Genomic DNA, 272,159 nt, shown 5'->3' with positions numbered 1-272,159 from the left:
AATCAATTATACTGAAATATCATTTGTGGACTGATAAATTACCCATTTACATTATACTGATTCCTTCCAGTGCAATATCTGTGACATTATATTTGTCTATTTATGTACTTAAAAAAGTGTTTCATATTTCTATTAATGTTATACAGTTGCACAAAAGCATGATGTTTATACTATTGATTCAAATTCACAAAGTAAGCTTTGATTACTTAAGAAGGTACAGTATATTGCTTAAAGAAAATGTATATTTTGAATGTGAACAATGTGACTGCATGCAGGCTTGAGGAAAATAGCCTACAAATTTGTCAGCTCTCTGAGATTTTGCCAAACCTTTTATACAAAAGCATTTATCCCTTTAATTTTTGTGCTTGTGCGAGGATATTAAAGGTAAAATCATTAGATGAACTGTTACATAAAAATACTTGTATTTATTGATATTTTAGCTTGTCAGGTGTTATATTTGCTGGTTTAGCCAAAACAAAGATACATCTGTCTGTAATGTTTTCTATAAACAGCTTCAGAGCTGATGTTTAAGAAAATCTACAGTCACAAGATTTCAATTTGACGTGACTCCTGTGCTGTGGGTTTATATGTTGGTGTTGGAATGCAATGGAGCACGAAAAAACAAAACTTGCAGGAGGGGACACATTAGGGGGACGGGCCCCACTGTTTGATTATGGTTACAGAATCCTGACCTCTGTTTCTGAAAAATGTGCCAAGGGCATTTTAACAGATTTAAAAACTTGATATTCATTGGAGCAGGTCTTTATTTTTATTCATTTGAGTTATTTTTTTTGTCTGTAACATTTCCAGCTTTTTGAAAAAAAAAAAAAAAGCAAAAATGATTCTGACAAAAAAAAAAATCTAAAAAATAGAGATTTATGCAACAGAAAAGTTTATCTCCTTTAGTCGTCTTGTGACTCAAGTTAATCTTGGGACCCTTTGGGGATTTCCAAGCCCCAGGTTAAGAAACACTCCCTACGACCTATAGTGGTGAAAAGGGGACACATTAGCGGGACGGACCCCACTGTTTGATTATGGTTACAGAAAGCGACCGTTTCAAAGAACCTACCCGTGTCTGTGTTGCAACAGTTAACATGAGCTATGAGCTAAAGCACAAATCTAACGCCTGAAGCCACAGTGGCCAGTAATACAGGTAAGTATAGATTATTTGTTGTCACAGACAACAAATAATCTATACGTTGAAGGCTACTGTAAATTGTTACAATGGCTGGTACAAAACGTCCCATCAATGGCAATGGCCTATGTACAACTAAGTCTCAACAAGATCAGTTTAGCTAAGCGGCTTGTAGCGCTACAGGTAAGGCTCCTGTGTACAAATCAAGTCCAGGCTGTAACAGTAGATCCAAACACATCTCTACAACCAATCCGGCTTTCGACCGACTTATGGACGCCTACCTAGCTGGATGGCAGGAAGTGAATGCCAATGGGATGAATGTCAATGGACGAGACGGAGGAAAGTTATTACTGTACTATGTTGAGTTATGTCCGCCTACATTATTGACATACGATAGCAGAAATACAGAAATAAATAAATGTAGAAATACTTGAATAAATGCAGCAATGCATAAGTAAATAAATTGGTCTGGTCTCCAGCCAAGATCAGCCTCTTCCTGAATCTGCTCCCTCCAGGGACTGTTAGAGTGGAGATGACCCTTGTGTGCTGTCATGAATTTAACAGTTTGTTTTCAATCTTATATGTGGAAGATGGATTAACATCGACCTTTCCTTCTTTTACATTTTAGTTCAATGTCTTTCATGATCCTTTTTGGACCAAACTAATATTTTTTGATGCTGAAGTCTCTGAGTCAGTTTCATCAAAAACACACATACACACACACGAGATGCTGTAGAGTGGATGGTGAAAGTCCTAGTGAAGTTCACCCAAATTCCCAGTAGGTGGTGCTGCTGCTGAAGCCACTCCAGCTGCTGTCAGCGCCGCATCACATGCATGTTTCACAGGCCACACTTCGTGTAACGTTTGTGCAGGCTTACACGTACTTAATGAAGGGAAACACTGGTTAGAGTCATGCTTTAAAAAATGCCTCACTGATTTTAGTGTCTTACATGGAGGAAAAAGTGACAAATGTGCCAAACATAAACACGCTCCACCAATGACTGCATTTCTACTATTTCTCCAATCCATCTTCATTCATCATTATTCTCTGCCTCCTACTGTCTCACTTGCCAGCAGCCTCTCAAAATCCCAACTGAAGAATAATGCACGAGTGATGTGTACATATCCTGCAAGTAATACATATTTTAACTAAGTGCTAAATTTCTATGCACTCATATCATATCATATCATTCAAATGGCAGCCATGGTTGACAAGTAGTGACGTCACAGCTGTGGGGTTCCAAATGGAAGAGGCACGTTTAGAAGCCAGACTGTGATAGCCTCCATATGCAGGGACAGGTTCCCGACCAGACCATTACAAGAAGATAAGGGACAGCAATGGAAGGGTGAGGAATGTGAGAGTGGATGGATGAGCTAGAGAGAGAGAGAGAGAGAGAGAGAGAGAGAGAGAGAGAGATACTTTATTTATCTCCAAGGAGAAATTTGCAGTTCCAGCAGCTCAAAAAGGTGGACACACAAGGGCCTGCAAAATAAGAACAGGAACTACTTTCAAGTAATGTGCAACTTACAAGTGATGAACAACTTTCAAGTACAGATCGGATAGGCTGGCAGGTAGGGAGGGAGGTAAGTAGATAGGATAAAAAATGACATAAATAAGTAAATATTATAATATAAGTAAGTAATATATTTGGCGAAAATCAAAATCGAGCGGCCACTGCGGCACCAAGGGAACAAATCTTAGGCAGGGAAAATTTAGTCCATTGTCCAGGCAAGCATCACATTTAGTGTGGTTTATTTTACCATCCAGCAAGCGAACAAGGAACAGTAGTGTCTGCGGCCCCTCTTGGCCTGTCTCTGTGCCAAATTGACAGTGCGGAATGTACCTGAACTCCCAGGATGCATCTGTCTGCACAACCTTATTACTCATCCGACTTTTAACCTGAACAGCAACAATAGAGAAGACAGCATTGTCCTCATCACCGGCCCCTACATGACCTCATGTCTGAGATGGTCCGGGCCAAACACTCAGTGGAAGGCTCGCTTACAGATTCCTGTGCTTCTTTGAAGGATGTACTTGTATCCTTTTCCTCAATGTGAAGGACTGATGGACACTTCTGATGACACACACTGATATCCAAACAACTCCTACAGTCATTGCTGGCACGACCAACCTTTAGACAGCCAACGTCGTATTGAGAACAATGGGTCAAAAGAAGGTTGTGAGCACCACCTTGTCCTACCTGAGGAACCTAAAGCTCTATGATGTGGATGCAGATGATGATTTGCTTATTGAAACTGATGCACCAGAAGTGGGAGCCGATTACATTGGAGAGCCTATGTTATTGACTGGCCCTGTGGTGATGCTATCAAGTTGCATTATGAGAAATGTGGGCTCCAGCTCCATCTCTCCATATCTCTGACTCTGCAAATCCCCAAACTTCACGGAAGTTTGACACCGAATCACACATCCTCAGTGGCCATGTTATACTGGGAGTTATTCTATGGGCTGTAAACGATGTCTTAGCAGGTCGTTGACTGAGAACTGCTGTGGGAGGGAAGACATTTGTAAAAACTGAAGCCGCAGTCAGCACATAAACTCCACTGAGTATCCTCTTTATTGACAAAAGTCTCTGAGAAGCAGCCTCTATACAGTTACCCCTGTTCATTGATTTGGCCATTGATGAACAACTGTAGCTCATCTATATTCTCTGTTTCTTGAGAGGGAGGCTCTGGGCAAACATCTGTAAGACAGGAAGTGTGAATTAATTTCATTAGTTTCAGAGAAGCAATAGTGGATTGCACATTCCCATAGCTCTTATATGGTTCTTCTTAATGCTGTTCTGAAATTGCTGCAGCTGTCACATTATTTCTAGCACAAAAACACAGCAGACATATTCCTACCTGCTTCTGGCTCCAGACCAAAAGGCTGCAGTAAATGAAGACATTCTGCCTGCTTTTTAAACTCTTCCAGCTCGGCAGCAGTCACACTCCTTCTCTTGCCTGAGAGATATGAAAATACAATAATCGGAGGAATGATTTGCACATGTGTACAAACAGTGAATAATGAATGTTTTAGTGAGTAAAGCCGCACTCAGGCTCTAACTACATGTCTCTCTCCTCGAGAGTTAACTTTAAAAGTCGAGATTTCAAGTCATTATGTCCGTCACGTTTGATTTTATTCCTTTATTTCTAAACCAAGAAGTACTTTAAGGTAATCAATAATGTTAGTAATGTGATGCTCCTCAATTAATAAAGACACAGAACTTGTTTTTCAAATAAAAAGTTCACTGTTAAATGTTCCATCCAGGTTTCGGGCAACAGGTTTGACATTTGGAGACAGGGAGCCCTGGTGTTTTTGTGAAATGAGAGACACTTTGAAGGACCAAAAAGAGGGATTTCAGATTTTTCGTCTTTGTTTAGATGGCAAACGTTTTGGGACATCCAGCACCAATCGAGTTTGATTCGTTTGTCTTGTTTGTGAAGAATGACAACAGTTGTTCAAAGATCATTTGGGTCAGTTTGTTGATGACAGCGGTGGAAAGGAAATGATTACATTTACTCAAGTACTGCACTTTAGTACAAGTTTAAGGCACTTGTACTTTACATGAGGAAGTTTTTCATGCCATTTATTCTTCTATTCCATTTAACTTTAGTTACCAGTTATTTTATGGATTTCAATTTTCCATACCCTTCCTGTCCAGTGAAAACCATGTACCTCCAAATCTGGTGATTTTTAATTTATACTTTTACTTTTGATACTTTAAGTACATTTTACTTATTTACTTCTACTTAATGTAGGACTTTTAGTTGTAGTGGAGTACTTTTACACTGTGGTATTTGTACTCTTACTTAGAATCTGAACAGGGAATAGCCATAATAGGTGACACATGATGACATCACAACCGTCATTATTGTCTTACTCAGTAACAGAAGGCCTCTGATTACTTTTGGTGCACTTCCAAACATTATCTCTGGTGGTTGGAGCAGCAGACAGTCAGAACAGCTAGTTTTTAGTATTTTTATTACAGGTATTGGCCCTGGGGAGCACAGACACACACACACACACACACACACACACACACAGAGAGAGAGAGAGAGAGAGAGAGAGAGAGAGAGAGAGAGAGAGAGAGTAGTTCAATTCATCCTGAGCTGTGAAAATGTAACACTGAGCAGACATGCATGAAACATCCTGCAGGCAGTGGATCATCTTTTATTCAAATAAATTAACATATCATTCATAGGTGGATGTAGACAGAAGAATAAAATCAGCTGCAGATGTTTTCCCGCGCTGGGCACGGGCAGGGATAGTTGATTTAGTACGAATAGCTCCACATCAGTACAAAATAGTAAATACAAGGACAACAGCACAGAGATATAATCATCACAGGTCACATGTCTGCAGTGATTAAAACAAAAGAGGAGCAGAACAGAAATGAAGACACACACCACTATGTGAAGAGTACATGCACAAACACATGCACTCATACACACATACACAGGTATTAGAGATAATATGACAGTAAGTTTGAGGTTAGGAATCTTAAAAATAGAGCTTGCACAGTATAAGCATAAGGACTGGGATGGGTGGCCTGCTTGCCGATGAGGAACAGCAGTCAGTGATTTGGGTTCCTAGCTGGTGAAACCAGGTAGAAATCAAACAAAGGTGTCACCCCTTCTTGTCTCTGTCTTACTTTTCTTGTTTAGAAGCCAAATTTGTCTGTTACTGGTTCAAATCTATTCGTGCAGGTCAAAATATCTGCACAGCAGGTTTCAGAAATGATAATAAATTAGCTTACTTACATGGTCGAAAAGTTTCCAAGGCCATCTTAGCTGTGAATGTGATACAAAGAAAAGACCTTCCACAGGCAGAAACACATATGCGAAGTTACACAATGAAAAACCACGTATTTGGCAGAAAGAGCAAAAATTTCAAACTAAATCACTGTAGTCCAGATTATTGGACTTGACTCAGATTTTTTGCATTTAACTCTTATATCTCAAATTACGCTTTTGATGAGCCCATGAGAGTGATGGCATTGCTGTCGTTAGCAGCAGTGATTTTCATCCAGAAGCTGTCCCGAAAAGTCATAATCATCTGTTCAGCAGCTCGGGTGTCCGTGCTTTCTGCTACTCACGTCCACTTGCCCAGCAGCTGAAACAGAAGATGTCTCCCTCAGTTGCACAAGGTGGCAGATGGACACACGAGGATATTATTTGGTTGTACAAAGATGAAGAAAATGAGAGTTTGAAGCTCACGGCCCAACGAGAGATTGCGAGGCAGGTGGAAAATGAGATGAGTGTCGTACCTGCTCCCGTCCATTGACTCTCACAGGTGGTCAGAGGGGCCGCCTGTCCTGCAGACAGAAGGCTGAGCACAGCCACAGCATTATGGACAAACTTCATCACAGCTTGCCCGCTGATTGTGTCTGCGTCAAGCATAAAACTGGTGTATTAAAGTTCAGAGGCTCTTCCCTAATGAGACCAAGTCCAGAGTTGTTTACACGTGTTGTAATCTGGTTTAAAGCTGGATAGAGTGAAAAGTTTATTGGTTTTTATTCAGACGGTTGATATAGGCCTCTAACATCTGAAAAATCTCTTAATCAGTGTGTTGGTGTCAGGTTGCAGTATTTTAAGACTCTTTCAGGAAGAGTTTTGTAAGTCCTGTATTCAAAATGTAACTTGTTTTCTATGTATTGAAATATTGTACCAGCACTTTATAAAGTCCCACAGTGTCACTGAAGTCGCTGACTGTCAAGCATTAAAGTCAAATCTCATCACAGGTAGATTTGACCATATTTTATCATTCATCAGTAGAAAAGTTCAGTAAGGTCTTAATAATGTATTATATAATAATCTGATAACCTGATCTAATCTAAAATGATCTGATTTTCACTTTTACATTTTCAATTTTACACGTCAATTACACAAAAACAAATAATAAAAGACACATTCATATTCATGTCTTATCATTTTTATTGTCAGAATTCTCTTTAGAGGGACACGGCCTCTTCCCTGTGTAAGCAGGTCATGACATGTTTGTCAGTGTCAGTTTTCTTTAAATCCAGTGACACCGCTGGAGAGGACTTGGAAAAGCCCGTTCAACCCACTCTGACTGCTGGTAATCCTGTCAATCAGGTCAAAAACGTCAAAGCCAGCGCTGCTGATGAAATGGGTTAGATCAGTGATCTCTGTCTCTTGGGAGGGAGACTCATCTGGGCAGGCGTCTGTGAGGTAGAGAAGAGTGAAATAAGGCAAATTGTGTGTGACTGCCCCACATCCCTGCTGTGCTGTGGTGGAAGTATTTTAGATGGTGTGCAGTGAAACCCTGTCCCCTGTGATCTTCAGCTTCAACTTTAGTTGTAGTTTGTTTTACTGCTTGTTGTAGTTGACATGATAAAAATGCATCTAACTACTGCATACTGTGTTTTGCAGTAAGATATTGCTGCAGCTGCTGCACAAATGAAGGCACACATTACTTCTGACTGTGAAAAGTGCAGGTAGCAACATTTTGCATTCGCACACATGTTAAGAATTTTTAACATTAAACTTTTCATTCTGTAAAGGCAACATTGAGCACAATACGCACGAACTGAGGGGATTTGCTCTGAAAAACAACATGGCTTTGAAGCCTTGCAGCCAGATTGCACGTGTGAAGGTTCGTACCATTTCCTGGGTCCATGATGGCAGGCGGCGGTAAGTTCAGACACTCTACCTGCTTCTTAAACTCTTCCAGCTCGGCTGCAGTCACGGCATTTCTCCTGCCTGAGAGACAGAACGAGCAAAGGAGCTACACAGTACTGCTGCTGAGCCTCAGTCAGGGGCATAAGTAGACAATTAGAATTACAATACATAAATAATTTCTCATTTTCTTCAGTATTTTGACACATACGGATATGCACTGATGATTGCTGGGTAACGTGTATGTGGATGTTGACCAATGTCAGGTCTCTTGATTGATTTCTGATGTAATACTTATTGACATTATTTGTTTTACAGGATTTTTGCTGTGAAGAACCTTGACTTATCTGGCTATAAAGTTGATCTCAACTGAGTTTTCCAGAAATTAGAATTACACATGGAACACACAGTTTAACCATATCATCCACCCCTAGTCTGACATTTAATAGTGTGTGAACTCTCAGATGTCTGAGACTACATTTCCCTGGATTTATTTTATCGTCTGTTTGTCTGAAGTCTTACTCAGGAGCTGGAGGCCACTATGCACGTTCCTTCCACCGGTGTATTTTGAGTAGACAACAAGGCAGTCAGGGCAGCCTGTATTCAGCAGGACCTCCGAAACAATGTAAGGTTGCACTGAGGACACACACACAAACACACATCAACACACACACACAAACTGCTGTCGCAACAGCGGACACAAAGTCCAAATGCGTTTGTTCTAGCAAATGAAAATGTTTGTTCAGCGTGTGTCATCGCTATCACTCACCCATGGAGAGGGTGCTGTTCTCCAGGGTCATCTTAGCGATGAGACTGTAGCAGCGGTTGAACCTTTCATAAGTGAAATTACACACTGTAAAGTTTAGAATGTGTAAAAAACATCACTGGACAGACTTTGGCTTGGAATCACTGCGGTTTGGAATAAAAATCATGAAAGCAATCCTTAAATTCAACCTTTAAATTACATTTTTTGTGCCTGAAAAACAGTGATGGCATCACTCTCGTTAGCAGCGGAGATTCTCGCCCAGGCGCTCTCCACGAACATCTTCGTCAGCAGTTTGGATCCGATGATGTTTGTGCTTTCTGCGACGAACATCCACTTGCCCAGCAGCTGAAACAGACGGTGTCTCCCTCAGTTGCATAAGATGACAAAAAGGCTCCAACATGCAGGAAGTGAGTGATAGAGACAGGTGACATGAAAGTTTCTTACCTGGTCTCTCCCTTTAATTTCAATAGGTTGGGTTAGCGTCTCACAGCCGGTCACAGGAGCCGACTGCCCACCGGACAGAAGACTGAACACAACCACAGCAACATGAATACACCTCATCGTGGCTCACCACGTCTGCTTACACAAAGAACCTAAATCTGAGAGCCTTCTCGTCCTGCACTGCGCACTGCACAGCTTGAAGTTGATTGTGTCAGCCTGAAGATAAAACGTGTAGGTGAAGGTCAGAGTCTCATCCCTCAACGAGAACTGCATTGTTTACATACGTGTTGAAATCTGGTCGAGAGGTGGGTAAAATGGGAAACGTGTTGGTTTTTATTCAGACAACTAAGAGTATTGATGTCAGAAGCTCTGTGCTTACACTAAAACAAGACAAGATTAGAGCGATCAAACCAAAAATAACAGGAACTGAATTAAGAATTGTTGTAGATAGTAGAGATTAGATGTTACTTTCAGGTTTGAAGCCGTGTCTCAGTGTTCTTCTTCATCTTCTGGAGTTTTTTTTTTTTTCCCAGCTATTAGCAAATCAAATCAGGTTTTTTTTCCAATGCTTTTTTTCCATTTATTGCCAGATAAAAGCTGCTACTTCTTTCTGGTCTGAACAGGCGTCCACCATGCTTCCTTTGCAATGATATAATACAGCATGTAACTCAACACAGAGTCAGAAGATGTGAATGCTTGTATAGAACTAACTATAATAGAGCTAAATGTCCCACTGTGTTCAGCAGCTGGCTGCAAAAGAGCCCTCTGGAGTTGGTGGAGACCAAAATGAGGTAAAAAGTGAGTTAACTGAAATAACACCAAGATTTCCACCCATCGTAATCTGGAGCTGTCTTCAAAGTGAGGGAAGCCACTTATAACCAACTGGCCTGTAGCCACCGTATTGTGGGGATACAGAAAAAGGCTTGAGGTAGTGAAAACCCAACAACACGCCGACTTATCATGAATACTCTTGCTGGCTAGCAAATGAATGAATCCTAGCTTTGTGTCGCTAACAGTTGAAGATTGATTGATTGATTAGCTACATCAATTACAAATAAGCAAACAAACCTGCAATGGTAAATATGTTGAGGTAAAAGTAGCTGTCATTATTTTAACAGACTGGTTAGCTATTAGATATTATTATTAGCAGTGAGCATTGTACTGAGTCATAACTTCAGTGTAATTTTCAGTAAATCTGTGTAAGTGGTTAGCGCCGGTAATGTGGAACAGAGTTGTGTTCTGGTGGAGAGTTATGAATGAAAGATGCGATTCCATGGAAACAACATTTGTCCACCATCATTGTAGGTTGGACAACACGCAACAAATTCAACGGTAGCATTTACCATTTTCTCAGAGGCATATCAGGGGTTTTTTTATTGTAAAAATCAATTAGTACAGTAACAAGGAACCAGCACTTTCAAAAGTTTAGACTACACCAGTGAAAAGTCAACGTGAAGCCCACATACAGAGAGTTAGCCTAGCTTACTCGGAATGCTGCAATAGCAACACGCTAGCTTAAGATGGCTGGTATAATGTATAGCCTAGTTAGCAGTAGAGCGACAGCCGATAAAACTGAATTTTATTAAACCAACGTTGACAAAACAGATACAATAAGAGGAGTAGCTGCTCCAACAAGGGCATTTGTGGCATTGATATAAGATGCCGGTCATCTCAAATAGCATTTTGAGAGGATTTAGCTTCCGTATCATGACGTATTTTAGAGTAAAACGGGCAGGGACGTAATGTTGGGAGGAATTTGAATTGAACTTGAATTTGATCTTAATTTTCTGAAATGTTCTTAGTTACTTATTTATATTAGAAAAAAATCCCCCATGCTTGCTCATTCATAGTGACTTATGCCACAGATCAAAAAATCAGTTCAGAAACATATCAAAGATACTATCCAGGAATCTTCCAACGTGAATCGCAGTCTTGTACTCTAACAAGTTGTTGAGGACACTGATCCCCATGGAGGGCACAATGTCGTCTGGGCAGATTTCTGTGTACGAATACATTAAGAATAAGTCACAAAACACACAGCTTTGCATTGACTTATCGAGGCACAGCATGCAGAGGTTTGTTCAAATTCTCACCGTAGTTTGGGTCGATCATTATGGGCGATGGCATCCGCAGACATCCTGCTTGTCTCTTGAACATCTCCACTGCAGCAGCTGAGACATTCTTCCTCTTGCCTGGAAACAAACATGTCAGAGTTAGGGACAATCACAGGCGCTGCATTCGGAAATGAGACATTTAAAGACAAAAACAGGAAACCTAACAACGATGCTTGTCAAGGTTGATGAGTGGGTATTTCTTACTGAAAAGCAGTAAACTGGTGAAAGTGCTTTTGCCGGACATAATTTCTTCATGGGCAACCAGACAGTCGGAGCAGTCGGTTGGCAGATAGACCTCCTTCAGGTAGAAACTGTCCTCTGTTAAGAACACACACACACACAGAGGAAATTATCTGAGTGTCTGGATGCAGATTTCCACTCTATAGAACCTCTCTGATACATAATGGCTCTTCTTCACTCACCAATTTCCATCATGCTGTTTTCAAAGGTCACATTGTACCCAAGGCTGGTACACTTGCCAAGTCTATGAAGAAAAAAAGAAAGGCTGCATCAAAACAATCATCAAATGACTCAAAGTATATTCAAAGGCGTGTAAAGATGAACGCTCCCCTGACTTTCCCTTGTGTTTTAGTGTCTTTGAGCTGGTTTTGGTATTATGACCCACAGCTGGACTGCATTCCTTCTCTCTCACTGCTCTCAGTGCTGTTTCCAGACACATTTACTAGGTTGCCAGAAACATGACTCCAAATGGGTGCTAGTATTATATCTACTGGATGTGTTCATATCAACTTTATAGCAACTTTAATAGCAACTTTTTGCTAACAAAATTTATAAGGTGATAATTTATCAATGATGTATTAACAGCTTGTTTGCACTTCTTAAAAATCAGTTCATATAAAGTCCTGCATTCAAAACTTCACTTAAATTACAGAACAAAACTATTAGCATTAAAATATTCTTTAAATGCCCAAAGTGAAAGTGGTTTATTGTTGTTTTGCAATTTCAACTATTTTATGCACTATACACCTTTGCTTGGTTTGAAGATGTGCTAAAATAATGAATAAGCTGAAGCTCTGCAAACTGCTAATGATGCATGTTTGAATTTATAGTTCATTGTATGGTGTCAGGCTTGTTGTGCAGCTAGAGTAAAACTCTCTCTTTAACAACATATCTATATATGTAGTTATAACAATAAAATTTACAGAAAGTTGGCTTGTAAAAACACATTAACTGGAACCATCTCCTGAATCAGGATTCATCTTCAGAAATTCCTGTGGGACACTTATTACTTGGCGATGCCTGATTTCCCTCTAATCGCAGAAACATGCCGCCTGCAGTGCTGTGGTGTGGTGGTGTGGGTGGGGATTTACGTTCTCTGAGTCTGGAGGATATTGAGGATGTTGCTCTGGGTGGTTGCTGTGATGTTCAGCCAGACGCTGGTCAGCAGATGGCCCATTGAGCGGCTTCCTGGCAAGTCAGAGCTGCCCCCAATGTACAGCCACTTCCCCAGCATCTGGATCACACAGAATATGTGACAGCGTTTCTCAACAGTGTGGGCTTGTGGGAGATTTGTTTGATATACTAAATTAAATGTTATTTGGAGCTAATGCTAATGTTCTTGAGACCTGATCACAAAATGACACCATACTGAAATTTGGTAAAGCTTGGTTTTAAACGTCTGGACCAAATATTTTCCTGATAATCAAGATGTTTTGGAGGAAAGAAAGTTGTCATTTTGTTCTAACTGCAGGTAAAATAGAGACAGTGTTAATTTGGTACATGTCAAATTTAATAATTCCAATGAATTGCCCACTCGGGAGGATCTTAGAGTAGAGCCGCTGCTCCTCCACGTCGAGAGGAGCCAGCTGAGGTGGCTCAGGCATCTTCAACGGATGCCTTCTGGACGCCTTCCTGGGAGGGTGTTCCGGGCATGCCCCACCGGGAAGAGGCCCCGGGGAAGACCCAGGACACGCTGGAGGGACTATGTCGCTCAGCTGGCCTGGGAACGCCTCGGGGTCCCCCCGGAAGAGCTGGAGGAAGTGTCTGGGGAGAGAGAAGTCTGGGCTTCCCTGCTTAGACTGCTGCCCCCGCGACCCGGCCCCGGATAAGCGGAAGAGAATGGATGGATGGATGGATGAATTGCCATAGCATGATGTAGCTTTAGTCGGTGCACAGCAGGTCAGATGAATGTGCAAAAATGTGATTTGTCTACAAACAAGCATAAAATAGAGGAATAAAGTTCCCAATAAAAATGTAATGATTAAGGAGTATTTGCCTGTGTTTTAATGACACTTTTCTTTCAAGGTCATTCCTGTTTTCTTTGTAATTTCTTCCTTATTTAGCTCTTTCCAGGAAACTTCTCAGGAAATTATCAGGAAATTAAGGACCAGTACAACAAAATGTTATCTGAAGTGATCTGCGAAACTTTTCATTGGGGCCCAAGAAATGTGTTGAGTTCACTGGCCAAAAGAGAGAAACCATGGTGCATGCACAGCGCGTTTTATTATTATATTTAGAATGGTAAAATCTTATTTATAGACTGTAAGCTGTCTCCTGTGGTTAAACAGTATTAACAGTATTACAGATACCGCTTTTCAAACTGAAAAATACATTTTAAGGTAAGTTATGGTTCCACTTTCACATTAATAAGGATTATATATTGCCATATTCTGTCTAATCAAAACTGAGGACAGTAGAGTTTGTGTACTTGTGCAGTATGAATATATATTGACACTGATATGACTTCTTAAACAGAGGAAAACATCATTTATCTGTCTAACTGGGTTGAAATCAAACAGATACTCAGGATGCAAAGCAAAACAGACATGGTGGACTTACGTCTTCATTGCTGACCATTATTGGTTTTACCAGACTGCCACAATCGCTCAGAGGAGCAGAGCGTCCCACTGAGAGAAGACTCAGCAGCACAACAGCAGCAGCAGCACACTTCATCCTAGAAAAGGCTTGTTTTTCTCAAGCTTGGCCTCCCAGTTTGCCCTCCAGGCTCAGCTTTTATTTCGTCTTCAGGTGTAGCTCTTTACCGCCTGCCACAGACTTGTTATTGTAGCAACTGCATCTCACCGTTCACCACTCTGTGAGCTGATGTAACCAAAACAAACAGCCCAGAGGAAGAGAGGAGAGACTTTGGCCTGTTTGAGGAATGGATGGAATCTTGATCCGGTCACAAGTAGCAGCGGAGGTTGTCACACGCAGCATGTGTGCTGATATATTATATATTCGATAATCACTCTGATAATCCTCTCTGATCTGTCACGAAGACTCAGAAACACATGCAATCAATGTAAAGAAAAAAAGTGTGGTTTAATTTAACATATTTTCATATTTGTTGTTTTTAGTGGGAAACAGAAGCTTTCTTTGGTCATTCTAGCCATGATTTATATTATTCTTTCAGCCTGAACCGGTGGTGCCGGGCACATTCAGATAAAGTCGCAATACCACAAAACAAAAATACTCCATTAGAAGAATAAGTCCTCTAGTCAAGCTATTCCTCATTATTTTTTATCTCATGTCATCTTATCTTGCCTTGAGATTGGAGGGTTGTACAATGTTTCAGCTTCATAACTCCCCTGTACAGGCTTCTGTTATGTGTACTTGTAGGTATTAAGTGTGTCTGTATATATTATATTATTGTGCAAATGTAAAGAAAAAATAAAAAACATTAGAAGTATTTAAGTAGTCATCCAACTACAGCGTTTACATTTTAAAATGTGTAAAAAGTAAAACTTATATTTGTATAATTAAATTTCACAAGCTAAAACAGAAAGTCATTTAACTACTGTTTTCAAGATCAAGAATGAACTTTAATGTGTAAGTAAGATGGAAAAGGATGAAAACACAACAGCTCATAGTACGTCGAATGAGCAAATCCAGTCGCTGATGAAGACCATGTGACACAGTTGAAAGCCCCGGGGAAAGCTTCCGAGTGAACCTTGAGTTGCCATTGTTTTGCCAAAATATTATTGTTTTATTATTGGCGCATTAACATAAAAGCAGCATTTTATGTTGCAGCTGGCTGATGTGGAATTGGTCTTAACTGCTTTAGATTCGTATATATGCACTGTTGGGTAGTTGAATCCAGGACAATCCTTATTTTGTATTCTAAGCACTTAGCAGAAAGGACATAAAAACTGAGAGACTCATAATCAAACATATCATTGTGACTGTTGGCTGTAGCCAGGATTTTTTTTTTTTTTTTTTTTTTCAAACCTAATATTTGAAGTTGACTTGAACTTTGTCCTCCCCTCCTCCTATAAGCCTAGCTGTGCTCTGCCAGTTGATCCCCACAGAGCTGCGGCCCTTCAAAGAAAAAATGATATTGCAGCATTAAATGGTGGGATTTTCTTTTAATCATGTAATTAAAAATTGTTAAACTCACATCCGCTCCTCCATCTTTCCAGAATCTTAGAACAAGTAAATATTTTTGATTTAGGAAGCGTAACATCTGACACAAGCTGTCTCCTACTCTCTGTATGTGCACTGGAGGTTTAAGGTTGCTGCTGCGGTCTTAAACTGAGATTTAAATTGAGCACAGAGAAATTTTCCCTCCTCGGCAGATAAATGTGAAAGCAAACTCTGCACATGCGTCACTCTGCACGGTGAAGCTCAAATTCATAACAATATGAAAAAGCGTTTTGAGTGGATGGTCACAATATTTCAGACCCTAAAGGTGATTTCTAAAATAATGGGTTTTGACAACACTGTTACCAACAACTGTGAAAAATTAGTATGAATCACTTTTGGGAAGCTTAATTGACATGTGAGGAATTAAAGGACTATTTAACTATTTAAAAAAAAGAAGAAGAAAAATCACAAAACCAAATCTTATCAAAAGTCTTTTTTTAATTGAACTTAAACTGAGAGGTCTCTTTAGATGTCTTCATACAGGACAAGAACAAAAGGACAACAAATTAACAAATGACAGAAAAAGAGCTAAATCTGATCGTCCTGACTATACAGTGAAATCTGTGAGCCTGACCTCGTTGTTACAGCAGTGCTCTGAGAGAACGGCTGGAGTCAAGGAGCAGGAGGAAGGAGGGGGTATAAGACAGACAGACTGATGCCCTGCCTGATGTCGGCTAGTGATGGAAAGACACATGAAGTTATAAGACGACGACCCCTCCTTCAACACCTCCTCCGCTCCATCCTTTCTCTTCTGAGGTGATGGTGAGGATGAACGACAGTGGGGTGGAGGAGAAATGAGACTGATGGAGACGGGAGTGACGGGGCGCATCCATCACTCTGTAACTTCCTGGTTTTCCTGGGCTCATCTTCTCCCTTTGTTTCTTTCTCATCTTGGTGGTGGGAAACACAGAGGGACAGAGAGACAGACAGACAGATAGAGGAAAAACAGGAGGTGCTGATCACTACTCCATGGCCTCCTGGTTCTCTTGGTCTGCGCTTATCTCCTCGCTGGCCTCTTTGCCCTCCTTGCTCCTCTTGCTCTTCTTGTGTTTGTGCCTCCGGTGACTGTCGCCCTCCTCGCTGTCGTGCCGCCTCCTGCTACTGCTGCTAATGGAAGGAGACGGACGAAAGGGCAGAAAGGGCAGAAGAGGTGAGGAGGGGGGAGATTCAAGAGGTAGAGGAAAGAGATCAGAGTGAGTGTAAAAGGACAGGGAGGGAAGGGAGATGAAAAGGTAAGGGGGGATAGAGAGAGACAAGAAGATCAATGAGTGAAAGAAAGAAAAGGTGAAGTGAAATGGTGCAGAGAGGCAGCGTGGTGCCAAATCAGCTGCCAATCTTCCAGTTCTCACACGGCAGTTTATACTTAAAATGACAGCAGATTTCCAAACTCCTTGTCATTGTTTAAACTATGCGTCCTGGATTTCAGAGACGGACTGAAGCAGCTTCTTATTTCAGCCTGCAATTTCCTCTGTCACTGGATAGAAACCTGCTTTTACACCTGCCGCTGGCAAATTTTATATAAGCTGCATGCTCATTAAGCTAACATTAGCTCCATGAGTTGTTTGAAAACTGAGGGGACTATTATAAAAAGGTTTTAAATGTGCACTTTACACTAAAAGCTGAGGCTAACAGTCTGCATCTTCGCTAGTTGATTCATAAAAGGAAAATAAGGACAGTGTTCTTGTGCTGTGCTGCAGAGCCATGGGTCAAATGGTCTTTTTTTTATGTACCTGCGAGAGGACTTGTGGCGACCCTCCTCTTTCTCTCTGTGCCGCCTCTCTCTGTGTCTCTCCTCTTTCTCTCGGCTCGACCGGTCACGATGTCGTTCTCCGTAACCACGCTCCTGGTACTCACGGTAACGATGCCGCTCGTCGTCGCTGTGGCAGTTAAAAGAACGAGAGGTTTCACATTAGTATGACTGCATATCTACCAAACACCTTCTCTGGTTAAAATACAGCTTTTTAATGTTGCAGTAAATTACCAAATATTTTTAAACAACTACAGCGCCACTCCAGTCGATGCTGAAAAACATTGTTTGCTACCTTGTTTGTCACATTTGGTGGTTTCACAAATGTCAGTCTACCCCCCCCTCTGACATGTGAAACATATGCACACGTGTGCTTGTGTGAATGTGTGTGTTTGTGTCCCTCTCACCTGGTGTAGCTCATAGCTGAAGGGCTGTGCTCCCTCTCTCTCTCCCGCTCATGCGTCCTCTCTCGGGGCCGGTCTCTCTCCTTCTCTCTCTTGTCGTCTCGACGGGGATAGTAGTCCCATGGTTTAGAGTTGTCCATCATGGGGGGCCAAGGTGGAGGCACACCTCCAGCCATGGGTGGAGGGTATGCACCTGAAAAAGGTGAGCAGCCAAAGTGCCAAATAAATAAGTGATAATGCAAATCAAACAATTTGAACATACTTGTGTTTCCAACAAAGCAAGGAATGCACATTTGCTTTAATCTGTCAAAATATCCTTGTTTGCACTTTTGCAACGTTAAAGCACATTTCAGTGATCGTTTTCGACAAACGTTTGTCACAACAGGGCTCTCATCAATGGACTGAAAGCAAGTTCTTACATTTGTTGGGTTGCTGCGGTTTGAAAAACAGATTATGATGTAAAGCCTCCTACCTTGAGGGAATGGGTAGGAAGGGACAGAGCGTCCATCATAACCTCCAGGGTGGCCACTGTGGAAAGAAAGGCAACATGTCACTTTCTGCAATGCTGTAGTTATGAAAAAAAACATTTTTTTTTTATCCACGCTGTCTGGGAAGCAATCTAGTAGTTTAACTTCGAGCTGTATGTTTATTGTAGGGCCTTAAACTTCCTTACATTCTAATTCACATTCTGTTGTATCCTCTTCAATTCAAGTTAAAGTATTTGACTTTATTTAAAAATGACTTAAAATCATCCACTTCTATGTAATGCAAATCTTTCAAAAAGTTATTTGGTCTCAGCTCTCACTAGCTTTCTTGGGGCTCTGCTGCCGTGGCAGTACAACAGCCAGCGTGTTTTGTACTTTTATGACCATGAAATTCGCTTTTCCTGCCTGGGGTGGAAGTTTCATTCCACTCAAGTATTTTGTTGGGAAAAGGTGTCTCAGACGTTGCACTGGCAGTATGTATCACTACCACAGCTGTGTCTGGCGTAAAGTCACTCAACTGCCACATTGGTGATTTCATCACCAAGAGCAAATTAAATACTTACAGAGAGATGTGTTGAAACCATCATTAAAAAAAAATTCTTCTTCACTTCATTAAATATCTGCAGCGATTTGAAGGCAGCAGGACAGATGCATGTTGATAATCAGCAGCCTCTGATTTGAGATGCAGTGTCATTACACTTGACCATCCACTGTGTTTACCTTCATTAAAATAAAAGGTACCACCACAGACAGTCTATAGTGGATGTTGCCACCATGGCAGATGTATGCGAGACAGAGATTTAATATATCAATTTCTGCAAGAGGTGGAGTCGCCCCCTCCTGGCCATCAGAAAGAATGCAGGTCTAAGGACCTTCGGCTTTGGCTTCACTTTTCAGACTCAGAAGCCTCGTCCACTAACTTATATACAGTCTATGGTAACCACGTGCATCTCACACAAATCAGACTGGTCCTCTATAAGTCAGTATTCTGCCTGTTTTTTTATGCAGGACACATTAAATTTCCACAGCTCATTAAACCTGGGCCTTACAGCCTCGTTCCAGCTTTCTTCAAACCAAACAGCTTTCAGAGCAATGATGTTACTGGCAGAGAGTGTATTTTTGAATCACCACACTCTGATCTATATTCACCTTAACCCAGCCCTTTTTCACTCTGCTGCATATACATGAACCTGCCTTGCACATGTCGATTTGCTTGTATGATTAAAACAGGACTTTTAGAGAGTGTGTGTGTGTGTGTGTGTGTGTGTTTGTTTACATGTGCGTTACCTGTCCATAGTGGGGATAATAGCAGGAGGGGGCCCACTGGGAGGAGGGGGAAAACCAGGAGGAGGGACAGTAATGGGCAACCCTACAATGGAGAAAGAGAGGATAAACTAATTGGAAACAATAAAACAGAGCAAATACAGAGAAACTCAGGATGGCGGCTTAAAATCAAATACATCAAAAAGACCAGCTGAGAAAGAAAAAGGATGATGATGAAGAACTTACTTGGCGGTGGGATGAGTGGGGGTGCAGCGCTGACGTTGGGTGGCGGAGGGAGGAAAGGAGGTGGAGGTATGTTTGGTGGAAGTGGTCCAGGAGCAAAGAAGGTGGGTATCTTAGCTGGAGTCGGCTCAGCATCTGTCTGTTCAGCGATCACCTGCAAAACAACAGACAGGAGGGGCTAGACTGACCACACACAATCAGCACCGTTTCTTTTAGATGGCTCTGGAGTCCAGCATCCCCCAGACTGTCTGTGTTGCTTATGCTTACCTGGATATTGTTGCCATCTAGATTGTGTCTGCGCCGCCCTTCAACCCTGCTGATGGTGGCTGTCTGCCCACCAATCACATCTATAGTACCGCTTGTCTTCCTGGGAAAATAACATAGAAAATAAAAATCAAGACACTGAGCAGTATCCCAAACTAAAATACACATTCACACCATCTACTTCCACACATCCGATAAGCAATGTACGTAAACTACATATCTAAAGGTGCTTTCTCACCTATAGTTTGTCTGCTCTGGTTCGAATCAGTTGATGAGTTTATGAACTTAGAGTGTTTTCCACTTCGTTCAGTTTGGTTTTACACACAGAAAAACTTCAAACAGACCAAAGTGCATCACTATACACAACATGACAAATCTACCTCATCCCAGAATGTAAAGCACACCTGGCTACAGGTCAGAACTGTCAGAGCTCTCGAGTGGATGTAATGATGACACATTTTCTAAACTACCTCAATCCTACTCTAGCATTTCTGTACTGCAATTTCTTGTTACTTATCGACCAACACATACACCAATACCAACATATCTGCATTAAGCTAATATCAGCCGATCCATATCAGCCTGACTGATTTATCCGTTCAGCTCTCATGACAAACACATTTAGAGTTGTTCTTTAGGTGTGGGTCAGTACGTCAGCCTTTCAGACCCCTTTAACAATTGTGTCCCTGAAGCATACATTTAAATACCCTGTTAAATGGTGACATAAGAAAACTATGCATCCTCAAAGCACTTAATGTTGCACCAGTTGGCATTTCCAAAAATATCACTCAATAAATCCCTCACAATTTTTGAGCTTTACTAACGCCTCATCACCCTTCTGTGCATCCTTTTAAATCAAAACACCACTTGCTGTCACACAAACTGCTTAACTCAACATCCTGTAAAAACTAGGAGGTATGATATAGGGCCTTTAAAGGGTTTTATTTGTAGAAATATGTAAGGACAATTCTGTTATGGTTGGAACTTTACAAAAGATAAATGTGAGATTTGAGATATATTAATGATCTGACCAATCACTACAAAATGGTCTTTTAATTTGAAGCAAGTAATTGTCACAGTTATCAACAGGCCACCAAAACAATGAGCAGTGGATTCGGCCAACATGATGATATTCTGGTGTCTCTTCCTCTTCTCTTTCTATAGATCTAACTTATGTTAACATTCTATGTTATCACACATGCACAACAACCACTCCAAAAATACAGAAAGATGGGCAAAAATAAAGTATCGTTGGGGCCTTGGAAGTAGCGCCGGGAGTTTTTCTGTGGTCACGTTTCATGGTCAAGAAAAACACCAGGCCCCTCCTTTTAGCACGTACACATTTCCCCACCAGGCCAGTTTAATCTTGTAGGGACAAGGCCATGCCCACTTACGTATAATAAGACATGTCCTGAACAGGCGGGCCAGTCCACTGAGGGGGAGAGATCCTACCATTTTGAAACAAAGGACAGGGGTAAAGGAGATGAGAGTAACATTGGCCCTAACACACACAAACACTCACATGCAGCCCATGGGATGGTGGCCTATTTTAACCACAGGGACACTGGTAAACCTGGAGGTGACCAGGTGTATTTTTGTGTGTCAGTGTGTGTCAAGATGGTGTCTAAGCACGTTGAGCTTAACACAAGAAATGCTTTCACTGTGCAGTTTCCTTCAAAATAAATGATCGCTGCTACACGGATCAGCCTTATTTTTGTATATAACAATCTGATTGAGTGTCCTCATTGCACAAATCTGATGTTTTCATCTGCCACTATTTTTCGTTTTTCCTTGTGTGTTTCCTTTGTTTTTTTTTTAATGTGTAAATTGAAAATGTACATAAAAACAGTAGGATGGAAACACACATATTGTTAGCTTAACTACTTTTCTATACAAGTCACTTTTAGTGGAAACTGCATGTGTGTTACATTACCAAATAAGTGAGGATGAGAGCAGAAGTGTTACCTGGTGACCTGAGTGACGGCGGATTTGTACAGACTGACAGGAGATGTGAAATCTGGCTTAGAGGTGTGAACAGGCAAACTGGATATGTCCTTCTCATTGCCTGTCCTGCCTTGCTGAACCTAAGAAAGAGCCAAAATAAGCGTGTTGATATGTTTCAATGTGAGACAATTAGCCTTGATTTTAAAGTAGATATAGTTAAACCATGTCATTCATACTGATGGCTGTATCTTCACAACAATGTGAACAATGTGAACAAAGGCAAACTGCCCTGATTCCAACTAACTGATGAGAGGGTGAGACTTATGAAAGCAGACAGGTGGTGAAATGCAGAGAAAAACAAACAAGGACAGAGTAAGCTCTGGTCTCTCACAGTGATCTTGCTTGTCACCGAGCCGACAGTGGAAACCTCCAGGCCCATGCGCAGCCTCTTCTGTTTTTCACAGTAAGCCTTCCATGTGTCTTCGTTGAAGCCGTAGTTAAAGTAGTCTGACAGATCCGCCCCTACACATGCGTGCACACAGAATTTGTGAAATACTGTGCATGCCTAAAGGAAGTGTAACACATTTTTACAGACCATTAGCTACAAGCACAGACAGACCTGGCTTCCTCCACGGTTTCTCTTCAAATGACTCCATTTCAGCCTCCAGCACTGGAACTCCATTTATGTTTCCAGGAGCATCCAGATCCACTCCCTTCAGCTTGGTGGCTAACAAAAATAAATAACAACACTTACAAACTATTTAGTACTCTTTGTGTATAATGTCTGTGTTCTGGGAGTTTTGAGCAAAACAGTGCAGAATAGTACAGAAAAGAAAAAGCTGTTTTATTTGGCCAAATAAGAAAAACGATACCTTGTCCATAAGGTCTGGAGCCTGTTGTCTTTATGTTGAGATTGACAGGCGGAGCTCCATAAGGTCTGAGAGTAAAAAAAAAAAAATTAAGACCCTGTCACTGATGTATCAGAAGGTTTCTTATGTTGGTCTGACAGGCTACTTGTGCATCATGTTGAAGGACCAACAAGCTCATTTTGAAAGGATTTTTACTTTGTTTACAGCAAAAAACAAAAAGAAACAAGTTAACTTATTTTCTTTAGCCAATAACCGTTCTTCACACTTTAACTAAAACCTACGTGTACTGCGGCGCTCCAGTCTTTATGTCTCCAATGGTGACGCGAACATCATCATCGTCATCATCACTGTCGCTGTCACTGTCAACATCCTCACCTGCAGCTTCACCTGTGGCCTGACAGAGCAGGAGAACAACAAAGGATGACATGAGGGCATTTCTTTAAGGGATGGGACAAAAAATTGTGAGAGGAATGAAGTCTGAAAACGGGGGAGGTAAGTACATAAACAAAGTCTTAACAGACAAAAAGCAAAGCACACGTCGCAACGCGTACTGTGACTCTGTGCATGCAAGCAACCTACCTCAGAAGCCACTCCATTCCCTGTAGCGTGTGCAGCGGCATCTTCTGTTGAAGCATCAGCAGGTGCACTGTAGATAATATGAAGCATTAAACAGCACATAACAACTAACAACTAAACATCCTAAACATCCTCAAAAATACAAAAGTAGTTTAGAAATGCACAGGCAAGCTGTGGATAAAAACTTCCACTCAGGATAAAAATCAACGGGAAAGAAGGACATGTTCATCAAAAACTGTGTAGAAATAAGCTTCAGTTCTCATTTTTTTAAGCTCTCTTAACCTCACAATCATGATGCAAATGTAACACTGGATTAAAAGGTACGGTTTGACATGACACAACTTAATCCTTAACTTTTTGGTTATATGTCTATTATGCTTCTTAATATGGTTTTCCTTTGTGTTGCTGTGAATAGCACCTACTCCTCTGAATGTAAACAGGTGTCTTCTGACGTTTTTAAATCAACAAATCCAAGGTGTGAACACAGATGGTAAATACCTGACTGCAGCATTCAGTTTGGCTTCTTCGTCCTCATCTTTGCTCTCAGACTCATCTGAAAGATGAAAAATGCGACTCGTTGCCTGCTCATGTTACACTTTATGCACAAAGTCCAGGAAAGGGCGATATCAAGGTTGAATACTGACTAAATATGTCACAGATAACTTTTTATCAAGCCACAGAGCTGCAAAAGGCCGACAAATGTAAATCCAACAGGCGCTGCTAGCTTAGCTTTCAGGCTAACTCTCTAGCTAATTTTCTCGTAACAGCAGCCAGTGTCGTTGGTTAGCTGCAGTTCATTAATTTAACAGAGCAACACACACACTGATACAAATCCCTGACGGCTAAGGGGAGTTGTGTTTGTGTACGTTAGAGGTCTATTTTTTTTTCTTTACCTCCATACAGCCATTCCTCCTCTTCGTCTCCAGCGCTGGCATCAGTGGTGGTTGTTTTGTCCGCTTCCTCCGCAGACATGTTCAGCAAACACGGAGCGCTAAACCGACCGCAGCCTCACGAAAACAACGTTCAGCAGAAGCTTCTAGACGCAGAAATACACGTACAGTTGCTCCCTTTAACGGAGAAGAGCGGCTACGTACAAATTTTAAGCCTTCATAGATTCATCTCCAACCTCTGCGAGTCAGCCTGAACCCGGAAGAGGTTGTTGGCGTCCCGCTAAGGTCAAAGTGTTGGTGAAAAAAACACGGCGCCACCCGGCGGACAAGATGCGCTTCATTCCGGTGGCGCTTGTCGGGCCATAAACCATACTGGCACGAGAGGTAAAGTCAGTGAATCACCAAATCGTTAAGATTCATCCTCTGGGGACCATGGATGTCTGCACTAAATTCATGCTGCTCTTTCCAAAAGTTACTGAGATAATTCAGTCTGGATTGCACACACTATACATAGAGATATGGTGGTGGCGGTGCAAGCTATCAGTCATTATTGCCCCAGGACCCCTGGGTGGATTAATCAATTTACAAATACACAAATAGCCTGTGAGGTCTGGCTATATTGCCTGGAGTCCCCCGGGGCTGAGGTCAAGTTCTTCCACACCAAATTGGGAAAAGCATTTTCTTTATGCACTTTACTTTGTGAACAGAGGCAATGGCATGTTTAAACAAAAGGGACATACTGCATAGATCCAGTGGTGCAGAAATCTCTCCGATCAGCATAATATTGTTTAAAATATCATAATGTTATGTTTTATTAAGATTTCCCTTAAGTAGAATTAAGGGCCATGGCCTACACAGATTAAAAAAAAAAACAAAACAAAACAAAACAAAAAACAGGCCAAGACCGAAAAAAGACAATAATATGTGCACAGTTGTGTCCACATACTTTTGGCCATACATTATAGAAATATGTGATAATGTGAAATTGTTAAATATAACACAGAGCGTTAGAGAAGTGCAGTTATGAGTGAAAAGTCAGTTTAATGGCAGAACTGTCAAGACAAAGAACATGGCACTCCACCCATAACTGCTCCAGCAGCAGCAGCAGCAGCAGCAGCATTAATGCTTGTAGGATTTATTGAGCAGCAAGGTATAATAATATACAGTGGCTCTGTAACTGTGTAGATGTGAAGCCAGCCATTACTGGAAAGAGTAAACATTCTTGATACATAATATATACATAACTTTTAATAACATTATTTGTATACCACTTCTCTACTGTCACACTTGAAAAATAAGATTATACAAGGACAAAAAAACCAAGATTAAATGAGACAAAATAGTAAATAAAAATGTAATATAATCCAGGAGATATAAATCAGCAAGTCAACTAAAAGAAAATGTACATTTCGCTGTATTTTAAGAGAAAATAGAATAGAGCGGCTCGTAGATTGCAGTTTAGCTGCCATGGCAGCAAATCATGGTCACCTTCAGTGGCAAATCCAGATTTAGGAGCTGACTGTACGGACCAAAGTATGTACCCTCGCTCGTATCGGCTTAGCAGGTCTTGAAGCTTGGATCCAATCCGTTTAATTCCCTTTGAGTGATTCTCAATTTAATTTCTCCAAAAAGCTATGCTGACTTTCTCTGCTAAATCTTGACAGTTGCTCTCACCCTGCATGTCGTATCTTGGTAGCTCAGGTGTTACACAAAACCCGCCTTTCCCAGTAGTATTAACCACATTCGTTGGCAGTTATCATTCATGTACTAACACACCAGGTCTGACTGCATTTCCATTCACAAATAGAGGTTTAAATGGATAATAGTTTTATTTTGTCTTAACTCCAGAGAGCCGTGCTCCGTAGGTTTATGAAATCGAGCAGCAGCTGCAGGATCATCATCGTTTAAATGACTCTCGTGATTGCTGCTGTGGTTCTGTTTGCACAAGAAGTTGCTCTGTTAATGCAACGATTATTGTTAATGCATTTATGGCTCTTGACCAGTTAAGTGGAGGCCACTTTGTCAGTAACGACGAGGAAATCTGTGGATTCTCTCACTCTTTCTCTTTTCACCACCACTTTAGAGATTATCACTTCTTTACAGTGGTAATTATACAGAGGACACGTTCACACATAGTTTGATGTATCTGATACTGACATGACATTAATAAGAATGCACGTGTACATAGACATGAGCATGCATGGCACACACACACACACACACACGTACACACACACACACACACACACACACACAGTGGTAGTTTTCTATTTGTGAGTACATTGAGTACTTTTTTTTTTTGCCTATGTTAGAACCACACAGGGGTTCATATCACAAGTATCTACTGTATCACTTCACATGTGTGAGCTTTTGTGTGGAACTGTGTGTACACAGTACACTCACACATGCAGCAGAGAGAGAGAGAGGGATGCCGCTGCTCTCTCAGCTAAACTGATCATGGAAATTGAATTAATTTCATTCACTCTGTCTCCCTCGACCTCATCTCTTCTCCAATCTCTGTTGCTCCTCTCTGTCTTTCATCCCATTTGCCCTTCTGATCACCTCCTTTCCCCCCATTTCATGCGATACAGTTCAACAACCCAACAAACTACATCCTCCAAAATGACTAAGGCTGCACTAGTTAAACAGATGGTAAATAAGATTATCATACGACAGAACTGTACAGTACAGTGAAGTACAGCAGTTGAATTTAATGGCAGTGGTGAGAACCAGGCAAGACAAGAGCTAAGTGAAGATTTTGAAGGAGGTCAGTGCAATTCCATGTCTTGTTCCTCTCGTTTTCCCTCAGGCTGTGAACTGCTCTGATGTAATTTCCTGCTTCTTTTCCTCCCTCCTCTCTTATCCAATCCCTGTCTTTTACCCCTCTGCTCTCCATCCCCTTGCACCATCTTTGCCTTTATTTACCCATTCCTTTCCCCTTCACCCTCCATATCATCCCATCTCTCTCACAGTGCCTCCTGTTGGCTCCGTCCTCCCTCCCTGCATCCATCCATCTCTCCTTACGCTGGATTATAGGGCGGTTTACAGCCTAGTCGATGCTAATCAGGTTTATCCAGACAGAGGGCGATCATTGGACTATCAGTAATTACACACGCTGATATTAGCTTACTCATATATGTGCCCTGGCACATTTTCAATCCACATCATCTCTGTGGATCAAGCACATGGTTATCTCAACAGTGTGATGCTGTACATGCCATCTTAACACGGCTGCTTCTACTCTTTTGTTTTGCAGCACAAAGAACCATCTGTTGTGAAAATAAATTCATGTTTGTTTCCAGTTTAGAATATGAGGCAATTGCAGCAAATGTGATTAGAGAAACTGTAATTTTTCCACTTATGTGCAATTAAATCCAGAGATCATAAATAACGTATTTTGCTCTGACTTTTTGCATTAGCAGTTAATTGCAAAACACTGTGCACAGCGAACAGAATTGTCCTCTATGTTAGTGTCTCAATCAAAAATTCGACATCTTAGGAAATGCACTTATTCACTTTCGGTTGGAGCGTTAAATGAGAAGACTGATGTCATATGAAGCTACAGCCAGCCGCTAGTTAGCTTAGCTTAGCACAGAGACTGGAAACAGGGGGAAATAACTAGCATGGCTAAGTCCAAAGGTAGCAAAATCCACCTTCCAGCGGCTTAAAGCTCACTAATAAACATGCTATATGTTGTTCATTTCATCTGTACAAAAGTGAAATATATAAACGACAACTCAAATTTTTACAGGGGGTTATATTTGATTATTTCTTGGCTCTCAGCAGTTACCAGGCAACAAGTGAAGACTCCGGGAAGTTACCGCGGCTGTCCAAGAAACAGCATATGACCCCCAAAATACGTCAAAATTTCTTGTACAGCTTAGAAAAACAGACAGATATGACAGTGGTACAGTGACAGTGAGTGTATTTCATAAAATGTTGAACTATTCCTTTAAGGTTGCAAGTAAGGAAGCTGTGAGCTCTGAACTGTAATATACATCACAGGATTCAGTGAAAGTAAATTACATCCAAGCGAATCTAAGGCCTTACCTCCTGTCTCTGAGGAAATGTTCTTCATTTTTTTTATTTTCTTTGACACACCTCTTAGTGCGATCTGTCCAGTGGGTCATAATTGATATGTGAAACACCACAACTGAACCATGGATGGACACTTAACAACCACACGGAGTGGGTAAAACAGAAAAAAAAGAAAAAACCTCCACTGTCTGTATTAAAGGCGAGGGAAGACAAATGGACTCAGATATCAGGTTCATAATGCCCAGTCAGCAGACAGAGAACAGGGTTGGGTTGCACCAGAAAAGAAGCTTGAGCTTTTGGCCAATCACTGAGAGGAGAAACGACGTGGCTGAAATGTGTGCGCGCCCAAGTGTGTGTGTGTGTGTGTGTGTGTGTGTGTGTTTACTCCTGTCAGTCTCGTGTGGGTTTCACGCAAACAGGCAAAGAAGATGTGTGTATGTGCCTGCCCGAGGGTGTGAAGATAGCTCCATTTGTAGGTGATTGAGTTAGGATGTGTGCATGTGTGTGCGTCACTAAAAAAGAGAAAGGAGAGAGAGACAGAGACAGAGAGAGAGAGGGGAGAAAGGGGAAGGTGAAAGAGAACGAGAGAGCGGGACTGAGGAGAGAGAGGAATGTTTTTCATTACGTAATCTAATCTAAGTGGCCATTTTTCTTGTATAAAACCTCTGTTGCCCTCTGCGAGACCGCTGTCCTCATCTATCTAAAAGCACTGAGTGAGTCATGCTGTGGGTCCATACACACACACACACACACACACACACCAAGTCATAGTGAGTCAGCCAAGATCTGCTATAGACGTTCACCTCAGTCATGAAAAATGCAACAGGGAAAGGCATATAAACTGCTCAAATGACACGTGAACCCGGTGGACACAATATGGATGATCGTGATGATGCACACAGAACACACACAGCCACATCTTTGTAGAGCCTATGGGCAGCTGGACTGCAGGCTGGTGAACAGGTGGATTGTACTTTGACACCTTGAGGCGGAGGTTTCCTTTGTCTGAGTGATTATTCAAGAGAGGGTTTCCATCTGGACGGAGAAATGTTTAGTTAATCTGTCACTGAAGCGACAGTTTTGGGAAATGGGTTTAGTCACTTGTCTGTCTAATAAGGCTTCAGCCTGCAGGCAGTTGGCATAGCTTAGCAGAAAAGACTGAAAGCAAGGAGAAACCGCAAACATGATTCTATCTGAATGTAACAAAATCCACCTACCAGCACCTCTAAAGCTCACTAGCTGATACGCTATGGCTCATTTGTTTAATTTGTCAACAAACAGAAGTGTAAAAAGGATAATTAGCTCTTTTATGAGGGGGTTATTATTTCCTGTCTTTGGGCAGTTGCCAGGCAATCAGTGGAGTCTCCAGGAGGTTATTGGTCCCAATCTAAGAAATAGTCAGTATAATTCCACATAAAACAGCTAATTGTCCTTTTTACACTTTTTTGGATGGTTTAAACAAATGAGATAGAACGTGTTAATTAGAGGTGCTGCTAGGCAAGATTTTATTCTCTTTAGCCAGAGCCATGTTAGCTGTTTCCCCCTGTGTACAGACAGCGATATCAATCCTTTCACCTCGCCCTCCAACAAAATGTGAATAAGACCATTTACCAAAATGTTGAACTATTACTTTAATGTTCATTTTGGATTAAGATTTTGGGCTGCATGTCTTTGTGACGTTGACCTACATTTTTGGTGAGAAACAACAAAACTTCTTGTGCTGCAAACATGAAATACCCCTTTGAGGCATCACTGTCTACAAAAACATCTTTCTAAAGCACGTGGCTGGGTCACTGGCCTCTCTCACCGCAGGGTTCTCTGCCAAAACCCTCCCTCCCCAGTCTATCATCCTCTCTCCAGAGGGTGTATATCTCAGATCATTCGGCTGAAATGCAGTTTCCCTACAAAATGGCCTGTTTTGCATAATTTCCCTGGAAAAAAGAAAGCTGACCTGAACCTTGGACAGGTGATAATATAGCTGGACCGTTGTTCCACTTATCTTTGTTAAAGAGCAGACAGGTGGCCCTCTTTGCATAGATGAAAGAAACAAATGCAATAAAAAAAATCAATAAGAGTGATGTTCTGCTTATGTTCTAGTTTGCGTAGCCTCATCCTGCCATCATGTGCTGCAAAAGGCATAAACGGGTCGGAGTGATGCAGTGAGATTAGAGAGGAATCATGAGCGTCAGGAGAAACCCCCACAATGCTCACAGTGTCCCATCACATATTCCTCTACATTCCTTGCACACACACACACAAAATCAACCCAGGGCATACAGCAAATTCAGTAGCCTCTCAGTCACCAGAGGCCCTGAAAATTAATTAAAATTCCTCTCTTTAAGACTCAATTGATGCCTAGGTGAAATTCACAGGGTACCTGGCCATATATATTGAAGAATAAGTTCCACATTTACCAGCTTCAGTGTTAAAGAAATGAACACATCAGTGCAACAATACTATACTTTATTCTGAAATGGACCATTCTGCATGATGAGTACTGTCATTTTTTTGTACTTTCAGTATGTTTTGATCCTAATACTTTTGTACTTTTACTTCTAACAGAGTATTTATGTGCTGTGGTATTGTTATGTTTACATAATTAAAGGATCTGACCACTTCTTGCGCCACTGCAAATGTAAGATTCCAGCAAATATGCAAAAACATTTGGGGAATAAAGTTAGAAGAGATGTCTGACTTGGTTCATTATGATGACATCAGTCAGTGTTTGTGTGTCCAAAACAAAACTGAACTGGCCGAGGGTTGAGTATAACTGACATCAGATATTCAATATAATTATAACTGGGTGTAGGTGGTGTTGGGTGGTGCTGGAAATGTGTGGTCTGGCGTTTATCGACGCCTTGTGGAACATGAAGTGGATTAAATGTGGAAAGAAAAATATATGAGACCAGTAGAATAATGCTGATCATACTGCGAGCAGGAAGTGCATCGCAAACTGAACGAGTTCCTGCAGGGAAACTCCTGCCTGCCATAAACATTCAGTCATCTTATTGAGAAGAACTGGCGTTTGTTTATATTGAAGCAGCACTTTTCATGCTTTGCATTATTTTTCTCGCAGTGACTGTGTAAGAAACGGTGAAGGTGGCTCCGGTAATAACCGACTCATCACCTTGGCCAGCCTCCAGCCAATGCGGGATAGAAAGGAGTGGCAGGGATCCAGATCGCGGAGGAGAGGCGCTGCACTGTGTCTTTAAGCTCCAGTGAAATCCATCAGAGGAGTCGCAGCCTGCCGGATCATTGTGTTTGTGCGCTCATGACGGCCGGCTGACCTGCTCCGTGCCATCGCGGTGGATGGGATCAGATGTTTTTTGAAGCTCAGGATGGTTATTCCTGCTCTTGAAACGCGCGGAGTACACTAACAGGCTTGAAAACCACCTAATCATGAGATCCAACTGGGTTTTCTGTGTGTCACATTTTATTTTGCTGCCACTAACAGGTAAGAAGACAACTCCAACCTTAAAGAGACACTTAATATTTGCTGAAATACTGCTGAAATACTGCTAGAGTGGCTCATGGTGTCTCTGTGTTCTCAGTAATGACTTTATAGTGACCTTACCTTACCTCTCAACCACACAATAGTTTCATAAATTATTAGCCTATATTTTAAAGCTATCATATGACCAAGGACATGAGTCTGTCGTTAGTGAGGAGTTTATAATGATCATGCTGTACTTTATGCGCGCATCGGTGATATCACTCCAAAATCAATATTTCCATATTGTTCCGCGCATTTGTGTGAGTCTGTGTCTTGTTGTTCTGTCTCAAATGTACAGTCGTGTCTTTGTTGGTGTCCCCCTGTGATATGAAAGGTCTTTTTGCTCTTAATCAGACTAATTCTGGTGTGGAAAAAAACAGCCCGTAATTGTGCATCTTCAGCGCAACGTTGGAGGAGCGCTCGCGCCCCCCACGTTTCTGCCAAAACGTGGTGTGACGGTCACACTAAGTGGCGTTTAACGGTTCAGTCTGAGCAACGTGTCAGCTCAGGTCTGCAGATCATATCAGGGCTCATTTGCATAACAACTGTCTGTCGAGTAAAGTAGGAGGGGATGCGCTTGGGTACCGGGGGGCAACAGGTGTGTTTGTCTGTGCGCGCGCGTGTGCGTGTATTATGTACGTTGTGGGGACAAAAACGTGTTTACACAGTCACATTGGAACAAAACGTCCCCATAACGCCAATTATTAAACTTTAGGTTGAAGACTTGGGTCACGGTTGGGTTTAGATTAAGGTTAGGGTTTCAGTTAGGCAAGTACTGGTTAGTGGTCAGGGTAAGTCTCCAGGAAATGAATGGAAGTCTATGTAATGTCCCCAAAAGTGACCAAAGTCACCATGTGTGCAAGGGTGTGTGTGTGCATGTGTGGACTACTATTTGAAGATGATGAATTATTTATCCCACTGAAATAAAAGGGATTAGGCTGTGTGCCTTGTCTGAGCAGCAGAGGGAACAAAGACGACGCACATCTTTTCCCACAAACACACCCAGCATCACCTTGACATCTCAACAGCTCTGACTGTGGCGATGAAAGCTCCGTGTTTAGTCAGAGCTGCAACAGCCTCGGGTTTTGAGTGAAACCTTTAGCTTGCTCAGATAACTAACTCTTTCAGATCACAGCTACAAAATACGCACTCAAGGCAGTGCAAAAACAAAGACACACAACGAGAGCCGAGCTGCATCCACATGCCTCTACTTCTTGCTCTCCCAGCCAGGCCCGAAGGCACAACAGTCATATGAGAATTTTGTTTCTGGAATGGCGCCTATCATGTGGAAATCTGAGGGAAAAAAAGAAGGAAGAAAGAAAGAAAGAAAAGAAAAAGCACATGGAGGGGGTTTGCTCGTGGGGGTTAAACTGAGAGGAAATTGCTAGCTTAGTTTACTCATCTTAAGGGTATGGATTTAGGGGCCTTAATGCATGATTACTCAGCGGGTAGACGGCTCATAATTATTGATTGTTCAATTGGGCCGTGGTGGTTTGATAGCACTCTGTTTTAAGGGGCTTTGTGCCAATCGTACCATCCTATTTAACCATCACATTCTATACCCTGTACAGCTCTAACAATTAGCCCATCAATCAGTTTGTTGATCAAATAATCAGGAACTGTTTTGATGGTGGATTTATTGTTGAAGTCATTTTCAAGCAGAAATACTGAACAACATTTTGTTATAGCTTTTCAGTTGTGAGGATTCGCTGCTTTTCTTCGTTTTATTTGCTAATACCTTCAGGTTTGGACTGTTGTTCAGCCCTAACAGAAGTGACTAGCAGCCCTGTTGCTTCTTGCTCTTTTCATTGATGTGCATCTCTTTCTTGCTATTTGTCATTCCTCGACATTGTTGTGGTTGTGTTTTTTTTTCCTTCTGCCTGGATCTGTAGCCAAACTTCACAGTCACAGCCTTTGAAAAATAGCATCCAGGTCCAGCATACATCAACCACACTGTATGTCCTCTGTTCCAGTGTGGTGCGAGCCAGTCATCTCCCCCAGCGGGCCTCACATAGTAGTTCCCAAGAGGGGGAAGCTGGAGCTGTGGTGTCATGACAACGCCACAACGTCTGGCGCCCCATACAGGCTGAGGTGGCAGAGGGAGAGGGCTCGCAGGCTGGAGGGAGAGGTGGAGGAGGGCGGAGTGGCCTATGTCAAGGTGTCAGCAGCGCAGGCCTACCATATGGGTCGTTATGTGTGCATCAACAACAGCACGCTGGAACACAGCTCCATCTACGTATATGTGAAAGGTGGGTATTAGAATTGGGGGAGTGGGCATGGGATTGCGCATGGTGTCTCAATCCAAACCTTAGCCCCCTCTTTCATCTCCCCAGACCCCCAGAATGCCTTCCAGCGCACCATGGTGAACATCATCCTGGTGCGTGCAGGTGAGAACTGCACCTTCCCCTGCCTTGTGACGGACCCCGAGGTCACCCTCCTGGCTCTGGAGACCTGCGATGGACGGCCTTTGCCCTCTGGTATGCGTTACCGCAGCGACCTCCAGCGAGGCGTCACCATCAGCAATATGAGGAAGGAATATGAGGGCTGTTACATATGTGTGGGACAGCTTGGTGGAGACAAAGTGACATCGAGCCAATACTCTGTGGATGTACGACTTGGTAAGTGAGAGATATGATGGAAAAAGGCAATTTGTAATATTCTTGTTCGATAAAAATATAGTTTATGTCGGTTAAGGGTTTCATACCAGTGTTTAATGGTTCTGCATGTGTCATATCTTTGCTGCATTTGTCATTTTGGTGATAGCTAAGCTAAAACTGTAAGAAGGGGGATAGACTGACTGCTGTATGTGCCAGATCTACAAAGCCAGAGTGAGAGTGACTAGTTAGCACAAGCAATAGTTAAACTATCCCTCTTGCAGCCTAATTTCAACACTGAAACTCTCAAATATGTCAAAAAATATTTAAAATCTAAAATAGATGTTGCCTGAAATGATATGCATGCACATGTAAACTAAATGAAGAGTCTACAATCAGGCTTGCTGCGTGAGGTTGCGCGATGGCGATTTGAGCTGCATGCTAATGTCGGCATGCTAACATGCTCACAGTGACAAGGCTAACTTGTTGTAAATAATGTTCACCATTCCACCATGTTAGTTTAGTTGCCTATGTCAGCATGCCAGCATTTGCTAACTCGCGGTAAACACAAAGTAATGCTGAGGCTGATGGGAATATTGGAATCTTTGCAGGTGTTTGGTCATGAACAAAGAGGCGAAGTGATCACAAAAGGCATTAGGACTCATTAATGTCTGCACAAAACTCCATTGCAATCCATCAAAAAGTTGTTGAGATACTTCACTCCGGACCAAAGTGGTGGACAGACCAACACTGTAATTTCTAGAGCTGCTAGTGAGGCTACAAATCTCCATAAGAGACCATAATGCATCCTGGCAGAGATCAGTGCGAGTCACAGCAATGAAAAAAAGCCTCCTTCAGCGAGCCACATTGCAGATGTGTTTTGGCAAAAGCGGTTTAGCTCATGGCTTTTCTTGTGAATTATATTAATAGGAAATGTACCATAAAAGCACTTTAAGTATACATCAGTGGAAACTGATCATGTTTGTATTCAACCCTGCACTGCATCAGCATTTTCAGTCTGCAGTGGAAAGAAGTCTGAACAGAGACAAGCTGGGAGGAGCCGGGGCGTAGTTTCCTTTTGACTGACGGAGGGAGGGAGTGAGAAAAGAGACGTGAGGGAGGGAGGAGCGGAGGGATTAGTGTCCCATAGGGAACAAAGCTTTGTAACGGTGCACGAAGGCCGTGTTTGGGCTAAATAGAATTACTTGTCTTTGCCAAACACAGCCGCTGAAGTGACGTCAGCAGGCATTTAATGTTGGGAATTAATCATCCGGTTTATACGTACGCAAGCGCCTGCATATGCAAATACTGTACTTGTGTGCATTGTCACTAGTGTGTTTGTCCACTAAAGAAACTCCCTGCCACTGAACAAACAAGAGTCACAAACCCTTAAGGGCCTTTTATGATAGTATGCGCAGAGACTTGTCATTTTAGTAACAAATAACCAGATTTAGTTTCAGTGGCATTTCGACAAAACATCTCCGGGAGGAACAATGTTGTTAACATGCACATAGATTCAGGATTTCTACATTTAGCACACGCACAAATCCAGAGGGTTTTACGGCTTTGTGTACCATACAAGAGATTAACTTCATGCTCATAAATAACATGGAACCAGGAGTGAGTGGTGCAAAGGTCATGACCTAAGTGACCAACAGTGAAATGGAGGAAATGCCATGCCATGAACTAATCAGCTCTATCGGTTATGACAATGTTGCTTTTGCATGTCTCGACCCAGTGCCAGAGGTGCCTCCTGTGGTCACGCTCTCCCAGAAAGACGCTGTTATCCTGAGGAAAGGAGAGCAGTTTGAGATCACCTGCAGCTCCACCAACGTCAACCCGGACTTCAGTCTCAAGTGGGATTTCCCTTCCACAGCGGTGAGATTGACCTAGGGATTGACTGGCAGGACAGGCTGCGTCTACTCTGTCTTTATGTGTTCGTGATTGACTGTCAAGATCTGAAACTTTCTTTGTTCCCAGCCAGCTTTTTCCAAAGGGGAAATTAACGGGAACAATGAAAGAAATACTTAGATCAACATTAGATTTTTTTTTCAGGGCAGTAGCTACCATGAAAGACAGTAATCTCACATCATTAGTCCTCTTTCTGGGAATTTTATGGCTTTAATGACATGAAGCGGAGTTTCTTGCACACATGTGTTTTGTGTTACTGATTCTGGTAATTCTTACACTAAATGTTATTTTAAAATGTGGTTTTAAGCAAATTATTATGTACCTGAATGTGCAGGGAAGGCTTTGAAACAACATTTTAGAAGACACTATTTGCAGAAAATATAATTGATGAGTTGAATGAAAAATAGTATGTGAAATATTGTGATTTTTTTTAAGTACTCAGAAGATGAAGTGTACGCTTGCTAGAAAAACTGAGGCATGAAAACAACCTTGCTTGTGATGCCCTGCAGCATCCTGATGAGTCCCACACCTCACACATCCTGTCCGGTTCCCGTGGTTATCAGCGTTCCACCTCACTCGTGATCACAGCTGTCAACCAATCAGACTCGGGGTCTTACCGCTGCCACGGCCTCAACGAGAGAGGCACCAGTGCTGCAGCGCTGCAGCTGGACGTCCGCGGTGAGTGTTGATGATGGCATTTTGGTTTTCGTGTATAAATGAGTGCCACAGATAATACACATACACACAGCTGGATCTGACCACCACCATCGCCATCACCACCCCTCCTTCACATCATTCACAGGAATGTTCCCTATTAGTCAGAACAGAAAGCAACAACAACGGTGAACTAAAACTGAACCAATGACACCTGGGTTCACTCCTAAAACAACATTTTTTAGGATGCATGATCACTCATTTGCATAGAATGCAAATTAGTGTGTAGATGCATCATAGAAACGTCTTCCATTATGCAAAGCGTGTTATTATATACCAATGAGAATGTCAAATCAAATCAAAGCTAGTCTAGACATAAGTTAGGCCACACAAAGGTGCAGCAAAGCAGACGAATGCTCCAAAAGCCATGTAGGTATGCTGCATTTGCCCAAATGATGTGTTGCAGTCTCTCTCTGGCTTCTTTCCAGAAATTTCACGCAAGTGCTCAACAACTAATTTGTTGTTAATGCCTACAAATGGGTGGGAAAAAAGTTCAAGCACACTTTTCATGAGGTATTTTGTAAAAAATCTGCAATAAAGGTTGACCGGGCAGGTGGAGGAAGCACATGAAGTTACATCACAGTGATTTTTACAGCAAGAGTCTGCAAGGCATTAACCCCGTAGCGCCTATTGTCGCAAATTTGCATCATATCGCTTTAATCCACATTGTAGCCAAATCGCGCATGCATTCCTCTAATGCCGGTTTGTGCATTTTCAACACACACCTAGGAACCATTTGCAAGCACTGGTTTCTCGTCGGACCAGTCAAAGTGAAAGAACCCCTGTTCTAATTGTCGTTACAATGTAATGGTTGTAAGCCAATTTTGTTTTGATGAAATAAATGAATTTTGAATACACAAAAAAGATGTTTTTACTGCATTTAAGCATTGAAAAAAGTGGACATATACTGTTTGTTTGAACCCTATTCTAGTTGGTGAACCTACCTAAATTTATATCTATTGTATGTGCTACAGAAAAATTAACAAACTCCTCTTAATTTAGGATCAATTTGAAAGCAAAAACACAAAGAATTAATCTTTCAATATAATTCTAAATAAATTCAGGCATCAAGGGGTTAAGCATAATATTTACCAGTTTATTTTATTGCAGATATTGAATATTTACTGAAAAGACGAATGACACATCCACAGAACAGCCTTTGCTGATCTGCAACCACTTGTGGACTTTTCCTTTAACTATTTAAATTTCTGTCGTACTCCAGAGCAGGGCTTCATCACCATGTTAGGGGGGCCGGGTCCAGTCCAGGCTGATGTTAAAGAGGGGGAGAGCCTGAGCCTCAGAGTAGAATTTGATGCCCATCCTGCACTCAGCTCCCTGTCCTGGTCTTACAACGACAAACAGCTCCTCAACACCACAGAGCACGTTATCACGGTCCACCGCCGCAAGTACAGGTACAGTGAGTTCACAGCACATCAAGTGCAGGAACACAACACACAAGCAGAATTTAAGGACACCTTTGTTTTTGTCAGATACGTCAGCGAGCTCAGACTAGTGAGGGTCCTCGGCTCGGAGGGCGGGATCTATGAGTTCTCAGCCAGTCACGAGGATGCATCTGTCAATCATTCGTTCCATGTGTACGTCAACAGTAAGTAGCTCTCACAGTTGTTGCATTGCTGTGTGTGATTAGAACATCATAGTTCTCCAGGTTGTAATGAACACATCCTATATGTGTGTTTTATATGCTGAATATGTGTCTACCCACCGTTTTCTCTACAAGGTAAGCCGGTTATCATCGCTCAGGAAGGCCCTGTTGATGGACAGGTGCGGTGCATTGCTGCTGGTTACCCAGCCCCTAAAATCAGCTGGTACTTCTGTAAGATGCCCCACACGAGGTGAGCAAAGATATAATGCACTACTTTCATCAAAAGAGCGTTTGCTTTATTTGATCGCTTACGTCAGAATAAGGCGTAATATGACGCATATGCTATGTTAGAAGGTGATCTGGTGAAATTAGAAATTAGAGAGGAGAGATCAGAAGAGTTGTAGCAGGTGATGATAATAGCCGTGTTTACAAGTGGGTCAACATAAGCTATTATACTGCTCAATCACTGCATTACACCATGAATGATCGCATTGATGACATTTACCTTGGTTTTCTATTAAATTATCAATGTGTAATAAAAATCTTGGGACACTTTTTTATGCTGCTCATGCTAAAAGCTGTAACGGAACAGCAGTGTGACTTCAGATCATTATACTCGTAAAACATGACTCATCTTGTGCTGTTTTGTCTGGCAGTTCCTCTGAGAGCAGGAGATGCTCATGGGAGCTGAGAAAGTTGGTTCACAGGTTTATGCCTTATATCATAGTCTCATTAGCATTCAGACAAATAAGCCATCTGGATACTGACTGCTGGTCAACACAACACGAGCATTTTTAAGACAGTTTGAACGCTGGTGAAACAGGCTTTTGATTTGCTTTTAAAATGTTGTACGCTAAACAATTCATTGATTTAATGACAAAAGAAATTGTTTAGTACAGACACCGGGAATGGCCATGGCTGCGATCATTTTATCGAGATCACAAGTTAATTATCTCGCCGTCACGGGAAACGCTACCCTGGGGAAACAAGGTGTCACGGGATGAAGGGAGCTCGAAGGGAGCTTGGAAGGAAGTGTGTAACAATGTTCATGGAGGTTGCAGAGAAAGACTTTGGTGATTAGTCCCCATTAATGAGAAACATCTTATTGGACAGGTTACCCTGGAGTCTAGAGACTGAGTGATAGAATTGCAGTGATAGTTGAAGAACTGCTTCCGAGGAGTGTGGGTAGAAAAAGCGGGACACAAGAGAAATGCAGAGAAGATTAGATCCGGAAGAAAATAAGAGAAATGGAAGGAATGGAAGGATCAATAAGGAAGAAGAGAAAATATCTTCCTTATTGAACCTTTGCCAAAGCTTTGGAACATCAGTCGCTACAAGAGTGAAGAAATACAAACATATTGTACTGCAGTCCAGTGTCCCCTTCCTCTCTCCTGTAACATCCTACTGTAATCACTCCATGGAAGCATGAATACTAAAACTTGCTCTGACATAGAACATGAGAAAGTAAAATATGACCTTAAGCAACTTAACAACCCCTCAACAGGTGCTCGCACCTGCCCAATGCCACCCACTGGGAGACTCCGGAGGTCGCCATGGTGACAGAGTCCACCTTCGGCAGGAGTGAGGTGGAGAGCCGACTGAACGTGAGCAGCAAGGAGCACGCACACTATCACACCCTGGAGTGTGTGGCGAGCACAGACGGCGAAGAGGCCTACACACTGTTCTCCATCAGCGGTACGACACAGCGTAATCTCAAATATACGTTTGCAAATCCGTTTTTTTTACACTCGAAACAGCGTCCCATCTGTTTTGGGATTGGGTTTGGACACACGCACAGCAGAGACACACAAACACACAAACCCCTTGACCCTGGGTCTGCCGAGGCCAGGTGTGTGTTTACTGGGTGCAGATTGAATGAGATTAGAGCATGCTGACTATGCAGGCTGGGATTATATGGTATAGACTTGCTAATCCTTCACACAAACAAACACCACTGCTGCAGCTGTCTGGTTTAACACCAGAGGAAGACTGTGTGTGTGTGTGTCTGTGTGTGTGTGTAACTAACGGTAAAATGTCGTGTATACTTCAATGTGACTCGTGTAATTTCTGTTGACTCTTCTTGTGCGTTTTCTCAGAACGAACTGTCCCACATAAACTCTTCACTCCTCTTCTAACCGGCATGGTGGTCACTGGTGTCCTTCTCAGCCTCACTCTGGTGGTGCTGCTCTATAAATACATGCAGGTAAGATAGAAAATAAATCACACTTGCAATGCCATTATTGCAATGAAGAAATATTTAATCTAAGTGAAAGTAGGGTCATAAATCTCTCATAAATCAATGACCACTAATCCCATGAACTAGTGTCGAAATGTGTTTAAATACTGTTTGACAACAGTGTCCATTTACCGTCATTGATATGCAGCTTGCATCACAGAAACATAAATGGCTGCAATAGTTTCTGGCAAGCGGCCCACTCTCATTTACTAGCTCGTGCCCGACATGACTCATGCCTCCATCATGATTATGGTTAAAGTTAGAATCTCTTTCTGAGATTTGGTAACGGCATTCAGCAAATAAGAGTGGAAGTGTGTCCTTTTAATCAATATGAATGTGCCCTAATGAATTTGAACAGAACCAATCAGCTATTCAGAGTGCAGACGTGCTGTAGTTAAAGGCTTTATTGACACCCAGATCATGCCTCGAGCCATTAACGTGCCCCCACAGCGTGCTGCTCTTCTTGCACTCGGATGAGTCAGACTCCTTGAGAACTAGTTTATGAATTCGCAGTGGGATCTTTAGGGGTTAGTCTAGACACAGGCTGACAACTAAAGTGCCTGGACTTATCTAAAAATTGAATAGAAGAGCTACGAGAAAACGTGAGCCATACAATCGTGAAGTCACGCATAAACAATATGAGGCAGCTGATGTAGCATCACTTTGTCCATATAAATCCCTCTTTTCCCTCCAAACTTTAACAGAAACCAAAGTTCCAAATCCAGTGGAAGGTGATTGAGAGTATCCATGGCAACAACTACATATATATTGACCCCACCCAGCTGCCATATGACTCCAAATGGGAGTTTCCGCGACAGAAACTACGCTTCGGTAGGACAGAATGGATATTTGCATGACTATACACTGTGTGTTTACATTTGTGAGTAAATGTGTGTTAGCCAGTGTGGTTATTATAATGTTTTGTTTGAAGTAAAATAAGATTCTTATTGTTGCTTCACTTGGATGTTTGAGCTTGCCTGTAGCAGTCAAACAGTCATAAAATGTGACCTGTGGGGGTCTTAAATTAATTGCAACATGCTGAAGGTTCGTCTGTGTGTTCCCACAGGTAAAACGTTGGGCTCCGGGGCGTTTGGAAAGGTAGTGAGGGCCACAGCCTATGGCCTCTGCTCTGCAGATACTGTCACAACCGTTGCTGTTAAGATGCTCAAACGTAAGTGTGTATGTTGGTCAGTTTTCTCTGTAGCTGCGTCCGAAAACACTCCTTATTCTTTTCTTCCCTACATAAGAACCTAAATTAGTTTTTAATGTTAATATTACATATTAATATTGATGCTGGAGCCACCCAGTTCTTCCTCATTGAAACTAACCTCGAACTAAATTTAATCCCGAATTCCTCCAGTCGGAACAAAGATTAACTCCTGAGTTTCTCAAAAGGTTCCCGGTCACAGCAAACGTTTTATAACACACTTTAGATGAAATCTTATTATCTTATATATGACGAAAGCCTCGAGGACTGTGTTCCCATTACATCCTTTCAGTTGCTGTCATGGCAACGCTAGCTCGCTAATTCTCGTCTCATTTGTGGTCAGATAAACAGTAAATTCATCAAAGTCATGGCCCCATATTGCTATTTTTCCTGGCTACTGCTCATGTGTTGTGGTACCCGTGGTTTTGGTGGAAAGCATTGAGGCTTTTGTCATGTGGAAACAGATCTAAGGAGGGTTGGAGAAAAGACAGACGCTGTGGAAATGATTTCAGAGACATTTCAGAATTTCAAGTCATCAGCTTTTTGCGTTATGATTATGGGATTGGGGGACATGTCCCCTTCACTTTTCAAAATCAGCAGTAGCAAGTGATTATCAGCCTTTTTTTTGCATTCTAGTTTTGCCTCTCAGGCAACATATCAACTGCCCTATTTTCTGCAGCTTGTGAGGACGACTGCAGACACCACTCAGGGATCAAAAAAGCCCCTCAAGTCCTCCTCCACTTTCGGCTTTAAAAAATTATCTACATGCTTTTTTTTTATAATTTATATAATCAAAAAATATAATTTGAATTTGTAATGAACAATTGTCAAAAGGAATCTGTCATAATGGGTGTTGCTTGTAGAGCCCAAAAGACGAAAGTGAGAGCGCAAGCAATTTGTTGTTGACGATACAAATCAGTTCAGAAGGTGCGATCCAGAGGAGAATGACCCGAGCGGGAGGCGAGGAACTTCAGAAGAAGGCAGATCAGAGAGAGGAAGCAGGGAGTTTGACTGGCATAGGGCAGGAGATGCAGGTGGAGATCAGGAGCACAGAGCAGGTTAACAAGAGCAATTCAGGAGCTGAGACAAAGTATCACAAAGGACAATCAGAGGACTGGGGTTTATATACAGTGTGGGCTGATTGCTTGATGAACCTCAGGTGGGCGGGTGGGCAGGCAGCAGGAGGGGGGCAGGTGAACCACGCCCAGGGCAGCTCAGGCATAGACAAAGACACACAGACAAGGAGAGAGTGAGAACACACACGAAACACAAGGGAGGGGAAACAAAAGAAACACAAGGAAGCAGGATCAAGGAAATTATACGTGGTTATTGGGTTAGTGCATTGTAATTCTACAATTTATCTTTAGATTTTTGCCTCGCTAGCATTATTATGGAAAGTATGATAACGAATTTGTTATTTTGACATTACTATTACTTATGTCTACTTTTTTGTTGAGGACCTTCTGGCTTCATTTTGCCACGTCAAAATGATAACAAATATAATCCTCTTTTTTTTCAATTGTCCAGACCATGTACACTCCTTATTAAAATAAATGCTAGACAGCAAACACAGAGCTCTATACAGAAAATAGGGAGTGATCTCGGACACAGCCTGTTCCTGAGTGTTGTAGCGACATACGAGGCACTGTGAAATATCTTATAAATGTCCTGGTGATATCGTCCCAGCCAATGCTCATTCCACGGAGAAGGAGGCACTGATGTCAGAGCTGAAGGTTCTCAGTTACCTTGGAAACCACGTGAACATCGTTAACCTGCTGGGGGCCTGCACTGTCGGAGGTGAGAGGAGCAGCTTCACCATGCACACCGAGCTTAGCTCATCCATTTCGACTTTTTCATTTGGGGTAAATTTTGTCTGGGCGTTTTAACCCTGTTGCATTTGCACACGTTAGATATGTACTTATTGACTGATTCTGTTTTATGGTAATAGGTTTTGTTTTGAAGTTGATCTGCTGACTTGCCGCTACGCCCAGCCTATACTGGCCTCTTGTTAAAAATCAGATATTGGGCAGTCAGTACTGAGCAGCTCCAACATGAAAGCGTGATGCAGTTTGACTGGTCACAAATTTACTGTGCAGTGGATCAATATTTTCCACCTGTCTAGCCCGCAGCATTGATCATAAAGCAACGTTCAGAGTGGATTCCATACGCATGAGTATGTTATTGGGAAAGAAACACTGAACACTTCAGATTTTCTTGTCGGCATTGGGCATGAAAGATCCTAATTTCAAGATATTGACAGAAATTTGCTCAATATGTTTCAATGCAAAACTAGTGATGCTGATCAGCCCTTAAACACATGTATTGTTCAGACCTCTCTGAATACACTGCACACTGCAGCATTACAAATGCCATCTTCTTTCGGCTCATTATCAGAGCTTCGGCTCATCCTTTTCCATTGTTATACGCTGTCATACGGTTTAAAAACCAGTGAGCGAGGTTGCTTTTTATCTCTGCATCTTGCCAGGCCCAATTCTGGTGATCACAGAATACTGTTGCTATGGCGACCTCCTCAACTTCCTGCGCAGAAAAAGAGAGTCCTTCCTAAACTCCCAAGTTGGTGATGGTTACTATCGCAACGTCGCGAACCAAACGGAGGCTGCAAGGTGTGTATGTGTGTGTATCTAAGTTGTGATTGCAACTGCAAAATGGTTGTCAGCATTTGATGCTTACTTATGTTTGTGTGTGTGTGTGTGTGTGTGTGTGTGTGTGTGTGTGTGTGTGTGACTATGCAGCACAGAGGAGACTGGTACAGGATACATGCCCATGCGTCCCTCTGAGAAAGAAAGGTCTTCCCAGTCAGGTAGGACGTCTCTCACTATTTTTATCAAAGCTGTCAACAACACACTGAGTGCCTTACCTGCTGTAGTAAAGCCTGTGCAAACCCCTGGTTTCATTCACTAAAGCCAACAATGTAATCATTATCTAGATGACATAGATCTGTCCCTGGATGCTGAAGATCTCCTCAGCTTTTCCTACCAGGTTGCCAAAGGGATGGAGTACATTACTTCCAAGAACGTAAGGCTTTTACAGACTGCGTGCTTTATTTATAGGGTAGTTACAGAAGAGATGTAAAAGCGCTGCTGCTAGTTTATAAAAGATGTTATGGCTCAGGGCCAACATGCAGCGCATTGCCATGAGCTGAAAGTGCCCTAAACATGAGGGTGAAGCAGTATTTACATTAGGTCGTACACTGCACAGCTCCCTCGTGATCTTAAATAAGCTGCAACTTAAAATCTTCGGGTTTTCATACAGCTGCACTTGTGTTGCTTTTGTTAAATTTAAAGCATTTTTTCTATTGTATGTTTATAGTTAAATTGATTGATTGCAGTGTGTTTTCTTTCCCAAATATTTTGTTTTAGTGCATTAATGTCTTGTGTGAGAGACTGTAGCACTGTCAGTTTGCTTTTTGTGTAAGGTTTGTAATGAGTTAAACTCACCTCGCCTTATTTGTTTATGCGTGCTGTGAATCATTCACTGCAAAAAGCGGCTATCAGTTATCATGACCCTGTTTGTGTTTGCGTGTGTGTGTGTGTGTATAGTGTATCCACAGGGATCTTGCAGCCAGAAACATTCTGCTGACTCACGGCAGGGTGGCAAAGATCTGTGACTTTGGGTTGGCACGAGACATCACAACTGATGCCAGCTATGTGCTCCGGGGCAATGTGAGTCTCTCTGACCTGTCCTTCCTTCCTTCCTTCTATCCTTCTTTCTTTCCTTCACTGGGGCTGGACTACAATATTTAGATGTGAAAAATGTAGGGCTGCAACTAATGATGTTTTTCATCACCAATAAACCATTCTGTCTATAAAATATAGGAAAGTAATGAAAAATCCATAACTGCAATTCCCTGAAGCCCAAGCTGACATCATCCGGTTGCTTGTTTTCTAGCCAACGCTCCAAAAGCTCGAGATAAAACACTTTAAATCACATAAAACATAAAAGCTGCTTGAGAAATGATACTGAACAATTAATTGATTACGAAAATATCTGCCAGTTATTTTTCTGTCAATTTACCGATCAGTTAACAGACTGAGTTGTTTCAGGTCTAGAAGAATGTGCCTACTATTACATATGAAAAAATGGAAGCAACAGAAATATATGGAAACTTTTGATCTATAAAATAGGAGATGTTGTGTATTTTTAGGAATGAAATTAAGGGAACACAGTCTATTCTCTTGTAATCGTGCAACCCCTCCTGCAGGCTCGTCTGCCAGTCAAGTGGATGTCTCCCGAGAGTATTTTCGACTGCGTCTACACCTATGAGAGTGACGTCTGGTCCTATGGCATCCTGCTCTGGGAAATCTTCTCTCTGGGTAACGTTTCCAGTTAGAGCTGTGCTGTTGCATGTGTTTCATAATGTCTGAGCCATTATTATCATCATCCATTTGAGCCAACTGGGGCCTTATTAGAGGCTCTGATGATGCTCCCAAGCAGCAACATCACTTAGTTGGGTGAATCATACAAAATCGGATTGATTGTGATACATAATATAGCCCCAGAAACTAGCATCATGACACAATTTCATAGTTTTTGACTGCATGTCTGTGTTGCAGGTAACAGCCCATACCCGGGGATGCAGGTGGGATCTGTGTTTTACAGGATGATTCAAGAGGGCCACAGGATGAGCAGGCCTGAGTTTGCTCCCATTGAGATGTAAGTGTATATCTGTGAGTGTGTTATTATTGAAGTATTCTAACAAGGGCTGCAACTATTGGTTTGTTGGCTGCTGTTTTGAAGCCTTAAGTTTGGCATTTTGGCCGTTGCCATCTTTGTTTATTTGGACCAGAGGTGACCATATTTGGTTGCCTGATATCAGTCAACTTGTTACACTCGTTTGCATCTTCAGTCTGACATTGTTTCCACTCTGTGCGATTTCTGTAGGGGGGTTTGATTTTCCCTAACCAATCACTGGGGACCAACATATCCGCGTGAATCTACTGTTATTTTGAGCCAACACTGATGCGTAACCATGCCAACATACTGGTTGCACTGGGCTTTTAACAGTGGAGTGGAGACGACAAAAAACAAACTTCATTCACGGGCAAAGAACAGCAACGTCTATCTTGTCTATAGTGGTCCCCGTTGTTGTTATTATGCACAGTGTAACAACACTTGAGCATTGCAATTAGCCCCGCCCATAGCACTGATTGGCTAATCCTTAGTCCCCCACAGTACTTGGATCGTCGTTTTTTTCAGATGAGAAACCACTGTTTAACTCAGTCAACTCAGTGGAGCGGGCGGATTCAAAGGTCTGGACCCGGTCAAGAGTGTGGAGCTAAGTTATCTGTTACTAGCATTAGCATGCTTGACCCACAAGGTGCATCCATAATTCACACTGACTGTGATATTGATTGGGATGCTAGCGAAAAAACTGTCTTAAAACAAAATGTACTTGCCAGAAAACATGGACAATGGACTCCCGAGAGTGTCTTTTAGTTCAACCGATGCCTGAACAAGACATATTCAGGCCACCAAAATGTAACGAACTTTCATGAACTGAAAACACATTGTGAAAGGGTCAAAGTCTGAGACCAAAACAAGTTCACAGCTATTTAAACGTAATGGGTCATTGTCTCATAAGCTTAGTTACACTTCTATTTGCAACCAGTGGAGTCGCCCCCTGCTGGCCATTAGAAAGAACACCGCTTTAAGGCTCTTTCACATCTTTTCAGACTTGGAGGCTTTGTCCACTTCTTTGATACAGTATCTGCATATGTTCGACCAACAATTCAGAAATACTCTGTTTACGTGGACATAAAAATCAGACAAACGTAGCATGAAACCAGGGAATGTTTGACTTGATCGAAAATGAAAAAGTCATTTCTGTTTTATATTGTTGGCTGTTAAGGATGTTCACCACGAGGGTTGTTATTATTTCTTTACATTTTATTAGTGCAATGTGACATAACCTAATGAAACAGAGGCTATGACTGTGATTTTGTATAGATTTTTTTTTTAACCCACTTCTTTGTTTAGTTTTATACTGGCTGCATCTGTGTGTGCAGTAACTCAGTGTGTTGAAACTAATCTACCTCTGCAGGTACGACATGATGTTGTCGTGTTGGAGCCATGACCCTTTGAAAAGGCCTTCCTTCAGGAAACTGGTGGAGAGGAGCGAGCTACTGCTCTCTGAAAATACCAAGAATGTAAGATGATGGAACCGTGAAATGACAGACATGTTATTCATTATTTTTTAAAGATTATTTTGTATCTTTAAAGGAGATTGACAGATACAAACAGGAAACAAAGGGAGAAAGATGGATGAGTAATATGTGCAATATAGGCCCCCAGCCGGAATCAAACCACGGATGCTGAGGTTATACAATATGCTTTTAAAGCCATAATGATGCCGTCCACTGATTTTACACATCAAGCTCAGTTGACTTGTCATTTGCAGTCCTACACAGCCTGCGAAAATAGCTATATATACATCTTCCTGCAGCTCTAAAGGAGCTTTTGTCAAGTTCCCGAAAATATAACCCCTTATGATGTCATTACAAATTATGGGAAATGTAGGATTGGGTGCTTGATCCTTGCTCATGACCCCTTAATAAAAAAAAATGCAGCTCCATGAATTGTGATTTTCTCCTCTCAAATGATGTCTTTTAAATATTTTTTGAGGCCTGAAGAGGCAAATTAATTAAAACAAACAAACAAACATACTTGTGTTTTTATTATTTTATCTCCTGTAATCATCTGACGGCCCCTTAGATTCAGCTCAGGGGGCCCTGTGTTATGTCCCGACCCACAGGTTGGGAACCATTCCCATAGACTAAAAGTAAAGATATCTCAACCTCTCCTGCATTAATTTTGATCAAATGTGTCACTTGCAAGACTTCCAACTTTATAGGGTGCCATACTTAATCACTGGAGTATCCTTTAACAGACATGCTACTCATATCTACAGACACAACTTCGGAGAAAGGGTGGAAAAAGGGGCATTTGGGAATATTTTATTTGTTACTAGCAGTAGAGACTTTTTGACAAGGTGATTTTGGACATTTTTCCGTATGTGATCAGACTGTATTTTTGTGAAAAAGCTGTGCTACCAAAGCTTAAACTACAAGTGTGTGTGTGTTCCTCAGGTTTACCTGAGACTGAGCAACAACCCAGGTCATCCAGAGCAGCAGAGGGCGCCATCACGGAGGTTGAGTTCAGTCTGCAGCACGACGGCCCCCACCCAGCCTTTACTGCAAAACACGACTGATGTCTTCCTGGACTATGTCTGATTAACAGGCGCACACACACACACACACACACACACACACACACACACATATGCACATACACACTGCTATGAAGCGTGCAACAGCCCTTACCTCCCTGATCATTCTCTCCTTTTACTGCAAGTACAAGGGCCAAACGCACTCTGTAAACTACTAACAAAACATTCACCCACACTAACTCTCAAATGCTGGCCTTCCTGCACACACACACACACACACACACACACACTCACAGATACTGTATATATATGACCTTGCACAGGGCTCTCAGTATTGGCCTCTATCTAATCTCCCCATTGGTGTATTGATCTCTGTGGTAGGTACATCGGGTGCACGTCTATATAAAGCAGACTCCAGCACTAACTGCCCATCAGATACAACATCACCCATCAGCAGCGGGAGGAGTTTTGGCTCACATTCAGCCTTAGAGCATGTCTTAAGATGCTTTGGGGAAAACACAGAACACAAGCAAGAGAAAAAACCTGACCTAAACCGAGGAACAGATAAGCACAGTTGTTGCTGTGATGAGTGGACTGCAGCAGTTTGTTTTCGTCAGATTTGTCGCTGTTTTTATGGGAATATTCGGACATTTTGGGAAATATACTCATAGCACTGTCTTGCGTTAGATGTGAAGACTGGTACCACCCTATTATCTATGCATTACGTATGGAGGTGAAGGAAACAGATGTTCATCTTAGAATGAAGACTGGAAACAGGGGAAACAGCTAGCCTGGCTGTGTCTCAACAGTGACAAAATCCGCCTACCAGAACCACTTAATCCACTCATTAACAGATGATATCTTGGAGTTATGTGTGGAAGTATTTCTTGGCTGCGAGCAGGGGCTTCCCATGAGTCTCTGCTGGTTGCTTATTTGGACAGAATTTACTTTTCATTTATTTGTTTCTCTTGAGAATGAATGCAAGTTGTGCGACAACATTTTATTTCTCTAATTTGAATTTATAGTGGTCTTGTTCTTCTCATCTAACTCTCGTCACGAAAGCAAATAAGCATCTTTCCCTAAATGTCCTGGAAACTGGTTTTAATAGGCTTTGAAAAAAGATAAGAGACCTGAAGTCTCTTTTATGAGTATTTCAAATGAGCCACAGCAAGGTGGCACGCAAGCGATAACTCCTCATAAAAAAATGAACCCACCAACACTGATTCCCACCCATGCGTTGAAGCTTTGAATACTGTGACTGAACTGACAGGTGTTTTGCTGTATGTATTTTAGGGTTAGCTTTAGTTTAGTCTCTTTAGCAAAGCCAGTGTGGCCAGGTGTTTAGGACCGATTGTGTGCTCTTTTGACTTGATTTATGTCGAACATGTATGCAGTGTAAATACGATAGAGATGTGCCTTTAGATTTTTTTTTTTTCAAAACACTGAATGCATTGGTTGTGATCACAGTTATTGGTGAGAGGGCAGACAGAACAGAGCTTCTGTATTCTGGTTTTGAGAATCACAGTTTTGATAAGGTTGGTTGACTTGTGATAATAAAGTACCTGTGATGGTAGAACGAAATGCCAAGTGTCCATTTCCTTTTTCTGTCATTTTCCTGTTTCTGTTAAACACGTCCAACGCGACAAAATTTATTGACAGTCCATCCAATAGTTGTTGGGGCCTTTCTCACACACACACATGCAAAAAAATGTTATTCTCATTGTGGCTCTAGACGATAAGTCCCGGGATGACCAAAGTCAGCAGGAGTCATCCTTTGGGGACCATGAACGTCTGCGTAAAATTTCATCAGTTTATTGAAATATTTCTGTCTGGACAAAAGTGACGGGCTGACCTTTATAGTGTGGCTAATAACAGACCAAAACACAACAAAACAACAGCAGTGCCACATATAATATTTGAAACAGTTTTTATTTTCAAATTGACCAAGAGGGGAGAGGGGGGGGTTATAATAATAGCAAACAGTTTGCCTCAAAATATTGATTATTATTACATTTGACTTTGGGGTTGATAAAGGAGCACAGTTCAAGAGCAGAAGAAGGGATATACATACATACAGACAGGTGACAAAGTAAAGGAAAAACCAACATAAAGCATTTTATTAAGGTGTTGGGCCGTCACGTGCTGCCAGAGCGGCTTCGCTGCGCCTCGGCATTGATTCTACAAGCCTCTGGAACTCTACAGGAGGGAAGAACACCGCCCGTCCAAACATATTCCCTCATTTGGTGTTTTGATGGTGGCGGTGGAGAGCGCTGTCTAACATGTTGGTCCAAAATCTCCAATGGGTGTTCAACTGGGCTGAGATGTGTTTACTGTGAAGGCCATAGCATATGATTCACACCATTTTAATACTCGTAACACCCACGGATGGGGGATTCTTGAGCACGAAAGAGACCACTCCCTTCGGGGTAGAAATGTTTCATTATAGGATAAAGAACAACTTTGTATCGATTTGCAGAGACTCTTCCCTCTAAGTGGACTCAAACCATAACAACAGAGTGTCCCCCAGCAGCATAACAGCCACCGAATCCCCCCACTGTAGGGGTCAAGTGTTCAGGCCAGTACCGTTCTCTTGGTGTATAACTCACAAGCACTCGCCCACTTGTTGAGAAAAAGGTGACGGACCATATCAGTTTTGCTCTCTGTAGATCAGTGCTGATGGTTTTTGCACTACCAAGCTCTCAAGTGTGCATTCATCACTGTAATGAGGGCTTTAAGCACTGCGGCGCTACTTTAAATCCCTCTAATTGTCGATCTTTTGACATTCTCAGTCACCTGAGGAAGAGCTGCTCTTCTGTTTTTCCTCTAGTCTGACACACAAGCATGACGGTCATTATATATGCACCGTTGAACAAATCTCCAACCCTGTTTACTGATGTCTTTCCCATACATCTAAATGCAGATATCACTTCAGTCACTCTTCCTACATCAACACGTTATTGTGGCTGAAGCTCCTGCGTCCGACCCTCTTTAAAAATCGCTTAGAGCATGTACCATTGTACCGTGCAGTGCACCTGTGTGGAAACATTTGTGTTATATTTTCTACTCACTGAATCAGGTTTTTCCTTCATCACCTGTCTGCACATACAGTACAGGTAAGCATAGCACTGTTTTACACTGAATACTGGTGTTCTTAGCTTTGTGTATGTGTACAGTATTAAACTAGGACTCTTTAGAACCAAACTGTGTAGTGGAAAAGTGATCTGTGTGTCTCCGTGGAGGGGGGGGCTCGCTAACATTTCACAGGTTTTCAACTCTTTCTCCAAACAGATGTCAGAAAATTGTTGTTGCAAAACAGAAAGTTTGTAATGGTGAAACATTCAGAGGTTCTTGTACAATGCAAAGCCTGTAAATAAGACTGCATTTCAGATTCTATTTGTGGTTCCTAGCAGTGAGAAACATGATTTTCTTTCATACCCCTCGTTTTCCTTCATCACAAAGCCTGTCAAAAGGTTCTCCATAATCAACAGTTACAACATCCATTTGTCTCTTAAAACACCTTTACATTCTTTGGGCTGGGTATCAGTGACACAAACTATAAACATTTCAACATTACCCTTTAGAGTGATGCCGTAAACACAAACTAGTCTATATAGGATCTACGATTGCTATGTGATGGGTGGAAGACCTGGTTCAAACAATAAGACCCTCACTGTAAATCTTCTATTCCTTATTTGTGGATCAAGTCGAGAACAGGTTTTTCCCTGCTTAATTGCTGATTTAATTCAAAGTGTATCTTAGAGGGTTACCATTTGGGACTGGTCTGATGTAGAGTTGTTGTGATAAAGTGTTTGTTGAGCAGTCTGTCACTGTAAAACAACACTGCCTATAATCTTTAGAGACTGACAGGTGACCAATGCTCTGCACTGCCTAAAATCCATTCTTTTTCAGTCACTAATCTGTTTCCATATGAAAATATAACGGGTTACAGTGACAGTTAACATACATACAGACTCTCTCTCTCACACACAAACATGTATTCAAGTTGAGCTGTCCCACACACGGGCTTTGCAGAATACTGAGCCCAACCGGAGAGGAAGTTTCTTGAATATTACAATTATTTCTTTATACTGCAACGCAAGAACTGATTGGCTATCGCCAGGGGAAACCAATACTGACCCCCGAGTGATATAAGAAGTAGGATCAAGAAGGGGAGACGCTATATTCAGCCACACACACACACACACACACACACACACACACACACACACACACACACACACACACACAAACACACACACGACAAAACAACACATTCTAAAAGCTCCTTTGCCAACCATTACACTTCCCCCAATCCAAGGCTTTTTTTGTTTGATATGGCTTACAACTGTAGTAGAGGGGCTGAGCCCATTTCCATCTGTACCTAAACTGGCCTTGGGCACAGCCCCGGTTTTAACTGCTGTTTGAGAACTGAGAGATGAGTGAACTGAACTGCATGAAGGTTTCTGAGGCCTAGGAAGAGAAAGAAGGACAAAACACTGATGATACAGCAGACCACGAGATCGTACAATGAAGTCAATCTATTCAAATTTTTTACTATATTGGAGACTTCTCTCTCCACAGTATTTAGACAACTAAGGAACAATGACGGCTCTAAGAAATCTTGGTCAAATTTGATTCAATCCCCACACCGTTTTTGACACTTGCTCTGGTCTTTGCAGCATCACTGTCTAATCCTTCCTGGTCTGGTTCCAGACTGAGGCAGAAGCAAAAAACTTTCCACATTCCTGAGAATACAAGTACCATCCAGCAACTTCAAACCCTTACTAAGTCAATTATTGTAAGACACAGGGGCGACAAGCGCGCGCACACACACACACACACACACACACACCAAGTACAGACACCCTCATGCCCTCTCATGCACACAAAGATTGTACTCCCAAAAACACACACTAGCTCACAGAATCACACCACAGATTACAAACAACTAGGGCTTGACAGTGATTTACTGTACACAACCACATCAAGTGCTAAAGTTTCAGGGGGATGAGGATATACTGTTTGTTACGTATAGGGCTCTCTGACTGTTAAAAAATAATCCCTACTATATACACACGCATGAACTTTATTAGGGGTAATATCTTGTTGGAAAATATATATACGCCTTTGAATAGTCTGCTCGAAATAAAAACAACATAACTGACTATGTTATTGGCACTTGGAATCTCTAAACCCGTCACACGTACAGTGATCATCCTGTGTATAATTCAGTTCAACTGTAATCTAATTTCTTGCCAGACGTGTGTTCTTACAAAGTTAAAAAGAGCCATTTTTTTTGTCTCAGAGACACCGTTTTTAAAAACACAACTTCCATGGAAAAAACCCAAGCCCAGCCATTTTGTTTAACAAACTGAACTTTTAAGCCTTATTCTGGACTTTTTTTTTTTTTAGAGAAGGGGGGAGAGAAGGGGTTCTGAGAGGGCACGTCTTTGCCCGTCTCTGACCAGAAAACACTTGAACAAAGTAAAAATTCAGTTTTCAAAAGCGACTAATAAAAGCTTACACAGTTATTCTTTCCATGCAATCATATAAAATACTACATTTCTGTTTCCTGTTAGGCTATAGTGGATATTTACATGTTTTTTTTTTATCATACAGTAAATCTGTACAAGGTCAATCCACTCTGACACACCTTCAAAAAAAAAAAAAAAGTCTGTCTTTACCGTGGCGATAAGGTGCTCTCTGGATTTTTGTTGGATTTCCAAGGAGACTAGAGCTCCCTCTGGTGAGGGAAACAGGGATTTTAATCCATCCTGTTGCCATGCTGACATTTCTCAGTGAGTTCCTTGCAGACTTTACTCTTTCCTATGACTCATTTCTTTCAGATGGAGGAATGGAGGGCAACGATTTGGGGGAAAAGGAAGTTTTCAAAAGAAGCGTATGCAGCAATCCCTAAAGAGTTTCACACATTTTTTTCCCCCAGACTTTATTGTGGCTGGCTGCTGACACTGTCAGTCCTGTGCGATGACGGGGCTTTCTGCTGTTTCTGCGGCTGTGGTTTCAGCTGCTGCTGGTGCCTCTGGTGGAGAGATTGTTGTTGCTGTTGTTGCCGTTGCTGCTGCTGCTGCTGCTGCTGCTGTTGTTGTTGTTGCTGTTGTTGTTGTTGCTGTTGCTGTGGTTGCTGTTGGTGTGTTGCCTGGGTGAAGGTGCCCTGTTGTTGGAGTGGGAAAGCTGCCTGCAGAATCAGCTGGGTAGACTGGTTACTGTGGAGAAGACGGGTGCCCTGACAGAAAAACATTGCAAGAATATTAGAATATGAAGCGGTTACCACTATGTATTCAAATTCTTTAATGTCAATAAAATTCTCTTTCACCAAGATAAAACCTATGAATAACTTGATATTTCGTTAGGATGATACCTGTAGGAACTGCTGTTGCTGCTGCTGCCCCTGCTGGCCGCTCTGAGCCACTACAGCTGTCTGGTTTTGTCCATCGGGCTGACCTTGAGGCGGTTGGGCTGGTTGTAGTGTCAGGGTCTGGGTTTGCCCTCCCTGCTGAATTGATACAGGAGTTAACAGAGAACAACACACGGATGTAGAATAAGCTGCAGATAAGAAATTAAGTTTTGTTTGGAATATTGTAGGCTTCTGTGTGCTTTCCAAAGGCAACTGGCTTACTGACGATCAAGTTGCCTTTGGAAAGCACATAGAAGTACCCTGACCTGGATGAATGACAATTGAGACAAAAAACATTTTCAAATTTCTAATCAGTATTGAGATTCATTCTAATCTCCCTGTGAGCTGCTTTCAGGCCTAGAGTTTAGAAGAATATTCCTGTTTTCTACACCCAGTTTCCATTAAGCAAACAAGCCAATTTTCCCCAACAATGCCATGGTTTTTATTCTATTCTATTTAACACTTTCTGGCTGTAACCACACTCTGTCAGTAATGAGCAGCTGGGTGGCTGCGTGCCTCGCACATGGTTGCTTGGATGGAGTCTACAGTGGTGCTATTTTTCTAATCTTAGATACGGTTTCATTAGTTGCTCTTTGACTCATTTGACTTTGCGCTTACCTGCTGACCACCAAAGGGGTTGTACGCAGTGACTACCTGTCCCATGAACATGGAGGTGGGCACCATGACTGCTCCACATGCCATTGGAGCTGTCACAAGTTTGGTCACCAGCTGCTGTCCTGCTGGGAACCTGGTCAGAATGAAGTGGGAAAATGGGAAATGAAACAGGAAGAAAAAAATAAATTACAGGAACCATGAATCATACTGGATATCTAATTTTAAAATCTTAAACAGATTTCACAAACAAATTCTGTTTACTAAGGAGCAGTATTTCTCTGAGTATCAGGTTTGGTTGTCTACCTACCGGATCTGTCGGTCCTGTGTGAAGGTGGCCACGGCGGTGCCTTGCTGCGTGTTGTTCTGCGGCAGGCTGGTGCTGATCTGTAGCACGTTGGGCTGCCCAGGCTGGGAAATCATCATGGTGTTGTATAGTGGAGCCGATACAGAGCCCTGGGGCTGGGTTTGGGGCTGGGCCTGGGCCTGGGCCTGGGACTGGGTTTGGGGCTGGGGCTGCGGAGGTTGTTGGGGCTGACGTTGGGGCTGGAGAGCGGCAATGTGGGGAAGGAGGGAGGGACAGGACATGAATTATTTTAAAACAGAGCAAACTAAGGGCCATTTCTTCACAAATTTTAAATGTCCGATTTGAACATTGCTTAAAAGAAATTCAACAGATCACAAATCCACAGATATACAAAAAACAGAAAATGTATTGAAGTTTAAATTCCAGAGCATTCGGCTGGGAGGTTGTACTGAAGCCTCTTCAAGACTTGGAGGAGCCCCGTGTAGTAAAGTGAGACACTATTAGATGTCAGTATGTGTGCTTTTGATAAATGAAAATACGAACATGAAGTGAAATGTGTTGCCTCTGTTGCCCTCGCTGTTTTGAATGGACTTTACTATTAAGAAATGTTGATCTATCTAAATTATCTTGTCATGTAATACAATTGAGATTTGTGTGTTTTACAGTACTCCACTGTCACTGTGAGTTTTCTGTGAAATCTCTTACATGGTTGAACACAACCCACATGCCCTTCCTGTCATCTGAGTATCACGAAAACATAACAACTTCAAAGAACAGTACTGTGTTTGTGAAATACTACACATGTATGTGGACACATGTGACCAAAAGTGTCAAAAGTTCACACAAGATAACAAGATCACAAGACCCCACCTGGGGGAGCTGCACGTTCATCGCGCCACCCTGCTGCTGCAGCAACATCTGTCGGAATAGAAACGCTAAATGTCAGGCCACAGTGATCTGTATGTCTGTTTACACTGCACGCAGTCATTTTTGTACATTTATGTTCCCAATTTAAATATGTTTATTGTAATAGCAGAATTCTCTTTAGGGGGTGCATATTCAGGCAGTGAAAGTGTGGTTTCCTCTGAATAGAATAAAAATAATACATAATGCATGTTCTTGTTCTAATCTAGGTCAGGCAAAGGCAGGTAGAGCACAACAGGAAAAAGACAAAGCACAACACACCTGCTAATCTTTTAAAAAAAGAAGAGAGGCTGTGTGCTATTCTTGTTCAAATGAGCAGTTTAACAAATTTGGAAAACATCACGGGGAGAAACATGAATACTACTGGCTCAGCTCTTCAATATTTTCAAATGAAAGGGACTTTTTAAAAAGGCAAATATGCTATTATTCTGTGAGTAAAAAGAAACCCTTTCAGCAAACTAAAGTAGCTCTCTGACAATAAGGTTTCTTTTGTGGCAAAAGGGTAGGTGCATAGTAAATTTCAAAAATTAACTCTGTCTTTCTTCCATCAACTCCAAGTAAGTTAAATTGAGGAAGGCAGAGACAAAGAGAAATGAGAGAGGAGAGAAATAAAATGAAGGAAGAGAAGTTTTCAGACAGCAAGGAGCAAACTTGACCTACCTTACGTCTGTTTATATGAAAAGGCAACATTTTACATATCAAAATCATGCTGCATTGACATTATCTTGTGTGAGTCTACAGCTTACCTGTATGCCCTGTCCCTGGACTCTCTGTAGTTGCTCTTGGATGTGTCTCAGTTCCTCCTGCTGCCGCTGGATGTTGGCCTGGATCATTCTCGTCCTCTGTTCCAGCTGCTCCTTCAGATGCTGCATTGCATTCACCTGCGCTGAGAACTCCATCACTGGCTGTGGGTGGAAAGAGAAAAAGGTTTCTTACTTAAGCCGTGCTGACTGTGTGCACATGCAGACAGCAGTAAGTGATTTTCTACAGTAGAGCATGGAGATGGTGCATTGTGAACAGGTTCCTAATTGTCCCAAATTCTTTGCCTTTGAGCAGCACGTCCATTACTGAGGGTAAATATCCAACGTTATAAAACACTTAGCACAAAGCAGACAGGCTTAGCAGGTTTTTTCTTTGACTTCACAAACTTTTTAAATTCACCAAATACTCTCTCATTTCATGCATTTTAGATGTTGCTACAGCAAGCTCTTGACTTACAGTGAGCTTGACTCGCCCACAATGATCAGGAATCAATAAGGGTACTGCTAAAGAATCGGACAGCGAGCAAAATCGATACTGGCACTGGGATCAATAAAATCTTGTAAATTTCCATCCCGACTTTTTCATTGAAAAAAAATTTTTAAATGAGAAAATCTACAGTCAAAACTGCTTTGCATTAATTTTTTGTCAGTCGACTGAACATTAATCGACAGATCGTTTCAGCTCTATTACACAACACATTATCAGGTGATTAAAAGACCCAAGTGTGGTGTCACCTGTACGTTTGTCTGTAGCTGCTGTGGTTGTTGTTGTTGCTGTTGTTGTTGTTGCTGTTGTTGCTGCTGTTGTTGCTGCTGCTGCTGTTGTTGTTGCTGTTGCTGTTGCTGCTGCTGAGTGATCATACCTGGAGTCACACTCTGGCCTGTGGTCTGAGAGCTCATAGACTGCAAACACACAGATAATCCAGAGGATTATGAGGAATGTGTGTATGAATTTGTTATATTACATTTCCTTAACCACGCTGATAAAACTGCACTGTGTGAATAAAATGCCTATATTTGCCCCTATTTGTAACACAAACAGAGATGACTCGTGATCACAAAAAATCTGTCAAAACAGGATATTCTGGTTTGCTATGTGTTGGCGTTTTGGCCAGTCAAGTCTCACTTGGCTGCTGATGGATGAGCGACGCTGTGATGTCATCTCCATGGTGGAGGCCAGTGACTGCCGAGGAGGTGTGGCTGTGTCCATGTGTAGCTTGGAGGCTGTTGCTGTGGAGACAGAATTATTGATTTGATTTGCAGGAGTCATAACTCAGACCCTGCTGACGATATTGTATCATCTTCCAGCAGGGTTTTGTGAACTGATGTATCACTGACTCATCTTTAGAGTGTTATGTCAGGGCATGTGCATGCAACTGTGTGTGTCCTTACAAGTGCAAGTGTTGTCAGAAACATGCGATGAGGACTTGCGGGAACTACGTGAAGAGGTTGAGGGTGTTCGGCTGTGGTCAAATCGCTCCAGAGCCTCCTTGAGGCTAGACGTATTCAGCTGTGACTCAGAGCCTGAGTCCTGACTCTAAAAACAGATAAGAAGAGGAAAAATACACTTGACAGGCAGTCATTCAAAAATAAAAGTCAGACTGCGTGAGGATGAAAATGGCAGGGCTGATAAATTCAATAAAATGTTTTAAAAAATCCATGAAATCTGATTTGAACCAACAGAAATATACAATAAATACACTGCATGTGCTTGAGGCTGCAATTTTACCAATACACAGTAATTAGATGATTAGCTACTAGATGACAACTCAAAAGGGTAATTTATTAACAAATATAACTGAATTAATGTGAGATTAACAACCACCATCCAAGGGTTTTATTGGTTTGTGAATTCCAAATTTCAAAGTTTGATTTATGATACATCTGTTGTTCTCATTTCAAAAGGATTGAGACAACAGCAGAGAACAATAGCCACATTGTCAGAGATTTGTTGACAGTGTAAAAAAATGTTAATAGACAGAAGCAACTCACTGACAGAAGTGAGTGGATAACACATTTGGAAGAAAGCAGGCTTTAGACTTCCAATTATATAAGGTAATTAACATCAGAAACACATTTTGGGGTTTTATGTTGTGAGCCTTGAAACACATTTAATAAGATAATAGCCCTGATGGAGGCTGAATTCATTATTTTGTATGTTTAATACATTGAAAGTATAGAATTTCTGTCAGTCAATAAATATAAGTTCAATTACTTTACTGACAAAGTAAAATAAAATGTTGTTGTGTCTGCTACTCAGACTTAAACACCAAATGTTTTTTTACAGTTTCTCCGTCATACTTATTGTGCATATTGCATATTGTGATTTCTCTCCTTATACAGATTGTGCATTTGTGAAAACAGATGAGTACAGACCACCTCTATAAGTAATTTCTCACCTTATCTGCAGCAATTTCTGGGTTAGACTCCTCAATGCCCAGCTCTCTGCGCTGTTCTGCCCTCACCTCTGCATAGCTGCATTTAAAAAAAAAGAGGGAGGTTTTGAGGACAACTGGTGAAAAAGCACGAGATATGAGGGCAATGTAGAAACTCTATGTCGCCAGTAAGTAGATCATTGAAGTGGATATGAGGAGCCTTTATTATTAGAGTCAGAACATTGGTTAGGAAATGTCCAAGGATAAGACCAAAAAAAATCTCTGATAAATGTATCATCAGGACAAAGTCCAGAGAAACAGGGACAATGAGCAAGCATTCAGCTGCAGTACCTGACTACTGTGTGTGTGCAGACAATAAACTCAGGCCGCGAGTTCCACTGGTGATAGGTGATGTAGTAGTGCGTCTGAAGCCAGATCCACTGTTGACCTTTAGTCAGGAAACGGTAGTAGCAAGACTTCCCTTTACCATACTGCATCACTGAACAGGAGAGAGACAGATGCAGACAGGAGCAGAGAAGTTAAAAAAATGAGCGGAGAAGCACTTTCAACAAGTAAAAAAAAAAGACTGAACTGTAAGTGTGTAAATGTGAGCCCTCACAGTGTTCGTGACACTTGGCCAGTGTCTCCAGGTCATCCACGTGGTAATAGTCGTACCCTGATGTTCCCAGAACCTCAAAAGGCAGGTAGCCTATGATTGGTGGAGCTCTGAAAAGAAATGGCAGCACCATAAATCACACTGACACAAAAGCAGAAGGCCAATCACAGTGCAAAGTAAAGGCAAGACTGTCGTTTTCAGGAAGTAAAAGAAATGGTTGGACACAGACCCCCCCGGCAAGCTTAAGGAAGAATACACAATTAAATGTGCTTATGTTTACCTATGGTCTAAAAACAGGAACTTCCATTCTAGACTGTGCCTAGAGGTGAATTCTTCATTGGGCTCCTCCACTGTACACATCTCCTACGAACATAAAAACAAAAGCGAAAGAACAGAGACAGTAAATTAGATGAAATGATCAATTAATTACTCAGTGTGATTTTAAATGCACGTGAGAGTGTTAAAGAATACCTTGATAAACTGAGGTTTGGCCAGCCGAACAGTGGCTACAAAGCACACCTGGTCATCGAACGCAGGTTGTAGTGACCGCTGTAGCACTCCCGCTAGACCATTCCTCGTGATGTTTGGAACTGCACAACAGACAGCAGAGTTTACCATTGAAAAGGTTGTTTTCTCTGCGAGTCAAGGAATATACAGTGTGATTTTGTGTGGCTCCATGAAACAACCCCTTTCAAAGAGTGTGACACTTTGAAAAATTTGTGCAGTGTCCAATTGATAGCGGTGCACTTTCCTGTGAATATGTGAGCTTGTTCAAGTCAAATGGCAAAAAAATAAATATTTCAACTTTTGAGTGATTGTGGCCTCACTTTAATGCCATTTAGCTGTTCTAAAAATAGTAACTTTTACGTGACTAAAATTAAATAAAATATTGCCATTTCAGTGACATACCGTTGTTAAGTGACTTAAAGTTGCCAATGAATTTAACATATTCGTAGACAGGGGGTTCTTTGGGGTCAATGGCTCCTCGCAGCATATGGCAGCAGAATTCCATGTGGTTCTTAGCTGGAGACAAAAAAAAAAAATAAATAAATAAATAAATACAGCTTGGGTCAAAAAAAAATAATTAATGTAGCATCCAATAAAAGCAAGTTTAAAATGGTTAATGAAGCTTGAAGGAAATCAAGAGGTAACAGTGATAATGATGCCCAAGCATCACACAAAAAATTAAATGTGCATAATGCTGCTCTAAGAATGCACTTTAAGTATTCCTGTTTAAGAGGACATATCTACCTATTTGCTTCCCAATGCATACAAGATAAACAGAACGTATATTAGCTATAGAGCTATGAAACCTTGAAAGTCTTTTTCATTTAGATTCATCAGAGATTTTTTTCAATATGTTTAATAACACTACTATCCATGGGTTTATAGTTTCCAACACAAACAAAATAAGACATTTTCTGTGGATATTAAGGGCTTAAACACACATTTATACGAATAAATCAACTATTAAAATCATAAAACTGCAAGCTGTGTGTCCTGAAGTACGGACGTAAATGAATGATATTCCCATTTACCCACTTAACACACTGTATAGTGGAGTATTATTGAAATAATGTTGAAGCAAGCAGCACAAATGGAGTAATATGGTTTAGGGTGTTACTGACTCTTCAGGAAATCGGTGCTAAGGCTCTCTGGATCGGTGGGGTGCGTGGACAGAGCCTTGTACACATCGGAGTGTTCCCCAATTGGCAGGAAGTTTAACAGGTTCTGGTCCACTAAGTCCGTCTAGGTAAACACACACACGTGCACAAGAACACAAACACAAATCAAAGAATTGCCAAACCCTTTTTAGCACACCAACATGTTTAATCTGAGCTACAGAAACGTAAAAAAAATCCTGTTAAACCCTGTTCTACAGGGTTACAGGGTTCTACAATACAGTGGATGACTAATACATATCAGGCAAAAGACAGTGTTACTCACCGGTAGGTGTTCTAGTAGTGAGGTGACACTCTCGGAGACGTAGAGGATATTCCCATCAGTCATTATTGCTATAAAGAACCCATCTAGAGCCTGACAATATAAGACAAGATAAAGAGAACACACCTAGATGTCAATCTACAGCAGTGGAATTAAAAGACTGTCATCAATTTGTCTTGTGGGTCTAATCTGTTAAAATTATACAGCAACTTTTTTACTTTTACAAATAAAATTAAAATCCAATTGAGTTTATTGAGCTGAATTAGAATTAATCTTGACCCTGTTCATGAAAAATTTCCCACAGACAGGATTACAGTACAAAATGTGAGATTTCTGACCTCCAGCATGAGCTGGGTAAACTCCTCATTGCTAAGAAATGGAGGCTTCCAGTCCTGCCTGATCTCACTCGACTCCGACTGGGCTGCAATCTCTGATGGAGGAAACAAGAAAGCAAACGTGTGAGTGAGGAAAACAATGAGGTGACAGGACACAAAAGAGACTGTACAGAAACAAAGCACACAGTAACACAGGGCAACATGGTACAAAAACATATTGATAGTACAAGGTTCAGAATGAAAACAAGGCAATTAAACAAAACACTAGATAACACATTGCACCAGTGAAATGGCAGCTGACAGTTTATTATCATGCATGCATGGAACTGATAAGCGATGGGAATTCAGATTAGGAGGATAAGCCCAGTACTCAAATGGTGATCAACTAAAATTATGAGGGGAAAGACAGTTGAAGATGTAGGTTTAAAGTAGCTCAATCCCAGGATTTTAGTATGGAATAATTATTCATCATAATATATTAAGTAAACAATATGCAGTTGAAAGGTTAAAATAAATTAAAGAGTATCAATCCCCATGTCTCATTAAAAGTGTAATAAAAACAAAGAGTGTTTGTTCCTTTTCACAAGCTCTAGTAATGACAGTAAACAAGCACAGACAACAGTGTACACAAGAGTGATTAAAAAAAACAATAAAGCTACGTATAGAGCAAAAAGTGTCCACTGAGATGGTCAACATAGGTGGTGAGGATAGTAGCAAGCCCTGACCTTTGTGTTTACACAGGAAGTCAATGCTTTTTTGCAGGATGGTGGACTTGTCCATTTTCCTGGTGTTGCCCGGCAACATCGTGCCGAGTTCCTTGATGAGGACATTGAACTGGTCTCTCCGTTTCTTCTCAGACTTGTTACGGGACACACTACAATCAAAGCCACAGTTAGAAATGAGATTACAAATATAATAGCACGATTTTAAAGATATCTATTTTGTCACCTTTGACATACTGAAAACCAGGACAACACTGAAAATAAGCAGGTGTAACCTTTTTAAACAGTACAGCTGCTGTGTACACATACAATAAAGTCAGTTTTGAAATATTATATTGTTGCCAGAGCTAAACACAAAAATGTGTTTCAAGAGTTGGTTGGTTTAAGTGTGAGTCTGGTCAAGATACAATCCTTTAAATACCATGTGATGCTTTATGAAAAGGATTGGTGTATATGAAACACATAGAACAAGCAGCATCACTCTAGCGTGCTCTTACCGTTTTGCTTTGTCCTTTTCATCTTCTTCCATCAACCCATCAAAGATGCTACAATCATCCCTACAGGAGGAGAGCAAAATATTCATATTGCACTTTCCTGTGTGTGCATGTTTGTTGGCAGCTTGAAAGCAGATATGTATTGTTAATTTTAGCCAATGACGGATGTTGGCTAATGAGAGGATTCCTACATGCCAGGAGCAGGTTTATTTTTGGATCACACAGAAAGAGAGAGGGGGAATGTGTTGTGCTTGCCAAGAAGGTTACAAGTGCATTTGTGTAAAAGGGTGTGATGTTGCCTACATTTCAGTTAATATGTGTCAATACAAATATTTTCATTTGTATTGACAGCACTCTTTAATATCCTTGCAGTACATAATTTGACTATTCTGATGGCAAAAGTGATAATTTTCAAAAGATTTTTCAAACTGTAGCAGGTCATTTCAAAATAATAACATTAACAATAAGAACAAGAACAAGAAATTATAGGAGTACTTGATTAATAAACATCATTATGGACACAACATTTTTGCAAACTTGTATATCTGAACATGTAGTGTACTTGTGTTCATGCAGATATCATGTGTATGCATGGCATTTATGATAAAGTGACATATCGTGAGTGTGTGAGTGTGTGTGTGTGTGTGTGTGTATGTGTGTGTGTGTGTTGCAGCATACCCTATGCTTGATGTCATGGTGGCTGCTGATCAGGGCTGTGGTTGCAGTGATTTGCTCTTTAGGCGTGAGGTAGGCATTTGGAAGACCACCTGGACAGACAGAAAAACAAAATACTGTATTAGCTTAAGTGCCAGTTATGATATATATATATATATATATATATATATATATATATATATATATATATATATATATATATTGCAAGACGGACTAAAAACATGAATGAATGTTTTGGCAGACAACGTGTTGCAGGAAAAGCCCGAAATCAGCACCCCATTCATTAAATTATGAACATATTTTAGATAATGAATGCATTCTGAATTACATTTTAGCACCAGAGATTGAAATCAAACTACTCCCACCCCTCATTAGTTGCTTTCATTTTAACTACATGCATGCACATATACAAAAACACAGTCATCTTGACAAAGAGTTCAACTGGTCAGGTCTCAAATGAGAAGAGGCTGATTTTATCGAATTATGTAAATTTGCCAAGTCCTTGTTGATTCGTGCAATAAAAAAGAAGTCTTTCAGTATGTGTTTACAAACAGACAGATGATTACTATTTTGAACATGTTTAACATGAACATGTTTTTTCACCCATGACGTCATTCTCCAACATTAATCACAATTATGAGCATTCACAGGGGGTTAACCTAGCTTGCTATGGCGGCTCCTTTAATACTTAATAAACAACTGACTAATATTCTTGTGTCGACTGTGTCATGACCCGTGCCATGCACGGCGGTTTAGTTTAGTTTTTCTCTTGTTGATCTTTCGCCTTGTTCCTTGTAAGTGTTCATTGTAGTGTCTTCTTTGTTCAGGTTCGTTTCTCTGTTCTACTCTGTGTATTCATTATGTCCATAGTCATGCCATGTTTTATGTAAGAGTTTTGTATTGTCTTAGTTCTCTACCCTTGCCCTGTCTTGTTGGTATTTTTGTTAAGTTTCCCATTGTGTCTTGTCTTTGCCTGGTTTTCGTTACTTCCTGTTTTATTTTGAAGGTTCATGTTATGTGTCTTTTGTTACTTTACTTCCTGTGTTTTCCCTCCCGTGTGATTGTCTGATCGTTCCCACCTGTGCGTCATTAGTGTTTGCCCCTAGTGTATTTAAGTCCGTGTCTTCCCTTTGTCCTGGTCGGGTCATTGTCTGTGTAACCTTGCTGCCACCCATCTTCACCATAGTCATAGTTCTACCCTAGTTCCTTAGTTCCAAGAGTGTTGTCTTGTTTCATGTAAGTGTTTCATGTTGCGTTTCCTTTGTTCCTGTCCGCGTTTCTGTTCAGGTTTGAGTTGTTCCTTGTTTCGACTTTGTCTTTACTTGCCACAGTTCTGGTTTGTTTATCGCCGTGTTCTTGTCTTTGTTCATGTCTTGTCGTATGTAGAGTCCGCGTCCTTATTGTTGTCTGCGTTTCCCTCGTTAGTTATCGTTCCCTGCCATGTTCTTTTCATAGTGTTATTTGTTTGTTACATTATAATCTAGTTTCTGTGTTCTTGTCTTAAGTTATAGTTTAGCCGATTTATTCTCCTCGTTTAAGAGCGATTTTCTGTTTATTTACTTTTGTTATTCAGATTCTTGTTCCTCAATTTGCTAGGAGTGCATTTTGAGTTGTTAGTTTCTCTTACCAAGTTCTTCAGTTGGTCAGTCCGTTTCATAGCCTTTTGTGTTTTCCTCCTTAAGGAGCGTTTTTGGTTCTAGTTTTGTAGCCATAGTGTTTTAGTTTTGTCATGTTCTATGTTACCTCCTGTTGCTAGTCTTGGTGTCTTTAGTAGTCTTGTTCTAAGTTAGTTATTTCTTGTGCTGTCCCTGTTCCATCCATGCCCCGTTGCGTTTATTGAGTGTGTTAATTAGTTTCCTTAGTTGTAGGTTTTCGTTGTCTCAATAAATTTATTAATTACAATCTAGCCTGTCCCTTGGTTTGTCTGTGTTCATGTCCTGATTGAGTTTTCCTTTTATTGTATTATCCATAGTCTTGCCCTGTGTGTTAGTGAGTTCCTTGTGTTGTCCTAGTCTTGTCTCGTTGTGTTGCGTGTTGTTAATCCATGCTTCCCGTTGTGTCTGCACCTGGGTTCAACCCTTAAATTCACCCCTAGTTCCCCTCATAGTCTCCCTTAAGTCCCCACCTTCCTGACAGACTGAATCCTGACACACAGCACATGTCAGAAAAAGACTATTTTGTGGTCAGTAAGACACACGTTGCTATGTGTTAGGGAACATGCATATGTTGAAACATAGGTGTAATTAGATTTATTAATTTACAAAGTACTGTGTGAAGGACCAAACTTATAAGTCTTTCATGACCAACTTTAAGTTTATCAGAAGACAGCTCTGTGTGCATGTGTGTAGTCACTTCTCACCCCAATGCAGCTTATGCACGTGGTTATTTAATGTCTTTTCTCAGGGGTCGTAGAAAGGGTTTGGGGTCAAAGATGACTCTATGGTCAAAACTGACGTTGAGGTCATTGGGGTCACGAGTGGGCACCGGATCGCGGGAAAGGCATGGTGCTCAGCCAAACCTGCAGAGAAGAGGAGCAGAAGAGTCATGTGGGGTCATCAGTTCAATACTAGTACTGAAACCCTGTATTAATGGACTGCAGGATTCATTTAATAAAGACCATAATATCAATTAACGCTGACATTATCGGTTCTGCTGTCAGTATTGGAGAAATTAAGAGACTTGTCTGTGATGCATTTTCACTATTCCCAATCCAGAAGAGATATCTCTCTCTGAGCCACGCACATGCACACACGCACGTGCGCGCACACACACACACACAAACGCACACACACGACTGACTAGTACCACTAAAGTACCAGATAAGTATCTATAAGAATAGTAGTACAGGTACAATCTTTTAAGATACCCATCCCTACTCTTTGCAGAGTCCAATTACAACTGCAATTTACAAATTATGATTTGCATGAGATAAAAATGCCGACACAGAAAAAAAAACATGGTTTTGACTTGGTTTTAACCTACAACCTACATGAAAAACTCAGAAATTAATTTTCTTTATATTTTCTGAGAAATCTAAGCCTACCAATTTTTTACTGTTGTTACACATGTAGGATAAAAAAATAGCTCACTTGCATAAATAATGGATCAAGTTTATATTTTAAAGTGAGATGCAGCAGAACAACAGATTACCAGCCAGTATACTAAATCAACTTTACTGATTCATCAACCTCTGACAATGTTTCTGTCTTTTTAACCACTTTTAGTGTGTTATTTAGCATATATTAAATTGGACATTGCTGCAAAAAAATGCCTAGTTCATACTATCAGTGGCAGGGTTTTTTTTTTACAAGTATACTGATTCTAAACAACTTACTGATAATTGAACGAATTAATAACTGAAAAGAGAACAGATTTTATCAAATAAGACTGGTGAGAGGTCCTGGAATCCTAGTTATTGCACCAGACAGTTTTTAAAGTGTGAACAACGTACATCAAGGCAGCGAGGAAAACCTGGAATTAATCAATTATTATGCATACATTATTAGTTCGTCAGAAACCCTTTTGGAAGACAGTGACCCAGTTAGGAAAAAGTGGTGATTAAGTATTTTTTACACTTACTTTCTGGAATGTCTCTTTGCAGGCAAAACCAGCTATTTTAGATCCGATCCTTCCAGGCACTGACAAATCTTAACGTGCGCGCCACACCTCACCTACAATACAAATAACCCACACTCATTTTCAAACATACCATGGAGCCTATGTTAACTATTTACCATGCATACAACAGGGAATATAATAGGTTGGTTGCAGCAATTTAAAAACAGGAAATTGGTGCTGCAACCAACTGACAAAGTGTTTAATATATATTCATCCTACTATAAGATTAGGGCTGCAACTAGTGCAATTATTTTTTCACTTAACAAATTCATCATTTGATCTATCAAATGTCACAAAATAGTGGAAAATGGCTGGCACAATATCCTGAAGCAAACAATGAGGTTAAAATAGTGTCTGACAGTCCAAAACCTGAAAATATTCACTTTATTTTGGGTATAAAACACAGAAAAGCAGCGAGCCGTCACAACTGAGAGGCTGGAACCGATTAACATGTGAAATGTTTTCTGAAAAAAAGATTACTTGTGCAATTCATCGGTTATCAAAACAATCACTGGCTAATTTTCTGTCAATCCATTAGATCAATTAATCTGTTCAACTCCATTATTTCCACCATCTATTGATTGATATTCTCAATCATAGGGTCTAGCATTGTTTGGTCACATTTAGCCAGTCCAAGCTGCTGTCTTCAAAGTGCTTGTCAAAAAAAACAGTCTAAAACTTTTAAATACTCACATTACTCTCACAAAAAAGAAAAACAGCAAATCCTCACAACTGAGAAGCCATAAAAGAGCTGAGAGCTGCAACTAAGGATTAGTTTCATTGTTAATTAATCTGTTGAATATTTTCTTGATTAATCGATTAGTTGTTTGGTCTATAAAATGTCAGAAAATTGTGAAAAACATTGATAAGTTTTTGCCAAAGCCTGATATTATGTTCTCCAACGTATTTTTTTGTCCACAAGCCAAATATATTCAGTTTACTGTAACAGAGGAGTGAAGTCACTGGAAAGTATTCTCATTTAAGAAGCTGGAATCTGACAGTTTTGACTTTTTTTTATTCAAACCAATTTAACGATAGTGGGTGGTTAATTCAGCAGTTGACAACTACTCGATTAATCATTGCAGCTTCACAACATCCCACCACTTGTGCCCCTATGAACCCCATCTTAGAGGAATTTGTTGTAAGATATGACAGTATAGACAGAAAGGTCAGAGTGGATACAGCAAAACCTATGGATAACATTATCACCTCGCTCCAATATTTTTATAGACCTAATTGAAGTGAGAGATCATTGTGAGATTCATTCATTTTGTTAAACCACCTTAAGGACCCCATAGTGCTCCCGGATCTCTACTTTGGGAGCCACTGGCCTGATCTACAGTCACGTATTCCTGATGGGCAATAAGTAAAGCTTCGTCAGACTGAGCTTCTCCATTGCTCACTGTACACCACTGCCAATGAATAAACACTGATATTAGCAATATGGTCCAGTGGAGAGACCATATAAAGCAGGGGACAAAAATAGCCATTAGCTATCAGATAGGCACAGTAACGTTTTTAATAGATTTACCTTTTAGTGCCACAGGTGTTCGTTATACAAACGAAGGAGAGCAACCCATATAGCCTACCCTAGCTAGCAAGCTAACTAAGCTTGCTACCGAAAACTGCCCATTTAACTCAAGAGATTTAATGGTCTTACTGCCCCCGTTTCCTCCCGCTACGCTCACACACATTGAATGACACAGTTATGGCAGGTAAAGCACTTCGCGTTTGTGAAATAAACAACAGGAATAGCAGTCTCTACCATGGCAAGCTGGCGCCGAGCCTCAAGCTGTCACGCAACAACTGACATTGAAGACAAAATAATCCCTGAAATATTACCGTTGGCCCTCAAACAGCGCGAGCAAACTGAGCCTTAATATCCGCGCGCACCAGGATCCTCGCAAAATCCCACAAAAACGTAAGTGTCGGTGGCGGAGAAACGTCTAAAACCAGCAATGGTGGAAACATTTTCGCGGCAGATGTATGTACACACTCACACACACATACACACAGTCCCCGGGCACACACATACACACGCTGACAGGGATGCGCGCACACGCTCGCCCACTCGTACACATAGACACAGGCTGCTCTGAATGTGGGTCACTGGGCCTTGCTCTCCCTCAAGCGTGCGGAAACAGTCCCGAAGCCTCCTCTGCAGTCCGTCCGCTTCCGCACGCTAAAAAATACACCGTCTGCCGACCACAGCGGCCACGCTACTTCACCATCGACGACCACCGCTGGCTTTGGATGTGCATTTAAAAAATTCTTACCTTCCTGAGTAGTCGACAGCAGCCACCGTATTTTGCTTACATGAACGTTGCATCGAGGAGGCGGGGGCCGGGAGGACTCCGGGTTGGGGAGAAAAACAGGAGGCCTACTTCATATTACGACGTACAGTCATGCGCAATGGAGACAGAAGGGCGCACTATTTTGCAAGTACAGTAGCAGCAAAAACGGATGGGATCGTTCTCAGAGGGGAAGTGACTCCGCGTGTTTTTGTGGCTTTTCCAGCCAGACTCGTTCACTGTCGGTGTCACCTAGTTTTTCTTTAGTGGATGAAAAGGGAAAGGTAGCGAATCCGCTTCCTGACTTTCATTCATGCTTTTAAAGCGTTATCTCTACCGGATAGTAGCAATCCAGTTAATTCGTATTTTATTATAGTCTTGACAGAATAGATAGAGTTAACATTTTAAACGCCACCCTAAGTAAATATTTTACTCTCATGTAAGTACGCATTATTAACACCACCGTGTTCCGTTCAGGGAAGCACAGTTTAGGTTGCAGTGAATGGACTGTGAATGTGACATTGGACGGTCGCCAGGACGGTGCAGCGCAGGATAGGGATGGCCCTGGCTGATGGCAAGGGGTTTCCCCTTTTATCGACATCCAATCAGAAGCTCTATAGACCATGACGTTGTACCGGTTCTGGGTCGAGGTTCCCCTAAAGTCATTTTATGGTAAATTTTGACATTACAAAACCTTTTTTTAAGAGGCATGATCTAGGTTTAGATGTTAATGACCATGTCATTTTTATTGACATGCTTTCATTTACAAAAGAAAAACCTATATACAAAACTCTGTTATTGCTTAAAACAAAGTTTACAAGCCTTTTCCAGGTAAATACAACATTCAGAATTAAGGTAGCATTAAAGGAAAGAGTTGACTGGTAATGTGCAGGCTGCAGAAATAGTTATTTATACTGATCTGTAATGTACATCGTCTTGGATGAGAAAACATGTTATCAGGAATACATAAACCATACATAAAGAGAAAATAAACAAAGTGCTGTCTCAGTGTTGCTGAATTAAAGCTCTCCAGTAATATCATACTGGATATCAAAACCCACAGTTCAATCTTTGTATTCAATTCATACCTATAATAAAATCATTCAAGGTTAAAATTTGAATATGTAAATAAAATTGTTGCCCAAAAATGTGTTTAATATACCTGGAGATGTCTACGTTTCCTGTGACAGTCCTGCTACGTGAGCAGAGAGGCTTTGGCTGGGCCATCCTCGTATATCAGTGTAGCACTTGAACCACTATCAGCTCTAACAAAGGCGGGTTATTGTTGGAAAAAGTTTATTATTTTGTCCAGCAAAATGTGTGTGTGTGTGTGTGTGTGTGTGTGTAAGTCAAAGGTCATACTTAATGTGAAAAGAGTGGAACATTTTATTCTTGGCATTTCACAACCATTGTTGCTCCAAGACAAGATTAAATGTTCTGGTATTTTGACACATGAAAATTAGTGCATTATTTTCCTAAAAGCCTGGCTGCCTGCAACTTGTTTTGTGCCTTGTCCTGAAAAGCAACTGCTGGAATCTGATCATGGCCTTTTGCTTAACTGTGAGTCATTGCTAAACTACCTGCACTTAACAAAGCAACACTGGGGCACAGGTCACCTCGCCATGATAAACTCCCTGAGCTGAGTGCATGTAGCATGACTGTCTTCACCTCCATCCTCAGTCATCACGACCAGTCCTATCTGCCAAACGCTAACAACAGTAAGTCATGGTATGATACCATGAAAAATGCATTTCCGAGAATAACAACAGTGTCACGATGCAAGCAAGCAATTCAGTGTTATGTGATACATTAGTTATGTTAATAGATTCCAACATCAATGTAACTTACAACAAAGACCTTTACATAAACTGTTTAAAATACAGCTTTTCAAATGCAAAACAGCCACGAACTGACAGATGACTGAATTGCGAGGAAAAAAACGTTAAAAGAGTTCAAATGTCTGCAGCAATGAGACGATGCGAACTTTAATCGAGACAAACTTACATTTTTTTTTACTATAAAACACTACAATATTAACACAAAAATTGCAAATCCTAAAATCCAGAATCTATATGTTTAATGAAAACAACATTCCTGTTTTCACACGGGCGCACTTGTAATTCCATCCTCAGGCTTGTGCATTGAACAAAAAGCGTTTTCATATTAGCTCCATTCTAGTTTGCTAATATATAACAGTGCCAGCCTCATTAATTCTTTCATCCTGTGTGGACTCATTATACCTCTGCACCGTCTCAGAATTACTCTCTTATTTTCTTTCTTCAGTCTCCTTCCTCTCTGTGAACTCAATTTGCCCCCTCGCTTCTCCTCTTTTCCTCTGTCATCATTTTCAGCTCTCCTCTGCTTTGTTCGGATTAGCCATTATCTGCTTCTTTAGTATTCTTCCCCCGTTTCCTATCTATTATTTTCTCTCCTCTCCTTCGCTTAGCAGCCTTCCTGCATAATCTGTGTAACTCATTCCTCAGTTCATCTCCACAAACTGGTCCTTTTTCATCATTCACCTTCTCTGTTCTCTGCAGATCTTCTGTCTTTTCCTTTCTTCTTCCTCTTGCTTCCTCTGATTTTTTTCCATTGTTGCATTTTGCGTCCGTCATCCCTCCTCTCTTGTTTCTTGACAATTTCTCAATACTTCTTGATGCCGTTTTCTTCTTTCCTTTCTTTTTCAGCAGCACCTTCTTCTTTCCTTCATTCCCTGTCTTCATCCATCCTTCCAGTATTACACCTCATCCTTGCTGCCAGGTTCTCTGACTTTACTCCTGAACTCTACACACCTCCTCTTAATCCTCTTTAATCATGCATCCCTCTCTTTCCAAACTCCTCCCTTACAGTCTTATAACAGCGTTATACTTGTTAATGGTGTACATCCTGTTGGTTTTCAAAGCTACTCGCCTGCATGTTTCCACAAACTGCAAAGTCAGGGATAATTGGGAACGCTCACATAAATCATCACAAGTGTGTCTTCTTAATACAGATAAAGACACACTGATGTAGCATTTCAATTGATACAAATGACAAATTATTGCAAATGCATTGCAAAAACTACTCGTTTGCTAATGTTGGGTTTTGTCCAATTATTGTGCAAAAATGATTCTTTTGAGTGCACATGACAGAAACACTGGAGTTAAAGTTTATTATAAGTAAGTACAACAAACTTCATGTGTTATTCATGAGATTCAACACTTGTATGTTTCCTTTCCTCCCTCCTTCCTGCCCTTCCGCTCGTCTTTCCATCTCAGAGGCAAAAAGCCTTTCAAGTGAACACCCACAAATACATCAACAACAACAACAACAATAAAGCACTTAGCTGTGGAACGACCCATCTTTGTTTTCACAAATGCGACAAATCCAATGGAGCCACGCTCTTTCCAACCAACAAATCAAATTAGAGGTCTGGTCTGGTTCATTCTGGGCCAGTTTGCTTATGGAAAAGTCCTCCCATCTCTAAAAAACTGGAACTGGCTCAAAAGTGTAATATTATGTTCTTCCTGCTTATCAGTACATCTCGCAAATTGTCTTGTGGAGCCACAATCACTAAATAAGTGTAGAATCCTTTCTGTGCTTGTAAAATCCCCCCGTTTAAGTGCTTCACCCCGCTTGTACCCATCCTCAGAGATTGAATTATTACGGGGTAATGGAAACCGTGCAGAGTGCTGTGGGACATCCTTTTCCCACACAACAACCGTTTAATCACAGACAAACACTGGGCACTGTGCCACATGATATATCAACATCTATATGTGAGTGAGTGGAGGCAGACAGGCCATAGAAAGAAAGACAGAGTCTGTCTGTGTGAGGGAACACACAAAGTACAATTACTGTAAAGTACAGTGTGTGTCTATGCTTTGAGTCACACATGCTCCACTGAAGTAATTACAATTTTAAGAGTGAAATCCATATTTGCAGGAACCCTGAGCGTCAGCGTCGTAATGGATCTTAATTGAAACAATAAAAGGGTAAAACTATGAAGAGATTGGCCTTTAATTGCTCCCTTTCTGCTAAATCCCTCCTGAGCACGTTGTACGAAGGCAGTACTTTAATGAAAGATTAACATTGATCATCAAACCTAACCGCTTCAGAGTGGAGTGTGTGTGTGTGTGTGTGTGTGTGTGTGTGTGTGTGTGTGTGTGTGCGTGTGTGTGTGGTAGAGAAAGGGCTCATTCCATACACAACCACATACTTTGATGCGGTCTGACCAGAGGAAACATCATCACCACCCTCCCCACCGCTGCCAGGCCTCAGTGTTGTCCAGTGTCACGATCCCCATCATTTTTTTTCCCTCACCTTTGTCTCCCTTGGATTTTCTCGTCTCTTGTTGGTCACTTCTTTCTGCCTTACTGTTTCTGATTTCTTTAAGCTTTTTCCCATCGGCTGATCTTGATTCTTCGCCTCTACCTCTCTCCAGTGATGTCGTCGCTTCTGAGGGAGGAAATGCAGAGAGTTTTATTCCGACCTGGAAAACAGAGACTGGTGGAGTTCATTGAGATTGAAGAACCGTCGCAGGGAAGACATTTTATCTGTGTCTCAGGTAAACAGCTTTCTTGTTAATTAGGTTTTTTTGTTAATTTGCTAACATTTAAAGCAGTTTTTTGGGTTAAATATGCTCAGTCATTGAAGATAATTTATTTTTTTTATTATTTTAATGATTGTAAAAGTTTTATTTTGGAATTTTCCTTTACAGATCACGCAGATAATTATTTTGGTTGTAGAGATTCTGTAAGGAAATGTGTTGAGCATGTCCTTGTACTACTGTCGCCTATTTAAAGTCTGTAACAGTTGAAGTGAGTCATGGTTTTAATTTTACTAGAGACGAAATGTCGGCTGCTGCAGTGCACCTGTATTCTGGAAAATTCTTGTTATTTCCTCTTTTTCTGCAGTTGCAAAAACCAAAGTGGTGCAGCTAAGTATAGTGCGATGTCAGATATCTCAGAAGTCCATAAAATCTGGATCGAAGAGGTCCCACACCAAACGCTCCAGCATACAGGAGTGCTACCAGAGGACAGAGGTCTGGTCCCTGCAAGACCTGACTCTTGTTGACGGACGGGACCCTGATGTGGTAATTAACCAAATTTAATATAATTAAAAATATATATTTTCTGAGGACTAAAATTGTATTTATTGTTTATTACTTTGAAACAATGTAATTGATCTCAAACTTCAATTTCACATTGTAATTCATGTTAATAATTTTTCACCACTAGATGTTCTCTCTCTTACGGCGTTTTCTGTGGATTCAGAAATGAAAATCAACTGTCTCTCAGTGGAACCCTAAATTTAAAACAAAATAAATAAAATGCAAAAAGAAAAAAGAGTTACAGCACAAATATACCTGCACCTATTTGTTGTGCACGACCACCTCAATGATCTGTTTTAATAACATGGACATTTGGGTTTATCATAAAAAAACAAAACAAAAAAAATCTACATAGTCCATATAGCTTTATCTGAGGCTTCTGACCACATTTCATTGGTGAAATGGTTTTAATTACAGTTCTGTCAGTTGGGGATCAGTCATTGAGATGCAAGCCATTCCTCAAATGTGAAAAACTTGTAGCAGATGTTTGAAATAAAGTGAATTAACTGCATTACATCACATATTTTTATTTTTATTTATGCTTTCATCTATCAGCAGCACCAGTTTGCTTTTGTATGTCTGGCATCTCTTTGATGGCTTCCTCTCAGGTTGATAGTTGAGTGGCCATTATGTTGAATCACCATGTCAGCTCTGATTTTAAAAAAGGTCACATGAAAGATTCATTTATCTATTTGCCATCTCATTCTGTATCTATATGTCCATTGCTCCAGGATGACCCCTGTTTCCTGCTGCACTTTGACAAGGTGCGCACAGTGACGGCCGTCAGCTGCTCAGCCAAATACTCATTTGTGCGTGCCCTGGTTGCTCTCAGCGACCAGCACTGTCAGAGGTCACTGAACCTGCGGAACTTTGACTGGAGCTACATCAAACCCACATCCTTTTACTCTAATAGAGGAGACTGTGTTGTTCTAACACAGATATGCTTCTATGCATTCAATTTGGTATGTCTGTCCATGTGTCCCGTGCCCCTGGATGCATAATGGAATGACACAATGATTGTGTGCATGTGTGTTAATGAATTTGTGTGTGTGTGTGTGTGTGTGTGTGTGTGTGTGTGTGTTTGTGTGTTCGAGGGGTGGGGTGAGTATAGGTTTGTGACTTCCTTTGCACTAATAGGGCTTTGATGGGGAATAATTCTCAATAAAAATGTCTTTTTCATTAATACTCTGCTAATCATCACTGCAAATGCAAGTTTAAAGCAGCTTGGTATTTGTTAACTGTATGATCTACTTTTGTGATGTTTTAATTACTTATAATTCAAAATATTCCATTCTATGTGCTGTGTAAACAACACGAACTTATGAAAGTGTGTAATGAAAGTGAATTTCAAATGGAGAACAAATAAAACAACTACAAATTTATGTCCTTTCTCTGCCTTTAGCCTTCTTAGTGAACTAAGCAACTAAAATCATCACAATGTGGTATTAATTTAGGGATTCACTTTGTGCAATATTTTTTTTATTTCTACAGGGGCTTGCTTGTATTACCCTTAGTTTACCAAAGATAGCTTATGTCTTCAGTCTGGGCCGTCCTCGATATATGGATGACCTTTAAGAAAAAAAAAAAAAAAGAGTAAATGAAGGATTCAGTATAACCCCCTTAAGATTTCCACGACATCCACGTTTGACACAGAAAGGAGTGTTTTTTTTCCGACCTACAGGTGGCGCCAAAACATTGCCAAAGGCATCAGGAGCAATTAGTAGCCTTACAGTATGCCTGACGAAAATAAATAAACATCTATATAAATATGTACAACAATGGTCTTTGTAGTTCATCTTTAAATTTAAAATCAGCCATATTCATTAATCGTTCAATTTACTGAATGTGTGCACACATCGTGTTAAGATCCTTTAAATATCTTCGTCTCATCCCGGCACAGCGTCGACGTACTAAGTAGCAGCGCCATACCTGCCGCCAAAATTCAAGTTACAAGAGAGAAGGACGAGTTTTCCTGTTGTCGGTTGTAAATACTGGGCTGTAAGTTTGCACCTCACCTTTTCAGTTACCGATTTGGTATTCAGCCACCACGAATCTTGCCTCCGGAATCTGCGGAGAGAGGACGGCCTAAAAATGCACATCAAATCTATTATTATTGAAGGATTCAAATCCTACGCACAGCGGACAGAGATCAACGGCTTTGACCCACTGTTCAACGCTATCACAGGACTGAACGGCAGCGGCAAGTCCAATATTTTGGACTCCATATGTTTCCTTTTGGGCATTTCCAATCTCAGCCATGTAAGTGTGTTATTGCCTTTGAAGTAATTAAGCTGTATGATAGAAGTTTCTTAATCTAGTTGTTGACCTTCAATTAATCAGTTTGCAGAGTTTGGTATGGTGGTAGTAGCAACTTAGTTTCATTAGTTTTCCAGAGTTAGCTAGCTGTTAGCTAGCTAGACGCATCTTTACGCTGGTTAACGCTCAACAGAACTGGTCTTGTGTCTCTTCGTTTAATTTTCACTTGAAAGGTGCGAGCCTCCAACCTCCAGGACTTGGTTTACAAAAATGGACAGGGTGGTATCACCAAGGCCACAGTGTCTATTACATTTGACAACTCCAACAAAAGCCAGAGTCCTCTGGGTTTTGAAACGCATGATGAGATCACCGTCACCAGACAGGTTGGCAAAGAACCCTGATTTTTTTTTTTGAAGGCTTTATAATAAGTGTACAGAGTTATTGTGTAATGCTTATACTAAATCTGTTATATATGACCCTTTCTTTCTTTGAGGTGGTAATTGGTGGCAGGAACAAGTACCTCATCAATGGAGTCAACGCCAACAACACCAGGGTGCAGGACTTGTTCTGCTCTGTCGGCCTCAATGTCAACAACCCACATTTTCTCATCATGCAGGTCAGTCTTGTGTCTGCAGCAGTGTGTATTGTTGTGGTTTTAGTCCTCGACAGTATTTTATATCATGTGATGTTTCCGATATTTTAGGGAAGGATCACCAAAGTTCTAAACATGAAGCCACCAGAGGTAAAACATGCACACAGGACCATGATTTCACCATCAGAGCTTTTTCATACAAATTTCCCAGCCCTTTTTTAGGACTTTCAATGACCACCTCTTTTATTTCAGATCCTTGCCATGATTGAGGAGGCAGCAGGAACCAGGATGTATGAATGCAAAAAGATTAGTGCTCAGAAAACCATTGAGAAGAAGGAGGCCAAGCTGAAGGAGATTCAGACAGTATGTTAGACATCAAAACTTATTTTGACTAATGTATCTGTGTTCATTCTGCAGGGAGGAGGCCATGAATGCAATTGCAACTAATGTTTAACTGTTGCTCTATGTTTATTCTTTAAGATTTTGGATGAGGAAATTACTCCAACTATGCATAAACTGCAAGAGGTAGGTTCACTGCAAAATCAAGACTTCAGAATTTCTTGCTGTGACAGAAATATGGTAAATCTTACATTTTACATTTTATGTTTTAATCATTAACTCATTTTTTTTCCTAAACTTTCCTCCCTCTCCAGGAACGATCATCATACCTGGAGTATCAGAAGCTGATGCGAGAGATCCAGCACTTGTCGCGACTGTATGTGGCCTGGCTGTTTGTGTGTGCAGAGGAAACCAAGCTGAAGTCAGCAGAGAATCTGAAGGTGATGCAGGATAATATCGCCAAGATGCAAGCCAGCATGGCCGAGAATGAGAGTAAAGTCCAGGAGCTCTCTGCCCAGATTCAGGAGCTGCAGAAGAAAAAAGACCAGGTATGCTGGAAGACAGGAGAGAGCTAAGATTAAGGTGCTTTTTAAACTTTCATGGAGACCCTTTTTCTTCAGCCTTAAAGACAAATTGGGAAATACCATTGGCTGCTGTTGGAAAATGATTTCCATGAAAATTCAGTGTGTTCTATGTTTTGATCAAACTGCAAGAAAAATTCTTCTTGAGTCATTTGCTTTGTCTTTGATGTTTACCTGCTCATTTGTAGGAGGTGAATGGAGTATTGAAATCCCTGGAGGAGGCTTTTGCTGATGTGCAACGTGTGGATGCCAAAGCTCAGAGTGCACTTGACATGAAAAAACAGAATCTCAAAGATGAAACCAAGAAGAGGAAGGAGCTTGTCAAGAGTATGGAGGAGGTAACAGGCGAATACGTTTTGCTAATATGTGCCCTCCTGACCACAATCTTGTCAGAACAAAACCTTTAGCAAATGAAAAACAACTGAATTATTGCTCAACATTGTTGTTATCATTCATCCGTAGGACAAGAAAATGCTTGTGGTAAAAGAAAAGGAGGTTTCCAAGTTGACGGAGCAGCTTCAGGCCCTGCAGGAGGAGGGACAGAAGGACAGCGCAGCCCTTGAGGCAGCTGAGCAGCATTTTAGGGCTGTATCAGCAGGTCTTTCTACCAATGAGGATGGAGAAGAGGCCACGCTGGCTGGGCAGATGATGACCTGCAAGAATGACATGAGCAAGGCAGATACTGAGGCCAAGCAGGTGAGGAAAAAACTTTTGGGTTGCCAGTATATTCAATAGCAAGTTTTCAGTACAAACGTATCTGCTTAGCAGCATTTTTCCATGTTGAGAAGACACTCGACTTGTGTCGTGTCAATTTCAAAAGATTGTTCATCTATCCTGTCTCCGTCCTCCTGTCTATCCAGGCTCAGATGACCTTGAAGCATGCCCAGGCTGAGCTCAAGACCAAACAGGCGGAAGTGAAAAAGATGGACAGTGGCTATAAGAGGGACCAGGATGCCCTGCAGGCTGTAAGAAGCAGCAGAGAGAAACTACAGGCTGAGTTAGCTAAACTCAACTATGAAGGTAGTGTGTGTGTGTGTGTGCACGTGTACTCATGGCAGCTGCCTTATGTTAAGCATTTTGTTATAATATTTGAGGTCTGTGTGGGTCTGCCTGTATGCAGATGGGAAGGAGGAGAGTCTGCTGGACAAAAGAAGGCAGCTGTCCCGAGAGGTTGCTAAACTTAAAGAGACCTACGAGATGCTCATGTCTCGCTTCCCCAACTTGCGCTTCGACTACAAGTAAGAATTTGACAAATTAATTTGCTCACGTCTTTAACAGTGCTGTATGTTTTGAATCTAGATGAATCCTTCTTGTCTAATGTTGCCATGGGCCTTGAGAAGAGTTTCAACAAAGTGTCTTGTTTTGCCTTAAAGGGACCCAGAGCGAGGATGGGACCGCAGCAAAGTGAAGGGGCTACTAGCTAACCTGATCACAGTCCGTGACGTCTCCTACGCAACAGGACTGGAGGTTGTTGCAGGAGGACGGCTCTATAACATCGTTGTTGACACGGAGGTAAGTGTTTTAGTAGGCATCGTGCCTGTTATGTCAGTGCAAATCATGAATCGGTGGTAAATGTCAATTTCATTTTCAGATGGTGTAGTGTAACCAGAGTCAGTGATGTGATTTTTGTCTTTGAACAGGTGACTGGTAAGAAACTGTTGGAGAAGGGCGAGCTGCAGCGGAGGTACACCATCATTCCCCTGAACAAGATCTCTGCCAAGACACTCAATGACAGAGTGGTCAGCGCCGCCAAGAGCCTGGTGAGAGATCTAAATATTGCCCAGTTTGGAAAACTCAGTCGGTGTTCTGTCTGGTCTTGTAACATGACACCTTCTCCTTGATGACTCTCCATCTCTTCCTCACTCTGCCTCCTCTCTGCCCCTTCTCCTTCTGCTGTCAGGTTGGAAAGGACAACGTCCACACAGCGCTGTCCCTGGTGGGCTACGAAGCTGACCTGCGTAAGGCCATGGAGTACGTCTTTGGCTCCACATTGGTGTGTGACACGCTGGACAATGCCAAAAAAGTGGCTTTTGATAAGCAGGTGATGACCAAGACTGTGACCCTTGGAGGGGACATCTTTGACCCACAGGGAACTCTGAGTGGAGGTGAGAACATGTACTAGATTATTTGTATGTCACTGAGATGCCCGTAGTATGTAAGGTTGGTAGGGGGAACCTGTGCAGAGCAAGCACAAACAAACACAAACATTTGCTTTCAGACATGCCACAATTTGATGTCTTGTACTTCATGTCATACAAATGTTTTAATTATTGCTTAGAATGGTGGTTCCTGATTTGCTTCATTACACTTTTATAAAGGTTCTGAACAAATTGTCATTTTATTTAAAAAAAAAAAACAGTTTGCACACACAAACATAAACTCACACACACATGCACCCTGAAAAGGAATGAGGATGAAGGACTTGGAACACACTGGCTGGTTCTGAACATTATACCTGGAATACCAGTTTTGACTTACACAGCTAAATGGAATCATTTTTCACACACAAGCATTTAAAAACTCCTGCTCGTCGAACAATGAAATCGACTTCCTTTTTTCCTGCTCTTTCTCTTCCAGGTGCTCGCTCACAGTCAGCATCAGTTCTCTCCAGCCTACAGGAACTGAAGGAAGTTCGCGACAACTTGAATGACAAGGAGGCCCAGCTTCAGGATACTGAACGACAGCTGGCCGGCCTTAAAGGAACCGCAGAGAAGTGCGCCGACACAAACTCACACAAAATACCTACAGATAAATCGTCCAGGCTGATGTGTCTGCCAATATTAGTTTACGACAGATATCTGCAATGGTGGACATGTTGGCCAATGAGTAATAAGAAATTGTGGTACAGAAATGCTTTATTGTCTGAGGTCATCTAGAACCAGTGTCACCTTTACTTAGTTTGTATGTTATGAGTTTGTGTTAAAAAAAAAATACAATCAGCCAATTCTTTACATTGGATTTTTTTAAACTCCCAAATTTCCATGTCAGTATCAGCCTCAAAAAGCCTGTATCGGTTTCTGGTATAAGGAATAAGACATTTTTAAATCGTGTTTCTTGAGTTGCACTTTCACATAAGTTCCCAAGAAATTTTAATTCACACAAATAAATCTCATCAGCAACTCAATGCCCTGCAGCTTGCTTTCACACCTTCCCAGTATATTCTAGCTGTCATTATCTAATTCCCCCCAACACTTTCTTCTGCACTTGACCACATTTCTTCCCTCCAGGTACCGTCAGCTGAAGCAGCAGTATGAGCTGAAGGTTGAGGAGGAGCAGATTCTGCAGGCCAAGCTGCAGCAGAGCTCCTTCCACCAGCAGCAAGAGGAGCTGGAGAGGCTACGCAAAGCCATTGGTCAGAATGCTGCAATGTGCACAAACACACCATTTAAAATAACCAAATTTAACAAAGCACTTTGTGCATACTGTATACAAATGGGCATTAGATTTGTAATTCCACCAGGGTCTACATAGTTGCAAATAAAACAATACACCGGTCTTGCTGTAATCGTTTTGTTTGCTAACTTAACTGTGTGTGGTGCGTTTGCCAAACCAGAGGAGAGTGAGGAGACTTTGCGCGTCACCAAGGACGTGCAAAAACGGGCTGAGGAAAAATACAAGGTGCTGGAGAACAAGATGAAGAATGCTGAGGCGGAGAGGGAGAAGGAGCTGAAAGCCGCCCAGCAGAAGCTCAATGCAGCCAAGGCCAAAGCTGATGCCTTCAATAAGAAGCTGAAGCAGAAGCAGCAGGTACACCAACCAGACATTTGTGTCACAATTTCTTTTCTCCCCTCTCTCAGCAGCAGTCGAGATCGATTGATCATATGTGTTTCTTTTCTTGCGCACATGCACAGGAGTCCGATGCTGTGGCCCTGGAGCTGGAGGAGCTGCGCAGAGAGCAGGCCGGTTATGAGCAGCAGATTCAGGCTGTAGATGAAGCCATGACAGCCATCCAGGAGCAGATAGACAGCATGGCTTGTACTGTATCACAGAACAAGGTATTTGTGATATGATGATCAATCAAAATGAACCGTCTGGTGAATAATACATGATTTGTCACTGCTCAAAACAAGCTGACTTGTGCTCGTCCTCCCTCTTGCTGCGCAGGAGGCAGTGCGGAAGGCCCAGGAGGAGCTCGCCCAACAGAAGGAAGTGATCATGGCCCAGGACAAAGAGCTCAGGGTGAATACAATTTTGCCTTTTGACACTTTGGTTTTTAACCCCTATTTGAGAAGCTTAGAGTTGTAACTTCAGCACTATATTTTGTATGAGGATTGAGATCGAAGCCTCTTCATTGGAAGTTACTACATCACTACATTTTATTACGCTCTTCTGTTTCACTTTCTTAGTTGTCCAATGCAGACTAATTTGACATCTGGGAACTGTTTGTTTGATTATTTCTATCCAACTGAATGTTCCAGGGGAAGAGCACAGAGGCCAATAAAATAAGGGAGCAGAACAACGAAGTCCAGCTGAAGATCAAGGAACTGGAACACAACATTAGTAAACACCGCAAGGACAGCCAGGAAGCTGCTGACAAGGTACACACACGCACACACACACACACACACTCTTCAGGCAGTCCTTCACTACTGTACATAATATCTGTCCATGATCTCTGAGGTCCCTCAGAGTTTCATCTCATCTTGTTCACCTCTCTCCCCCTTGTCATACCATCTTCTCCTCAGGTGTCTCGGATGCTGGAGGAACATGACTGGATCCCCTCGGAGCGCCATTTCTTCGGCCAGCCCAACACTTCTTATGACTTCAAGACCAACAACCCCCGCGAGGCCGGTCAGCGGCTGAAGAAGCTGGAGGAGACCACCGCCAAGCTGGAGAGGAACGTCAACAAGAGGGCCATGAACATGCTGAACGAGGCGGAAGAAAGGGTGAGGGCAGCAACGCAGAGAGGGTTTGGCCAATTGTTCATTTACAGCTTTGAATATCTACATCTGTCCCATGCAACTGTCTCCCGTCCTGCAGTACAACGACCTGATGAAGAAGAAGAGGATCGTGGAGAACGACAAAGCAAAAATCTTGCAGACCATCGAGGAGCTGGACCAGAAGAAGAACGAGGCTCTCAACCTGGCATGGCAGAAGGTCCGTTCTCTTTCAGCAAAATAATTTTTTCTCCCTAAATTCACATTTGTCTCTCTCACTTTCATTTCACAATGAGCAAGATGACTATACTGACAGATAATGTACACTCAGTTGCCAGTTTATTGGGTACAGATAGTTAAAACTAATGTAGTCCAATTCATCAGTCCTTGGCTGCCTGGATTATGTTCAGAGTCGTTCTTTCTTTGAGTGAATGAAACCCAACGTTTTATGTACCGTGCTGGAGTCACCACACTGTGGTTTGGTTTAGGCAAACAAAGGTTTGGGTGAGATTGTGATTGTGTTTGAATGTTAATAAAAATCTTATGTCTTCTGTATTTAAACAGACAATGATCTTTCCCCAACATTACAATTTCACTGTAGTACCTGTAGTTGTTTCTTGTACTTGAGCTGTAATATTTCCCTTCTTCTGCAGGTAAACAAGGACTTTGGCTCTATTTTCTCCACTCTGCTGCCAGGGGCCACTGCTAAGCTTGCTCCTCCCCAGGGGTGTGGTGTCTTGGAGGGCCTTGAGTTCAAGGTGGCTTTGGGCAACACCTGGAAGGAGAACCTCACTGAGCTCAGCGGTGGGCAGAGGTTAGCAAACGCACCGATATGGTCATTGAGTGTCAACTTTTGTACTTTGTACTCGGTCCAACTATGTGATTGCTTCCATGGATGACAATGAAGTCTGTCACTCAGCCTCTTTGTGTTTGTTTTCAGATCACTGGTGGCCTTGTCTCTCATCCTGGCCATGCTGCTGTTCAAACCAGCTCCCATCTACATCTTAGACGAGGTGGATGCTGCCCTGGATCTGTCACACACACAGAACATTGGACAGATGCTGCGCACACATTTTAGACACTCCCAGGTATGTTGAAACACACATGCACAAGTTCTAGTAGCCTTAAATTGTTGTGCAGAAGGCCCACTATTTAAAAGGTTGTACCATAACTTTTTATAATATACACGTTTATCACATTCTCACTCTTATCAGCAAACCTGAAGCCAAACATGCACTCAAGTCGACTTTTTTTGAAAATTCCCTCCCTGCAGTTTGTGGTGGTGTCCCTGAAGGATGGCATGTTCACCAACGCCAACGTCCTGTTCAAGACCAAGTTTGTCGACGGCATGTCCACGGTGACGCGGAGCGCGCTCAGCCAGAGTGACGCCAACCTTCCCCAGAAAGGCCAAGACAAGGCTCGTCAGAAAGACAAGAAGAACAAACAGCTCATTGGCTGATCATTGTACTGAAATAGCTGAACAGTCATATTCTTAATTTGCTCTGGTATTACTGCTGCAGAAACTATATCACTTAACAAATAGTGATATCTGTTAATATGAGACTCTGGCGATCAATTGTGTATACTCAAATTTCCTCTGTTGGTAGTTGTTGCGAGCTGTGTTTATATGACTGTTTTTATTCTCAAAGCGTGTGTGCATTTCAGAACTTTTTAATCGTAAATTTCTTTTGTCTAAACTGTCCTTGGTTATCCTGTCTCTTTTCTGGTCTCTGTTCATGCACTTCTGCTACAATCAGTTTATATGCAGCTAACGTGTCCATATATTTTAGTAAATAAAGCCTGTCAATTATTAACAGCTGACTCTTCTGTTTTGTAGTAAAACTGCTTTACAAATTGGATAAAACCAAAAGCGATCATGTCTGCGCCCCCTAGTGGTAGTGTCGAGGACAACCAAACCTGCAGTGTTAGACACTAAGCGGGAAGAGATTATAGTTAAACAGCTGATGTTCAACTTTTAAAAACCTTGAGGCCAGTGATCCAACACAAGCTATTTGGTTTTGTTTGAGTTACCAGTTATTACAACGCTACTGCTGCGAACATTTCAGACAACACGCTTGTTAACAGTTCCAGTGCATTTTGAGCAAATGTAAAGGTTATTACATAGACTTTTCTTTATTCTCTTAGCAGACATTTACTGCCAAGCTGGCAGTCACTATATAACAGCATTATTTTAACTACCTCAAATATACAAGATTATAAAATACTATAATGTATCTAAGTGAATTCTTGTAGTTATTTAAAGTCAGATAATATTTGACCTGATAAAGAAACTAGATTTAATTAAATGCAGCTGAGTTGAGCTTTGAAAAGGATTGCGTGACAAAAACCCAAAACACTGAAGATAAAAAAAAAAAGCTGCTAGTAACAGACCACTAAATTACATGACTGTTTTGTTGAATGTCATATTTATCTTACATCTGACTCTCATTACTCTATATGTTTGTACATACAGTGCCCAGTTTACATTTTTACACACCCTGGCAGAAGTTGTAAGATGTCATTCATGTCATCATTATTTCTTTGGTTATGATCATTAAGTTCAATTTTGGTCTTATCACTCCCAATGACTTTCTCCTGAAGTTTTGAGGCTTCTTTAGCATATTGTGAGCATTTTTTTTGTTTGTTTTTTTGACCGTGCAGCCCATTTATGTTCAAGTTCCTCAATATTGTGCATCTGGAAACAGCCATAGCACTTTTTCCAGACACTTGTATTTCAGCTGAAGTTGCTTGCGGGTTTTTCTTTGCATCCCGACCACTTTCATCCTAAAGAAAAATGTTCTGCATGACAAGACATATTTTCCAAAAAATGGCCAATATTTCACATATTATACCTGGGGTGTGTAAATCTATGAGCACAACTGTAACAAGTGTTTGTGGCCTCATCACAAATGTGACTTGTTGCTTTGATTTAAAACAAATGTACACACGTGTATATTCTGTATTAAGACAAAGTCACTGGTCCAAATTGTCAGTGTAGTTTTATTTCATCAGGGACAAATTCAAACAACAATGGCATCACTTTGAATTTAATAGCAGGTTGTTTTTTTTTATTTTTTCTCTTATTTTCAAGACTTCACAAAATTGGCTGTTGTCTTGCTCATTCACCTTGCAAACAGGAGGAAGAACACCATTTACAGGACACAGAGATACAGACCTCCAATGCCTCAGTTCTTTCACCAGTGCTCAGCGGCAGTGGTACAACAGCGAGGAAGTGTCCACACCCATGAAAAGTGCAACTAGTCGACTAGTCAAACCGCCTGCTAAGGTGTACAACCTGCTGTTGTTCTGATATTTAATGAGTAGGCAAACCCACAGCAGTAGTAAAAGTCCCCATTTTGGGGCTATAAGTATACAGTGTCCACAAACCCAACACATTGGTTTATATAGTATTGTTTATCATGATCTTACTGTCCATTCAAATGAACCAAATAAAAAATGACACACTACAATAATAGCCTTGCCCTTCAACACTTGTCACCTTGAGTTCAGAATCAGAGCAAGTTGTGTTACTGTAGTCTCTTCAAGCTTCTAGGTCAAGCTTCGTCAACCACAAACGTGAATCAGTCTGAGCTGGAGTGGAGCCGCCTCTTGCACAAAGCCAGCTTCAAAGGATCACAGGTAATATGGATAAGTAAAGCAATTATTTGAGAGATTTGTGAATATGTTAATGAGAAGATAATTGTGTCAAAGAGGTCAGACAAAGGAGTGTTTGATGCATTTTGTTTTACTGATAGAGAAGTAAAAGGAAGTTGATGCTCTATTTTGTTGTACTGTGTTTGTGCCTGCATGTATCTGGCTGGCTGTGTGAGCTGTGTGTGTATGTGTGTGTGTGTGTGTGTGTGTGCGCCCTCAGGGTTGGCTCTGGATGTGCCTGCGCAGCTCCTGGGCCTTGTCCCTCAGGTCAGGTCTGCTGTCTGACTGCAGCGTTGACAGGGAGCGCTGCAGCTGCTCCCGGCTCTTCACTGACACACAGTCCCACTGTTCGCTCTCTGTTAACGTCACACAGGCACAAGAAGATTCCATCAGTGACGCTTGGGTCAGTAATCTGTGATACGGTCATGTTCCCAGTCTGTCAAAGCCATGCTAGCTGTCTTGGAGGCTGCTCAGGCAACCTCAGCATACTGGCAATACTGATTGTATTGTGTTTCACGTTCACAGGTTCTCAAAATAAAACACTGTTTAAAAAAAATATATATCTCGGTCCATAAGAAAACACAAAAAACGCCACTGAAGCTGTCAAAGCATGCAAAACCAACAGGTGGCAATATAACCCTAACCCTAAAGCCATGTTGGCCAATCAGAAGCCTGGTAAAAGCCATTACCAATAGACTACCTGCAGCTTGAGGTCTGATCCTAGTAAGACAAAGGCATGACCTGCCTTTGACAGAGTACACAAAGGAGATAACAGCCAAAAACTCTGAGATCGCTTTTCAGTGACCAAAACCTGCAAGATCTCTTGCGTGGATTCCCTACTTGTCGCAATCTCTGAGCCAGTTTGTGACACATGCTCACAATGACAAGGCTGATGTTTACCAGGTTTAATGTTCACCATCATGGTTTAGCCTGTTAGTATGCTAACATTTGTAATCAGCACTAAACACAAAGTACAGCTCAGGCTAATGGGAATGGTGGCGCTATAGGCAAAGTTATTAGAATTCACCCTGTGGGGACCATGAATGTCTGTACTGGATTTCATGCCAATCCAAACAATCCAAATAGTTGTCCAGATATTTCACAACAAAACAAGAAATAGGAACCTGATGGCACCAGAGTAAAAGTCAGAGGATCACCAAAGTCATTGGGATCACTTGTCAGGGAATCACAAAGTTTCATGGCAGTATGTCCAGTATTTGATTCAAGCTGCTAGCTGATGGAAAGTTCTTAAAGCAAGAACAGGAAGACTGGCTACATGAAAGCACTTGCACTCTGACAGTTAATGGAAACAATGTGCAAAAATGTTCTAATTTGGTCCTGACAGGGGACATGTTACCATAAAACTGCCTGCAATTGTTTGACTATATCTCATGTCCAATACACAGAGGAGAACCCCTGCAGGAAAACTGGGCTCTCCTTTTCATTTGCTCGCATTCAAACTGAGGCCTGAAGAAGAAAAATACACTTTAATACAATAACTACTAAATACTGACCTCCAGTTCTCTTCACGATCAGGTCCACAACTGACAAGGCCTCTGTCCTCACAGAGGAGTAACTTTTGTTTTCTGGATAGAAAAACAACACAAATATGGTGATGAATGCAGGCGTATTAGACCAGGAGTCAGAGTACACACTAAATTGCGAGGTCCTTACCTAAAGGGTAAGTGAGAGAGGCACAGGTCTCTGTGAGGATCTGCGACAATGCATTGACGTCTTCGCTGCCTTTCTCTAGCAGCAATAACCTGCAGAGAAAATTTAGTCAAAAAAACATAAGAGACGTACATTACAGGCACACTTCCATTAGCTGAAAAATTCAGGGTTCAATACTAATTTTAAAGAACAGATGTTGATGATGAAGCTACTCTATGTCTGCTCCTTACCCCTGGAAGTATGCCTTCATGGACTGTAAAACAGCGAGCTGGACTTTCCAGGTGCTCAGCTTGAGCTTCTCACACATCAGACTGCAGACCTCCACTTGGAAACGAGCTACAGAGAGACACAGCGTTCAGAACATAACTGCACAGGGACCACATCTCAGCTTCCCAGCTGCCCTCTCAAGCTGTAACTTACCCTGAGTCTGTGGGTTTCTGGGCCAAGCCTTTCCAAGAGTCTCAAAAGCACAGAGCAGAGCTTCTGTCTGCAGCTCTTTGGCCTTCACATCTCTATCATCATCATCATCCTCCTGTGACCTCGGTGATGCACCACCGCTCTCCGGGCAGCTCTGTTGGGAATCAGGAAGATTTAGTACCGTGAAAAGCAGGAATGTCCTCAAATATGATTTTATAAAAACAAACAGGAAAGATCCACTGAGCCGATGTGGCTGAACCTTTTTGATCAGAGGGAAAAGGATCTCAGCCATGTCGCTGAAACGGTCCTCCTGGCTGCTGTGAAGCGCGTCTCCAGCACAGCGCAGAGCAGCCATTTTGTACACCAGACTCTCCTTGCGACATTCCTTCAACACAACCTCCAGCACCTCAGAGATGGTGGGCTGGCCTGCACAAGGCTTCTGCAGCTCCGTGCTAAAAGCCAAAGGCCAAAAAAACAAAGAGTAAATTCATTTTTGCATTTGAATAAAACAGGATTTAATTAGAAAAAAAGTTTGAGGCGTCTCACCTGCATTTAGAGACTACTGATCCAATAGCTTTCAACAGCTCCTCCTGAAGCAAAAGAGAAAAACAAGTCAACAAGAAAGAGACATAAAACAAAACTTCCTTTTTTTTCTCTGCTCTCAGATAATCAGTGGTTACCTTGCCAGCCCATGTGCGTCCAGACAGTCCCTGCATCAAAGCCGTTAGCACCATGCCAAGGTGTGGTGCCACCAGTGAGCCGGTCTGTTCCTTGGCAACGGTTGCCATGGCAGCTGCACCCTGAGCCTTCATCTTCCAGGACTGGGACTGCAGTGCCTTCTGCGTGATAGCGATCAGCTCTGTCATATAGAGTCGGATTCCTCCAAAGCTTCCTAGAACCAAAGAAAAGTTCGATGAATAGATAGTTAAGTTATTCCAGTGACAAAATACATATAGCTGCTATGTTTTTGATGCATTAATCAAAGGATGTTGTCATTTATTAATTCTGAACACCATTACTTCTATAAAAACAAATGAATTTAGTTGATCAAGGCATTGAATCAGCTGGTGCTCTTTTATACTGTGCCGGTATTTCTCACCAGGAACATTCTCCTGCCACACCTCCGCCCACAGCGTGGCGTCATGGCTCTCTCCTTTCTCCTCGTCAGGACCTGGTGCCTGATGCATGCCCAGGAAGGCCAGCGGCAGAGCCACTCCTGCATGGCCCTTCAGGACGTCAGGACTGTAGTGGCTGATGGCGTGCACAGTCAACGCACACGACGACTTGTACACCGGCTCTGGGAGTAAGACAGAGTTGAGAAAATAGAGAGTGGAGCTACTGTACGGTTTAATGTAGGGCTGCAAATAATGATCATTTTTATTGATAATATGTCGTCTCAATTAATTGATTAGTTGTTTTGTTGATAAAATGTCAGACAATCGTGAAAAATGTCAGTTATTCCCAAAGCCCAAGATGACATCCTCAATAGTCTTGTTTTGTCCACAACCCAAAAATATTCAGTTTGCTGTCACAGAGGAGTAAAGAACCCAGAAAATAATCAAATTTAAGAGCTGGAATAAGAGAATTTTGACTTTTCTTTTCTTAAAAAATTACTCAAATCAATTAATCGATTATCAAAAATTGTTGCCGATTAAACAAAGCGACTAATCGCTGCAGCTCTAGTTTAACGCACAAGCAAAATGGTAGATTTCCTGCCGTCTTACCTTCTTTCTCTAAGTACCAGCTGTTAAGCTTCAGTAGTAGTTTCTCTACGCTGCTGTCTTTCGCTGTCTGAGGGGAAAAACAAGTACAACAACCCATGCTTACTGAGTCAGTGACAACAGCCTATGGCGTGATTAATGTGCTAAGATGGCTGAACAGATGTGGTGCTTACCCTGACTAGGTGTCCCAAAGCAAAGGCAAATTGCTTCTGTACTACAGTGCTTCTGTCATGGATACCATTCAGCAGGGCACTCATCAGTTTACCTGGAAACACCAAAATATAGTCGCCATTAGTTCACTTGCTTAAGGCAGCAAACACGCCACTGGAACTGAAGGGCGGACTTGTGCTTTACCTGAGTATGGTGTGAGGTCCTGGGGGCACTGCACGGTGAGTGAAACAATTACACTAGCACAGCCACCCTATGCCGAGAAAAGAGGCAAACATAAATAGGCTCACAAGATACACTATATCTTCACATACATAAGGGAGACAAGGGCTAATACATAAGAAACAGGTGGATTTAAAAGACAACACCAAACATTTACACACAGTCTAGGAATTAGTGATGAGAAGTGTGTCTCTACCTTGGTGCCCAAGCCTACTCCACTCTTGAGTAGCTCACAGAGCCTGGGAACCAGCTCTCCCAGCACAGAAACGTCGAGGTGCTGCAGACACTGAGCACAGGGACGCACAAAAGGGATGCTTACAAAAGAGATCTCATTGGCTTTTGTCATGTTTTGCCAAGCAGGAACATCATATTCTTTCTTTTAACATCGTTTTTCTTACCATGTTAATGGTCTCCATCATTGGAGAGGACTTTGCAGCACTCAGTCTGGCAGCATCCATGGCACTCTGGAGAGACAGAAAGAACACAACTCAGGACAATATGGAGTCTAACCTGTGACAAAACTTACAGGCTTTGGTTAACAGCCATGGGGGAAGCTACAGCAGAAGGCTGAGCCTACCTTTTCCTGCTCTGTGGCTCTGAGACTGAGGTAGTTGAGGACCTGAGGCTCTAGGGTGCTGAGGGCCTCCAGCAGGGCCGGGATCAACCGGGAAGCGTGAGGCTTTAATCTGGCACCAGCTGTTTTACTAATCTTCACCAGGGTCTGGATACTGGTAGGGAAGAAATAAAGCAGACTGTTTATGAGAGAACAAGGCAGAAAAATGCTGTGGCACAAAATTACCACAAGGTCATGTGGTGACTGAAAGAAAGAAAAATGCCATACTGATGGCTGTTTCTGAACACGTGAGGGCCCTAAATGACATCTCAGAACTATCACAGGTTTCTCTTCAGCACTGTAGCCAGGCTGAAATCAATGAGTAAATGAGCTTCTTTAATAATAAAATTCTTACTATGAGAGATCACTTCCTGCCCTCAATAGGTACTGATTAATCTTTAAATACAGAAGCCACAGAAATAGCTATTAAACCTGTCGTATTTTTAGACCGCTTTTCTCCTGTCGACCTTCAGCAACTAATTTCAACAACTTCTTCATTGAAGTCATCAACCTGTATTTTAGACCCCATACCAACCCAGCTGCTTGAAGAAGTTTTACCCTTCATTGGCTCTTCTTTACTAGATAAGATCAACCTGTCTCTGTCAACAGGCTACGTACTACATTCCTTTAAAGTAGCTGTAATAAAACCTCTTCTTAAAAAGCCTACCCTTGATCCAGGGGTTTTAGCCAATTATAGACCTATATTTAACCTCCCAGCTTTCTCTAAAATCCTTGAGAAAGCAGTTGCTAGTCAGCTGTAAGACTTTCTACATAACAATAGTTTATTTGAGGGTTTCCAGTCAGGATTTAGAGTGAATCATAGCACAGAGGCAGCACTGGTTAGTCGCAAATGACCTAATTGCATCAGACAAAGGGCTGTACTAGTCTTGTTAGATCTTAGTGCTGCATTCAACACCATTGACCATGGTATCCTATTACAGAGACTGGAACACTTCATTGCCATTAAGGGAACTGCACTAAGCTGGTTTAAATCCTACTTTTCAGAATGATTTCAATTTGTACAGGGTAATGATGACTACTGTGTGCACACTAAAGCCAGTCATGGAGTTCCACAGGGTTATGTGCTTGGACCGATCCTATTCGCCCTCTATCTGCTTCTTTTAGGCAACACTATCAGGACACATTCCATAAATTTTCATCGCTATGAAGATGATACCAAGCTATATTTGTCAATGAAGCCAGAAGAAACCAATCAGTTGACTAAGTACCAAGCATATCTTAAGGACATAAAGAGCTGGGTGACAAGGACGGCAAGTTTTTGTTACTAAATTCAGGCAAAACTTAAGTTATAGTACTTGGCCCGAAACACCTTAGAAACTCACTGTCTGGCAATAATGGACGGCATTGCACTGGCCTCCAGCACCACTGTAAGGAATTTGGTAGTTCTCTTTGATCAGGGTATGTCCATTTCAAGGACTGCCTTTTTTCACCTACTTAACATTGTAAACATTTAGGGACATCCTGACTCAGAACAATGCAGAAAAACTAGTCCACACATTTGTTGCTCCCAGGCTGGATTATTGCAATTTCCTTACTATCAGGCTGTCCCAATTCGTTGCTAAATACTCTCCAGTTGATCCAGAATGCTGCGGCACATAGTACCCTATTACTCCACAAGAACACTGAACCTAACAAATATTAAAAAATATCCTCAACCAGTTTTTTTGTCTACCCTTACTGCTAAGGCTATTTTTGTATTTGACTGACAGACATACAGTGTAAGTCGCCTCAGTACAGACTCTTACCTTAGTGAGCGGACCTCTGACACATTGCTAACAATGCCTTTTTCCAGCAGGGTCGGTAACATCACCGCCACAGTTCTCTGGGAGGCGGAGCCTGTAGACTCACACATACGAGTACACACCTGGACAGAGAAAGACAAACATTTTGACGTGCACATGATTGTACACAGAAGCAATTACAAAGAAAGAAATACTTGCAGGCCGATATTGTAACAAACAACCTTACCTTACTGAGTGTCTTCAGTGTCAGATCTGCAGCTTTCCTAACAGACTCCTGAAATGCAAAAGAATCACATTAGAAAATCATGAAAGAAATTTAAACCGAATCCCTACTTGTAATGTGTTCAGTTTTTCTGCTGTGTACCATGTCTACTCTACATGATCTCCTATAGCTTTTTCACAATGTGTCAGAACCATTAGGAATTCCATATATTACTCTTGGAGAATTCAAGTTTCATTGATTGTGATCATTTTCTGCTCACCTTGATGTCATCAAGGACTCTGAACAGTGTCTCCCAAATTTCTGCCAGGTGATCAATGAGGTCATCAGCTTGGCGGCCGCGAATCAGGTCATTCAGGGCCAGGCAGCTAAAAGGAAAATCAGTTCAGCAAAAGCATTTTCTTTTCTGACTTTAACATTACAAGCACGTTTCCATCTGACTTTATTTTTCAGAACAAATTGTAATAAGCATTATGGATGAATGAACTAAATTGCTAGATTACCATGATTACAATGATCCTAATCATAATCATAAACTATAATTTCAATAATTACAGTAATTGAAGGTCAGGGCCAGTTCAATGTTCCTGAGCCCAGACGAGAAACGCATTAAAAATAATAATAATAAAACCTTCAGAATGATTTGGAACAGAAGCTGAATGCTGTTTTGTCACATTATACCTGAAAAAACCTAGATAAACTTATGGCACAAGATGAATATCTCTTTAAAATACTTTTGCCTGCTAGCGAGAAGGTCATCACAAAGGACAACTGGACATCAATTGTCAATAAAATAAACTGTGGACCAATTGATCTTTACCTTGAAACTAGAAAATGTAAAATACTCAAAATTAAGTAGCAAAAGATCAACTAAGAAACAACAAGGCAATTTTTTGAGCATTTACCCTTTTCACAAAATCAATTATCAGTCTAAATAAATCCATTGACGTACAACATTTTTGTGTGTATTGTTATTGTACCTGGACTCGCGCACTCTCCAGGTGTTACTGGTCAAGTTGGAGATGACATCCTGCAGGATCTCCTTAAGATACTTATCCACCTGAAACACATCAGAAAAAACATCAGCTCACATTATCACCAATGATGGTAGTGTATTACATCTATATCTACATCCATTTGTTCATACATGCATGAGTAAGCATTTTTATGCATGCAAAAGACTCATCTCTTACCAGGGTCTTATCAGTGACCAAGGCATCCCAGATGCTGGTCATGGCCTGGCGAATGCTCAGGTTGGGGTCAAACTGGTAGCGGTACAGACGGGGCACAAGCTGGGGCAGGAACGGAGCCAGCTGCTCCCCAGCCTTGGCTGCGATCATGTGGAAACCAAAAGCTGCTCCCTGAAAGGAGGAGAGGTCAGGTGGAGAGGAGGGTGAGACAAGCCCAGGTCATTGGAAAAATGACTGAGGAAGAGAGTATGAGGCATGAGGGGGATACCTTGCGGGAGTTCCACATGGCATGATGATTGGCCAGGTTCATGAACTTGTAGACGAGATCTGGTTGGTTCAGGTCGCTGGCCAACGAGCAGAGCTCCTTGTATGTGGTCAGGCCGTGACTGCCAGGAGCCATCGATGCAAGAGGGAGAAGACAGTCAATATGTGCACATAAATGAAGATTTTAAGCATTTTCCTTACATTTGGACAAAGAAAAGAGCAAAAAATGTCTAATACGTGTAAGATGACTCACCCATCAGGGGTTTTCCCCAAACCTTCTCCTTGGAACACCTCTGTATCTTCTGAAACTGCATGTTTCACTCTGTGTGCAAGGATAAAGACGAATTTAACAACATATTGACATACAGAAAAAATTCTGACCCTATTTCCTCTCCCCTCTCTACCATCCCCTGTGACTCTCTCATTCATTCAAACATCCACTCACCTTTTGCCAGTCATGAGTGTTTCCACCAGGGTGGACACCAGTTTCTGCTGGTCACCCTCTCCTCCCATCTCATAGACAAGGCCCAGGCCTTTAGATGCCACATCCTGACTCAGCTCTAGGAGAAAGGAGAAAAAAAGGGGGATGGATGAACAACTGGGATGGACAGAGAGCAAGGGGTGATAGTTTGTTTTGTTATGTTGCACATCTGAAAAGCACTGGCTGGTGTAAGTAACTTCTTACCATCAGGGTCTGAGAGGACAGAGATGAACGCCACCTGAATCTCCTTCAAATGGGACTGTAGGAGTAAAGGAAAATTATTTGCATTTCAAACAACAGCATGTGAAGTTTGCAAACCAATCAATAAAACAACATGCTGCTTTCAAGCAGCGATGATTCACTTTCCCATGTGGAACATACACCATTGTACCTCCTATGGCTAAAGCTCATAGCAAATATAGTGAATGCCTTTCATGAGCATTGTGACAAATATGCATTTCAAATCTACTAAAAACAGAGGACAGTTTCAGGTTTGGTGAGAATACATAATCGCTTAAACATGAGGTTGCATTTGTACATTTTCAAAAATCTTATACACCAAAAAACAGGAGAAAATATCAATATTTGAATTCGGGAAGGCTAAAACTCTGCTTTACTCCCATATGAGAGTTCAGAGTTCCTCCTTTGAATTGTGACTCCTCTTTGGCTTTAGATTCAGAGGTAGATTGTACAATACACCCACTGTGATTTCCTTGTGCTGGCTGAGTTTCTTGACCAGGGAAAGCAGCCATATGCAGGCTGCCTGTCGCACATGGGGGTTCTGGCTGGGTATGTACTTGGACAGGATGGAGTTGAGCACCCAAGGAACCACATCATTGTTTTTAATGTCTAACAGGGAATGGAAGAGAGTGGAAATGTTGGTAAGAGAGAAAAACAAAAATATTTGTTGAGGAAGCTAAGCTTTAGATAAAAATGGAATATTAACAAATGTTCAGCCAAATTAAATGTTTTTACATATCTGATTACTAGCAAGGCTGAGCACTCCATCAACATCACCATGCATTTCACTTTGACGACCATTGTTAGAATGCAAGACACAGTCTGTCAAATCTGATGACTTGAAACATTGCAGTGACAGCCTGAATAAGTACTTGACAATCAAATAATATTTGCGCGAACACAGTTTGAGAAATGAATACATTTTGTGCCTGTACATATGTGCAAAAACTGTTTTAAGTACAATTCAACCACCACAGCTGAAAATACGTACTGTTCGGTGGGCTGTACTGGTCCTCAGTGCAGGTCCATGGGTCTCGGGCAGCTCCAGAGCTGGTGCCTACTGCAGCACTGGTTATAGCCTCTCCAACTGTGAACTGCAGCTCCACCTGCTTGGCCTTAAGAGAGAGGAAAAAAGGAAAAATGTGGGACGTTTTCACAATGAGTCCCACCTGACCAGAATGTAAAAGAAGACACAACAAAGGGACTATTGGTGTGTTTCTCAATCAGAAAACATTCTGATTCAGTCACGGACGAAAAACACTCGCAAATAATGCGTTAATTCATATGGTTTTTGTTGACTTTGTGAAGCCCTGCATTACCATTGTTATTACTACTGTCAGTCAGTATGTTTCATACCTCTACAGAGTCCATGAGACCCTGCAGCAGCCTCTTCTGGTGTGGGAAGTCTCCATCTCCCACAGGTAAGTAACCCAACGTCTGGATTGATCGCTCCTTCATCTGGACCACATACACGGGCAGATCTTTTAGCTAAAGATCTGATGTGTCATTAATACATGAAGTAGGAATGTAGAACAGTAACTTGTTGTCACTGAACAAAATTTCACAGCAACTGCTTCCTTTTGTGCAGTCCCGGGTTACCTTTGTGCTCTCTTTGCCAGAGGGGATGCGAGCCAGCAGGTTTTCCACGGTTGACAGTTTGCTGAATCCCTCTCCCTCCGCGGGGATCAGCAGGGTGCCGTTCCGCCCAATTTCTCCCAGAGCTGTACACGCTGCAACAGCCAGTAGTGCACTGCTGCTGTCCAGGAAGAAACCTGAATGGACACACACACACAAGTGCATGAACACAGACTGAGTGCATGATATACTAGATTTTCATTTAGGTTGACAAAAAATGTTTAACAGCAAATACAATGATTTTTTTTTTTTACAGGAAAGAAATAAAAAAATACTTTCTTTACATTTCTGCAATTCATCTTACTGTAATCTAACAGCTACTATAGACAATAAATGAAGCCTACGATAAAGCCAAAATAATTAAATACCAATTGTCTTGGTGGCCATGGCGACAAGTTGATCATCGTCTTGAGAGGTGATGCTCATCGGTTGCCCCATGTCATGCGTAGAATCACTGGAGGTGACGGCTTTCTTCCTGCTCATGTACCTTCCTACCATGTAGCCAAGAGCCAAGATGGCACCATGCTGAGTCTCAGGACTCTGTGGTGAAACAAAACTGATTAACAGTTCTTCAAGGTAAAAATGCACACTTTTGAAATGTGAAAAAAAAACAAGCGCTCCATAAAGAAAAAAGTGGCATACGTGGTTGTCTTTGGTGATTTTGACCAGGTTGTGCACAGCCATCTGCAGCTCGTTACCGGTCATGGTGGAAACCACCAGCGCATACAGTTGGGCTGCGAGCTCCCTCATGTCCTCTTTATTTGTGTTCATCAGACTCTGAAGAAGAGAAACACCGCTGTGAAAATGTGAATCACCCTCATGGTTTTGCAATATCACGGGGCAGTTAAGTGATGGGACAATCGTTAATGGTGCTGCTGATACAGCATTTGCGCCATGAGGGGGCACCAAGGGGCATCCACTGTGCCCCCTCACTTGAATAAAACCATGTCAATATTTTCTCCATCATCAGTGTCATCACATCGAGCGATGACTGTGGAAAATGGAAATCCACTGAAAAGCTTTTAGAACGCACAGAACACTATGAAATTATTTGGATATTTTGTCTGTTAGGATTAGGGCTAGGATGTCAATTTGCTATTACCTCCTTATGTGAGAGAGGGGCAGTCAATATAATTACATCATCCTCAATTGTGCTTGATATTCATGCTTTTGTATTCATTTGAATGGCCAAAGTTGTGAATATCTAACAGTTATAAACAACATTTTATTACAGTTTGAGAATGTTTTACACTACAGCAGACAGCAAACTTGAACAACAACATACTGTATGTCAAAGTAGCCACAGCACCAGCACAATCGTGCCCTTGCAATTACACCCAAGTGATTTCTCCTTGTGTCTTAGTCCCATTATTTGGAAAGCAACAAGAATGCAATATTTTTTTCTTAAACTGTTCCTCTGGGGAGCATACCACCACACGGTTTTACTTGCCAGTAATTTGTTGCCTCCCTTGGGTAGCTGTTCTAGCACCAATGCTGATACATGTCTCACGAATGTATTTGAGTATAAAAAGTGTCAGTGCAAAGCTCTCTCCATCCTAAATCTAAATAAATACACAAATAAATGAAATACTCACTTTAATCCAGTCAATTTTATCAGCAAATCTGGGGGCCAGTTTCTCTGGGCAGACAGACACCACCTCCAGTAGACAGTACATAACTGGGATTCCTGTTGAGAGGTCAAGGATGAAGTGCAACAAATAACACATGGAGTGTCTTTTTTTTACACAATACAACAGCATACAGATAAATTTATACACAATCACTAACTGATTAATAAAAGCTACAAGTACTACTTAAAAATAAGAACAAATGTTTTCAGAAGCCCACAGTAACAATGGAGACTTGATTCTGAAGTAAATTGCCCCATAGATGGAGCAGGTTGACTTCTCTCACCCCCTACAGCAGACAGCAGCTGCTGCAGCAGATCCATGTAGACATGAACAGGGTTTGCTTCTGAGCTCTTTGACACTGAAGGCTGATGCTCGGAGGACAGCAGTGTGTGGACATAGCGGCCGATGGCCGGTGCATCGTCCTGCATGTCTGCCAGGCGAGTGGACATGGGCGTGGCCCCGGCGCTGTAGGCTAAGCACATCCTCAGGTAGAGCACGATCTAGGAAGACGAAGAAAAACAGGTCTCTGTGACAAAAAACTAATCTTACTTCCTGAAAGACATAAATGAATTTGCGACACATCTCATGTCACAATTGATGGCTGATCACCCATTGATATTTACCTCCCCAAATGCAGATGGGTTGAAAGGAATAGTGGAGGTTCCAACAATGTACTTGGCTGGAGTCTTGATCCTCTGAGCCGCCTGATAATGACAAGGCCAAAAACATATGAGACTCATTATTTCTTTTAGGAAAAATGGCCACCTTGTAACCTGGGTGTATTGCCTCAGAGATGATAACAAATATGCACAGAGCTTCACCTTCTCCTGGATATAGGCCACCATGTCAGGAAAGGAGGGCATTGGCTTTGGTCCTTCCTTCTCTGAGCTGTTGGTTGGAAAAGCTCTCAGCGCCTTCTGGGCCTCCCCAGACACTTCCTCCCTCCTAAAATACAGGAAACCAGCTCATTTTATCTTCTGTACCACTCAGGACAATAAAACATTAACACCCTTGCTTCAGTTTTATTGTGTATATGATATAATAAGTGCTGTCAGTACTCACTAAAATGCTAACAGTGTCTTTGTGTTGCAATGTACTGACCATTGTGTAGAAGTTTTCTGTGTTTTGAGACTTACGGGTCTCCGGCTGCCAGAAGCAGCAGGTATCTTGATGGCACGTGATCAGGAGCAAACACTGTGCTGGCAAACTTCATGGCCACCTGGCGAACTTGCATCTCCGGCTGCCCAAAAAAGAAAATTATAGAGTTCTTGATTTTTCTAATACCTAGCTACTAAAATTGTCAACATTAATGTTTGTTTCTTTATGAAACATATCTATTTTGCCCACGCACACTCACCTTTCCAATGTATGCACCCACCAGGGCCTCCATCAGGTTCAGCAGTGCCCCCTGTAGGTTGGCATAAGCTCCGACCATCATAGACAAGGCTTCCTGGATGGCAAGACGTACATCGGGCTCCTCCTAAGGAAGAGGATAAAGAATTTTGGAGCTATCAATATCTCTGTAGAATATAGGCTTAGAAACGGGTTATATAATAAGTTCTGACAGACGGGTTTCTTGTAATATATTGTTGTGTGCTGCTGAGTTCTCATTGAATTTAATGTCAGACTTTTGAGAGATCTGTCACCTACCTTGCACATGGACTCAAAAAACTGCTGTACGAGAGCAATGTCCTTTGTGAACAGCTGTGGCATGCGACTAGGGGAGAGGACATAAAAAGCACTTTTTTCCATTTCTAAAACCACACACCAAGATGGAAATGTTAAAGGAGAAAAAGAGAATTTCATTATACCTTGACAGCTTTCCAACAGCAGAGTAGGCAACACATAGTAACTTTGGATCCTGCGAGCACAAAGGTTATTAAGTAGGTTTAAATCGCATTAAAAACTGTCTGAAATTGCAATTAAAAATGTGTGTTGCCATTTGTACTTTTACCTCCTTGTATTCATTGATGAGCTTGGTAAGGCCATTAAGAAGCATTAGTCCCAAAGGTTTATTAGTATCAGGACATCTGAAAAACATAAAAATCTCAACTAGTATTTTTCAAATGCAAAAAAACAAACAAAAAAACCCCAGAAATTAAACACAGGTATATCTAGATAAAAGGGAAAAAAGAGCGCTTTTCTTACACCATGCAGATGTGATGAACAAACTGCAAGGTGAGAGACAGCAGTTTGTTGTTGGTGTTGGCTCCAAACAGACCATCATACACAACCTGTGGAGGAGAGGAAAGCAATGATTGTACCATACACTGGAGGATTTCCTTCAAAGTAATTTACCACCAGACTTACTGTTACACGTGTCTGCAAAAATGAACAAATGTAACCTGGATATTAGCTGGAAAGCACTCTGCCGCTAGCCGTGACCGCAGAAGATGTGGCAGGATCTTCAGTTTGACTCTTGTGCTTACTGGCTCGTGCTTCAGCTCTTGCTTCATATTGCTTCCCTAGTGCACATGCAAAACAGTATTATATACTTAATTGTTCGTTTTTGTTTTTTTAATAATTAACAGGTTAAGTTTGAACGTTATTAGTTCACAAACCTTTGTTTTAAGAGGAACATCCCCCAGGTACACCTTGTACATCTTGTTGATAATTAGAGGATTGTTCCAATCAATGATGCTAAAGACAACAAAACAGGTACACAGTCAGCATTTTTTCTGATGAATATAAATACCAGCCTGTGAATTTAACAGGTTTTAGCAGTTGTACCTAATAATTTGGTGATTCATTGTGTGATATCCTGATTTAGAGGAAAGATGGCTGAGTGAATGATTTGATAATCTGTAAAGCAGATGATATGAACCACAGATAATTCAAGCTCCTTCACTTACCTCTGTTTGCTCTTCAGCTCCAGATCAGCTGCAGTGGCCACACTGTGTCGGGTGTCGCTTGACGCCACCACTAGGTGCACCACTGTCTCCACCTCCGGGACTTGCTTTGCCTCAATGAACTTCACTATGCCCAGCTTACACTATTGATACCAAATACACAACGAAGGAGCCATCAGATGATACTCAAGACACAAAGCCCACCACCTACATACACACTCAAATCATTATGCAGCCTTTAAAATACAGGATATCAGGCATAAACTTATAAATGCATGAATAGCAATTGACTGACAGTCAATGCATAATTTCTGGATTGAGCTGAAATTACATATAAACCTATACCACAAAAATATAGTCACTGCTCTTCCTCGAGCTTCAGTTGTTGTACCTGCTCAAGCTGCTCAGCACTCCACTGGGCCTCTCCAATCACCCGCTTGGCAGCATAGACACTCATCCCCGGTGGAGGCTGGGGGAGACCCTGGCCACCTGCAGCTACTGTCCCCTCTGCAGAACTTCCTTGGGAGGAAGAGGGAGCAGGGCGAGTTGGGGATTCATTCAGCACAAACCTAAAGAAGCCCAAGAGAGAACAAGTCAGCATTCTTGCTTGAATGCTTTCAAGCGAACAACTAATACACTCGTTTCACTGGAGTTTTCTGAAGCCTTAGTCACACAACACCCAAAGCACACAGCAGGAACCCACCCGTAAGGCATCAGTAAAACATCTAACATGAACTCCTGTAGCAGCTGCACTGTCTTTGGCCTCTCAGTTAGATTAAATGGAGAAGCATTCTTGGAGGTGTCTGCAGGATACTTCATATGGTACAGAGTAGGGATCAGCAGGTGCATCAGGCTAAGAGAAGAAAGAGGGAGCAAAGTGAACTCACAGTCCAACAATGAATGGATAGGAGTAATCCCATATAAAAGACAACTGAGGCAGTATCTGCGTTTAACTTTATATATATATCAATTGAGGGAAAAAACTCAAGTATAGCTGAAAAAAACACACTTCTTTTAATCCAGTATTATGATAATAGTAAATATTCTTGTTCATCCGAAGGTGTGTGAGCGAATTTGTTCCCTCACCTGTCCTGCTGTGGCTGCGGCTTGCCTTCCATGGCCGTGAGAAGGGTGGGAGCCAGCTCACATTGTTTTCCCACTTCCAGGCGTGGGTAGCCCATTTTGATGTAGATAATGGTAAAATTCTGCAGATTATATCAATTAAACAATCACCACTCTTGTCTCAAGTTGCAGACCTTTACTTAAACAAAATGAAAATCAACATTACTACTACTGCACTGGCATACAATGCACATCAGTGCCAACAATACCTAATATTTTTATCATAAGGGATTGCAACATAAGGGTTTAAGACACACATGCAGACAAGTAGATGACTTATTAGTTACTGTAGCTAATTATTAGTAAATTTACTCAGGTAATTACTATTTGCAGTATATATAGGGATTGCATGTACCTTAAAAATGTTGAAATTGCTCTAGTCTTGATTGTATTATAAATTGAATATAAATAAACTTCTGGCTTCAAAATAACAACATTTAACACTTGATTCTTACTGTAACAAAGGAGGCAGCTGCAGGGTCTTGGTACTGTACCAGCAATGTTTCTACTGGTAGCTGAATCTTAGGTCTGCTTTTTATCCTCTTGTTCAGGTGGACCAACAACTCCATTACCTTGCAGAGGAGGCACAGAAAGTCATTTGGACTACGCATAAAGAAACATTCACTGGTAAAAGAGGAAAGATACAAGCTCCTTACAAACATGTTTGCATCAGGAGGAAGTGAGTCTTAAACTACAATCCACAATGGAAGTTTGAATGGGTTCAGCTACAATTTTGGTAAAAAGGAGCTAATACTTGCGGGGGAGGTTCTGCCATATTAGACTGCAACTTATTCACATTTTATGAGGTGTAGCTACAGAGCACAGACTAAAGAGTCATTGTAATCTCTTCAGGCACAGACACAGGGAACACCTTTCTTACTTTCTTGCGCACACCCTCCTGAACGCTGGAGAGTTTGAGGAGCACAGGGGGCAGGAACTTGGAGATGATGTCCTGCAGCTGCTCGTCTGTTTCTGCATGGCCCAGGCGAAGGAACACACGTTCCAGTTGATCTGTCAAAAAAAAACACATTCAACACCTTGATCAACTCTGACATCACATTTTCTGGATGGTATCTGTCACACCTCCAAGAATAAACACGAAAAATGGGATCTGTTAAAAGCTATACATCTGCTATAATTGATTTGGGAACGTCTTTCCTCTCAAATATGCACGAAACCACCTTGCAAGACCAGTCTGTACGACCTTCAGAATCATACAGAGGGAAGAAAATACACAAACAATGAATTAAACAGAAAGTCACACATGCATGTTGCTGCAGTTTGGCTAATAACCTCGTCCTGTCAGCTGCTGTGTTGGTGCAACCATCACCCAGCCCTGCCTTCTTTCTCTCGGCATGGCTCACCAAGCAGCTAGCTACGTGTAACAACTGACAGACTATCAACGCATTTCACCATTTCTATGCCATACCACTGGCTTTTCACAACCACTGACACCATGCGCAAATAACCCTGAATCCCTTGAATATCCATGTACGAAATTTACACCTTAAAAGTCTGATTAATGAAAACATATGAACAGCCAGAGTGATAGTTTCATTTTGACCATGACTGGGCAAACGGCCTCCTGACGTTAGCATTCTAGCTAGCAATATAGCTGAGTAGCTAGCTATCGTTCCTGCCCCAGTTTTTGCAACAGAGACCAGCTTTATCGTTACTTTAAAAAACACCCTAGTCGTTAGATTTTAGCAGGCCTGTTGTCCGGTGTGTTTGACAGCCACGAAAACAACATTTGGAGAGATATTAATCACAGATAACGCAGACAGAAACTTACTGAGTTCATCCTGGGCGGCCATGTTTGCAGAAAGTCATGAGCGACCCTCCCAGTTTACCGAGTGTCACTGCACTCATCAGTGCCACTCCTCAGCAGCCGCTTCATGACACACACACATCACTGTGAGCTAACATAAATCACTGTTTTATATTATCTAAATAAAAATAACGGGACTTTGTGCGCATGACATACCTAATTAATAATAATTGTACTTGCTTAAAGGCATGAATATGACTGTACTACATGCTTATGGGCCACTACAGCAATACACCATGCTATTTTATGTCATATCATTTTATGCTATGCTGCTGTATTGTGATATATTATTTATGGGACATATTATATACATGCAAATGCATAATACTGATATTTACTAATAATATTTCCATATATTGTTCACACACGTACACAAATATACATATGTTTGTGCTTGATTATATTCATTACACAAATCAAACATCAAACATAACATACTAACATTAATCACAATAATGCAAAATGTTTAGTACCATACTTAGTGTTCACAACAATGCCCTTTCAACACAGCCTGAGATGATAATCATATGAATACCACTCTCTTTATAAAGGGTATATAAATTGTAACATGACTTTATTAATCGTTAGTAAATCATGTAATGAGCTTTATATTTTGGTTGTAAACCACTGAAAAGAACAAAAGCCCTCTGGTTGGTAAATTCTCCTCCAGCCTGAAATTTCCTTAAAGATGTTAATATGTTATTAATCAAGTGTAGCACAAGTGAAAATACTACTGCTACTCATAATAATGATGGCTGAATTCTGTTTAACTGCTTCCGTTTCAGTGTCTCTGAAGTAGTATTCATGCTGACTCACTGACACACTAGGTCACTTACTGGCGCACCTAAATTCAGTGTGGTCTAACTGGAGCTATGCTATAAGAGGGCAAAGCAAATGCCTTGCTGAAGAGGCATAAAGACCAACCAGAGATTTTTCACAAACTGGCAACCCAGAAGTTGTTCTTATTAATGCTTATAACTGATCTGTAAAACATTTCAAAGTAATTGATAACTTTAGCTACAACTTATAAAATGTACCTTATTAACAAGTGGCACTATTGTACCATATTTGTTCATTATTTAATTATTGTTTTTTCTCAGTAATTTGTGAATATTCGTAGAGCTTTAACAACAACAACTCCAGATGCAGTTTCAAGAGTAAAGTTTAAGTTTGTCATTTCAACTGTGAAAAACGCATCAGAAAGTGAGAACTTTTCAGTTCAGGACGAGAAAGTAAGACGAGACAAAATATAAAAGCGTCAAAACAAACACATAAAACATCTGAGGTGTATGCGTGTATTAAAACAGTTTCGTGCTGGAGATGCAGGTGCACTTTGTACCAACGTTGGCTGCGTTCCCGTCCATCGACTCTCCTGCTAATCCGCAGATCTCACAGTGGATGGATAAATCTGCCACAGCACGGTCTGCCTCGCACGTGCCTCTTAGCACGTTGACACATAGATGAGCTGGAGTTGAGCTGAGGCGGACTGGAACGCGGCCCCCTCCCCAGGCACGAAGCAGCGGCGGCGGCAGCAGCAGCAGCAGCCACAGCAGCTGTCATGTGAATCAGCTGGACGAACAAGGAAGGGGATAAACAACAACACGAACCCGTCTTTCTATATCGAGGTAAAATGCTGTATGCTTTCGTGGAAGCGACATGCGATATGCCGGCGAAAATTGTGCATGGTAGCCAGTATTGTACCAGTTTACCAGAAAGCAGGGTGCATTTCGTGACTCCTGTGCAGAATTAGCCAAGCTATCAACAGCTAACCGTTAGCGCTGGCAACCAAATAAGTTGGCACGCGCTCATGCCAGTAGGGATCTCGCACTGTGTGCTTTGTCATTGTTCGTCTGTCTGTCGCTGAACTTGTACGATATCGATAAATGTCTATACACCAATCAAATATCATATGTAATCTTTTGTACTATACAAAGTCATACAGCGAAGTAGCTACGGGCCTATCTGCAGCTCCCTTGCGAGGGACATTTAAACCCCATTGACTCGTGCAGTAAGAAGTTAGCTAATGCGGTTGCTAACTAGGTTAGCTTAATGGTTAGCTATAATTTCCTTGTCCTAACTGCAACCTCAAAGTGCTTTTGAGTAGGGTCCCATGAGCACATGTCAAATTCAAGTCAAAGAGTACTCAATGAGTCTACAGTGTAAATATAAGTTAGCTAGTCAACTGACCTAGCAAGCTCCGCTAAGTGTTCAGCCATTACTTTGCATCATAACAAAACGTAGGCTAGTTGGCTAACGTTAGTTAGCTGGCTTGGCAGACAACAAAGATCTGCTAAGCTACAGACGCTCGTGGTGTATTAAAAGCGAAACCACAGTTCAGCCGAGATTTATTTGTTCCAGGGGTTTTAACAGGTTTGCTTTAAGAAGCAATAGGCCGAATATGCCCGACTAACGTTACCCACGTTTGGAAATGATTGTTTTAATATCCATACAAAGAGTAAGGGTAAGTTACGTTATAAACACATTGTGTCTAAACACTGTAGCTGATTTAAAAAAAAATAGAAGAACTTGTTTCAGCCTGCAATTGCCTGTTACATAATCGGGTCGTACGCCATTGTAATGTGGTTTGCAGTGAAATAGCGGTATGAAGAAATATGAAGCTGTAATCACAATAGCTTGATTCAGGGCAATATGATCCTTTGTCTGAATACACCGTAAAGTCAGAGTTGGGAGTGGGATGGGTGGATGGGACAAAAATCTGAAAAGGGTTGTTGGCATCAGCAGGATCAAAGGATCAAATCGACATTTGTTGAATCTCTGCCTCCATCTAGTGGTGAAGTTGTCGCCAACACACAAATCAGCTGCCTCCTAGTCCAGTTAGACACCTATAAATGACATCTAGTGATGCAGATTTTGCTATTGCCAAATATATATAAAATAAAACTTCTACCAGCGTATTAGACAAAGAGATAATAAATCACTAAGTATATAGTTTGAGATGAGTAACTCTTACACCAGTATGAAATTGTAATAATTCAATACATCAATGAATGTATAACTTCAACAGATGCAAAAAAGCAATATAACTGATTAAAAGTTGTTAGAAAATGATGGAGATGCATGCAATAGTGCATTTTCACTGCAGGGTGGGCTGCTGCCCAAGATAAACACATGTGCTGCATCTGACTAGCATGCACATATTAATGTTTAGAATAAACAACTGACAGCTTTTTCCATAGTTAAATCTGAAACTCACATGAAAATAATGTCCGTATGATTGAGGATATTTGAACCTGCATCCAGCTCAGCTGCTGCTGACTTGACTAAAACTGAAAAGAAAAAAAACTTCAACACACATTTAACACCTGGCTAGCTTAGTGTTAGGGTAAGGGTAAGGGTAAGGGTTCGGCTAATTACCACTGACTACCACTTACCACCCAGGCCAGATGGAAGTCATATGCACCATGCCCAGTGCGTCGGGACCATGCCAAACATGGTTTTGTTTAATTTTGTGGCCAGTCTCCCTTGGTGCTCCTGTGGTGCACTTGGGCATGGGATGGGATCAGAAAGAATACATTTTTTTATACTTTAGAGGTGGATGTGTTATAGGCTGTGACAGTACATTTGCTTATTTCATCCCATGTAAACACAGGGCTATGTCATGACACACAGACAGATGATGACAGATTTTCTAGACATGGTGAAGAACCAATGGTCACCACAAATAAAATGGCATTGGGATCATTTGGGATTTTAATTTTTGTTTCTATGACCACCGCCATAAAATTGAACCTAAATAATCTCTACCCTCTACTACGTAACGTTGCAAACCGCTGCAGGTGAGGAAATCACCTCAGTGGACCTAAGCGGACACCAAAGTAGAGCCCTGAGATTCCTTTTTGACAAATGAGAAAACAGTGGATTTAGAGGATGAAATCTGCCAGGAGTGAAAACCAGTGGCAATTCAGCATAAATGTGCCTGGGGACGTGCTGTTTTTTCCGTATTTTCAGCACCATTGTTTTGCTTTGGCCAGTTATTTTGAGCTGTTCTTCTAAACGTTAAACTGAGGTGAAGGCAGACATACTGAAGGCAGACATACTGAAGGCAGACATACTGAAGGCAGACTGAAGCGGAAAACCCGGTATATGGTTATCCTTCAGATTTACGATTTTAGTAGTTGAACCACAAGGGAATATTGCATCCACAAGCACTTAAACAGAAACTGAGTTATTTTTTTATCAGTTTGTTTAAAAAGATAAAATGAAGTTTCCACTCTGTCTCACTCTGGCCAGCAGGGGGTACTGCAGCTCCTACAGCCCCCAACAGACTGTGTTTTCAATAATTACAGAATTATTTATTTACCTCCCCCGCATAGCTAACAAAATAATCTATATATTCTTACCATACCCAATATCTGTCATCATTACTATTTGAAAGCCAATTATAAAATATATGGTGATGTTTTTTTTCCACAGGCTATATCTGGTGAGGCGGCAGGATGGCGGGAGCAGAGGTGTTCACCCCTGCAAACCCCACCTGCAAGATTATGACCTTCAGGCCCACCATGGAAGAGTTCAAGGATTTCAACCAGTACCTGGTTTATATGGAGTCTCAGGGTGCGCACCGTGCAGGCCTGGCTAAGGTGGGTAGTATTTCAACGAGGACAAAGTTTCCAGTTCAGCATTCGTTTTTCTACATCTGTGTCATTTGAGAATTCTGGTGGATCAGAGTGATAGACTTTATTATGTCCACAAGGTTGGTATGTCAAAGTTTCCTCTGTCACAGGCATACAGTTTGATGACCTGTATAGGCTGATTACACATCATGTTATATTGAAGGCAGTCAGAACAAAAAGAAAAACAGAGAAAGACATCTAGACATGTAATCTGTAAATATACCATACATCTCTAAGTCTTTGGCTTGTGTCCCTTTTGGACACAGTGGGTTAACTACTGCTCATCAAAGCAATCTGTTTATTAATGTAACTCTGTTCATGTTTTATTTTTGTCTGTCCCTCAGGTGATTCCTCCTAAAGGCTGGAAGCCCCGTCGTACCTATGATGACATAGATGATCTGATGATTGACGCTCCCATCCAGCAGATGGTGGCTGGTCAGTCAGGGCTCTTCACTCAATACAACATCCAGAAGAAGCCTCTTAGTGTGCAGGAGTTCAGGCGATTAGCTAACAGTGACATGTGAGTATCACAGAGTTATTTAATTGTTTTTAGAGCCTTATTGATTGAAGTGTGGGGAAAGGAAAGCACTTACATTTACACATAGATTACGTTCTGGTGCTGTCATATTAGGAATTGTAACTTTGTGTGGTGTATATTACACAATTTACAGATGATAAACAAATATGTTTTTCAAATTCAGAATAACCTCTAGATGATTGGTTACCTGGCTGACCTAACCCTAACCCTGGTATAGAGAGATACTTACCAACAGCATCAGTATACGTGTCTCTGTTTCATGTTGATTTATCATCCTGCATAGTCTGTTTCAGACATAGCCAACAAACTGAAAATAAAGAAGAAACTATATACTACATGCATAAAATTTGGATTGAAAATTTAGATTTATGTAATATTCTATATAAATTGTATATAATATTAGTTAAATCTGAATATGTGTGTGTGTGTATTATTTTTTACTTAATCGCATATGGTGTGGACGTTTCTCCTTCACAGGTACTGTACACCTCGCTACCTGAATTATGAAGACCTTGAGAGGAAATACTGGAAGAATCTCACCTTCGTCTCCCCCATATATGGTGCTGATGTCAGTGGCAGCCTCTATGATGAGGTAGATGGCTTTTGTCCCTCTTTTGTAGCTTTCTCTCTGTTAGTGTTTCCTTATTTCTATACATGTATTCATTTCAGTCACCTGTTATTTAGTCTCCATATGTTGTTTGTTTAGCTTTCTCTAATTTTCTGACAGGATTAGTTTTCTTTAGTAGCTTTTCCAGTCGGAGATGTAATTGTGAAAATCACTTTGGTGGAGGGTACATAAACTTATTTCATCTGAATCTTGCAATTTGACCCCAGGTTGGATTTTTTCAATCCATCTTGTTTTTTGGCCCCAAACCCAAATGTGAGTCATTTTAAGATAACAATACAATGTTGGGACACTAAGAGTGAATGGACTGAAAGCAACACACAGACTAAAAGCAAAACTGGACCTTTTCCATAGATCTACATTAAGCATGCCATCAGAACAAGTTACACAAGATATGTTACAAAGCGACTTTGATAGTGATTATCAAGTCTGATCTGATGTATGAAACTCATGTAGCACAGGTTCAGCCTGCACTCCCAAAGTAGGCAGACTTCAAAATCAGTAAAGCAAACTGAAAATGCAGCTTTTCTTTGGTTGTTAAGTGTTCTGTGTGTCTTGTATAGTAAAGAACACAGTAAAGAAACTGTGGTTTCTTTACTGTGGTGGCTGTGACACTTGTGTGCAGGAAGCTTGTACAACCTTTCTTCGTCCCCAGCTTGAACAAAAAAGGCCAGTGTAGTTCAAATCCAGTTTTCAAACCCAAGCAACACTTTTCAAGGGCAACACTGAAGAAGAATGCTACATTTAACATATAGAATGCAATGTGTCTACATTCACCCCACAGGGGCACCGCTTGCATTGCTCACCGGTTCTCTCTGCCATAATGTGGACGATATTAATTGAATCTACTTTTTTTCTTGCATCACATTTCAATGACGCACAACGTTTCTTGTTAGATGATGGTCCTACTTTTTAATGGAGAGTAATAGAGGAGATATGAAAGCGTCCCAACCTGGAGAATTGTTGATTATATTATTATGTATTTTTTATATACAGTCGCTGGTACTGATGGGTTTTAAAAATGCCATACTAAACCGCAATAACAGTCTGCAGGATTGACTTTGGACATAAACTGAATTAACTATTGTTTCCAATCTCATAGGATGTGGAAGAGTGGAACGTTGGCCACCTGAACTCTATCTTGGATGTCATTGAGGAGGACTGTGGTGTATCCATTCAGGGGGTCAACACTCCATATCTATACTTCGGCATGTGGAAGACCACCTTCTCCTGGCACACTGAAGATATGGACCTGTACAGCATCAACTACCTCCACTTTGGAGAGCCCAAGTCCTGGTTAGTGTGGGACAGGGATTTATGTACAGGGGGGTAAAAACAGAAAGAATCAATCCAGTACTGCACCACCACAAAATACAGCCTGAATGTTGAATCAATATCTTAATGTTACAATGGAAATCAACAGTATAACTTCATAAAAGCATTTGTTGTACTAGTGGGGCAGCGTTACTATTAGTGCCTTATTTTCATATTCACATCCACTTACGGCTCTGGTGGTGGTGATGATGCGTGTTGCCATCGATAACCTTCATTGAGATAACCACTGCAACTCATGCAAGTTAACAGTTAACTGGGCTTAAAAGGAGCTCCAATCCCTGTGGCATTTTTTTCTCCTTCTCTTCCCATGGGAGCAAAATGGAAGTAAGCCTTGTTGTCGTTTTTGTGTTATCCTGACTATTTAACCTTTTTAAAGTTTTGAAATTCACAACAGAGCTGTAATTCTGTAAATGCCAAGAGTCAAATCAAATTAAATCAAATAAATGCAGTGGTTGTGTAAAAAAGGCAGTGTGCAGGCAGCGAGAGTGATACTGGAGTGTTTAGCTTACCATTAGCTAAATTTAGCTGCTCTGGTATTTTTATATGTGGTGCATATTTACATAAAAGCTTTCCCATTTAAGGATCTGTTTGTTTTATGTCTATGGTTTCACTACTCTTGTCAGGACTGTGACTTATTCTGATCCTGTTAGTTGTTTGGTGCAGTAGGTTAAGGAAATACAGGGCAGAGTACACAGTGTAGTAAGTGTAGAAAGTGTAGAAATCATTTGCAGATGTCTTATGCATAACACATATCCATATTTGCATCAGGGCTGCAAAATTCATCTCCATTCAGATATTTTTCATGAATAAAGTGGATTTAAATGGTGAATTGCATAGAATTTCACAGCTTTCATTTGATTAACCCAGCCATTCTGTTGCATATGGCCCTCTGGTTTTGTTCCTTGAGTGCTCATTTGCACGCTGAGCAGGTGGTTACCTGCAATACGTGACTACACGTTGGAGAGTCCAAATACTATGTAGAGCAGGCATGTCCAAACTATTCCATAAAGGGCCGTGTGGCTGCAGGTTTTCGTTCCAACCAAGGAGGAGCACACCAGCTTAATTAGCTGAGCTCAGTCTTCAGCTGATAACTCAGTGATCCCTTGATGTTGATTGGCTGGCCTGGTGTGCTCCTCCTTGGTTGGAACGAAAACCTGCAGCCACACGGCCCTTTATGGAATAGTTTGGACATGCCTGATGTAGAGAGTAGAAAAGGTACAACATATGGAGCAGTGGGGATTAGATGGCACGTTCAGGGAGGGAGTGTGTATGGAGCTTTCTTATTCTCCAAGGGCGGAAACATATGATTTCTTGGAAGCTATTATTTTCAAGACAACATGTAAGAGGGTAACCAGTCAGCCATAGACTATAACATTTTTTTTTCTGTAAATTAAACATTGAATAATACTGTAAACTTCCATCTTATTAGCACTATATCAGCTACAAGTTCTCAATCTCTCCACGTCTTTGCAAATTAAAACGTTTCGTTCTCTACATTTTCATAGAGTGCCACCATCGCACCCTGCAAGCTGTTATTGGCTGGGGGATAAACATCCACTGGCCAAAGGTCGATGCCCAGAAACATCCCAGCCACGGCAAAATAGGAAGATACAGGCAGAGGGCACGGTCTCTGCACATACAGATACTGCCACACACATCTTGAGTGATGTTTGAAAAGAATTAATTTTGTATGGGGTTTATACATTGTTTTTGAGGACGATTTTATGCATTCTGCCTTTAAGATAGGTAAGAACAGTGAAGACAAGTTTAAAATGAATCCCCCAGATGATGAGTTTCTCAGGGATACATACAACATTTACATAACTTCAGTTGCCAAGCTATCTTGTTTGAATTTCAAAGAAAATACCATGTTGGCCGTAGTACACGGTAACACGATCAAGTCAGTCGCAGAATATGTCTTTCACAGGTCTAATTAATATTTGTTAATTCTTCAATAGAAGAGGAGCTGACTTTTAAGGAGTATCAGGTTAAAGTGATAAAGTGAAAGAAGGTGAAGAATGCAGGTAGATCAAAATGGTTTGCTTTTTATTTCTTTGCCAGCTTGCCTTGTTCCATTTCTCTCTCCCTCTTGCCCTGGAGGGAGTTCTGCTCATTAGAGCAGTGAGCCCTGCAACCCCACAGGGATCAGTGTCACAGCCAGACAGTGACACACATATACGCAGGAAGCACACACACACACACACATTCACAAAGAAGTACCCACACACATCCATACCCTTATCATCTAGCACACACACACACACACACACTTTCATCTTGCTACTATTTTGACATCTCATCCCTGGAGGGGAGCAGCTTAAAGATGCAACTCTCTCTCCCCTCTTCTCAATCCCCTCCAACTCCCCATGTCACCTCTACCTGAGGTTGCCTCTCCCTCTCACCCTGTCTCTCACTGCTCTGTTAAGCTGACAGGTGATATGATGATAGAAATGCGACAGACCTGAGGGCGGATGGTGCTAGTCAAATGGAATGCCTAGTCAAACCTTGAGGGAATTCTGTCATGCTGCCGAGGTTTCTCGCTGGGAACTTTGGGGTTTGGGGTTTAAATTCAGATTGCGTCAGCAGTGTGGCACAGGAAAATGCAGAATAAAGTCAAAATAAGATTCTCTAACGTCTTAACAGTAATAAGTGCTGGTTATTTTGTCCATGTCAGAGACAGAACTAGTACTGCTCCATGTTTTTATATGCACTATTACAGAGACAAAGACCAACTGCATTATACTTATACTTATACTTATAAATTGTGAAGGGTCGGCACTTATCCAGAAAATATAGTAGCTGGTTATTAAGGGGGTTTTACAGTAAATTTTAATGTACATCTACCATAAGGGATAACAACATTTCTGTGTGTTGTAATTTTGATGTATTCATCAATAGTGCATTGCTGGAGAAGGTCCATCAGCTTTCTTGCAATTATTCATTTATCCACCACTTGATGGCAGTCTTGAAATTGAAAAGGCTCCTCTTGAACACTTGCCTGCCACCGTCAGTGTATGATACAAGGCAGGGATAATGAACAATACATGTTCAAAATTTTGCATACACAGTCAAAAATAATTCAGTCTGCCCCATATCTGTCTGTTGTCTCTTAACAGGTACGCCATCCCCCCCGAGCATGGGAAGAGACTGGAGCGTCTGGCTACAGGTAAAAGAATAATTTATATTCTTGTTGTGTTCTCCATCTAAATGGAGGTGGGAGATGTAATTAAATAATTATTAAATAACAATTGCAGCACACAGAAGCAAGTCTGCATGAAACGGCAAAGTACAGCACATCAATTTAACTCAGCAATGAGAGGGCACTTGAGGTAACAGCACAGCTGAAGATGCAGAATGCTAATGAGCTATGACTACTAGTAGCACTTTTTGTTTGTTTGTAGAGATGTAAACTGGACAAAGATCCTTACGCATTGAAGAACGGCTTTAGAAAAATCCACACTGTAAGGCATTAGTAAACTAAAACTGTAAAGCATGTGATTAGATTTACAACTAAAAAGTGTATCAAGTGTTCAAGTGAAGAAGCTAAATTACTGCACACATGGCGAGGCCATGTAAGGGTAATGTAAAATGAGGCTATTAGGTCTTAGCTTGCAATGCTGATTATTTCACTCAATAAGTGAAAGTAAAAAAAGTTGAGAGTTGAATCACCAATTTCACAGTAGGCCACTGTGTCCTTAGTTGTTACAGGCTGCAATCCACTTAACAAAGGTGAAGTGAGGAGGATGTAATTTGCAATAAAGCTTGATTAATTAGTTATATGATTGACAGAAAATTGATAGCTGGCTGTTGATTAATTGTGCAATCATTTATCAGGGGAAAATGTTAAGCTTTTCCTGGTTACATTCTCAAATGAATCTCACTGTGGTCGGTTAATGTTGAAAATGGTACAACAATAAAAAGTAAAACCACCACTCACTTAGCTTTTTAGTCAGACTTCATTTTTTTTGTTGTTTGTTTTTTTTTTTTGGCTTATACTCTATGTTAATGGTGTGTGTGTGTGTGTGTGTGTGTGTGTGTGTGTGTGTGTGTGTGTGTGTGTGTGTGTGTGTGTGTGTGTGTGCGCGTGCACACACACGTTTTTTTGTCAGGTTTCTTTCCCAACAGCTTCAAGGGGTGTGAGGCCTTTCTTCGTCACAAGATGACTCTAATCTCCCCTTCCATACTGAAGAAGTATGGCATTCCCTTTGATAAGGTAGGCTTTCAGCCCCTTTGAAAAATTACTCTCTGTCCTCCTCTTCTTGCCATTTATACTCTTTTTTTTTTTATTTACCAACTGTCTGAAAACAGCTTTTCTTGCCACTGAAATTAGCAGTGCTCATTTTGACTGATTGTAGAAATCTGCAGTGGCTTATTTTTATTCTTTTATTTCTTTTAGTTTACTTGCTAATTCGTGTAAAGCCAAAAGTTTCCAGCTCATTGTTTTGTCACTCTTATATTCTTATGAAGCAGTCTCACCCACTGTGTCTTTCTCCCTCGCTAGATTACTCAGGAAGCTGGAGAGTTCATGATCACCTTCCCTTATGGCTACCATGCTGGCTTCAATCATGGCTTCAACTGTGCTGAGTCCACCAACTTTGCCACTGTCCGCTGGATAGACTATGGCAAAGTGGCCACACAGGTAGAGTCAGTTCAATTTTCCTTAAAACTGTGCACCACTTGTCTTTTGAAAGACTGACAAAGAAATGTCCCAGATTTGACTGCAGGTAATTTCAAGTAAAATCACACAGCATGAAACTGAACAGAATAGATTATAATTTAGGATTAAAAGTGAACACAGCATGGCTTTGTTCTGTTTTTTTTGAAGCAGAGACAGTATTTGTCCTCCTCTTTCTTTCCCCTAGTGCACATGTAGCAGGGACATGGTAAAGATATCCATGGAACCCTTCGTGAAGCGTTTTCAACCTGACCGGTACCCAAACTGGATGCTCGGCAAAGATTCTGCACCTATTGACCACACACATGCCACTCCAAGCACTACACCGGAACTGCAGAGCTGGTTGCAGAGGCGGCGCAAGGCCAGACCTACTAATAAAGGGTACTGTAGTCATATTTAGACAGTGTTTCTTCTGTTTCTATGCCATACTGTTACTGTAAGTAGTCTACTGCAGCTAATGGTGCTAGTGGGCTTTCAATGCGGAGCAGGGGTTTGTGCATGTTGATAAGGATTGGATTCTGAAATGAACATGTACCTAGAAAACAATTAGATTTCATATGCATTTGCAAATCCATCGGATTATGATGATGAACCTCCGCGCCACCACCGGCTAGTGAATGTATGTGTCCAGAAATATTTGGCAGTTACAAAAACCAAATTCCCTTGTCTCCTCAGTCTCAAAATTCCACACTTGCTCTCGTTGATTTTCAGCGTGAAGGGTGTTTGAGTTTCAGTCGTTATTCATGTCTTTCCCTTCGTACAGCAGCAGCCACTCTCGTATGCGCTCCAAGCGCCTCAGAACCACAGAGGAGCCTGTTGGCTTGGATGGCAGCTCAGCACTGAGCAGCAGTAGGAGGAAAGGCCTGGGTGGTCCACCTGGGCCCAAGGTGCGAAGGTCTGTTGCGGGGACAACCTGCAGGGAGGAGGAGAAAGAAGAGAAGAAGGAAACTGACTCAAAGCACAACCAGAATCAGAACTCCTTTCAGCTTTCTGGTAAGAGACTGGCAGCAGTGGAAGGTATTTGAGACTTTGGATATCACTTTGATCTCAATGGTGATGAAAACAGGCTTGTAGAGTAGAAAGTGTATGTATGAGACAGTTTGTGTGTCTGTTTTCTTATATTTTAAGAATTTTCTTAACTGAGATCTATAAAATGTTTTTACAGTCAGTTTACTTGATGGTAGATTTCACATTTTATTCATCCTTTTATCCTCAACAGGTCCTTGCAGACAGATGTGTGTGGTCAAGGTAAATCGTGTAGAGAGTAATAATTTGGATTTTTCTAATAAGGAGCCATCCAATAACTCTCACTCCCGTGCTTCACTGGTGAAGAATGACCTAAAGGCAGAGACAGACACTCATATTGGCCCTCAAGACTTCTCAGGGTCAGGGGTCATGTGCAGGACTCCTGAAGCACTCAGACAATGGCCTGAGGCCACCCAGATGCATCATGGAAATAATGAGTCAAGGTGTTGCTCTCCTGAACCACAAGACTTCTCAACTTCTCAGGACTGCTCTAACAGGGTCCCTCCCCTGGAAGACAAACTCTGCTCATCCTACCATACAACAAGCACTTCTGCTGAGACTGAGATGAGCTTGTGTACCTCTGACTCTAAAGCTCAGACATCTACTTCCTCATGTAGAGAAGACACTTTAAGCCTAGCACCAAACACTGATGGCAGCATGGACACAGGTTCTGAGAATTACACTAACAATACTGCAAAAGCAAAGAAAGTTGAAACAGTTGTCGATCAAAAACATATCAATCCACACTCCACAACAGAAGCACTTTATGATCTCAAAACTGAGCCAGTAGAGGGAGATAGTCACACATCATGTGGCTCCTTCTCCCCTTCAGGACACAATTGTAGTTTAGAAAAAAGCAGCACTGAGGAAAATCTTTTCCCTCCTCTGCTACAGAGGAATGCTGTGGATATGCCACAACTCACTCCGGAGCCAGTTGACAAGGTTGGAATCTGCCCTCTGCCACCTGTCCTGACCCAAGAGATGCCCTCCCTTACCCCAGCTCATGACGGGATAACTGACGTCCCAGAATCGACATCGTGCAGTCACCAGGTTGCACCTGTGCTTCAACGGGAGACGCCAACTGACTCTCCGTCCTCACACAGAGCCAAACAGGAAAATGGAGAAACTGACTTAATGATGTCAAAAAAACCTCTTACTGTAGAACATGCCAACAACTGGCATTTAGATTCTCCGTATAATTGTGAGGGGGCAGCAGCGTCTGGTTTAGAAGGAAACACGGCTCATTTAACTGCCAATGCTATGCACAAAATAACATCTGGTGGTGTCCATGAAATGCTAATAATGGGAGAAATTGCTGCAGAAAATGATCGCACAAAGCTGGAAAATGTTACTACTGGACAGAGTGATGTTTCCATTTGCCAGCTAGTTCAGAGCATTACACCACAAACAGAGCACCACTACAGCTTAGCAGAGTTAGCAAGTAAAGATAACTCAGAGGACCCAGTTCAAAGAGACAGTGCTTTGAGTCTGAGCAGGGCCGGTTCTCTTTTACCTGGTATCTCAAACAGTAATCCCCCAGCTCCTTCCCCTCCATTATGCACTCAAAGTGACAGTCACTCAGCATTACAACTCCACCACCACAGTACGTACTCCCCTTCGCATTGTTCTTCCCAGAACGAATACATGGAGCCCAAACCTTTCTCCAGCAGCATATGGAAAAACTTGAATTCCCATAGTCCTGCAGTACTCATCCAGAGTCTGAACCCCGAACTCCCTTCTGACTTTACCCATGACCCCCTACCTTACACCATGTGGACTGAGCCTCAGTGCAAAGAGGTCACAGACCTGGAGGACCCAGAACAAGACCTCCGTGAGTCAGAGAACCAGGAAGAGGAAGGTGGCCCGCTCACATGGGCCCAGCTTGAGCCCACCTCGCTAGTTTCAGTCGGCGCTGTTGAGCCCCTGGGGCTTTGTGGAGATTATGAGCTCCACAGAAGGGAAACGGACGGGTCTGAAGCCCTTTCCTTGTGCAGGGAGCTGGGGAGACAAAGGGAGGCAGAGGAGAGTCTGCACTCAGACACTGCTGTTTCACCTCATGTGATGGGAGAAGGAGAACAGGATGGGGTGTCTGATATGGAAGAAGGGGGATCTGATGGCGATGAGGCGGAGCAGCAAAGTAGTACCAAGGGAGAGAGCAGTAGTGATTCATCTGATGAGGAGGAAGAAGAGGAAGAGGAGGAAAATGATACCAGTAACTACGAGTGTTATGAATCAGGCCTGGAACCAGGGGAGGTTTGTGCTGTGAGTGCTCTTTCACACATAATCATACACAGTCAGTCTTTTGCTCAAGGTTTATACAAATACAGATTTTTTGCACTCTAATGCCTTCCAATGATGGCTGTTCTTGCCGCCAGTATCCTGCGCTGTCAGTGAAGAGGACCACTAAGAGCTGGCGTCACCCACTCAGGAAACCTACTGCAAGGGCTGTACCCACTGCTGTCAAACAGCAGGCTGCCAGTGACGATGGTGGGCACACACACACACACACACGCAGTTCATACAGTTCATTGAAAGTTATTGTGAAGGTTTAGCCTTAAAAGGACTCTCACCATTCAGACAGTGACACATGCTCATACTGTAAGCCAAGAGCCATGCTCATTTCAATAAAAATCTAGGGACATTTCCTGTTGTGGTTGGTGCTGCATTGTGGGTGGCAGCAGGCCAGAAACCATGATCCTTTGACTTCTGCTGGTTGCATTGCTGTGAACCAGAATACAGTTGTCATAACTCTTTTTGGTTTGTAAAACAAAACCCAATTTAAAGCATTTTTAAAGAACACTTTTCTTTGTTAAAAGGAAGACTAGCTAGCAAGAAAATAAGCTCAGGAGGAATAGAGTTGACTTTGTCAACTTAATACTGTAAGTACCGTAACTTTTAATTATGAAATAATGTCAGGTAACATTTGTGTTGCTCCCACTGCGTAGCTTTTTATAACCATTGAACCATTCCACTCTGCGGTCCCCACTTCCCCCTCCTCATTTTTCACATTTTATGTCCCCCCAAATGATTTTTCTGACGTCAATGCACACATAAACCAAACAATTTCACTCTCAGGCCTACCACAGAAAAATGGCCTAGTGATAGATACTCTATTTGTTTTCATGGGTTTAACAGTGTGCAAGGGAGGGCCCTCAATTAACAACTACTAATGCACATATACACACACACACAGTCACATTCATCATCTCTGTGGTTGTTAAAAAAGGATGAATAATTCAGCAGCCGTTTTGCTTGTTTATCCCTGAGTAAGAAATGACCATGAAATGACCATGACTGCGAGAGGCCTGTTTTATGATGATGAGAGCTCTTAATCATTTTGGGTAATTTTATAAACAGACAGGTTCCTATCTATGAAGCTGTTTGAAGGAATTGTCACCAGTGTGGTTGGATTAGTTCTTACTTAGCATCAAGTCTTTTAATACCACTGGAGTCAATCATGAGAATGATACATGCTGTCTTTTGAAAATTCAGGTCGTACAATTGTTTCAGTTTCTTAAGGCTTAATTAACGAACTACCAAAGGAAGAGGCTTACACTCTGTTTTGCATTAGTCATCATTTGGGTTAAAGAGCACCAATTGAATAGATAAGTAATTGCAAGGTTGTAAGGCTTTGTTCTGTCTCCACTTAGAGCCCCCTGAAGCAAACCTGGCAGAGGAGGAGGAGCAGGAAATGGAAGCATGGGCGAAGCCCCTCGTCTACCTGTGGCAGAACAGGAAGAGCTGCTTCACAGCGGAGAGGGAGTACAATGCTCATGCAGCCACCATGCAGCCATACTGTGCTGTTTGCACACTCTTCATGCCCTATTACCAGGTAAAGGGGAGTTCAACAAAAATTATACAACCAGTGTCATTTGGTGGATGCTGGTATCCAAAATGCATCACAGTTGCATGTGTGTAATGCAGACTTGAACATAAACACGCTTAAAGAGATGACTGTATCTCCCAGCCACCGCACAGAAGATAGAGAAATCAATACTAGCAGATCACAAATAGCTGGACTCTTCGCTTTCACCCCTAAAGCCACAATCACACAGGATTTATTTTTGTAGTGTGATTTCAATTTTACCTGCGTTGCTCTGTGATTTAATCCCATCTGAAGCACATAATTCTGTTTCCTTTTCACCCACCCACCCTAGTAATATTTATAGCCACAGTTACCTGTTTTTTTTTTTGCCAAATTCACAGGCCCCTGATACAATTATAAAAGTTCAAAGTATGTCTAAACAAAGACATACTCTGAACTTTTATAATTGTATCTCTAATATTTTATAAATAGAACTGTGTTTACTGAGTTTCAGCTCAGTAAACAGTGTGACAAAGAAAATTATTTTGCTAACCTGGTAATACAGGTTAGCAAAAATATCAGTCAAAAAATTGTAAATAGTAAATACCCATCAAACTAATTTAATCAGCTGTTGTGATGTCATGTTCATGGTGATTCTGTTGTTGCTGGTCTGCCTTTTTATAGCCAAACTGATGGGTACAGTAGAGAGCTACATGTACTACATACAACACTGCAGTTTCTTGTTGTGAAAGCATGGCTTCAGTTACATTCAGAAAGAGCCAAGTGTTTTCCTTCTTCATAATTTAACTACTGCTAAATAATGATGATAAATAATGCTGATATTGAAAATAATTACAAAGCCCGCTGCTGATGACGGTTTTGTGGTTTTCCCGCAGTTTATCACGGTCTTATTACAGAAACTAGCTCCTGTAATTTGCTCCTGGCTAAAATGAAAATCTTTTTTTCTTTTTTCCTTTTCTTTTAGGCTGAAGACAAAGCAGAGGACAATGCACCTATTGTAGCTCAAGACACCTCAAAATCTTCATCTTCAGTGGAGGGCCCCACACATCCCTGTAGTGGTCTGAGAAGGACCACGCCGCTGGTCCCAGAGATCTGCTTTTCTTTCCGGGAGCAGAACTGCCCCCCAACTCCCACTAACCCTCTGCTGCAGGAAGATGGCACCTCCCCTCTGCTCTACTGCCAGGGCTGTTGCCTGCAAGTCCATGCAAGTATGTGTGCACAAAGGCAGAGCAGTGTGTATATGTGAGTGTGTGAGAGAGCATGTGGTGTTTCCTAAGGTAGACACCAGTGTTGTAAGCACAGTTATTAGTTTCTGAACTTCGTAGTGTCTATTGATACCTACCTCACCCAGCCACATTGTTTGTTTCTACGTGTTGTGCTTGTCTCTCCAATGTCATTTGAGAGGGTCAGTGGGTTTGAGTCCTGACTCACTTCATTTCAATGTTCCACCCCCTCTGTGTCCCCTTCTGCCCCTCTCTCTTGCTCTCTCTGTGGTTTGGAGTGTTTTATTTCCCTCGTCAGCCGAATGAGGGTGAATCCTCTGTCTTCACCACACGTACTTCCTGTGCAAAAAACCCCAAGCCAGTGCAACAAGCCCTCACACACACACTCTTAAAAACCCCTGGAGCCTTTTGGTTCCACTGGACACAGACGCAATACACTCTACTTTTTCTCAATCCCTCATTCACGCACTTTAACAGCCCTAGATCTCTTTCCCAATCCGTACACATTTTGCCAGTATCTTAAGCTTCCAGCCAGTCCCCTGCAGATATGCACGCACACACACACTTTCTGAAAGTCTTGCGCACCATCCCGAATCCACAGCTTTAAAATGACATTGCTTCTTCCTAAGTCAGTTTCAATCCCTTATGCTCTCCTGCCACTCGTGTTGATCCCACCTCATTTTTCACTCTGGAGGGTCTGGATGTTATGTACGTAACTCCTGTATACACTATATGGACTTCTACTACTTTATGTGAGTGTGTGGAGGTACAGTAGTGTGGGAGCAGATGAAGTGTATGTCATTTGACACTGATGAAAAAGCCACAAGTTTGGTTTTGAGACCCAACAATAAGCTGATGTTGCTTTCCCTCTCTAGTTATTTGAACTTGAGAAAGGAAAGAGGTGAGTTTAGTTTTTACGTCTGGTTTGGTGACGGATAGTCGGGGAAAAGAACAGAGACATGCACACATATACAGACTTTAAGTGTTTCTTACAAATAGAAATCCCTCCCCAGCTTATGTGTCTAAAACCTCTAGTCCATGGATTTTAACCAGCTGTCAGCTTTGAGAAGAATCACATTTGTCTTACTTTTAAATTCAAAATGTGTTTCTGTTAGCGGCCACCAGCATTTATTTCCTCTATAAAACATTTATGCTGTTCTGCCACACTAAAGACACAGACTAAAACCAAACTGAACTGCAATATTTACACAAGGTTATTTTTCATGCTACTTAATGTTTTGCAGTGTCTGTCAGCCATGTCATCTGGGTTACAAAACGCTTGCTGCACAAGTGTGTGAAATGAAAGCATCGTGTCACGTCACTGCAAGTCTCACTGTTGCTCTTCAGTAGCTAGATGAACACACAAACAGATACATTTATGCGTCTTTGTTTCTAAATGTACCTCTTCCTCCTGTTTTGTCTGCTTTTCTTGCTCAACCACAACCATTCCCTTACACACACCCACACACCCACATGATAGAGCTCTCCATTTCCATGTAGTCTGCAATACGATGCAGTTCTGCACGGAACAATGCTATTTTTCTGTTGAAAATCTGTGGAAACTATGTGGACGTGGCATTTAATTCTGCTGTTTGAAACTGATGATAGACCTACCATTTGCTGTCAAGTCTGCTGTTTTCTGTGAATGGTTCATGGACGCCATGCCACCAGGTTAGAGTGAAGCGCTTTAGCAGCATTTGAGTGAGAGTGAAGACTTTAACGTTAACAGATATATTTTTACCCCTATTTTTCATCAACCACTTCTTCCTTTAGGTTGCTACGGTGTTGCTGCACACAACGTCAGTGAGCAGTGGTCGTGTGATCGCTGCACGGAAGGAAGCTTTACAGCAGTAAGACAACATTTCTCCTCGTGTGACAACTTGCAACACTTGCACAACAACTCCGAACTACACATTTCTGGAGGAAAATGTTTTGATCACACTCATGCTTTTTGACCTGACGAAGAGGGATCTTCAGAAGATCTGACTCAAAATGTCATTCATCTCAATGAACTTGTGATTTGGAATCGGTGTGCAGGTGTGCACCCTTTGACATTATTATCTGAGCAAATACATTCCCATTATGTTTAGCTCACGAAACAGCTTTTATTAATAATAGGTCCCTGTTATAATCATCTAAAGAAATTAGACAATTAGTAGACTTGATCTCTTTGTGGTATCGTCATGCCTTAAGGAGCATTACAGTGACAGCCTCTGTCCTTCGACCCTAGATTCAGATAAGGAAAAGTTCCTGTTTTTTTTTGTTTTTTTACAGCATTTCTTTTGAAAGAAAAAGTGATTATGCATCTGTGTTGTGCTAGAATCTTCCGTCTTTCTCCTCTTTTAACATAAAACAACTCAGCAGTTTTCCACAAATTTGTCCTTGTGCCATATGATACGCAGGCGTTCTAAATATGTAATCGTGTGTAAGGATATTCGTGACTGAAAGAAAAATATCTTCGCTCTTGCTCACTTGTCTCTCTTTATGTTTTCTCAGGAATGCTGTCTCTGTAACCTCAGAGGTGGAGCACTGAAGAAAACCCAAAACGACAAGTGAGACAGGCTTTTGTTCTGTGATTATCTCTGCATACTCATCTCTGATCTCCAGAGCTCAGACAAATTAATTTGTCTGTGCATCTTAATCATCACAATGCATTCACTTGTGTGTATGCTTGTGTGTGTGCACGTGCGTGTGTATGCATGCACTATATAGATGGGCCCATGTGATGTGTGCAGTAGCGCTGCCAGAGGCAAGGTTCACCGATGAAGGCAAGAGGAGTCCCATTGACACTAGTAGGATCCCCATGCAACGATATAAACTGGTGAGGACACACACACACACACGCACACACACACACACACACACACACACACACACACACACACACAGATGCAGTGCTGGAATTCCCCAGGTCCTTGAGGACTGGCTCGGTCTAATTAATGAAGTGTTCACAGTTCTAATTAACAATGTGAGACGAACATGCCCGCAATCAAAGCTAGATAATTAACCACTGGTGGGTGGGAGTGGGGGTTTGTGTGTGTTGGGCTGTCTCTGTGTGGGTGTTTGTCTATACATGTGTGGTGGTATGTCCATCTGCCTGTGTGTATGTGTATGTTTTCTTAATGAGAGAGCTGTGTGTCTCAGCAGACCTGACACGTTGCCACTATAGTTAGCTCTGTGCTGCAGGCACCATGATAGCTCAGCAGAAAGCAAAGTGTTTTAGAGGTATATTCTAACACAAGATGGACAACATATGAATACTGCCTGTCTGTTCCCTGCTCACATTATTTTTTCAGCAATATTTATTACATGTAAATGAAAACTTCAGCTTTTTAAGAAGCATATATAATTAATCAGGGCACTCGATTTACATTAGTATTGGTTTACTAAGCAAAGCTAGACATAGAAGAGCTGAGAGTGACAATGACATTAAAACAATATACAGTATTTGTTGTATTCCATGGTTAAGATATTGTAGATCCACCTAGCTAAAAGCATTTCAGGCTAATGTGACAGCCCTGAAATAGCCCTTGATTAAGGTTGATGTTGATTCAACTTTATGGTCATTTTGGAGGCTGCAGTTTGTGGTGTTGACATCATACTGAATGGCCTTTCTCCTATTAAGTCACCCGTCATGGATAAGGGGTGGTGTAGGGGTTAAGCCACCAATCTTGAACCACAACTTCCTCGGTTCAGCCGTATGGGTTAGGCCGCCGACCTTGAACCACAACTTCCTCGGTTCAGCTGAGCATCTCTGTTGCCCCCTGAAAAATTGGAGTGAACAATTTTTTTTTTCTCCATATTGGAAACATCTCCTGGTGTAAAGCAATACTATAAAAATAATTTTGCTGTTAGATGTTTAGGCCTCCCTAAAAAAAGCTGGCAACTGAATGTATAGAGGTTTCAGCGTTGTAACAGCAATGTCAGACTCCACCATAATTAACCCAAACAATCCAGGTTCCTACATGAGTGCCTACCCGAAAATAGTTGAGGGGATACTACTGCACTGACACTGAATGGGCTGCTAACTTTGTGGACACAGTGACATAACCCACAGAGTATTTACAGGGATATGGTTCATATCTGCTGACACCACATTGAAATTAAGCTCATTTGGATATGAAAGCACAAACCACAAAGTCAGTCTCCATTACCACAGGCCAAAATCTGAACAAAATGAAAATTGTAGTCCCAACTGGAAAGGGGCGGGATGCTTATAAAAAGCCTCTGACATGACTCCGATGATTGCCAAAATGATCCTGATGATTCTTTTGTGGGGGAAAACAGTACCACCTTCCTTTAAAAAGTTAAACGCTGATTTAAGTTTGTCATAGTGCCAGTTTTTGCTTGACACTGCAGATTGCACAGATTTCCAGCAAAGCAGCTGAAAAAGCACACTCTTTGATAATCATGTGCCATACAGTTTCTTCCGTTCAGAAGATGTATCTGATCTAAAGATATATGACCCCAATCATTTTACTCACAACTACAGGATGACACTGAATCTTTACTCTCTGCTGCCAAGTTTTCACTAATTAACATGCTGACACATGCACTTTTTGGATTGACCCATGCTTTTGTTGACGATAAAACAGATTGTCCTCTTTTAAAAAACCTCACTGAGTTCTAAATTAAGGTAAAATATGAAAAAAAGCACAGCCTGATTTGATAGATTATAAGACCATTGACACATGCCGTAGCAGAAAGAAAACTCTTGTGTTATGATGACACAGATTTTGTCGTAATTGACATAAAACCCCTCTCTTTTGTTCCTTTTATCTTTTGTATGTTAAACCTGCGAGCCACGTGTTTTGAAGCTCGCATTGGACCCATTGCCCCTGCAGCAGCCCAATACATTCATAATTTACTATCACACAACACACATGCACACAGTCGTGCACACATACACATTCATAATTTACTGTGGGAATGTTCTTAACGCATGGCTCAACACAGGCACCCAAATACACCCTGGAGAAGGCGCAGGCATGGGAAAAACTGGGTTAGGCGCTCTCCCTCTCACACACACACACAAACTCACACAAAACATATAACAGACATATTGACATATTTATACGACAATGATTTCACACAAATTGTTTTTCCACCAGTAAATGTACATTAATACTAATTTACATGCACACACACACACACACACCTCCCCCTGCCCACACGGGGCGTGTCAGTCAGAATCTTGTCATGCTGTCCTCAATAGGTGTACGAGACAGTCAGGCTAGTTCATCAGCACACTGCTTTCCATAATGGAGGAGGTATGGGAAAAGGTTTTGAGAAATGTAGGCCAAGTTAGTCACCAAGAAAAGCGCTGAGTAAAAGTCCCTCAGTTCAGAAATGGGGGTTGTGAAGCTGTAGAGGCTCCATTAATTTAAAAAAAGGGATAAAGTTCTGGAATTTCACCCTTTTTAAATGAAGCATTCACAGTGGCTTTTTGGTTACCTAGCAAGAAGAAAAAGAGGACTTCTGTGAGAGTCTCTCTATACTCAAACCGGATCCTCAACTGATATCTGAATGAAGTAGGCTAAGATGATAATTGCTAAAGCAAAGCCAGGCCTGCTGTAGAGGTTAATTTTAATTAATACTGTCTTGGTTAATTAATTAGATCAGCTATTGCTTTTCAAAGAAATGAACGAACGGCATTTATTTCAGAGGCTTAGCTCATAAGGACTATATTGTATTTGTGCAGGATCTTCTGACCCACTGATCAAATGCTGTGTTATTCTTCATGGGGCAATGAATATCTCCCATTATATGTACCAGGGAATTAAAACATCTTAAGATCCTTTTTTAATATTGTAGTATCCCCATACTCCCACGTATGTTGTTTAGACACATCATGTTCTTCCACAGATATGATAAGATAGTAATATGACAGTTTATAGGCTGGAATTTGATTGCAAACCAGCTCCCAATTGAGCTCACTTACCGCTGATATACATCCACTGAGGAGTTGATCTGTATATAGGCATTTATCTGTCAACATGTATGGATATTTCAGGATGCATTCCCAGGAATTAGATTAATGAATAAATTACCTTCAAAGAGATGTGAAAATGCACCACAAGAGAGAAGGAGATGGGGCAGGGAAGCGAAGCGAAAAAGAGCGAGCGTAGATGGGTGTTTTATTAGGTGGAGAGTGGAGGAAATGGAGTGAGATGGGAGGCATGCGAAAGGGGTAAGAGAGGAATGAGGAGCGAGTGGGGTTATAATGGGAGGATGTCGTCATTCTTTCCCTTTAGTGGAAGAGCCGAGGATTTGTGGGAGAGGAGGAGAGGGGAGATGTCACAGTAGAGGAAATGGACTTGATGGGCTGTTTGGAGCAGAAAACCGAGTCTTAAAAATTTAGGTGTGAGTGTGTTTGCGCATGGATGTATGTAGCAATGTTTGTGCGGTGGATGGCTACGTGTATTACGCCCACCAATGTGCAGTTGTGTACCGGTCACAGAGCTCAAACAGGGGAGGGGGAAATACCACAACACAGACATTGCAGCACTGGTTTGTTGTGGAAACCTCAAATGATGTCATCTGAATGGTCTCAGTTGAGGGTTTCCTGGTATTGTAGCGGTGAAATAATATGTTTCAGTTGACTCCTACAACTGGGGTCTCTCTCCCGCTTCTCATTTTCTTCTCTCGTATCTACATTTTGTTTACACCACCGTATCCAATAACAGTTCATTGAGGAGACTTCACAGATTTGATTATTTGGAGGCCATAATGGTTTTAAGTGATGCTGGAGGTTCATGACACAGCCGAGCAATGATTCATGAAGCAGTCTTTTGTCTTAAAATCACTGCTGTTTTTCTTGAGCCCATATTCAGTCAAGTCTCTCAAGTGGAAATACAGATTTTAAATCGCTCATTTTTTATGCCTTGTTCCAATGGCTACATTACTGAATAATGTCAGCCTTTTCTTTACTGCAACAAAGACACTCAGTGACTGATGATGGGAAGGAAGGAGAAGATATGCTTACTCGATGAGTGCTTATTTTTCTTAAATAAATTCGGTCTGTAAAGAGAAAACACTCACAATATATTCTCTATACCTGCATAGTGTATGTGCTGCCTTTTACATGCTATACAAATCAGTGTATTGAATGTACCATTCATCACTGGAAGCAAAGTTTTGCCATTTACTTATTTTGTGATGTTAATGACAAATGTAATTGTTAATCAAAACAGAATTAATCAGTTTTCATCACGATCAAACATTAGAATTGGCCAACAAGGATTGCCTGTTTTTTCTTGATTTGTCTTTCATCATGTTGTTAAGAAAAAGACCAGGTTGCTGATGCCCACATCAGCAACCTGGCAAGGTGCAAAAAGCTTAGGATGGTTTTGACCTTTTCGGGACGGTCATCTAACTTAAAATGTCCATCTATCTTGCGTACCCTACCTTTAACTGCGTAAATTTGCACACCAACATTGCACTTTCTAATACTAATACTACATACTATATTTGTAGTATTAAAGGATGAGGCTGGCCGTATTTTTCTCACTGTCGACAAAACCCATGAAAACTCAAATTCAGCAATTCATCATATTAACAAGTATTGTCTGAGTAACTTACAGCAGAAATAGAGCTTTTTCCTCTGTGTCACAGTCCTCCATTGTTGCACAAAAACTATTGAAAAACACATAAATGAGTCACATTGCTGTGTCATGTTCATTAAGTTGAACATAGGTACTGTAGTTGATTTTATTACAATCCCACATAAACTCATCCTGATGCTGTGACTATTCACTAGAGAACCAGATGTTTATTAATTCACAGCTGAAAATGGTCCCTAACAAATGTACTATTCTACTGTTGTTTGTGTAACGCTTAAACTATAAACTACTTAAACTAAACGCTATAAACTACAGTGCCCAGCTGTTCAAGCACATCATTTTGCCTTTGGAAAAAATGAAATGATGAGTAATGAAAAATTAAACTGTATATCTATATCTGTATATCTATATCTATATATAGATATAGATATGTGACCTGTTTTTAAAGATTTATGTCTTCAATAAGAAAGAATAGATTTAGGGCTGATTTCTAGCTTGACCTTTAAAAAAAAGCCTTGTCCTTTAAAGGAATTGGACCCGGCTGACTCTCGTCAGTCAGTGTTTCATGTTGACGGTTTGCTCTGGTCTGTGTTTACAGAGGTGCATCTATTGTCGTAAGCGCTGTGTGGGGAAGCGGCAGGCAGGTGCTTGTATCCAGTGCTCATGTGGCCGGTGTCCCACCTCCTTTCATGTGACCTGTGCCCATGCTGCTGGTGTAATCATGGAGCCGGATGATTGGCCGTATGTCGTGTCAATCACCTGCCATAGACACCAGTCACGGAGTTCGTCAGCTGTAAGTTATAGGACAGGTGTTCAGTGCTCAGTTAGAATGGAGACGGCAGTATATCTGCACTTTTAGATAACTTTCAAACTTTCATGTCAATGATAAAAGATTAATCGGGATAATTGGTTGTAGTGTAGTGCTTCATGGTGATAAGTCTCACACAGTGAAGCAGAAGTGGGCATATGAATGTTGGTCACATAAATGTAAGTAGAGTAAAAGGTGCACTGGTGGTTTAGTGTAGGAATTTAAATGCATAATGATGGAACTCATTTAGAAATATACGACGATAGAAAATGTTTTACTTTTTTGTTCATGCTTGGAACACAACAGGAGACCTGAAATCTATCTTTCACTTTATTTTCTCTCTAGCTTGGTGGTATCTAACATACAAATAGTGGCTATTTTTTCAGTTGAAAGTCGTGGTGGCAGAAATAAAACATTTCTCAAAATCTGGACAAATAAAACCAAAACTATCTGCATGGCTGGATGCCACCTGTAAGAAAATTTGTTTTGTTTTTTAACAAATCTTTCAAAATGCTGCTAAAATGAGCAGTAGCGATGTAGTGATGTCTTGCCATACATAGCATCATGAAAGTTTTAGTTTGAAATGATACTGTATTGCTTGGCATGCAGTAGTCTAACAACTGCTCTCTGTGTATACCAGAAGCAGCGAGCGTGTCAAGCCTCCATCTCACTGGGCCAGACGGTGATCTCCAAACACAAGAACCTGCGCTACTACAGCTCAAAGGTCACCCAGATCACCTCCCAGATGTTCTACGAGGTCATGTTTGATGACGGCTCCTTCTCCAACGATACCTACCCTGAGGATATAGTGGTGAGAATATGTTTAATTACAGACACGCTCAAGAGGTCACCTCCCAGTTGTACAAGGTCATTTCACATATTAAAACCCTCTTATTTTGAAAGGAGCTTCATTTTTTCAACGAATATTATTGGTTCTAAAACGGTCATTGCATGAGGGATTTCCTGAAAGCCTGTTTTAATATCTGACTGTCAGGCGTGCATCTGCAAAAATGAGATCAAGGGTAAGGGTGACTAAAACTATAAATCTGCAATTACCATGAAACAACACGGATTTCTGATAAGGTTGTTCGAATTGAAGTAGACTATCATAGGAGGGCTGAGTTGTCATGGAAGCAGCAAATAAGCACTAACATGACCGGTCTTAATGAATTAAAATTCATGGATTTCAAGTAGTAGTAGTTGTTACAGACAAAGCCACACACAATTACCACTGTATTAGACATTCTACTCGTTTGCATTCAGCCCTGAACCTCAGCCTTTTTAGTTGTACAGCAAATTGTACACTCTGTACCTTTAATTACACCTCTGTGCTGACGACAGCCATGGCCAGAGACATTATCTTTTATTAAGTTAACTTTAACCCAGCCTAGTTCTGTGTAGAGCGGCAAACGGGCTATGATTTACATCTCTGCATACTAATGACAAAATGTCACTCCACTGGACCTGAGGTCTGCTCCAAAGCCTCCAACATGACCACACACCCAGCATACAGCACTGGCTTTTATGAAGTCACCTGAAACTCCCAAACCTGTTTCACTGGGTTGTTGTTTTTTCCACACAGAACTCCATAGTTGGCTCCATAGTTTGTGACCATATTTCACATTTGGTCAGATACTGAATTGGTGACACTAATCTTGGGTGTCCACCTTGAAACTGTGCTGATTGTGTAGATCTTCTGCGCTCCAAGGTTGAAGATGTGTGTGAAGCATCCACCTTTTTAAAATTTGTAGCTTCTTAGCAGCAATATCCATATTTGAAGTATTGTAGTCTATTACAACCTCATTGGTTCTGCTGATACTAAGCTTCAGGTGATTGTTGTTGCACCATGTGATGAAGCTCTCATCAGGCCTCTGGGAAAATAGTGTCTAAGTGAAGACAGCATGTTTCTCACTGGGAATTATTCACTGGATTCATACATGTCAATATAGTGATAACTTTTCATTATTATTATCATATAAACTGCAACTTGACTGTTTGGTGGAGATAAACAACGACAAGGCTGTAATTCTAGTTCTTAGTTAAAAACCAAAGCTTAAATAAAACAACAACATTGAAATCTTTCTTTCTGGAAACTATAGTGATATTGTGCATTATGAAGTACTAGATCGCTTTATTAGATACAAATTAAATGTATATTACATAAATGTAAATGTTTTATATGAATATAAATGTAAATATCTAATTAGAAAATCTAAATGCTACTTATTTGAAATTTCAGAAAATGTTTTTCTCATGGATTTTAACCATCAGGCTTTAATTTAAAAACACCCACCCTTGTGTGTATTGCCTCATGGAAGATGCTCATTTTACGGCACCTGCAGGCAGCCTCTCATAAAGACTGCAAGAGAAGCTGCACACGAGAAAGTGAGGAATGTGGTTGTTTTGTTTTGTCTTCCCATTCCCCGTTAACAATATATAGATATTGTGTGAAAGATGAGATGATGAAATCATGGAGAGTCTGAAAGTTTCACAGTAGAAGTATTGACCAAACGTGGTAAGCTTGCTGTGCTGTTTAAGAGCAGGATACAAAGGCAACGTCTGACTCGAGTCCGACCATGGCATGACATTAAAAAATTAAATAAAGAGCTCTTTTCAACATCAAACCACTCACTTGGACGATGACTTAAGTCTTTCTGAGGACATTTTGACACATACCCAGGCACTTACACAGACCAACCATTATTCTCTTGATTTACTAGAGCAGAGATTGTGTGAACTTGGGTCCTCCTGAAGTTGGTGAAGCTGTGCAAGTGAAATGGCCTGATGGGCTGTTCTACGGTGCCAAATACCTGGGATCCAACGTATCCTACATGTACCAGGTACATACACACACCTACTTACCGTAGACGTAACATCATGACGAATGCTAAAATGTACAAGAGAGAGACGTATGACCCAGTTTTGCAGATTTTATCCCTTTCGTGTAAACGTTGAACTCAGTCTTTGGTCAAAGCGAGACCGCAGCAAACTTGTTGAACCCCCTCAACATCAGAGTCTTCGTGACTTTTCTGACGTTGTTCAGCTCCCCAGGTCTATGTACGGAGAGGTGGGGGGTGAGAGAAAGGAAGGGGACACTTGAGACAGAGATTGAGGGAGGTGCTGAAAGTCATGGCGACTAAAGAGGAGGAGGGGAGATGAGATGGAGGATGATGGGAGGATGAAAAGATGGATGCATAGGAAGCCAAAGCTATTCAGACACAGAGTAGAAGCAGATGGGTAGAGAAAAGAGGGATGGCGAGAGGAGGATGAGGAGGAGGTGACAATCTGCATTATTCAAACTTACTGAAATATTCACTAAGCTAAGAGTCATGCGGTTTCCACTTAAAGCTTTATTTAGTCGAGCTGGGCGTCAACCATTAGTTATGCACAAATGCATCTGTGACGCACACACCCGGTTTAAGGTGGGTCAGATTTTAAAAAAGGCTGAACAAGAGCTTTCCATTGTCAAGATGTGTTCAGCTTCGAAATAGTTTCAGGCTGTGTTTCACTTCAAGATCTCCATCAAATAACTTGAATTTCTTGAGCAGAAGCATAGTCAGAGCTGTTTATGTTTCATCATTTAGACTTGAAACTGTTGTTTTCTTAATAAGGGTATCATTAAAATGAGTGGAAATGCTATGTAAATCTCTGACCCTACTTACAGTCATGTTTACTTTCCTGAATAGCGACCTCATATGAACATTATAATACATTCTGTTGTGTTTACCTACAAGATTGCTGCTTTATGTGTGACTGATATTTATTTCTAGCGTCTTTAGGAGATTATTAGCGCCAAATAAAATATATAGATTGTGTAAGTTTGTGTCTGCGTGGGTAAAAAGAGGCAAATTGTAATAAATTGGATGAATGTATGCATGTTGCATAAATTAAGTTTATTTATTTTAAACTGCATAGATAACTGCTGAATATTTTCCTGTCATCTCAGGTGGAGTTTGAGGACGGCTCTCAGGTGCTGGCAAAAAGGGAAGATGTCTATACCTTAGATGAAGACCTGCCTAAAAAGGTGAAACGTAGACTTGTAAGTATTAGACTTACTGGGCAACAAATAAACTATAAGCTTGATACATTAATGGAATGAAAGTCAGAGATTCTCTCCACCTGGAACATTTTCTTATTTTGGTGTTTTTGCACGCCTCATTTTCTAGTCCACGGCCTCAAGCATGCGTTTCCAGGACGCCTTCTTCACCACGCAGGGGGAGAGGAAACGACAGAGAACGCCCAATTCACGCTTCCAGAAAGACTATGTGGCCCTGCCAGGCCTCCGTACAACTGCCAAAAGCACATGGGAGCAACGGAACCACAAAGGGAAATGAAGTCACTGAGGAGCATCGATGACAAATGAATGCACTGAGTTACGAGTGGATGTAGAGGGGAGCTTGTTTGTGCGAGTGTATGCTTGTGTGTAAGTTCTTTGGATCTACTTCCTTCTGAACCAGTGGCCACTCTCCTTCCCTGTGACTGGATCAGAGGAAGCGACGCAAGGGGATGGGAGTATGAGGTGAGATGGATGTTGAGTTGCGTGTGCTTGTACATTAAACATCAGTGATTGGGTGTCACGAGAGACTGGAGAAGAATTCTGATTGGACAGCAGAACTCTATAGAACAGCTTAACAGCGGGCATTGTTGCCTCAGTTGCCTCGTGCTTTCACATCCGTCAGGGAAAATAAACGTGACTTACATTTGTCACATCACCCTTTTTGAAATACACAAAACTTTTTCCTTTGTACATGAAAAATTCACAGGTGAGATTTTTCTAAATAGCTTGCCTCTGGTAGCTTTTTGCGGGTCTGTTATTTCCAGTTTTGATTTTGAATATTTATGCACTTTTTGCTTGTAGTATTTTCCTCATGGCTTCCTGTTTCTCCGCGCATGTCAAACATCGTCTCCTAACTGCTTCTGCTGGGCCGAGTCCAATTACACTACAATGACTTCCTCTTATGTGTTTCAATCCAGACGGACCAAAATATAAGAAGTGTTTGATCTGACACTAAAAAATGAATCTCTTCTGAATGGGGAAAAAATGTTGATAACATGTTATTCACTTCCTAAGGTGAACGTTTCTGACGGGAAGCCATGCCGGTGTGTTGGATTCTGTGCCCAGTTAATGTGAAATTCTACTGTTGCTCTGTTGAATGAAACACATGTTGAAATTATTTAAAATTTGTATTTATTTTTGGCTTGCTGTCGTTAAAATATTGCTAACTGCTGTAAGGAAAACAATAAAAAATGACATGTTTTTTTTTTATTGAGTTGTCAGTTTTTACAGTAATCAGGAAGAAATGCAGCTGCAGTGGAAAAGGCAGTTAAAGAGATGGGACTCTGGAATACGTCACATTGGGGAAATTTAAATAATAGCACATATTTAAGTGTTCACTTTATTCAAATATACACGACACTGTAATCTTTGATTAACTTGAAAAGTGGCATTTACATTTGTGAACAATTATTATCTACATGATAGATCCTATTCAGAGGGTGTGAAGGTATAATTGCACTTGTACGAGTAAAGCCAACATTTTTTATGTCAAATCCTTTTTTCTATAGCGGTTGTAACGACCTTATATTTAAGATTTGATGACTGACTTTTTACTGTCAATGAATATATTTTCTGCTGTGTTATGATTTTAATAAGTGTCCACAGATCATCAATACCTACTGAACTGCAACGTTAAGAGACATTGCCAGAGTTAGTGAACATCAGAATCAGAATCAGCGGGAAATAGCTTTGACGATGAACTGCCTGATCAGCATTTGCGGGTGAAATGCTGCCTCATGCTGAAGGATGCAGAGCAGAGTGCTCCCAGCGGGCCCAGCTCTTGTATTCAAGCAGGACCTGATGAGGAGGCAGGCAGGAAGTGAAAATCCAGGAGGTACCTTAAGCGGCATCAGAGCGCTTTGCGCTCCCGTTGTTCCACGTCGCAGCCCACTGCAGATGGCTGTTCGTGATGATGAAGCCAAAGCAAGAAAACAAGTCGCCCCTGATGAAAATGGCAAACAATTTTAGGCAACTCCATGACATGGCCACACTGGACAAGCAGTCTCTGCTCTTGTGTTTAGACTTTGCTAAATATTCAAGGTTGTACCCTGGAGGCTTCTTTGAATCATGTTACTCTATTCTTCTTCCTGGTGAAGGTTTATCTGCCTTTGTTGTGCATCACTCAGCAGGTATCTTATCACCTCTTCATTTACCTTTGTTTGCTATAGATTACAGTTAAACACATGCTAAACAATGGCATTGCTGCATTGCCATGGGAGCATAATAAAAGAACCCAAAAAAACAAAACGCTTGGGGCTGAAGCAGAAGCTTATGGCTCTAACAGACCAAGGGAGCGTCCCACACAGTCTAGCAGAGGAAATCTTGAAGTGGTGGGAATAGAGCTGATGACACAGCTCATGGCAAATGCAGCAGAGCGTCAGAGGCTGCAACGGGAAGAAGGCTGATCTCAACTGTTCAGCCCGAAGCCCGGGAGCAAGACGGTCTCTCCGCACCCGGGTAGAGACGTTGGAAGGTAATCTGCGGCGCTTTTACAATAACAAGTCAGACATGAATGAGCAAGGCTCTCTCAGCCGCAGCTCCCCGCCTAATGCAGACTGTAGCCTCGATCTGTTTCCCAATGTGGATTTAACAAGAATAAAAGTTTATAGCAATGCAAGAAGCCCTGTGAGGCTGGAATGCTCATTACACAGGCAAAAAAAAAACAAAAAAAAAGCTGCTGAAACACTGGATGATGCTACATCGAGACAAAACCAGACATGTTGCTAATGTGATCATTTGCACAACACTGAAACACTCCATGTTTAATTGAAAATAGCACAAAGACAACATATCAAATGTTGAAACTGAGAGATTCCATTGTTTTTGAAAATTATGTCATCATTTAGAATTTGATGCCAGCAACACGTGTCAAGACAGGGTCATGTTTACCGCTCCGTTGCATCACCTCTTCTTTTAGCAACACTGCGTGAGTGTTTGGGAACTGAGGAGACTAACTGCTGTTATTTTCAAAGTGGAATGTTTTCCCATTCTCGCTTGATGTACGATTTTAGCTGCTCAACACTTCAGGGTGTCCTTTTACTTTTCATAATGCGACAAACATTTTCAGTGGGTGACAAGTCGGGACTGCAGGCAGGTCAGTTTAGCAGCTGGACTCTTTTATTATGGAGCCCTGCTGTTGGAATACATGCAGAATGTGGTTTGACATAGTCTTGCTAAAACAAGTAAGGCGTTCCTTGAAAAAGACGTCGTCTACATGGCAGCATATGCTGCTCCAAAACCTGTGTATATCTTTCAGCATTACTGGGGCCTTCACAAATGTGCAGGTTACCCATGTGCACTAACTACTGTGTTGACAGATGATGGTTTGTGGAAGTGTTCCTGAGCTCATGCAGTGACGTCCACTGCAGAATCGTGTCTGTTTTCAGTGCAGTGTTGTCTGAGGCCTAAAGAGCACGGCCAGACAATACTGGTTTTCAGCCTTGTCCCCGCGCACAGAGATTTCTTCACAGCTCTAAATCTTTTAATGACATTATGTTCTGTAGACAATGAAATCCCAAAATTCTTTGCAATTTTACATTGAGAAACATTATTCTGAAATTGTTGCACTATTGTGTGTCACAGAGTGGTGAAGCCCTCCCCATCTTTACTTCAGAAAGACTCAGCCTCTCTGGGAGGCTCTTTTTATACCCAGTCATGTTACTCACCTGTTGCCAGTTGAGCTAATTCATTGTGAGATGTTCCACCAGCTGCTTTCTTTGAGCATTTCACAACTTTCCCAGTCTTTTGCTGCTACTGTCCCAACTTTTCTGCAAAGTGTTGCAGCATCAAATTCTAAATGAGGATACATTTCTCAGCTTCAACATTTGATATGTTATGGTGTTTCAGTGTTTTGCAAGTCATCACAATCTGTTTCTCTTTACATTTCACACAACATTCCAACTTTTTTGGAAATGGGGTTGTAGTGAAAGAACACCTTCACAACCACTACTGAAACAAACTACTAAGGGAAAGTTGATCTCCATGGGGCTGGCTCGCTTCTTTGATCAGAAAGGATTTCCACAGGTGAGAAGGGAGGTTGTTTTCCACAGCTGCTATTTAGCCATCTGCTCAGGCTCAGATGTGCTTTGTCAAAAGTAAAAGTACTCAGTCTCCATGAAAAAGGTCCCTGTCAGTGTTTTACTATTATATATGGTGTTTTGGGTTAACATTACTGCTGCATTAAAATATATGATGCAGTTTACTGCTGTAGATGTTTATGGTACATGGGCGACAAATTAAAGGAGAAACCTGAGTGGAGAAGCATAATAAGCAGATGCTTTTCCACAGGTGCACTGCACGGTACAATTAAGCAATTAACATCCAATCATGCTCTGTGGCATGCAGGAAAACTTTGAGCAGGCCCAGATGATTCTGATTTTCTATCAAGAAGGCGAGAGGCTTAGACAGAAGGTCAGCCACAGTAACATGTTGAGTGTTTCAACAGAAACAGTATTGTAAGTGACATCTGCATTTAGATCGATGGGAAAGACATCAGTAAACTGGGTTGGAAACTGTGGTCGACAGATCGCATTTGATGACCACGATGCTCGTGTGTTAGTGCGACTACTGGAAAATCAGAAAGAGCAGCTCTTCATGAGGTGACTGAGAATGTCAATGCAGGATGTGATCAGACTGTGTCAGCAAGAACTGTCCGCTGACAGTTGCACAGAGGGGGATACTATAGCAGGGTGGCAGTGCATAAAGCCCTCATTACAAAGATGAATGCACATTTGAGAGTTCAGCGGTGCGAAAACCCAAAAAAAGTGATATGGTCAGATGAGTCATCCTTCATATTCTCGACCAGTGGGCGAGTGCGCTTGTGGCGTACAGCAAGGGAACTGCCTGAACACTTGACTCCTGCAGTGAGGGGACCCGCTTGCTCTGTTATGCTGTGGGGGGCATTTTGCTGGCATATTTCCCTGAGGGCGGGGGTGGGGAACATTTTTCCTATCAAGGGCCTTTTTGATTTTTTGAACATCCTTCTCCTCATTCAAAATTCAAAACACATATATCACGCTGACCTCTGCGATGGCTAGAAGTGCTTCTCTTTGGTGAGGCATCTGATGTCAGATGGTAGTGATGATGATGATGCTGCTCACAGTCAGTCTTCAGGGGAACCGAGTCTTTCCGAGAGCTTTCCGAGAGGCAGAAGTTTTCAATAGAATTGCAAGTAGGTCATTTATGCAGCTCACAGAACGCGGTCTTGTGAAAGCTGCTTGTTGGGCACCCAAACTCCACCAGAGAGCACTTGTCCTTGAAACTAACCGAGGTGCTAAAAAGGCTGGTTTGCTTTTTACTTCACAAAAAAAATAACTGCAACATTATGCCTTTCTTGACAGTCTTCATGATGCATTGATGTGATATCCACTGCTATGTGCGTGTTGCATTCAGGGACTAATCAGAAGGATGTGCCAGTCTAACTTCTGTAAGTTACTTGGTGTCAAGAAGGGCCCTCAGACAGGCCGTAGGCTATGTGGGTGGAATGGTGTGAAAAATCTTCCTCAGCTATGCTCGAGTTTATTGGTTGGTTAACATACACTGTAGCCACTAATTATCATTGAGCAACGTGCTCACAATAACAATATTACTACATATATAAAACAACAGCAGCAGTGATTATTTCACTTGAGTTTATTTGTAACAAATGAAACTTGTGTCGACAGAGAACAGAAATCCATACAGACCTGTTTTTCGGTTTTCACACGCTCCGAGAACCAATGTAAGAAAATAAAAAGCACTTGTTGACCCGGAGCAGAAAACAAAAACAAAAAAAGTTTACATTTACAGACCAATTGGAGGTAACTGATCCAAGTAACACACCATGTTTTTCGTTTTTATACAATTTATAAACTCCAGTTTTATCCATCTACATGATACATTGGGGGGTAAAGTAGAACACTTTTTTGTGAAACTTCTCTTTTGTGGTACAACAAATCCACAATGTGATGTATCGCACATACTGCTGTGCCATAAACTGTGATTTCAGGTGCATCCTTTTTATTATATCACTCTGTATATCTCATAGATTTTTATTCACTCTTAATCATTTATTTATTCATGTATTTATGCATTTCAATTACTCTCTGTGTCTTGTGTTATTTACATATACACAACCATGTGAGCATTACAGGGTCCATCTTTACCGAGTTCAAGTAAAACTCCTTTAGGGGGGAGGGGTGGGGGCTTATCAGAGATAATAGGATACTAGTATTAGTGCATAGTACAAAGAGAGAAAGTGCAAGTCTTCCCATAACAGGTGCGACCAAAGGGGCATCTCAAAAGTGGTACCATGCATACAAAAAACGACAACAGGGTTACTGTAAGATGGTGGAAAACTGTCAACGATCCCTTATATTGTCAAGCGTAATGAGTACAAAAAGAAAAGATGCTGTAGGTTCTGGGTCGTTGGAGACGTAGCACCTGAACTTCTCTCAGCGTTTGTCGCTAAAGGAAAAAAAAGATGTAAGAACGAGGAGCACGGATGACCAGACTGATTCTAGGTGAAGGGCCTCAGGTGAGCGTGTCCGCGTGGTTTATTTAGCTTTTTGTCCAAACTGACAAAGGCAGCCACTGCCATTCAGCTGTATATAGATTTCTACACAGCTGAGAGAGTGGAACTGGCCTGAGTCAGCTCACAGTCGGTGCTAAAGTCGCCAGTGTGGCCAAAATTTCATGGCAGGCAAACTGAAGTCTCAATGAAAGAGTATATATACACAAAGCTTGTGCAAGTGTCCCAGGAAGAAGAGACGGAAAGCTGTCGACATACAAACGTTTTCCTGTCAGACCGTCCCGCTAACAGCCTATTTTGAAACCACATTTCAGATCAGATTTTGTTTTGTTGCTGTTGATTAAAAGAGATATCATGACGTTGTTGCTGGGTTGAAAAGTGATGACGACGATCCAGCCTACACAGAGCCTGCCATACAAAACTTCACAGCCAAAAAACAGAACCTACGAGATATTTTCACATACCGTAACATAACAAAATCATATACACGGACATTCAGTACACACACATACAAGCATACATACATAAAATACACAAAAAACCCTTTAAAGTAACGTTATCAAAATAGGCGTGTAATATAAGGCACTAGAAATCTAAATCAAAATACTTATTAGATGCTGTTTGAAATATGAGTTCGATCATTCGTCGGTTGCCGTGACACACAGAAGGATGACATCTTCTACCGGAGTTGTGGCGTGATAAAAGGTCTTAAAAGGTCAGAGGGTCGCGCCTCTGTTTGGACACATTAAACGGTGGCGAGAACCATATTGAGCGCAACATCCTTGTGTCTGGAAAACGATGCACCATCATCAATATCATCATCGTCATAATGGCATATAACTGCAGTTAGTGACTTGACACAAAAATATATAATACATCTACTTATTGCACACTGAATCAGACAGAGAGAAAAAGTCATAGGTGAGCATTCCAGTGAGAAAATCCATCCTTCCCAGACCCCTCAACCCCCATCCCACCCTGGTTTCTACATCCCTTTCTCGCTCCCTGCTTGATAAATCTTTGTGAAGCTTATTTGGAGTCATAAATAATTATTTTGTTTATTTTTTTCCATATTTTGCTTTCTGTGCATACTCTCTGTAGTGTTTCATCTGGCTTTGTCTCAACCGGCACGCAGAACGACTTGGCAAGATTATTCTTTCTGGTGGCCACAGGGTGAATACTGTACCTCCGTGGGCCCCTGGGAATTCAAAGATGGCCGCCCTCTCTGACACCACAGGCCAGACAGAAATGAGGTTGAGAGTCCAGTGTGCATGCGAATCGTGTGTGTGGGTAGAGCATACAGGAGGGTGACACTCCATAGTGGCGCTTTTCTTAGAACTGTGAAGATTTTCCACACTAGATTTAATTGTACACTTTAAAACAGTACTGTATCACTTTTTTTCTTTAAAAAATCGCTACAGCTCATTGGATTACACAGAAAAAGAAATGAAATGCGGCTCCGCCCTTGAATGGTCAGCGGGGACAAAGTCATGAATCTGTAAAAAAACAAACAAAAAGAACCAAAAACAAAACAGAAACGTGCCACAAGAAATACCCAGTTTTTAAAAAACAAGATAGTCACATATCTATATTTTTCTAAAAAACTAAATTAATGTTTTACTTTGTGGTATGCATTTTTAAACCTCTCTCAAATTTCCCTTATCTTAAATCATGAAGCATAAGGTTGAACTGGTGGTTTTTTATTACTGTATGGTAGAAATCTCTTCTTTTTCATTCACAGGAAACGAGAGTCTGTTTCCGAAACAAAACAGAAAAAAACACTTCTTGGTGTCTTTTTTTTTCTTTTTTCTTTTTTTGGGATGTGTGTTCTTTGTCTTTTTAATACTGTGTGCTCTGTGCCTTCAGTCTCCTGTTGGCAATTCTCTGGTGCTCAAGAGTCCCAGTTCTTTCAGTCCACGAGGCTTCCATAAGATGGATTTGTAGACTCCTTCTAGACGGTCCTCAAGATAGAAAAATCAAAAGTTCCTGTGACAGCTAAATACTGTAGCCGGGTCCTGTATTTAGGTTGGTGATGCTACACTGGTGGTGGACGAGGTGAGACTTCCACACCCAAACAATGTAAAGCAATCTGGGTGCTCACAAAAGCACTGAAACGAATAAAAATCAATATTTGATCAAGTATTCTGATTGGAACAGTGGTTGAAGTTGCTTCTTCAGACTGACCAATGGGTGTGTTTGGGAGGGTGGAAGGAAACACCCTTGTCAAGCAGGTTGCTATGGCTCAGTTAGAGGTGCTGTTTCTGGGTACGGGATAAGCCGATGGTCCCCCTTCACTCTGCATGTGGCGGCAAAAAATCTTCAAAGACACATCGCAGCCTGGTGCATTAATTCAGGCCGCATGTGACCCAAGAGAAGTGCACTAGGTGGGATGTGGCATGAGAGACGGCCACTGGGTTTATGTTGCATAGTGATCAAAGCTTCCCAGGTACTCCAGACTGGCCCGGTAGCAGAACTGGTACTGGTCCTGGAGGGAGGCAGATGTATATCAAGTCAGTGAGAATTAAAAAGAGACGAATGTCAGAGAAAGACAGCGTGAACTAGAGAGGAGACAGAATGGCTCACCTCTGTCTGAACGGTGGCGGGTCTCTGGGTGCGCAGCATCTTGACAGTCTGGAAGATGTCCACCACGCCCTCGTACCTCATCCTCTCCAGCACGATGCTGAGCGTGATGAACACACCAGTCCTCCCCACACCAGCACTGTTGGTGGACAGGTGGAAACATATTTAGAGCACCTGTGAATTACACTGAAGTGCCATGTTCACAATCCTAAAGAGAAACCTCCCCTGGCTATGTTAGCAGTGGTGACCTAATTCTGATTTGTTGTTCACACAGATCAGAATAGCCAGCGTATATATTATTGATGTATAAGCAGGAGGCAAACACGTGCTAGTATTGCCTCATGACTAGGGTAGTGACCCTTAGGCCAATGGCTGAGATCACTGCCTCCTCTCCATCCTCAGACCCAGTCTCCAAACTTAACCTCCCAGTTTGAATTAAATGGGCTACATGCAAGGCACAGGCGTATTTGTTGTTTTAATGATCATGATAGAGAGCGCTGTGTAACATCAATCCAAAATTTCCTGTCGTTCGAGATCTGTCTCTCTTCTCAAATATTTAGGCTTTTCTTAAATTTGTCACAGTGAATATAATTATCACAATGTGTAAAAATATAGGTCTTACCTGCAGTGCACAGTAATTGGCCCATCCTGGCCAAACTGTTCTTTAGTTTTGTGCACCTGGCCAATGAAATCAATGAATCCCTCCCCTGACTTTGGCACTCCTTGCTCTGGCCAATCGGTGAACTGGAACTGACGAACTGTCCGCGATTGGCCGTCCTGGAGCAAGAGAATGTGTTTTTTCTTGTTACCTTTGATTGCAGAAATAATGGTTATACAGTGGAAATGACACACAGTCACTGATGACTGATGACTCACCCTGGCGTCAGTGACTTTGAACTCTCGGAGGATGTACTGAGGCATGTTGTACTCAGCCATGGGATCCACCACGAAGTACTGGTATCTGGCTGAGCGCTCTGCAGGCCAGTACTGGTGACACTTCTCCTGCAGGAGGACAGCAAAGAGCCTTTCCATCACGTCTGAGGAATTTCTGGCTACTTTGTCATGAAAATGTCTGCCTGACTTCGGAAATTCATCATCCACTTGACGATAGATGAGATGAGATGTTCAAGAGATATAACTCACACCACTATCCTTCTCTTTCTCACTCCATCACTGCGTTTCTTGCATTTTCAATGCATCATATGCTGTTTTTAATAGTTGAGACTCATCTTTTTAATCTTTTACAGATATTCACCAAAACAGCTACAAATTTAAAAAAGTGTTGCCACTGTTTCCTGACAGTTCACTTTAAACGGGGTCCTCAGACTTTTCTTTTGCTGGTGGACACATGTAAAGAGTGTGCAGCAGTTCACACAGTCCTTCAGTATACACTCTAAATTTAAGAAAATGAAAAGCTCATTATAGTACATTATGAAATACCGTATGTTTTAGGTCATGTTTATGTAAAACTAAAACTGATATAATTAAGAACAAATCACTATCTGGTAATTTAGGTCGATGTGCACTGAAACCTTGTCCATCATTTCAAAGCTGCAGCACACCTAAAAGAATTGAATTAGTGTGTTTGCAAATATTTTACAGTGTCTTTGCTAGATTTTTTACAGATTAGATTTTTTGTCCCCCCCCCCAAAAAAAAATTGGGACACTGTAAAATCTAGGGAGAAGCAGAATGTGATGATTTGCAAAACACCGAAATAGCACAAAGACAACATATCAAATGTTGATGCTGCTCCGCTGCATCACCTCTTCTTTTGGCAACACTGCGTGAGCGTTTGGGAACTGAGGAGACTAACTGCTGTCACTTTCAAAGTGGAATGTTTCCCCATCTCGCTTGATGTACGATATCAGCTGCTCAACACTTCAGGGTCTCCTTTGTCATATTTTATGTTTCATAATGCGACAAACATTTTTAATGTGTGACAAGTCGGGACTGCAGGCAGGTCAGTTTAGCAGCTGGACTGCATGCTGTATATACTGTTCAGCATTAATGGAGCCCTCACAAATGTGCAGGTCACCCATGTGCCATGTGCACTAACTACTGTGTTGACAGACAATGATTTCTGGAAGTGTTCCTGAGCTCATGCAGTGATGTCCACTGCTGAATTGTGTCTGTTTTTAGTGCAGTGTCGTCTGATCACGGCCAGACAATGCTGGTTTTCAGCCTCGTCCCTCGCGGACAGAGATTTCTTCAGAAACTATGTTTTAATGACATTATGTTCTGTAGACAATGAAATCCCCAAATTATTTTCAATTTTACATTAAGAAACATAATTCTGAAATTGTTGCACTATTTCCGGAACAGTCTGTCACTGAGAAGCTCTTTTAATACTCAGTCATGTGACTCACCTGTTGCCAGTTAACTTAATTAACTGTGACATGTTCCACCAGCTGTTTCCTTTGAGTATTTCACAACTTTCCCAGTTTGCTGCCTCTGCCCCAACTTTTATCAGAATTTGGACAAACCATCAAGTTCTAAATGAGAATATAATTTTCAAAAAGCAATAAAATTTCTCAGTTACAACATTTAAAATGTTGTCTTTGAGCTACTTTCAATACATGTGGTTTTACACAGCCTCCCAACTTTTTTGGGAATGCGGTTGGAAATTGAAAAGTTTAAAGATGCACTATCAAAGCAGACACATAATATCAGCTATCTGCAGCTTTGATCCCTACGAGCTCCAGGCACAGTACAATAAGAAGTTTGCTTCACAGTAGAGCCTGTCCATACTAACATGTACCCCACAAGGCGTACTCAGTGACATTAGTGTGTGTGTATTTGTATCCATACCCGACCCATTTCTCTCAGTTTGGTTAGCATGACAACTATGGTGGAATTGTGCTCCCACAGCATCCTCCAGTAGTCCTCTGTGGTCTCAGCCAGCGGGCCTTGGGTTGCTATGTAGGCCTTCTGCTGCCTACAAAGACAAACACACAAATTAAACACTGTGCATATGTTCTGAGTTTATTAATTTTCCATCTTATAGGTTGATATTCTTTATTTAAGTATTCAAACAGTAAATGAATGAATTAAACCTGAAACTAAACAAGCAACAAGAAAGCAGCAACATAGCTAACAATAGTTCAGATCAGTTTCCTCTGACCTGTATCCGTCAATGAAGCTGGCGTTGATATAGTCAGATCCCTCCACTCCTCTGATTGGCTGCAGACACACACGCGTGGTCTCGTAGGGCATGATGTTCACCAGCCGGTTCTTGAACTTGTTGCATGGCAGGTTGGCACTCACAAACCGTGACGTGTGGGCCTTGGCACTGGCCAGACGCTGGAACGGAAACGAAATCAGTCTTTTGTAACAGATCTTTTACAAATCCTTAGATACGGGTCTTCAGCGTGACACAAACAATGGAGGGCATCAAAGGGATGGCTGTTTGTCGCAGCAAGGAGACAAACTTTGTTTCAGAAGAGGCTGAATACAGCAAGACAAAAGGCCTCATTTTCTCTGATCAGTAAGTGGTCTGCAGTGTTTCCACTCCACCTTTTAGCACCGGCTCAGCTCGCTGGGAACTTCTACAAAGACGACGCCAAAAAAGCACTAGGTACTATGAACAACTTTTGCCAGCGAAAGCGAGCAAGTCGAGTCCAGTTGTGGCGAGTCGAGTTGTACCATGTGCAGTGGAAATGAGACAAAGCAAAACAGACGGGAAGGAAGGAAAAAAATAAAGAGTAGGTTCAGACAAACTCAAGGATCTCATTCAAATGTATTTAGCACAAGCCTTGGTTTTCCTCTGGCATTCTGGACAACTGAAAATTAGCTTGACTCGGCAGGCCTGAGGACATTTACTCAGACATCTTCAATTAAATAAACAGAGGAGGGGGGATACAGGGGGATGAGGGCAGCCGTCGGGAATGAGAGAGGGAATATAATGAGATGAACGAGAGGAAGAAGGAGAAATTCATGAGTCGGGGGGCAGGAAACCACAAGGCCCCACACTGTCTCAACGCACACATGTGAACCAGGGTTGATCCTGTGCCGGCAAGGAAAAACAACACACATTCATATGGATACGTGCAGACAGGCAGACGTGAACACGCAGCGCACACTCGACCATTGGATGACACGGCTTAAAAAGAAAGGCAGAACAACAGAGAACAGGCGGAGGGAAACCGCAGACTCGGGGAAAACAATGGGGTCTCATGAACTGAGCCTCAGCCATCGGCGGCTACCGGAGTGCTGTGGGAGAAAGAGCAAGCACCTTATTTTCTTACAGACAGACCGAGGTGGAAAATCCCACACTGACCACAAGTTCACCAGTTCATTTGGTAACTCTGAACCCGGTTTCCAGTGGCAACAATAGCAATTCTTTGCGTCATTTGGTTTGAATTTGACTCGGTCTTATCGATAAGGTCTGGAGCACACAAAAGTTGCTGTTGCTCTGCTACATGCCGTTATTTGCACCATCTGTCAGGCTTGGATAAACCCGTGCCCTGCTGGCAACCTCTTCACACTCAACCAGCAAACCCTCTGTGAAAGGAAAGAAAAACAGTATGTCTTAATAGAGTGTTGGATTACCAAAAGCTGCCAGAACGACTTCACTTCTCTCTTTTCTCACACGCATGCTTCAACGTTCTCTGATTTTTATTTGAGGGATGCGACGCCGCTCCTCCTCCGTGAGAAATTCCATCCGTTTGGGCGTTTTGTTGATGAAGGTGGAAAGCGCCGTTTCTGTCCCGTAAGTGTTCGGCTGAGATGAAATCTGGTGGCTGGGACGACCCTGGCATATGTTTTACATCAATATAAGTCTGAGCAAACAGCTCAGTGAGCACTCGGTTCATTGTCATTCTGAGGAGACCGCTGCCATTAGGACAGGAATGCCAGAGCATGGGATGACGGAGATTGCTTAGAGTGGCTTTGTGTTTACTTTGCCCTCTGAGCGTCTGAGCAGACATAAACCATTCCAGGAACAATTTAAGCCACCTGCTTTCAATATATACCTGTATGGCTAAAACTGATTCCCTTTTCACCCCAGCCAAACCAGACAGAGTCTGCTGAGAACCCGTCTGGCAAGAGGTAAATATCACAGTAAACAAAATGAAAACAGCTAGAATGAATGAAAATAAGACCTCTGAATAACAGGCTGAATCCAGTCAGGTGCTCGTCCTCTTGTCCTGATGCCTGTGTTCTCTGAATTCTGATGTCCTCCCTAAATGTTTGCCTTCGCCCATATGACCCTTCCCAAAGGTCTTATTATAAACTGCACCTTTTTGGCCCTGTTATTTGGTCTGTGTGTGTCCCCGCCCATCAAACTTCCCAGACTATGATGCTTTCTAAAGCCCTCAGTAGAACTCTCTTACCCTGGATTCGAAAGGTGCAATCCCATAATCTCCTTCAAATCCAACCATCCATCCTGAGTATATGAAACTCTCAGCGGGGGAAGCCGCTAGCAGCAATGGGAAAGATGCTCTGTCACTATCGAGGTCAGGGAACCCAAGGTTCATACATACTGTATGTCCTTGTGGAGAAGGTTGATCTTTGGCAGTGTCGGAGAGAAACATCTTCAGCAGCTGCCAAACAGATCTGGAGGTGTTTCCAAGGTCAACAGTTTATTTTGGACCTCAGCTTTGAAGTCGACGCGGATGAGAAGAGCTCAGAATCAGTTTCAAAGTCTGTGGTTAACCTGGAAAATGAGCAAACCCAATCTGCCGGTGTGGACCGTGTGACATGGTGGAAAGCTGTTCGATGAGGTGCTTTCTAGACGCTACACAGACATGCTTCAGCTGGATCTGTGCTACAGGTGATGGCGCTGTGTGTGAGTTTGGCAAAGACGTGTCGTTCTTGAAAGCTTTTTATCACTGAATTTAATTGACTATACGATGAAATTTTGAATTTATAACTTTGTCATGAAGACATTGGACAAAAACACAGACTTTTTGGGAATTTACCCTCATTATCTTTGTTCCTGAGAATTCAACAGGAAGCTGTTGCTAGCAGCTAGTTAGCTTAGCTTAGCATGAAGACTGAAAACAAGGTAACAGCTAGCCTGGCTTTGTCAAACAGTAAATAAATCCGTTTCTGTACACCTCTAAAGCTCACTAATTAACATTAATTAACATGCCGCTGGCCATATTTTTATTAAACGGACAAACATTAGAGTGGTGTTGATTTTAAAAACTCTGCAAGAAGCTGAATAAGCATTTTTCTAAAATATCAAACTATTCCTTGAAATGAGAATACTACAACCTTAAGACCTCTACACCTTGAGGTCAGATTCAGCCATGAATCTTTTATATCACAAACACAGTGAGCATGAGCAGTAAAAAATGTGTGAGGAGGTGCTGAATGTCTACGGTGCCTCAATCAGGAATGCTATTGTGTAGTTGACTCTAATGTCTGGCCTTCAGTGTGGCGAGGGGCAAGAAGAAGGGACCTCTGCCTTAGAGAGGCCGGTGAAGTAAAGCGTATATGTGGCAGAGAAGTCAGAGAAGATAAAATACTCACTTAGAGGGTCCAGGGACAAATTCTCCATTTGGGCTCTGGTTATGACACTTTTAGAGCCTTGGTTTTTATCATTTTAGGCTTAAAATGATGCCTGACACCCCTCAGTATCACCTTTCCCAATTTAGGATATATTCATGTCTGTTCTCGAACAATTATGTCCATATTTATCATTTTTAGTGTTTGTTAGTATGTACAAGAGGGCTCCGACAAGGACAAGTTTGGGCGCCACCAAGGAAGTCACATTATTCCTGTGTGGCTATTAATGATTGATAATATCACATTATTATTATCATCAATCGGTTTTCAACCTTTTATTACAGCCTTCAATGACATGCTGATTGGTCCTCACCTTGAACTCCAGCTCCATGCCGGTGACGTTCTCTCCTGGCTCGATCTGCGTCAGCCTCTGGATGTAGGAGTACAGGTTCCTCGCGGGGACCTCGGTGTTCCCGCAGGTCACGGCCTCCAGCAACGCGTCGTGGATGAAGATGTACTGGTCCTCCGTCTGGACCATGTAGTTCCTCTGGGAGCGCATCAGCGTGACGTGGCCGTAGATGTCGATGGTCTTCTCGTGCTTGATTCGCTCCGCCATGGCGTCGATCACGATGAAGCAGCCAGTGCGACCAACCCCGGCACTGAGCCGAAAAACCAGAGGAGAGCAAAGGGGAACAGACGGTGACGTGATTTCCTCACATAACCCAGTATGAACTGTTGAACAAATAATTTCCCTGAGTGTGTGCCGTGTCCTCAAACCTGGTATAAATCTGGCCCCTGTAGTGCGGCAAAAGCTCTAACATACTGTGCCTAAATATACTAAGTATCACAAAGACGCCAGCCAGCAATATTTCCAACAAAGGACGTAAAAATTGACATCAGCGATGAGTCAGCATCACCGTCTGACTGGCATTAGGAAGATATCTTCTCCTATCGACATACAATCCAGAAATATAATACATTTAGCTGCCCACCCAAACACTTCACATTTCTGCTGTGCTAGTACCTAAATGGTGAAACACCCTGACCAAGCAAGTTTCTGCAACTGAATAAAAACCTATTCATATGGTTAAATTAATATCAGTGTGTATGTGTGCAGCAGTGTGTGTGTGTGTGTGTGTGTGTGCTGCTCAGGTGGAATGAGATCCGGCCCATTGTTTGATACAGAGGCTGGTTGATATGTTAAGGCACATTATGATGGAGTCTTGCCGGGATAATTAAATTTGACTGATAATCCTGTTAGACACTCCATCTGACTGCTGCGGAAGATTAGCAAGAGCTCCCCTCCTGCCAACCTTTTCACCCCCCCCACCCCCCGCCCTCATCTCCCTGCCTCTTTATCTTCTCTCTAAGTACTCGACCGACACTCTCACACCAGCCCCACCACTTTTTCACTCTCACATTCCTACGGTTTTTTTTAGACTCCATTTTCCCTCCACCTTTCCTTCTCTTTAATTCATCACTTCCATTCGCCTTGTCCTGGATTTGACCTCACCTTCTCTCTCATTCTGCACCTATCTCCTCCTCTAACTCCCAGTCCCTCACCAACTCTCCCTCTCAATCATCCCTCAATCCCCTTTCCTCCCCTTCCCTCTCTTCCTTCCACATCTATACCGCACTAATTCTTCCTCCCGAGAGCTTCTGCTCCACGCTCCCTCTGCTACCTCCATCTCCATCTCTCCTGCTCTCCCTCGTAAGAGCAAATAGCGGCTTCATTCCAGCTCTGGTGCTCGCCACTGTGCCAAGACTATAATGACAAGTTTCCAGAATCATCCTCCAACCAACGCATGAGCCTCCTGCTGCTCAGACAGCAGCTCATCTGAATACAAACTTCTGAACTCGGATCTACCACCAGCTTAAACAGTAAATAGTTAAAGCTGAAAGCTCAATGGAAACTAGGGTCAGCACGGCTGCTGCTGCTGCTGTTGTTAAACCTTAAAGATGATGGAGGTTGTTAAGGGAGGAATGTGGGTGTCTAAGCCAGTGAGGATGGTTTGGGGTTTGCATAATAGCAGGTCAATCTCATTTCAGGTCAGGACCTATGAATGATTTTATACAAGTGCTTTTGGACTCGTGGTGATTTTGACAGACTTTAAAAATTATTCTGCCAAGTGAAACCCAAAATAACAGATAAGTGTTTCATGCAAGCACACACACACATTCAAGGACCAAATTTGTTTTCTTTCTGGTCAGGGACCACTGGATTGTCTTCCTTGGTGATTTTAGGAATCAACTTCGGTGCAGTAAATTATCAGAACTGAACAGACAGAAAAACATGAATGAAGCATTGACAAAAACACACAAACGCACCTGCAATGGACGACCATGGGTCCCGCATCTGGAGGGTTGCAGGCCTTTACCCTGCGGAGGAAGGCCAGGAAGGGGGTGGGGTGTTCAGGCACCCCGTGGTCCGGCCATGCCGTGAACTGGAAGTGACGAACCTCACGCTTCTCATTGGAACCGCTCTGGAAGTCGTATGAAATGCAGGCATAAACGAACCATGAATCGTGGTTAAGTTGTTGGATAACCCAGAAGGGTCACTGCAACCTTTATGCACTCTTTGACACCTGACTTGTCCTTTAAAAAGTACAACAACAACCGATGGCTCGCACATATGCGTGTACTGGACTGTAGGTGTGAACAAACTCTATGAACACGCCAGGTTTATTGAACCTGACAGCTGATCCATTTTAGGTGAGACAATAATTGATCTAAATGCGCTTTTTCAGTTCAACAGCTAGTAACTAAAAGAAGAAAACAGGCCACTATCCTGTGATGAATCACTTTAAATCTCATTGGAAGTATCAATAATGTATGAAAAAGTTGAAAAAAAAAATCTGTTCATGAGGTTGTTTGTTATGTTGGGTAACAAACACAAGCAGCTGCATATTCATGTGCTGACTGTGACACGGCCACAGAACCAAGCGCAAACACACAAACTAGTATGTATAAATGTTTCAACAGATCAATGGCCCCATTACGCTCCACTGCACACGCCACGTTACCTTGTACAAAGCGAAGGTCCTGACGGAGTAGGTGGCCAGCTCCACCGTGTCCAGCAGAGTGACCTGGATGAGGCCGTAGGTCTCCGTGCCCCTCGTTGGCCAGTACTGATCGCACTTCACCTGCAAGGGAAGAGGGAAGGGGCTGTGAGAGCCGCAGAGCGCTTCGCACGTGTCTGCACACATTTTTGTGACAGAAGAGAGAGCTGACTTTGGTGCGTGTGCACGTGTACAGAGGCACAAAAAAGGAGGAAAAGCGTTGAAGCAGATCAGTGAGAGAGTTTGCAGAGTTCAGACACTAGTTTTTGGGAAGAAAAAAATGTGCATATAGCGACAACCCAGCGTGTGAAAGAGGTTTAGTGAGTGTGTGGGGTGAAGAGTGACAGAAGAGATGAGGGGAGGGGGGCAGAGAGGGCTTTCTGGGGTGTGATCTTTCATGAGTTGTTTCAAAGATGAGAAAACTGTGTGGCATGAGATTACCATAGGTTGGTGGGCTCTCGCAAAGATCCACCACAGAGCTGGAAAAGCCAAGCGATACCTAAAGTTCAGCCGTCACATATTTGATGCTGTACATTGCCCTACATTCCAACCTCACAAATCCTGACAAAACAACGGCACGCACACCAAATCCCAGCATCCCCAACCGCCGAAACACCTAGAGTTCCCCTGCAGAGGGCGGTCATATTTGTAGTTCTTGAGCTCAGCCTCAGAGACCACAGAGGAGAGAGGGGAAAAAAGATCCCAGAGGAGGGCGGGAGGGGGAGAGGGGAGGAGGGCCTTGGCAGAATCAGGCCAAACCAAACGTTATGTGCTGATCCCTCCAGTCCTCACATCAAAGACAGCAGGGAGCTCAGCTCAGCTCGCTCTGCATTCCACTGCTCCAGACTGGGGATTATGTGTTTTGGCCCGGGACGTTCAGGCTGTAATTACAGCTTTTCAACTGTTGTTTTCCCACCAGACCTTGAGACAGTGTGGGGACAGGAATGGTCGTCCACGTAGGGGGGCCAGACCACTGCCAAAGACTAAATAGGGTCGCAGTGAATGCCTGGTGTGAAGACTATATTATCCATTTGATATGTGGGCTAACAGCATGACTGCACCCCGCTCTTATGTGGTTTGATTGGTGCTAAAAGCAAGGATACTGACAAGATTCCCACAGGGGGGCCATCTGTGATCATCTGCGTTGTTAATGCATGAACACATAATGTCATAATGTTGAGAGGTGTTAAATGAGATTAAATCATTTTCTCCAACAAGCAGCCCACCTCTCCTTCCAACAGTAGATCAGGAAGTAGTGGGCTGACAGTAAACACCTAAGTATATTTTAATCCAATGCTTTCATTGTTGCATAATGTTGTGACTACTTTATTGAATTTAGAGAATTTAAAGCCAGTCCTTCACAAAACTACAGATTCATCATGTTTACGAGACAGTAGCGGCCTACGGCTAACGATTAGGTGCTCTGCAGTCCTTCACTCTGTAGTGATTCTGCAGAACTACAGAACTCCATCATGTAAAAAAACGTCTTTCTTTAATGGCTACATCCTCTGCCGCATAGCCACTAGACAGGAAAACAGAAAAACACTTGTGGGTGTGATCATGCAAACTGTAGACGCTAATGTGCACTGTTTCTGAACTGCAGTGGTTACAGTGAAATCCATTTCAGAGCGATGAGTGCCTTTGTGGTGAGCTGAAAACAATTCTGCATTCTCACTCAATGCACTGGCTATTACATAGAAAAAAGGGGGAGGGGCAGCAGAAAAGAGGGGGCACTGAATAGAGAAAAAGGTAAGGAGAAAACCATGTGAGGTGAGGTTGCATTTTTAAAAGGGATTAGCAAAGGAGAGAAAGGGTCTTGCCTTAGAGAAGAAATAAGAGGGCATCTGAGGGTCAAACAGACACAACAGAGACAGTTGGAAAAAGGTGAAAAGGAAACAAGAGTTTTAACACAGAAGACACAGGTTAATAGGGAAAGAAGCACAGATGAGAGGAAAGGATCATTTTCTGAACAGGGCTCTGGACATAATTGGTTAGCACTTAATCATGATTCATACCTGAAGCCATTCCTGCCCATTTTATTCCAACATGACATTCTCATTACATAGAATTTTTTACTCAAGTGCATATTCTGTTAACGACAGCGAAATGCCTTGAAGCTAAATGATTTTCTAATTCATTACCTAGCCCCGGTTTAGCTGTACTCATAATTACCCCGGGTCCTGCTCACCATTATACTCTATTTTATTCTACTGTATTCGATCTTCTCATCTGCATGACACCTTGTTCTATCCTACGTGCCCACTCTAACTTCTCTATTAAATGTAGCACTTTCGGCTTGGTCACCATAATGATGTCAGCCACTTTTTGGTTTATTCTAGAAACTATTTTTGTGCTACACTACGTGTCCTGGCTCTTCCTCATGTGTCCTCTCCTTGTCTTCCCTGCTCTGTCGAATCCATCTGGACTCTACTGTCCTTCCACATGCTAAAAAATGGATGCCCTGGCCTACAAAGTGTACCTCGTGCTTCCTCGCTGCTGTCAAACCGATCAATCCTATCTGACCCTTATTCAACTCTAACCTACCTGCACTTTATTCCTCTTACTTAACTGTAATTTAACATTTAAAATTATAGATCTTCCACATCCTATCATGTCCTGTGCCCTAGTCTTCCTTATTCAAACATTTATTCTCTTACCTTCCGGCACTACAGTCTATCCGATCACATTCTACTTTACCAAACCCAGTCGTACTCTGCACTTGAACTATTTCAGCCTTTTAACTACATGTGAGTCCTGTTCTTCTGAGAGCTGCTAAGCTCCACAACATTCCCCCTCCAAAAACACCTGAAAAGCAGGCTGGCTTTGGTAGATTAAAGAAATAACGCACTGCCTTGCACAGCATGTGGCTTGTCACTTGCTTATTACTTATTCATGCTTCTTTATGACACTAAAGAACTACTTGATATTGTATCCTGTCCCTTCTCAAAGCGACATATCCACATCAGCATTGTGTTGGCTTAGCGCCGCGCTACCCTGCTTCCGCACTCCCACGTCATCCCGTCGCTTTTTTCTTACCCGAGACTTTTTCTTACCCGTGACTTCTCCTCCAGCTTGGTCATCATGATAATGTTGGCTGTGTGCTGCTCCCACACCATCCTCCAGAACTCCCCGAAAGTCTCAGGGAGGGATCCCTGAGTGGCGATGTAGGCGTTCTGACGGCGGTAGCCATCGATGTAGTTAGCATTGATGTAGTCACTGCCCGGGACACCTGCGTGGTAAGGAAAAAGTAGAAGTTAATTAGGAGGGTGGGGGAAGAAAATAAAAAGATATGCGTGTATGGAGTGGAGGAGAATGAATGGTGACGGGTTGAGGCGGGAGAAGAAGGGGTGAGTAAAAAGAGGGGAAGACTGATGTTGAAATATTCTGCGTCCGGCCACTGCGGCATACGTATGATGAACGACACTGATTCACAGACATTCGCTGTCCGTGTAATTTTCTTCGCAGATGAACCTGATTCTTATTCTGATTCCCAGTGAAATAATCTATATGGATTATTTAAAGTCTACTGAACGCATGAAAGCAGGTTTATGTCCCAGTAATAAAGGGTGCGGATCATCTGAGGTCATGGCGGGGAGATTAATGTTTTCACAGGGCCAAGAGTCCTTTGCTGTTGGATTGTTCAGCCGTCTTGTTTTATAATACATGCTAAGACGATCATGGGCCTAATCTGAGTATACTCTGGATGTGTCGCTGTGAATGGCAATATGACTGTAAGGCCGTCTCTGTGTAAGACTCAGCTGACACTGCTTGTCCTGGAAGGGATTGTGTGTATGTGTGTGTGAGTGTGAGTGTGTGTGTGTATGATGTGAGAGACCGGCTGTGTGTGTTTGATTTAGGATCAGTCCTGCTCATCTGGGGCCTAATACCATAATCCCAAAAATCACTGAGTCATAGCTCAAACATGCACACATGCACCGAAACGCCAAAGCACGCGCACGGGCGTACACACGGACGCGTACTCGTGCATTCAGCCGTGACCCGATTCTGCCGAAGTGGGACACAAAACTCCTTTTGAGTCGTCTGATGGCTGTTTGCATTTAAAAAAGATGGAAGTCAATGGGGGAACAGTTGACAGGAAGACGCCCCCTGCAGCCGATTGTCTTGCTGCAACTTAGTTTCTGAACACGACTCAGTCCCATACATTCGTAAAACCCCGAGCCACCATCGCGCACACACACACACACACACACACACACACACACACACACGTTTAAATGACAGAGGAGTGCAGGGTGTTTATACAAGCTATTCTAAATGGGATGGGGACAGACGGTAAGAAGAGCTTCGAACATATGTTTATCAACCTCAGTCTTTAAAAGACAGCTTGGCTAAATGCTTTGATGTGCTACAACTTCATTGCAAGGGACTACAGCAGAAGCACAGTGCAGATAAAACAAACACACACACTCACACAGCACACACACTCAGACACACACTTCCAGTCACTTGGTGGCTACACTGGCTTGGCAGAGAGTGTGCGTTCATGAGCATGTGCGGAGGAGACTGGGAGCAAAAGTGCATATCTGTGCTTGTGCACATCCTAGGCATGTGTTTTAAATCTGTAGCAGAGTGTGTGTGTGTGCGTGCATGCGTGTGTGCGTATGAATGTGTGTTTGGACATGCTCAAGAGTATATGTGTTTTCTAAGCTGAGAGAAAGACAGACAGCCAGGGCTCCAGGACAGGCGGGGGCGGAAGGGCTGCTCACACATGCTCTGCCCAGATAAGGCTCATCTGTTTGGGCTTGGCCTCCCACTGCCTCCCTCTCTCCGCATTGGAGCTGCCAGTTTCTCTGCCTCAGGTCTTTCCCAGTTGAGGTGGGTTAGCGCGCTTCAAAACGCACACTGAGAACAGGACCGAGACAATTTTTCTCTTCTGATTTTAGGCCATTTAAAAAGGGCGCACCATGAAGATAAATCAGTAAACAGGCTGTTAATAAGGCATGAGCTTCATTTCGCTCCATAAACATTAAAATGGTCAAGTGAGAGACAGTTGTATGATGTGGGCTGAAACAGCGGTTTGTTTGAATCCTGAAATGATCACAGCACTTTGTATGTGTTGTATGTATGGGGAGGTCAGTGATCACATCTTTGGACTATGAATAAACCTCCTGCCCCTCATGGATAGCAACTCTCACACACACATAGGCATACAGCCACACTTAAGCACATATACTGCACACATAATGCACTCTATTCCCAACCTTGAACTATCATAGCTACATGCCCAATGTAAACCCTTACCCCAGCGTAACCCTGAAACCAACTCATAAACCTCAAACAGCATTTCAAAGAAGTGAGAAAGTGGCGAAAATGCATTCCCTCCCTTAAAATGTCCTCACAAAGATAGAATTACAAGACACAAACACACACAGACACACAAACACACTGGCGGCCTGTCTTACCCTCAATGCTGGAGAGTATAACCCTGGAGTGATCATAGGCAATGACGTTAGCGTAGCGGTTCTTTGGTTTGTTGACCTCCAGGTTGGAGTTCTCCCATGTGAACTGCTGACCAGGGTCGATGGACTACAAGAGGCAAAAGACAAGGTCGGAACAAAGAGAAAACATCAACAGAAGGCAAGTAATGAAGGCAGACTTGCTGGGTTATAGAATTTCAAGCTGTTTAAGACAGTGTTTGCATGCTTAATACGTATTTTTTTTGGTTGTTTTTTTTAATCTTTTGGTTTTAATGCTTTGGTTTAAACTTTGATTACTGGCTTTCAAATGGTCATACCAGCATTTGGCATGTCAGTAACATTATATTCTGGCAAATGGTGAGCACACGTATGATTGAGGCCACTCATTTTGGTGAGGAAAAAATCTCTTCTTTGCTTGGAATACTGACTAAAATGCTCATCTTGATCAATCAGAGCTTACTTTCCAAAGAAACTGAGAAGCAGTAATTGTGTGCCCCTTTTAAATCCTCAAATCCTCTCTTGATTTAATGCACATGCTTTAAACATCACCATTTCAAACCCAGCGCTGGCGAGAAGGTTGTTATCGCTTAAAATCTGCCTCAAAATGCAATAGATTTCATCTCGAAAGGCAGGAACTGAATGAATCTGATCTTACAAGCATCATCCAGCATTGGCGCAGAAAACCCACACGATTAGAAACCAAGTACAAATTGAAAATTAACAAGCTATTATTGAGCTTGGATGGGAAATGTCTGCAAATGCGATACCCCGTTTCAAGAAGCAACAGCGATGCGGGGGCTTTCCACAAAGAAAAAAAAACACTCTCTACTAGAGAAAGTTGATAAAAGCACAATAAATTTATCTGGGAGAGAAAGGATGGTTGTGTTAGACCAACACATTAAGTTCCTGGAGGGTAATTGCAGTGCAACCTCTGCTGTTAGCTGGGAGAGGCAGACATGAGGTCATGATGGGGCTGTCGGTGGAGAGGGACGAAGAGAAGAGAGCCAGAGCAATTTAGCAATTCTGAATATTTTACGACACATAATTATGGTTTGGTTTGGGGAAAAAATGGACAGGAGTGGTACTGGGTGAGTGTGTGTTCGAGACTTCTGTCCAACATCATGTGTGTCTGATTATTACACCGCAATCATATCTGGCCTCTCTCTCTCTCTCTCTCTCCCTCAATCCCTCCTCCATCCATCTCTCTCGTTCCCTCGTTAAGGGTTCAGCGGCGAACAAAGCACACAGTCATGCAGAGAGAATGCGAGGCTCAACAGAGTGGTTCCAGCTCACACCACAATTACATACGGCTTCTCCCTCACTGTCTCTTCCACCCTCCTTTATCCTCGCTCCCAACGTTTTTCTCCCTAAAACATCATCCTCACTCTGTTTTTCTACTCTGCTCTGCATAATGTGACCTTGTCTTCCTCTACATACGCATCTCTGTCGCACGCAGTTTGTCTCTCTCTTGTGGTGGCCAATTAGAGCCTTATGTCTCCTTCTTCACCCAGAGGCCGTCGGTCCAAGCTGATTTTTTTTTTGTTGTTGCCGGGAAAAGAAAACATTTTCACCCGTTTAATAGCTCTCTGTGGAGCTCATTGTAATGCTAGCGCTATGTGCTACACAGACAGCATGTTGGGAAATGTTTGTACTGTTTTTTCTTATTTAATGCCACAGTTCAGCACACAGAGTTCAGACACATTGTTATCTCCAAGTGGAAGCCCCTTTTTTTGGGTTCCACATTAACTGTGCTGCAAGTTGGAAACTAATCAAGAAGTTGTTTTTTTCTCTTTTTTGCAGAGAGCACTTGCTTCCTGTATCTCTTGGCGAGCCTGCTCTCTGTCGCTGCCTCTTTATTTCTATCTCTGTTTCGCCTCTTTCTCCACCCGAGCGTAGAAATGAGGGTTTGATAACCATCTGGCTGTAAGCAAACTCTCTTTGAGCTTGCAATTTCAATTCCCCCTCCCCCCCTTATATTTGTATAGATAACAAAAAGACAGTAGAGAGAGGAAAATGTGCTTTATCTTGCATCGTTCTGTGAAGACGAAATCAAAACGCGACCTCGCTGCAGAGGCGGCCCATCGCTCGATCCGCCGCGCTCGCCGTTGAAATCGAAACAGAACGGGAAAAGAAACTGACGAGTCAACGCCAAATGTGTGTGCGACTGCATCAAAACCGGATGAATTTCCCAAGTTGGAGATTTTCAGGGACAGATAATCAGCATTCCTACCTCGTACTCTTGAGAGAACTTGAGATTGTCGTTTGCCTTGAGGCGCTCAATGTGATCTGCCAGCTCAGAGATGGGGACGGGCGGGTGACTTGCCATGCCTGCCGAGCACAGAAATAGAAAAAGAGGCCATTTCAATACGTGTGCCGACTTCACTCTTTTGGAGGAAAATGTTAAGAGTAAGGATTCTCAGAGGAGGTGTTGTTTAGTGTTCTGTCCATAGTCAGTGGAGGAAGCAAATGGAAATGTTTTTTTTTTTGTTAAGTGACCATATTCTCTCCAGGCAGACATAAAAAAGAACAATGTGCGTGTTGTGAGAGTTACTGAGGCACAGTAACACGTCCTCAGAGTATATGCACACTGCTGGTGAAGATAAAAAAAGGATATGACACAGGCGGTTAAAAATTTAGCATGAAATATTTTTTTTTTTGGGGGGGGGTTTAAAGAAGTATTCCAGAGGCGTTTTGATGGAATGTTGTCAATTCAAGCAGCTTCATCCTATGTGGGATGGAAGGTTAGTTAGCATGAAAATGAGGAAGAAAGAAAGAAAGACAGGAAGAAAGAAAGAAAGACGAGAAAATGAACGTGGTAGTGAGGAAAACAATGACAGCAGAAAGAAGAGAGGATCTATGGCGGACTACGACCAACTAACTTGACAAACGTCGATAACCGCGGTACACTGATACACGGTAGGCTGGAAAGGGAAACAACACCACGTTAATCTTATAAGTGCAACTAATACTTTGTAAACCACACATCAAACTGCACATGATGTTCGTGCCTGTGCGTGCGTGCACAGGTGCGTCCTGTGTACCTGGAGTCTGGAAGTTGATTCTGCGCAGCTCCACGGGGTCGGTGGGATGGTGGGACGACATGGCTTTGCTGCAGGGGAAACTGCCCTTCCTGCCTTCAGCCTCGGCCCTTTTCCTGGAATAACGGATCGACACGCAGCGTTTACAAGCACCTCAAGCTGACGGATCTAACCTTTTACTGCATGAAGAAAATGTGCGATTTGTAAACTTTCCCATAACCTCAATATTTTGAAGTTGTGTTTGAATAAATGCAGAAGAGTTAGCCACATAAATGTGCTCCTTGGACATTTACAAGGAGAGCTGTAATTTTCTGATTTGAATTCTACCGGAGCTTTGGTTGACTGCTGGTTTAGCGTCGCAGCTTTTTATATGTTAATGACTGCCTCATTGTTTGGGATGGAGGTGGCGGTCTGCCTATTTCACAGAAACTGCCCGGAGTTAAAAGTGACATCTCACTTTTTCTTTGCTTTTGCGCTGACTTTTAGTTAAAATCAACATCAGCAAACTCATGTTGTCTTTGTTCCCTATTCTGAATATTCACAGTTTGTGTTTATGCCCCACATGTTTATCAAATGCACTGGACTAATTTTGAAACTTCTAATATATTTTATCAGGCGCACTGTCATTTATATGCAATCATCAAAGAAACATCAGGTAAATCCTGACTCTTCTGGGAACTATTATCTAAAGCATTCTTTGCAAAGGCTTTGCAAGGAAAACACCCCTGTAGGACAGGGATATGGTAATAGGTGGTGTTTGTTTACCTGTCAGGTTTGCTGGATCCAAACAGGGAGAAGAGCAGATAAAAGAACAGACAAGGATGAATAACATTAGTGTCCAATCAACAAACATCAGGGACTAAGGCAATGCTGAACTCATAGTTCTGTCCCTCTCATTAAAACCAGTTTCTTATTACAATTTTAGATATGTTAAAAAGCACCTCCTATAGACACAAAAACAGTCAGTGAATGTAAAGCTCAATGACAAAAGCTCTTACCCTGATTTCACACAGCACTGCATGAACATCATCTCCCAGCACACCCTCTAACTGCGACATCTACTATATAATAACATACAGTGTGCTGCAAAGTGCAACTCAGCCACAAGTGAGACATTAACAAGTTACACTCCAGGGTTTATGCACTTTCGATTATTACCATCAAGGTTAATAGTTTCGCAAGGCCACATCGGTCACAGCAATTATTCATGTGCATTTTAACAAAGCTCAAGCCCCAACAACAGATGATTATCATGAATAATGCTAATGGCTGGTAATGCCCTCTTCTCCTATCTGTTATGTAGCTATATCTGTATATAGAGTCTGGGAACAGATTACAGAAAACACACACTTAAATTTCTGCGAGAACGTATGAGCTGAACTCAGGTGCGATTAGTATAACAGATGTTAGTCCTGTATGGTTCATAAATAATGGAAACACATCATGAACCAGGGCTTCGCTAGAAGTCCAGGTCTGGACTATATTCACCCCTGAAGTAAGTCAGTAAAGAGGTTTTCAAACTGTGGGGGGGTGCAGGAAAGTTACTGCACAAGGTGAACGGCACTTTCCTGATAATATCATGATCGCCACATCCATAAATGTGCTTAGAAATCATGGGAAAAAGATGGTCCTGATCACGCCAAATGTCGCCTGAGAATCAAGTTTTCTTCAGCATCAAAGTAATCCAGCGATGCAAAAATCAATGCATATTAACTTTTTGCATGCAGGACCCTCGATGCTTGTCGACTGCAGAATAGAGTGTGTGTGTGTGTGTACGTGTGTGTGTGGGGGGGTGATTTTGTCTGATGGGGAAAACAGCTGCCCCTGACCTTGCTCTGTTGCAGACGATTTAACAGACAGACAGCGTAGGCAAGGAATATATTAAAGCATCTGTGGAATATACTATATTGCCCGACAAATATTTTAAGTTGAATACACAGAGGAGCAACAAGCCAAATTGGAAAGGAAAACAAGTTAATCCCTACAGAGTAGCAGTTGCCCTTCTGTGAAGACGTAAGCTGCCTTTGTAATTATTTTTCTTTATCTCATATTCACCAAAACTCTTAATCTTTCACCCCGTCGCTTATTTTGATTTCCTTCCTTCATCCTCCTCTAACCAATCCAATAGTTTATTAATCCATTTTTACATCTTCCTGGCTCCATCATACTGTCCTTACCTCTTGAAGAGGAGAATGGCGATGACGATGCACACGATGAAGATGACAGCCAGCACAGGCCCCACCACCCACAGCAGACCCTCTTCCTCGTCCACGATTGGCTGAGGATCCACATCCGACGAGGTCACGGGGTCAGAATAAGGGCTAGTGGCGTACATGGTCTGGAGGAGGATGTGGTTTTAATGCATTTTCACACATAGACGAGACAAAGCTGTTTTTTGATGGCTGAACCGTGTTCTTACTCACATTCTCCGAGAGGTCTAGCAGCGCAAGCACAAAGAAAACATACTCCTGTCCATTCTGCAGCGGGCGGTTGCGGAAGTCGCCATAGTTTCGGCCATCACCTAGCGTGAACTCCAGGGGGAGGGTCTTAAAGTGAGCGGTGACATAGGCCCTGGGATCTGATTGGCCGGCCTGTCTGCGGATGCGGAGGGCGCGGCTGACACTGGTCCTGTTGATCTCTTTCAGGAGCTGAATGGAAGTGAAGAGAGGACGGGAGACAAACAGAGGAGAGGAAGGAAGTAGAGAAATGAAACAAAGGTAACACAGAGTTTGAATAGCAGGCATCAATTAGCTGTTATTTTCACCTAATGGTGCAACATCAAACGGCATCAGTCACACTGCAAATCAACAGTTTCATTTCTCTGATTACAGCAAAAGTAATGCAGTCATCTTTTTGCAATTGTGATCCTATTTTCCCAAAAAATAATTTGCATAATATTTGGAAATTGTATTTCTTTCTTCAGAAGGGCAGTTTTGGTAATTTTACCCCGCACAAAACCCCTCATCAGTGAGGAAAAGATGGGCTGTATGGAGCATTATCACCTCAGCACAAATGTCTTCATCATCAACTGAATGGCTACCACATTTATCCATTGAGACAGTGGGCACCGTAAAAACTCTGCTGAAACTAATCTCTCACACATGAATGTGCTTTCAGAACAGCGTAATGAGGTGATGAAGTCTTTAGCAAAAGGAATTAGGTGGGAAATGTTACTTGAAAGTATTGTTTGGTCTGAACAGGAAATGGACGGCCAGGTCGTCCACCTTTGCGTATCAAGGACACAAATAGTCTGTCTGATACAACAGAGCCGGCAGACTCGGCGCTGTTCTTTGTTTATGTGACCTGAAACCTCGGTTCAGTTCAAAATGCTTTATTCACCTGTCAAGGAGCAATTTGAGGCGAGTGAGTTTGCAAACAAAGTACACATTTATCTAAAAATACAAATCTCATAGAGTTGAAACACACAAGGAATTAATGGCAGCGGTCAGTCCATAGCTGGCCGACAACATCCAAAAGCACAAGTGTGTTTATCAGCCTACACACAAGGTAAACTGAGCATTTCTCGCACTGTGGCTGTCCACAAGTCAAATGGCTTCTGGCATAAACACAAACTTCCTTTTTTACACACAGGCACTCGGAAACACACTCCTGATGCCATTATCTGAAAGCAGTCACAGAGGACGTGTGTGGGGTCGCTGATAATCTTGCATGCTTTTTTTAGTGTATGTAGGCAGGACAGACGCTGCTGAGCCTTTTTCCCCAATGACATCTGTATTTTCACTAAATCTCAATCTGTCATCAAACACAGTTCCCACGCGTTCGTAGGTCTGGATGATTTCAGCGCTTATGCCATGAATGACTTGGAAGACAGTCTATGTGTTCTGGTGATATTATCATTTCTTCAGTTTTGGATGCATTTAAAAAAAGAAGGACAAAAAAAGAAAAGGATCTGCTACGCTCATTCACGATTTCTTGCAGAAAAAAAGGACACAACCCTGCAGTGAACCAGAGGAAGTACAAACTGATTCAAATGAGTTGATGATCTAAAAGGAAATACGCTTTTTGTACCTGTACGTAATATTTACATGTGTTTGCGTAGCTTCGCTGTGTCATATTCAACAGCGATCATCGCCATCATAATTCCCTTCAACATCAGTATTACCACATATTAAGCTCTTTATTATGATCATGATTTAGCTATTTATTGGTATAATCTCCTGTATGCTGCATGTCTTACCTCATCCAGGTTCATCTGGTCAGGCTCCTCCCAGGGATTCAGGAACTTCCCTCCTCTCTGCTTCTTCAGCGGCACCACCACCACATAGTAACCCCTGAAACACAGCACACACTGGGTTTAAGCTTGAGGAAATATACTAGAAACTTCCATGTTTTCAGTATTTCAGTTACTGCAAACACATCAGTCCTCTGACATTTAAAAAAATAGTTGGATATTTTGGGATGTGCTTATTTCTTTTTTGCTGAGAGTTAGATGAGAAGATTGATGCCACTCTCATATCTGCACAATAAAAAGTTAGCATCCAGTTATCTTAGCTTAGCATAAAGGCAGGAAACAGGGGGAAACAACTAGCTGGGCTCCGTCATAAGGTTTTGAAGGTGTGTTTATATTTACTGTACAGACATCCTCTCATCTAACTCTCAGTATGAAAGTGAATATAAATATATATTTCCTAAAATGTCAAAGTATTCCTTCAGTGCTCTACTTTATGGAGTACTGTATCATTAATACAGTATATTGTTTCTGCAGCTGCAGCAGTAGCAGCAGCGGTGACACAGCACTCTAAACCTAAACAGTGGGGTTGTTTTTGGAAGAGAGGGACTCGTCTGAAGCCACGTGCGAAACAAAAACAGAATCACTTGAGTAGGGGAATTTTTCAGAAGCAGTCAGACCATAAGTGGTGAGGGCACAAACACCGAAATCATCCATGGGTCCTCAGTAGATGACTCACTCCAGTGCTCCGTGCTTGTGTTCGGGTACTACCATGGCGAGTGGTACATTAGAAAGTAGCTCATTTATGTCAAATGTGAGAAAATTATATGTGCTTCAATCTGGCAATTTTGCATTCAGAGAGGAGCGATGATCAATGTAGAAATCCAGTTTTTAAAAAAATGCTTGCAGTGTTTTTTTTTTTTATTAATGCCACTGAGTAATTTCAACATCCAGCTCAGTACAATTTGTGTTACTGTCTTGGATCAAGGGACCTAAAATGGGAAAGACTCTTGTGTCTACAGACACTAAAGGGGAAAATACAGTTTGGGATTGAAAAAAAGCCCCAAAAGGTTTGTAACGTGACAGACAGACTACGGGAAAATGACTGTGAGAACATGTGAGTTTTGCGGGAGTGATTCAGGTCATGGTTTAACACTGAAAACACTGCTTCCACTCGGTATCTACTGTTCTTGGTTACAAAAAGCAGATGAGATTATCAGCTTTGCGCTTTCATTTGGCCTGTTGTTGGAGTTCTCGGAATTGCGTCGCTGCCAACTCAGAGGAATCCCCCCGGATAGAGCGAGAAATGGAAAGCAGCAGCACAAGAGAAATTACCTCACAGGGTCTGTGGAACAATTCATTTTAAAACAACCTAATTGGAACAAATTCAGCACAGGTTACTATTAGAAATACTCACATCTTGCCCTTACATTACACCAGATCCTTCACTCTCACTCTCCTTAAGTCATCCATCATCATTACCTGACTTTGGCCGTGGTCTGCACAGTTGGTAGCTGCACAGTCACCATGCCGTCCGCGTTGGTCTTTCCCACCACAGTGGGTTTGGTTTTCAGGATGTCCGGGGCGGTGGTGGCGGTGACGCGGTGCTGCAGACCCCCGGCGCTGTTGGCTCGGTTGGTGAGCAGAAAGGAGTACTGGGTGTCCGGCTCCAAGCCAGTGATCAGCTTCTGCGTCTGCTTCCCATCCACTTCCACAGACTGGCCCTTTCCATACAGGATCTGCACACGGGGTAGGTCAGAGTTTTAGTTAAACTGCATCCTGCATAAGGTAAAACACAATGCAGCACAAGCGTGCTCAAGGCCTTTTTATTTGCCTCAGCGGAAAGAAGCTGGCGTTTATTTCACAGAGGATATTATTGTTTAATTTCCCCTTTAATTTTATTAGTATATCTAATTATTCTTTATCACAAAGTCTCCATGTTTTTGCCTGTTGTCTTTGCTGTGGCTGCTGCTCGGTGCACCTCTTCTATTTTACATTAAAAGCTGCTCAAGAGGCATTATACAACTGTACGACTGCCAGGCTTTATCAATTATCAAACAGGAAGTGTTGGAATTAATGAACGGCAACCAAACACAGAGAAAAACAGGCAATGAGTGTTTGGAAACAAGATAATAAATTCTGCTGACTTTACAGTGTGAGTTCAGAACAGCTAATTTCCCCATCCGTTATTTGCACCCTGCCTTTATTTGTTCGTGCGCCATCGGAGGCTATTTGAGTGATGTTTTTTTATTCACCTACATTTAAATATGATAAAACGCAGATCTACTTACAGTGAACGGCTGGGCGGGGTTCTTGTCTCGGATCTCCCAGGAAAGCAGGACAGAGTTCTTCATGGCAGCCTTTACTCTGAAGTTGGTGGCAAAAACTACGGTACAAAAATAAATAAATAAAACAAATAGACATGAATTTGATTTCTGTCCATTCCATCTCCCCGCTCAAGCAAAATGAATGGCCTTACCTGTATACGACTCTCTAGTACCAGTCTCAACTTTGCTATCTGCTCTGATCAACACAGTGAGTGTGACTGGACAGGGACACTCACCCAAGACCCAAGACTCTTACCTTGCTTTGGGAAAAGGACGTTGGGTCTAAGACTACAGTGACAAGACAACGAAAAAGGACACTTAGGATGCTGTCACCAGATGTTGTGTGTCTGAGTGTGAGTGTGCATGTGGGACTTGGTGTGCACGATATTTGCACAAATGTGCTGTTAGGAAGCACGTGTTGCGTCCTGAGCGATGGAGATGGGTTGTTAGGAAGTGAGCGTGAGTCCTACCTTGGTCTAGCCGCTGCGTCCTAAACTGGACACTGGGGCTGTACGGCCCGGGGCCAACAGCTGTGTACGCGCACAACCTGACATCATACACAGTGTCTGCACTCAGAGCCTCCAACAAAACACTCGACCCCGGAGCGGGCACCACGACTTCTGAGGCGTTCCCGCGACTGTTTATATCCTTGTACAGCACCGAGTACTTCACAATTTTCCCATTTTGCTCAATTAGTGGGACCGATTTCCACGCCAGTCGGAGGGAGGCGGCAGAAGCCTCCTCTAAGATAACATTCTCTGGGTATCCGCTTGGGGCGTCTTCCGGAGTAGTCACCTCCTTTACAGCCTCCTCTCCGTAGCCCATTTTGTTACGGGCGGAGAGTCTGAACACATAGTTAGCTCCCTTGTGGATGTCCTGGGCCGTGTAGCGGTTCTCCTTGGTGGGGAATTCGACCACCGTAAAGGGAAGGACGTCGATGCGGCCGAAGGTGAGGCGGTACCCCAGGAGCGGGGTGGGCGGGTTGGGCGATGGGTACCATTGAAGCAGAGCGGTCCCTGAATCGGTGGCGCTCACCATCAGTTTGGGCTTCTCAGGCACTAAAACGAGGGAAAGTGGGCAGAGCAGGAGAGAAAGAATGATGAAAAGGTAATTAGAGGATAATTGCAAAGCACATTATTCATTGCCTCAAGCAAAACTGCGAAAATATGATTAATATGTTACCAAATGATGGCTTCTTACTAGAATAGCAAGGTGTGACAGAGTGACACATAAGCCAATTCAGTGATTTAATGGCCTCTAATGATCTTTAACGATCATTAGTAGCTATGTGTGGCTGTGTTTACTTTTGTAGCTCTCTGTCTTTCTGTGTGTGTCTGTAAGAGTCTGTGTAGACACACTTACGTGGCAGGGCAGAACACACAGAAACAGGTTTGCTGCGAGCACCGTCACCCTTGGCAGTGTAAGCCCCCACTGATACAGAGTAGGAAGTGTCTGCCTTTAGGTCTCCAAGAACCACCTCCTGCACAACGACGAAAAGCACTGTCAGCTGCAAAGGTAAGTACTTATGTGTGCCCTCAGGACAATGAGCAGGGCCTCAATTGAATAAAAAAGCAAGGTTAAACTAGTGGAAATTGATCAAAAAGGTACAGCCACAGTGACCAAAGGCATAATTCTGTGCTTTTTGTCTGACAGTGTACTGCTACAGACAGTTACTCAGCTCTTTTCTGTGAGCCAGGAAATGCATTTTCTCAACAAAAGTAAAAAAAACTACATCAAATTATCTCAACAGAGCTCAAAATGTGGTTCACTCGCAACACAAAATGTCATTTAACTTTGCAGACACTCAAAACTCATTTAGATTTTCCTCCATCTAAATGCTAATCACAATATTTTCTTCATTTCTTGGCCTGCAGAAAGCATAAATAGTCATAATATTTTGGCAATTCGCACAAACGACTCATATCGGTTATCTACGTTATGTGTTTCCATTTTTCATTCATTAAAAAATCCTGGAGTATACAGAATGCAGAAATGAAAATGGGACCTCCTGCTGGGTTTTAAGCCCCTGCTCTGGACTTTTTTGAAGCTACAATCTCTTAAATATGACTCATCTACTCTCTGTGCTTTGTTGTGATCACTATTAAATAATAGGCTTAAAGAAGCGTCTACTCACGTATTCAGCTGAGTCATCATATTCCCACTGAACGATGGAACAGTTTGGAGAAAAGGGAGAGAAACAGTTCATAATATTTAGGATATGATCTTAAAGACTTCACATATTTTACTGCCATAGAAGCATCAGTTTGAAATCAACAGTGTTAATTGGCAGGTATGAATCTATTCACATCTCTTATTTATCCTGGACAGACATGTAGTGATGCTCGGTTTAACCTGACCAGATCAGTAGCTGCATTCAGGCCAGACTTTGGGAAATACTCTCATTTGCTTTTTTTGCTAAGAGTCAGATGAGAAGATAGCTACCACTCTCAGGTCTGTGCATTAAATATGAAGCTACGGCCTGCAGTCAGTTAGCTCGACTGTTAGACTGGACAAACAATGTGCTAATCAGTGAGGTCCTGGTAGGCAGACTGAGTTACGTTTGGACAGAATCAGGCTAAGGGTTTTGCAGTTTCTCGAGTCTTTATGCTAAGCTAAGATAACCAGCTCCTGGTATTGATCTTCTCAGCAAGAAGAGAAATAAGAATATTTCTCAAAATGTCTAAATGTTTGTTTTAAACAATCTTAAGGAAGATTTCTGCTTTTATTTGGGATCAATTATAACTGTTTCTAATGCGGTCAGGTGTCATAGAGGAAGCTGATCATACAGTGTTAGAGAGTTAATGTTAGTGTCACCTGAGTGTCCTCTATGAGGATGTCCTTGATGAAGGGCTGACCCTGAGGCTCTCCGTAGTTCATCCTCACATAGTGGACTTGATAGCCTCGGATCTGACCGTGCTGCCGTTCGGGCGCCGGTGCTCGCCATTTCACCCTAACGGCCGAGGCGTTCACAGTCTCTGCCTCCACCCCTCGCGGAGGACCACTTGGAACTAAAAATGCATTTTGGGATAGAGGTCAAGGGTCACAGATGATGGGCACTCAAACCTCTCAAGTTAAGGCCTTCACTTTAGTGAAAGTTTTTTTTCTAATCAAAAAATATATTGGTTTGAGGGGCAGATTAAAAAAAAAACCCAAAAGCTGAAAAAAGGTTAAAAAAAACCCTCCAAAAAGTCTAAAACTCTGTTCTGATGTCTGGGAAAAAAGTCAAAACAGTAAAAAATGAGAGTGCTTGAGGAAAAACATGGAGGAAAAAAGCAGTGGAGGATAAGAAGCAAATGTAGAGAAAGATAAGAATGGCAGATAGAAAAGGATTTGTTGCCATGGGCAGATAAACAGTGGCAGGCAGTCAAAGAGAAAATAGTGTTATCAAGAAAAACCTCGCTCGTGCTGCCAAAAACTACACTTCTACAAAAAATATAAAATAAATATATATATACACTGGAAGGGAAAAAACACCCCAAAAACTCAAGCCACTTCTCGCTATCTGACCCATGCATAAGCAATCTAAAGAAAGCTGAAGTCAGAAGAAAATCCTTTGGGAGTATGGGATGTTAAGCATGAAAATCAAAAATATTGCTGAAAATATTACAAATTACTCACGTCACAATTGAATGTATTGATTAAAGTTAGCTTTAATGTGTCTGTGTAAGAACTGGAGAGGAGTTGGAAGGGCAGACGGTCACGGAGAGGAGCCAAGGCGTGGAAAGGCCAAGGTAAAGCTGCAGCCGTGGGGTTTGTTTTGGAGGGTTTGTTAGTGGAGAATAAAGTGGGAAATCCCAGCCATCCCTTTTCACAAAAAACTAGGGGATTTTAGAAGAAAGGGGAAAGTGCGGAAGAAAAGATGCTGGTAAATAAAGAGGATAAAAACGGCTTCTGGAGAAAAAAGGGTTGTTGTTGACAAGAGAGAGCAGCGGTGAGGGAGTAGCGGGAGGAGATTTCCGGATGCTGGAGGTTTCTGGCAGTTATGAAGGAATAAAGGAGAGGTTTTCAAAACTGGAGGGTCTGACAGTGGTTCTTAAATGCACCATGATCCGTTTAGATTGCAGCTCAAGGACAGACAAAATGCCTTTACTGACTAGTGGAAGAAACTTGTTAGTTCAGGGTGCTTTGAGCTCATTAGTGCTATATTAGTGAGGCAGCCAGTGTTAGTGGGGCGGACCGTCCTAAGACAGGCAGGGGGTTTGTTTAGGAACATACCATCTTCCTCTGTGCGGATAAGCAGCTGTAAACTTTCTGGTCCGTCCCCAGCTTCCGTCTGTGCTCGTACCGTTATGCCATACTCAGTCCATTTCTCTAGGTTTTCCAGGAGATACGGAGAACTTTCCGGAGGGATTCCATCAATTCTTTTAGACACCTTGTTGCCCTCGGTGGTGGAGTACTGGATGGAGTATCCTGTAATGACGCCGTTCTGAAACTCCAGAGGAGGTGGAGCCCAACTTACCAGGATGCTGGTAGAACTGGGACTGGTGCATGTGATGTCCTGGGGAGGCGCTGAAGGAACTGATTGGCCAGTTTTACAGGAAGCACAGTAGGGGTCGTTTGGGTAAATGTTATTTGGTCGTGTGTGCGAGTTGTTATTGGTGGGTGGAGAGGTGAGGTTTGCCGTGAAGGAATGGGGATGAAATTGAGCAGACGAGAGACAGAAAACAAAAGACAAAGAAACATAAAATGAAAACAAAACACTGGAGAACAGAAGCTCTTATGAAAAAATGACCCTGTGACTAGAAAACAAGATGGCTGAACAAAGATACTGAATGAGGGGCGCCAAACTTCTGCTCGGTAGAAATGTTTGATCAATGAAAACGAGTGAATGGCTTAAAAGAGATGCAACACAAAAACACTGACTAGAGCTTTGACACACAAACATACCTGACCATAACTTACTTGTCCTTACAGCCTACCCAAGCCTCTGTGATCCATGATGGAGTTCACCTCTACCTACAAACCTCTGGCTTCTTACCTTGTTTTTACTGATTCTCTTACAGACCCCAGATTGGTAGCCAACAAATTAAGTTACTTTGCTGTCAATCATCCATAAGTTGTTTGGTAGCATATTTGCTGAAATTTCTTGGAATCATAGATAATGAGCTATTTAATGATGTATTTGTTGAAATATCAAATCTGAGGTCAGTTGAGGTCTGGATTTATGACGGCTCCTTTTTGACAATGCGAAAAAGCAGATTTTACAAATGTACGACGGTCAGCTCTTACATTTCGTGTATTCGTGGCTCAGATTTGGTGTCAGTTCATTTTTGCATTGTCAAAAGAGAAGTACATCTCTCTCGCTCTCAAACACACACACACACTCACTCACACACACGTTCACACAGTATTTACGGTTGGACCTACGCGTCTGCGGCGTGTCGATGGACACTTCGTTGGTATACGCCCCAATGCCGTGCTTGCTCCTGGCAGCCAGCTGGAAGGTGTAGGTGGAGAAAGGCTTCAGGTTCTTCAACAGGTAGGAGGTGGTAGGTTCAAAGCTCACTTTCTTCTGAAGGGACAGGAAGACAACAGGAACGTTTAGGACGTCAAGTTGTGAGAAAAACAAAGGAAAAAGGTTGCAGTAACGACTCCACAGGGTGTTCAAAAACAGCATCCTGTAAAAGACTTGAGTTAGCTTTTAATATTGAGATCAATTGATCTTCTATCAGCCAACCCATTCATCTATTCATACACCCGGCCTTTAATCTGTTATCATCCATCCGACCATCCACATCGTCTAGTCCTCTCAGCTAGCAGTCCTTACCTCCTCTGTGTCGTCAGCTCGTCGGTAGACCAGTTCATATCCTGTGATCTGGTTGTCCGGACCACCCTGGGGTGGAGCCACCCAGGACAACAGGATACTGGTCTCAGACTTGGCCTCACCCTTAAATTCTGAAGGTTGGGATGGAACTGCAGAGTTGAGGAAAAACAGGATTTGTAAAGCCTAGTTCTAGCGCATACATGCCCAGTTTCACATGGTGCATCTGTCGAATACATAACCAAGAGAAAAGCCTCACTGCTTCCTGTCGCTTACCTCCAGTCTTGGCTATAATCTGCAGGTCCTGGGACAGGGGTCCGTCTCCTACAGAGGTGAAGGCCAGCACTCGGATGTAATAAGTCTTGTTAGGAGTCAAACCTTGGATGGTGATGAAGTTGGCGCTGCGCACCATCTGCTTCTCCCACTGCACAACATAAGCACACAGGTGCACACTTGTGTATTAGACACATGCAGGCAAGTTAACAGTCGTGTGTGACTCATAAATGCAAACTAAGCAAAATCAAGCAGATGTGTGTACACACCTGGTTGACTGGCAGCGTGTTGTCTGAGGTGTAGTAGACTCTGTAGCCCACCACCTGTCCGTTTGGCTCCTCCGGTTCATCCCAGTGGATGATTGCTGTTGTGGTGCTGAGCATGCGACCTCTGACCTGCAGGGCAAATGGGAAGAACTTCAGCAACACCGCGCTGGTTTTACTTCCTAGTGATGGATGCAATGCTCCTGTAAAAATGACAGTTCATGAATTCGCTTTGTCATATCAAACCCTGACCTGCCGAGGGGGAGAGGAGGGGGCCTGCTCGGCTGTGCGAGCCTCCACCACATCGCTGGAGGGGCCCTGGCCAATGGTGTTAACGGCGGCCACCCTAAAGTCGTAGTGGGAGTATGGGCTGAGGCCGCCCACACTGTAGCGTGTTGTGGCGATGCCATCAATCTCTTTATAGGAGTCATCTGAACCTTTGGCACGGTGCTGGAGGGAAGACGGAGGAAGAATATACTGATTTAAAGCTGCATTCGCCAACTATATAGAGAGGAGGATCTACGTATAGCACTATCTAGTATAGCTAATACTATACATATATATCAATACACTCTTATTAACCAACCAAGATTTATGCCATACAGAATGCCTTTTGTGACTGGAGTATTCAGCCATTGCATCAGTGTAGCGGTTTGTATTTCAATTCATTACTCCTTGTGGGCAGAAAGTACCCATAAGACACCAGATTTCATTTTGCAATTTGGCGATTTTATGACTATCGGGAGAGACAAGGAAACTCTATTCTTTTGCAGCCCTACTTGCTGACTTAGGCTGTTAATAACAGTTTAGGTTCGCATAAAAATCTTGTGGAGCTTCCGCCAGCTTAAGTTCTGCTATTATTGTCTGTTACACACCTGTATGATATAGTAGGAGACAGGCTCCGGGTTGCCAGAATCCCAGGTGAGGGTGATGCTTGTTGCTGTTCTCTCCGTCACCACAGGGGTGCCAGGAGCCTTCGGCAGAGCTGAGAGAGAGAGAAGAGAGAGACGTCTTTCACACTATCTCTTTATGACTAAGAAATCCTCTGATAGACTCAGATTTATACTGTAGCATCACTCTGCACCCATTAAATGAGTGGTGGAAACAGGTGGAAACAATTAAATGACGAGACCAGCTCAATGTCCTAGAATTACACAATGAACACAACAATTGGACAAAAAACATAAACTTCACTGGACAAAACAAATATAGTCAGATCAGGGATTTGCTATAATGGGTTATAACCACTGAGACTGTTCCCAGTGGCATATTTAATCCAAACGAAATCCCTACATACTGACACATTTGAATACAGATTTGTTAATTTCACATACTGTAATGAGCAATTTTCCTTCTTTCCTCTTCTGATTCTTAATATTGATATATTTTCATATGACAAATGTAGAGACAAATATATTTGGCTTAAATGAAAAACAGAGCGGTTTTGTCCTTTTAAAAATACTCCTTTGAATAAGGTGAAAACCTCAGAAATCTCACCAGGGGCGAGGTCAACCTATCACTTCCTTCTCTTCACCACATGCTCTCTCCTCCCCACCACTCACACCCACGCTAACAAACCCACCTTTCACAATGATCTGCGCCACCGCTTCAATCACGCCAAGCGTCGACATGGCAACGCATGTGTAATTGTTGGACTGGCGCACATCGGTCAGTTCCAGGACGTTGCGGCCGATGGGCATGTCATCCTCGGGCGTCAGGTCCTCGGCCCCCAGCATCCACTTCACGTACGGCATTGGGGAGCCCACTGCCACACAGGTGATGTTGACGTTCCCCCCTGGCATGATCTCGCTGTCCGCTGGGGGGATGGAGAAGCGAGGGGGGACGCGACGCACTGGACCAGACAGCAATGAAAGCAGGAAGGCAGGAGGTGATTAGAAATTCATGACTGTGTTGTTCAGTAAAGAGTACAACAGTGGATAACAAGCAGGGTCTATACAACTGTATAGCATAATGATCATTTTTCTGTGCTCTGAGACGGGTTTTATGGCATTCAAAGAAGACTGCAAGCATTCAGGCAGTCTGGTACATCACTACTAGGGCGCATGTGATATCAAAATGTTTTATTCATGGTGTTTTTAGGTGTGCTCCATTAAATATTTTATGAACTGAATCACAAAAGATACTCACACACACAAAAAAAAAACCTCACAGCAAACACACACGCGCTCACAGGGAAGAAAAAGAAGAACGCAGGGTATCATAACGGAGTAAACTGTACAGGCAGGTTTAAACCTTCAGCGCCTCACATGAAACAGCCGAGACACACAGACACAAATGGCAGTTTAACGGAAGAAAGAAAATACTCGGGAGAGACTCAAAAGAGCCACACACGGATGTAACTGTACCAACCTTCTCGCAGCTCTGCAGAGGGAGGTAGGACGGAGCACGACGGGAGGAGGAGGAGGAGGAGGAGGAGGAGAGAAAAGAGAGGAAAATGGAAAATACCAGAGAGGAGACAGGGGACACAGAGAGAAAACAAGTTAGACAAAGGAGCGTGGCAAGGTGGCAACAGGCAGAGGGAGAGCCAAAGAGAAAAAAGGAAGAAAGAAAGAAATGAGGAGCACAAAGAGAGAAAACAGAGGCCACAGCCGGCCAGTGTGTTGCTGAAAACCTTCCTGTTTCAGGCAGCCCTCCACTGCCGGCTGTCTCCATAGACCGCCTGTCAAACACTCACTGAGCAGCACTGCAAGATTTTACTGGCCCTGCAAGCACTGTTAGACGCACATCACTGACTCCGCGCGCTTCGTGGGTGTCCGTGTGCGTGTGTGTGTGCACATGTGTTTATATCTATATAGTTTAGTGTATGACTTAGATGTGTGTTTATGTGTGAGCATTCGGTCGTGTGTGCGTGCGTGTGTGTGTACGTGTGTGTTTGTTTCGTATCCCTCGGAGCGATGTTGGAGTCAGAAAAGCATGCTACGCTGTTTAAAGCTTTTATTTATTAATTTTTCTTCTGGGCGGGCAGACAACAGAGCAAAAGGCCACGGGAATAAAAATGTCTCCAAGATTCAAACATTTGGTGGGTATGCGTGTGTGTGTGCGTGTGTGTGTGTGTGCGTGTGTGTGTGTGTGCGTGTGGTGAAGAGACAGCGCCTGAGGAGGTGAGATGCCTGTCAGATTTGGGGGAAAAACACAAGTCTTAACCAGACAATGATTTGGCTTTTTTTTCTCTGAGGTCTAAAGGCTAAGAAGGGAGGGCAGAGAGATTAATAGCCTGAGTGAAACATTCAGACCTGCCATAGCTGATGCGAAGGACCTAAAACCATCCTGTTTTATGGCTGTACAGGAAAGAATGATTAAACACAGAAGGTTCAAAAGCATTAAACCATCACATTAATATGATAAATGCACATCCTTAGCAGTCTATGTAAAAAACGTATGAATATCTTCTAGGAATAGTACGTCCCACTCTGCACATCCATTATCAATGCGATCCTTAAATCTGAGCGCTCTAATTGGAGTCTGGTGCTCACACGACAGGCTGTTTTTTTTCCCCTCCCTCTTACCTCTGACATAGAGGTTAGCCGGGGTGGAATAGCGTGTCCCATCGCTGTTGGTGGCAACACATTCATACTTCCCCTGGTCGGACTCCTCACTCATCTCTATCTGGAGGGCACCTGGGTGGACGGAGGGATGGAGAGGAGGAGTGGAGGTAGAGAGAGATAGAGAGAGATAGAGAGAGAGAGCGTCACACAGAAAGACAGTGAGGAAGAAAGAGCAATTGCACAAAAGTGGAAGAGATCAGATAATTGGGCACGGTCCATAAATACACAGAAATAAACACAACATAGAAATGGTAAGAACTGCAAAAAGGGTAAATGAATCTGAGGGAGTTTTCAGCAAAAACAAGCTGACCTCTGAATGAGGAACACAGGGCTAAAAAGGGAGCAAAATCTATTGAGAGAATTAACAAGTTTCTACCACTGTCAGCAAGAATCTGCCCAAAACAAGGGTCAGCTTCCTGACTTAGAAATGGGAACAAAACAAAAACAAAAGCAAAAAAGCACCGATACAAAGCCGACAAAAACGCAGAATGTAGTCTTCATGCAAGGCAGAAACAAACAAACCAAGCAACCAAAATGTGGAGAAATCCAGTCACAAATACAGCATTTTGAAAAGTCTTCGCTGAAAATTAAGATGCAGTTATATTAGGGAGCAAATCACGTTTTAGTTTCCAAGTATAAAATGTTAAAACAAAGATATCGCCACGGCAATAAGATATCCCCAACCCTTTCGGATCCACCAACGGGATCAGGAGTGTGATGTCATTTTAAAAACACACCCAATAAGGAGGTAAAGACATCAACCGAGCTCCATCAAGGCCAACAGATAAAAAAAATGGAACGACATACGCAAAGCCTTGGGAAGGGACCGATGCTTTTCTCGCTCCCTGAAAACAGAAAAACTGTCAAAAACGTCAACCAGAGGTTCTTCAAAGATGGTGTGGAAAGGCAAAAAAGCGCCCATAAAAACTTTATCAAAAAAGTGGTTGTTTGGGGCTTTTTATCGGTAATGACAGAGAAAAGAGAAAGTAATGGTAAAAAACCATGAAGAAATGTGTGTGCGTGTGTATGTGCACGTTTGTGTGTGTGTGTGTGTGTGTGTGTTTGAGCACACTAATGTCTGCAAGTGTGTCTGAGTCTTTGCCATCTGGACTTTTCAGGCTGAGCGAATAACAGCTGGGAGGGAAAACAAAACTGGGACGTTTGATTGGGCAAATATAGACAAGGTGGGAGGAGAGGCCAGGTCAAGCTTAGATCAAGACCCCCCCCTCCCCACCTCCCCCTCCAAAAAGAAAAAACAAAAAAACAAAAAAAGGGTCACAAAAAAAATTAAAAAAAGCAAACAAACGGAGGTAAGAGGTATGCTTTTATCGCCTCAATCTAAGCAGCTAAGAAATAAATACAAGTCGTAAACACATCATGCTTTCGACTGAAAACAAAGTGGATGTAAGAAGCTAAATGACGTTAAACTGATGGATGCGAAAGAGAGATCACAATATGGCGAGGAAGGAAGCGATGGAGTTCAGTTTCATAGAGTGAACGTTGAGGCTGAGATGGAAAAATAAAAGGATGAGGAGAGGATGAAGGTCGAGAAGAGGGGAGGTGATTAAAAGTCATAGAATAATGAACCGGTTGCTCAATTCCAATTCCCTCCTGTTGCACCTACTGCAGATCTGAAGCAGCTGGATGAGTGTTACCAATATGGCAGAGTCTTTTGGACTAAACCCATATTTATGAATCCACCCAGAGCTGCCTGTTCAGATCTGTGAGACAAGTAGGAACCAGGGGTCGAAAAGGAATCAGGCCACTGTGTCATGTTGGTCCTCCCAGCAGTCTTACCTCGTATGGGCGTGCCACCTGAGTGGGCAATGAATGCACGAGATTAGAGAAGGAGAAGAAGAAGAAAATGTTAGTACCACAGGAGGAGCAGGGGATAAGGGAGGCAGGGACTTGGGGGGGAGGGAGGGGTAAACTTGTAAGGGAGAAGAATCAAATTAGAGAGAAAAGACTCAAAATATAGATCTTTAGAGAGTGAGAGGAGGAGAGAGGCATAAAAGAAAAAGACAGAATAAATAAAGACAGAATAAGCCTGAGGAGAGAAAGACAGATACTAGATAGACAGAGTGGCAGAGCTATAAGGAGGTGGGTTATTGATTTGACTTCATTGACTTGCAGCAGGGGCAGATGTGGCTGTAGGAGTAGGGAAGCGTGTCCACTGCACTCATGTGGGTCTCTAAGAGGTGGACTGGGACTCTGAATACACTGACCTGAATCTCAGCCTGCACTTGTCCACCACTTTTACCAAGAACATCTGTAATCCTGCTAGTCATATGGTGCTTACATATATCTGTTTAAAACGAAAAAGGAAAAATCCACCCTCCAGTGCTTAAACCCTTTTCAAAAATGACATTGTATTGATTTCTGTGCTGTTTGGAGGATCTCTAAATCTCCCGCTTAAGTGGCAAGAGGTAGAGAACGTCACATCAACTCAAAGTCTGACAGCGGAGGAATTTTCGACAAGCTTAGCATCTTTGAAAATTGCTCGTTTTGTCAGATATTTGGTTTACAACGATAAGAGGGAAAAGCAGCAAATCCTCACATTTGAGAAAGCTAGAACCAGAGACTGTAAAATGAAAACTGATTTAAACAATGAAAACATTTTTTTTTTGCTAATTAACTTTCTGTCATTTGATTAATGAAATAACTGCTTCAGCTCTTAAGAGATGTGAGTCTCTGTCTCACAGGAAAGCATGTAAGATATTATTGATGCATACATCCCAGGCATATTCTCTAGAAGTTGTCAGAAAGCATTCTCGGAAAATGAGGACATCACTGACTAAAGTGTAGGAAAGCAAAGACATGACTGATTGTGACTTATGTAACAGTGAAAAAGAATTGAAGGGTGGGTTTTCCTTTAAGGATTCTATTATAGGGATTTTAAAAACTGCAGGTGTCTATGATCAGCTCACTACTTTTAAGCAGCAGTACCCAGGTTCAGTATATCCCTCCTACACTGTACAGTCAACCTCCAGAAGTCTGAAACCTGGTTGCCCATTGATTTCCTTACAGTGGCTCCACCTAACAGCCCTCTACAGCTGATGGCTTATTGACTGGTAACTCTACACAGCAGAGAGTAAGTGGGTGAGTGAATGACAGAGTAAGTGAGTGAGTGAGTGAGGGAAAGAATAATTGAATAAGTGAAGGAGTGGGAAAGTAAACAGGTGAGTGTGAGGAGCAAGTTGTTGTAATTCTTTGGGTGTGGAAAGGCTGCAGGTGCACAGGTGAGGGTGAGGCCAGCTACCTCTAGGGTGATGAGATGCGTGTGTGCATGTGTGTATTTATGTCTATGTGTGTGTGTATCCAGTTTGTAGCATCTACAGTACGCTCCTTTAAGCAAAATGATGTGTGGGTTCCTGCGGACGCATGAGTGTGCATATGTGTGTGCGCGTCTGTGCCTCGTATCGTCTTTGTGTGTGACTGTTAGTAAAATGCATGCCATGCATTTTAATAACACCTCAACATTGTAAAAGGTGAGCAGCAGCAGCAGGAGCAACATTAGTGAACAGTGTGTAGAAAAGTGGACAGTGAGGGTGTGGGCCTCGGAACAGAAGCACTTACCAAAGGACTCTGTGGTTAAAAAGATACAGAGAGAAAAGAAACAGCATAGACATGGCATTACAATCTGACCATTGGTTACACAGAGGAGTTGACTTAGTAGAAACACCTTGAAAAAGCACTGGAACACCCCCCCCCCCAAAAAAAGAGTCATGGATCATCTACACAGAATTTTGTGCTTAAAAGTATCGTAAAAGTCAACTATTGCTTAATCATCACATAGAAGAAGCTAACATAGCAAATATTTGACATTTTAAGTTAAACAATTCCGTAAATCTTTGTAATTTTCTTTTTTTTTTGTAAAATAAAGGTCAAAAAGGGAGTCTGAGCAGGGTGTTTAGGGGTTGAGCCAGAGAATAATAATATTAATAATAAAAAAAAGTCAGGGGCAGAAGCAAGAGGTTGTTATTCATAAAGAAGCTGGAGAGTTGGGTGTCCAATCACAAGAGAGGGATTTTGGGTCCAGAGTTGGTCCCTGGTAGCAGAAGGGGGACTGAGGAGGGAGGGGAATTTGGGATTTTTAGTTGGGATTTTACACACTACTGTGGCTATTGAAAAGCTGATCGAGATGGGTCGAGTTGATTGGCTGCAGAGGATTTTTTCCTGTGTGTGTTTTTCTCGAGCCTTTGAATTTAACTATGTCGCTGTATTTTCTCAGTTAACACGGGTACAATGCCCGTGAGTCAATTTCACACCCACGCAAGACACACTTTCCATGTAATAAGGAAAAGCAGAGGGTTATTTGATTGTTCAGTCACAGCAGTGAGCCTGCTCAGAGAGGCTGCTCCCACAGTACACGCCACCATCACCTGGATTTACCTCGCAAATTCTGTCAGGAGAGACGTTTGTTGAGATATGACCGCAGACATGCCGGGCACTGATGCGTGCTGCTACAAATATTTCATGATGTTTTCAGTGAGTGAAAAATTAAACACGTCGTGATGGTGATTTGCACGGGAAGACCTCGGAGAGTTCGGAGGAAAGCGGAGAAAAGTGGAGATTTCGGTTTTTTTTATTAAGGCCTTGAGGAGTTCAGAAAAGTTGGCAACCGCACACACAGTCAACTGATACCACAGCAGCAGCAGCAGCAGCAGCAGCGGCGGAGAAACACAGCCAGTAACCACAGAGTGCGGAACAGCAATAAGAAAAGGGGTGAACGAGGGCAAGAATAACAGAAGCTTTGTAGGAACTGAAAATAAAAAGTGGGCTGGGAGGGAGGGGTTATTGAAAGAGGGATAAAAGCATAGTGGGAGGGAGAAAAAACCTTCCGGTGGAAATCAAAGCTGGGGTTGAAGGGAAGGGAAAGGATGGAGGGATAAAAGCATTGGTTACCTGAGCGGAGTTGCTTGATTCGTCCGTTGTTGTTGGACGTGTTGACCGGCAGGAAATCCTTGAACCAGGTAATTTCTGGGTCAGGGTTGCCGCTGGCAGCACAGAGCATGGTGGCGGTCCGAGAACGCTCCACCACTTTTAGCTGGGGACCCATGTCTATAGTGGGGAACCCCGAGGGCAGCTGGTCCTCTAGAAAGACCAAATACAGGAGTCAAGCAGAGCTGGACGCACAGCTTCCCAACCTTTTCTTCTTACCTGTCTTCTTACCCCCCCTCACACAGTCCTCTCAGTGGCGCTCAAACACACCTTCATCCCCATCACATGTCGAGTTTCAAAGACAAAGTGATGCTTGAACTGTCCGCTGTATGTTTAAGCTTTGTCTCTCTTTGTTGTGTTTGCATTCACACAGCTACGACCAGTGCAGAGCAGACGGTGGCCATTTTTTACCATTTACTCTTTACATTTTCACTTCTCTGCACATTTCCGCTCTCTTCACTCTTCACTCAGCACCTCATCAATTTCTAATCCTGTTTGGGTGTTTATTTTCCAACGCTGCCTCCTAGAAGTCACGTTCATACGCAGCTGATTTGCATTCATGATCGTGATTTTGATTAAATGTTTATATTATAAAAGCAGTCTGTCTCAAGCCACTGCAGACTTTTTCTGCATTAAAATAAAGCACGACATTTCCCTTACTTTCACCGTGAAACATTGAATAATACTGCAGTCACTGTGAGTGGATAGTGCACTGAAAGATTTTGGTGGAGAACAAATACGTTGTCAGGAAACATGCGTTCAGTATCAACATCTTTTAACAACATGAATTCATTATGTTAATAGAAAACATAATTCAGTCGACATTAGGTTTCACTCAGAACATATTTGGTGTTGCAAATTAGTTGTATATAATCAGAATTTCTAACAGCAGGGCTCTTATTTTCCTTCTAAAACACAAATATACACTCATTTGCCAGTTTATTCATGAAGGGAGGATTTATTGCAGGACTGTTGTATTAGATTGTATTAGTTTTAGCCAGGTGTACCAAATAAACTGGAAACTGTTTATTTAAAACTGGTGTACAGTATGTAAGTGCAGAAGCACACCCTGGGGTGCAAGCACCTCTTCAGCTTCATGATTTTACCAGAAGTCTTGTACATGGAGATGTTCTACCAGTTTTTAGCTTAACATACATCCTGTAACCTCACCTTGTCGTGGCGACACAAAGGTCTTAATATGACTTTTTTTTACCTGCATGCACAAGCTGGTCAGCTACGAGTCCCTCATGTCATTAGTGGTACCAGGTTGTCTCCTTTTTTTTATTTGACTGGGTTTGGGTGGCTTGTGAAATTGTGTGTTTTTCCACAGAGAAAAGTAACACTGTGTTCCAATGAACTGGCCGTTCCTCTTCTCCAATTAGTACAGATGTACCATTAGGACTGAGAGAGCAGCGAGTTCAATAGGTTCATCAAGCGGTGACATTTAAGTTTATTATAACTAGGCTGGAACTTTCTTCCTCCCATTTTCTAATTAATAATCATTCAGCTCTGTGGTAAAAGCCTTGTAAAAGCTCATGAACATATTAGTGAATCCTACTGCTTATGTTCAATATGTTATGTAACAGACTTGGTCAAAATAATTGTTTTTATTATTACCCCGTTATGCAACTTGTCATTCACGCTGTCGGCACTTTGGTTTGTGTAAAACAAAATATAAGAAATGTAAAGTGTTGATTAGTGGACTTCAGAGGTGCTGGTAGGTGGATTTTGTTTCCAGAGCAAGGCTTCCCCTGTTTCCATGCTAAGCTAAGATAAGCTAAGCTAACCAATGGCTGGCTATAGCTTCACACGGAACAAATAAATGCAAGAATGGTATCAGTCTTCTAACGTAACTCTCAAGCAAGAAAGCAAATAGATTTCTTTCCCAAAATGTCCAACTATCTCTTTAATTAGTCAAAACGAGCAGACAGTTACGCCTGGTATTAAAATGAGATCTGTATCAAGGTCCATTATTGTGATTATTTGTTCTCACAATCCTCACTGAGATTGAATCTCTGTCCTGCAGAGCAACACCTGTGAAAATAAAATTGTGGTGGCTGCAAATCAGGCCAAGGCTCCTTTAAAAAAATCATGGAGTTTCGTGAGTTACTGAGTTTGGCGAAACTTTGGGAAATGCTGTCTATGAGTGACACTTAATTATATGTCCCCTCTTGCAAATGTGGCAAATTCCTTTTCTTTGTATAAAACTATTGTGTCAGTTTATCCCGGAGTGCTGCAGCACCAGCGTGGAGGCTACTCTCTAATGAGATGAATTGCATTCCTTGTTAACAGCAGATCAGCTGCACAGATGAGTGCAGCGCACACAGTTACTTCTTAATTTATATCATTAATTTCCCATCAGTATCGCTTTCATTTTTCATGCAATTCTCTTGAATAATGCCTTTTTTGCCGCTTTCATGGCACACAGTGGACATATAACCAGTAATTAGAGGCATGTCTCTTTCAGCCTTCTTGCTTGCCTGCTCTTTAAATTTTAACAACATCCTATATTTCATGTTGTATTTACAGCTTGTCCTGAACCAACACTTTTGCCGGTTGAGTCCAGTGTGAAAATCTTTTAAGGGGAACTGGCTGGTCAAATTTTGATTCAATTTAGAGTTAAAATATTTTTCAGACTTGAGCCCGGGGGCAAGATTTGTCAAGAATCCAATAGTGAGGTCAAATAGAATAAGTAACATTTCATTGCACCTGACAAACTATTTCACCAAAGCTTTAGGCAACCGCTGTTCGAATAAGAATCAATTGGAAATCAAATGCTGTCTATTCTGCTGGGAATCAGTAGTAGTTGAGCTACACTTTTCGCCTGGCTCAGTCTACTGCACACAATCCTCTCTGCATGAATCAAATAGGCGAGTCTCAATAACGACACAGCCACTGGGACTCGCGCCCTTCTGGGACGGCAAATCAAATGTGAATTCATAGACATCTGAGGCAATTAAATCAAACATGCGGAGTCGTTTCAGTGTGATAAAGGAAATCAAAGGCGCCGGGCCAGCTTCATTCAGATGAAGTGGGGGATTTAAGGGAGAGGAGGGGACAATGCTTGGAGGAGGTAGGGGATCAAAGACGCCTGAACTCAGTCAAAGTGAAAAGATGCTGTATTCAACCTCGGAATCAAAAAGGTTCAGAGCAAATCAGTTTTTAAAACAAATTCTCAACTTTGTTCAAGGCTGCATTTTGAATCTGAGAGGTAAAATGTCACATTCATGAGTCATCCATAATGACAGACATATTAAAAAAAAGACAGATGAGCAGGGAATGTGTGTTCCTGCACGCGTTTGTGCTGTATTTGATCTAGAAGGCAGTTAATTTTTCCCCCATTTTTTTTTATACCCACAATCCCTTGTGACTTTATCCCTCTCAACCACACAGAGCCTCATTAACGGGAAATCCTAGCGCTGAACCTCGCCAAGGAGATGCTAATTTTGGTACTAGCCCATCGAACCATAGCCGGCTGGTCGTGAGACACTAGCTTTGCTGTGCGTGTGTGGCCTTTTAACAGCTCCAGTTTCAATCAATCACAACGCCTGACAAATGGAAACATGGACATAATAAACCAAAGGAACAAGATGAGAAGGTGTTTGTGTGTGTGAGTGTGTGGGCGGATGGAGAAAGAGGGCAAAAGTGCAAAAAAAAAAAAGAATTAAATAATAATAACGAGTGTAGAATGGAATACAGTGAGAGAAAGAAAGAGTGACAGAAAGGAAAACAGAGAGAGAACAGGGGAGAGAGCCAGAGCAAAACAGACAGAAAGGGAGAGAGAGCACAAGGGACCCATACAGCATAACAATCCTGATTCTCTCCGCTTTCATTATGCAAACGCTTACTTCAAAGCCAGCCCCTCGTAGGCAGGAATCATGCATTCTATTTCATCTACCTGGGGTGGGACACCGCGCTGAACACCGAGGACGCACAGTTCAAATGCTACTCCCTGAGACCACGCGTCTCTCGCTGCCCCTCCTCTACAACCACTCACACGTGCAGAAGAACGCTGCAGATATGTGTAGGTGGAGGTGTGTGCAAGAATGTAGTCAACCAAACGCACAGGTATGCATGCATTCTGGATGAAAACACACACACAGACATGCACACACTTGCACACCCACACACACACACACACGCTTTTTTGTGCAGACAAAAACAAGCATCTTTTAATTTAAAGCTGACATGGTTTAAAGTGATATAGGTGAAAGTGTTTGTGCTGATTGAATGCACACACACACACACACACACACACACAAATACACATGCACACAACCAGCTCTCCACCATCCATCATGGGGACAGGTGTAAGTAACACTAGAGTGCGTTTGGGACAAAGCTGCTCTAGCCTGTGTGCATGTGTGCGTGTGTGTCTGTGTATGTGTATGTGTGCGTGCGCTGCTGAACAGTTAAGAGCCCCCTGAGGTCAGAGCAGATGCGTAACCCTACACTCCCTTGTTGACGGAGCCTTCCACACATCCCACTGTTTCATTTGGATTTGCTCCCACTTCTGTTTCCACTGTGAGAGATCCAGATAATTTCACAGCTCATAGAAAAGCCCGGACTCACAATCATGGGAACGGCTGCGCGAACACTGCCCTCTTTATGCGAGACCCAAAACGAAATCCACGCACATCGCTCGCTGGGTTTGTCATCTGCAAATCTGGACGGCTGCAAATCAAGTCTGGTCGAACAATCATGGGAACCAAAGCGTAAGCTGGCTGCTGTGTCAGAAGCCTGAGTGTAAAATCTGCACCTGCCAACAACCCGGGTTTCTCTCAGGGGATAAACACTAGAACTGATGGATGCAATAGAATTAACACCTATACAATATAATGCAATCCAACACAGTACACGTGCAATACTTTGTGCTTCTTACATGTTACATGTAGTTTTGCAGGGTGCACAACCACATGAGAATATGAAGGTAGACAAAATATGAGGTACACCTAACCATAGATTTTACAATTGTGTCAGTCATGATGATATGATGACATGTGGGAATATCTAGGATTATAATGGGAGGAACATAAATAATAAATCCATAACTGCAATTATGCTAATTTAGGTCTTATTTCATAGTTTTTCCCATCATCGCTGTCAGTAATCATAACATTACATATGAGCCTAGTTCACAGTTGAGAGCTGGGAGTGCAGTGACATTACTAAAGAGATCTGACAGGGTGAGAGAAGAGAGCATTCAGGTGGTCACAGGTTTTAAACGAACCCTCAGGTTCGAGAGGCAGTATTATCCAAACTGTCTGCTTTAAAGACCTACGACAGTTTACAGACCCACTTTCTGGCTCAACCCTGACCTGCCACACTTACACTACAACATTTCTGCTGCGCTCACTTTCAGCTTAACCTCCAAAATAAAGTGGTCTGGATACTAAACTGCTGGCTCGCTCACAACCTGTTCTTTCACCGTCAGACGTCATTGTACCGATCTCGGCGAGTGCTTTGTTTGCAGACCTAAGTTGCAGAAAAGCAGAATTGTCCATTCACTTCATCTTTCCAGTTTTCGGACCGAGGCACTTTGTCCGAGACTCATTTAGATGAAATCAAACAGACGCACACTCCACTTTTACCAAGCCATGAATTATACAGTATCTGACTGTATACTGGATCCTAACGCATATAATTGCTCTCAAGTTCATTATTATTTCAGCCATTGCCAATCACAGTGATTTACTGGAAACCAAGATTTCAATTAGCCTGGCTCTAATCCTCAGTAATTAAGCCGGCTGACCTTAAAACCGGATCCCTCCTGTCAGACAGTCAGTCACTGGAGCTGTGTCTTTACAGAGCCAGGGGAGACAAGGAGACATGACTGACAACCCTGTGTGTGTGTTTGTGTGGGTGCGCACATGTGTGTGTGGGAGTGTGCACTTTGTTACTGACATTTGGACTGACAGTCTATCAGGGGCTATTAGCTGCTCCCAGGTGGCCTCTTATTCATCCACAACACAATGACTCCTCAGAGGAGTAGAAAGAGGCTAATCACTACATAAAGACTGACTGTCTTAGATTGAGGATATGTTTGTGTGTGTGGGTGTGTATGCGTGTGTGTGTCTGTCCATGTGTTTGCGTGCATGAGTGGCTATGGTCTCGATAAAGCTAAAGATTAGACACGAGCAGATAGCTTCCATCAAGGGAGGCAGGAGGAATCAAAAATAGATGCAGAGACACATAAGCAAGAGCACATACAGATGTGCATGCACAACTGAGCACGCCTGCATGCACACACACACACACACACACACACACACACACAGAAACACGCACACACAAACGAAGAAAGACAACCATGTGAGACAGGAAAAATTGTGAACGGATGGAGCGGAACAGCACAGAAGATGCAAAGAGTGGTCTGATGTGAATAATTTAGAGGTTGCTGTGTAGTGGACCTAAGAGCGTATAGACAGAGAGGGAGAGAGAGAGAGAGAGAGAGAGAGAGAGAGAGAGAGAGAGAGACAGAGAGAGAGAGAGAGAAGGAGCAAAGTGAAAAAAGACAGAGAGAATGGGTGAGGTCGACAGAAAGAGAAAGTATGAGGGAATGAACTCTGGGAGACAAGAAAAACAAAGCCAGACGAGACGGAAAGAGAAGAGAGTGGAGAGGTAGGACTGCAAACTATGTTATTACCTCAGAGAGACAAGAGGCAAAGAACGAGAGAGACACGATGCTAGAACAACAGGCTGCCCATCCTTTCCCCACGAGCATGTACTGTAAAGGCAGGCGATGTGATTATCCACACTCGAGCAGCTTCACTCGCTAAGACACTCCTGAGCTTCAAACTACCGGTACATAATGTTCTCCTAATGGACTCCACTAACACTAACATCACTATCTGCATTAATGGACTCTTGCTAACACTAACAAAGCCATCTACCGCAGTGGACCCGTGCTTTCACTTGCATATGCATTTGCATCTCAGGACACATGCTTCCATGCCTCTAATTCTTTGGCATAAATAAGTTTTTGTGTTACAAGAACATTTAGAAAAAACAAAACAAAACAAACCTCACATTTCACTAAAAACTGATTTCGCCTGGATTATACCTTAACATGCTCCATCCATACATATAAAAAAAAGGTAAAGTGTTTTCCCTTTGTCAGTCCTGCTCATAGGCAGGTGATCCACAGAAAACGTGTATATGTGTAAAGACTGTGTCTGTTACGCTGCTTTGATTTCTGTCCACGTGCGTTCACACTGACCTCGTAGCACACTTAATCTGGTGGATGCAGTAATCTCTCCTGCGGAGTTGGAGGCGTGACATTCGTAAATAGCCTCATCTCTGGGGGTCCTCAGTGGCTGGATCCTCAGGACCGAGCCGGACCCGTCGTCAAACTCTATTACCTGTGGCAGGGAAAAGATGTTAAAGCGGCTTTAATAGGTGATTGTGAAACACGGAGAGAATTATCACCCGATTCTGCAGCTTTATGCTAGTCTTTAGATAATGTTTGGCTTTTTGGCCCCCAGCTTCACTGTTTTGGTTCGATCTCACAGCTCTCATCACTTTTTTAAAGCCGAAAAGCTCTAAAAACTCACTGTGCACAACCTCCCCTCCCAAAGAGCCAGACATTTTAGTGGCGGAGACCAAAGACAGAGCTAAAAGAGAGTTAATATTGAACTTACACTCATCAGGTGGGCAAAGAGCGCTAACGTTGCTCTGTGTCTGCTGGATATTTATACATTGGCAACTGTCTGCAATTTCAGTTTAACAGCCGATCACAAGTCAGTGTTGGGTTTACAGCTTTTTCCCCAAGAAACCAGTTACAGAAACCTGCTCTTAATTCAGCAAGCTTTAAAATCCTGCGCTACAGATACAGCAGCAGCAGGCTTTTTGAATCGTTCAGCTCGAGCATTGGACCGCGACTGGTGTTGCTGTTTGTTAATAATTTTACCTTCAACATTGTTTGCAGGCTAGTGATAAACAGTCATTTTCACAGACAAAAGAAAGTTTTAGAAGGCCTTATAGTGTTTAATTTGGGCAAACCGAGGCTGAAGGGACACAGCCTGGAGAGTATGAGAACACTAATCCTGAGCCACAAGGCATACCTGGAGCCACAGTCCGGGATCAATCGCTACTACACACATTAAAATTGATTTCAGGTAGCGCCACACAAGCAGCCCACTTCAACTTCTGACTGAATTGACAGATAGATATTTAATATGTCCCTGTCATATTAAGGCATATTTAGGAAATGTAACAATCTAAGATTCTTCCAGAATTACTGGATTGTGCTTTTCAAATGCCCTTGCATAAGTTTAATACATGCATATAATAAATCTGGATTCTGAATTCTGAGAAGGTTCCCGCTGGCTAAATCCAATAAAAAGAAATCCCACAACAATTCCTGACCAACAGGCCAGAAAATAGAAATATACAGCAGGTAGTCTGAGTTTATGTGCCGTGGATTAAAAATAAAATATCTCCCCAAGTGATTTAATCACAAATAGGAAGACAGCAAGATGAACTTAAACCTGGGAGGAAACGCGACTTATTAAAGTGGAAAAGCACCCTGAGCTCGGGGTGACACTGACTGTGGAGGGGGAGAGGCTGGCTCAACATCTCCATCTAAGAGTGACTTGTGAGGTGGAGAAATAAATCAAAGGTTAGAGCCTTCTGGAAACTAATAGCATGGATCATATAAGAATTTCATATACTGTAGCCCAAGGCATCATCTGACATATGAAAGCGTTGGAGCAGATGGCATTTGAAACGGTTTCATAACCTTTAGAGTACAAATGAAGAGAAGCAGGTAAACTGATCAAATCTTTACTTATTTGTTGAAATGATTTTGGCTTCATATGCAAACTGGTAATAGATTACGTTCGCGTGTTGCCAGAATAAGACTGCTTATTGTATATATACTGATGGAAAAAATCCAAAACAGTACTTTTATGTGTCTGTGTCTGTCACAGCCGCAATATGCTTAGCTTATCTTAGTTTAAGCTTAAACACCTAGTCTGGCTCTGTCTACTGGAAAAAAATCCACCTCTAACTTGACGACTGCATCTTGTTTGTATAATCAGTGCAAAAACAAACTATAAAAACGACAATTTGTGCTTTAACAGGGTGTTATGTGGGGGCTAGATGCTTCCCACATTTGTGCTAGGTTAAGCTAATTGGCTCCAGGCTACACCTTCATATTTAATAGACAGACACGAGAGTGGTATTGATCTCCCTATCTAGCCTAACTCTCTGCAAGAAAGCAATTAAACACGTTCCCCCAAACTCTTCCTTTAAACAATGAATCGATTATTAGAAGAGTTTCCAATGAATATTCTGCCTGTATGCTAACCATTAACCGACTCATCGTATCAGCTTTACAGCCATTATTAATGTTGCGCCTGTGTTTGAAAAGTCATATATATATATACAATGCTGTGAGAAAGGAAATAAACGGAATAATAAGAGGAAAAAAACAAGAACTGCAACACAGCTGGTCCACACACCCATCGGATCTCTGCTGTGGTTGTGCTGTTGGATGCTAACCCGCTCCCATTTGAGTTTTCAGCACTTCAGCGTGAGAGGAAGTCAGTATTATCATACCTCAAATCTCTGGTTGCTGACTTTTTTGCCTTTCTTGTTCCAGACAATCTTGGGCTGTGGATCCCCCGTGGCCTGGCACACGAAGGAGGCCACTCCCCCCTGGACTCCTGTTTGGTCTTCTGGGGTCCGCGTGAATCTGGGGGGCGCTGCACGGAAAGATGTGTACAAAAGTGAAGTCAAGTCCAAGCTCAAGTGTATGTGTGTGTACGTGTGTGTGTGTGTGAGTGTCAACAAGTACAGGAACTGAGGAAGACTTGATGGGCAGTTAAATAACTCTCTTAATAAACATGACAACCATTCACATGGCTGTAACAAGCATCCACACACTCATCTACATTCTCTGATGGATTATTGTGTTTTTCTAAATGCACCACATTTCCACTTAATATACAAGTATAATCTGTCATTTACACATCAGTAACACTTATGTTTGAGACCTCTGTTCTACTAAAATATGTGTGTGTGACAGGGAAATGCCAGATGTCAGTGTGTGTGTGTGTGTGTGTGTGTGCCGTTTAAGTGAAAAAGAGGAGGACAATACTGCAGTCACTTGGATGGTGTAAAAAATCCAAATTAAAATAAATCAGAAGATTGTTGAATACTGTGGCCATTGTGTGTGTGTGTGATACAGTGTGAACTGGCTCTTGGAGTACACATGCACCTATATCTGTGTTCCAGCATGGTTCGTGCATGTGGGTGGCTTTGTGTCTGTGTGTGCGTCTTTCCTTCTGTACACGTGTGTGCACGTTCCACCATGTTTTCCCCTCTGTCCCTGTACCACCAAAGAAGCTTAATATTTCTGTGCCATAAAGGATTTATGAAGACTTACTCCTGACATGACCACTAAAGCCCCTCATTCCAGGGACGCCAACAATATCATAACCACAGCCTCCGCTGGATTGTGACATCACGACATCAAAAAGATTCGGCACGTCAGTCACGGCACGTCACCGCCAGCTCGCCTAATGGCATTCCAGCCAAACCAGAAAATCCCTACTTAAGGGCTTACCGCCAACCGCCCTGACAAAGGGAGAGAAATTGCTTTTTGCTGTTTAAAAGGAGGGAGGGAGAAAAGCTAAGCTTTTCAGAGAAGGAGAGGAAAAGAGAGAGAGTGTGTTGAAAGAGTGGGGAGGGCTGAACAGAAGAGCGAGCGAGATAAAGGGAACGAGTGAGAGAGACAGATGGAGAGCAGAATGGGAGAGGAAGAGAAAGCATGAGCAGCAGAAGTGGAGGGAGAGAGGAAGATGAGCACAGGAGTTGGATGCGAGAGAGGGAGCGACAGAGAGGGTGAGATAAAGTGAGTGAGAGCAAGAGCGAACGAGCCAGATGTACTGGCAAACACGGTCTGAGAGCCCCAAGCTGCCCAATCACCTCTCCACCTCACTGGCTCACGGCCAAATCTACCTCAATGCCTGAATAAAACACTGTGTGTGAGTGTGTGTGTGCGTGTGTGTGTGTGTGTGCATTTGTGTGTCTGCTTACTTTCAGCCTGTGTACGTACGCATACACAAAATGTGCACATAAATGTGCACGGGGGAGCGTGCTCTAGTTGATCCACTGACAATCAAGCTGACGAACGAGTTTCTTCAACGCTTCATGTGAGAATCTGCAGCTTTTCTGTTTTTACATGATTGGAAATGGAATATTTTGGGTTTTGGACTGTAAATTGAACCAAAGGAGCTACTTTAAACTGTCATGTTGGGCTCGGGGAGATTGATGGCGTCCAACCCCCCAGTTTTCTGTCATTTTGCACACTTAACAAGCATGCTTGACCGGCAGATTAACAGAACCATCTATGAACAAAACTAATGGTCAGCCGCAGTCCTGACCTGCGCACGGCGCATCGTTGCATGCACGCAGTTTCTACGTGGTGTCATTATACTGTGCGTGCGTGTGCGACGAGCGAGTGCGCACACGTGTGTGCGCCCATCTGGGAGAGAGCGAGAGCGAGAGGAAAAGAGAGAATGAGGAGCGGGAGAATCGCTCTCTTAATCCTCTTGCTAATCTCTCCCCCACAAAACAAATGAAAAGTGTAAAGCCAGCAGAGCCACACTAAAAGGCACGGTAGATCTTTCAATTGCTTTTTTATCTTTCCCCCCTTCTCTTCATCTCTCCAGCCCGGATCCCTCCCATCACACGTCTCCTGTTTAATTGTCTTAAGTTTTCCCTTTCTCATATTTTGCCCCTTTATCTCTCTACCAGCTCCTCTTCCTTTGCATCACCCCCCAGCCCCCCACCCCTCCTCACAGCTGCTCTCCTTGCTCCCTCTTTCATCCTCCTGCTTGTTACTCTTTCTCCATCTCCTCCCTCCATCTCTGGGGTGTTACATAAGTCTTCCTGTCACATTGACTGACTTAATGAGGAGGAGGAGGGTGGGTGTGTGTGTGTGTGTGGGGGGGGTTGCACCGTATGCTCCACACTTCTTCCAACTCGTTCTCGCAGTTCCCGTTCTCCCCTCTTTCTCTCCTCCTCCTCCCCTCTCTTTATCGGCTCTCATCCTTCTTCTCTTTCCCCTTCTTCTCTCGCTCCAGCACCTTTTCCTCCAAATCCATCGTCCCTGTTCAACCCTCGATCCCCTTCTGTGCTCTCTATCTACGTCTGAAGTGTTCTGTCTTTTGCCAAGATCATCAGGGTTTTTTTTTGGTAGGATTAAGCATTGACATTTGGGCCAAGGAAGGGGTGGCGGGGGGGAGGGAAGTAGATTATGCAGCTTTATTATTTCATGGATATAAAAGAAAAGATGGAGTTGGAAAATTCACGCAAGAACACGTCCTAGGGAGGCACTTTGCAGCAGTCGCAGGCTTAGCTGCTCGTGCATGTCGCCAGGCGTTCCCTCGCAGCCTTCCTCTTTTCCTTCGACATGACCTAAGATGGAAGTGAGGGGAAACTACTGACTGGGTCCGTGGAGAGAGATTTAGATGGAATTAGACAGTGCCAATCTTTCCCCTCTTGGTGCCTGTGTGTGTGTGTGTGTGTGTGTGTGTGTGTGTGTGTGTGTGTGTGTGTGTGTGTGTGGATGGAGGGTGGCCTACATAAAGGTCGCCATACAGTGGGATCCGATCTACACAACAGATGGCAGGGATTACAAAGTCAGCGGCCCTCTCCGGACCACTTTCGAGTCACAGCTGAAGACATGTGATAAACTTTGATTCCACAGTCAAAGATGGTCTTTATGTCTTTTTGGTATTTGAGTTTAGGTGGCAGAGAACAAGCGTGTCCTAAAATAAAAACATTACCACATCATTAATTTGGACTTCTTCACACATGAATCGCTGATATAAAGGTGGACTCGCGGCAGGCACTGTTATGCTCCTCCGCCAACTATTGGACCCTTTTTAGTTCTGAATATGTAAACTGTGACAAATACAACGCGTTTCTGGATCCCGTTAAATCAACCTGCACGCTGTAATGGGGTGACGGCGGTTCACTTGGCTATCAGCAAAAACAAACAGCAAGACTAAATGAAGCTAATGACACTTTGTAGGAGACTACAGGGACATACTGTAGCTGGCAGATGCTGTCTTAACCTAGAGGGACACAGCGAGAGAGATCGAGTTTGTAAGAACAGATGCTGGCACAAACCTTCAGGGAGCGTGATTTACGAATGTAGTGTATTAAGATTAGAAAATTGTAAAAATGTAAGAATGAAAGAAAGCGTATGTTTGTTAGCAGATGGAACTAACCGCGAACAATGCGGCGCGTCTCAGGTTGTAAAAGCAGAGCTTTAGAAGTGTGATAAATAAGGGGCACCCATACTTTTTTTATGACGCTGAAACAATGAGTGAAATGTGTGTTTTATTGCAAGAACAGCAACGATAAAACTGAACTTCACAGAAAATGTACGTGCCCTCCGGCCTCATCTCGTGTACCCTCAATCACTTAGCTGGTCTGATGCGAAAAAAGCACAAGCAGCAGACTGGCCTGTCCCAACAAAGCAAATCAAGAAAGAGCAACAGACTCAGCAGCAGCACGAAATGGACCCACGCTGTCTGACACTGCAGGTATGAAAGTTACAAATTGGAAAAGAGGAGCCAGCCGAGGATAAAATCAAAGATGAGAATATAGAACGACTGAGCTTTAGTGAAGTGTTGGGTAAAAGGAGCAGATGGGGAAACCTCGACGTGAACAGTAGCTCATCCTGCGCGTGTGTTTAAGCTGAACGACTGGCTGTTTCTGCTCGCGGGCTGAAAACTTGCAATTACATTTCCTGATCTGAGAGCTGTCATGTTCACAGATGATCCTGGTCCAGTCTTTGTGGACACGTGGTCACGAGCCTGAGAGAGTTCGTGTCTCCGTGTCGGAAGTTTTGATCACATCTGAAAAAGCTGCTCTGGATGCTGGTACAACCTGCCAAGCATCTGTGCCTGCGCCTCACATTTTCCTGTGCGTGTGTGTGTGTGTGTGTGTGTCGATAGTTAGCCATGTAATGAGTAATTCACAGTCCTTGCCAGGGAAAGATCCAGCTGCATAGTGTTGTATACGGTGGTGGGTGGTTAGCTGATGACTCCCCAAATGAGAACTGAGGCAGGCTTGTCAGACAAGTTGAGGAACGAGGCCAATATCGGGGCCTGAGCCAGGGCCATGATAGTCAGCCTTGAGAGCGGGTGGGCAGCCGGCCAGAACCATAACTTTAAACACATTAACATCAAACCGACACATTAAGAGCAAATTATCAGCTGCTTGCTTTCGTCCTGGAAATGAAACTGGATTGCTGGGGCCAATAAACGCAGGCTGCTATCGTCCTTCCACAGCACACATGAGTGTTTAATTGGAAAACATTTGTTAAAACAGGCCATTTTCGCATAGAAAATTTAATTACACACAATTAAATGTTGTAGCATTTGATAAAACTTCACATTAATATGTATTCAAGTTTCACAAAGTGTCCATCTATCTCAGCAAATCTGGAGCGTTCGAATATTCATTTCAGACACTCTTTTCATTTTCTTCACATAGAGCTTCTCTGCATGCATATAAATCTGCAGTTTTTCGGACGTCTTCTGGCTGACGTCACCGTGCATCACTTGGACAATATCATGAAGCAATAGAAAAGGATAGCATGCTCTTTTAGAGCAGATATTAACGCATCTCCAATTAGCATGCCACTTACCCACAATAGCTGCCCTAGGGTGCGGCTAGTGCTCAGTTAATCAGGGTTAATTTGTTAGAAACACAAGGGGAGGAATTAATCAAATAGGCTCTTCTTTTATACACAGGTCATTAGAGCCACATGGGCTACCCACTGGGTGCACAACTTTACTGGGTCAGGGCTGGCTTCCCATAAAGATGAACAGAGGGTTTTCTCAGCGCTGGTCACAGCGTATTACTCACAGACCACTGCTTAGCTAAGTTAGAGCTAAGCTGATGCTATCCGGGCCGTTTCACAGACGGGTGCACCTGCTAAGCTAATGCTAAGCTAACGCCAGTCAGATCCTGTTACTTACGGATGGGCGCACAGCTATGCTAGCTGCTAATAGCCTCATCGCTGTGGGCCCGCGATGCAGCACAGTAAGGAGCTTCGGCTGCAGAGCTGCTTCATCGTCTTCCTCATCAGCATGCACTTTCCTTCTCACAGCCTCATCCACCCGCACTCATGCACTGACTTTAATGGATCACGACAGAGAAGAGACTGAGCGAGTCCACAGTGTCACGGGGCTACAGCCGAGTATGGCACGCCCGGTTTGAGGGTATATTTTTTAGCCCTCTAGCCAGAACATTAACAGAGAGCTACTCCTAAAGCCGACACCGGCAGCAAAACAGTTAACACACTATCGTAACTGTGATTGGCATATCAATTTAGTGTACATCGGACTTCTGTAAATGTTTGTGATGCGACCCATTTCTGTCGCCTTCTATGGAGAGATATGTGAGACGGGAGTTGATGGAAAGAGGTTGTCAAGCATTCAAATCAGGCTTTTTATTTCTAAGGTTTCATGTCATATTCTGGATGAGCACGAGCCGGCACATCATCGCCAGGGATGAATTTTAATACAATAAAACGAGTGATTCCAAAATATATACCATGAATTATTTAGATAATGACTGACATTGGTTCTGTTGATAAGTGGGCCTGTGAATTAAAAATAAGGAAATTAAAGGGCAATTCCAGCACAATCAGAGTTATTTCTTGTGTTCCTTACGCAATGTCGCTGCAGACTTTTCTGCACTGTCACAGAACATTTAATTTCTCTTATTTCTAATAAACATTGTCGAACCATGTTAACTCTCTAAATGTCTCAAGGCTAAATAATGACCCCTTTATTTGTTTAACAGCAGAGAAAACTTCAGCATGAGATTTGATGACATTTCCTGGCCTGATCCTAGCATTAGGGAAAGTGATCTGCCCTCTCCTTTTTAAATAAAGCTGTGCACCATCAGGGTACAAATACTGTCTCTGGGTCTGCTCCTGCAGCCATAAACCTCGCGTGTTATATCTCATTTGTTCAAGCGTAAAAACAACACTTTGTAGCCTTATGGGGAGTTATGTGAAACCTGAAAAAACACAAATGACTGTTTTTACACTTTGGTTTTTGTACAGTTTAAACGAAACACAAATGTGTTTGCAGGAAGGCAGATTTTGTTGCCTTTGGACAGACCCAGGCTCACAGTTTTTCCCACCATTTCCAGCTATCTAAGCTAAGCTAACTGGCTAGAGCTCCCTATCAAACGGACAAATACGAGAATGGTATCAATCTCTTTAGCTCATCTAACTCCACTCTCTGCATCAATAATAACCATTTTCCCCCAAATGCTGACGTATTCCTCTAAAGATGACTAAATGAACTTTCCATGTTGTTGTGTGTAAGAATAAAAATGCTGTAATGATCTCTTGAGACTGGATCAGTATGTGGACCAGTGTAACCATGGAGGCCTTTTGGTCATTTGATCACTTCCCAGTCCACAGGAGAAATCACGCAGTGCCTCCATCATGGTCTAAACTGCCAAGAGCAGATGTTGACATTTTGACATTTTGTACTGCGGTTATGGGCAATAGTGTCAACCCAGATCTGGCCCTTTCTATGCGCTTTCAGCGAGTCAGGCAATAGCAATCAATCACAGAAAAGAAACACAATCCATCTAAGAAAATAAGTGCTTGATTCTGTTTCACACCCATAACTAATCCCCGGGGTGGAAACCTTTAACCTCTGTGATCCTGCCCCTTCATCTCATGCCAGTGAATCCTGACGGTCCCTCATCCATCAGCATCAAGGAGCCATGACGCTCGCACGAAACTAGATACTTATCGCCATCTAATCTCTTGTCTCCTCTAAGCACTACACATGCTTGCATACATATACATATAAAACAGACAACTACAAACACACTCACACGGTCGCACGCATATGTGCACACGCAATCCCTCACTGATATGCCTGAACTCACAAATCTTTGATACACATGTACCGTATTACAGCTTCTCTGCCTTCTTATGTCCTTAGCAGAGTAAGAGTGGTGCCAACTTCACCCAAAGGAGCGAAGGTCAAGTGAGAATTATGGATATGGCCCAAAATGGTATGCAAAGACTACGACGTCATCTACTGTGTTGTACTTGCTTTGTGGGTAGCACAGCATGCAGGTGTCAGGCTTGTTCGTTAGATTGCACATTTGAACTGGCCTTCTATTTACTAAAACTATTCAGAATATTTTTACTATTTTGGAAAAGATAAATTAGATGATGAAATTGCATAAAGGAAAATCTAAACTGAAAAGAAAATTAAAAACTGGGCTCATGCAGTGTACAAAAAAGCGCACCTGCCATGTGTCGTGGAAGAACACATGGCTCTTAAAGAACCCCTGAACTTAGAACCTGAGGCAAAGCTGAATGAAATACTTGCAGGTAACCGAAGACGGCTCCTCTCTGAACACATGCTTTGCTCAAGGGCTCCCAAAGTAAGCAAAAGCAGCAGTGCATTGTGGGAGATTGACCCAATCACCTTTCAGATTCCAGTCAACCTCGAGGCCATGCGAGCGCTGGCAGTGTGGTCGAATGTTGACAGGCCAATCAGTCACCACATGGGCAAGTTTCCGATGTCATGCTCAGGCCCAATATGTCATGCATAAAAATGTCTTATTTTCAGTAACTGAGAGTTTTTTCTGATACCCCTGTGTTTTTTTCTTTTTTATTTTCTTCTTCTTTTTTTATCAAGCTTTGTGGGGAAAAAAGGAGCAGCTTTAACAACACGTAAATGATGTGAGGCAAACCGAGGCTAAAGAATTTCACTTAAGCAGAATCCTCAACTACTCTTGCCCGGTTTGAAAAGGTACAGTCTGCTTACTGAAGCACCGCACTGCAACTCAGCATTGCCCCCCCCCCCCTTCGAAAAAAGAAGCTGTTTAGCTCTTTTCTGTTGCACGCAGACGGGAAGTTTTATTTCAGAGTCTTTACTGCTACATCCGAGCTGCAGGGGGGACGGATGACAGCTTGTTGGTTTTGGGGCAAACGTGGGTCAGCAGATAGAACCCTGTTGTTCCATTGTTTCCCGTCGCCCTGAATGACATGCGGATGGATGCGGTTTCTCACACAGGGCATCTCACTGCGTACATGGAGCAGTGGCCTAGTTTGCGACAGGATCAGGGCATTACTCTTAATCCACCAGATAGATGTCAAATGCACGCACGCGCACACAAACACACTGAGAAACAAAAATGGTGGCGAGGGAGGGGCGGAGGAGTAAAATGTAGGGAGAATTTGAAAAAAGAAATGCATTCCCACATGCAAAGCTCAGCGTGCGGCTCGTATTGTTACACCAGCGCTTTTGAGCAGAGTGCACATATGGTGCAGAGTCATGCAACGTTTCCAACTATGCGCATGGGATTCTGTTCCATCTGATTGCATCTTAATACCCTCAGTCCACTAGTGTGTACACGGGTGTAGCTTGTGAAGGAGGCATGTGCGCTGATGGTGTTCCTAAAGTTTGTCAAGCAATGATGCCACCGTCCAGACACAGTGAACTGGCCTCTATTTTGTGAATTACGCTTGCAATGTATTCCGTTCATACGGTGAAGATAAGCACAACTGAAAGCAACGTTTCAGAGCGCGTTTAACATTTCAAAACATGTAGACCCGAGACGAGCGCCGCAGATGTCAGCGTCCCAGCAGCCTCTGTTTGAATTCTCAACGTTCGAATCTCTGAGTCCCCGCTGTTGATATTAAAGGAGGCACTGTACGTCATACACAATGAGATAAAACGAGAAACGAACAGCCTTTCCTCTCCCCCCCCAGCCCTCTGTCCCTCCTTTCTCACCAGATTATATGGATGTGCCGAGAAGAGGCAGAGAGCGGGCAGGAAAAGAGCGATGCGGAGAGTCACGGCGAATGAGACGAGGGCAGGGGAAAGAGAAAAATATAGACAGAGGAGGCAAAGTATGAATCTGTTCCACCCTCTGCTGCGTCTGTGCCGCTCCCCTCCCTAACCGTCGTAGAGAAAGTCTGGGAGCATCATCGTTTTGATGGATGACTGGGCCTTTACTGGCCGACCCTGGAACTTACACGGGGGACAGGAGGGCAGGAGGCTGAAAGGAAAACAAGAGTGGTTTGTGGCTGTGTGTGCTTTTACTGGGCTCTGTGTCACGGTGTACTTATAAACACTGCAGGATGGGATTGGCTGCCTCAAGCCTGTACTTGTGTGCTTATACGCTCGTGTGTTACAGAGTGCTGATGATATATGTTCAGCATTGTACAACCACAAGCTTGGAGCCGCGCTGCCGACAAACGGCCAGAGTGCTGTACGCGCTGCATGTTTTATGTGCTTTACAAACTTAACCATATTCAGCATAACACTTTTGCACTTATGGAGCATTTTTAGGACAAACATGCAAATCACAATTCCACTAGACACTATAACTTAAACAGATGTTTAGCAGTCTGCGTGGTGAGCTTGAGTGACCTCCTCCTCTTTCTCTTACATTATTCCCTTTCAGTCTGTCGGTATCTTTTAGTCCTCCCACACTCCCCTTCTGTCTTCATACCTTTTATCCTCCCTCTCAGCCCAAATCAGGCAGTTTCATCACCCCTGTTATGAGATTCAAAGCCTCGCTGCTAATCATCAACTTGGCAAACCGATAGAGAAGTCACGCCTGGCCAAGACTCTCTCTGACACAGGTAGACACTCACGCTAAGTGCTTTAAAAAACAAACATATCCTGGCATCAGAAACCTGGATGAGCTCTTATTTATAGGTTATGAGAGAGCTGAATGGGACGGCTGGGTTCAACGAAAGACATTTTTGCATGTTACCAACTTGTTCAAGTTTCTGATCATCGTCTGCTGCCTGCGTGGGCGTGTCTTCAACTTGAGCCAGGTGGTAGTTAGCCAGAAAAAATACTAATATATGATTAACAGAGGAGTGATGGTCGAAAGTCTGGCACTGGTTAAATGGGGCATAAACTGATTGTCCCCTGCTACTGTTGTCTTCCATTAAGATGGACGATAAGATGTGTCCTGAAAGCCAGACACGAAAGTGAATAAAGTCAGTCATTACAGAAAAAAACAGTCAACTTTTTAAATTCAATTCATGCACAGGGAACCAGGAGACATTATGTTCCGTGCAGACGTCAAATCCCGAATATGATGAAAACCTGAGGCTGAAATGATTAGCAGAGTAATCTATTAGTCAATTAGGAGAAAGTGCACCTATTCTAACGATTCATTAATTAAAGTTATTCTTTATGCACAAATGGCAGTTTTCTTACCTTTATATGATACTAAACTAAATATCTTTGGTTAGTTGGACGTAACAGTAACAAAGTTATCTTCGACTCTGTTGATGGACCTTTTCAATCATTTTCTGACATTTTATAGACCAATCAAGAAAACATCGGCAACTTAATCAATAATTGAAATAATCAATAGTTGCAGTGGCAATTGAATCCAGGATATGACTCACGACTGGAATGCTCATATGCATGCAGACTTGCTCGTTGAGAAATACATCAGACTAGCCACGATCAGGGATCACGCACACACACGCACGCACGCACACACACACATGCACGCACACACACACACACACACACAGGGTATGAACACAATCACACAAGCAGTGAGGAAATTATCTGATTTGCCATATGTGGTCTGTCTATCCATGCCAAGTAATACTGGGATGGACAAAAACAGCTGGCCTCATATCAAACCTGCTACACAACACACACTCTCACACACAGACGGATAAACACACACACACTCGCACACACACATGCAAGAGGGATGTGACATCGGTAGTGGAGTGATTTGTAGGGAGAAAACCAGGTCATTCCAACCGTGCATGTGCTCGTGTATATACATACAAACCGCATGTGTATTCAAAAGATATGTACTGTACTTCATACACACATGTTTCTATTTTTGCACCTGTGAGCAGGTGTGTGTGTGTGTGTCGGAGACAATGCGTGGATGTGAGAGGACTCACAGTCGGCATCAGCGAGGAAGAGGAAGCTGAGGAGGAGCAGGCCCGGACTGGCAGAGTGCATCATGGGATATGTCGACACATGCATGCTGTATCCACCGTGAGCTCACTGCCTCACTGTACGACAGGACGATAGAAACAGGCCCTCACAACCTGGGCAGAGAAGAGAGGAGAGGGAAAAAAGAAAAGTCATTAGATCTGCTCCAAAGTCCAAATGAAGAGAGTTTCAGATATTACATCGTCTGCACACACACACACACACACACACACACACACACACACACTTGAAGTGTGTGAGTTCCCTCTAGGCCTTACACTCCAGTTATGCAGCTGCCTCTCCTCTTCTCGCTTCATTAGGACCATACACTCATCGCCCGGAGGTGTGTTTTGGTGCGCGCATGTTTGTGTGTGCGTGCGAGGGAGCTCGCAAAGTAGCTGATGAATTTCAACTCATGGCAAACGTTTGGCATTAAAGCATCAGTCGCCTCCTAAAGTTCACCTCCCAAGTAAGCAGCGGCCCCGATTTTGTTTTGTTTTTTTTGTTTTTTCTGCTTTAGTTTTCACCCGTTGCATCTGCAAAGTGGGCCGCACTTCAATACCGGATTTGGTTCCAAATGTATGTCAGAAACGGCATGATTTCAGATTGATGAAAAGGAGTGAATGGGTTTAAGATGGAGGGGTGGGGGGATGGAGGGAGGGAGGGATTGATGGACAATGGGAGATTAAAGGGGGAGGAGACTGCCTGGTGTTATCTGCCGGCTATGCTGCACACAGTGTTGGGTGAACACGCAGCTCAGTGTCTCCTGTCATCCTTAGCTCACCTCCTCTCTTACAAGGACTCACCCTCAAGTCCTTTCCTTTTACTCTCCTATCTCTGTCCCCTTTCACACGTGTGTTCCCTTGACTTCCTTTTGCAGTGCTCAGAGATCCCCTTTCCCTTCCTTATCATTCATCTTGTCTTTTACTATTAACCTCTCCTCAGCATCGTTCTTTCTCCTTTCCGTCAGTCGGATTTTTTCTCCTTTTTCGCTCTCTCTCTCTATGTCCCTCTGTCCGTCTGTCTCTCTGCCATCTGCAGCGCCTGGTGTGAGTGTCTGGCATTAGAAGAGACAGGCGTCACTCTGTGTGTCAGAAATCTCCCAGCTCAAATCACATGACACAATGAGACATGGCAGATCGCTGCTGCTGTCCAGAAACCGACAGCACTGAGTGAGAGACGGCGAAAATGAGCGGAGGCAAAAGAGAGAGGGGCGACGGCGTTCAGATGTGCAGTGTGCATGTTTGCATGAATGACTGTGTAGGCCTGCACTGTATGTGCACATGGGCTAGCTCATGCATACGGTGATGCAGCTGTATGTGCACATACTGTACGTCACCGCTGACTGCCTCTGCCTGTGCTGAATCGCTGGTGCTGAAAAGCGTGTGTGTTCCTGTGTCGTGCGTACATGCGCATGTGTTTGTGAGCTTTCCAAAACTGCACAGAGTCATCAGCAGTGGCAGCAGCAGTCTTAATCCCCTCCACTCCTGAACAAGCCATCTGATTAAAAAAAAGACAAGGGAGGCAGGGGCAGAAGAACGCTGGATCCCGGAGCTTGCAGCATCCCTGCAGCCACGGCAGCAAACAACTAAACCCACACTGGATTTTCCACTTGGTTTGGTCTGAAACAATTGCTTTGGGATAACCTAGATCTCTCCCTGCACAAATTAAGTCCTCTGCGCTGTGATTTACACGACTAAAGCATATATGGGAATTCTGCAATACAGTATGGCATGAACCATGTGCCTGCGTACCTCATGTATCTACCCACAGCCCATAGAAATTAGATTTTTAGTTTGTATTTTTATTTGGTTTTGGACATTAGACCGCAGCTGCATTTAAATTCTAATTTTAGTCTTTGTGTTGTCGTTTAAAGTGTCGTTTTTTTTAACTGAAGCTTCTTAACTAACCCGTTTTGTGCTCATTTTAAAAAAATAATCTTAACATCACTGTAACCCCTATATACTCTACTGTATATTTCACTGTAACCTAAATACTAAATCCATTTAAAATGCAAACTGATAATGCACGCTATTCTCAACTGAGCATTCATGTGCATATTTGTCTAATTAAGCCAGATTTCTTGCTGCGTAATGAATACAGATATTAAAAGGTAGATCACTAATTAAAAAAAGGGCAAATCTGTCTTGGTGTGTGTGTGTTTGTGTGTGTGTGTTGTGTGTGGCCACTAATCACTCTGGCTGATTCGATGTCACTGGAAAAGCTTGCATTATTTAGTATCTCACTTCACAGTATGTCACGTTAATTAAAGAGCTAAGATAACGGGGAGGGGGGGGAGAGGCAGATGAAAAGAGAGAGAGATGGATGAGAAAAGGTGTGCGGAGGGAAAGCGGAGGTAAACGGAGCTATGAAACGGAGAAGAAAAGAGACCCGGGATGGAAAGAAGACAAAAAGAAGATAACCCGAGCCACACACACACAGCCAGGTAGTCACCAGATTGTAATCTGGGTGGCTGTTGGAGCTAGTATTACCGAGGGCCTAACAGAAAGCCTCCCTCTGCGCCTGAGCTCCTGCCGCCGCTGTGGATCACAGTCGGCTCGAAGCCATTCACTTACATTAGTCCCTATCACTCAATTACACACTGACTGTCTGGCCGGGCCTGCGGCGATCAGTCACACTTATCTCTGGGATAACTTCTGACAGAACAAAGACTGACTCAAAGAGTGACAGACTGGCTTATGGTTTTTCACGGGACAGACAGAAGGACACATCAGGGAGGAAGAAGGGAGAACAGAGGAAGAGGGGGAAATGAGGGAGGCAGAAAAGTTGGAATATAAGATTGAAACTAACCGATAAGGTCACACTAATTTAACCCCCTTTTTTTATCATCTACAAGCAATATATAAATATACGATAAAATATTTCTAACACAAAATAATGTAGTTATACACATATATGAGGACATATTAAAGTATTTTTTAATGTACAATACTTATAATTCTCTTTGTCTTTATTATAGTGCAATATATGTTATATTACGTTGTCATTCATTATCTGTTTATACACCAGCATCATGTTACGGGTTCTTCACGGGGGGGTTAAAGCGGTTGACAATTATGTAGTTTAACAATGATAGGGAGGAAGAAGAAGACAAAGGCATACTTGATTAATCCCACTATGGGAAATTACATTTTTTCACCATTGTTATTTACACAAACAGGACCTACACACATGCATTAACACATGGGGAGACGTCAGACTGAGTAGGCTGCCACATTAGGAACCTCTCCAGATACCAGTCCACACTCTGTACTGACTGGTCCATGCTGGACCCAAGCCAAGTCCCGACGGACTGAGCTACTGCCACCAAAACTGATTAGAAATACCTTAAATCAGCCTACAACTACGTTACAGTGTGTTAACTGTGTTAACTGAGGCTATTGATTAAATATTTTATTGCTATAACGCTAAGCTACACCCATAATGCTTAAAACTGTCAGTTACATCATCAACAGGCAACAAAAAAAGCAATACTAATCATAAATTGATACTGCATTAACTGGCTTCTTATTGGATTAACAGCTTGTATTTATTTTTGTCCCATTTAGAGGGTCAAGGTATTATATTATGTGCTAGTTATGACATTAACATGAAGAGAGAGAGAAAGAGAGAGAGGAAAAAAACAATTTATTAAGAGATGGAGCTGAAAAGTTGTGAGATGAGGAAGGAAGGAAAAAAGAAAATTAAAAGAGAGAATGAGATCCAAAAATGGAAAGAAAAGAAAAAGGAAGTGTGGGTGGATGATGAGAGCGAGAGAGGCGGGTAGACTACAAAGCGAAGGCGTAGTACAGCTGGAAGGGACGTAGAGAAAGATAGAGACAGAGACAAAAGACAGATCCTAAAAAGCATAGCTTAAGGCAAACCGTGTGCCATGGAAAAAGAACACTGAGTATCCTAATTTGATTTGATATTCCCAAAGCTGAGCCACCAAATGCAATTAGACATACTAATTAACTTATTCTATCTGGCCTGTTGAAGCAGTGGCAGACTGACAGAAATGTCAATGGAGTGTCTCTGTATTTGTTGCATCATAGCGCTGCACGAAAAACAAGATAAGCTGATTCGAAAAAATAAAGTTTGTGTCCTCTTCCTTTTCTGTTAAGGACCAAACCTGTGTGGTCGGTTCAGGCTGCTGTGATAGCTGTCGATCAAGCTGACGGTGTGCGAGCGCGTGAAAGCTAAACGGGCCAATGGCAGGATTTCATTGAAACAGATGTGTGATGAATTCATGAAGAAAAACTACTGCTAAATCAATATTCTACCCTTATTGTAAACTGTCAAGGAAGCGATCTGTATAAGCTGTCGATTTACAAGGTCATTTGGTAACCATGGCAACATGGGTTTTATCTGACCGATCAGAAAGTGAAGAGGAGTTAATACAGAGGTGTGTTGTCCTTGTGTCCCACTCCTCGCCTACAAGACGGCTTTTTTTTGGTCCTGTTTTCTACCTGTCGGTCGCTGTTCATGACGTATGAGACCCAGAGGGAGTCCTGACTATTCACGTTCATGACCGTGAGCTCTTTGTGACGCCGGAGAACATACGTAAGCACATCAGGTGCAGTAATGTGCTGCACGAGCACCAAAGTTTATTTTCTCCCACGTGGGTCCATCTGATGATGCAGGATGACGTCGCAAAAAAGAAACGTGAAACTGTCCAATGAATGCATGAGTTCGCTGTCTGTCCACAGGGTCTCGTGTTTGTTTTCAAAAGGTCAGTGTGAACACAAACACAAAAGACGAGGACTGAGAGGCAACAACTTCGTCTTCGGTCGGGTGCAAATGAACCAAACTCCAGGTGCGAAAAGGACTTCTTGTTTTGGTCTAAAATCATTTTGCTCAATCTCGACTCTGACCTCAGGATGCAGGGGTTTTTCACTCTGCAGCTGTTGTCGCCATCATGTCCCATTTTCGAGAGCGCCGGCCGCCGTGTGTGTCCTTTGTAGCCGTCTTGTAAGGCGGCGCTGAAACTGACTGGTGCCTGACAAACACGACTTGTACCTTAAATTCCTCTGCCTCAGTTTAGGTAGCTTCGACTACAGCACTTTGATTATCTGTTTGAGTGACCAAACAGGCTGCCACCGAAGAGTCTGTGAAACAAATGCTCGCTGCCGATAGATAAAAAAAGCAGACTGAAAACACGATTTGCGAAAAATGTAACAGCCTCTCATGTAGCACAACAAACAAAGCAGAAATGGCTTGAAGGGAGCGTTTTTTTGATGTATATGACTACTGAGCATGTGTGTGCATATACAGTCATGCACACACTGATTACCAGTGATCTGCCGCGCACAACAGACTCAAACAGACTCCAGGAGTAACCCCTGAGCATGTTTGAGATAAAAATGTTGATCTTTAGAGGCACACAACTAAGTGTCAGTGTGGGGGAATGACAGCTGATGATGACATGCTGTGACAGAGATTTTAATTGCCTCTGCATGCGGGTGACTCACCTACATACTTAGCGGCTGAGAGCAGTCACTGTATGTATGTACTTTACTGTATGAATGTGTGCGTGTATTGGAGACACAAGGCAGGGAACAGAAACCTCATTCACACCTGGTATTAAAACGGGATCTGTACCCAGAGACGTTATCCGAATAATAAACGACCCGGTGTTGCCTTTGTGCTTGCACCTGGACTCTTTTATGTGCCCTCGTTACCCTCATCGAGATCAGATCTCTGTCCTCCAGAGCAAAACCTGAGTAATGTGTGGTGGTGGCAAGTCAACCCCAGACTCCCTTCAAAAATCACAGAGTTTTGTGAGTTATTGAGTCTGGAGAAACTTTATAAACTTTGTGAAACACCGTCTATGACAAATTCTTAATTATCTGTCCCCTCTTGTATATTCGGCAAATGTGATATATTAATTTATTCCTTTCGTTGCATGAAAAATATTGTGTCAGTTTGTCCCGGAGTGTATTTCTTACAGTATATCATTCATTTCCCACCCTGTTGCTTCCATTTTTCACAAGGTTTTGGAAATAACCCATCTTTTGGCACTTTCATGGCACAGAGCAGATGCATAATCAGTAATTAGAAGTGTCTCTCTTTCAGTTCTCTGACTTGCTCGCTCTCTAAATTTGAGCAACAAGCCATATTTTATATTAGCTAAAAACAGATACCAGTATTAATGTTATGTTGTGTACAGATGCGATCCTGACTACCTCCAGATCTGATCAGACAAATACCATCATGGTGCGTTTACACCTGGACAACCTGGACACAGATCACATTTCAGTAGCAGGCGTAAATGGGGTCAGACAGCGAATGCCCCCTCTTTAACTTTGCAAGTCAGACACTTGTAATGTGTGGGTATAGAGATTCACACATATTGCAAACTCTATCTTTATCTTCTACAGATTTATATGCAAGAATTTTGCATGCATCTACAACATGGAAGAGGATGCATGATGTCCTCCCTGTCCTTACTGGCCTTTGCATGACCCGTGCATGATGTGGTTAAGCACTGTTTAAGTCCTTTGTTTGACCCCAAATGATGCTTCAGCAAAGCTACACACACAGAGAAGGGTGTTATGGGGAACCACAGGTCACGGAGGCTGGCGAAGGAGCTGACGTGCACACTGTAGAACATCTCTGCAGACACATTGCTCTGATCAATGCCACACTATTCCCTGATTTGGCACTCAGTGTAATTTGGCCGGGACTATGTTTCTCCCAGAACATCATGGACAAATGTAAGGTGGTCGTTTAAGCTGTGTGGAAGGAATTCGTAGGAGAATGGGCGGCTACATCATTTACTGGATAAGACCCGAGTGATCCCTTTACTTCCCTTATATAGCTGTGAGACAAATGACCAGATAGTCCTCTTCACTGGGAGATGGAGCCCCAAAAACTCTGAGTAGTCATTTGAGTCGGGCTTTCAGGACACTGGCAGAAACAAGAAATCAATAAGACAAACTGAGAGGAGAGGAAGGGAAAATGTGATTGATTGAGATGAGAATTTAGGCTGTCTGGCTATACTCAACTTATCACTTCCTCTGGTTCCCCCAAACACTCTGTGTCCCCTCCATCCCTCCCATCCCTTCTACCTTCATTTATTCCTCCCTTCACCCTGACTCCTCTCTCTCCCCCTTTTTTTCTGCTTCCTCCCTCCTCTCACCAACCTATTTCTCTCGCTTTCTGTCTCACTATCTATCTCCAAAAGCCCAAACAAACTATTATTTCTCTTTTGTACTTTCTCCCTCTCTAGCCCGTGGCCTCAGTGATATCTCGTTTCTCACTAAAATAAGAACGTCAATCAAATATCCTATTTTTGGGGTTATTACATTCCCTTTTATCCAAATAGGAATCCTACATTTTCTTTTTACACTGTTACCAACGTCTAGTCATTTCAGATTGTGAGTCCAGCTTCCATTTCCATCCAGAATAAACATTTAATTTTGCTTTCAAAGGTCACTTTGCCAGCATTACTCTCTTCCCCTCTGTTCTATTTCCTCTGTGTTCTCAACTGGTCCTCCGAGAAAGAAGCCTTGTCCTTTTCAGCAGCTCGTTGCATGAAAGCAGCCTGGCCCCAACACATGAAAGATGAAAATCCACATTGTTACGACATTGTTGAATAATGGGCAAGCCTTGACAACGGCAGAATTTCTGAGCCTGCCTGGATGGATGATGTTGAATGGACGTTTATACATCACGGTAAACATTGTTATTGTTGATGTAACAGATGAGGACAAAACAAAGACAACGCGTTTGCATCAATTTATTTCAGCAGCAGTAAAGCTGATAAATACTCTGTTTCCTTTTCTTGGCCTCAGACACAAGCAAAATAACACATTCCACCAGCTTCACAGTCTGCCTGTGGACTGTTGCCTTGAGGCAGGCAATTTGATCGCATCAATAGCCGTCAGCGCTGAGAGCCACAGAGCCGACGCTCTCTGATTGTCCGTTACAAAAAAAAGCACGAATCCCTCCCACTACTGCTTTCCACCTGCCGCCATTCATTTCACCTCTCTGACTGACGTCCTCTGACAAAGCAGCTGGAGTGTTCAAAACACCTGGACCTGCTTAATGTGTCTATTAGCAGGCAGGATTTCATCAGCATTTAGCCAGTGGGTGGTTCCAGTTTTCCCATTCTGATGATAAAGCGTCCCAAATAACAGAGCTGAAGTGCAGGCTGAAACCAGTGAAAACTGTGCACTAAGCAGAGTGCTGAATGTGGCCAATCGAAGGGTTAAGCCAGCTGTGACTAACAGGCCCACGCTGGGCCTCTATTGGACCATCTCTGGCAACCATCCATGATATTGAGAGAGCAAGAGGGAGCGAGAGGGGCAGACAGAGAGGAGTGAAGTTGAGTGGATTAGCAAGAGGTGGGGGGATGACAACATGTAATTACCTATTTACCCAGCCTTTAGTGGAAACCTCATCGAAGGCTAATTGAGCGGTGCATTAGTGAGAGGGTCGTAAAGATAGCAGCAGGACTGCGGAGGGAGGGACGGAGGGAGGAAGTGAGAGGAAGATGAGAGATGAGCACCAGCTAAGGGGCAAAAAGGTTACGGGAGAGGGATATGGAGACTGAATGGTACAGTAGGAAAAAAGGGGTGAGAGGGAGGAAAAGAGACGGAGGGAGGCAGAGGAAGTAATGTGTCCAAGTGTGCAGTGGTGCCATTTGCAGCTCCGACATGAGCTATTTTAAGTGGCAAAGTCGCAATAAGAGTCTCTCTACCAGTAAGTAAATAAGCATCAGCTGTGAATCAAATTAGGAAGTACATTGTAGAGCTGAAACAATTAGTTGATGAGTGGATTTGTATATCAGTAGAAACTATTTTGACAATCAAAGCATCATTTAGGTAATTTTTCAAGCAAAAAAGTCACAAATTTGCTGGTGCCAGCTACTTCAAAGGTGAGAACTGGGTTTTGGGCTGTTGGTCAGACAAAAAACACCAGATTCACCAGATGATGTGTTGAGGAGCAGTTCTAAGTGGTCCTGGTGACTGACGGTCGGGCAATTTGTATAGAAGTGCATACTATTTCATGAGGTCCTTTATGCTTTGCAAATAAAATTTGAATCTGCAAAGTAAGTACAGGAGTAAAATGGACAATATCCTCTGCAGTACATAGAACTTGCTACAACTCATGTGATCCTTGATGTAATTGTGCATGTGTGAGGGTGTCCATGTGTATTTGTGTGCGTCACTTGGCCACGATATGTGCTGCCTCCAGTGGCATACGCTACAGTAGGGAGCCTTTAGTGCTGGGGGGGGAAGTGGCACATCGGAGGCAGTCATCTCTGTAATGTGTTTTACTACATGGATGGATGGAGGGAAGGATAGATCTATGGATGGATGAGCCTGCAGTATGGTCATGGTGTGGCTGCTGTGGCCCTGCGACATGCTACACGTACAGCGCTACTGTAGGCTACCGGACCTGGACACACAGCAGGACGAATCTGTGCTGACACAGGCGCACACACACACACACACATCTACCGATCTATCTGGCTGGGTGACCTCCACAAGCAGGTGGAATGCAGCAGTAATAATTTACAGGCCTTGAGCGGCTCTAACGTCAAATAAAATATGGATTTCCTCCAAGCCAGAAGCGGGCTAACCCTTCAATAACTAGACCTTTTATCCACACGGTGCTCCAGCTATAACCCACCACCCACATCCTCTTCTATTATACACTATCTAAACTCAGTGTTCAATAGGTGGTGGTTCTTCAGCGCCGAATAGAAAGTGCAGCCCTTTACCTCCCACTCTTTGCCCTGTTAAGAGCACATTTATCTGTGGTCTTAAGCACAAGGCAAGCATGCATTCATTCACAGAAACAGCCACACACATCACAACGGCCCACAATGACTTGAGTGAGGTTTTTTTTGTGTCTGAGGCAGAGGAGGAGGAGAGGGAGGAGGCGTCAGAGGAACCACGCAGCAGTTCACGAACCCTGCTTCGTGCATTCACTGAATTCCACGGTGCACTACAAGTTACGAGATGGCCTTCCTATTGTGAAAGCAAAAAAAACGTCCTCTCCAATGAGCATTAGAGTGACTTATGCGAGATGAAGAAGAGCAGTATGTGAATGCAAGAAGTCGCACTTCCTTCATGCCTCCCTCAAGGTGATTGCATGCGGAATGGACAAAGCTAACCAAAAGCCTCATCTCCCCTTTTCATCTATTCAGATAGAAAAATCTGGGCAGGATAAAAATCTATCTGCAAAAGTAAGAAACATTCGCAGCCCAGCAGAAATAGAGACAGAAGGAATTTGACAAGTCAACTAAATCATAAAGAATAACAATAACAGCACCTTGAAGGTCAAAGGGGAGGCGATGGACAATTGAGTCCAAAAATACATTTCTTGATCAATCTTCTCCAATGTCATGTTACAACGGCTGAGAGAGAGGGATGAGGTTACAAACCCTTTTTCCTTAGATTGATTTTGGCCAGCAGAGTAGTGGGAGTACATGAGAAAGACTCAAAATAACATGCGGGGAAATGCAAAGACGTGAACCCTATGCATGGATTTTCTTTTTTTTTTTCAAATGAATGTGATGTTTCTCTGCATGGCAACGTACTGCAGACTCCTTGCCAGCTCTATAATCACCCATAACTATTATAATTAGGAACGCAACACGTGCTTGAAACTAGATTATATCTTGCATATGGCGCTGCCAATTTAAAGTTAGGAAGATGTCTGCTGAGATGTACGGCTAAATCTCAGTTTCCACGAATGAAAATGCCTAACTAGATGCCTGCATGAGCACGGAAATAGATGCTAAGTACATGCAAAGATCACAAAACAGTTTGCCTCGAGCTGTGACACACGCTTATGACGTCACATACGTGTCACACATGCCAATTACTCTGGTTTTCAGCAGCAGCATGTGAACATCATGAGTAATGTTCACATATTCCACATGCTGCTGAGAATACAGTGTACACAAAACCTCATATTTTCCATTGGTGGTTACTTTATGTGGATATGAAGTTGCATAGCTTAGGAGGACGGAGGTCTGATGACTGAAGGGGAGGGAGAGAGAAAAGAGACAGAAGGAAAGAGAAGATCTCATCCCTCCAAGTTAAAGAGAGAGACAGGAGAGAGAGAGGGAGAGAGAGAGAGAGAGAGAGCAAAACCCACATCCCCTCTGGCTCAGTAATTAAGACTGGGGACAATAAATATGTAATGGGGGCTTTTTCCACCAAGTGCGGCTGCTTCTCCTTCTTGGAGATGGGACCGCAGGGAGACAGGCCCAGGAAGAACGACTAAGTACACTGGCCATTAAAAATGGATGCAAGGAACACCGGCCCTGACCGGCCCCGTCGACCAACCACCCAGAATGTTGTGATGGGAGTTGCCGTGGTTACAGGGCTCCCAAATGGTCCTTGGTTGTCAGGGTGAATCAAATCAGACATCCGAGCACCGGGGCCAGCGCTTCCACCCTTCCTAGGCTTGCTGCCGCTGGGGGCACCACAACTCAATGATGTCATTGAGGAAGGAAGTTTGGAAGGATGCGTGTGTGGTTTGAAGATGCGAGTGTGTAAAAAGAGGAGGGAGAGAGGCAGACGGGGTGAGCGAGACAGGCAGGAGCAGAAGATATGAAGAGACTGACATGTTTTCCCAAACAGCCCCCCAAAAAGCTCTGGTTGCTGCTACCAGCGCTCCATCTGTCTCAACCAGATCCAGCACTTTATATAACAGCAGGGTTGCCTGTGAGACTACTGTAGCGTTAAACAGATTTGAATCTCACCACTTACTGAGTTAGAAAAGATGACGTGTGCGTTACATAGATCTATCGTTGATGAGAGTTACTGCAAATGTATTGAGAGAATCTTCAGACAAAGAGAAAGAGAAAAGTAGATTCAGAGGCTTTACTTAAATCAGTAGCAAACTAGCTTATTCATTTTCTAGCAGAGGATTGATACCTCTCGCATACCTGTCCATTAAATGTAAGGCTACAGCCAGCAGCTGGTTATCTTAGCATTGCAATAAGACTGGAAAGCAGGAGAAACGCCTCACCTGGCTCTGTCCATGGGTGACAAAATCTGCATACCAGCACCTCAGTAATGTTAAACTCTTTCTCTCACTTGTTATCCACAGAAAAAACAAGATGTAATATCGCATTGTGGGTGCAGTATACAATCGGGTACCGAACTTGGGTACCAACCAAATTACTCTGGTACGACCCAGTCTGTGTGAGAGACTCACTTTGAGTACAGAGAGAAAGAGAGAGAGAGAGAGACTACGTCACCCTGCAGCTTGTTGTGTGGTTACACTCTTCAGAACTCTGCCCAAGGCAACACGCCAAACATGAGGAAACACCTGGTCAAACACAAGATATATCTAACAGCTGAAGAGTGCACCGCGCTTGATAGCCTGAAAGCCAAGTCCCCCGCAGCAGCAGCAGCAGCAGCAGCAGCAGCATCAAACATTAGCACGCCTGCAGCCAGCGCCGAAGAAGCTGAACCCTCCATGTGAGCGAGGTATCGACAACTTCATTGACATCTTCAGGTAATTGATTAGCTAGTTGGATATGTCATTGTAGGCTTTTTTCACAGACTTGGTTGAAGTCCAGGTACTGGTACCGATACCAGTGTCAGCATAAACCTTGTGTGATACAGCAACTTGTTGTTTTCACACTTCAGTTCTTGTTTAAACATACCTGCCAATGTCACTTCGGTCGGTTTCGACGCTAATGTGGGCTTTACGCTTCTCCACCGCTGCTACTAACACACTGTCTCCACTTGGCTTGTAAGCTACAACCTAAGTTTGCTCTCGTCCACCTGCTACACACCAGTACTGGGCCTCAGCCTGCAAGCTACTGTCAATCAAATGCAGACGCCTCTCCAGGCACGAAAGACGAAAAGGGGCATTTCCGAAATTCCCCTTAAGACATTTTTTCTTCCTTCTATCAACTATGCATTTTAAAAAAAACATTAACAATACAACACTTTTGACTTTAAAAGGGATGGCGCAATGTGATTTTAGTTGCAGCTACAGTAGTTTGGATGGAGTGAAGTATAAAGTAACTATAAATACTGAAGTACAGTGCAAGTACCTCAAAATTCAACTTGACTAAATGTACGTAGTAACTTTCCACCAAATTGAGGGAAAGAGAGCTCGAGCAGGCATCCGACAGACAGAATACTGTATGAGGCATGATGCCATGCATGCATACAGTATGTGGGTGCATGTGTTTCCCTCTGTATGTGTTTGATGTGTAGGTCTCAGAGGAGAGAGGCCCTGTATGGTGCTGTATATGTTATAATGGCTAGTGACAGTGATGCCGAGCTTGTCTTACAGTAGAAGAGACTGGGGGCCATGGCGTGAATACTGAAGAGGAGAGGAGACCGCGGTGAGCTTTCCCACACATACACACTCACACTCACCGATATGCGACACGCGGTGCACACCAACATGCAGTAGCCCCGTGCTCTTAGTTGGTAATAAGAGGAATGCAATAACAGCTTCTATGACGATGGAGACGGACAGAAATGTTCTGCTAAGCCTCGCAGCTTCATATTTGATGAATGGACACGCGGCAAACATGCTAGAGAAAGATGGATGTGGGGAGGCCGCTGTCTATCAAAGCGTGTCCTCATTTCTATGTGTCACTGATGCTCCTAATGACGTCATCAATCATGACACCGCGCCATCGGCGGGGATTTAGGAGTCAGGGGTCAGGGAGAAAGCCTATAGGCTGAGTGAGACCAGCACTTAAACACCGAACACGAATTGTAAATACTCTGCACTGTATAAATTCCACAGAAGGTCAAAGAACAGCTTCATCGCTTCTGACTGCTTCAACGGTGCATCACTTGTGCAATTGATTTCAGGGTTAGGTTAAAAAAAAAGGGCTTATGTATTGAAGTTGCATCCAATAATGATGAAATGCTGAATCTGAGGATATAATACGATACTCTGACACTGGGTGCACTGTCAGTGTTGATGCTTGTTTTTTTTTTCCAGGGTTAGAGACGAGGAAAATCTTCAAAACATGATATTTTAGAATATCGAGGCAAGAGAGTCAGCCGCTCGATGTGTTACTGACCATCATTTTGGTTCAAAATACAAATTTCTGATTGTAAAGCCACAGAAATACAGGAGATAGAGATACACTTCAATGCAAACAAAGCCTCTTACAACAGGACCATCATATCAATGTAATCTGTTACATGCATGAGATTAGTAGACCTTCGAAGAGAAGCACATATATATATATATATATATATATACATGTGGAAAAAATGTATGATTTAGCTTAAGTAATGCTAGTCTATTGCATCAGTTTCTCTCACGGGATTAGCAATACGTGTGCCTGCGGTTCGCTGCAGGTTCATTAAAGCAATATCGCTCAGCACAAGCGAGCAAATATAATGTTGTGTGTCGTGTGCGGCCGAGGAAAGATGCTCACTTAAAAACAATGAAGGTCTGAAGGAGAACACGCACCTACGTGTTCTACTGAGTTGCTGGCTCACAGGAGTTGCTGGCTCACAGGTAGAACTCAAAGCAAGGAGGGAGAGATTGCACACTCACAGCTCCGATGCTGTTTTTTGAGTCAGTTTCATGAATGGACGGTTTAGCACGACGAATGAGGTCCGCGTCCGTCAACATCGGTCAAAAAATCCAGTCAAAAACAATACCGCAAAATGCGCCAATGTGGCTTTTATTTCTGGGGCCGAATTTATTGTTTCATCGTTTGTCTCCATTTATTAAATCAGTGATACGTATCAGTTCCAAGCGTCAGTCCTTAAGAATCAAAGAGATGCAACTCTCCTCTTCACGCTCCATTTTGCACCACTTTTTGAATAATGCACTTGAAGAAATGCACTGAATGCTGGCGGCGGAGCTGAAAGAGCATAAGAGCACACATTGTAAGAGCACACGAATGTGTCTCCTTCAACAGTTCTTTCTCTGTCTTTAGAAAAGAAATGCTGTTCTCTGTGCTATAGTCCCTCTTCATAAAGGCACGACTCATCTCCTCGCCTCCATTTCGCCCTCCTTGGAGGTACACAACAATGAAAAATGCCTCTTATATAACACAACTTGCATCGGGCAAACACTAATATATAAAGAAAAAACAAGACTCATAATCATAAAGGGACATAATGATCTAATCTGTCACTTCCTCAAAGTCTGATAGGCCAATAAATCAGCACATGAAAAGTAATCTATCAGAGAGCAGCGGCAGGTTATGGCAGTGTGCTGATGGATAGGAGCTGTGGATAGAGAGGATGACTGAGTTGCCCTTGTCGGAGTTATGAAAAGGAGAGGGGAGAGGAGAGGGATGGGTGGAGGGTGGAGGAGTAGGGGGGACACGACGAGACCAAAATGTGTTCTGAACAGACTTGTTTGTCACGCTTTGTCATCGAGGGACATCAAGGCAGTAAACAGTCTGTGTGTGTGTGTAAATATCGTGAAAAGCGTGTGCGTGACAGAGTTGGTGTGTGCGTGGCTGTATATGTCAGAGTGCGCGTTGGGTGTGGATGTGCACTAGTTATCACAGTGACTGCTCACTGGGGAATAAATGGTGCTTAAAGGAATAAAAACCCCACAATGTATAAGGTGAATCTAGTGTGTGTGTGTGTGTGTGTGTGTGTGTGTGCGCATGGACTCCCATTCAGGCGTATATATGTGTTGTGGAATCCAAAGCATTTGACCCCAATCTGTGCCTGCATTATTTATAGTCTGATGCCAGCTTCCCTTTGTTTGTTTTTCAAAGCTTGTCTGAGGGATCGAAGAGTGGGAGAAAAAAAAAGAGGGGAGAAAGGAGGACAGATGACAGGGAAATATGGAGGAGTATTCCAGAGAAGAGCTCTGTCCTCAACGAGCTGTTTTTCCCCATCTCTTCCCTCTCTACGGGTAAACACAACAAATCACATCAAAAGCATTACGGCTAATTGATCGCTCTGGACTTTCCTCGAGTTTTCCCAAAGGGGTTTAAACGGTTAGGAATATAAAGCCAGCGCAGACGGGCAGCAGAGCGGGATCTCGCAGAGAGAGAGAGCTGTCCTCACGCGCTGCGCCGCTGTGCGCACCAATAAATGCACTTTACAGCCCTTTCTCTTTTTATATCTGCCGTGCACACACCACGGTCCCCCCTTCCTCGGGCCTAGCTGGCAGGGCAGCAGTGTGTATCCTCAGAGACCCGCTGGGCCAAATCAATGGCAGCCAGCAGCCTTCCACAATGAGCGCCACCATTTTACTGGCTTCCACCCAGCGCAGCAGAGAAGCAGCTAAATAGTCTATGAGGAGAGAGCAGAGCGGCGCGGCTAGGCTGCTTACAATGAGCACACGCCACAACAGGAAAAAAATATCACTCTGTTGCAGAGTGTGTGTGTGTGTGTGTGCGTGTGTGCTTGTGTGTGCGTGTGCCGGGCAGCCAATTTGTAGAGCAAGCTTAATGTACGCTGCTTGTGTGGTTGTGTGTACATGTGTGCATGAGTTGGGCAGTCCATTTGGGGTAAGCAAGCTTATCATAAACTGCCTCGCTCGTGTGTGTGTGTGTGTGTGTGTGTGTGTGTGTGTGTGTGTGTGTGTGTGTGTGTGAGAGAGTGATAGAGTGTGTGTTGCCTGTGTGAGTTGAAGCCAGTTCGGAAGGTCGACTGTTTATGGATTTCCAATCAGAGAGATGTCGCTTTGCAATTGTCATTGGGATGATTGTTCTCTTTCATGTGGTCTAGCAGGCGGCATACGTTAAGCTCGTCCGGCCCCCTGCCCCCACCTCCACACACACACACACACGCACAAAAACCTATTATCTGTCATTATGTCTCCCCACCTCACACACAAACACACTGGTGGCGTGGCAGGCTGACAGTTTCTAATCGGTGAATCAGCATATCAGCCAAGAAATGTCAGATTACGTTATAATCCTGCGTTTTAGTGCCTTTAACTCTGCACTCATATACTGTACGTGTCATGGCTTTGACGCTGTCCTATTATGTCTGCCTTTCCGTGAAAAAGGGAGGTGACGCAGATCCCTGCACACAAACACACGCACGCCCTCGCTGGGGAGCGCAGACAGTTTCAGGGTCAGGAGGTGGCGGAGCTGTGCAGGAGGAAGGGGATCAATCTGTGCTGTGGCTGAATCCTGAACCTGCCTGAAGTGTCACTAAAACAAAAACACACACTGCCACAACAACAGAGAGCCATTAAAGTTTATATAATTAACTTATTTGATGACCAGAAGCTGCTTAAAAAGCGCTCTCTACGTCTCCTAAAATGTCACACATAAAAGCAAGAATTTGCTATAATACATTAATGAAATGTTCCAGTGTTTGGGGGTTTTGAACGGCGAAACAAAAGGCTGGAGCTGATGGAGGGGAATTTGTTTCGTGCCTTCACAAAACCAACTTCATGTTTTTCCATCTCAGCACAGCACAGTTCCTTCTTTTATTCATTTTCTGCGTCTTACGCGTTTGCTGGTTGCTTATTTTCCTGCTTCTCTGGGAAGAATCTGCTCGCGATTTCGCATTAGCCAAATCAATGTGAGCACATTCTCGGTGTTAAGCCACGCGCTGCATACCAGAAAGACGGCTCCATTGAAAAATACTCCACAGTTTATTGACGTTCAAGCCGAGACAGGAGCAGAGTCCCGTCTGTAACTCTAGAAGACAACCTTGTTATTTTCAATAAACCTATTACAGGAGCTTCTTATGAAAGGCACGGGGGAGGCCGGCAGTTGGTTAGGTGTCTCTTTGCTTTGGCCTGGCAATTGAGAGGATGCACCGGGAAAACGATGCCGATCTCTACACTAGGGGATGTATTAAATGACAGGTTTAATTTAATATTGCAATATTGAGAGACCCGCTAAGGCACTTCCTGTGTCTAAAGGCCGTCCAGAAATGGAGTAGTTGGGGAAACGCTGAGTAAGGGGTTTGGGATACATTAGAGAGGAGAGGAAATGGCTCTATGGTGCATGTTTACAAGGTAAAGGATGGGCACGGTGTAATTATGCAAAGACTGTCTGTTGGGAAGTTCCCATCCAAAGCAATGGCTTGTCTTAAGATATTAGCGTTCCCATTATGTGTATTATATTCACGGACTCTGACACCAGATCTCATTACAATCAAGTTTCCCCACGAGGGCGGACGAGGTTTACGACTCCACGTGTTCCAAGACACACAAACATGTGCAGCCCATCCTCTCCATACATGCACTGTCACCGTCATTCACACACACCTGCTGACACATGTGCTCATAATCAGATAAATCAACCACGTTACACTGAATCCACCGGATACAGCAGGACTTTTCAGGCCAGGTTTGGACATTTGCATTCAAGCCCGTGGCATCCTGCCTTCTGAGGACAGGGCACGTCTAGTAATTTCAGATGTTTGGTGCTTGTAAAGAGATTATTCATCCTCGTGCATGCGCGCACATGCATGCGCACACTCACTCACGCAGCCCACCGATACTCACATCCTGTAAAGCTTTACACCTCATCGGAGGTCAATCTTTACTGTGATCGTTACACACAGAAAGCCCTAACACAATCAAGAGTAACAGTAAAGGCTGAGCAACCTGCGCGCACACACACACACACAAACATCACACATCATTTAATCCCAGGTGCCTTAGGGAGTCTGAGCGAAATGGGGAGGCAGAACATAATTCCTGAACACGAACAACAAGAAATGGGATTTGTGTCGGACTCTCAGCCCCCCAGAGAGAAGGACAGGGGAAACGAACAACAACAGGATGGAGGATAAACGAAGGGACAAAAGAAAAAGCTCAGCTCAACAGCCTGATCCTGATTCAATTGGCAAAAGCAAACAAATAAGACAATCAAAGTCATTAATTACAAATCTACAAACAAACAGCGGTGAGGGCTAATCCTGGACAGCCAGAAAAATTAGCAGCTAAGAGAGAGACTAATAGAATTAATGTGCGGCGGCTGATTGGTGGGAGCCATTTTGAGGCGTCCAGTCGCTGCTTGGCCCTGTCATCCGTGAATAGAGAGGCTGAGAGACTGAGCCAAGGACTGGAGCCACAGCAGGGACAACAGAGGTAAAGACTCCCACAGAGGACACAGAACAAACGCCCTCCACTCACATAACAGAGTGGAAAATTCCTCGCCTTAGCCTGAAGAGTTAATCTGTGAAAAATGTTCATATAAATGGCTGTTTTGCTGCTCCATCGCTGACTGATATAACACAGAAGTGATCCAGGCTGACTTCACATGAAAGGCTTTTACATTTATTGTTCTTAACACCTGGCGGCGGTTAGCTCTTTCTAAGGAAAGTCTTGGTACGACGTTCTCCAGTGATAGCTGCCACGGCTGAATAAGGAAACGAGCGCCACCGACAGGCAGTTCTTTAAAGAGCCGCCCACGATGTTTGACTGACACGTCGTCTCTGAGAAAATACCGCAGCAGTGACCGCTTGGCGCTAAAGATGCTGCCAAAAGTTCAAAAACAGAAGAACAGAAAACAAAGATTTGGACGGCGGCCAATTTAAGTGAATAACGATACATATTCTGTTGCTTCAAAAAATTGGGGGAAACTCTGGCTGGGAGCCCCGTCTTTGGATCCGCAGGGAAAGAAAGCAGCCGGTGACAGCGATTTCACAGACGTCAACTGAGTTTTACAGCTGTGTCGATGGGAAAGTGATAAAAGGAGGGACTAATAAGACGTAATGCAAACACATGTCACACAGGCGCCACTGTATGGAGAGGGGAGGAGAAGATAAGAGAGGATATAAGAGGAGAGGGCCAAAGCCCAAACGAAAGGAAATTAAAATGAATAACTTATTACACAAATAAATAGCTTTGGAAAATGGAGAGGACAGAGGGCGTAGGGCAGAGGGGGCCATTGGAGAATGGCTGCAAACAGCAGCAAATCCTCTGGCAGAGAGAAAGAAGTGATGTGGAAGTCCTGCAGCCGTGCCACTAAGCCTCCGCTGCAGATTAAACTGTATGGTAGTAAGGAGGGGTGGCGAGACGAGGGGAGGGGGGGGGGCAGATAGAGGAGAGGGAAAAAGAGAGAGAGAGGGGAGAGGAGAAAGAGCTGCAGAGGGAAAATAAGGCTTTGTGGTCTGGCACCAGTTCGCTATGTCAAACCATCATGCGTGCCACAGGGAGAGAGGACGTGGGGGGGGGGCATAGCATGGTTGAGAAAGAAACATAGAGAAGACAATAATTGAAGAGGAGGACAGGGGAGAGAGAAGACAAAGCCATTAAATGTGAGGAAGAAACTGAGAGTATGTTGGAAGCGGAGGGAAACACTTCAGCCCTGCCGGTGGAGGGCTGAACACGTTTGGCTCAGATTGTGTGTCTCTATGTGTGTGCGTGTGTGTGTAAGTGTGGTTGGAAAAATGGCATTGTTGTGGTTGTGCCTGGCTCCTTCAGAGTGTCTCCCTCTGATTGGAACATGGGGGCAGGAGGGGCTGGGGGGCTGCAAAGGGATCGCCCCGACCACAAACTCCGTCTCTGTCATTGTGTCTCTCTCTCTGTCTTTTTATCTCTCACTCTCTGAATCTCACTTTCCTCTATTTCTGTCTGTTCCTCATTACACATACCGCATATCTTATGGCTCTTCTCTGAAGAATCCAACACACACGCACACACACACACACACACACAAGGCATACACAGCACATGTAATAAATATGGAAATCTGATGCCAGTGCGTCTGTTATGGAATAGTAAGCAGAGCACTGCTAAAAATGTCCACTAGCAAAAAAAATAAATGTTTGCTTGCTTCATACTGTCTGCTACTTTGATAAAAATAAAAAGGAAGGAAACAACCAAGCAATTTTGCACTGAGAAAAGGAGAGAGAATAGAGGAGGATGTGAGTGCTACAGGAGGAGAGACAAACAGAGCCTGAGCGGGGGACAGACGAAGTGAGGAAAAGTCTTAAGTTAAATTTTTAATATCTCACCATATGCTCCTCTCCACAGGTGAAGACATCTTTGCTATTAATTACCAATTCACAGCCTGTATGTGGGTGTGATGCTGTGATGGATGGATGAAAACAGAAAGAAAGCAACAGAGATGAATGATGAAGGGGGAAAAAGCAGTGACCAAGATGGAGAAGGAAGCGATAATAAGGCCTAAGGTGGACAAATAGATCAAACAGGGAACAGACAAATCAAACAGAGAGATGATAGAAATACATACTATCGATTAGGCTCAGATGTTGGATAAGTATGGGAAAGTGAGAGCGGGGGGGGGCGATCTCAGGAGTCAGACAGAAAAAAGACAGGAAGGCTGAGATGCGGGTGAACCGACGGACAGATGATAGGGAGAGCTCAGATAGATTGGAAGCTGTCCCCTCCGACTGCCAGGTAAATCAATAGCGTCGCTGCGCCTCCTCCACTCCTCTCAGCCGCTCGTTCCACCTCCTCAACTCCACATCCCATCACTTTCGCAAGCAGCAACGCAGCTGGATGCTGGCGAACTACAGCTGAAGCCGGAGCCTCCCGCCTGCCCACTCTGACTGCTACAGCCTGTTTTCACCACAAGGCCGTCTCTGAAAATAGCCTCTTTACATATGCAGCCCGATTCTTGGGAAAGAGGCCGAAAACTGCAATTGCCACAAAAGCAAGAAAAATGTAGCTGCGCTTATTTTTCTCACTCCTCTGCATGATCAGGCAAGAAAACAGCCAAACTTTTGATTGCAAGACAACAAAAGGGCTTTTTAAACAATCTTTTCTGGTCTGTATAATCTTGTGGGTTTTTTTTCTTGGCCGAGGTCTTTGTTTACAGCAGGACAAGTTGACCCGAGCAGCGATGCGGCTCCGTTGACCTGCTCATGTCTTCCTGGTTTAGACTGCATTGGCCTGGTCTGTGGGAACCAAAGGCGCAGTCACTATAATTACCAGCCCAACTCATAACATCCCTGACCTTAGCATCACCTCTCTTAACCTGACCCAACCCTTAGGGCAATGACATGGACGTTTACGACGTGCATGCATGCATGCGCACGCACACAGAAATGCAGAAATGCGCTGACAGACATGTAATACACAAAAACACACACACACACACGCACACACACACAGCTGGCTCTGCAGACACTGGCATCCATCACATCTTGTGAAACTTAATCTCTCTGAGAGGAGGAACAGCTGCAGTGGCACGCATGTACATGCACACACGCACGTGCACATGCGCGCACACACACACACACACACACACACACAGGGGAAGATCAGCTGGGGTAAAGCACTTGTTCATCCACAGACTGGCATGTGACAGGGCACCTCTGACCTGAGAGTGGCAGGCTATGGTCATAAAACAGGTTGTAGTCCACTTGCCTGATGCGCCCAAACATGTCTAACAGGGAGCAGCAGAAGTAGCTGTCGTGATGGCATTTTTTTTTTAAACTGGACACATTTTGAAATGCGCGTTTCTTAAGCCTAATGCGTCGGTATTATAGAAGATAATCACTTCACCACCAACATCTCAAAATACTTCCACAGTTTGCCAAGGAAAAAAATTTTCAATCAATTGGGTTGTTAAAGTAAACATCGAGAGTATATTCCATTCTGGTAACAAAGTATGACATATGGCTCCGACTGTGAAGGTTTTTCATAGCATCACTTAATATGGATTAAGGCACTTAGCAGAGAAACTGTATGCATACACTGCATGTGTAAGATCAGGCAAATGCATAAAGGTACCTCTCTCTCTCTCCTCTCTCTCTCTCTCATATATGTGTCTCTCTCACATACTTAAACCTAATTGCTGTAAAAGTACTTGCATGATTGATTTATAAGCTTGTGAGGTCTGTAATGCTGCCATAGACAGTGTTTGAGCAAGACTGCTGACTACTGCCGAACACACACACACACAACCACGCACACATGCACTTACATACGCACACGCATACACAGGCAGCCATCAGCACATTACAGTCACTGAATTGTGGCGGTGGCATAAAGAGAAATGTAAATGTCATGAATCAACGTTGCAGCGAGGCTGAAAAAAATGACAACACAAATTGGACATAATCAGAATATCTCACAGGTGAAAGTTGGTTTGCACTCTGCTGAACTGGGTGTGCTGTGCTTCATGGAAATCAGATCTAATCCAAAATTTCTATTTCCAATAGCCTCTTTAAAATTTGTCCAAATGGATTGGATACAGGCTGCTAGAATGAAATCCACAGACGGGAATTCACCCATATAATCCACTGTGGCCTATTTGAGTCTAAAGTGTTCATGCAGTTTTGCATAAATTCGCAGGCAGCCCACTCGAAACAGGTTGAACTGACTGACTTCCATTAGCAAATCCTATTGCTTTGTGTCTGCGTACACCATCAGACGTCCATCCAGCGTGCTCCGTGCCGGTGGCATCGGCTCAGTCGTGAGAAAATACCTCTGAGCATGTTTTGAGGGGGAGCACCAAACCCCGGGCAGGCACCAACCCCGGTGAAAAGCAAGCGGTTTACAGCCCCCTTAATCTCTCATCAGCATTAAAAACCTCATTTCAAGAGGCGCCCTGTAGCGAAAAGAACTGTAATAATCTCAGTACATTTGACAAGGATGCCATGTCATAACCAGGACAAAACTGTATTCACTGTGTATTGATATTACTGTGGCACCACAGGAAATAAAGAACAAGCTCAGTGTTGGGTGACAGTCATATTGTACTGCAAGCTCCTGTACAAATAACATCATGAAGGCATGGCAGATAATAATAAACCATTGATCAGGCAAAATTGAGATCAATGTGAACTCACTACTGACTGCCACAAACACAGTTCCCTAAATTAGGGAATATTATTGAAATATCACAGTGATTTTCCACCGGTGCGACCGCAGAGCCAAGGATCACCCAAAACACCAATAAAACAACAACTAACTGTTCCTGCTGGGGAGGGAAAGACGAGGCAGACATGGGTGTCACTCATATGTGTTCTAACAGCGGAGGACGCGCGCACATGCATGTATCTGAGCGGATAAGCGCGGATGCACGGGGAATGCATTATCATAAGAAGTTCGCGCTCCGCCGTTCCACAATAACACAAACTGCACACGCGAACAGGGGGGAGACGCGCTCACCATATCAGCATCCTGCCCGGCGCCGTCGTTGGAAAAAACTCGCTGGCTGAATGGATTGGAGATCTCCGTCCGTCGTCTTGACTGTGTAACATCCACCGTGGCTGCAGCCGCTCTGCCCAAATAATCCAGCACCGTGCGTCTGACTCTCTCTCTCTCTCTCTCTCTCTCTCTCTCTCTCTCTCTCTCTCTCTCAATCGCTCTCTCTCTCTCTCGCTCCAATAATTTCCTCTACCCTATGAGTACACGCCTCGGTAAGGTAGCTGCTAAGTCCCCCCGGTACGGTGGCTGGAGTGAAGTTGGAGTAGATTTAAAGATGCAGACGCCGCGCGTAATCCATGCGACGTTATTCTGGGGGAGTCCATAATGTAGTGTGGAGTGATCTGGTACCCCCACAACCCCCCTCCATCCAAACCCGCTCCCAGAAAAAGGCCCCGGTTTCTTTTGTCATCGCTCCCTCGCCCGGTAAGAGATGAGATCGTCCCCGGCAGACGGGAGTCGGAAGGCGGATGGATCAATAAGGAGCGCGGGCGCCGCATATAATGTCAAGCCACTGGGTCATATGCTATATTCAGTTGAAATAGTCAACAGTGGTTAGGAAGCCAATGCACTGACAACTGCAGTTTCATTTGCTTCAATAACGTTATAGAAACAAGTGCAATAAATAACATAAGACACTCCAGTTTGTGTGAGGAAGTGAACTAATGACTCCACTGGCCTTTTTTCTCAATTATTTTGGAAAAACTTCAACTCAATTTTAGATTAAAATCTCTGTTTTTTTCCCATCTGACTAAAAAGGCTGTGTGGGATAATATTTGGTTTTGGAGATTAGGAAACAGGCAATCACGGGCACAATTTATCCGTGGAGACAAGTGGAGTCGATCCTATCTGCAGCGAGGAGCAGCTCTTTGATAAACTCGGATATTGCCTGGACATTTCGTGTTATTTAGGCCAAGAGTTTCTAAATCGTGATCAGGAGGGGAAAAAGGGGGGGGTAAGGGGGTAATTTTAAGGGGTCATGGGAAAAGAAAAGAGAAAAACTACTGTTTTGCAGAGCGGCTGCGATGACTGACAGTTTAATCTGAAAGTTTCCGTCTTCCCACTGCGGCGACAAGAGTGCAGACAGTTGTATGATAAGATCAAATCAGAAATATTCCCAGATGGCGCTGCTTAGAACGATCAACGTGATTATGCCAGCAGCATGTGAGTGATTTTGCTTTATGTGTGTTTGAACTACAGCCTAAGTGCAAATCTACTTCAAGAGCTGCTGCAGATATAATAATAATAATAATAATAATAATAATAATAATAATAATAATAATAATAATAATAATAAATCTAGGAAAGCCTTTCGATAAAAATACGTATTCAAAAGTGATCTAAATGAAGATACTGACATAGCAAGTGGGAGTTCCTGGGGCAGGTCGTTCCATAACAGCAAATAGTCTCCTGTAGTCTTTAAGGGTGAGCTGAGAATCTCAGTCTGCACAAATATATATTCTGGGGCCAGGCCATGAAGAGCTTTAAAAGTAATAATTAGAATCTTAAAATCAATTCTAAAACAAATGGGCAGCCAAAGTAAGGTCATTAAAATTGGAGTAATCTGTTCTCTTTTTTTTTGTTTTTTGTTAGGAGTGCTGCATTTTGTACAATTAGCAGTATGTTAATTGATTTGCGAAATCTGTTAAAAGACCATTACAATAGTTCAGCCGTGAGGAGGCAAAAGCATGAATGATGGTTGAGGGTCATTAAAGCTCAGCACTGATTGAAATCTGGAAATATTCCTCAGATGGTAGTAACATGACTGGATAACCTTATTCATGTGCTTCTCAAAGTGTTTCACATCCAGGTTCCTAACATCTGGTCTGATGTTAACTGATTAGAGACCAAGAGAGGCCTGGATACTGGGAGGAAGGTAGATAGTCGTGAGCAATTATAAGGATTGCTATTTCATCAGAATTTGATTCAAGAAAATGTGCTGACATCTATCTGTTGGTAACTATTGCTATCTATATTTTATAAGACAATTTGTATGACTGGAGATGTTTGTGCTCTGTCAGTAGGCTTTACTGGGAGATTCAGCTGTGAAGCCTACCAACACCACACAGAAAGTGGGAGCATATTGAAGTGAAAGTGAAGTGAAGTGAAAATACAATAGGTCCCAGTATCGACCCCTGGGGCACTCCACAGTTTACTGAGGAGTGAGGGGAGACATGATCACTAATAGAAACAAATATAATAAGAAATGTCAAAATGTTGTGGTCAACCGTATCAAAACCTGCACTTAAGTCGAGCAGCACAAGCCTGGAACACTCACCATTATCAGCCATTCTTAAAAGATCATTTGTTACTCTAACAAGCACAGTCTCAGCACTGTAATGCTGTCTAAAACCTGACTCAAATGTTTCATAAATGTTGTTTTGTCTCAATGCTTCGGGGAGTTGTGCGGAGACAGTCTTCTCAAGGAGTTCTGCAATAAACGGTAATTTTGAAATTGGCCTGTAATTGTCGCATTCAGATGGATCAAGGCCGGATATTTTAATGAGTGGTTGCACACAGGCAGCCTTCAAATATTCTGGGACACAGCCCGAGGATAGAGAACTGTTAATTATTGAGAGCAACCAAGGGGCAGTCACATCCATTACTTCACAGTGAAATTTAGGAGGCATTATATCAACAGAGCTCGAGGAGCATTTGAGGTGCGTCATAGCAGTCAAAAGCTCATTTAAAGCGACTGGCGTGAAACTTGATAAAAAAAACACAGTTGGGGCACAAGTGAAAGAATCGGGAGAAACATTTTTAGATCGTATCTCGCTGATTTTTAGCATAAAAAAAAAGGTCCAAGACATTCCTCACTAGATGACTTACACTGACTTAAAATGTGGAGGATTTAAAAGACAGTATTAAAATGAGCTCTGTGGCTTTGCTTGTAAGTATGAGTTAAAACAGAGAAATAGTTGGTCCTCGCATTTCTAACCTGAAACCATCAACTATTTAATTTGTTAATAATGTACATAAAGCATCATCATCCTCCACCTCCGTTCCACCCCTCTACAGTCTCTTTTATGAGTCTGAATGTCTTTATTCATCCAGGCTGCTAAGCCCATGCTATGTTTAATTCTTGTTTTAAACTTAACAGAATCTAATGTGGACATCCAAAGGTGATTCCAATCATTCATCAGCTTGTTTGTGACTGAGGAACTGGGTAAACTGTTGCTGTTTACCAAAATAAATAAAAATTTCGATCCAGTTTCCCTATTAAGTGTTTTGTTTGAGTCTTGTTTGCAGTGTAACTTTGGAAAGTACTATTAAATAAAATACATATGAGATCAGAGATGCACAGGTCAATGAAATTTATTTGGCTAATATTTATACTATAACAGCACGTCTAAAGTGTGTCCGCAGTCATGTGTAGGTGCAAGAACATGTTGTTGTCATCCAAATGGATTTACTATGTCAAGAAACCAGGTAAAATAATTCTGTCACAAGTAAGAACAAAGGATGATAAAAAAAAATCAGAAAATTCAGGTGAAAATCTAATGTAGGTCTGGGAGGACGATAGATCATCGCACAGAGGGCGAGGGTTGCCACTTAATTTTAAAAACAAGTAACTGCAGACATCAGTCATCTTAATGACGCGGCAGCCAAACATCCAGCAGGCCTCTTTCATCTGGACTGACTAAACCATTACATGAGGGGCATAGTTCACTCACCTAACACTTTCAATCATGTCTCTGGTAAAAACATCATATCGAGCTGATTAGAGGTGCAAAATCATTTCAACTCAATACATTTGATGACACAGCAGATCTTGCAGGCCATACACAAAACTTCCCTTCGCCGATCTTGACCGGAATATTAAAAATGTCAGCAGAGGGATACAGACAAGCACCTGGGGGGCATCAATATTTGATACGATGTGTGCTTAATGGAAAATGAATGTACATGACGTGTAAAAACATATAAGTGTCGGGACTGTCTGTGTGCTGACAAAGAGACGGGAAGTCAGCTAAAGCGGGAGAAAATGACCAGTTTTCAGACTTTGAGTGCATGCTTGCACCACACACGCGCACGCACACACGCACACACACACACACACACACACACACACACACTCTCACCTGCACACAAACTTAGCTGGTTGTGCTGACCACGAACACCAAACACAATCAGTGCTGCAGCAGATTCCCATCAGCGCAATGTAAATGAGATGGAGGAACGTCAACGCACTTTTGTTGCAGAAACTCCTCAGCTCAGTGCATACAAGAAAACACAACCTCAGGCTGATGGGACACACACACACACACCAGAGACAGATGTCTATGCCCACACACACACTTTCGGATTGTGCACAGTCACACACACAGACACTCAAAAGATAATAACTCACACATAAGAGATAAGAGGTTTTCCATCGAGATAACTTCACAGGGTAAAATAGAGTCTAGAGCTGCATTTGAGAGGCCTCATGACATCACACATGCACACACACATTTGCACAATGCACCTATTAAGGTTGTATACAGTTAATAAAGACATCCTACGTTTCAAATTGTGTTGTTTTGTTTTGTTGCTTCACACCCCAGCGGCCTCTCACTGTCAACACATATCTACAGCACTATCTAGCAGCTCTTGATTAAATATTCAAGTGATCCACTGATAAATATGTATGGATATATGGCTTCAATATTCAATGCGTGCATGCACGGATGCTTTCTGTATGTGAAAACACACAACCGTCTGCACACATACTCACTCGGGTTCGCACACTCCCTGCAGGCAGATTGCACATTATCAGTTTTCAATGCTTTTTAAGTCATGCATGAACTCTGCCTTTCCTCAGCACTCTGTATCTGTATCTCTGTAAACCCAGATCAGTGTATCAGTGCTCTCTAAGCCTGCATCAAGACACAAATCTGGGCAAGTGACAAGTTTAAACTCTGTCTCTGCTTTATAAGAGATATCGTCTGCAACAGGGTGAGCAAGTAGGCTTAATAAAATACTTTGGGCTGTTGGCTGGGAAATTTTTCATAATTTAGACAACACGCTTTTCGTAAAAAATGTCCGGCTCACTTGGATTTAATCCTGCTATCTCAAGAAATAAGACCTATGCCAAACATATCACAGCACCAACTATATTTGGGCTTCGAATACTCTAATATAAGTGGGAAAATATCAAATATGTCCACTGTTGGTTTGATTTTTAACCTAGTGGCATGTAATTTAACACGAAGACTGGAACCACTTAATTAATCTTTCACTTGCCAAAGTGAGACTGAACCAATATAACAAACTAAAGTGAGCTTCATCAAGTCATGATGAGTGGTTTGGAGAATAGAAAATCCAGGCAAAATGAAAGAATCCCAAAGACGCTCGCTTAGATGTAAAATATATTGAAAATTGGATCAAAATGAAGCACAGCAGTTAACTTTGATGGGGATATTGTGACCTACAATAACTTCAGAGTGTTTTCCCATTTGAAACGGCTGAAAAATGATCAGCCTGTGACCTACAGACTTTGGCCTGATGGCGGCAGTAGAGGGATTGGTGCACATAGGCACTGTACAATAAGAGCTTGTGCATCTGCTGAACAGACAAAAAGTTTGTTGGAACAATGGACTAATGGGCCCCTGGGGAAATTGTATCTCCTGCATATCTTGGACTGACCATTGTCAAAATTACCTGTCCTACAGCAGATGCTCTGACACATTATAACAGAAAAAACATCAAGACAAGCAGGAACATTAATGATGGCTCCATTCCATTCAGGTGTGCTAATGAGTCGGGATGGTGAAACTGGAACACCTACTGTAAACATGATGTAAAACAACATCATTAATGTCAGTACTTGTCACCTGATCTGGACAAGTCAAAGATGGCTAAGAGTTGTTTCTTGACAAACAAGAGGGCACCATAGTCATTACAAAGAAAAAAAAAAAAAAGAAAGACAAAGAGGTTTTGAGTAATACTTGTACTCAAGCATTATGTGGGCTTTCACTATGTGTATTTTTTATTTTTTTTTTTGACAAACCAGTAGTTGCCGCACCATGCAAATAATCTGTTCACTAATTTGAGATTTGAGCACTTTCTTCATTCACTTTAATAAGGGAAACAATCTATAACAGCACAAGAAACATGGGAAATAGACACGTGGCAGAGACTGTGGGGTTTAAGATACATCTAATAATCCCATGTAATACACGCCACTGCAAATCTCCAGCATTCTAAGGCAATGGTGGTTTACACAACATGCTCCAAGCAGATTTAACCTTCAGATGATCGTTTTTTGCTTGACTTTTTTCTTTGAATAAAATGTTCACACACACCAGAAAGCAAGAAGGAAAGTCTACAAGAACATTTGAGATGAAAACACATGTTGAGTAATCAACTGATTTTATGTTAACATTTCAGATATAATGAGGATTTAGTGTCTGTAGGAAACTGCCGCGCAACATGGCAGACTCCGTCGTAGACGTCCGTAGACAAACTGCTCCTTCTGTAGATATAAAGCGCTCATTCTAAGGTCATGAAAATGCAACAATCCCCTAAATCCTACACACTGGATCTCTAAACCATTGTTTAAGCAAGAATGCCAAAAGTTAACCAGTTGTGGCCTCTGAAATGTGAATACTTGAGGATACTCTTAACTTCTATGATAGTAAAATGAATACTTTTGGGTCAGCTTGAGCTTTGGGAAAATATCAGCAGCATTTTTCACTGTTTTGTGCAACCCAATAGCTGGAATAAAATGTTGGCATTGTGCGTTTCTGCAAACCACAGATAACTTGAAACTTGGTGTTTCTTTATGTTCAAACTTAAGGGTTTTTTTACGATACAATTTTCAATTTTATGATGTGATGCTATAGTTAAGGTCTGGTTAGGTTTAGGCACAAAAACACGTGAAACACATGTTTTGGCTTTAAATACCCGGTTTTGTTGCAAACACAGCAGATTTTGTGACATTTTCTAGACCAAACAATGAACTGATACATGAACCAATAACGAAAATAATCCTTGTTTGCAGCCCAAGAGAACATGACGGTGTCAACACGCTCTTATTTGACCCTGAGTGTATGGAATATCAGGCTGAGGTAAGAGTAAAAGAGGGCTAACAAGTGGGGAATAACAATATGAAAAGAAAAAAAGTTTAAAAACACAGAAAGACTCAGCACACGGGTCCTTGTTTCATCACCTTGAAAGCTCAACTCATGACTTATGAGAGGAGAGCAGAGCGGCGGCCCATTAAAGCCATGACATTTCAATAAGTGCCTCTAATCTCAGCATCATAGAGAGCCACAGTGCCACCCACTTGCACCACTTGCACAGACACACACACACCCACAACTTAATCGTTGATGCTTAATGATTAATGCCCCATAGATAGACTTGACCCCCACCCCCCACCCTCCCACTGACACTTGACCTCACCAACATACACACATTCGTAGGCAGGAAAACATTCCTCCAATTTCAAAGATTGATGACACATACGTCCTCTCTGTTAGTATGTATGGAAATGTGGCTACATATATGTAGTTGGCAGACACACACACACACCCACCCACACACACAGACCACATCGTTAACCCCTCCTTCCTTTTAGGCACTGACTTGCTGTGTTGCCAGTTCTCCGGTCATTTGTTTCCTACCCGGGCATGTGACGGTGCAGTGGGCTGCTAACCATTAGCGGCTTGGCTGGTATTAGAGATGGCACCTTCCCTAGCTGCACCTGGACAATTACAACCATAATTTCATAGAGGGAGACAGTAATGCAGCTAAAAAGGAGAGCGCAGTCAGAGGCATGTAAGGGGAGAGGCTGCTAGTTGCTTTATCATACCTACATGAAAGCAATATCCTTGTCCATAATCAAATATCTGGATTACACTACAAGGATAAACAAGGATGACAACATTTGTTTAGGTCCCAATTTGCTCCACACCTAACCTTCCTTTTATGATTTCTTTGCCATTCAGGCATTAAAAGGAACAGTCTTTTTTTTTATAGTCTTTTTACTCCTATTGCAAACATGTTGATTCGGCCCTGACAATAGGGATCCTCCACTGGCTTAGCTGTGGGGAAAAGGGTAATTCTGAGCTTTTGGAACCCTAAATTGATCAGTTTACCAGAGGCAGGGCTAAAATGTGCTTCTATCTGCATATAACTGTAAAAATCTCCTTTGCTGGAGTTGATGTTTCCCAAACACACCACAGATGAGCTCAGCTGGGCTGAATTATACTATATGTTTTAGGCTCAGAATGCTAAGCAGCATTGCAAAGAAACACTCAGGGAACATGCTGCGATATGCACTTTAATCATGCACAGGAGACAGAGACATGGAGCTCCACGAATGGCTGGAGTGTGTGTTTCTGTGCAGAGTCGGAGAGAGTGAAAATTAAGGAGTGACAGCCTAGCAGTCCTGAGGAAGCTTTTATTGAACACTAAGAAGGGAGTGAAGCATGATGAACATCCAGCCTGCTCTTTTCACATCGAGGAAATTGCATTTGGGCATATTGAGCTGGCTGGTGTGATGAAGTACACAGCCCCTCCTCCACACATGCATGCAAATGTGCACGTTCTTTTTTTTTATGATTGCACGTATTAGTGATACAGAAAATATCATATTTACAGAGTCAAAGCTGTATGCACGCACACACAGGATCTCATTTACTCTGTGCACATGGGTTGGATGAGCACTCCCTACTATTGAAAGAGCGGAAATGAGAATCGGTGCAAACAGGGAGGGAGAGAGAGAGAGAGAGAGAGAGAGAGAGGGAGGGGAGAAGAGGAAGTGGCAAAGAAAGAGAGACAGGATACAGGAGCGAGGAATAAATGAGTGAATCATAAAGGGGAAGAATGAAAAAGCAAAGAGAGAGAGAGAGCCTCCACTTGCACTGTGGCTAGTTATTTAAAAGCTGTTGCTGATACGGCCACATTTCACACATCAGGATTATTATACGAGAGGGTGGGGGTGGGGAATTATTCTGACCAATTTCAAGCAGTAGGAGTCAACAGGTTCTGTACAAATGGCAAGCAGACAGGCCATTAACCAGGGCTGCTGACTCCATCAAATTGAGTGACGAATGACAAGCTAAGCAGCTATAACATTAGCGAGGAACAGCAAGGCTGCATTGTGTGGGGCTGTGGAACCTCGAGGCGGGTGCATGAACCCTGAGAAAGTAAAATGAAAAGCACTGCGTGAACATTTGTACAAATAAAAGACGCTTTATTGAGGTTATGCCTGCTTACGAGCCTGATATGTCAGTGCATCTGTGTAGAGCTGCAAAGATTCTAATATACAAACATTACAATTCAGTGAAACGACGGTGAAGGATATCCATACTGTACATTCCATGCAGAAATACATCATTCAATAGTGTGCTCGTGTTTACATAAATGCAACAACGTCGGGGATGTAAACTACAAAGAGAGCTGCCACAAACAAAGTGTGTGGTACATGCTTGACTAACAATTACTCCTATACACAGAGCCACAAAGGCAGACAGCGAAATAAAATACAATCAGTGCATCACACACATTCAGACACTCGTGCTCACATGCACACACACACTCATGCGAGCACACACGGGTCATGGAGAAGTGGCTGTCACTGTGATTGGTTCCTGCTGCCGAGGGCGAACCCACAATAGCCAATTATCTGTCATTATACGCCACAGCAGCTCTTGCGGTCTGGGTGCCTCTGCATGTGTCTGTGTGTGCATGTGTGTGTGTGTACGCGTGTGTCATAGTGGGAGAGATTGGCAAATTGCTAGTTATAGATTTCAGCATACTGAAAGAAGGGAGGCGAAATGTAGAGGAGGGGGACGAGGAGGGGAGAGTTTTGAGGAGGCCAGGCAGAAATATGCAGAGTGAATATAAAGGGAAACAAAGGAGAGACTGATGATTATATCTGACAGTTGTAGAGAAGATGGGATCTCGAGGGGGGGGGGGGCATGGACCTCCAGTGAGCTGCGTGCTGATGACAGATGCCTGGCGACCAAGGTGGCCGATGCAGCGGGGCCGAAGCGTAGACGGCCGCAGAGTGAGTGGATCGACGAGCGCCTCATCATGTATGAGCAGCGTGTGGCCGAGCTGTGACCAGTGTGCGGCCTGGTTTTGAAACGCCATATGACAACATCTGGCACGGCAGTATCACTTTGCATTTTTATCTCCGGGAACAGACAGCGGGGCCCATATACCACAACATCCGCTCCGATTCACAGCGGTGCGTTGCTTTCGACGACTGGGCAATTTGTTCAAATTAACAAGGCGGGCGGTGGAGAGGTGTTCCCTATCATTTTCTCATAATGTGGGTGCGGGTGTGTGTGTTCGCCGTGCTCAGCCTCACTGTGTGCGTTTCGGCTGGTTAGAAAGTCTTCCAGCCACTATGGATGCTAATCGGACCACGGTGACGGCAGAAAGCTGCGATCACAATTAGAGGCGGAATTTGAACCTTTTTTTTTTTTTCAGCCAAAGCTAGAGAATTAATTTGTTTTTGCAGAGCAGAGTCTGAGTAGCGACTAATGAGCAGGGAGCAGCGATGGCAGTCAGTTCATCACATCGAACAATGCGTTGATTTGACAGTTCGAACTTCAGTCTAGTCACAATCCCTGCAAACACAGAATGTTGCATTTTCTCAACTTGGCATTTCAAAGTTGGATCAGACTTTTTTAGACAAACTCTCTTAATCCACTCTTTTTAAAGGACGACGTGGAAGATAAGGTTACCTGTCGAAGGTCACTCCATACAAATACAGACAGGGGTTGCAAATGACCACAGCAGCCACTAACTGCTGCTCACTGCATGCTGTAGATATCTATGTCTGTAGCTGCTAGCTGCCTTTAGCTAGTTAGCTCACATAAATATGCAGCTAGTAGCCTGAGCTATAGCACTGCCTGTTGAGGTACAACGTGGCATTATGAGACTGGAAAGGCCGGGGCTAACTGGTTAGCATGCTAACTTCAGTAGATATCCCTGGAACACTATAGGTTGTCGTCTTTGACATAGCATCAAAACTGTTACTTCTTCACATTTAAATGTGTTAAACTAAAATTCTGACCACAGCTTACACATTGCACCTTTAAATTGCTTGTGCTGTGTTAATTAGTGAAATAGTTTGGTGTCACTTCACCCTAATCTTTTGTCCCGGTTTTGAATGATCCATCCATTCTGTCGCCACTCTGATGCAATGTAGATAAATGGGATTTCATACGTGGTGCTCAGATCACTTGAAAAACTCAACAGCAGTAAATTATTGAAGAAACAATGTCCCGACTACTGAGGAAAGCACCTCCTGGTTTCATTTAAACGATCCTCTACAGAAGAAATAGTCTAAATGAAAGCTTTAAACACATACTGTGCATCATCCAGAGGAACTGGGACACAAGAATGACAAGTTGCAGTTGAATATCTTAAAATGTAATTTTTCAACTCTATGAGCATCACAAATTACATTTCATTCACTTTCATTAGATTGGCGACAGACGTTTCAGAGGAGAAAAGTGCTTGGAAACCTCAAATCCTCAGCACATAAAACTGAAAATATGTGGTCATGGATAGATACCATGAGTGGTGACTGAGAAAAATGTTAACTGCTGTTCACGTGGGCTATACATTTATCACATGAAATAAGTTACAAAGGAGATAACATCGTCCCATCTAGATTCTGGATATGCTTAATGACAACTCAGTCCTCGTTACGTCCTGTGCGACATAAGGCCACAATGATCTCCCTCCCCTGTTATATATCTTTGATGTTGAGCCTCACACCAAATAAAGTTCATCTTAGCTTGTCTGTCAAAGCCAAATGTTTTGGTCTGCCTTGTTTTGTTTTGTAGTGGAGTCAGTTTCTGCACAAGGTCCTATTTTCACTTTGTCTGGTACTTTGGTTTATGACCAAATACTTGTTTTTCTTAATAATTAGCAATTTTTAGCATGCTAACACCCTAAACTAAGGCTGGGGATATAATTGATTTTAACTACATTATCGCTGCTTCAGGTATCCTGCGTCCATATAGAGCATTGGTTTTGCACGTCCGCAGAAATTAACACCACATCAGATGCACTATGCACATGAACAGTAGGGGCAGTATGGGGGTGGTCACAGATGCTTGTTGCTACAATTAAGCGGAGGGTGATGGCAAGGTGTGCCCTCTGCTGGTGTCCTCAAGTAACACACGTAGTAGATATTTAGATACATATAGATAATTACGTTCACTACCGTCGACGCAAATGCCGGTAGCGTTGTCATTGTCAGCATGTTAGCATGCCGGCGTTAAGCCTCACAGGCTGTATCGGACCGTTAGATGTTGTGGAGACACCAGTGATTCCACTGACGTCCTGCTGTGCCTTGCTGTCCTTCTAGATAAGGCTGTCCAGAAGTGAAGTTCTTCACAAACTCCCGTCACTCACATTTATTAAAACTGGTGCCCGAGGTGTTTTATTTATAAACATCACTTGAGTTATGGAGGTGACGATATTTGGACCTGTTCACTTGGCAGAATGTCAAAGTTGTCTTTCCTTGTATGAGAAGGTATATTGGATTCTGGATATTAAGGCTCACAATTGTAGGTCATTCAGAAGAAATTTGAAATTCATGATCATTATAAGGTACTTTATGACCCAGACATGAAATCTCAGTAGCTTTCACTTCCTGCCATTCTAGCTCAGTAATTGATTGCTAAAGCTTTGCGTCCCTATTGAACTGTCCTTCCTATTTAAGCTTGAATAGTGTTCAGTCATGACACATGAACCTCAGTCATCACACCATCCACCTCTGAATAAACCCATACTGTACATTCCTAATACAAATCCAGTGTGTTTATGAAGTATAACACTGATCTGTCTCTGCCTGTTTTACAGCTGTGCTCCCATAATCCCCATCCTAATCCACTGCCTGTATGTGGATCCGAGTGTGTGTGTGTGTGTGTGTTTGCGTGAGCTGTCCCTTTATGTCTGTGTATGTGAAGCATGGTATTTAAGCTTCTGGCTTTCAGAGGGCCTCTCTTTCCCACGCCTTCCACACTATATGTAATACCATAGATAGCCCTCCAGTCATCCGCTCCTCTCCATCGAACCACTCAGCACAATGGCCTGCCTGGACAGAATCACTCTGCACTTCGCTGTCAATATCTCCATTACCGCTTCAGTCAACAGAATAAACACAGTGAAAATTGAATGGTTATGGGTAATATTACTTTTAAATGAGCTGATGAAATGGGTGAAGTGATGATAGGAGAGAGGGTCGCAAGTGGCTGAGATGGAGAGAGGTGATTATGTCAGTGCAGCTAAAGGATGAAAGAGCACTTACATTCCTCACAATCTTCCTTTTCTTTATCATACCTACCTTATAATGGATTATTACAATGCAGGGAAGCTTTTTTCTTTATCTAACCCGAGAATTGACTGCTAAAATGGACATTATGTGACAAACATGCATGCACATCTCCTTTGTAGTTAAGGTTTCCTGTCACAGCACACTATTTGCAAGGCAAACTTTTATCTTTCTTTTTCATTAGCTGCAACTTCTTTACAGAACTGTGGTTCCCAACCTGGGGGTCGAGACCCTGTGAGGGGTCATTAGATGGTTATACAGTAAGACAGGGGAAGAGAAAAAAAATCTGCTTCGCCAAACTGTGTTCATTTTTTCAGACTTTCCTCAAAAATTTAGATTCTTGTGAATTGCTTTTTTCATGCCACCTCTTTAGGCCTCTAAAAATATCCAAACAAAGAAAAGAAAAACAAAACACTTCGTTAAAGTGGTCACAGGTGGAAGACATACGCAATCCACGATGGAGGGTAAACATTTCCTTCATTCTACGGGGTCACCTGCTTGGTATGTTGAGAACCAGTGAGCATTTTTATCCATTTACTTGAAAGCAGGGAGAAACAGGAAATGAGGGGACAGAGACATGCGACAGAGGTCCCCAGCACGACTTGAACCAGGTATGTCAGTGGCTGAAACCCAGACCCAGAGCCCCGTTAAGTCTGTCCTTAGATGTGGACATGCCAATACAGCATATTCACTGCAACACTGAACAGAAGAGAGGCACCTGGTAAGGTATGTAAGGAAAGAAAGAAAGAAAGAAAGGAAGAGAGGAATCCCGTGGAAAATGACAGGTTCTCCTAAGCATTTAAGAATGGTGCTTGAAGATGAATAGAGAGGAGTAAGAGGTTGATGAGTGGGACCCTCAGCAATGATAATCCCATTAGCACTGTACTGCATGTTAAGCTCTCCACTAATGACTGATGTGTGTGTGTGTGTGTACATGGGCATGCATGTCACATGTGTAAGCACGAACAGTGTGTGTGTGTGTGTGTGTGTGTGGCTGAGTCCTGCTCAGACCATCCTAATTATCAGATGTGACTCATGTGAGGGTAATTACAGCATCTGAGACAGTGGGAACAAGGCTACGAATGACCCAGAAATCCACAGGCTAATGAAGCGATAAGACACACACACACACACACACACACACTCTTACTCTCCATGCCTCGCTCTCACCTCACACGGAGAGACAGAGGCCGAGCGGGAGAAAGAAAGAGAAAGTCAAAAAGACTGTAAGGGGAACAATGTTTCCCTCAGACTGCATTAGACAGAGTAGAGAGATTTGGGAGGAGCTGTCAGGAGACGCTCTGTCAGGCGGCTTCAAGCTCAGCCCTCTTCCTGGTACGAACTAATCTGGCTGCTCTCTGTTCTCTGTCGCATCTGGCCACGGCTCCGCGGCACTGTGGTCCGCTTCCACAGGTGCGGATTAAGCTCCACTACCTGAGACTAAATTCTCTACTGAAGAATCATCTAGGTGTAATCCCCGTGTGGAGCCAGCCCCGTGCGCACTGCACATTATATCTCTCACCGTGATTATTCGACAAAGCAGGCTGCACGCTCCGGCAATACAAGCATGAGGGCGGCTTAATGTGTATGTGGCAGCAGAGCCCCGGGGTCGCTTGAAACTGTTACGTAAACTGTGATTGGTTCACTTGAGGTGGTCCCCCGGGAGCACATCAAATATCTCAGAGTTCTGATGGGATGTTTTTTACCTCCGTGATTAAAACATTAAAATTTTCATACATGCTGTCACACATTTCTTTAATAAAGTTTTTCATATTTGCATTAACATTCAACATTGGTGTTTTCGGTTTGAATTTTTTTTCCGTCTTCTGCTTAATTCCCAGATAAAAAGCAACATTAACACACACAAAAACACAACTAATGAGATAAAAAGCACTAAATATACCAGTAAAACCAAAACGATGCTATAAACACAAAGATGATCATTTTACTTGCTTTTTCTATGTTTGCCACTGCAAGAGAAGTAGCCACTGATGTTTCCAGGTGCCCACATTGGAGGGTAGACGACGACAGGGGATGCATGGATCTAAGATGCTGCAGCCTCATTAAATGGATCCACATTAAACACGGTGTCTTCGTCATGTCTGCGATCTACTTGGTTTTGACCAAAGATACGTTCTCTCTTCTCTTCTTTAACGCTTGAGAGGCCTGAGGATGGAAAATTGTTTGGTATTTCAAAAAAGTGAAGCAAAAGGTAAAGACCCCTCAGGTTTATCTTGCAACCCTTTTGCAGGGGTCTTGACCTTTAGGCTAATAAGCACTTCCTCAGAACACAGACGAAAAAATAATCAGCAAGATGAGCTGAAGCCGAGTTCTTGCAGCTGCACGATGCCACACTGTTTTACAGCCTCACAGAGGCGGAGGGCATTTCCCTCGCTTGTACCAGTTTGCACAACAGCGCCACTGACACTGCAATTTAAGCGATAAGTGATACGAAGTGCGACCCACTCGTGGTGTTGGTCTGTGAGGCAGAGCAGGTTACCCTTAGCCCACGCTGCAGCCATCACAGGATCCCCGTCTCTGTCGCTCCTACGCAGACTGAACGTGTGTGTGTGTGTGTGTGTGTGTTACATGATTGACTGTGTTTGAGTGAATTGTCTTGATCAAATTCCCAATTACACAGATGAGTGTCTCTTCAACGCTGTACTCTTTCAGAATTACACAAACAAACAGACATAAACGTCACACAAACACACCCACTCATGTGCACCAAAACAGAAACAGAGACACACACACACACACACACACAGAGACACACAGGCCGGAGGCACCAGGCACTTCATTTCCTATTCCACCCCCTCTCCTCATCCTCGGCACCCTCATATTCCACTCTGGCCTCCCCAACACTCAACCCACAGTCACTATAGCAACCTCACACAGAGCTGCTGGCAGCCAGAGGGCTAATCATGTCGTTACAACATCTGTCAGAAAGCAGAGACACACACACCCTCCAACATTCATACAACTGCACGGACCCCCAGCAGCACTTGGACCCAGGTGTCCATGCATCCTCACAAACAGATAGAAAATTGTGCATCTTTACACTCACGCTCACAGGCATATGTTCATTGACACACACACACACTCGCGCACGCACACACACAGACACACACAAACGCATGCAATTCTGAAATAAGGTCAAGTTTAAGACAAGTTTCTTACCTTTGCTCATGGTTCATCCTGGAACATGAAGTTTTAAAAGTGGGAGCTGAAACAGAACAAGACAAGATTTTTCACATGCGTTTGAACCGTCTCTACACTTGTTCTATGAACAAAACGTCCTATTGATTATTTTTTGCATGGTATTTTCTTGGACAGGAAGAATCATTTGCTTGAAAACCTGTCTTCCATGGGACAGAGAGATACACAGAGGGAGGCCACTGCAGGGATTTGCTGGGAAAATGGGCCGATCAAGTGTACTAAAGAAACATGCCTGCTGGGTATGTTGCTCTGCTGCCACCTGTAGACCACACCTGGTACTCCACCTGCACAGAGTCTAAGGACACTGACCTCAGAACATCCATCCAAAGTCCAACTTATTAAACTGGGAAAATGGGATCTAGGCATAAGGAGGGATAGTTGACTTGTGCAAACAAAGTTATTGCTGCACTAGACAGTCATAGACCTGCAGTGTTCTACATGCTGTCTGATTCAAAATCAATCCCCTCGATAACATCTTACTTCTTTCAGTGTACAGTACGTGCGACTCCCAGTGAAGCACTTCGCTTGTCTCAGTATATTCTGTGCATCATCTAACGACACTTTCAAAGAGTTTGATGAACTCTATTTTTGTTTTTTGAAGTTTGCTGAGGCTTGCTTCCAAAATGAGTCCCACACACCCACGTGCACACACACACACACACACCAACTCAACTCAAACTCCAGCCAGCCTCAGAAAAGGAAAGTGCCACTCAGAGCAACACACACAGCCTCTGCATCTTTTAGCAAAGCGGAGAGGGGTGAGCGCATGCTTTATATTTAGAACGGTGACGCTATGTGAACTTGAGCGCTAACATGAGAGGAAAGCTCAGCGATGCGTTGGAGAGCTGCATATTCAATAATGTATTAGAGGCAGCGTTTTAAAAACAGCTGGGGATCGCTGCTCTGTCTTGTCCCGTCTGCCGCTCTGTCTCTTTGCATGTCTTTCCTCCAGTCCGTCCACTGCGACGGCAGCAGATTTGCCCCTCCTGCGGGGAGCTGATGTTTGGTTAAACTTTCATCCTGTCGACAGTGTCTTCACTCGCTCTTTCTGTCCCTGAGGATGAGTCTCTCAATGCGCTTCCTTTGCTCTCTTTCTCAAAAGCGACATCCCACCCCATTCTCTCCATCTCCCTCTGCTCCCTCTGCACGTCTTTCACTGTGGACACGGCACAGCCTTTTACCAACAGAAATCATGCGCAGATCTGGCCCAAAACACATCTGCCTTTTGACACAGAGGGAAGGAAGTTTGTGTGCGCCCATTTGTCTGTTTGAAGGTCATCCTGGTATTCAGTACTCACCTGTTTCAGTGCACAGGTCCGCTGTGCTGCTTCATCCTTGAGGACTGAAAGAGTAAGAAATCTCCCCAGAATTCTCCTGCAGAGAGAAGAAGAGATACAGGGAGAGAAAAGGGGGGGGTGGAAAAGTAGGAAAGGGATTAGGAACAGAGCCTCAGCCTTTCAGAAAGCCAACTCTGAATAAGTTCCCTGTGCTTGTGTCTGCTTTGCGCTTGCCTTTGCATTCAAGTGTTTGTGTGCGTGTTTATGACATTCTGATCAAAGCTTGCAGATATAAATTGCATGACTGATGTGCAATAATTTTTCCAAAGGCACATCAGGTGAAGTGGACAGCCCCGGCTCAACTCCTATACTGGGGGCTTTTAAGGCTTTTAAGGCTTCCATGCGAGCTACTTACAAGCCGTACGAGCTGCGAGAGGATGAGGGCCTAAAAAGCGTACAGCACCTCAGTATGATAAGTACACACTCCGGCAGATCAAAGGGGTTACATTAGGACACGTGTGTGAATGCTGGCATAGAGGTGTGTGAGACGTAAGCAAAGGCAAACCGCACAGACATACATCATGCACACACACACGCTAGGTTTCCATCACTTTTGGGGACATTACATAGACTTACATTCATTTCCTTGAGACTAATCCTAACCATAACCACAACCACTACTTGCCTAATGCTAACCTTAACCTTAACTTTAACCTTACCCGAGTCTTCACACTAAAACTTATTGGTTTACATTATGGGGACCTGCATTTTGTCCCCACAAGTAAGGCGAGTCCCCACAATGTGACTGTGTAAACAGATCTATGTCCCCACAACATAAATAGTAATCCATGGCCACACACACACACACACACACACACACACACACACACACAAACAGTTGTGTTTCCACCAATTTTGGGGACATTACATAGGCGTACATTCATTCCCTGAAGACCTCCCCAAACCATAATCACTACTTGTCTGACACTTACGCTTAACCTAAACATAACCTCAGCCTAACCTTAAATGAAGTCTTCACCCTAAAATTGTATGATTTACATTATGCATTTTGTCTCAATAGGAAGGCAAGTCCCCACAATGAGTAAACAGATTTATGCCCCCACTGTGTGAGCCATACACACACACAACCACACATACACACACACACACACACACACACACACATCTTACTCTTCCATGCTTTGCATTTGCACTGAGCCTTTTCTATTGTCCAGAATTCTTTTGCCATTTATGGAAAAGCAAAATAGAAATCACTTCACTGGAGTGAAAATTGGGATGGATCTCATTAGCAGCTGCATAGTTATTTTTGTTATGAAATCCCTCCTCTGTTGAACTTTGAGGCTTCTGACAAATAACCTTGTGCAGTAGTGCTGTTCATCGGCCGTTTTTAACCTTTTTTGCGCAAATATCCGCTCTGAGCAGATTAACATGGTTAGAGAGATTCGATCACTGGCAACTGGAGCAAGGTGCCATAACAAAGAGTCACCACTAGTCTGTGCTGTTACACCACTCCTGTGTTTGTGCTGCTGACCGACTTACTAAATAAGGGCAGAGACGATGATGGCAGCATACATTAACTGCCGGATCTGATGATGTAAAGACTGAGGGTGATTTAATTGCAAATGAAAACTAGGACATATATCATTTCTATTGCATTCCTTGACCTCCAACCGCCCACTGTTTTCAGGACATAATGGCTACATTTCCTATGATGTAATCAAAATCCGTTTGAGGAATTGGCGCTCTGATGATCTAATTCAGAGGCGAGATAGATCTCAGTGCTTCATATACAGTGCTTGCACTGGGGATGCGAATGTATGTGCACCATGTGTGAAAACTAGTTCACACTTTTATTTTCAGTCGATGACACATTCCTCCCTAGATTCCTCTCTGCTTGGACCATGTTTCTCCTATAACGATCTGACAGCGGCTGGTGAAATCAGTTGGGTGGAGGATTATTATAAGCGTCGGTTACCCTCTATTGTAGGCGCCAGTTTTCCTCTCCATCATGTTGTTTTCCTGTTGGTGTTTCAGTGCTCCCTGGTTGGAAACCACCTTGTTAGCGAGAATGTGCTTCACCTGTGCTGGCCCAGCAGAAGTAATTAAAGGCTCGGCAGCCTTGTGCGCGAGAGGAAGAGTTTAGAAACTAGATCATTTGGAAGGCTCATGTTGGCGAAAGCAATTTCAGTTTACAGGCCTTGCACAATGAGCTGGGGACAAGTTATGTTTATCCTGTTTTCGGTGGACGCTGCATTACTGTAGTTTTCTCCCTGATTTTTGTGTGATAAAGTGGCAACAGTGGTGAAAGTCTATCTGCAAACCCGTTTAGTTGCTTTGAATCTCTGTGAGGACTCCCGTGGGAACTCTTCAGAGCAGCCTTTGAAACCCTTTTATGTTGATGGCTGGAGTGACTATTCAGTGAGAGTCAAAATGTTGATAGTAATATGAAGGGAATTCAACTCTTGTTGCTCCGTCTGGACTTCACCTTAAAGGTTTCTGCTGGTGGCAGAAATGATTCACTGGCAAAGCTGCATATTATTTAGGTCACTAAAGTGCTTTCACATACCCTTTTCACTCCATGAACCAAACTATTTCTGCACTGACCTGCACAGCAATGGCCCAGATAATTTTTTGATGTCTAACCCTAACCAGGGCAGCTCAGTGGAACTCGGTTTACTTTGGTTTGGCTTCACTCAGCATGTGTGAAACACTCTTCTTAGGTTGCTGTCAACTGGACTCAACATCAAGGCAAGTGGGTAAGCAGGGTGAGCCGAGTGGGCATCAGAAGGCCATCTCTTAAGCCCTGCTTTAAATGTAGTGCCACAGTAGGGCCACGCATAACACTGACATGGTTACCTACAAAATGAGTCTCCAGACAAAACCCTCCTCAGGCTGCACCATCTCTTCTTACAGCGGCGGTTCAGTGCGAGATGTTTCAAGATCGTATGCTCATCAGTTGTGTAATTTTCTAGAGAAAATATATCCCAGCAGCAACTTCGTAAACATGTTTACTCTTTCGAGGTGTGTACGCAGCACTGATCAAAGTTTGCCCAGAATGTTGAGGAGGTTGTTGCAGGTCAAGTTGGCAACAGGGACCCTCAGAGCGGCATGACACAGTTTTGTGTAAACAACTTGAACTTGTTTACAGCTGGTGTATGTGTGTGTGTGTGTGTGTGTGTGTGTGTGTGTGTGTGTGTGTGTGTGTGTGTGTGTCTGACACAAAGGAACAGGAGTCTAATCTTCCCCGGCAAGGATGATTAAGCATTTCGAGGTGATACATGATGCACAAATGCCTGCGTAAGTCAAGTGAGCGTTCCGGAGCGACCTGCGCATCTTGAAACTCTCCAGACAGATAAAGGCCTGAAGTGGACTTAGGATTATTGAACACCAGTTATGGTCTCTGTGTACTCATCCAGCAACCTGTACAAGATAACAGGGATATAGAGAGGAAGCACACACACAGGGTAGAAATTCAACTCACACTTTAATCCTAAACTACATAAAAAATTAGCTCCTCTTAAAACCTAAAGTCGGATAAGTACAGCTAAATCTGGCATTTTGAGCCGAGTCAGATGACAATGCTCCAGTGTGCCTTCTTGTCTTGAATTAACAAACTAAATGCAACTGAAACCAAAGAGTTGGTTTTAAATCTCATGACTCTATTGACATTGTTGAGCAGACGTCTACCCATAACACACATGTGAGTTCTAACCCTTTAGAGTTAAAGGGCTGGAATTTGGATTTCCCGCGTTTTATAGCCTTTCTGCTCAATTCTACGTCGTTGTTCAGCGTCACCAAAAAACACATTTCCTTTGACTTCATTGACTCTAGCAGTAGCTGTTCCCAGCAAAAAAAGCTCAGATAAACCCACTCTATACCGCGTGCCCTGCATGAAATGTCAGAGAGACAAGGTTAGTAACTAGCTGGTGAATATTGTGGAGAATCAACACCAAAACAGAGCTAAATGGAGAGTGAATGGACTTGCATTGGCTACAAACATGACTCCAAATGAGTGCTAGTGTTGTCTGTGTCGATTGTTTGCTAACATGTTAGGACGCATGATAGTATGTCAATCCTGTGTTAACAGCTGCGTGTGCTGCCCCCAGGTGGCCAAAAAAATAGAAATAGACAGATCAGATTTAAATGGTGAATGGACTACATTTCTAAGGTGCTTTACACGTCTACTTTGACCACTCAAAGTGCTTTACAACATTGGGAGCGATTTGGAATTCAGTATCTTGTACAAGGACACTTGGAGATGCAGACTGGAGGAGTCAGGGATCAAACCACAGAGATTCTGATTGGTGGACACCCGGCTCTTCCTCCTGAGTCACAGTTGCCCTCAACGCATGCCTGTGTTTCAAATGTTGAAACAACATTACACTCCAGTGATTTAGTTTTGGATTTCCATAAAGTTGAACGACTTCAAAGAGACAGGCTGAAATACGATCGGTCAAAGTTGATGCAGCAGCGGGAGAGACATTTTGACTTTTAGTCCCTGTTGTGGGTCCAGCTCCATCCTACAATCCCAATTATACAACTGGATAGCATGTTTTTGATAGACTCTCCATGTCTGACACCTACATTCTTCAAACTCTGGACCCCAGTTTATCACAGAGGTGTTCAAAACATGTGGTCTCCCAGCCCGCGACAAGATAACCGTGATTACACTGAGATTAGCAAATTTATATACAGGTGTAAAACTGTTGGAATGTCCCTTCAGTGTCGAGGGCCTTTGGCAAATCTCAATGACGACTGTACAGAAGTAATTATCTGCTCCATTCTGCCCCTCGAGAGGCCAAACCACTTCAAGCCTCTAGACCTCCTTCACAAAAGTACAGAGAAAAGGGCTGAAAGTCAGAGGCTGTTCTCTTCATCGCTGCTGGTTGCAAGAAAAGTTACAGCAGAGGGAGGCTGAAAGCAATCCACACAGCAAATTCTGCGTAATGGCAGTGTAATAATGCAGCTTACACAAAGGGCACAAACATCTGCTGCGAAACGGTGTCACGTCTTTGTGAAATAATCCTATATTTTGAAATTCTATTTAACACCACAATGATGAGCAAAATCACAATGGCTGTTCTCCAGAGCAGCAGATGCTATTGTGCGCTCGGGGTGGCCCCGCAGTCATGGATATATGGTGACAATTCTGAGTTATCATTTGGTAGGTGCAACAAATTACTCAGTGGTGTCCTACTTTTAAAGACATATTAGACGCTACTGTGCTCGAGGCCGAGAGAATGAAGGACTGAGAGAGAGAAAGAAGTGGAAGAAAGTGTCTACAACACAGAGGGGAGGCAAGAAAAATGAACCAGTGTTGAGGGGTGAAGAAGAAAGAGGGAGATGTGGAGAATTATCGCAAATGAGAAGGCGCAAATGAGATCTAAGAGGAAAGGAGCGCTTCTGAAGTGGAGAAACTCTGACAGAGCTTTGCCCTCTTCCATCTGCTCAGCCACCATCTTTGAAAGGCAAAATTACACAGTACATCTAATTCTCTTGCACAGTTAACATCAAATTGTCTCAGTGCTAACATTGTAATCCTTCACTGGCAAAGACAATGCATGCAGCTTTTCTCACTAGGAACCTGTGAATGTTCTGGATACGAAATACCTGCCATTTTTTCCTCCATGCCGAGCGAGACGGGGCGTTAATCTAGGCTGAATAAATAGGGAAAGGTGGCAGAGTGTCACAGAGGTGGCGGTGGGTGAAGCCGGCATGACCTGACACCTGCTTATTCCTTGCCTTTGACGAGGTCACGAATGTTAGGCCGATACTGGAATCCCACGAGTGCAGAATGGGAATGCTGGAGCAGAATTAGAATGGCCGCAGAAAGAACTGCAACGGGTTTTCTAATGAAGCCTCTCAGTCCCTCCGCCAAAGTGACCCATTTTCTCTTTCTCTCTCTTTTTCTTCCCCCTCTTGCTGATATAGCTGCCCCAAATTCTTCACAGGGAAGAATATGCATAAATTTAATTAAAATGGCTAAAATGATTGGAATAGATTCTTATATCCCTCCAAACCATTAGTCCTTGGGTTTGCATGGACTTCAGCGGTTGAGAAGTCTGACAGGGTCAGTCTTCATTCTCGGCAGAAAATGTCACCATGGAGATGGTAAATTACAATAACACAAATGAACTTTCACTTTAAAGGACAAGAGGGGATTGGAAATATGTTTTAAATGTGCATGTGTGCCTTTATGTGTGTGGTATCAAGACAATTGTTTTTTCTTTGTAAAATACCAATCCTCTGAGTTTTTAACTCAAATCATTTCCTGGTGGCTTTTCTGCGAAACCGTAACACAATTAGTTCTGCTCTTTCCTCCTCATCTCGCTGTAAATGCAGTTTGAAATTGTTTCTAAATGCTCACTAGACTTCTTTGATTGGATTGTTCTGACACAATGGCACTGTTTTAGTTCAAATTAAAAGGATTTGGAAGGGTTTATGAAGTAGAAGTGTGGGGACTGGCCCAAATTGCAAACCCTTGCAAGATAGCAGGGGATTTTGTTAAATATCTTGCAATTACAAAATTCCCTGCAGCGACTGATTATACAGCACTCAGACACCCACTTTAAGTGTACAAGGTTGTTAGCTGAACAGAAGATGATCTGTTTCCATGCTTGGAACAGAGTTTTTCCAGAGGTGCTTCTTAATATAAGTGATCTTGGACTTGCTGAGTGAGCTTTGACTGATAGCAACACATAGCTGGCTTCACATCTGGTTCCCACAGACATGAGACTGTGCTCTTTGTTTGCCTTTTCTTCCTTTAAAATGTCTTCTATGTGCCAGTGCTGGACAGTTATACATTAGCAACAACTTACAGTAATGTGATTACTTTTTGTAATTCAGTAATTACAGTACAGTTACTAAAAACACCAATGGATTCGGTGATAAAGAAAAACACAACACTAGAAACGTACCCTCCTGAAAACCCCTATGGTATGAAAACATAGCAAAAGATGATTAAAATGCCTTCTGCATTGGCCCAGCGTGCTGCAGGAGCTGTTCCACCATGAATGCATCATGACTTCCTGCACACTGATGCCGCACCACATGCAGCTCGCGCCCTTTGTATTTGTTCCGCACCTGGCCCTCAGACAGCCTGACTCTGGCACTGACTAAACATATAACGCATTGACCATTGCAATTGTACGACTGAAACTTTGTTGTACCATTTAAACAAAGACAAACTGGCTACATCAGAATAGAGTTATAACGTGAGGATTTGATAGCACTGACTGGCCTTAGTGTCATTTTCAAAATGTTGGCGTTGGAATCCATCCGTGGAAAGTTATTGATGTATTGATTCTTGTGATGTCCTAATTTTATCCACTTTGTAATGGGGTTATCGAGTTGTCTAGAAGAATGGTTCCTGAATTATTATCTGAGGACCAGCAGGGGTCTGCAGGAGGTTCCTAGCAGAAGGACAAATAAATTAGTTTCGCTTTTATTGCACTAACTACCAGGGAATGTATCTTGTTAGAGGAGATTCTTTCACACAAAATCCTCTCAAACATGGGTCTGTGGTCTATTGTGCACTGATTTTGGAGGTCTTTCACATGAAAAAGTTTGACATTGCCTAGTTTCTCGAAATCCCAAAAGTGCTGGATTTTTCTGGCATCCATTGATGCCCGTTGCTCACTTTTTGCTCCTCTGAGGAAAAAAAGCGAAAAGTTATGTTTTGCTATGTCGTGCCATGTCTTTCTATTTGGAACACTCATACTTCTGAATGAAGCCTTGATATGAAAGTTCTTGCCGTTTAATAAATGAAATCCTGAATGAATGTTTAACAAATTTCTGCTTTGGTTATTTCATAGGTTCAATAAATTAGTAAGTAAATAGCTATAATAGTGCATATTTATGAAGCTCAGAATAAGTTAAATTGTTAGACTTTCTGCTCATTCATTCACAATTCTCCCTCTCTGTCTCTTGTTTCCAACTTCCTCTAATCAGCTGACTGTGTGCGTTTACTCAACCAGATTCAGCCAATCATGTCATTACTGGCGACCTTTAAATCTGTTCTCCTCTCTGCTGCTGTCTGCTGTCATTTCAGTGCGAGATCATTGCGGCCGTCCTCCGGCCCGTTCACCTCCACCTCCATGTAGAGTCTACTCCTTGTCACACCCACACCTTCAGGATGCTCTTCACCACCAGCATCTGGTAAGCTAGGCTTCCTATCCTACTCACAGCTTCAGTGTCCTCTTAAAATATTTTGAAATCAGGATGGGGACTAATTCTCATCTTTATTGTGCACGTGGTAAAAAAGAAATATGATTTGTTCACTCAAAATGAAGTCTCTCCTTTTTTCATGGTTCAACACAGACCCTTTCGTTAGAGGCATTAATTGCATTATACAACAAGAAAGCGTTTGGTTTTACTTTTGAACGGCACGTCGCCTTCAGTCCAAAGTGGTGAAGATGTAGCTCTGCTGCTCCATGCTGATGTCACTGAAGATGATGAGTTAAATGCAGGTGATGGAGGCTTTGAAACTGTTTAAAAGGGTCGGGCTGAGTCATGCGTGTGATCTAATTATTTCTACATTTAAGTAATATGTACAGTAATGAGTAACTGATTACATTTTTTCACTTAGACTCTCTCTCTCATGTAGAGCCTCTGAGAAACTACTTTACATGTGTCTCCAGGGCAATTCTCCAACCTGACACTTTGTTGTGGGCTGTTGGTTTTTCTGCACTGACGGTATTCTCTCTTCACATCAGGAAGGAGGAGCAGATCTCTCCTGTCATCGCTCCTGCCGCTGCATGAACACGCATGGATGTGTGTGTGTGTGTGTGTGTGTGTGTGCGTGCAAGTGTGTTTGTTTCTTCCCAAGCATGTGCTGTCACACTGCTGGTGAAAAACGAGGTGCATATAAGTCATCCAGTGAGAGGTAGTCACTAATAGGATAGAAGCTGCTCCACAGGAATGAGCTATGCCCTTATTACCCGCCTCACTTCCTTGCAGCCGGCGTCCTCCCGTAAAAAGCACAACAACACTGTTCCTGTCCTCTCCCCCTGCACGAACTCCATCCATCCATCCATCCATCCATCCATCCTTGTGCTCCCTCCTTTCTCTCGCTTCCCCTCCCCTTTTCTCAGGACTTTTTCCCCCTTCTTCTCCCGGCAGCCTCTTTATTTCTCCTCCCTCCTTCCCTCTATACTTCTTCACTCATTCGTCTCTGTGTTCCACACCTCCTGTCGCCTCCCCTTCCTCCTTTCTTTGCCACTTCCTTCTCTCCCCACCTCAAGCACCTGATTTCTACCTTGCATTAAAATAGCCTCTTCCGCACCTCTCCCCTCTGCATAACACCTACCTGATATACTCAGATCTCTGCTTTTCCCAACCCCCCACCACTTCCTCTCTGCTCCAATCCTACCTCAACCTGACCCATCCCTCTCCTTTCCTTTCATTTCCTTTCCTTTCCTCTCCATACTCTTCTAAACTTTCATCATATGCCTCTCCGCTTGATCTATTAATCTCTCTCTGTTCCCACTCAGTCTTCCTTATCCCCTTGGCTCCTTTCCTCCTTTGCTCCCTCCCTGCCTCCCTTCTTCTCACCCTATTTTTCCACCTCTGCCAGCCTCAGCACCTGCTGCTGAAGCTGTCTAGACTGGCAATGAAATGAGGGTGGAGAGAGGGAGGAGGTGGGAGAGAGAGAGAGAGGGAGGGGGAGACGCCACAAGTAGGAGGTAGATGTGCACGAAAATAGGAGGATAAGAGGAAAAAGAAATGTTGAGATGAGTGGGGGTAAAAGATGAAGATGGGAATTTTGAGGAGTTAAAGTGGAGAGACGAGTGGAGTGGATGACATGAAAGAGCGCAGAAATATTGTAAAAGGGTTCATGACCTAAAGTGGAGTTGTCCATTTTTAGCAGAAAAGAAATTCCACTACTTCTTTGTGGTTCCTTTTCAGTTGTCAGTTTAATTTTCCTCGCTCTGGATTGTTTGGCATCTTCCAAAGAACACAACAGCAATCATTTTCTGTGGCTCACTGCTTCACACCCACCGAACACCTCTGTCCACTCAACTGTCATTTCGCTTTTGAATTGCGCCCCGTTTTTCAAGAGATGTGATAAACCTGCCCAATTCACACATCCTCTCAAAGTGAAGAAACGTGATCCGAGGGGACGTCGTCCGTTTCTTCCTGTGGAATGGCTTCATGAATGAATTTTCGCGGCATCGGTCCCGTCGTATTGTGATTGCGGGTGGTAGGGGAGGGAGGCAGGAGGAAGTGAGCAGAGGAAAAAGAAATGAAGGCCTCCATCGAGTGATGAGGGAAATGAGGACAACAGATGCTAGATTACATCTTTATATGACAGCTACACACGCACGCGCAGTTTCGTTTGATGGTCTGCGTGTTTGTGCGGTTTGCAGTGTATGTGTGTGTGCTTGACAGGAGGAGGTGTCCTATCTGTCAGAAACAGGATGTGATAATTAACCTTTCTCCTGCTGAGCGGAGCTATTAAAGCTATGGCTTTAAACGAGTTTTTATCACAAACACGTTACACAACTTCAGCTGTTTAGAGCTGCTGAACACATACAGTGACATTGCGCACTGGACTGGTTCACGCAGGGGTCATTCTGCCCTGTCATGTTTATATATTTATCTACGTATCTGACCTGTAATTAAATAATAATTCATTGAATTCGGCCCCCAAAATATCATCAGCTCACATCCAGATGGCCGCATTATCACAAGCCGTTTTCTCACATGAACTCATGAATCAGACCCTGACCCTTTCACACATGCAGCACACAACCAAGACAGACACATTCTCACCGACTGGAAACACTCGTGGTTCAGGCGAGGGGTGGCGCCTGGGTGCAGGTGGCAGGACATTACGCAAAAAAGTAAGCTGCAGAAATCATAGTGTTTTGTTTTCTGTTTTACGCCAGATGGAAATGGGCTGCACAACGACCTGCTCTGTGCACACATGGGCTGAACTGGACATTACACTGACTCTGCACTAGGGCGCTGGCGGGGTAAAGTCTGTTTTAGGTCCAACCGATTCGGGCATTTGTGTTCTCATAAACAGCATAATGTCTAGATAAGTTCAGGCTTGCAATGCATGTGTGGACTGTGCAGAATTGCGACTATCAGTTTTATATCATTAAGTCATGTTATTTTTGGCTCTGTTTTAGGTGGAGCTAATTTTGACTGCTTTATATACAGGGTAGTTGGGCAGGAACTGGAGAGTTGCATCTGTCACACACAGCTCATGGAGCAAGCTGCAGTATTTTATATAATAATATCTGCATCTGTTTTCTTCAGTGCCTCATAATTACTTAATTGTACTCAATTATAATACTTGAGCAAATGTACTCAGTTACCTTTCGCCATTGCCTACACAGACGAAGACAATTAAACAAAAATCAGAGTCTCAAGTGAGTTCCAATGTGGCAGATGGGCCAGCAGTAGAGTAACATATGACTTGGTGCCCCCGGGTGAGTCTCCAGCAGCAGCGGGCCGGCCAAACCCTAGCCACTAATGAGGCTCTTCACACAGTCCCAGCAGAGCATACTCCAAACACTGGGAACCAGCCACACACAAGGAGGGAGACAGACACCAGGATGTAGACATATGCCCTCGTGCACACAGACACATACACACACAGAAATGTTAAAATCTGACGCACAACCCTGGGCACCAAAGAAAACAAAGACTAAAGGGCACGCTAACATGGCATCTGTGTTTGGTAAAAAGCTTGTAGCTGCAATTATTGTGCTTTTTATGTCTTGACTTCTTTGGAGGATTGGCATGCCTCTCTAGTTGTCCTCAGTTCTGAGGAAGGTGTGGGTGCCTTGGATAAAATTCAGCAATAATTACAGTATCACAGCATTCGCTCAATATTGATATGTGGCACTAGTTCATATCAAATGCAGAGCAAAAAGTTTGACAACCTCTTTGAGCCAAGTTGTTTTTTTAGTTGTTCTCTGACAAAATTTTATTATTGTTCTTAAATATGTGGAATGTTTTATGGTATATTGGCATTCACATTGTTCTGATGGCAAAGGTTTTTTGTGATAACGGATGCAGTCTGTAGTTGCTTTCAGCCTTTCAGTATGGGTGTCTTTGGTTCTGGGAATGACCACAGTCAGAAATGTGACATATACAGTCGTCAAGATAAAAGTGTTTTCACTCATTCTAGCCGATGAGGCCTGTGCTTGGGTTGCATGGAGGTCATTAAACTGCACGTACCAGTAAGAAATATGAACATGCAAACTGTTCCATTGTAGCTGCAAGAGGAAGCTAACAGAGTGCCATTGAAGCACAGACAAAGAAGCAGTCTAGTCAGGCCCTTTAAGTGAAAACACCAGTTTAGATGTATCGTTATGGAGTAGCATGGAACCATCGAAGCATAATATTGTCATTAAAATTAGTAAAATGCATGAAGAAAAAATATAAAGTCAGTTGATAAGAAAAAAGAAACGATTCTCCCCGAAAACATGGGCGTACAGGTCATCTGTGCAAGCTGCTTATTGACAAATGACATTTCTTCCTTTTTGGCAGCCTCTTGTGGGCATGGTAATTATGACGGGAGCAAATGAGGAAGTCATGTGATGTCGTACAAAGAGCGAAAAAGTCCATGCAGAGAGGGGATCAAGGTGCGCGGCTGGATCGGTCTGACACAGGAGAGCCTTGTTCATGTGCTGTGTGAAACCAAACGTCAACACTGACTTATTTCAACTTTTAAGTATATAAGTTAACTTAGGTACTTGTTGTACTTAAGTATTAACGTACAGGGTAACTAAACTTATAACTTATGCAACGAACATACTTATTTTATCCCAAAACCATAATCTTTTTGCTAAAACTAACCTTGTAGTTTTGGTGCCTACATCTAACCAAACTAATTTCACCAATAACATTTTTTGTAATATTTATATGTATTTTTGTCTTGTCTCACAGCCTTTTACCACATTTTGTCAGTTTTTTGGCTGTGCTTATCATGGCTGTGTGGGGACTTTCAAGCTCAGCTTTTTGGTTATATGCAGTTTTCTTTGTTTTATTAAAAAAAATCACGGTGAACTATGATATTTTAATCTTTCCAGTTTGTCAAACTTTTTAAACCAAGCTACCTTCGGAACAAGGACACAATGAACTGTATTCTACAGTTCAGCTGCATTTTGAGGAACTGGGGATTACAGACGTTGCGGGGTTTGAACTTTTTTCATAGCAAGTTAGATAAACTCAAATCACTGTGCTCTAAAAGGACACCACACATGACCAAAAGACATTTGAAGATAAAAGGTTTTCAGCTGATAAACAAAAACACACTGCATGCACGCCACCTGGTTTGCCCGTGCTCACACTGTACACTGCAGTCAGATATTACACACACATCCTGTGTGCCCAGCTGCAAGGTCAGGCCCGGCTGTGTGGTACTGTAGCACATTTAATTTTCTTTTGAAAGTATTGTGAGCCTGCTGATATTATTACAGAGCATCCCAGCTTGAAAGTAATAAGTTTGAGATATACTAAAGCCGAAACCAGTAATCCATAAATAAACAATAACAGTGGCCCTGCCTTTTAAAAACTATAAGGCTTTTTTTTTTTGCAGACAGACTCAGTTATGACTAACTGCTTGCGACAGGAAGATTCAGTTGCAAAACACTGTGGAGGAGGAGTTACTGTGTATTATTACTCTTTGTGTACTGCACAGAATAACTCCACAGCCATTAGGATATTATTTATTAACTAATGGAATAATGTAAATGTATTACCCATGCTGTATAATCCCTATATAAAGAGTCCTATTGGCTACTGATTCAGTTCTATGCATTTCTGATGGTGGCTTTACCAGGGGAGTGCAGTGGGAGTGCTACCCAGAGTGTCTTTGTTATCTTAACACAATGTTATTGTGTTTCAGCGAGCAGCATCCTGAGCCAAATAAATTTTGAGGACGCAGATTGTTTCGTGATACACACACTGTGCCAAGCGCTGATGGCATGCTGCGTTTTATGGGTTGAAAATCAGAGGAAGCAAGTACAAGAGAAGGAAAACACAAAGTGAGAGTCTCTCTTACCTTAAGAAGCACTTCAATGCGTCAAACTGCAAAAGAGGAGAGGAAAAAAAAGGGGGAGAGAGGAGAAAGATTGAAATTAGATTATTATAGGGTGAAGTTGCAGAACAAGAACTTTGCGAGACACTTGACGGGAAAATGTGCGAGGTAGAGCTAGAGAGATTTTAAAGTGGATTCATGGCGCAAAATGAGACAGGTTGTGCTGCGGTGAGCTGACAGTTGCATCGTTAAAAAAAAAAATCATAAAAGAGGCTGTCCTTAAATCTGCGTTTGAGGGGGCTGTTCAAGAGAGAACTTTGAAAAAACAGAAAGAAAAAAAATCTAGAAATAGCCCTCATAGTTTTGCTGAGTCTCTGGAACCTGTACAATGTTTATTCCTCTCCTCCCTTCCCTCCGCAGCTCCAGACTTTCTCAGACCCCAGTCCAGCAGAGCAGGAAGTGTGGAGATCGTACTGGTTTGTTGGGTGTTCTTTCCTGTCTTCCCTTGCCAACCACTGACCTACTGTTCATCACACTGCTATGCTCTCCTGGCTGCAATACATGCAGCCTTGGAAAGAGACGACGGAAACGGCCTTAAGCTGCCAGTGCACTCCGTCAGAAGTGTTTGTCGGTTGGTTGAATAGCTTTGGAAACCCTCGCTCCCCACGTCTTTCGGACGTCGGATTACAGGGGTCCACGTCCGACCATTTCTGCAACTTTTCAGAACGGGCAATCTGACACTCACGTCCACTTCATGCCGTGCTTGGCCAGCATTTGAGAGGTGAGCCAGGGTCTGAACCTCTCTCTCCCAATTCTTAACTGTTTTTCCTGTGAACAAGCGAGTGCAACACTATGAATGTGTTCCAGGAAACACTGACTGAAAATGCGCACCATATATTCCCTTATTTAAAGGACATAGCTTTTACCCCTTCTGCATGACGGCAGGTCGGACGTGGTCGGACAACACTTCCTACGAGCTAGTTCTGACCGAGCGCACCCCGACAGGATAGAAAAGAATCCAAGTGTTTCCTAATTAAGCAAACTAACAAGCAGATGCTACCTAAAGTGCACTCAGACATACTGCAAAGGTTGAGCTCACTTGAGAAATAATGTGTTCTTGCTCCACAAAGCTGGTGTAGCTATCTCTGCTTGGTTTCTGAAAAGGTCACCAAAAGAGAATTTCATCTTCCATTTTCTTATTTTACTCAAAAGAAGACTTGAATAGACAATAATTTATATTTAAGGCTTTAAGCTGTCAGGTCAAGCTTAAAGCTTTAATTGCCAATTTTGCAGGTGGAGAGAGTTTCTGGTAACTTTGGTCCTGGGGACAAGGCTGATATACAGGAAGTAAAATTCGTAAGGTTTTGTAGAAAAGGTTAAAGTTTTGTGGCTGACATGGGGATGAGTAGAAGTCATGGCCGACCAAAATGACCTTAACATCGGCGAAACTGTGAGTGTAAGACACATGCGAGAATGGCGCTATCACACATTCTTCTCTGCCATTGGTTGAGGCTGTGTCGTTTTTGGTGGAAGTTGCAAAACGAAGATGCAAATTTGCATTGCCACCAGAAGCGAATGGGTTTTTTTCTCCCCTTCGCTCAGGTAAAATGGAAGCGAACGGGGGGGAAGTGTTCGACAATGGTAATTTGCTGCTGTTTTCCGAGATGTAACAAAGGAATACATGTACTGTACTCACAGGACATAGTGATGGATCAAAGTACTTCTATCTTATCTTATCTCAGAAATGGTAATGGTATGCTGTGTTATTGATGCACGGGACTTTAATATCTTTAGTTTAAAAAAGGTCTTTTGCTGGCATTGTAATTCTTTTACTGCCTCTGTGTTCCCATTTTGGGTTGTTGCACTCTCATTGGCTGTGCAAACTTCATTTGGTATCAGTGTTCTTATCTACTGACAGCAAAGAGACAGACGATTGAGACAACAGCAGCAGTTCTTTCACATGTCAGACACTTTGGCTGATAAAGATATTCATTTGAAAAGCGCTGCTGATGGAAAACAATGTGCTCGAAGAAGAAAGTGCTTTTAAAAAGTGGCAGCCGAGTGCAACAAACTACACATCTGTGTCACCACTGTTGGGTTTTTTTGTAGTCATGAGAGTCTTGGTGACTTGGTGAAGATGTATGTCTTACTTCAGGATTATTGACATGCTGTTGAATTAATGAGATTTGTCGAGGTAATTATTCTTTAACGTTTTCACATTGGAAATACACGTACACGGTAAATGGCGTGCATGTGTGCGGTTTCCACAGAATGATAGATACAGTCTGCGATTAACCTAAGAACAAACAACATGACACCGTATCCGTACACTGTAGAGACAATCTGACACCCATGAATGCACAAAGACATTTAAACCCACACACACACACACACTCTCGCACACACACATGCAGAGCGATCAGACTGATTCATTAGTGAGGAGCAGATAGATTACCCTCCCGGAGGAGACATTGACCAAGAGGCCATTGATCTACTGAGCTAAGCCAATTCCGTGACTGTGTGTGTGCATGCAGATGTGTGTGTGTGTACGAGTGTGTGCGCGTTGAAAGTAGCCTACTGATGGAGTCTTTAAGTTGTTGGAGTAAGCACAGTAAATCTAATCCAGTTGTGTTTAATGGAGAGAGAAAGAAACAGGCTGTTGACATATTCATTAGGTCCAATTACTCCGTCCAATCGCTGTCGTCTCGCTCCCTTGCCAGAGGACGAGAGCGAGCATCAGCTGTATTTATGTCTCTGTAAACCACCAGGAGAAAAAGATTGATAGGACGTGAATGATAAACAAGAAAACATATTCATTCCACTTACTGAATGACAACACAGAGGCATCTAATATCATTTGATCTCATTGAAGCCCAGCAGAGTACTGAAGTGTAAATCAATCTGGCTAAAACTGGAATTACTCAATTATACAGTCTTATTGATGATTCAATAAAGATCGCCGGGCTCAGGGGTTGTAATCATGGCTCACGGTAATGAAACAATGGCATGGCCATATTTCCCATAACACGCTTGTTGTTAACACTGACAATCACAAATGAAATCAAGGAAATGCTATTTCTGGTGACACGCCATCCACCACACGCGAGAGCGCGTGCCTGGATGATTCCCATCTACATGTGTGGGACTCGTAATTAGCTTTCCAGCTTGTTCTCTAACATTGGATGTGAAGGTAATTGGGGCTTTTGGACACTTGCTCTCAATCTCTGTCAATGTGAGTGAGTGAGTGTGTGTGTGTGTGTTGTAGTGTCTGTATTCTGGAGGATGGCCAAACCATTACTGTGTGCTCAGCCTGCTCTAAAGCAGCTTGTGATTCATTAGTAATGAGTCCATTTGCAAACTAAATGAGTGTTTGAGTGGCCGAACAGCGACATGTGTGATGATTGCGTCCACTTACTCTACATGCCGCTGCTGTCCTGTTTCGTAATAAAGCATATAAAACACACACACTCTCTCTCTCTCTCTCTCACACACACACACGATCAAACTCGTGACGTAATGTTTTCCAAATGTAAAGTATGTTTGCAAGTGTGTGTGTGTGTTTGTTCAGCCAGCACAAGAAGCTCATGTGGAGATAATGAAGTCAGTCAGTTGTGTCATTAATTACTGTTTTACACCTGCTTGTCTCAGCTAATTAGACATGCTGACATGCACACACACAAGTTTACACACACGCTCACTCTCTCTCGCAACACGCACACACACACATGCACGCACACGTTTAATAAAACCACATGTTTGCACGCACAAAAACACATATTCTATCACACTCGCCAACAGACTCGCGCACAAACTTCCAGACAAGTTTTTTTGTTTTTTTACACTGACAAGTCAAAAATACATTCTCATTTTCACTTTGAGGAAGGTGAGATGGCACTGCTAAACACAGCATGGCGGGGGGATCTCTCTCCCGCTTTTAGTCTCACTTACAAACACATCTCTGCACACCTCCTTCTCCCCTTCTCACTCTGTCATTCTCTCGTCCTTGCACTCTTCTTTCCTGCACACATTCAGTTCCCACTGTCTCACGGTGCACTGTATAGTCTATTCTCCGCTTCCTCCCCCCTACACACACACACTCCTGGTCTTTAAACTCTGTCTCAGCGTGTGCGTGTCTCCTCCCAGCCCATTTTCTCAACAAAGGCCACAGCTGCTGCCGGTTTGCTGAATAAAAGATGACAGAGCCATAATATCAGGAGATTACCAGCTAACGAAACAATGATTTTGTCCAATTTAAATAGCGACATCAGTTGCATCACAAGCGCTTCGCATGTCAACTGTGATATGATTATGTTTGCTACCGAATGAAAACTGTTTTCATCTGCACAGAGAGACTCCCTGACTCCGTCTCTCTCCTCCTTTTGTATCTCTCTCTCCCTCCATACACACACACACATATTAGCTCTCGCCCTGCCTCTTTCTCACACACACTCTATCACACGCGCACACGCGCGCACACACACACAGAGCACGTAGAGCATATGGCTATTTCTCTCCTCTTTGAAGGATTGCTTTGAAGCTATGGCACCCGTATCGATTGGCGCTCAGATGAGCTCGCTTCGCCAGAGCCCTGCGATTATCTGTCGCTTTATTTCAAACAGAGCGCAAGAGAGGGGGGCTTACACACCCATCACTCACTCACACTCGCGCAGTCAGTTATACACTCGTACATGAACGCACACACACGCGCACGTTCACGCACAAACGGGGATAATGAGATGAGCTTACACGCTGAATCCAGATACTTAAGGCAAGCTGCGCTTCAGAGCTGACAAGTGAGTGGTGAATGTTAAGAGAGTGAGGACAGAGCGGGAGAAAGAGACAATAAAGTCTGGCAAAGTGATGAAACTTAAGAGAAAAATTTCCCCCTACGGCTCTACTCTGATTTCAAAAAATCTGTTCCTCCACAGGCATTGTGAAAATCACTTCGTCAAAATGAACGTTTAAACTAGAATGCAAAGTTGTGCGCGAAAAACTGAGCTCTGGGTCAAGGTCAACAGCTGTTTGTCGACTTTTAAAACTTTTTTTTTCTTTAAACAAAACCACAGAAAAAAAAAAGAAGTTAGATCTGAATAAGCACGGTCACTGTGTTTTGCTTTTGCAGACTGTAGCGGGGGTTTATTCAAAGAGGGAATTTCTGCTTAATGCCCACAGGAGTGAGACAGAGAGTGAGCCAGGGTGGCATGAAATGTTAATGGCCTGCCCAGAGCAGCAGAACCTCATAAAGACTTGATTTAGAAACTACAGTGGCTTTCAGGAACAATGAACACTGTCACATCAGCGCTGGAAACACACACACACACACACACACACACACACACACAGATACATAGACACACTGGCATACACACATGTGACATACTGCTCATGTTTTGATTAAAGCCGGGGGCTACGCTGCTGAGTTGTCATTGAGAATAAACATTCTGACTGTGTGGTTCATGTGCCAAAGAGTGGACGCACACATGGGCCTGCGGTCACATGACAGGAAACACACCGGCACTGAACGCTCACATGCTGCTCTTCCATCACATGGATTACGCTGAAAACACAAGAATGGGTGGATTCATCAGGGTTCAAGAAGACGCTGTATGTGTTTGCGATACTCTGGAGAGGCCAGCTGCCTTATAGGGACTTTGAGGTGGCCACACACACACACACACACACACACCTGCACAAACACAAACACACCAGGTGCAACCACATGTGTGCACAAACATGGATGCCAATGTCTGATTGAAGTAGGGCTGTGACATAAATGGATAGATGTCACGGAAGACATTCAGTGGTGGACTTTACAAGTCTGCAAAAAAAAGACATTGCAGTTCAAGGCTGGATGAAAAAGCTTCTTAGAGGTAAAACAAATTGAGGGGATACATTGCTTATTTCACCGTGTTGAGAAAAAATCCATACTGCCACAGCCTTACACTGAAGCCTAAACGTTGGGAATGATGTTGATGTGGATGCTTGTTTACTCGTGATGCTGAGATAGATAGAGATCACAGAGTTGACATTTAGTCTGTGTTCAAGAGGACGGACAGGCACGAACACATGTTGTACACAGAAACACACGCTGCAGACCACAAAGACAAACACTGGTTTATCATTCCACACACACACGCACACACACAGGTGAACATGTCAATCAGTTTCCTGCTGATTTGTGTGCATCGCCTACCTAAAGGTTCTTCTAATCACTAACAAATCACTTTAGGCTAACTGAGCTCTTGGTTTCCCAAATTTAGAGAAGAGATGATTGAAAAAAATCTCAAAATATTAGGTGCGCTGCTGTAGAAAAGTTGTTGAATTGAAAAATGCAAAATTTGACAAATTGTGACAATTGAAACAGACTCATAAGGTTCTGTACATGTAGCGTGTGTGTCGCAATAAGGAGACGGCCGCTGGTTTAACTCCATCATCTTGTTGCCTCTTATAATCGCATAATGACGGTGGATGCAAATGCAATTGAATTCACCTCTTCTTTTACCGACTTTCTCGAAATTAAAAAAATCTGCACCACGTTTGGATGGAAACCGAGCTACCTGCCGCTGACGCTGGAAGAAAAGTCGTTGGGAGACATCATCTGGGAACCACGAATGTCTGTACCAGAAACATGTGCCAATCTATCGAGCGAATGAGATATTTTGCTGCTTATGTGAAAATGTTGACCCGCTGGTGATGCCGGAGGAACATCGAGGGAATCACACAGTCAGTCCGCGATTCAGGCTGAGCATACAGCGTACTACAGCATGCTGTAACCTCATCCTGTTTCATTTCATCTATTCACAGTTTCATAGCTCATGTCTTTTACACCTACTGTATCTCTCAGATGATTCACCCATTATGTGCTCAAGGTTAACTAGCGCATTTAAAAGAGTGGATGTTCTACACAGCTGTTCACAGTTCATCACAGCTTGCTGTCTAGTAAGTGTCTGACTTTATACTGTATGTACTAGTATGCGCACTCATACCATGTTTTAGGTGAATTCTGTGCGTCTGTGTGTACGGACAGGTTACTCAACACAACACAACACCTGCCACTTGACTGGTGATATAGAACAGGGCATCTAGAGCAAGTGTGTGTGGGTCTTATGGGGACAGACTGCAAGGCAACATTATGTAAATCATTAAATTTTAGGGCTAGAGTAAAGTTTAGATTAACGTTAGGGTTTGGCAAGAAGTGGTTATGGTCATGGTTAGGGCTAGTCTGCAGGAAAATAATGTAGTCTATGTCTATGTAGTGTTCTAGTCTAACATGACTGTGTGTGTGTGTGTGTGTGAGTGTGTGTGACTGTGTCTGTGTGTGTAGGTGGTCGAGAAAGGTTGAGAGAGGGATGTCTGGGTGAGTAAGTTTATTAGCTGAGGTGGGAGGTTTATGTGCATAAGTGCACCTATGAGAGCCTCAAAGAAATGAAAATGTGTGTGTGTGAGGGAGAGACAGAGGGAGAGTGTGCATGCATGCGTGTGTGCATGCACGTGTGTCGTGTGTGTGTGTGTGTGTATTTGTATACTCGTTAGGTCGGCATCCAACCACTGCAATCAGCGGTAATCCTGACTCAGCATCAATAATGACCCCATTAGTCACAAACCCCTACTGGTGCACACACAAGCAACACACACACACAAACTTAAACACACACACATGCAGACAGCCAGATGGACACTTCCTCTCATTAGTGTGTGTGTGTGTGTGTGTGTGTGTGTGCGTGTGCGTGTACGTGTGGTATTTTGAAAAAAGCAAATTAAAGCTACACAGAACATGTGATGTAAGAACACTGGGTGGATCACATCTCTCTCCATTAATGAAAGCTGCTTGTAAAGTTCAGTCATCTTCTGCCAGTGCAGGTGTTCAAAAATGTCATCTCAGCTGGAATTGGAGCATTTTTTTCGCCGGTGAATTTTGGGGAGGTCAATGTTGATGATAAAACTTACCCAAGATCAGGTTTTAATCATCAGCTCTTATTCAAATTCAAATGTAAAGTGTTTAAAATAATCATGAACATAAATGCTTGTGGGTTTGTTTTTTTTTTAATTTATGGCAATAATTTATGCAAAACTTTCGCCTCATTATATGCACAAATCTGCCCTTTGGTTTGATCATGTCTTTCAATAGATGTTTTTAATTATATGCATGCATGAAAGGAAGTTTTCACTTGACTTTCAAAATGTAAGACATATACAAAAACAAAGTTCCTCCAAGGACATGAAGAATGATATTCAAATATATAGCAATTTCAGAATTAAACCCAAGCCATTGTCGTGCCTGTATGATCTTGCACTAAGGTGTGTGTGTGTGTGTGTGTGAGTGTGTGTGTGTGTGTATACAAGGGGTTACACTTACAGTTTCCCACATCTATACATGACCACCTGCTATCATGGAGTGATGTTGCATACTAAGAGATCTCCATGACAACTGACCATCCACCCTGAGATGTAGCTGACAACTCCAGACAAAGCTAAAAAGTGGACCTTGAGTTAGCATGTATTTGTATGGCACATAAATACACACACACACACACACACACACACACACACACACACAGATGCAGTGCTTCAGTGTAAGGTCAGGACTTAGTAGAGGACATATTGTAATCATGACTGTATGAAAGGACACTGATATGTGTGTGTATGCATGTGTGTGAGACTATTAAAACATTTATGCAATTTTATGCATGTCAATACACTCTGTTTTATGATATTGATGGGTGTGTGTGTGTGTGTGTGTGTGTGTGTCGAAAGAGAGAGAGAAAGAGCAAGAACCTGAGCGATAAATAAGAAACTAGCTGCTGTGCATAAACATAAAAAACATTAATATACGAGTACACACACACACACACACACACACACACACAACTACCCCCACACAGACAGTTTGAAGTGAAAGATGGTTCCAGTAAAAAGATGTATTGCTGACAGTGTAAAGGTCAAAGGTCATTTGTCAAAGGTTAAGGTCCAGTCAGCAAGAGTGGACCCCACAGGAGACCTCACCTCTGCTAGACCCCAGCTGAATGTGTGTGTCCGCCGTTAGTGTGTGTGTACGCGTAAGTAGATAGACACAAAGACACGCACGACTGGACGATCACACCATATTTTCCATCATGTAAGCGTGTGTGTGTCTGTCACACATCTCACTGTAGGTATGTATATGTGCTCGCGTGTGCGCGTGTGTGACCCCGTGCCCTACATCCTGACAGGAAGAGCCAGCGGGCTAAGAGAGGAGCGCCGGAACCCGAGGTGTCAATCACAGATTCAGACTGACAGACGAGTTAGCTAGCGCTGCTCTCACATTCACCCACACACTCTCCCTCTCAGGACTGCACTCTGTCACTCTTTCAGGCTGCCTGTCTTTCACTCCCTCTTCCTGTCTCTGTCTGCTTCCTCTGTCTCTGCGCTCCGTCGCTTCACCCCCTTTGTCTCTTTTTTGTTGTCTGTCTCGCAGTCCGTGTCTGTACATCCGCGTGCTGTTTTCAGTTTGTCAACCCCCCCTTCCCCTTCGTTCTGCCTCTCTCTCACCGTCTCTGTCTGTCTCTCAGCCCGTCTCGCCTCTTTTTTTCTTTGACAGATGGGTGCCTCAAACCATTTCTGGTTCTGCTCTCTCTCTCTCAATGCATCACCCATCTTTGGTTTTCTAGTTTTCTCCACAGCGCATAACATGGTCATTCATGTGTGCACGGACATTCGCCACGTTTATGTGTCGAACATCTCTCGGTGTAAATGCAAGTTTAGTCACGTTTTTGTAGGCTGTCCTTTGGAGGGCAGACTTGATTTTTTTTACTCACTTGTGAAATACTTGTATGCTGTTACCGCACCAAGGACACTGTACAATGAAGTGAAATTAAAACATTTAAGTTATGTGAGTTAAACTAACACATAAGGTGTCAATATGCAAATGTTGCATTTCATTGATGCCAGTAGAGGTTCGCAATTTGTTCCTCTGTTCAGAATTGTGCTGGATCG

At 42.7% G+C, this 272,159-nt stretch overlaps 8 protein-coding genes across 18 annotated transcripts; 4 read left to right on the top strand and 4 right to left on the bottom strand.

The window, feature by feature from the left end:
- Positions 1–15,901: 15,901 nt before the first annotated feature.
- On the bottom strand, positions 15,902–24,422 carry fip1l1b (FIP1 like 1b (S. cerevisiae)). Of its 4 annotated transcripts, none has more exons than XM_041933308.1 (16): positions 24,167–24,422; positions 23,772–23,826; positions 23,277–23,343; positions 22,979–23,091; positions 22,701–22,765; positions 22,448–22,555; positions 22,220–22,350; positions 21,850–21,968; positions 21,279–21,332; positions 19,888–19,987; positions 19,624–19,774; positions 19,402–19,483; positions 18,102–18,157; positions 17,633–17,822; positions 17,209–17,355; positions 15,902–16,585 (listed from the first exon to the last, which is right to left on the bottom strand). In XM_041933308.1, the coding sequence occupies exons 1-16, from the start codon at positions 24,243–24,245 to the stop codon at positions 16,441–16,443; spliced, it is 1,662 nt and encodes a 553-aa protein (XP_041789242.1). In that variant the 5' UTR covers positions 24,246–24,422; the 3' UTR covers positions 15,902–16,440. The 4 variants fall into 4 exon arrangements, with proteins under 4 accessions (XP_041789242.1, XP_041789243.1, XP_041789244.1 ...); XM_041933309.1 differs by having other exon boundaries at positions 15,902–16,582; XM_041933310.1 differs by lacking the exon at positions 21,279–21,332.
- Positions 24,423–31,600: 7,178 nt separating this feature from the next.
- Positions 31,601–50,575, top strand: kitb (KIT proto-oncogene, receptor tyrosine kinase b). The gene is made up of 21 exons (XM_041966005.1): positions 31,601–31,655; positions 33,668–33,943; positions 34,028–34,312; positions 36,027–36,166; positions 36,709–36,877; positions 38,136–38,325; positions 38,404–38,519; positions 38,652–38,766; positions 40,021–40,211; positions 40,613–40,719; positions 41,457–41,583; positions 41,819–41,923; positions 43,646–43,756; positions 44,445–44,583; positions 44,713–44,780; positions 44,907–44,995; positions 45,520–45,642; positions 46,182–46,293; positions 46,534–46,633; positions 48,021–48,126; positions 49,066–50,575. The coding sequence occupies exons 1-21, from the start codon at positions 31,601–31,603 to the stop codon at positions 49,207–49,209; spliced, it is 2,868 nt and encodes a 955-aa protein (XP_041821939.1). The 3' UTR covers positions 49,210–50,575.
- A 492-nt stretch (positions 50,576–51,067) lies between these two features.
- clockb (clock circadian regulator b) lies at positions 51,068–71,300 on the bottom strand. 4 transcript variants are annotated; one of them, XM_041966168.1, is made up of 24 exons: positions 71,220–71,300; positions 68,905–68,996; positions 67,685–67,843; positions 65,329–65,417; positions 64,654–64,713; positions 64,160–64,308; positions 63,438–63,529; positions 63,103–63,192; positions 62,784–62,904; positions 62,065–62,178; positions 61,627–61,745; positions 61,436–61,518; positions 61,159–61,265; positions 60,891–61,038; positions 60,564–60,639; positions 59,557–59,701; positions 59,291–59,394; positions 58,900–59,067; positions 58,150–58,308; positions 57,350–57,397; positions 56,483–56,718; positions 56,179–56,308; positions 55,525–55,659; positions 51,068–55,389 (listed from the first exon to the last, which is right to left on the bottom strand). In XM_041966168.1, exons 4-24 carry the CDS (start codon positions 65,343–65,345, stop codon positions 55,093–55,095), a joined length of 2,598 nt encoding a protein of 865 aa, XP_041822102.1. In that variant the 5' UTR covers positions 65,346–65,417; positions 67,685–67,843; positions 68,905–68,996; positions 71,220–71,300; the 3' UTR covers positions 51,068–55,092. The 4 variants fall into 4 exon arrangements, with proteins under 4 accessions (XP_041822102.1, XP_041822118.1, XP_041822110.1 ...); XM_041966184.1 differs by having other exon boundaries at positions 55,525–55,656; XM_041966176.1 differs by lacking the exon at positions 71,220–71,300 and adding an exon at positions 70,786–70,902.
- Positions 71,301–75,656: 4,356 nt separating this feature from the next.
- On the top strand, positions 75,657–77,324 carry exoc1l (exocyst complex component 1 like). The gene is made up of 3 exons (XM_041934405.1): positions 75,657–75,777; positions 76,127–76,305; positions 77,055–77,324. The coding sequence occupies exons 1-3, from the start codon at positions 75,657–75,659 to the stop codon at positions 77,322–77,324; spliced, it is 570 nt and encodes a 189-aa protein (XP_041790339.1).
- Positions 77,325–78,285: 961 nt separating this feature from the next.
- On the top strand, positions 78,286–86,776 carry smc2 (structural maintenance of chromosomes 2). The gene is made up of 25 exons (XM_041933370.1): positions 78,286–78,582; positions 78,813–78,962; positions 79,073–79,195; positions 79,283–79,321; positions 79,424–79,534; positions 79,652–79,696; positions 79,825–80,058; positions 80,280–80,429; positions 80,554–80,787; positions 80,952–81,111; positions 81,212–81,329; positions 81,465–81,603; positions 81,732–81,851; positions 81,992–82,196; positions 82,669–82,804; positions 83,319–83,443; positions 83,645–83,838; positions 83,943–84,086; positions 84,196–84,270; positions 84,510–84,629; positions 84,777–84,977; positions 85,072–85,188; positions 85,622–85,782; positions 85,909–86,056; positions 86,242–86,776. Exons 1-25 carry the CDS (start codon positions 78,415–78,417, stop codon positions 86,425–86,427), a joined length of 3,603 nt encoding a protein of 1,200 aa, XP_041789304.1. The 5' UTR covers positions 78,286–78,414; the 3' UTR covers positions 86,428–86,776.
- Positions 86,777–87,950: 1,174 nt separating this feature from the next.
- On the bottom strand, positions 87,951–106,655 carry ecpas (Ecm29 proteasome adaptor and scaffold). Its single transcript, XM_041933493.1, has 49 exons — positions 106,622–106,655; positions 105,710–105,840; positions 105,285–105,401; positions 104,794–104,912; positions 104,411–104,560; positions 104,099–104,276; positions 103,711–103,850; positions 103,420–103,498; positions 103,204–103,323; positions 103,007–103,092; positions 102,813–102,888; positions 102,670–102,719; positions 102,509–102,575; positions 102,216–102,338; positions 101,995–102,098; positions 101,680–101,803; positions 101,482–101,562; positions 101,142–101,358; positions 100,823–100,914; positions 99,870–100,004; positions 99,596–99,767; positions 99,192–99,364; positions 98,949–99,050; positions 98,584–98,707; positions 98,056–98,201; positions 97,557–97,611; positions 97,317–97,431; positions 97,125–97,193; positions 96,876–96,993; positions 96,611–96,778; positions 96,398–96,477; positions 95,680–95,785; positions 95,424–95,471; positions 95,201–95,319; positions 93,399–93,549; positions 93,220–93,285; positions 93,018–93,107; positions 92,786–92,852; positions 92,605–92,696; positions 92,435–92,501; positions 91,810–92,007; positions 91,391–91,602; positions 91,257–91,300; positions 90,970–91,162; positions 90,714–90,864; positions 90,524–90,629; positions 90,297–90,385; positions 90,137–90,208; positions 87,951–88,978 (listed from the first exon to the last, which is right to left on the bottom strand). Exons 1-49 carry the CDS (start codon positions 106,641–106,643, stop codon positions 88,839–88,841), a joined length of 5,544 nt encoding a protein of 1,847 aa, XP_041789427.1. The 5' UTR covers positions 106,644–106,655; the 3' UTR covers positions 87,951–88,838.
- Positions 106,656–108,162: 1,507 nt separating this feature from the next.
- Positions 108,163–138,152, top strand: kdm4c (lysine (K)-specific demethylase 4C). Of its 5 annotated transcripts, none has more exons than XM_041966742.1 (22): positions 108,163–108,282; positions 111,092–111,258; positions 111,636–111,811; positions 112,307–112,421; positions 113,557–113,750; positions 116,906–116,955; positions 117,899–118,002; positions 118,291–118,428; positions 118,652–118,845; positions 119,231–119,457; positions 119,684–121,752; positions 121,866–121,977; positions 123,141–123,322; positions 124,281–124,524; positions 126,313–126,389; positions 127,036–127,091; positions 127,252–127,360; positions 132,700–132,894; positions 133,550–133,720; positions 135,630–135,749; positions 136,856–136,948; positions 137,076–138,152. In XM_041966742.1, exons 2-22 carry the CDS (start codon positions 111,115–111,117, stop codon positions 137,241–137,243), a joined length of 4,938 nt encoding a protein of 1,645 aa, XP_041822676.1. In that variant the 5' UTR covers positions 108,163–108,282; positions 111,092–111,114; the 3' UTR covers positions 137,244–138,152. The 5 variants fall into 5 exon arrangements, with proteins under 5 accessions (XP_041822676.1, XP_041822677.1, XP_041822679.1 ...); XM_041966743.1 differs by having other exon boundaries at positions 119,228–119,457; positions 133,553–133,720; XM_041966745.1 differs by having other exon boundaries at positions 119,228–119,457; positions 136,856–136,933.
- A 4,449-nt stretch (positions 138,153–142,601) lies between these two features.
- Positions 142,602–230,432, bottom strand: ptprdb (protein tyrosine phosphatase receptor type Db). Its single transcript, XM_041933923.1, has 38 exons — positions 230,348–230,432; positions 206,329–206,478; positions 194,922–195,067; positions 192,580–192,721; positions 185,325–185,513; positions 182,217–182,234; positions 180,381–180,491; positions 179,224–179,235; positions 178,436–178,705; positions 177,729–177,838; positions 177,106–177,303; positions 176,860–176,985; positions 176,594–176,741; positions 176,324–176,469; positions 175,924–176,068; positions 174,772–175,074; positions 173,371–173,564; positions 171,919–172,036; positions 171,027–171,614; positions 170,521–170,615; positions 169,712–169,968; positions 168,239–168,332; positions 166,464–166,688; positions 166,218–166,378; positions 164,806–164,817; positions 164,044–164,156; positions 163,233–163,330; positions 160,988–161,111; positions 158,618–158,793; positions 155,529–155,648; positions 154,834–154,988; positions 152,879–153,164; positions 149,177–149,355; positions 148,864–148,990; positions 146,931–147,056; positions 146,677–146,831; positions 146,058–146,193; positions 142,602–145,959 (listed from the first exon to the last, which is right to left on the bottom strand). The coding sequence occupies exons 2-38, from the start codon at positions 206,411–206,413 to the stop codon at positions 145,891–145,893; spliced, it is 5,757 nt and encodes a 1,918-aa protein (XP_041789857.1). The 5' UTR covers positions 206,414–206,478; positions 230,348–230,432; the 3' UTR covers positions 142,602–145,890.
- Positions 230,433–272,159: the final 41,727 nt, after the last annotated feature.

Source organism: Chelmon rostratus, chromosome 3, assembly GCF_017976325.1.
Source record: "Chelmon rostratus isolate fCheRos1 chromosome 3, fCheRos1.pri, whole genome shotgun sequence".
NCBI lineage: Eukaryota > Metazoa > Chordata > Actinopteri > Chaetodontiformes > Chaetodontidae > Chelmon > Chelmon rostratus.
Note: the sequence above shows the minus strand (reverse complement) of the source record. Positions and strands in the feature narration are given on the sequence as shown.

Excerpts from the sequence above, each read along its gene's own strand:
- fip1l1b (XM_041933308.1), bottom strand. The coding sequence starts at position 24,245 with ATGTCTGCGGAGGAAGCGGACAAAACAACCACCACTGATGCCAGCGCT. Across the intron at positions 23,827-24,166 it reads GGAGGAATGGCTGTATGGAG|ATGAGTCTGAGAGCAAAGAT; the intron begins GTAAAGAAAAAA and ends TTCATCTTTCAG. Across the intron at positions 19,775-19,887 it reads TAGATGGCAACAATATCCAG|GTGATCGCTGAACAGACAGA; the intron begins GTAAGCATAAGC and ends GTTGTTTTGCAG.
- kdm4c (XM_041966741.1), top strand. The coding sequence starts at position 111,115 with ATGGCGGGAGCAGAGGTGTTCACCCCTGCAAACCCCACCTGCAAGATT. Across the intron at positions 123,323-124,280 it reads TCTTCATGCCCTATTACCAG|GCTGAAGACAAAGCAGAGGA; the intron begins GTAAAGGGGAGT and ends CTTTTCTTTTAG. Across the intron at positions 136,949-137,075 it reads AAAAGGTGAAACGTAGACTT|TCCACGGCCTCAAGCATGCG; the intron begins GTAAGTATTAGA and ends CTCATTTTCTAG.
- exoc1l (XM_041934405.1), top strand. The coding sequence starts at position 75,657 with ATGTCGTCGCTTCTGAGGGAGGAAATGCAGAGAGTTTTATTCCGACCT. Across the intron at positions 75,778-76,126 it reads ACATTTTATCTGTGTCTCAG|TTGCAAAAACCAAAGTGGTG; the intron begins GTAAACAGCTTT and ends CTTTTTCTGCAG. Across the intron at positions 76,306-77,054 it reads ACGGACGGGACCCTGATGTG|GATGACCCCTGTTTCCTGCT; the intron begins GTAATTAACCAA and ends CCATTGCTCCAG.
- ptprdb (XM_041933923.1), bottom strand. The coding sequence starts at position 206,413 with ATGCATGTGTCGACATATCCCATGATGCACTCTGCCAGTCCGGGCCTG. Across the intron at positions 166,689-168,238 it reads ACCAGATGAACCTGGATGAG|CTCCTGAAAGAGATCAACAG; the intron begins GTAAGACATGCA and ends ACTTCCATTCAG. Across the intron at positions 154,989-155,528 it reads GGACCTTCGCTTTGTACAAG|AGCGGTTCCAATGAGAAGCG; the intron begins GTAACGTGGCGT and ends TACGACTTCCAG.
- kitb (XM_041966005.1), top strand. The coding sequence starts at position 31,601 with ATGAGATCCAACTGGGTTTTCTGTGTGTCACATTTTATTTTGCTGCCA. Across the intron at positions 33,944-34,027 it reads CATCTACGTATATGTGAAAG|ACCCCCAGAATGCCTTCCAG; the intron begins GTGGGTATTAGA and ends TCATCTCCCCAG. Across the intron at positions 46,294-46,533 it reads CTGGGAAATCTTCTCTCTGG|GTAACAGCCCATACCCGGGG; the intron begins GTAACGTTTCCA and ends TCTGTGTTGCAG.
- clockb (XM_041966168.1), bottom strand. Across the intron at positions 63,530-64,159 it reads CTTCCTGTGTAAACACAAAG|AGATTGCAGCCCAGTCGGAG; the intron begins GTCAGGGCTTGC and ends TTCCTCCATCAG. Across the intron at positions 61,519-61,626 it reads CCAAACCTCAGTTTATCAAG|GAGATGTGTACAGTGGAGGA; the intron begins GTATTCTTTAAC and ends TTATGTTCGTAG.
- smc2 (XM_041933370.1), top strand. The coding sequence starts at position 78,415 with ATGCACATCAAATCTATTATTATTGAAGGATTCAAATCCTACGCACAG. Across the intron at positions 80,788-80,951 it reads CAGATACTGAGGCCAAGCAG|GCTCAGATGACCTTGAAGCA; the intron begins GTGAGGAAAAAA and ends CTGTCTATCCAG. Across the intron at positions 83,444-83,644 it reads GAGGCTACGCAAAGCCATTG|AGGAGAGTGAGGAGACTTTG; the intron begins GTCAGAATGCTG and ends TTGCCAAACCAG.
- ecpas (XM_041933493.1), bottom strand. The coding sequence starts at position 106,643 with ATGGCCGCCCAGGATGAACTCA. Across the intron at positions 103,324-103,419 it reads ATGTTCCTCTTAAAACAAAG|GGAAGCAATATGAAGCAAGA; the intron begins GTTTGTGAACTA and ends CATGTGCACTAG. Across the intron at positions 97,432-97,556 it reads TGTCCTCTCAGACCCTGATG|AGCTGAGTCAGGATGTGGCA; the intron begins GTAAGAAGTTAC and ends CCTTTCTCCTAG.